General features: G+C 44.1%; 2 protein-coding genes and 1 long non-coding RNA gene across 10 annotated transcripts; 2 read left to right on the top strand and 1 right to left on the bottom strand.

Annotated features, from left to right (window-relative positions):
- Nucleotides 1-48301: 48301 nt before the first annotated feature.
- LOC142775767 (uncharacterized) lies at nucleotides 48302-55733 on the bottom strand. Its single transcript, XR_012886997.1, has 2 exons — nucleotides 55609-55733; nucleotides 48302-53507 (listed from the first exon to the last, which is right to left on the bottom strand). It is a non-coding gene; the product is annotated as an uncharacterized LOC142775767 (long non-coding RNA).
- Nucleotides 55734-55835: 102 nt separating this feature from the next.
- On the top strand, nucleotides 55836-189221 carry LOC119176510 (uncharacterized). Of its 5 annotated transcripts, XM_075877766.1 has the most exons (22): nucleotides 55922-55964; nucleotides 60531-60744; nucleotides 70775-70928; nucleotides 75411-75714; nucleotides 83457-83660; nucleotides 100776-101072; nucleotides 114644-114780; nucleotides 114857-114984; nucleotides 116056-116260; nucleotides 120383-120527; nucleotides 123647-123727; nucleotides 147142-147438; nucleotides 148382-148643; nucleotides 148712-149151; nucleotides 153380-153532; nucleotides 155246-155479; nucleotides 169029-169145; nucleotides 174453-174685; nucleotides 178429-178673; nucleotides 179955-180220; nucleotides 180456-180738; nucleotides 184116-189221. In XM_075877766.1, the coding sequence occupies exons 4-22, from the start codon at nucleotides 75412-75414 to the stop codon at nucleotides 185162-185164; spliced, it is 5079 nt and encodes a 1692-aa protein (XP_075733881.1). In that variant the 5' UTR covers nucleotides 55922-55964; nucleotides 60531-60744; nucleotides 70775-70928; nucleotide 75411; the 3' UTR covers nucleotides 185165-189221. The 5 variants fall into 5 exon arrangements, with proteins under 5 accessions (XP_075733884.1, XP_037283728.2, XP_075733881.1 ...); XM_037427831.2 differs by lacking the exon at nucleotides 60531-60744 and having other exon boundaries at nucleotides 55845-55964; XM_075877767.1 differs by lacking the exons at nucleotides 55922-55964; nucleotides 60531-60744 and adding an exon at nucleotides 56013-56236.
- A 34489-nt stretch (nucleotides 189222-223710) lies between these two features.
- On the top strand, nucleotides 223711-287841 carry RluA-2 (RluA pseudouridine synthase 2). 4 transcript variants are annotated; one of them, XM_037427833.2, is made up of 14 exons: nucleotides 223711-224043; nucleotides 225165-225243; nucleotides 225322-225443; nucleotides 228847-228947; nucleotides 239647-239734; nucleotides 239864-239942; nucleotides 248537-248678; nucleotides 248743-248823; nucleotides 262304-262440; nucleotides 262859-262912; nucleotides 269323-269414; nucleotides 269505-269574; nucleotides 286618-286886; nucleotides 287759-287841. In XM_037427833.2, the coding sequence occupies exons 1-14, from the start codon at nucleotides 223840-223842 to the stop codon at nucleotides 287822-287824; spliced, it is 1584 nt and encodes a 527-aa protein (XP_037283730.2). In that variant the 5' UTR covers nucleotides 223711-223839; the 3' UTR covers nucleotides 287825-287841. The 4 variants fall into 4 exon arrangements, with proteins under 4 accessions (XP_037283730.2, XP_037283731.2, XP_037283732.2 ...); XM_037427835.2 differs by lacking the exon at nucleotides 223711-224043 and adding an exon at nucleotides 224164-224380; XM_037427834.2 differs by lacking the exon at nucleotides 248743-248823 and having other exon boundaries at nucleotides 223713-224043.
- The last annotated feature ends 517 nt before the right edge of the window (nucleotides 287842-288358 follow it).

Here is a 288358-nt window from a genome sequence, read left to right as displayed (position 1 = left end):
CTGCAGAAAACGAAAGTAATGTACAACAACCTCGGAAAGGAGCAGCGCTTCGAGATAGGTAATAGTGCACTTGAAGTTGTAAAAGACTATGTCTACTTAGGGCAGGTAATAACCGCAGAGCCGAACCACGTGATTGAAGTAACTAGAAGAATAAGAATGGGGTGGAGAATATTTGGCAAGCACTCTCAAATTATGACAGGTAGATTGCCACTATCTCTCAAGAGGAAGGTATATAACAGCTGTATCTTGCCGGTACTTAGCTTCGGAGCAGAAACCTGGAGACTTACAAAGAGGGTTGAGCTTAAATTGAGTATGACGCAGCGAGCAATGGAAAGAAAAATGATAGGTGTAACCTTGAGAGACAAGAAGAGAGCAGAGTGGATTAGGGGACAAACGGGGGTTAAGGATATCATAGTTGAAATAAAGAAGAGCAAATGGACATGGGCCGGGCATGTAGCGCGTAGACAGGATAACCGCTGGTCATTAAGGGTAACTAACTGGATTCCCAGAGAAGGGAAGCGAGTTAGGGGGAGACAGAAAGTTAGGTGGACAGATGAGATTAAGAAGTTTGCGGGTATAAATTGGCAGCAGCAAGCACAGGACCGGGTTAACTGGCGGAACATGGGAGAGGCCTTTGTTCTGCAGTAAAAGTAGTCAGGCTGATGATGATGATGATGAATAATGACGAGATTTTCGCCCTCCACGCTGTTCTCTACAACCTCCTGAGCTTTGGCCAGTGCATCCACAATGCTCTTTTTTGACTTGACCTCCACCCTGACTCTCCCATCTTCCCTCCCTGTCTTGAAGATGCCATCCCTAACCCTGGTCACGTTAGAGTCCCCCACCACCAGCACCCTTCTACGCTCCAATTGCTGGCTTCCTGTTTGTGATGCGCCCCTGTTTGCTTCACCTGTTTCTTTCTCTGCCGTCTTTCCTGTGTTTCTGCCCTGCTCGAAGACTGCCGCGCCACCGAGCTGTATGTTTTCGGAGCCTCCGTGCTGTGGCCAGACACTGCGGCCCCCTGACCTCCCTTCTCGCCTGTTCCTTCCCGCCTGTCGCCTTCTCCGCTACCCACGCCTTCTGTCTCACATCGCTCGGGGCCGGGGCAAAGCACCATTAGCCCCTTTACCCGCTGCTCGAACTCGGTCCGCCCTTCTCGTTGTTTTTGAAGGTCACCCTTCATTTGCTCTATTAGGCTGGTGGTAGCCTCCTCCCGCTCACGCGACGCTCCGAGCTGTTTTTGGAGTTCTATCCTCTGCTGCCGTTCCGCCCTAAGCTCCCCTTGAAGACCCTTGATGCTAGCCTCCATGCGCTGTACGGCCGCCTTCAGTGCCTCGCATAGCCTCCACACGAAGCTCGCCTTCTGCGCGTCGGCCAAACTCGAGAATTCTGTCTCGTCCAAGTAGCACCAGCGCTTGCATTCTTCGCACTGCATTAGCTCACTCTCGCCCTTGGTTTTCCTAGCCTCCTTAGCCATCGCCCGCCCGACCATCGGACCAAGTGCCCGACAGCCCGAAGCTCAACCCTAATCCCGCTATCCAGCCGCCTCCACTTACTCTCCTACCTCAACAACTGTTAGAAGCTGCCGTCTAGCCCGTACACACACGTGTTCAATTTTGCTAGTAGACTCTCACTAGGTCCCCTTCGTGTTCGGCTCTAGCTGTTTAAAAACTAACCTGGGACCCCGAACTTCTTCAACTCAGCCGCCTACCACGTTCACGTGGTCAACGTCACTGCAACGTTGCCCATGTCCCACACCTACAGTACTCGCTACCCAAGTTATTAATTAGGAGAGAGAGAGAGAGAGAAAACGTTTATTGAATGAAGCTTGTGAGTGAAGGTGGGAGGGTCTCTGGCTTGGACAGCCCGCCGAGCTCGAGCGACAAGTTGACGCTGCTCGACCAGGTCTGGCTGAGAGATCGCAGCCTCCCACGCTTCAGTGGAGGTCTTGGTCCGCATCTGGTGCTGCTGCTCGTAGTCTTGGGACGCTTACTTTGCACTGCAGTAAGAGGTGCGCCAGAGTGTCTGCCACATTGCAGTGAGGGTAGATGTAGCCGTGCAACGTTGGCCTCATATGGTGCAATAGTACGCCGTAGGTGAACGTGTTGCTTTGAAAACGCCTATAGTCAGTCCCTTCGTCTCTTGTGAGTTTTTGATGTGGCGGAGGGTGTAACCTGCGCTTGAGCCGATGGTGTTGCAGTAATGCATGGTACGTTAGTGGTATGGCTTGTCTTGCCTCATATTCTGTTGTTGAGTGGGAGGTGCCTCGGATCTCGCATGGGAATGCCCGGTTGAAGCATTCTCAGGCTGCGGTGTGTGCCGCTTCATTTTCTTCGAGACCTTCATGACCCGGAATCCACACGATGCATGTGTAGGGAGGAGGATTGTCCATGCGCTTTAGTAGTCTAATCGCCACCGTGGAGACCCTGCCTTTCAGGTAGTTCCGTGCCGCTGTTTGTGAGTCGGTAAAAATCACGATGGGATCCTCACTCGTCTGGGTGGCGAGTGCTATAGCAGCCTCTTCAGCTGTTTCCGCACGTTTGGCGAGGATAGTCGCCGATGCCAGTACCGCACCCTTGTAATTTGCGACGGTAATCGCGAAGGCATTACGTCCCGGATATTGGGCTGCGTCCACGTATCGCGCCTGTGGGTCATCGCCATGCTTTTTCCGGATGATGTTAACCCTGGCGAGCCGCCTTTCTCGGTGATGTTGAGGATACATGTTTCGATTGATCTGCTGGATTTCAAGGCTTTCTCGCAGCTGTGACGGTATTTTGCCTTTGCGTTCTTCGTTGGGTTCTAGGGTAGTCTGGTATCCTGTGCGTCGAAGAACGGCTTGTCCTGTGAATGACAGCTTGAGTCTCTCGACCTGGGTGATGAGGTGTGCTTCGGTGAGTTCTTCCCACGTATTATGAACTCCTATGCGAAGTAGTCGGTCAGTGGAGGCGGCTGGCGGCAGTTTTAGGGCAAGCTTTGTAGCTTTTCGTATCAGCAGATTAAGTTTTTGTTTCTCCGCTGTCTTCAGGTTGAGGTAGGGAGTTACGTACGTTATGCGGCTGTAAAAGAGGGCTTGTATCATTTTTAGGGTGTCGTGCTCTTTGAAGCCATTGCGGTTATTGGCCACCCTTTGGATTAGGTGGGTTAGCTGTGTCACAGTGTTCTGCAGCCGGGGTAGGGCAGCGGAGCCAGACCAATCTTTATGTATATGTAGTCCAAGGATTCGAAGCGTGTCAACTTGCGGTATTTGGACTCCCTGTAGAAAGACTTTTGGGTCAGGAGTGTCGTAGCTTGGTGGTCTACCCCGGGTGCGTGCCGCAAGTACTAACAGTTCCGACTTTTCCGGAGCACATTGGAGGCCGCAGGTCTTGAGATATCCTTCAGTGATGTTAACCACCTCTTGAAGTCGGTCTTCCTGTTCACCCGTGCTTGAACCTCTTGTCCACATAGTGATATTATCGGCGTATAACGCGTGATGTATCCCAGGGACAGTTTCCAAGAGACGTGGGAGCTTAAGGAGGGCCAAGTTGAAAAACACTGGTGATATTGTCACGTGCCATTCCTCAAGCTTTGTTATCGCCCCAATACACTACAAAATTCTCAGCGCAAACCGCGCCTGCAGTTTTCGAGAAGCTTCGGGACTGTAGTAGATCATTTCGATAGGATCATGTCCACTCCGCGAACTGTACAGATTATTCTAGAACACTCGTCACCGCCAGCGATAACGCTAGAACATTCGATGGCAAGAGTATAAATGCCGACGCACTTCGCCGCTTATCAGTAGTTGATCGACGGCCGACGCTCTGTTCACTGCTTAACGCCTCTTAACGGCTCCGAGCGAGCCTTTTTTCGTTCGGCCCGGGGTCCCGTCACGCCGACGCTGACCCCCGGGACATAATCAAGAGGAAGAAGTGCCTACTTCAGCGCATTCCCGCACGAAGCAGGCGGTCCCCTGTTATCCAGCCGGTGACCCCCGCCCTGCAGCAAGGAGCAGAGGATGAGTCTGGGAGTGACCCTCTCTCACGGATCCACCTCGCCGCTACCCCAGCTGCAGCTACCAGCCACGCCCACCTGATCAAGGCCAAGAGCCCTGTCCACGAGTGCGCAGCAACAGCTGCGCGTCACCAGTTCTACCAGACAAGCCCCCGGCCCTGCTGCCGGCGCGACGGAAAGATTATGCCCACCATAATGGCGTCTGTTTTCCCCCGGTGAGGAAAAACTGTTTCTTATTTAATGCTCTTGAAGGAGACGTTTCCGTAGATGAGCTTATAGATGCTATAGAATTTACGGCAGGTGATGATAGTGTGCTGGTCCTCCAGCACATGGGAGGCTCCAGATTTTTTATCTGTACGCGGAACGCTATCCAGGCAACCAAACTGATGGTAGCAGAGAGCTTCACCGTTAATGGAACGAAGGTGCGAGTGGAAGCAGTAGGGCCACCTGTCACATATGTAAACGTCTACCGCTTGCCGGCGTATGTACCGGATGAAGCAATAACCTCGGTTATGCAACAATTTGGTAAAGTTAAGAGCATGACGTTCGCCACGGTACCGACCCGGCACACTAAACTGAAGGGAGTTCGGGTGGTGAAGATAGAAATGGGCAAGCCGGCTCCTAACTTCACCTCTATTCAGGGCCGTAAAGTAATGCTGGAATACCGCGGCATGCGACGCGTGTGCGCACGTTGCCAGGGTGAGGGGCACATGGCCACCGCATGCACCACTCCTTATTGTAAGCGGTGCGTCGCTTTTGGCCATAGCACGGAAGGGTGCGAAAAAGCGTGCAAGGGATGTGGCGGGCGACACGGCACGCGCGAGTGCTTTCGGCGCCGCTCGTACGTGGCTGCCGCGCGCGGTTTCCCACCAGTCCATGATGAACCGGCAAACGACGAGCAGAACGGTCACCCTGTGACCTCGCGCCGCGCGGAACAGACGACAGGACTCCAGGTCCTTAAACCAAGACCTCCAGTGCCTATCACCAGCAGAACACCCAACTACTGGGACAACGCCGCAGAACACGAGCGGGTCGATGAGCACGCCACGCTACCGGAACCCGAGCCCCTGATGGATGCCGGGGAAAACCGCAGTGAGTCGAGCCATGATGGCACTGATACGGAGGAGGCGGCGAGCAGTAGCCCTGAAACCAGCTCTGCCGAGACCTCGAGGGAGTCATGGCTGGTCTCGTTGTCGGAGGGCGAGGAGCAAAAAGTACCAGACCACGAGAATGGTGAGGAGTTGGCGGAACTGCTCGTCGACGACGCACACTTCCCGCCTTTGGACGTCGGCAACGCCCCACCTCGTGATACCGGCATTAGGCCTAGAGTTGGTAGCGACCATGCCAGGACACTTAACCCGTAGCAGCCGGTAGTTAACCCCAGCCCAGCAGACACGACACCGCCAGCAGGCCCCGCTAACGAGGCCGACAAAGGCTTTCCTACGAACACAACACAGCCCGCTCGCGGGCGCAGGGACCGCTCGCGCTCACGCTCGCCTCGGGCGCAGAACAGGCCAGAGGATTCGGGACAGGCCATACCTCAGGGCTCCGACAATATTGTTACGGGGAATAAAGTATACACTGGCGAGCAAATGCGTACTGGCGAATATACTGGCTAGCTAATGCGTACAACGCTGCTGCAGTCCGAGCACGGTCACGTTCAGCACTTCATCGTCGTCATCCTCAGGCATCTACTTAGCCCGTGACATTACCCGCCGGCGACAGAAGCACCGTCCCGGTGCGATCAATACCCGAGGCGTGAGTAGTATGGTTTAAGCCGTGAGACGTGCACTATATCGGTCGAGACTGAAGCTGGTACTGATGTGGTATGGAGTGGAGCTATCTCATAGGTCACGCTGGTGACCTTGCGTACGACGCGGTAGGGGCCAACGTAACGGGACATCAGTTTTTCGCAGAGACCAACACGACGTGATAGTAACCACAGCAAAACAAGTGACCCCGGAGAGTACTGTACGTCGCGGTGCCGGCGATCGTAAGCACTCTTTTGGTTAAGCTGTGAGGCACATAAACGATCTCGGGCGACTTGGCGGGCGATGTCAGCTCGGGCCAGGGCATCACGAGCATAAGCAGTCGATGAGGAGGCGTCAGATTGGAGTATGGTGTCCATGGGCAAAGGCGGGTCATAACCAAACAGTAGGTAAAAAGGTGAAAATCCAGCTGTATCATGACGTGAACTGTTGTATGCGAAGGTAACGAAAGGTAAGTGGATGTCCCAATCTTTGTGATCCTTGGAGACGTACATCGCTAACATATTCGTCAGGGTACGGTTGAGGCGTTTCGTGAGGCCGTTGGTTTGCGGATGGTACGCTACAGTGAACTTGTGGTGGGTAGAGCAGGATCGCAGGAGATCGTCGACTACTTTAGATAGAAAACAGCTGCCGCGGTCGGTGATCAACTGACGAGGAGCAGCATGACACAGAATGATGTGATGAAGAAGGAAATCGGCTACATCAGTAGCGCAGCTGGTGGGGATGGCGCGTGTAACGGCATACCGCGTTGCGTACTCGGTAGCAACAGCAATCCACTTATTACCGGTGGCCGACACGGGAAAAGGTCCTAGAAGATCGAGGCCGACTCGGAAAAATGGCTCATCTGGTACTTCAATGGGCTGGAGGGTACCAGCAGGTCTCAGAGCAGGTGTCTTGTTGCGCTGGCAGAGGTCGCATGCCGCAACGTACTGTCACACAGAACGGTAGAGGCCAGGCCAAAAGAATCGGCGGCGAATGCGGTCATACGTGCGTGACACCCCTAGGTGTCCAGCGGAGGGGGCATCATGCAGCTGGGCCAAAACGTCTGAGCGAAGATGCACAGGAACGACGAGTAAACGCTCAGCACCATCAGGGCGGGCGTTGTAGCGGTGCAAGATGTCGTTGTGAAGAACGAACAGTTGTAAGGAGTGGTCAGGGTGGGGAGAGTGCAGACCATTGATAATAGCACGCAAAGAGGGGTCGCGGCGTTGTTCAGCAGCTATGTCGGTGAAGTCGGTAATTGAAAGAACGAGGGCCTCTTGTTCATCTTCCCTCGTGTCAGGGGGATCAACTGGGTAACGGGACGAGCAGTCGGCATCCTTGTGAAGTTGTCCGGATTTATAGGATACGAAAAAAGTGTACTCTTGTAAGCGCAGCGCCAAGCGACCAAGGCGTCCCGTAGGGTCCTTGAGTGAGGAGAGCCAGCAAAGCGCATGGTGGTCCGTAATAACTGAGAATGGTCGGCCATACAGGTACGGTCGGAATTTCGCAATGGCCCAGACGAGAGCTAAGCACTCGCGTTCTGTGATGGAATAATTTTGTTCCGAGCGCGACAACAGTCGGCTTGCATACGCGACGACGCGGTGCATGCCTTGTTGCCGCTGCACCAGCACTGCGCCTATGCCGTGGCCACTGGCGTCAGTACGAAGCTCCGTGGCGGCAGATGGGTCGAAGTGTACTAAGACTGGTGGATTGGTGAGAATGTCAACGAGCGACGCGAAGGCGTTTGCTTGCTGTTGGCCCCAGGTGAATGCGACATCCGTTTTGAGGAGGCAGGTTAGAGGACGGGCTACTTCAGCAAACTTCTCGACAAAACGACGGAAATAGGAGCACAGTCCCAGAAAACTTCGGACGTCCTTGGCTGAGCGGGGTGTGGGGAAGTCGCGAACTGCTCGTACTTTCGCAGGGTCTGGTTGAACGCCCGCAGCGTTAACAAGATGGCCGAGTACGCAGATTTGGCGTTGCCCAAAGCGGCATTTAGACGAATTAAGTTGCAAGTTGGCACGTCGAAAAACATCAAGCACTGTGGACAGACGGGTAAGATGGTCGTCGAAAGTAGTCGAAAAAACAATAACGTCGTCAAGATAGCAGAGGCAGATGGTCCACTTCATGCCACGAAGGAGAGAGTCCATCATGCGCTCAAATGTCGCGGGGGCATTGCATAATCCAAAAGGCATCATCTTGAACTGATAAAGTCCATCAGGAGTCACGAAGGCCGTCTTCTCTCTGTCTTTGTCGTCCACAGCGATCTGCCAGTAGCCTGAGCGAAGGTCTATTGAAGAGAAATATTTGGCACCGTGCAAGCAATCGAGTGCATCATCTATGCGCGGTAGGGGATATACATCTTTCTTGGTAATATGGTTGAGATGGCGGTAATCAACACAGAATCTCCAGCTATTGTCCTTCTTTTAACAAGTACAACGGGTGAGGACCAGGGACTAGATGAGGGTTCGATTATGCCCTTATCAAGCATTTTATCGACTTCTCGTTGTATAATAGCACGCTCCGGGGCTGACACACGGTAGGGTCGTCGGCGAATGGGTCGAGCGTCACCGGTGTCGATGCGGTGGGTTACCACGGATGTCTGGCCCAAATTACGGTCGCCGAAGTCAAAGATGTCCTGATAAGAAGCAAGCACACGGCAGAAAGCAGAGACTTGTTCAGAGGTGAGCTTGTCAGATAGCATTGGCTTGAAAAGGTTGGAACAGAAACGTGACGAGAGCGACGTTGACGAAAAATCGGGTGGCGAATCGGTGGTTAGGGCGGAAACTGTGTGGTCGACCAGTGGTGTCAGATGCGCAAGTGACATGCCGCGAGGAATAACTTGCGCTGAGAAGCCGAAATTGAGGACGGGAAATGAAGTTCGGTTGTCCTTAACGGTAACCACCGTGTTGGGGAGTGCAACATTGCGTGTCATGGCCACGTCAGAAATTGGGGCAGCAACATAATCACCATCGGGTACTGGAGAGTTGGCGAGAGTTGCACTTGGACTGCGGCTTGCGGCGGAAGTCTGAGGAAATCGACAGAGCGTAGACGAGGTGGGCTGGTAGAGGCGGTCTCTGAGAAGGATGGTAGTTCGAGCCGAAGGAGACCTTTGGAACAGTCAATGAGCGCAGCGTGTGAAGTCAGAAAGTCGAGTCCAAGGATGAGGTCATGAGGGCAATTTTCAGTACCGCGAACAGAACTGAAGTTTGATGCTCAGAAATTGTTAATCGCGCAGTGCACATTCCAAGCACAGCAGGAGTAATTCCATCCGCTGTACGAACGATAGGTGCAATCGCAGACGTCAGAACTTTTTGGAGGCGGCGGTGGAGGTCTGAGCTCATCACAGATATTTTTGCACCGGTATCAATAAGAGCAGTTACAGGTAAACCATCAACCAAAATTGTAAGAAGGTTGCACCGCTGGTCGGGAGTGCAAATCAGAGGATTTGCAGTCCGAGTCGTGTATGCAGCGTCACCTCCGGGGGCTGCACCGGCTAGTTTTCCGAGCGACGGTCATAGGGAGACCGAGAACGGCGGGGTTGGGGCGAGCGGGACTGACGACGCACGGGCGATGGCGAGCGGCTGGTCCGACGTTCTGGATTATGCTCTGCACCTGTCTCAGCACGGTAGGACGGGGCATAAGGTGCACGTTCAGAGCGAAGCCGCCAATCATAGAAGCTCGGTCGAGGTGATGAGGTCCAATGGCTGCGGCAATGGCGAGCGATGTGTCCTATCCGATGGCACGTTAAACATATGGGCCGATCATCATGAGTGCGCCATTTAGCTGGGTTTCGTCGTGGCGCGAACGTGCGGTTCGGAGTGGTAGCCGCAACAACTGGAGCCGAGCTGGAAGTAGCAGGGGCATTTTGATGAGGTGGCGAAATGCCCATATTCGCGATCTCTTGGCGAAGCACGGTCTGTATCATTGAAACAGCATCGAGGTTGTGTCGTGGCGTGCTGACGCTAGACATAACGGGTGCCATAGCCCCGAGTTCTCGACGGACTATTCTGGTGACGTTTTCTGGCGCTGGTGGTTGATGTAGTGTGGGCGAATCTTTGCAAGAGGACGTAGCCGCCGTGTTGGGAAGGCGGTCAAATCGGTGAACTATGCGCCTATTTTTTGCCTGTTCGAAGCGACGACATGCTTCGATGACCGACTCCCCTGTCGAGCAGTCCTTGCACAGGAGAAAATCGAAGGCGTCATCGGCGATTCCTTTCAGGATGTGTCCAACTTTGTCCTCGTCGAGCATGTCCTTGTCGACCTTGCGGCACAAAGCCAACACGTCCTGGATGTACGTGATGTACGGCTCTGTGGATATCTGGGCACGAGTCGCAAGCTCTTTCTTTGCGGCCACTTGACGTCCGATGGGCGAGGCCAGGATTCTGGCCCACGAGGGGCTAGTTCGTTAAACGTCCACCACGTGCCGCATGAAGTTGAACCCTCCCCCTCGTTCCCTCTTTTCTCCTCCCACCACGGCGCTGACGAGTTCCCTACGGAAGTGGCCTCGCTCTTCAACCTGTTCTCGCCCGCCCATCATTGCGGGAACCAAAGAATAGCGACCCGCTGTCCGTGCATTCTTACTCACGCCGTTTATGGTGCATTCAGACGACGGACCGAATCCGGATTTGTCGTAAACGCGGACAGCTAATCCGCGGATGGTCCGCCTGCAGGCGCATCCACACGACGGGCGGTGTCCTAGGGGAAAACAGCCGGATTACCCTCGACAGCAGATTCGGCGCTCACCTGCGCCCGCTGGCAGCAGACCGGTTTGAGAGTATTCAACATGGATGCCCGCAAGAAGCGAAGCTTGGCTGCGATGTCTGTCGTGTTGTGACAAATGAACGAGTAGTGTTATTCTTTCAGGAGAAAAGGGAGTTGCTAGCAGGATATTCTTTCAACTACATTATTCCACACTTGTAGAACTTCTAAACGTGTCTCCCGCCCTTTTTTTTTTTTGCGGCACGTCGCCGGTTGCAGAAGTTGGAATATTTCACCACCATGACGGCTAAGAATCTCGCGTGTTAAGCGACGGCGGCGACATTTCCCGAACCACCAAAAGTGATTTCTGCATATTTAATCACCTGAGAACAAAGTCTCCCGAAACTAAGTAAACAATGCTCAAGCGTAGATGATGACGACCAGTCATGCAGCTGTCCGCGAGCCATGGAGGACATGCCGCGAGCAGACGAAAAGTGTACTGGTTGCCACCGACCCCAAGCTATTCCGCTGAAGTACCGGCTCTCCCCCGCCAGAATCCCGATGTGAGAAACAGGTTGGGTTCATCCGTCCGCGAGCCGCGCGGACGAGTCGCGGACGAGGGGAATCGCTGATGTGAGGTCACGTGACGCACCGTCCGTCCCGCCACATCGGGATTCGATCCGTCGTCTGAATGCACCATTAAGATCCGGCCTGTGTAGAGTACGCGAACAGGTTCCGGACCAGCCATGAACAATTTTTCAGACTGAGGACTTCTTTTTTTTTCTTGCCTTGGTTGAATTCGAGTCCTCACAGTTTTGATATAGTCATAGATAATTTATATACGAAGAAGCTAGGACCAACTGCATTACATTCTTTAGTTTTTTTCTCGTCGTAGGTAATCTATTGTAATCATAATATCAGGTTCACTACTTAATTTGTGGCTAAGCCATATTACTTTCCGACCCAAACTTTCTGTAGGGCAGAACAAAGTTTTTAATCTTGTTTTTTTTTCAGCTACTAGGCTATTGAAAAGCACGCAAAAAATTAAGAAAGATGTTAGTAGAACGATTTTCACAGGAGAAGCATGTCCAGTATATTGGACACTGGGATTAATTTGTTGAACAAATAGGTACACATATTCTGCTATTCTCTTAGATAGAGCGCTGCTTTTGGCCCTGTTAGGTTATTAGTCTTATATACCACAAGCGGGGTTTGTTTTGTCCCGAGAAAAAGTTGATCCTCTTCGCTGATCCTCTTCATGCTTCATGCTGTTGATATATTCCCAGCATGCCCCAGTTTTATTTTTATGACTGGGCTTGAAGAGTGTCACGTCAAGCCACCTCTTGTTTTCTTTTTTTCCTTCTAAATTGAGCACGATGTGCACCAATTGCATCTTGGTGTGAGTGTACTGGACATAGGTAATTTTCGCATTGCCAGCAAAGTTTTTATTAGAAAAACTACATTTTTGCAACAACGTATCGAAAAAACATGACAGAACTCATACAATTTAAATGATTTCAATGGTGCAAAGATATGTCCTGAAAATACTTTTGTATACTTGAACGCATCATGCGCACGCAGTTTCACGTAGATTACGCAATTACTTCTAGTGCCCGATAAATAGGTGGAGCTGAAGGGTGAACTACACCTAAAAACATCTTACTCGACTCTTACAGAAGCTACCAAAGTGGTTTAGTTCTGACTGTAGCTCTGCTTACTTTTATTCATCACTTTTACCGTCATGTTTTTGTCAGCGACTAAGTATATGTACCACCCTGCTGAAATCCCCAAATGGTGATTGCAGTAACTGCAAATAAATAGTAATAATAAATAATGTGTTCAATACATTAGTCAAGGGGCAGGAAAGGAATGTGCTTGTTAACTACATAATAAACGCTCCGAGATTGTACTGTTCGGTTATCCTTTGCGGAAGCTCTTTCGCTTTCTTATTTCTTCGTAGAGCTTATTCTTTGCATCGATGTGCGTAAGGAGCTAAGTATAGTTCCATTGAGAAAATAGCACCAGATGCTCGGGACCGACAGCACAGTGTAAGCTGAAGGAGCGGCTTTTGTAGAACCTTTTGTAATTTAGTGTTAACCTCTCATTTGCTGGCGTCTCATTGCATGTGTCTGATTTTATAAGGTACTCAACATAGTTCCGTAAACTGTACTTCAAACAATGCCTGCTTCAAGGGACAGCGTGTGCCTGATTGTTTTTCCACTACTACCTGACAACATTTAATTTAACGAGATTCGCAACTTCAGATTATGCAGCATCGTGTGTTTAACAAAAGATTTTCTACACCTAGAACTATTGTGTCTTTATGTTTTTGGCTCATTTCAATCGCCTTGATATATTACAAATAGTAATAGATAAATAATTTATGTAACACTTCATCTGGCGAGATTTCATTGCGACTTGTGAAAGGAAATTTCATAGCGTTATTGCGCACATTACAACTGCTTTATGCAACAGATAGTCGAATGTGCAACGATCTCCGCATTATTGATAAATGTGTTGAAGGCCTGTGCACCAATAAAAGAGCTATCGAATGGGGTCCTTGGCGTACGATGTAAGGGCTAGCATGCTTAACTTATAAGCAATTTTAAACCCACACTGTTTATTTAGGTGTACATCTCAAGTATGTAGTGCTTCCTCTCGCCCCCGGATGTTGTCGGAATTCAGAGCTTGATTTTGCGATAGAAGAGTGAATGCACCATAATTATTGCCTATATTAGATTGGGAAATATTGATGATAATCCACCTTTTCACTCAATGGTCTCGCTGATGTATTTGTAAACATGGCAACGGCAGGAACACTAATCATGCTGCAGCCAAGAAAAAACAGTGATGCAGAACATTTTTTATTAGTCTATAAAACAGGTATTCATTGATAATATTCCATTAGTTGTTAACGTGAGCTCATCACTGGCAGAAATATGCTTTGATTTTTCTTCCAGGAAGAAAGAAAACTGATGTTCACGTTTGGTGCCATCGTATACAGTGTTACAGCTTCGATCCTCCCACAGTTTAGACAAGAGCGTAGGATGAAAATTTAGGTGAATTACATGCTTGATACAGGTAGCATTTTATTTTCAACGGCAGAGTGTTTAAACTTTATTTCCAGCCTGGCCCGACGGCCTCTCCGAACTTGGAACACATGTGTCAAAGCATTGATATATATATATATATATATATATATATATATATATATATATATATATATATATATATATATATATATATATATATATATATATATATATATATATATATATATATATATATATATATATATATATATATATATATATATATATATATATATATATATATATATATATATAAACGAGTCGATAGACTGATGTAGCAAGAAGGGAGAAAGAAAACTGAGGAAGAGGTAAAGTAAATGAAAGGAATTGGGGTAGGCCACCAGCATCGTTGCTTCCAGTCTTCTCGTGTGCGCCAGTAAAATCTGCTTTTTTTTTCTTAAGCTCAGCAATAACGATCGTTTATATATTAATGCTATACAATTCGCATTTCTTCGCACAGTGCTAAAGCGCCCGAAGTGGTCTAGTTTGTAAATGTTACAAAGGGAAGCGACAATAAAATGCATCATGAAAATAGAATTGCATTCTGTTGATAAGCCTGCCTTTTTTTTTTAAACTGTTCACCGTACAGGTAGGTGAACACACTAAATGCTCATATTAAAATATTGATCACAGATGGTAGGGTTACATTTTTGGTGCTGAGGTGTACGTGACGAACTACTGGAGGAACAGCTGAGTTTTAGTGCCGGAAAGCAACACAGTAACACAATATTTACCTACGGCATTTGTTTTTTCAATTATGGTATACAACAACATAAATCACTCCAAACATTTTTTTTCAGTTAGCTTGCCTTTATTAATACATCTAGGCAACCTGATTTTACATTTATCAACGAGAAAGTTCACTCTTTACACTTTTGTGACGCCCGCCCCCTCGAGAGGTACAAACTGACAAAAATATTACCCAGCGTTGTGCATTTAGATAGCTCTTGTTTTCTTTGCGTTTTTTTGCCTGCGTTTTTGTTATTTAGGCAGGCGTCACTATGGGTAGAAAACGATCACTGTACCGTGTAGAGGGACCCGTGAAAGACACACTACGTGACAACCTTCCCTCGCTGGTCACCCCACTGGCAGAAAAATAGTTGAAGCCAGCCAAGCGCATTGTCATCCCATATGGGCCGGGCGCCAGTGAAGAGCTCTCCGCGATTCTCGGAAAATCAGGGGTCGAGGTGGTTCGCAAGCCTGCTTCGACGCTCACCCGCTTGCTACCACGGCCGAAGGAAGAAGCAACACCAGCGAGTAGCCTGCAAGTTGCCGTGTTCAGTGTCCAGCCAGCTACGTGCGCAAAAGCGAATGTTTGCATTCAGAAAGCCCGTGGAGCGGCCGAAAGGCTTGAACTGGCGTTCCTGACGAGGGAGTCAGCCGCTGAGCGCTAACGTGCGCCTTGCCGGGCAGCAATAAACTTCCGCTCCCACTCGTTAAGATTACGCCAACTTAAGAACGAGGTCAGGAAGGCAGAAGTGCAACGCGGCGCTTTTGCAGAGAGCTTGAGCAGCCCGACCATATGATCGATTTCTACAGCTTTTCTGTTATAGAAACAGAGAGGAATTTCGGAAAGAGGTCCTTGCGCGAGTCCTGACACATTTACAACACGCCAACAAACTTGAACCGCTATCTAGGAACAATCTCCTCTGTTTACGTTCACGGCTTCGGAAACGTGTTGGAAATAGAGAAACACAGTTTTGGCAAAACAAGACACGGATATGTTTTGTGACAAACACAGACAGATCCTGAGGAAGTACCAAGTCGTTCCTCACACCCCCGGCCCTCTACGAACTTCCCAACTTCTTAAATCTTCTACCGAGCCCGACAGATTTCTGCCAAAATGCTTACATTTAAGCTTATAGAATTCACACTCCACAAATTAACGACCTCCAAAAAAATCAAAAATAAACAAAAAAATGAAGTGTGTAGTGCTGGCTGCTAAAATGTTGCTGTTGATTTAGAAATATTTACTTAAACGACGTGTATATATATATATATATATATATATATATATATATATATATATATATATATATATATATATATATATATATATATATATATATATATATATATATATATATATATATATATATATATATTTATATATATGTGTGTGTGTGTGTGTGTGTGTCTCAATATCTGCATGTGTTTTGCTTTGCTAATAAGCACCTGAAGTAGCAGATTTATACTTTCTGTAATTGAGTTGCTGCTTTGGTCTGCGTTCGTGCCATCGTCATTCATGGAGCGTGCTTGTCTTGGAAGTTGATACCACGAAGAAATAAGTGAACGAATTCAAGCATACCCGCCTGGGTTTTTGTAAATTGGCTAACTTTGGCAACGTTGGTCGATCTGAAAGCGCGGAGATACTTTTGTAGCACCCGAAAAGCTAAAGCATTACAAAAAAATATGGCGGGGGTCAGAACCCCTTCATTCACATATAGTTACCATCCTGAACGTCACCGAAGTGCACTTTGAAGGCCTTGAGACATCTACTAGAGCACTGTGTGCTTAGTAAAACTCTTGGCACACACAGAATATCCTAAATGTGAAGGTGTTATCACTCAGCGTGGGAACTATGTAAGCTTCTTTTACCGACATTGTCCAAGTCCCGTCCCTCTGAGGCTGTGCTTCTGAATCATGGTGCAGTGTATAATACTGAGCAAACACTTGTACTCGAGCAAATATAGGAATAGACGGCAGTGATGTCGTCAATCGTATGTTTTCATGAGTCTTTCTGTCGTCGGAGTTTTATAGCTGCCACCACAAACCAAATCACAGTAACCAAACTTGTAGTCAATTTGTAATAATCCAATTGGTACTCAATTCGTAGTCAATTTGTTGAATTGAGTCATGTAAAATACTCCGAAAATATTGAGCCTGTAAAAAATTCCGAGAAAAGTGAAATATTCCTGTCATTGATAGAGTGGTGGCCTATAGCAAGAAACATACCTGCAAAATACGACGCAGTTCATTTGTAATCAAACATGCGCTGCAAATCAATCTTATGATATATTTTGTAATGTGTCTACAAATATAAACATCTTTGCATACTTATTGTGTGCTCTTCATGAATCAATAAGAAATAAGTTTTCTTTAATAACGCAAACAACTCAATATAATGTGTGAAACGCATGTGCATGTCCCGATTAAAATGTAAAAAATTATGCTGTGCAAATCTGCAAACTTTACCTACAAACGAATGCAGATGTCAAGATTATAACAATACAAGGTACGTATATGCATGCACAATATAATGTTATATTCACTGTGGAGATAATCAAAACAAAGAACGAAAAATGAAATAATTACATTGAAAGTACTGTTGTTTTTTGTCCTTATCAAGCCTCAACACTTTTATTGGTGTGAAAAAGATCCTATCACCGTTTCGGGACGATAAATTAATAAAGCTACATCTTTCAGTTCTCTCAAGCATAGAACCATGGTAGTGCTATGAACACCTCATTATTATCAAAACTAACTACAGCTGCGAAAACTGTACGGACGCCTGGCCTAGGCAGGAGTGCGTGGATGCATGTGTTTATGTACGCGCACACATACAAACTACACGTATGAACATGATGAAGTATGGTTAAACACCTGCTCCCCCTTCCCTCTAGTAAAAAAGTTTCGTACATTGTGCTGCCCCAGACAAATTGAAAAAATCAACATATGAAGAAACACGAATATTTACATATAAGCAGACGCTTACAGCCATGACGTAAGTACGAATAGGATAAAAGAAAGTGTCATCAGCAATACTCATATTCGTAGTAGCCTATGCTACGTAAAAGTTTATTACGTGCTTTTAAACGACCCCATAACCACAGTATTCCTCAAGAAAAGCAAGAAAATCATGATTGGTAATGCGCTCAGTAAGAGTTAGAATCTCTTGTATAGGATTCGCGGCACTTTTATAATATTGAAGAAGTAGAACGAAAACAAAATAATAATGCTTAACGTATAATATCTTTGTTATTTGAGTTATGCGGACAATATCGCGCTTTTTAGTAATGCCGGCGATGATTCACGAAAAAAAATAATTTGGAGATGTAAAAGAAATACACGTTAAAGTATGAGGGGCCCGAAAGAAAACAAACTAAAGAGGGGCCCGAAGAAAACAAAGATAATGTTAGGCGGTCCGGTGAAAACGCGGAATTAGGGGACTAACAATAAAGCCACCCCTCCCACTATGCTTCTCTCATTGACCAAAAAATAAGGTTAGGTTGATTCGCAATTATCGTTTGTCATTTGTAACACATGCACGGCAATCACAATGCCGAAAAGCTCCAAGCAGAAATTCAAAATATTTCAGTAATAACTTGCGGGCCTAAAACACGAATAAACTACTGCACGCGACCTGAAAAGCATCACGAGACTTGAGTGGTACCACAAGATCCAATAAACTTTAGATATAGAGAGGGTGGACACGCCCACACGCATGCATTGCTCATCTCACAATATTAAATGCGAAGCATTGCAGTAGTTGTCCCAGCAAGATGTGTTACCATCAGCTTTAGGACTGACCACTCCACGGCATCTACAACAGCGGAACTAGCTGCTTTGCGTGCTGCACTTTGTGTGGTCAATCAGGAACCACCGCAACAATGGTCGATTTTCAGCTACTCAAGGGCTGCCCTACAATCTGTGCTCTCAGCATTACGTTGCGGTCCGTACAAACAGCTTGTTTTAAAAATTCGATGCCTCCTCCACACTTCACAAGAGAAAGGGGATCATGTGACGTTTCAGCTGCCAAGTCACTGCGGCATCATAGGGAACGAACATGCCGATACTGCCGCGCGGGCAGCCCTTGAAGGAACACGAGAAGAAGCCATACCACTTTCGTGGACCGATGCTGCCAGTAATCTTCGACGACTTGCGCGTGAAATCACGTTTTCACTATGGTGCCGACCAAGCATCGATGCGAATCGTCAACACCACCTGTCTTCTTTGATGACTCTCCGCATGCCCACTGGACTCGACCGAAGAGAAGCCACCCTTCTTCATCGCTTATGGCTATAGGAGTGGCATTTACAAAATCTTACTCCTTTGTCATAGGAATGGCCGACAACGCTCTCTGCGATGCCTGTCATTGCGAAGAGACGCTACACCACATCCTGTGTGACTGTCCACTGTATGCTTCCAGAGACAGTCACTGGCATCCATTTTTGCGCGCATCGACAACAGCCAAATGTCTGTGGACACTATTCTGTCAAGTGCCCGAGAGAAGACATTGCAACAGAAGGCGACAAAAGCTCTGTTAAAATTCCTACGCGACACGGACTTGAACAAGTGGCTGTAACAGCAATGTCACACACCGCGAAAGACAAGACTGGACTATGACTGAGTGTGAGCGCGTGTGCTGCCGAAAGTTTTGAGTTTGAGTTTGAGTTTGAGTGTACTACACGTGACAAGTACACGAAAATACACTGTATACGTGGTTTGGTGCGAAGGGAAAAAAGCTGCATTTCACAGCTTGACTCGCCCCTCCACCCAGAAAAAAAATCTAAACTACAAGTTTACAAAAATTACAGGCAGCGGAAAGCGAAAATACAAAAAGAAACACGCATGTGGCCCATGACAGCAAATAATAGAATGACAACTCTGAAATACATACAAAAATATGCATTACAAAGCAATGTATGAAAGAATAAAAACGGAATAACCATTACAGAAATCACCCAACATTCATTTACAACACAATCAGCACATGCAATTTAACATTTCAGTTTTAGACAATACGCAGATTATCAGTTGTTAGTTTCCATTTGTTCATCGCACTTGGAAGGCGGTAACGTAATGTTTATCCCTCTTCCCTCTCTGCTCTCTATCTTTCATCTCCCCCACCCCCCTCCCATGCGCAGGGTTGCAAACTGGCTGTCTATAGGCTGGTTAACCTCACTGGCATTCTTTTCCTCCCATTTTCCTTCCTTCATTTTTTAGCGACCTTCGGCGACTTTCAGCGTATCTATCTATCTAGCCGCCTACGACTTTTAGCTCTCCTGGCCGTTTCGATAATGGTATCAATACCAAAGTTGGTATGGCATAACATGACTGTATGAAAAACATATTTGACTGGTCATAACATGAAAATCATGACATGTATGTCATGAACGTCATGATTTACATTTCATGGTCTTGTAGCACTTGCGGTGGTTTCGTTCACATGACATGTTGAAAAACTGGTATCGTATAGTATGATTGCATGGCGAACACAAGCGACATACTTAACGTGAAAATCATGACACGCGTGTCATGTAACAACATGACTACATGCCACGCTCATGGTGTGTTCGCGGCCGTTTTGGAAGCGTCACATATACCAAATTTGGCATTACGAGACGTGAATGGATGAAGAAGATATGATACTGGTGAAAGAATGATAAACATGACATGTATGTCTTGTAACAACATGACCACAGCTACACTCATGATGCGCTCGTGGTTGTTTCGCTAGCTTCACATGTACCAAACTCGGTATTACGCGACGCGAACGGACAACATAGGTAAATGACACATCCAAACATGATAATCACGACATGCGTGTCATGTAACAGCATGACTACATGCCACACTGATGATGCGCTCGCGGCCGTTTCGCTAGCTTCACATATGCCAAGTTTGGTATTACGTGAAGCCAATGGATGACGAAGATATTTGACTGGTGCAAACATGATAATCATGACATGCGTGTCATGTGAGAGCATGACTACATGCCTAAGTCAAGGCGACAATACATTTTGACGCGACGCGGTGCGCGTGCTCTCCGGCATTTATTTCGTCGCGTCACGCTGGCGTTGCCACGCCAGGCGCCGGTCCTGCCATATACTCGCAGGCGCGCCTCGTTGTTTTGACGCATGCGTGTTTCAGCGCGTCCGGCGTCCCTCCATAATGAAAAGAGGGAGACGCAGTGTTGTCTTGGTAACGCATCGGCACTAAATGCAGCATGTCGCATTTCACGCCAGTTGCCGTCGGGCGGCGCCGACGCACGATAGCCGCGCCTGGCATCAGACTATACGGTGCTCGCGTTTTTCTAACGAAGCGTCGCTGTGCCCAGTGTGCTCGAGCGTGAACGCTACATGGGAGTATACTGAGCCCTTCATGATGCGCTCACGGCCATTTTGCTAGCTTCACATATAACAACTTTGGTGTTACGTGACGTCAATGAATGACGAAAGTATAATGACAGGTGCAAGCATGATAATTCTGACACGCGTGTCGTGTAAGAACATGATAACATACCACGCTCACAGCGTGTTCGCGGTCGTTTCGCTAGCTTCACATATACTAAATTTGGTATCACGCGACGTGAACAGGTAACGAAGGTAAACGACACATCCAAACAAGATAATCATGACACGGAAGTCATGTACGGCATCATTTACTCCCACCTCGTAACGTTGTGCTGATTTTAGAGAGACATATCAACATTTCTCATTCGTGCATGCTTCGCATATCATCGATTCCCACTGTACGTGGGATATGCCAATTTTTATTGTAATGAAATGAATCATGTAGCAAAACCTCTCCCGTGTGCCCATTTCATCGGTAAGAACATGAGTGAATAAACATCCAGGCACACCATAGAAAGAGAATACAAAAAAAAAAGAATGTTCAGTAGCAAATGCGCAGTAAAACCAGAACCGAAATATGATGAGACGGAGAGCAGCCAGCATAAGGCCTTATATGTAGTGAGCGAGTCCAAAATAGGAGCACTGGGTCACTGCTGCATGCTGTGGTTATCTCTGCCGAAAGGAGTGTCAGAATCCTGCCACGTATACGACTCGGACACGATTTTGACTCCTCCGCACTTGTCCACACACCGCCACTTTGGCAAGAAAAACCTGCTCCCGCCGTAATGATTATCCCTCCGTCAAGCCGACTACTGAGAAAAAAAAAAGGGGGGGGGGGGTAGACTTTGCAAACAGAAAAAATGTTCATTCTCTTTCGTTGGGAGCTCGGTTAAACTTCTGACCCTGGTTGGCGTCCATCCTACCCCCCTTCCCCCAGCGTGTCGTTTGTGTTTGTGGGAATGTGGTTTGAGGAAGGCGTTCGCCGAATCTTCATTGTGCGGACGACGACGCCAGAGGACCATGCTGCCTCCGCTGTCCGCTTACCTTGAGACGAACCCTTGCTCGCGTTCAACGAGATAACAAAAAACGTCTGTCTGTCAAATGGGCATTTTCCTCCTACACCCTGGCTTGAGTATATAGGGTGCCGGGTAATCACCATTGCACTATTACAAGCCCATGCGTATAGTAAGATTGGATGTGATATGAATTCCTAAGTATTGTATGAGGTTACTTGATCTCAAGGTAAATTATTTAAGTAGTATACCCGAGAAGAGTTAGGTGACCTAAATAGATGCTTAACTTTACTTAAGTTAATATTTAGTTCCATAAGCCACAAGCTGCACCAGTTAGATATTTATTTAAATCGGAGTGTAGGCGATTACAATAGTCGTTTAAAGTAACTGCTGTAAAAGTATCGCTATCATCAGCAAAAAGGTGGATATTAGAAGCTACTTGAGAATGCAGGTCAATAATATATATTAGAAACAACAAAACACCAATTACCAACTTTTGGGGCACTCCTGAGATAACATGGCACATTTATGAACTGCAGCCGTAAGCAGTAACGTACTGTTAGTGATTAGCAAGACAGCATCCGACCTATTTTAATAGGTTAATGTCAAGATTTAAGTTCCGTAACTTGTGGATGAGAAGTTTATAACACACTTTATCAAATGCTTTTGCAAAATCTAAAACAAATGCAGCCAGCGGATGATGAACGATCAAGAATTAGATCAGTGAAAGATGTAGGTTGAGTCTCACATGATTATGATTTCTTAAAACCATGTTGTGAAGATGAAAAGATGTTATTTTCAGAGAAATTGAGGGTGCATTTGATTACAAAGTATTATATAATAGAAGCACGTGCTGGTAAAAGAAATGAGCCGATATTTGGTCGTTAAGGTTTTGTTACCTAATTTGAAAAGTGGAACTACCTCCCTTATACCTTTCACTGATTAGGTAAAGTACCTGTGTGGAGTGATAGTCTCAATAGAGCTTGCTGTCTTCTGTAGTAAAAAATGCACATGCAAAATACAACGCAGCTCGTTTTATAAAAAATTATTTTGTAAAACTGTATTATGATCTATTTCCACAATGTGCCTAACAAATAAAAAGATTGTTAGACATGCATTGGGCACACATTTGAAATAAATGCGCAAAAAATCAAACACGAAAGCCGCCAAAAAAATGTGCGCAACCTATATACATATCCCGATACAAATATAAAAGAAATATGACGGGCACAAATTTACAAATTATACCTATAAACAGATGCAAATGCCAAGATCATAACAGAAGTAAAGAACATATGCTCAAGCACAGTAATCGGTAATAAATGCACTTTGTATACATTCAAAGGATAAAAAATAAAGTATTCACAAGTACTTTCATTTCTTGTCCTTATCAAGCCTCAGCAACAATTTTCTCTTTATAAGATAGAGCCCATCACCGACCAAACATTACCACTGCAGTAACTTCTTCCAGTTTTTTGAAGCATAAAACCATAGTAATGCTCAATTTGGGCATCTTATTGGTGTCAGAACTCACTTCAGCTGCAAAAATCGCACAGAGCCTGGCGAAGGCTGTGCTGGGGTGAGGGGGGGGGGGGGGGGCGTGCTTGTGTACACATACACTTGCAAAGAGATGTACCAGCATGCATAAGGGACGGCAAAGCCTCCACTCGAAAGAAGTTTCTGGCTACACTGCTGGTACAGCGAACAAATAATAAAGAAACCAATAAATAATTATGAATCATTTTGAACTAAATGCTTAAGGCAGCTACAATATGATGAAAGCTTCATGAACATTACTTGTGTTTACAGAACCCTAGGCTATGTTACAGAAATTTATTATAAAAGCTTTCAAGAACTTGAGAAAACAATTGAACACCAGGTACATGCGTCAGGAAACTGGAATTTTTTTTTTTAAAGGAGACGCTCAGCTATGATCGCCTACGTGTAGTCACAGGTCAAGTGATTATCCCAGGAGATAGCAGCATTCCTAGGTACTGGTTCGTTCGCAAGTTTTGCGCTGCTCTCCTATTCTTGTGCCTACAGTAAATGAGTTGAAAGTCGCCATGTGAACAGAACAACATCGACAGCTGCCATCAATTTCCTGCGCTTGTTGTTCGAAACTTTTGGATTACACCACAAAGTGGTTTCAGACAACGGAATCGCATTCCTGTCAGCCAAAATACAGAAATCCTACGAGTGACAACTGCAGCACCGTGGTGAAATTTGCACCGAACCACCCAGCCACAAACGGACAGGCCAAACGCTACGTGGTAGAGCTAAAACGTGCTCTTACAAGATACTCTGCGGGGTCATTACAGCGGCGCATTGCACGTTTTTTTTTTTTTTGTCAAGCAACTCACAATGGGCCAGACGGGCCAGGTATCGGCGAATCTCATGTTTTCTTGCGAGCTGCGAACACACATCTCAGCCATTCTGCCAGAACCGCCTTGAAAGGTAACACCAGATTAGGAAGACGCCTCGCGTTGCCGTTAGCTCCACAAACGACAACCAGTCGTCGCCCGCCAGTTTCGAAGAATGCCCGAATGAACGGCAGCCATCGTAAAAAAAAAAAAGTTTCACCCGGAGTTTTGGTTTGTTGAAGTTAAAGCCCCTTCATCGCGTCTTCTACCGGAAAGCGCATGGAGAGGCTTTAGACCGGGCATTGCCGCTTCCAGGGATGCAAGGATGCACTCTGCCCTCCACCTTGACCGCCCCCCCTTCCCCTCAATGCTGGGCGCGGCGCGCCCGGGGAGTGACGGACTATCGGGGCAATCAGTGAGCCCGCGCACTGGTTGCCTGTCTATTGTGCTCCTCGCCCCTTTTATGGCCCACAGCGGACTCGAAAGCCAGCGCTTGGACCATTTGGTCCATGCTGCGCGCAAATGCCTTTCTTGAAAGTAATAAAGTCAGTTCACTGTTACGTACGCTTGGTATTATGGCTACCATGGACATAACACAGTGCAAATAGGTTTATTAGTTCCTAACAAATTCAACCTCCCCACCTTTCAGCATTATATCTCTCTCTTTTAACTTACTTCCGTTAATATCTTTAATTTCTATCAATAAATTGGAGAGGTGCGCATTGAAAAAAAGGAAGTGAATTTATTTATTTAACTATTTGTTATTTATTTCAGAGAAAAAGTGCCATTCTAGTGCCGGACATTGGGCAGGGGTGTGGCGTAGTGGACGCAACATTGTGTAGGAGGTACAGCAGTATAGATAGTGTTGAATGAAAGCGCGATGATTCAAAACGCAGAAAAAAGAAGCAACATAAAACGTGGTCCACAATCCCAAGAATGGCCATAATACACTAAACAAAACAAAAACTATAAAAACAGTGTCCACTAGGTTATTTTGTTTGGGTAAAAAGTAAAAAGAACTCAAATATTAACTGTATCAAAAATAAAGTCGGCAATGTTAAGAAGCGAGACATTGCAGAATCGAAGAATTTAAGAATCGTGCAGAAGCGAGGCATTGAACCTCAAGCAATCAGTCTGATCAAGATGGGTATTAGAATAAAGTGCACTGTAATATATATGAAGGTGTAGTTATAAGCCATGTGAACAGCTAACGCACGAAGAAACTAGTTGAGATCGACACTTACAAGAATCTCTGGCGGCGTATTGTTCCGCTCTCTGCTTGTTCGAAAAAAAAAGGTACCTGTATATAGGGGCTCAGTCACTCTTTCGAGATTGGAGGCACGCGTTTCGTGGCGCAAAATTGGTTCGATATAATTAGACTTTTTTTTTGTATTGCCAGCTTATTATTATATATGCGATAGAACAGCTTCGTTATTTCGCGATAACTTCTCCATTCCAAGGTTTCTAGTTTAGCGCCTTCCAGAAGAACTGACGGAGATGTGTTACATTTACGTATTGAATATGAATTTTACAGCTTTTCGCTGTATTGATTCAAGTTTATCTGTGTTAGCTTGCGTGTGCGGGTCCCAGACAGCCGATGAATATTCTAATATTGGTATTACGTTTGTTTCACATTTCGGTTTGCCGAATGCCATAGCGAGTGCCCGTAAGTAGCCTTGTATATTCAAAGCCATTTTCTCAGTTTAACAAACATGTTGGTTTCATCTTAATGTAGATGTGATAACAAGACTAAGGTGCATATACTGTGAGACAAAGGACAAGAATTGATTGCCTAGGTTGTATTGGAATGTTAGTAGATCTTTTTTCCAGGTCATGGTTATCGCCAGAGTTTTTCTCGCGTTAAAGGTCATCTGTCATTTTGTGCACAAATCTTGAATCTTAAAAGAGTTATTTAAAAGAACCTGGTCACTGGATGCGTTAACTACTTTAAAGCGCGCAGGCATTCGCAAAAAGCTTTAGATTTGCTGCAATATCACGGGTGGCATTATTGATATAAACCGAAAAGAGGTCCGAGGACGGATCCCAGAGGTCTGCCAGATTTAAGCGGCGCAGACGGCGAGTTGATACCACCATCCGTAATACCGCGCCCGGTGAATATTACTCGCGCTTTCAAAGCCTAACCTAAGATGCATTCGTTAATTAACACTAATGAACTGATTAGTAGATACCTAAAACTACTATGGAACCTGTAAAACTCGAGAATGTGCTGTAAATTGAGGGGTCTATGTAGTACATACACTGACTGTTCGGAAACGCGCACTTCGTCTTTTTTTTTTAAGTACCCTATTGATGTTCTATACTATTGATCTTTACCTCGACGAACACTAAATATTGTTTTACGAGGTCATGTATGTGCCTTCCATAAGAATCCTCTCTTTTTACGCGTACCCTATTTTAATATTTGCGTGGCACCGTAGAGTACACCATCTCAACGCTAGATGGAGCTACGAGGGCTTGACGGCTAAAGCCCCTAGATTTAGAAAGTAGCGACACTCTCCTCCGCGCGTGCGTTTTCCTCCTCAATTCTCCTCGGATTTCTCCCCTCTCCCGGCCGGCGCGGTGCGCACGGCACGCTGAACCCTCCACTGGCTCGCTGCAGCCGCATTAGATTCAATGCGCGCGCTTGTTTAATCGGCTCCTTGAAGCATTATACGAGAATATGTCCCTTAAGAAAGAGTCGTGACGAAAGTAGGCTTCCCATAGAACATTATGGCAGACATATTTTTCAAGACGATTCGATAAATACGAGCGGAAGCGCTTCGAAAAAATGAGCATACCAGCTGGCGGCTTAGCGGTTTACCTCTCCGTCGCCGCTTCGGCTGTCTGTAACGCGGATGTGTATTAAGCGCATGTAATGTAGGCAGCACGTTGTATAGACGAGAACTTGATAAGTGCTGCAGTGTCGCTTTGTAAAATTCATGTTGTGTTGGCGAAAAGCAAGCATAGAAGTCACCGTGCGTGCCTGACTTCCGTCACGATGAAACGATGAGATATTGCATTCCATTAACTTTGGGACTTACCTCACTCTGTTAAAAAAAAAGCGAAACCCACCGCTCAGATGGAAGCTTCTAAGACTATGTTACGCTATAATTAACTCACAGAATTCAGGATGTAAAGTTTATCAGAAGAGAGCCATTACGAAAAGCACGTACGTGGCTCTTTCTTTATATGAGCATACACGCATAATACATACGTATACCAGATACGTAACTTTGCTTCCGTGCGTATGGCTATTTACTTTACGGCTGCTGCCAAGATATCATTGAGCGGTTGTTAATAGACTTATTAAGACGAAAGCCTTAGCTGCCTCATGAAACGCGGAAATTGACCGTACATACACACGCCCGAATGCAGACATGCGCAACACGCAGCACAGCACACGCAGAACACAGAACACAGCACACGCAGGCGCACGCTTACACACACACACACACACACACACACACACACACACACACACACACACACACACACACACACACACACACACGCGCGCGCGCGCGCGCGCGCGCGCACCGGCGCGAATACATAGACAAACGAACGCACACACGTCCGCACAAGCACATACACACGCGCGAATACAGACGTACAGAAACGCGCGAACACACAGGCGCACACATACACACACACATAAGCGCGCATATGCAGTCGCATACATACACACACGCATACACGCAGGCGCACACATGCACACACATAAACGCACACCCGCACGCACACACACACACACACACACACACACACACACACACACACACGCGTAGGAATTACACACATTAATTTACAAATTACACACATTAGGAAAACTAACGCACGCGCTAAAACACAAGAAAACTATCTCAGGGCACAGAGAATTACAAAAAAAGCTCAGCGACTCATTCAGACCCAGCTATATCCATATTTATATGTGCTCGCTATTAAACTGAACGGAGAGTCCAGCGATGCAAAGAGCATTAAAATCTTCGTACGACTTTATCTAGAGATTTAACGAAATCGGTAACACTAACCTCGCAAAGAACGACGTGTTTAGAAGGGGCGAAGTCCTTTCTCCCGATGTTGTGGATCCACTGCTTTCTGCGCACGGCATTCCTATTCCTATCTCCTCGGGGGATGTAAAATAATCTTACTCCTTTCTCTGACCTGCTGCTGCACTGATACGCGCAACAGCCAGGCATCGCCACGAAAAACGAAGCTCACGATTCTACGCAAAAAAAAAAAAAAAACACGTTCAGTGCGGGCTTTTGGCGTGGCGCCTGGAGGGTTCATGGCGTGCGTGATTGACGAAAAGCGCGCGAAGTTTGCTTGCGCGCGCTTTTCGTGACGTCAGGGTCATCTGACTGGGCGGTATCGCCCGCCGCAGCCATTCAGCGCTTGGGATGCGCGGGCTCCGCGAAAGAGGGGGTGAAAAAAGAGGAGGTTGCCGGCGCGCCGAGAGAGTGCCGGCGTGGATAAAGGAGCGTCGCTACTTTCCAACATCTAGGGGCTTTATTGACGGCTGTCGCACCCTCAACAAAACTAGCCAGGGAACTTTTTTTTACCACGCGATTCAAACACGCTCTACACCATCATGAACTAGACATATTCCAGTAACTAAATCCCAGAAAGCAATTGGATATCTTCAAGCACGGCTCTACGGTAGCGATTCAAATGCGGTAAAACAGCCGATATTTCTGAGAGCGCCCATAGGCGCTGTGCATTATTTTTTAATAAGCTAGGGAACTCGCACTATTTCAACTACAATACTGTAACTCCGGCAGAAGAAAGGTTCATGCAGTTGCTACTTGAAACCGTGAAAGCAATGAGAAAATCAGAAAGGGAGAGGAGTTATTATTTTTTTTCTCTCCCGTCCCATAGAGTGACGCGGGGCACCGCCCCCACCGTGCGGGAAAGCGCGCCTCCTGCGCGTGGGCCGGAATCCTGGGGACGTTTCCCAAATAGATGCTTACAGACGTCCCAGCTAGTCAACTCTTCTTGATGTGTCTCGTACTAGAGTTTTGCCGTGCCATGCAAGTTGATGTTCGCCAACATAAGCGTCGGATCCCAATGGTTGCTGCTGCTGACGCGCTCATATAGAACCAGCCAGTCATCGACGTCTATGCCACTTGTGCCGTTGAATGGGCCTGGGTCATGAGGTTGAGCCACAACGATCGGCTGCGGGGCTGACGGATCTTGTTGACATTGAGTAGCCTGGTCAGTCATCGTGCTAGCTGCAATGCGCCGTCCGCTGCGAAGATCCAGCTCGTTGGGCTGTATAGCGAGTGGTACCCCGCACCTTCCACCAATGGTGTTACGGGGAATAAAGTATACACTGGCGAGCAAATGCGTACTGGCGAATATACTGGCTAGCTAATGCGTACAACGCTGCTGCAGTCCGAGCACGGTCACGTTCAGCCCTTCATCGTCGTCATCCTCAGGCATCTACTTAGCCCGTGACAATATACATCGCCGACAGACCCCTATCGTATCGAGTAGCGACAGCGATGCCCCTCCCCGAGCAAAGTCCCAAATACTAGCTAGAACCCCACATGGAAGAGGGAAATCGCCTGGCAGAGAGGCAGAGAGGGCACCCCAAGCGCAAGCGCGCTTGAGATGCCCCCTCCTCACCTTTCCTCGAAGCAGAGGCCCGAGATTATTTTCATGCGCAACCTAGCGCAGGTTAATCCTCGACGCACCCCTCCCCCCTCTCCCCGAGGCACCGGTTTGAAACGAAGCGATATGGCGCTCCGAGTTGCTACATGGAACGTCCGCGGGTTCCGTGATAAGATAAAGCAGCGCGAGCTTCTGGCGGTGGTCCAAGCACTTGGGATTGACATCCTCTTTATTCAGGAGACCAACTTCAGGTCCCCACTCAATGTCGCTGTCTTTAAAAAAGAATGCCGCGTCGAAGCTTTTTTTCCCTGACGAGTGCCAGGTCATGCGGTGTTGGCACCATCTTTATCTCGGGAAGATTCCGCCGCAAGGCCCACTGTATCTTTGGGGAGGAAGGGCGCTCCCGGATGCTCGACGTCTACATCGACGGCAGGAGGGTCCGATTCATGTTTATTTACGCACCAGTCACGCGAACGGACACGAATGCCTTCTTCAGAGGGCTGCAGGAACCACTATCCAACGTTCTGTTACGCGATTTTAACTGCGTGGTGGACGCGACACGGGACATCAGAGGCCCGGGCAGTGGGAAGTCTACTTTCAATGCTAAGGAATCAGACAGAATCCTGCGTCATCTCAGGCTAACGGATGCTTGGGTACACCTTCATGATAATCTTTTTCTACCGACCCGTGTATCCAGGACCACCGCGAGCAGGATCGACAGGATTTATGTTCCAGACTTCCTGTTACCTTCAGTGGTGTCATGCGAAACAGCAACCCTATTTTCCAGGGTAGAAAGAATGACGGATTATGCCCCGGTCGTGTTGATAGTCAAAGGGAAAGCCGGACCTCATCACGACGACTCAGCATGGCGACTTGACTCCACTCTGCTACAGGACAAAACCAGCCTGCAGAATATCAGGTTCTTCCTGGAAAAGTCGGCGCAGAAAGCTCCTTCTATAACACTAGATGTCTGGGAGAGCTTGAAAAAAGAGTGGAAGGGGTTCCTGCAGAGCGAATGGATGGATGGATGGATGGATGGATGGATGGATGGATGGATGGATGGATGGATGGATGGATGGATGGATGGATGGATGGATGGATGGATGGATGGATGGATGGAAGGATAGATGGATGGATGGATGTATATGGCTGTACCCTTTAGATTGGGCGGTGGCTACCGCCACCAAGCCGTAATACCTAATGAACCAAAAACTATATTTATTTTTTTCCTTAAAAAAGGGTTTGAGGATTCGTACTTTGCAGTGAAGAGTTTAATTTTCACTCGTGCCTTGACTTTAGCCACCAATCAGATAACCTCCTTCTAGTTAAGTCTACCCGCTTAAAGTTTATTTTGCCCTCCCGGTCCCTAAACCCCAGTGCTTTGAAAAACTCTGCGCCATCATTCTGAACTATAGGGTGAAGCCCTTTACAGAACATTATCAAGTGTTCGGCAGTTTCTTGTTCCTCTCCACACGCTTTGCATACTGTGTCTACCCCTTCGTATTTGGCCCGATATGTCTTGGTTCGCAGTACCCCCGTTCTGGCCTCAAACAGTAGAGAACCACCCCGAGTATTATCATAGATCCTTTCCTTGGCAATTTCCTGCTTAAACGTTCGATAGATCTCTAGTGCGGACTTCTTAATCATGCCCATTCTCCACATGTCAGTCTCCGTTTCCTTCACTTCCTTCTTAACCGATAGTTCTTTTTGGCTTGGCCACCTGCTGTTTTCTAAGTATTTACCAGTCAACTTCCTGGTTCGCTTCCTCCATTTTGTATCGACATTCTTCATGTACAAGTAGCTGAAAACCTTCCTAGCCCAACGCTCTTCCCCCATTTCTCTCAATCGCTTCTCAAATTTTATCTTGCTGCTAGCTTCCCTGCCCTCAAATGATGTCCATCCCATATCACCTTGTACTCCCTGATTTCGTGTATTCCCGTGAGCTCCTAAAGCAAGCCTACCTATTCCACGTTGCTTAATTTCTAATCTTGCTTGAACTTCTGATCTCATGCACAAGACCACATTGCCGAACGTCAGCCCAGGAACCATGACCCCTTTCCATATTCCTCTCACATCATACCTATTGTAATTCCACAGTGCCCTATTTTTCATGACTGCTGCATTCCTGTTACCTTTAGTCGTCACGTATATTTCGTGTTCCCTCAGATACTCGGTCCCATTGCTTATCCATACGCCCAGATATTTGTATTTATCTGTTGTCTCTAGCGTGACCTCCTGTATTATAAGCTCACTACCTTCGTTGTCATTGAAAATCATGACTGCTGATTTTTCCTTACTGAATCTAAAATCTAACCTATCTCCCTCATTACCACAGATGTCCATCAATCTCTGCAAATCTTTCTTGTTGTTGGCCATTAGCACTATATCATCTGCGTACATTAATACTGGTAGTGCCTGATCAATAAGTTTTCCTTGTTTGACTGAAGAGAGGTTGAAGCCCAGTCCACTTCCCTCTAATTTTGCCTCTAATCCTTGTAGGTACATCATGAATAATAAGGGTGACAGGGGGCACACCTGCCTAAGCCCCCGTTTTACCTCTGCAGGCTTGGGTACCTATTTTTTCCACTTTATAACTACCTTGTTACCTTTATAGATACCCTTTAAAAGATTAGTGACTACATGTTCCACGCCTAGTGTGTCCAGTATTCCCCATAATTCCTCTTGAACCACGCTATCGTACGCTCCCTTGATATCAAAAAATGCTAGCCACAGGGGCCTGTGTTCCTTTTCTGCTATTTCGATGCACTGCATCAGTGAGAACAGATTGTCTTCCAACCTCCTGTGTTTCCGAAACCTATTCTGCAGCTCCCCCAGCACCCCCTCATCCTCTATCCACGCCTGCAGTCTTTCCTTTATAATCTGCATCGCCAGCCTGTAGACCACCGATGTCACTGTTATAGGACGGTAGTTGTTTATGTCAGCTTTGTCCCCCTTTCCTTTATAGATCATGCTCATCCTGCTAAGTTTCCATTCATCGGGAACTTCACCATCGATTAATATTGTGCTCACTGCCTCTCTCAAAGCCTGCTTAGACTTCGGACCTAATGTCTTTATCAGCCTAATTGGAATGCCATCTGGGCCTGTTGATGTACTACTAGGAACCCTTTTCTCAGCCCTTTCCCACTCTTGTTGTGAAAATGGAGCCATTGCACCACTTCATTCGTCCTTGTCTATTGTGGTGCATAAAGTACTTCTTTGTTGAAATTTTTCTGTCACTTTTGTTCTTATATATTCAATAGCTTCGTCCCCTTCTAGCCTAGCACCTTGGGCTGTAGTTATAAATCTCTGCTCTAGGCTTGTCTCAATTCTTAGGGAGTTTAGATGGTTCCAAAATTTCGCAGCTGCCTTTCTATCTTTTTTTATGTACTTCTGCCAGCTCGAGCTTCCTTCCTTCTAATCTTTTCATTGATCAGAAGGGATGCATCCCTTCTACAGCTTAGAAAGGTTGCCCATTTTCTTTCAACATCATCTGTCAGTTCACCCCGCTGCTTAGCATGTCTGTGTTCCCTAGAGGCTTCCTTACGTTTTGCTATGGCTCTCTTAACTTCCTCATCCCACCAACTTTCGGGTTTTGGGGCGAAGGAAGGAACAGAAAACGCCGCCTGACGGCACAAATGGTCGAAGTGTTACGCAGAATGCGAATGAATTAAGGCACAGAGACCCTTACCTCCTGCACAAGGGACTACTTGGAATCCCTGAAAGTCGAATACAAACGACTCCTACAAGAGAGGACGCGTAATACGTCAGGAACGCATGGATCGTTGGGCGAAACGGACATGACGGCTGACTTGCGCGAGGTTTGCGGTAACGGAAGCTCTAGAATAACACAGGCCATGCGTCCGGATGATCAAGCGGAAATTGCTGCCATTTTCCGAAGCTATTTCAAGTCCCTCTTTCAGGAAGTAGCCCCTGAAGATGGCTACTCACTCTCTCAACCGGTCGCAGATCTCTGCCGGAACCTCCGCAGACTTAGCGAAGGCGCTTACGAGACCCTCTGCGGCGAAGCGTCAATTGAAGACGTGCGATACGCAGTCGCCCACATGTCCCCGAACTCGGCCCCGGGAACAGATGGCATTACGGCCGGATTTTACTAGGCCTTTCTTGACGTCTTAGGGGAACCGCTTGTAGCACTTGTGAACGAGGTGCTAAAACAGCACCGGAAACCAGCCTCATTCGGTGTAGGTCGAATTGCGCTGCTGCTGAAGGACGGGGCCCCCCCCCCCGGCCCTACCATCATCTTGGCGCCCCATAACCCTCCTCAATGTCGACTACAACGTTGTGGCCACAGTTATTAACAATCGTGTGAAATGGTTCCTACCAGAAATCATCTCTCCGAGCCAGACTTGCGCTGTCCCCGCAAGATCCATGTTCGCAAACCTGACAGTAACTAGAGATGCCTTTGAGTATGCGGCCAGCAAGAGACTCTCGGGTACCTTCCTGTCGCTCGACCAGGCAAATGCATTCGACAGAGTCAGGCACGAATACCTGTTTGAGGTATTGCGAGAACTTGGCCTACCAGAGGACTTCATCCACGTTATCAAGTTGCTGTATAGTGACCTGACATGCTGCGTGGCCGTCAATGGCATAGCAACGGCAAGCTTTGCCTACACCAGAGGCATAAGAAGTTCAGTAACACCGAAAGTTGGGCGAGTTGGTGATAGTTCATGATTACAAATAAGCAGCGCACGACGTTTTACAAAAGAGAGACGATAGGGACACCGCTGCATGTGAACAAATGAACGAGTAGTGTTCTAGAGCAGCGGTGTCCCTATCGTCTCTCTTTTGTAAAACGTCGTGCGCTGCTTATTTGTAATCATGAACCAGAGGCATAAGGCAGGGGTGCCCACTGGGCCCCACTCTTTTTCTCCTATCTATCGAGCCGTTGCTGACAGGCCTATCAGGTGATGCGCACTTCAGGGGACTACCACTGACTGCAGATGAGGAGTTGAAAGTATTGGCCTATGCCGACGATGTCTCCTTGTTTGTTAGGGATAGAAGCAGCCTTGAGCGGTTTCGACACACCTACAGCCGCTACGCCGAAGCGTCGGGGGCCGGAATCAACGATGAGAAAAGCAAGGCTTTGACTTTCGGTTTGTTTCCATCGAATGCAATGGGTAACATGGAAGTGGTCGCTACAGTAAAGGTCCTGGGTGTCTATTTCTCAAGGGAAGGCGTAGCACCCACAACGTGGCAGAAAGCCGTGGAGAGAGCTCAATGCGTTGCCGAAAGAGCCAACCACTTAACGCTGACCCTCCGAGAAAAGGCCATTATTGTAAAAACTGTCATGTGTGCCTTCGCGTTCTTCGCCAGTAGAGTGGCAGTGATGCCAGTGGCAATCGCAGGTAATGGTGCATTCAGACGACGGACCGAATCCGGATTTGTCGTGGACGCGGACAGCTAATCCGCGGATGGTCCGCCTGCAGGCGCATCCACACGACGGACGGTGTCCTAGGGGAAAACAGCCGGATTACCCTCGACAGCAGATTCGGCGCTCACCTGCGCCCGCTGGCAGCAGACCGGTTTGAGAGTATTCAACATGGATGCCCGCAAGAAGCGAAGCTTGGCTGCGATGTCTGTCGTGTTGTGACAAATGAACGAGTAGTGTTATTTTTTCAGGAGAAAAGGGAGTTTCTAGCAGGATATTCTTTTAACTACATTATTCCCCACTTGTAGAACTTCTAAACGTGTCTCCCGCCTTTTTTTTTAGAAGCGGCACGTCGCCGGTTGCAAAAGTTAAAATATTTCACCACCATGACGGCTAAGATTAATCTCGCGTGTTAAGCGACGGCGGCGACATTTCCCGAACCACTAAAAGTGATTTCTGCATATTTAATCACATGAGAACAAAGTTTCCGGAAACTAAGTAAACAATGCTCAAGCGTAGATGATGCCGACCAGTCATGCAGCTGTCCGCGAGCCATGGAGGGCATGCCGCGAGCAGACGAAAAGTGTACTGGTTGCCACCGACCCCCAGCTATTCCGCTGGAGTACCGGCTCTCCCCCGCCAAAATCCCGATGTGAGAAACAGGTCGGGTTCATCCGTCCGCGAGCCGCGCAGACGAGTCGCGGACGAGGGGAATCGTTGATGTGAGGTCACGTGACGCGCCGTCCGTCCCGCCACATCGGGATTCGATCCGTCGTCTGAATGCACCATAAGCGGAGCAGCATCATCACAGGCTTCCTATGGGGAGGAAAGCCGGCACCGGTAAAAAGAAGCCTCCTACAGCTGCCCGCGAATCAAGGGGGCCTAGCACTGGCACACGTGCTAACTACCAGCAAAGTGCTCACCTTAAAAACGGCACGCTCCCTGCACCAGATGGGAGACTACATGGGAAAAAATCTCCTTCTGTACTGGTACAGTACCAATAATGGCTTTCTAGGAGACGACAGGCACCCAGGTCCACTGGCGGAAAACCCCTCCCCCTTCTACAAGGCTGCGGCGAACACCAAGAGGATGCTCGACAAGGAGGTCGCGGAGTGCGACGTCGACAAAGAACCACCGGTCCGTATAGTGGAGGAGGTGACGAGAGGCCAGATGTCGCATGAGGAGAGAAGCAAAGCACGGAAATGGCGAAGGAAACAGGTGAATCTTGGGGGCGGCCTACCAAAGGAGATCCAAGATTTTCTTTGGAAGAGGAATTAGGGGGTCCTCCCAACAAGGGACAGACCCCATCGGTTTGGGGTAGTCCCGTCCGCACGCTGCCCTAACTGCCGTGCTGACGAGTCAGCGGAGCACACACTCCTCGAATGCCCTGCGGCCAGGCCTATCTGGCGACTGGTGACAAGGAATTTCCGCATACGGCCACCGCCGGCTCTTGACCGTAACAAAGGCGCATTCGCTAGGTTGGTGGTCGCTTGCACGCTTTACGTAATATGGCAAAGGCGATGCCTAGCGGAAGCCAAGCACAGGACCATTAGAGCGGTTTACCCAGCGGTATCCCGCATTAGACTTTTGGTGTGGCAGCACCTCACAAGAGAGCTCGAGGCCAGCGGCGAGGAGAAGTTCCTCCGCCGCTGGCATACCAGGTTTTTCTTTTTAAAGAACGGCAGACTGTTGAGCCCAGTCACGCCTTATTAACTCCTTTCCACCCGGCTTTTCTTTTTATTTCCTTTTTGGGGGGGGGAGATGCAAACCCACCTTTTACTATGTCTAAATGAGTTAGCCATAATGTAGTGCATGAGCGTACTCTGCGGGGTGAACACTGTCAAGAGAAAGGGCATGCTTGCATGCTAAGCCGTTATATACATGTTCGCCATTGTGTAATGACACTCCAATATATTGTATCAGTATGAATCGCCAGTGCCTATCCGCTATTTTGTACCATGTCCACAATCACAATACATGCCCTGTTCATTTGAGCAACAATGTACGGCCACAGCGCCCCTGTCAATATTCCTGATAAGTTTAAAAAAATCAACTATGTGCAATGTTATGAGAAGTGTATTTGTATATTGACTACATGTTATTCGTTGAATAAAAATTTCCTTTGTGCTATCTGAGCAAGACTGCTACTGTAATCAGACTTTCCGTTTACCGGGCACAGGTTCGTCCAAATAAACAGTTAAATCCCAACATAAAGTCTTGTCACGCCTCCGTGACAATATCACTGAGCCCTGCGGCGTGCCTTTGTTAGGGAGTTGAAAAAGCTCGCTCCTGATGTTGGCAATTCCTACAGTGGCAGTGCGGTTGGTGAGGAAAGCCAGCCTATAGGCGTATGTCTCAACACCGCAGCCGACATCTTCCAGGCTACGTAGAATAACTTCGTGGCTCACATTGTCCAATGCGCCCTTTACGCCCAGAGCTAGAACAGATGACTTACTGTGCTTGCTCAAGCGGAGAAGAATATCTTCTTTTATCTGCAAGAGGACGTCTTGTGTGCTGAGCATTTGGCGGAAGCCGGATGTGGTGTTATTTAGGAGAGAAAAAATAATAATGGTGTTCATAAGCACAAAGAAATAAAGGAAAACTTATCTCTTGTTGCGCGCTGCTCCTGCACCAACGGGCCTGCTCGACCTTGCACGACCTGCTCTCCTCGGTTGCAGCCGGTGACCGATCTCCTCGGTGACAGCTTGGTGACTGTACTTCTATGAGACAGCGCCGTCTATAATACTGTTCGGAAGATACTGCCTTTCTTTTTTTTTCCTCGTCTCTTCTTCTCTCGGTTACGCCTTACGCAGGACAAGGTTAGACTAAGAGGAGCTTCGTCCCTAAAAAACCAGCAAGTTTAGGCGGCCGGGACTAGGCCTCTCATGATAGGACGTCAAGGGCTTGCCTCGACGCCGCCTCACGGGCGTGCTGGGTCGCCCATGTTTGTTCATCGAGGGTGGAGCTCCACAGAGCCAACGCTACCTCGGTGTGAGGGTCGTGGTGTTAGTGTGTGTGTACTGTGCCGGACACTCCCAGCCTGAACCACATCGACCGCCTCCATCACGCTCCCGGAGGGCATTACTTGCTGGCACGCCTGGAAGCTATACCATCTTCCCACATGAGAAAACTCTGCTCCTTCTACAGGGAGGTGATTGGCAACCCCCCTCAAAATGCCATCCAGCCTCCACCGCCACACAGGACACCAGTTCCTGTCATCACGAAACTGCAGGGCATCTCCGAGCGCCGCTCTCCCACCTACGCACTGCGGCAGACGGTGGCCACCTTGCTGGAAGAACAGCATGCCAACCACCTACATGTCTATGTGGATGGCTCCGTGAAGCCTGTGAGCGACTCCTCCACAGCAGCCTGTACCATCCCCGCCCTGCAGAAAAACAGGACCTGTCGGGTGCCACCTCATGCCAGCTCCACCGCTGCTGAAATCGCGGGGCTCCACCTAGCAGTTAACGTTCTACTGGAGGACATCCCGAGGAGTCCTGTGGTCATCTTCTGCGACTCCAAGGCGGTGCTACTATCTGTGCAAAGCCCGTAGAAGGCTACCATGGGAACCGCCCTCCTGACAACACGGCTGACAGCTATCCAGGACGCAGGTAGAGTAGTACACTCTAACGCAGTCTGCCAGGTCTCCCTACGACTGGCTACCGGCACACGTGGGCATTCCTGGGAATGAGGAGGCCGACACCTTGGCTAAGGGCGCCCATCACGCAAATGCTCCCCTCCGCCACGGCCGGGCTAGACTGCACCTGCGCGCTTCCTTCTTACAGCCTTCGCATCGGGTGTAGTACATTCCTCTTGCCACTCTTTTAAGGGGGGCGCTGCGGCCCTGCCTTCTTGCGCCGCTCCGTACAGCGCACGCAACACCAGCACATGAGTTCGGACGAGCTTCTCCCCGCACCGCGCGTTGAAAACAATATGTTGCTTAATCGTTGAAGACGCAAAAATAGTTTATGGCATTGTTCATACCTGATGATGCTAGGCTTGAACATATATACTGAAGAGTGCACTTTGCTGGCAGTGTCACAAGCGCCGAAATGCGCGCATGATCGTAGCCTCTTTGTGACAGAAAGCGTTATATCACACACCCGTGACAAGTTCGTCTGGGTACGCTGGTTGCTTTCTTCCGTCACATTCTATTTGATGCAAAAGAAAGACTGCTTTTTTTTCTCCTTTCTGTGCATCTGTTGCGATTTCCTTAAGAGAGTCAACAGGCTCCAACTTTTTTTTACACCCCTGTCATTCGCTAGAGTTTAAGTTCCGGGGCAAGCGGCTTGCGAGCGTAAGCAGCGGCGTACTTTTCGCATTCTTCACGTACGTGGCTTGCAGTACAAAGGAATGCAAAATGGCTTGGGGTCTCCGGAATCAATATTTCCAGGTGGTGTTAACACCTTGACAATACACACCACCACTCTCTGTGCGTGCCGTCCGATCGAAGGCGTTATTCAGGAGCAAGGGTCCTCCCTTTTTTTTACTTTTTTTTTCTCCTTATACGCAGTTTTTTAGCCGTTAGATATACAACACACGTACGTGTTTGAAAGAGTTTTCAGGCTGCAGACAGCAGTTATTAACCCTGAAAACCACTCCAATTGTATTTGGAAAAATAAAGAAACATAGAAAATAGCTTGCAAAAGGAACGTGCGTTCGTCATTTTGTGAGCGACCTCTCTTAATTGCGACTACGTTGTCCGACGAGACCAAGGTCCAAAGGTGTTTAGTGCCCTCTGCTTGTACAACAGGTGCAGAATTGTTTATTTTTCTCTCTAATTATTGCCAGTGCTATATATGCCTCCTTAATGCCTCTCATTAGCCAATTCTTCCACATTTTCACCGAGTTTCAGCTTGTATTATCCACGAGCACATACATACCTACATTAAGCGGCAAGCCGTCTGGTAACATAAGTTTTTTTTTAAGTAGAAGATCCTCTCTCTGTTCCTTTTTCTTTAACACTCCTCCACCCCCTTTTCGTCGATAGCACCCATTCCACGGTTTCACATCAACGAACTTCCTTGTGCCGTGTGCGCGGCGCAGAAGATGCAAGGTCAGGGTCGCTGCGCCCCTACCGCCGACGGGTGGAAAATACTCGAAACCTCTCCCATAGCAGATTTTTTAGCCTCCTTGTCATCATATACGGCGAAGGCACGTGCAGTTTCGCCATAGAGAATTCCATTGACCTGCCAGGAAAAGTTACAGAGAACGCTGTGAACACGGCTGCTGCAGCAGCTATGGACACGACTCCGCCTGCGCCCGCCAATGATGACACAACGTACATACCCCTCCAGCGACGATGACTCTGCTTGGGTGCTGGTGGAGAAAAAATGACGCACACAAGCCGATCTGTCGGTCTCTCAGCTGAAGCAAGGAACTCAGACGAATGAACTTCAAGGCGACACCACTCAACGCAAGCCAACAAGATCGCGGCCACCACTCTTGCCTCTCCACGACTACAAAGCCATCATAAGTCCTCTGGGAGGCCTATGCTTGGACAAATGGACTCGCCCCACACTGACGCGAGCTATCGAAGTTACCTCAAGCCTACCTCCTGCCGAAGTCGACCGGCTAGTTTTCTGTTTGCGCCCTGAACAAAATGTCGCTGTTGTAAGCACGCCACATGAGCACATTGCCCTAAACCTCTACAGTGTTCAGCACCTCCGCATGGGCGAGCATACCTATATCCTGTGTCCTTTTACATTACCGCCCCTGACAATTCGTGTAAAAACGTTATCTATGGCGTCGACCCGGAAACAAGCCCCTTAAAACTTATGGATCATCTCGTTACCCCTGCCCACACCGTTATAGAGGCAAGAATGATGGGTAAAACGAGCATGGCCCTCATTACCTTCGAAAGTCTGCAGGTGACTCGATACATACGCTATTACGGTGCTGAATACTGGTGCTACGTGCATCGCCCCCGCAAGCAAGTTCGCACGGTTTGTATCCGGTTGGGACATCGTACTGACAACTGCCCTACACCAACTTGCGTCACATGCAAGACGTGCGGCCCTGAGAACCCGACACCGGGGCACTCATGCTCGCCGAAGTGCCGTTCATGCGGAGGAGATCACCCCACCGCTGACACGGGCTGTCACGCCCGCGTTCGGCCTCCCTTCAACAAGCAACGGGTCCGGAAGGCACTTCAGCAGGAACAGCAACAACGACATGTAGAGCATCACCTCGCACCATCATCGTCGTCACAGGGCGACTTGTCAGCAGGAGGTCCTACTCCAGGTAGGAAATCCAGGTCTCGGTCCAGGCGGGGGTCACGGAGCAAGACCTTCTCGTTCCCACTCCAGGACGGGTTCGCAACCACTACCTGTAAAGCGGGCGGCCACTTCGAAAGACGCTGCACCACTGCTGACGAACTAGACTTCTCTCCAGTTGAAAGACGGCAACCAGCCAAACAAGGATCAAGGAGCCGGAGCCAAGGAACGCCTGACAAAACCTCGGGAGGTAAGCTGGGCGAAGGGGCCTCCCCTGCTCTCACATTCCTCCGCTTCCCCGTCCCCAACCTTAGCTCCACCTTCACACATGACACATAATTCAGACCCCAATGCGTTTCATCAGCTTCGTGCAGAAATGGAGGTCAAATTGCGTGATCTAGAAGCTCAACTGCAACGCGAGATACAGACCGCGTGTGCTACTATTAGGCAAGAGTTCCGCGATATACTCAATCAGGCGATGTCTGCGCAGAAGGACACACTCAAAAACACAGTAGCGACGCTCCGAACCTTAATCAGTAACAGTATCTCCACTCTGTCTACCGTAATATGGCAACAAAGTGAGCGAAACATGCAACAAATGCACCAGGAGTTCACCCCTGCTCTAACGCTTGCACCGAACACAAAGCGCTCCCGCCCACACACACGCCCTGCGTCTCTTAGTAGTGAAGGCGACGCGTAACCCGTATCATCTTGTGGTCTGTCAATAGAACTGCATGGGGTTCCACCGCAAGCGGGGCCCCCTGCAGCAGTACATTGCTATGACCTCAAAGGCTCCCGACGTCATACTCCTTCGGCAGCCTAACTGCACCCCCTCCCTTGCAGGTTTCGAAGTGTACGGTAGTGATTTGGGTCTCATAGGGGCACTTGTGTCTAACCGTCCCACAGTACGCCTACATTCGGTCGCCACTGACATTCCCCATCAAATTTAGAAATAATCACACACACTGAACGCAGCGAAAGTCTTTTCATTCTAAATATTTACAGTTTCTCTCGTTCTCGCACGCACAATTTTCCTTATCTATTTACAGAATTTAGTAAGTTCGGTAATACGTTGTTGCGGATATTTCAATGCAGCGCACTCGGTTTGGGGATATCCTATATAAGAACACTGGAAAAGGAACAAAATTGTGGGACATATGCAATATGCGCTTCACGTTGCTCACTGATCCCACACAACCGAGCCGCGTCGGGAATAGCGTCTCACGAGATACGCGTCCTGATCTCATGGCTACTGGCGCAGTCATCTCAAGTGGACCCTTAGACGAAACTCTTGAGAGTGACCACCATATTATCGCAACCACCCTTCCTCTTGCCAGTTCGCGCCGGCCTGAACGTAAAGTTCGTATAACGAAATGGAATAATTTTCGAGAGCTACGGACTGCCAGTCTACGACGATGGCTACGACGACTGACCTGCGGCCCTTACGGCTGACCTCGATGCTATACCACGCAGTCGATCACCACTACGCCCATCAATTCCGACGCCGACCCACACCTGCTCTACTTGTGGGACGCTAGAAGGGGACTGACAAAGCGCTGGAAGAGTCAGCGCCTAAATCGTAAACTGAAACTTCTAATTGCGCGTATCACGCGACAAGCCCAGGAATACGCCCAGACTCTCACGAGAAACAACTGGAGGGGATTTTGTAATCGTCTTGACGGCACCCTGAGTACTGCTAAGACATGGAACATTCTCCGAGCCCTTATAGACCTATCGGGCACGAAGACGCAGACTCAAAAACGGTTGCATCATCCTCACTCATTCATTTAGAGACACTTCTGACCGTCTCCTGCATGAATTAAAAGCACGTTATATTCCTTCTGGAGCGAGTCCCCAGTATCACCCACACCTATACGGCACAGATTCGCCCAGTGCCCTAGATGCCGAAATCACAATTCAAGAGGTCCGCTCCGTGTTAGAAGATATCCGCAAGAATTCAGAGCCGGGTACTAACCACATACGGTACACGACACTTCGAAATCTCAATGACGCAGATCTTACGCACCTGGTGGACACGTTAAGCGAGCATTGGCGGAACGGCACGCTACTCCAACATGCAGAAATTTTCCACATCCCTAAACAGAGAAAACCCATCCCCGTCGAAAATTTACGACCGATTTCCCTTACGTCATGTATAGGCAAGCTCGTGGAACATGTCCTGCGGTGCTTGCAGCCATTTCTCGAGAGCCAGTCTTTCTTCTCGCATACGCAGTTCGGCTTTCGCTCGCACTTACCCACGCAAGATGTGTTGCTCCAGTTGAAAGAGCAGGTCTTGGGTCCATCGTGGGGTGTTCAAACCCGCGCTTTGCTTGCTCTGGACCTTAAGTCGGCCTTTGAAAATGTGGAACACGACCTCATTCTCAGCAACCTCGCGAATCACGCTGCGTGGTTCGCGTTTATAACTTTGTCAGAGTCTTTCTTCGTGATTATACTGCAACAATTGGTATAGGCCCACATCGCTCGAGTATCATCCACCTCCCAAACAGAGGCACCCCTCAAGGAGTTGTTATTTCACCAGAATTATTTAATATTGCTATGTCAGGTCTCCCTAAACAACTTAACCAAATTGAGGACCTGCACCATATGCCATCTATGCCGACGATATCACGTTGTGACGTTTCGGGGTTCCGACGGCGAAATTCAAGACCGGCTTCAACAAGCGGCAGAGGTCGTGTCGGATTATGCTCGACGGGGTGGTCTCAATAATTGTGCTCTGAACAAGCCTGAACTTCTTGTCTTTCGCGGCCGCCGTAAAAATCCCCCACCCTACGTCAGTGTACTCGTCGAAGGAACACCTATCCCGCTGATAGAGCGAGCACGCATCCTTGAACTTTACGTTGAAGCAGATGGCAGGGCACGACACACCATCTTTATACTCTCTCGCCGGACGGTGCAGATCATCGCCATGTTCCGACGCGTAATAGACGCTCGGAACTTGGGGAGCGGGACATGCTTCGACTAGTGGATGCGTGCATTATAAGCCGCTTCAGTTATCACCTTCCATTTCACCGGCTCACGCAAGGACAACATGAACAGGTAGACACACTCATCCGTAAGCCCATCAAAGTCGCTCTGGGCGTTCCGCACTGTACTTCTACGCAGCGTCTCTTGTCACTAGAAGTGCACAATACCCTTAATGAAGTACTCGAGGCCCAGTAGATTAGTCAGCACCAACGCCTTCTTCTCACACCAACGGGTAGACACGTACTCCACCACCTGGGTCACCCAGTCCCCCCTGAACCTCCGGAAACGCAGGGTACTTCTGTGTCACTCGAAATAACTCTAGCGCTTCGCGTACATCCTCTTTCATGAAACATGCACTCTGAGCGTAATTATAGCGCGAGAAGAGAACGACGACAAAGAGACAAGTTCTGTTCTCGCGCTATAACTATCTTCATGTCATACCAACTAGCCCAAACTGCCACACTTCTAAGTTACATTTCTGAGCGTAACATCGGTCGTGGGCAAGCACGGGTGAGATACCTGAATCACACTCTCAGTGACGTTGAGGAGAACAAGGTGTACTACACGGACGCGGCTCGCACGACAAATGGACACACAGTGGTTCATGAGATCGTAAGTGCGGTCTCAATATCTTCCTCATCTCCAGCCACCAATTCCGGTGAGATCCTGGCGGTTACCTTGGCGATACAACACACCTTGTGCCTCTCCGCGAAAACATACTACATACTAACCGATTCGCAAGCGGCATGTCGGGCTTTTATAACGGGTCGCGGCATTCCCAAAAGCTCTCATTCTATTCTCTTACGCACATCCAAAGGTGCTTCACACTACAGCCACATCATACACCTGCGCTGGACTCCTGGTCATGCCTCACTTTCGGGTATTGAACGCGTTCATGCGGCTGCTCGAGAACTCACCCTTCGAGTGGCCCCGCGCAGTGAGGTGGCCAACACAGAGCCAGGTTCTCCACTTCTAACATATCATGAAGTCACACAACATTACATTCGCCAACGACAGCAACACCCACTCCCACCAGACTACTTCACCCGCGAGCAGGCTGTTGCACTTCGCCAACTGCAGACCCGAACTTTTCCGAATCTCCTCTTCATGAATAAAATATACCCGACTCGTTATACTGATGCCTGTCCAGGCTGTGGCGATATCCCCACAACTTTTCACGTTACCGTAGAGTGCTCCGCCGCTTACTTCCCTCCCCTCCCTCCAACCCAGAGCAGTGGAAAGGCATCTTCGTGACGGCGCCCCCGAGGTCTGCCGGGCTCTCATTCTCAGGGCCTGGGCTGTCACAGAGGTTACCATAGGAGTCCTAGAATAGGGACCCTCTCCGTTTTCTTAGAATTTTCATAATAAAATGTTTTCATCATCATCATCTCCCATTGTATTCGCGACGGGTGAGAAGGCCGTAAGGTAAGAAGCGCGCGCAAGTGCAGTCTAGCCCGGCCATGCCTCAGCACAACCGTCATGGGCGGTGACTTCTCAAGATAGCTAATGCGACGACACCTCCGGGCCTGCCAACCAGACGCAGGGGTGGCTAGTTCCGCCACTAACAGAGCGAGGCCTCACCAGGCAGCAACGTGACCTCCTCCTACGACTACGCATAGGATGCCATAAGGCAGCAGCTCGCTGGCACCGACTCGGGCTTGCAGCTATGCCGGACTGCTCTACCTGCGGAGAGGTCGGGACCTTGGAACACCTGCTGCCTGTGTGCCCAGCGCACATCCAGCAGCGAAGCTCACTTCTCCTGGCGCACCGCACTCTCGGCCTACCGACACGCAACCAGGACGACATGCTTTTCCCGGCCATCTGCTAGGGACCAGCCTTTAAAAGCCTCCTAGCATACTTGGATCCCACGGGACTATCATCCAAGCTGTAGGACCATGTGATGTCCCCTGCAACCCCACACTTCCAGGTCTTACGACTCTTACTGCCCTGCCAAAGGCCCCTATCCGCTTTCTGCTCTACCAGCCATGGCCGTCACGTTCATCCAACCCTTCTTCTCCTATTTACTTCTAGGCTCTTTTCTCCAATAGAGTGGGTGACCTCATTGAGTTTGGGGGAGTGTGGGTGGACATGGCCCGCATGGGCGGGAATCCATGTTAGCGAGATCATGCTGTCTTTAAAGTGGTGGTTCCACTCCCTCCTTCTCGCAAAAGTACGAAAGATGACACCAGACGACGCCACTCATCCACGCTTGCAAAAAGCAAGAAATTGCTCGCACAAGAACGGTCAGCGTCGCCTCGCGCGTGCCTTGTATGTCGCAAATCGCGTGTCCTGTATGTCGGAAATCAGCCGACGAAAACCAAGGAGCACAAACAGAGACGGCGTCTTTCACCTACAATCCGCCAACTGTGGCCGTCGTTTCAACGACACGACGAAAGGTGCCCCGGTGACAGCTGGCAGAATGAAACCAGCGTCGTTCACGAAAGTGGTAACACACGCGCGCACATACAAAAACACGCACTCTCTCTGTCTCCATGACTCACTCAGGTCCATGGAATAACGATTGAAAATGACATCAACCAAGCGCTTTGAAGCGTTTGAGTGCACTGGCATTGACACCTACCTTCTTTTTGAGTGACCTCGGCACTGGCTTGATGTAGCGTCGCGCGAGCGAGTCCCCCCCCCCCCCCCCCCTTGTTTTTTTTCTTGCCAGCGAAACTGCTCAACCTCATTCAATGTAGTTTACGCTACAAAAACAGCCAGGTACATTTCAGCACAAGATAACTTGAGGATCCTGAGGATATTGGCTAAATTTCACCCTCTCCCACTGCGATAAAGGGTTACCAAAATAAAGTGCCTCTTGATGATTAGTTGAACAGATGATTTACACTAATATATAGGAGCTCGAAGCTCCTAGAGCCCATACTTTTTCTCAAACTTTTCATGAGAATTACATGGACCACCTAGTATATGGGATGACGTTGGGATAATCCATAAGTTGGCTCACGCTGTTTGCCGTCTTGCTTTCACCATCTTTGTGCTACTGCCTAAATCGTGGTAAACTAAGTTCCCGCGAAGTGTTTGCTTTAGGAAATCCTTCATTTTCGGCAAGAACAGATTTCTGAATGCAACGTAACTGCACGAACACTCAGATTATCGAGTAGCAGCACAATCGAGCTCCGCGTCACACTTAGTGGGAAGGCGGGAGAGAGGGCGGTTATGCGTATTCGAAAATAATAAGGAATTGTGGCGGCACCCACATAAGAGCCACACCTCTGAGCCCATGTTCACGTGTTCTACGAATGTCTTTTCCAATACTCCGTTTCCTACATCAAGTGCAACGCTGGGAAGGTTGGCGAGAATTTTTACAATGAATGCGTTCGCACTAAGAACTAGTACAATTATTTTTGCATCTGAGACATGATTTATTTTCTTCTCTCTGCTTTGTGGGTCGGAGATAAAAACGCCCCGTTATACGGCTTGTCTTGGTTCTTATTTCTTGATGTTTTACTTTTAGCCTTTCGCGACGTTCCGCAGGCGCGTTTGTGCCCGTCTCGCACGAGCGTTTACAACGATGAAAGTTAAGCGCGAGACGCTCGAAGTCACACGTGTTTCTGGCCGAACTTCTTGCATAGCTTTCACAGCGTTGCACCTGATGTACATCTGTTAGCGTAGGCGTGCACACGTGAGTACACAACGGGCGCACCCGCCCCCCCCCCCCCCTCCCTTGTCCCCTAAAAGTCGGTGTGCGAAGTCTGTCCCGTACTATGGTGTCTAGAATGTGCACCCATACAATGCATCGATGGAGTGGGGGGCACTCTTTAACCATTGACTCCCCTTCGAAGGGGAACCCCCCGCACGTGTATGTCCGCCAGACGACGCCAGCGATTCTAAGATTATCAACGAGAGTTACATAGCACCCTGGGGTCACTTAATGGTGATTATAAAGTAACATCTATGGTATAAACATGCAGTGGCTGCATAGAGTATAGTAATTTACTAATTTTCCTCATTGTATAGAATATCGAGTTCGTGTAGCGTAAATTGTGCACTAAAACTTTTACACGCTATCCAAGATTTATTTCTTTTCTGCTATATCAGTTGCCATTCACTGGAAAAAGCAAAATACACTTCAATCGGTGATTTACGAATGTACGAAGAATATTCGAAAAAAAGCTGATGTATTTCAATTATGCAAGTGTAATTGTTACACATGTAGATACATGTGTCAAAGAGAATACAGTGTACTAAAAATCATGTGTTGCAATACTTCGGTCTTTCTTCTTCCTTTGGTGCCATATGCATAGTTTTATTGTGAAAGAGTCGTTGTAGAGTATTGTGCCTGCGAAAATGACGTGACGTCTCAGGATGGGACTGATCGGTAAATATATGAAGCGCTTTTGAGAAGAGGTTTCATACGAAATGGTTGTTTTATTTTTCATTCTCATTTTTTTTTTCTAGCAAACATGGGCATGCCGGAATTTCTAAAGTAATCGGAACGCATAACTTTTTTGGAAGCGATACAGATACAGAATCTAGTTTTAGTTTATGCTTCTGCTATATCAGCAGGACCTATTTGTTCCGGAAAGTTGTAGGTTTTTTTTTTATATTGACTTACAGGCACCGTCAACAAGTTTGCCATATAGGTTGCCGCCACAGTTTTTCAAAAAATAAATTGGCATATCCTACGTACCATAATAATCAACGTTATGCGAAGCAGTGCGTAGGGAAGGTGACCATGTTGCAATTTTTATATCGCGAGATGTCATGATATGACGCTAAATATATATACAAATCTTGCACGCACAGACACACATTGCAGATGTTTGTATAATCACAATTAACGTTTCACGACCATTGGGGTCTATTTGAAAAGTAGTTCTGAGACCTGGAATGGCTTTGTGGTAAAATGCTTGAATGCCATGTATAATGCTTGGGTTCGATTCCTGCTGAGACCTTGACATTTATTCTTTGAATTCGTCGGATCAACGTTGCCGATGTCAAGTTTTCTTAACGCTCAAGTGTTGAAACTGCTCCTATGTGTTCTCGTCGTTGCTGGGTAGATTCTAAGTGTCGATCACCTGTGGCACATACGCGCATACCAGTAGCACATACCCGGCCGCAGATTTGTGCCACTCTCTAGTGGAAGGTATTATAAAAGTACTCATGTCTTGACTATCGCGTCATATTCATGAAGTTATCTTATCCTCCTATACTAATTTTGGTTCACGCAATCACGAGAGCACCTAGACATAAACGACTAGATAGATAGATACGCTGATAGACGCCAAAAGTGTTTTCAGTACGCACAGAAATGCTTCGCATCAAAAATGTTCGTCAGTGCTATACAGTATATGTATCAACACTATTTTTTTTCTTCATGTGGTCATTCTCATAGGCGTCGAAGTCAGTTTATTCTTCGTTGACCATACAGGCTTACTCTAAAATTCTCGGCCATTACAAAGTTTGGGAACGTCCACCGAAAATACGGATGTAGAAGTGCGATCTGTGTGACAATATTTCTGCGAATAAGTGTGCCAGTTCCTTGAAGTGGTGAAGGGACAAGAGGATGTACCAGAGTGGACTGTGAGCATCGAAACGTTGGTACGAATGTCAAAGTATTGATCAATAGTTAGCTCAGAGCTGACGGTTTCTTATTGTATTTTGTGGTACTTTTGTATTTTGTCGGGTATGTGAAAGCTGAACAGTATTCATATGCAAGGCAAGAAAGAAAAAAAAGAACATCGTGTCCCTTTTGAAGCAGCACTTCATACATATAATTCTCACGGCATGTCGGCGTCCTTCTTTTCACAATTTCAAGCCTCACAGGCATGAAAGAACTCAAAGGAACGCGCAATTTTCTGGCGTACCGAAACCATTGGCCACTTGATGACACCGCCCCACCTGCTGACGTGGTGCGAGTGGAAATGATTCATTACTCAGCCCTCATCCTTATACGGTTGGTGTTTGTTACGCGCGGCGACTAAACTTACCTTGTGAGGCAAACTATGAAGCCTAGAGATATAACCCATACCTGTTTTACCCGTTTCATTATGTTTAATTGCGCCACATGGCGAACGTTTGAACTGACATAAAACAACTTGATTTTTCATTTAATAGACGAAGCTTCCACCAAAAAAAGCCTGTGAGATTTATGATTTATTGAAAATATTTAGCTTGAAGCACTGAGTGATCAAGTTAGTGAGCACAAATAGATATAAAACACAATATGCATCTACTAATGTGCAATATTCGTTGGTAGTTAGCGTTTAAAAGAAGAAAAAACGCGAGTTTCTACGGAACTGGCCAGCAGAAAAATTAACTACATTCAATGCTGTCTTGGGTGTTTCTTATTAAAGATAAAAGAATTTTCTCTTCATAGTATCACAGAAAGAAGCCTGCTGCTTCATTATATAGAGGTTCAGAGTATCAGCTTGTATATTTTTGTCGTTTCATCGGTAATGCGTGACTAAGTACAGCCATAAACTGCCCCATTGACACAATAATAATTTATTAAGTTTTCGCCAGAGCACTAAGCGACTTTGCATGGAAAACAAGTCTAATGTAGTCTACATAGCCAATAAATATTATGGTTCTGCTATGTAAAGGAAAAAAATAATCCTATACAAACTTTCATTATTTTGTCCATTCTCATTGAAACATAAATAAATCACTCATTAGTGTATGTCCAATATCTCTTCATAAAAACCTTTAATGGCACTTTGTCTAAAGGCATAGTAAACTCCGCTTTGTTACGTTGAACAGCTTCGCCGTACTCGCAGTACAACGGAGGCTTGTACAGCAAAAATGCTTTTGTTGCTCTCACTATTTTCATTGCTACTACGTAACGCTTCCGACCAGGCATTAAAATCAGATGTCATTGAAAAGAGGGGATAATAAGCTTTCTGAAATAGCCCAATTCAGCCCAATTCAGTTTTCTTTGTGAAGTGCAGCGAGCATAGTGCACCCGCAAACAATGCGTAAAAAGCGGAGCGCTTGAGCGGAGATGCGGCCTTTGGTGAAGTTAGTAATGGCAGAGCGAGAGTCGGACACGATTGTGTGACAGGTGGGGTCTAAAGGCCAGGGCAATGGCCACTTTTTCAGCCGTCTCAGCAGTGGCAGTAGATACACTGGTGGTGTGGTGAAGGACTCCATCGCGTGAGGTAACAGCCACAGAACTTGTGCCATGAGAGTATTGAGCTGCGTCAAGAAATGTGACACCAGGTACTTGGGCAAGGGCTTTCATGATAGCTGCAGCCCGAGCTTTGTACCGGGCCCTCCCTGTTATATTCTGGATGCATGTTTTTAGGGATAGGATCCGTTTCAAGGCATAGTATCCATAGGGCCCCAAGCAGTTCCTAGGAATAGGAACTGTATGGGGCACTGTTCCTGATAATTGAAGCCAAGCATAGAGAGAATAGAGCGTCCCGTTTCAGTGAGGGTGAGCCGTTCAATCTGAGAGCATTATGTTCGGAAAGGGTGTTGTGATCTACAAGTTGGCTGGCGCTTGCTTGTAGACCCCTCGTATGAGGGTGTCGAGTTTGTGTTGTTCAGCATCGTACCAGTAGAGGTACGCAGCAACGTAGGTAATGTGACATAGGACAAAAGGACTGCACGAGGGGAAGAAGGTTGTGTTGCTCAGCATCGTACCAATAGAGGTACGCACCAACGAAGGTAATGTGCCATAGTACAAAAGGACTGCACGAGGCGGAGAAGGCTTTCTTCTTTGAGCCTATCTCGTGAGTTAGATTTACATTTAAGAAGATGTAGGCTGTTTGCTTTCTTATGTGATTCTTAAAAGAGAAAAGAAGATAAAAGTGAGCCCCGTAACTGTCTGCATCAGAGAACGACACCTCAAGAGTAGCTCACGAGGGATGGGGGTAAGGAGGGATTAAAAGGACAGGATTAAATGTATAGAGATATAGAGGGGGGGGAACGTGGCACAGGGACAGCGACACCCAGAACCAAGGAGAAGATAGGAAAGATGGACACGGTCGCAGGAGTCCGAGGACGGGGCACCACTCAGCGAGAGCTCTTGTCGGCGGCAGGAGATGGCGTAGGACGAGCCAGTCCGCCAGAGCTGCACTGTGGTCGGATATTGCGGGGGCACAACCGGTCGGCACGAAATACAGAGAGCGAGTCGCTGTTTTGAGATTTCGCAGAGATCTTGCTGAAAGTCGGTTGAGATAGTGAGGCCAAGGACCCGGATACTAGAGACGTGCGGGATTGGGCTGCTATCTCGAAGGTGTGGGGTGATGGTGTCGCTGCGTCGGTACTCGAATTGATGCTTAGGGGGGTGTCCCCGCTGTGTGGGCTTGTAGAGAAGAAGCTTCGATAGAGCCGGTAAACAGCGCAGTCCAGTTTCCTGGAGATAGGCCTCAGACGTGTCAATCGCTGTCTGGAAGGCTGATTCCACTTGAAGCCCAGATGGTCATGTCGTCGGCGCAGATGGTATTTTTGATGTTGTCGAATTGCTGTAATTGTTGGGCTAGGCCAATCATGACTTAGTTAAAAAGCATGGGGGAGATGATGGGGAGAAACCCGGAGGCTTGCAAAGAGGGTTAAATTTAAATTGATGACAACACAGCAAGCAATGAAAAAGAAAATGATAGGTGTATCCTTAAGAGACAAGAAGAGAGCAGGGTGGGTAAGGAAACAAACGGGGGTTCCGAATATCACAGTTGAAATCAAGAAGAAATGGATATGGGCCGGGCACGTAGGCAGGATAACCACTATCATTGAGGGTAACTGACAGGATTTCCAGAGAAGGCAAACACAAGAAGGGAAGACAGAAAGTTATGTGGGCCGATTAGATTAAGAAGTTCGGAAATATAATGTGGCAGCAGAAAGCACAAGACCGGGTTGATTGGTGGATCATGGGAGAGGCCTTTGCCCTGCAGTGTGCATAGTCAGGCTGATGATGATGATCTTAGTGATCTGCGGTTTGCTGATGACATTACCTTGATTAGTAACTCAGGTCACGAATTACAACTTATGATTACTGAACTGGTCATGGAAAGCAGAAAAGTAGGTCTGAAAATTAATATGCACAAAACTAAAGTAATGTGCAGCAGTTTCGACAGAAAACAGCAGTTTCCGATAAGTGGAGAGATGCTGGAAGTTGCAAAGGAATATGTCTACTTAGGACAGGTAATAACCGCGGAGCTGAACCATGAGAGTGAAATAACTAGAAAAATAAGAATGGGGTGAATCACAATTGGCAAGCATTCTCAAATCATGAATGGTAATATTCCACTAACCCTCAAGAGGAGGGTACATAACAGCTGCATCTTGCCAGTACTTACCTATGGAGCAGAAACATGGAGACTTACAAAGAGGGTTCAGCTTAAATTGAGGACGACGCAGCGACCTATTGAAAGGAAAATTATGGGTTATAAGAAGAGAGCAGAGTGGGTCAGTGAACAAACCGGGAAGACAGAAACTTAGGAGGGCCAGTGAGATTAAAATGTTCGTACTTCGCAGGTATAACGTGGCAACAGAGAATACTTAAACCTACTTTTGTTTATTTTTGGGCTTATTTTGTGGGTGTCCTGCTTTTGTATATAAATGATTATTTAAAGATAGGGAAAATTGAACTAAATTAAAGTTAAATTTTCTTCTTCTGTGTGTGTCATGGAAAGCCCGTGCGTGCGCTGATCCAAAGACAGATTTTACCTGCTCCAATGGCTGCTCCAAAATGCTGGAAGGCTTTCCCACCATGCACTGCCCTTGTGATGTGACAGCTTTCGCTGTAAAATGCGTAGCATCTGCTCTATTGCATGTCGCAGGGCACCTGGTCGTGTACAACCAAGAAATTGCCCTCTATTTATTTCTTAGCAAGTCTGAGCAAGAGCGATTCACTGACTGATTAAGTCAAGATTGATTTGTATTCTCAGTAGAATTTTCGTGTTCTGTAAAGCAGTCTCTACCCGGTTCAGGACTTATTTAGTAATAGCTGAAGTGGTGACTTCAGTTCTTCACCATATCACATCTCGTTTTAGTCCTTGGAATGTCTGCTGGATGGCGGTACTTGTATATGATGAATATGTGATGAAAAGGTGCGAGATGGCAGTACTTGGAGTGTTCACTAAATGAACAAACGGATAGACTGACATACAGACAGATGGACATGCAGACAGATAGACTATCTGTCTGTCTACCCGTCCATGCATATCTATCCGTCTGCCTGACAGACAGACTGATGGACGGACGCATAAACGCGGCCAGCGGATGATTCACGGTTTGCCGATAAAACCCTTCTAAGCTTCGCCCCACTCATCATCATTCACGCCGTGGATATGCTGTGATTTTTTTCTACTTAATGTTTGACACGTCGCACCACTTCCATCTTTGAAAGCCTGAAACGGAAAAGGGAAAACTTGACGATATTGAACTTCGCCTTATAAAGTAGAACCCGATAGCGTAATCAGGCCCTGCGCGCATCGACTTCTCAATCGCTAGCGTGCCTTCGGGTCTCAATGCAGATTTCAACCATGCCGCATGTAAACGAACGACTGGGCGCCTAACATTAACCTACGCAGCTGCTGGTTTTGTTAAGGCATTTGGAATTGATGATTAAATATATCTGAACACTTTGTAATGGCATAGCCTCCTTTATACTTTAGTGGGGCTATGGTAATGGCTAGCCCCACCGCGGTGGTCTAGTGGCTAAGGTACTCGGCTGCTGACCCGCAGGTCGCGGGTTCGAATCCCGGCTGCATTTCCGATGGAGGCGGAAATGTTGTAGGCCCATGTGCTCAGATTTGGGTGCACGTTAAAGAACCCCAGGTGGTCGAAATTTACGGAGCCCTCCACTACGGCGTCTCTCATAATCATATAGTGGTTTTAGGACGTTAAACACCACAGATCAATCAAATCAATCATCAATCAATGGTAATGGCTGGACCACACTCGTGGTGCCACATGTCTTGACGCTTGGCGCGATTATATATACGTTTCGGCCACGTAATAATTCGGGCGCCAAGGAGACTTTTGTCCCTATGCATAGCATGAATTTATCTTTTTTTTTTTTTCGAAACACTCTTAAGCAATAGTGTGAATCTGTGGTCACTCGCTTGCCATGCAGACGGCCTGGGTTCGGCTATTAAAAAAAAAACGAATATCCTGATTTTTCTGTTGCAGACAAAATGATGATTTTTTGCTCACAACAAACGACGCCGCCGCCGCCAACACCAGAATTCGTGCTAAACGAGCTCTTCAGCGCTATCGCGTTATAAGAAGCGGGCATAAACAGTCCCTGAAAAATATGCCTGACATGTCGGCCAACTGTCCGTTGTAAATATTCCGAACCAGCGCCGGGGGGGGTCTTCACCGGACGCAGCAGTCCGGTGAAGGCCTGCCCAAGCCTTCCAGCATGGCTGTGGTAGCATGGTTTGGCTCACATGCTCTTAATAATCATACCTAAGCGCACAAGTTCTCATTTTACAAAAAGCAGTTATTCATGTACGTACTACTTCATCTGCACTGTAGCCACGTTCCAGGTGCGAAAACAAAACGACGATAGAACAGAACGACGACACAGAGACAAGAAGGATACGAAGTGTCCTTTTTGTTTCTGTGTCGTCGTTCTGTTCTCGCGCTATAACTATCGTCATGTCATACCAACTAGCCCAAGCTGCCACACTTCTAAGCGAAAACAAAACGGCGTTCATGCAGGCTTCGCAATAGCTGCGCCATCTACACGCAAGCTAGCGACATTCGAGCAATCTGAGACGTGTTGTTGAACGCCATTTGCAAAACAAAACAAAAAACACCATGCGCTGTTAAAGATTTGTTGCGTGGTCTTCAATTTGTTGACTCTTCTACGGTACGTTTTCCTTATCTTCGCACTTACCTTATTGTGTTTTGATTGAACAACACAAATTCTAGCGTTTGAGCATGCCTGTAGCAGATTTCGCGTAGCGGATGAATATAGTGTGAAAGATTTCGGTCGGGCGGATTGATACGTTGTTCATGCAAATATGGCGTTTCGCGCGTGGACGCTGTCGTATCGCGAGTTCTCTGAATTTCGCGCTTAAGTGGAGTCGAGACAAATTGCTTCTGGGCGCCGCATCTCCTCCCATCTGACAATGGCTCGATGTGGGTTGCTTGCCCTTTATACAATACAGGGGCATGTGTCTTCAGTAGTCGGGAGTATTGCGACGTCTACGCATTTTCATATCAGGAGCTTTCTTGCCTGAAATGATAAATAAAACGATGCTGCAGGCTCTGTTTACAGCAGGTATCCTTACAAACGACGTTACTGGCAAATGTTATTTGGCAACCTAGCGCAGCTTTTTCTTTTCTCATCTCTAAAGTACTTTTCGCTTAGTTTGCCGTGGACTTTTGTTATGTGTCTTTTTTCGTTTTTACCTTTGTCGTTTTATTTGTTCTTTGACGGGGTAGGCGAGAAACGGGAGGTATTGTCTGTTCGCGCAGATTGAATGTGTAGAACCAGAGAACATCTATGCCAACTATCGCTATGTGGGCGAGCATGTTCGATAGCTTTTGTGGTTGAGTCACGACGCGGGTCACAGAACACATAGGAGTAAGCGATGACCGGCTTATGTTTGGTTATCCTGACTTGTTGAAATAGTTTTCTTCTTTTTTAAATATATTTGGTGCTTTTGATATTTATTTCGGCCTTCAATTTGTGTCGTATGGTGCATCACGTACCCGCCCCACCAGCTCAATTGGCTGGGTTTTCATTTTGTCCCGTGGGGAAGTAGTTGCTATTCACTTTAGTTTTTACGTCGGGCTTTTAATGCAGTAGGCGCGTCTGTGACAAAAACAGACAGCATTATATTATGTTCACATATTTAAGCATTAACTACTTTTAGCTGCACATGTTATAGTCGAGAGGCAGACGTTTTATTTCAGTAATACGTGACAAGTCGGCTGTGTTTTTGGCCTGCCTACTTTCACATCTACGTTGTTCCTAAGGGCCTATCTTCACACTGTTTACAGGTTTATATGACCGAACATAAAAAAAAAAAGATGCATATAACTGTTGATGAAAAATAAACATTATTATTATTAGTTTTATTATTATTAATTGAAAATACAGCAGTACACTGACCTTTATGTTAATTCCTGAAGGTATGTACTTTCACCTAGTGCATGTCTGTAAGTAGCTTGTATCATGAATAGTTATTTAGAGGCCTACACACATTGCACAGATAACAGTACACTCTTTTCCTTGGCATCATTGTCTGTTAATCTTTGTTAACAGCGTAATTATGTAAGACTGGACGTAGCATTAAGTAGCTGGAGCACCTTTGCGCATGTTCTGTAGAGGCTCAAGTCTTTATCACGTTGCATTATATGCACATATTCTTCAAGGCTTGCTTTTGTTGCTAGTGATGTATACTGTCGTGGAAATCTGAAAGTTGAAGGTCTTGGGATGAACACTCATAATTTAAGGTCTGCCTAGATTATTTCTACAGCTTAGTTTGTAGGTGTGTATATTACTAATGATTTGTTTTATATAAGATAAATTGTCTTAATTATGTAATGATAAGAAAACATTGCTCTAGACGGTTTCAAGATTGTGATAGTGTCAGCAAGCATTGTGCCCCCAAAACTGTCAGTCACGCCATTTATCAGCTCCTAATACTGAAACCACAAAAGTGTTTTCAAGTTGTTTCAGGGTAAGGAAAGCCTCTCATATGTTTCTCAGATAAAAGGAAGTTGCATAAAGTTAAAAAAAAAATCTCTTACTTTTATGTAGCCCAAAAGAACAATCATTTGGGAATATTTTGCTAAATAAGAGAAGAAAAGTAGAAAATCAGCAGGCTACTCATTAAGGCTCTTCTTGCCTGCTGATACTAGTGGGGCAAATTTGTGCAACAAAACCGAATGCTGTCGAGGGCTTGTTAGTAAACAGTGAAAGGGTCTATACACTTTCCAATCAAGAGATGTTTGCTGTAAGTTGGTTTAGAGAATAGAATTCTTAATAATGTCACCCTCATGATTTTTTTTAAATACATGTTCGCTCTTGTAGAGCTTGCACTCTCGTGATTCAGTGAGCTCGTACTCCACTTCTGCTGTCGATATGGTAATGTGAGGGTTTCAAGGAGAGTTATCATTGTTGGTACCACTCTCACTGAGTTTTAGTACAAAAGTTAAAAGAAGCGAGAGATGGGGGACATCCTGAGTGTACATGACATACCAAAATACCAAAACTGGTAATCTATCTTCTATTGTGGAGTTATTTTGGTTATATGAGTAGAAATTGCAGTTCAGCAGCTTTGGCAGCAAGGAAGCGATTTCGTTCGGCTTTTTCCAACACTACTCTTGTAATTATGACGGAAATGTTAGAAAAAATTTATTAGTTTTTATTGGTTGTATAATTATTTTACTAAGGCAGAACATTTCTGAACAAAGTAATTGCATTTAGTATCTTTTCACCCTATGAAGTGAAGAAGGCTGGTATAAGTTCACTAATATGAAATCCCGAGCAAGCACACCCAGTATGGTGAAAAATGACTTGACAATATTTGGAGTGGAGGACCTTTCTCCGTCATGGATTGAAATTCAACATGCCAGCTGAGAAGCTGCTCAGAATAAAGAAGTTGCAGCCATGCTTTTAATTAAAGGCTTTATTGAATACACATGCCTTCACTGTTTCCATTCGCGCTCATTGGGTGAATGAAAACAGGGAATAAAACAGTGAAGATGGGGCGAGAGATGAAGAGGTCGCATATTTAAATATCCCGAAGAAGGGAAGAAGGGTGCTTGCTCGGCTAGAGGTGCTTGTTCATGATTTTACAGTAATGCCTAAACTTCTGCAGTAGGTGAGCAGAGCCACCTTCCTTAGCGTGTGTGGCATAAATAGCTCCAAATGTTATGCATACCAAGACTGCTATCCACACTATAAATTTGTTATCTTCAGGAGTAGTTGTACATTAACACTTTTTGGGCTGCTGGTGTAGGAGCGAAGCTCCTTAGGACCGTACTTCGCTGTCACCGCCGAAGGTCCCAGTGTTGGGCAAGCGCGCTGAGCAAAACAATAGGTACGCGCTCCTAGGAAAAGCAGGGAGCATGCTTCGCACACAAACTCGTTCAGTTGTTTCCACCACCAAGCACAGCAGACGCTCTCCCCCCTCGCTTTCCACCCCACCACCTTCATGGAAGCCAGCAGTGAGATCAGGCGTATAGTCATTTGCGTCCCATTTCTAAGGAGCTTTGCTGATCCATTGCATTCGTCATACAACAACTGCTAGTTTTTTACTAACATGTCTCTGTTCCTTATGTTCATTTCTTATGCAAATTGCACTTTTATACACACCTAAGCATGAATTAGATGTGTAAAATTATATTGTGTAACAGGTACTCCCAAGTGTTACTATGAACTATTGAACAAAAAGTTGCAACTGTAGCAAGAATCTGTACTATAATAGACTTTTATTGATGTTGTATGAATGCCCATCTGTTACCAGTCTTTCTTGTGGTGTGACTTGCCTTTGTCCTGCAGTGGACATAAGATATGCTGCTGCTTATGATGATGATGACCACACTTCCTGTCTCTTCGGAAGACCTTTTCAGTGACATCGTTTTTTCAAATCATGCGCAAGTTTACTTGTTTCGAGTCTGTTTCAACAGTGATGTTCCATACTACGCCAAACAATTCTCATTCAGAGACATGAAAATTCCCTATTTTGGGGACTTTTTCCTGCAAACGTTCGCGAAATTCCCAGCATATTTCGCTGCACAACAGTACTAATTTCTGCACCCATCCATGCACACACATACTATAATTACATGTGTCTGACATATTGGCGACTTTTGAAATCATGACTAGCCTCTCCACTGCCACACAATGAAAGCATGACTTTATTAATTCATATGCTGTTAGTACACTGAGTAATAGTGCACTAGAAATTGCTCCACATAAATATCAGAAACAAATTTCAAGAGCTGTGCTGGCCTGGTGCATGCACCAGAACCGATTACAGAAGATGAAGGCGCACTGTGACCGCTAATTATCGGTTGTCGGAGCATAATTTAGCCATTCCTAAAATTCCCTGTAATATCACAAAGATTTCCTTTTTCCCTTTGGCTCAAAATGACAGGCGAAAATTACCCAAAAAGGGTAAAATTCCCTGCATGGAACATCACTGTGTTTCAAGAGTATTGGTGTTTCAGAAGAACTTGGGATGTCTGAATTTTTTTTTTGTCTTCTAATTTGAAAGTAGCTCCTCATAAATGAAAAAGAGGAGTAGATAGGCTATAAGACCTCTTTCAATCTAATACCTGATAAAGTCGTGTGGTAAGCTGCATGAATTGCACATGTTTTCGGTCGGCTACTGCTTTTATGGCCACCTTTTAGAGTTATTATACCTTCTTCTTTTCTGATCCTGCTGTGGGTTGCTGCTTGAAATTAATTGTGCAGCATCCACCAGAACGACGTATGTAACTGCGCGGTAGTAAACACGGACGACAAGAAGATACAAGGACAAGCGCAGACTATCAACTGTGTCGTATGGTGCCATAGACCATGTGACGTATGGTGCCAAGTATGCCATAGACAAGAAGTACACCGCACCGGATCTTCTGGCCATAGTGAGACGTGTTTCAAGCCTTGCTCCACAAGAAGACTGTAACAGGTGCGTGTCTGAAGGAGTTGATGTGCTGCAGCAAGTTAAGCCGTGCGCAAGTAGTCTTCCTTTAAGCAGGACAATTTCACATCTACGAGACAACGAATTGTGCGTGGTGCCTTCGGATAAGGAGGGAGGCTTCGCGGTCCTCAACAAAGACTTGTACCTGAAGAAAGCTGTAAGTGCGGTCACATCCGTCTTCCAAAAGTGCAGTGGTATTGACCTGGTTAAAGTCAAATCTAAGGCGAAAAAACTGTGCACGAAGCTTAACCTGTCTGAAATAGCAAGAAAGATAGAAAAAAGTGAGAAGTTGGCCCTAGAGATGTTTTTTTCGGCAAAGACACACAAAGTCGACGTGCCATTTCGTGTCATTGTTACAGAGAAGGGTTCTTGGCAAAACGCCTTAGGGATGTTTTTGCAGAAAAAGTTGAAACTTTTAGAGATTAATGATCCCTTTCTAGTCAGGAATTCAAGGGTGGTCACTGAATTCTTCAAAGAGTATTCTAACTACACTTTAAGTGCTTTTTCCATAGATATCAAAGATTTATATTATTCTCTCCCTCGTGACGCTTTGTATTCATGCATAGAAGAATGTGTTGATCTAATGGGCCACGTAACGTTCCAGAATGCAGCTGGTGTCAGTGTTAGCAGTTTTCTTGACCTGCTAGCTACCTATCTGACCTCTACCTATGTAGAATGGAACGGTGATGTTTATCAAAATAATGGCGTGTCAATAGGATCTTCGATTGCACCGATTCTGAGTGATTTGTTGCTTGCGAAGTTCGACAGGAACTTGAAAGAGCGGCTGTGTTGCCAGGAAGTTGTGAGGATTTTCAGGTTCGTCGACGACTACCTGGTGGTTTTTAAGTGTGAATCTGCTAGAGTAATGGGGTTGTCATCTGATGTCATTGAAGTTTTTAGTGACTGCTTGAGTCCACTCGTACTGACCCATGAACTCCCAGTGAAAAACTCAATTCGCTTCCTAGACATGAGACTTTTGTTCAGCGTGAATCACGCATGCTGGATGTATGAGCCTCGCGCTATGAAACCGCTTTTGCCTTTTAAATCAGCGCATAGCAAATTGGTTAAGAGAGGCATAGTGAACTCCTGCTTCACTAATGCCCTGGACAGATCATGTTTCCATATGATGGAAACAAGCTTCCAAAATCAAGTTGAGCGTCTGAAAGAAGCTGGCTACCCGGATTCGCTTCTCATTTCTGTGGCAGAAACAATAAAAAAGAAGAAAAAGCCCAGAAGCAGAGAGAGCACTAATGACAGAGACAAAAGCAAACGTGACAAAGTCGCGGTAATCCCTTACAAGCACCAGCTATCTCACAAGATAAAAAAGCTCGGACAGCGCATGGGCGTAAAGGTCGTTTTTTCGGCACCTTACAAGCTCTCTCAGCTAGCCAAAATGACATGTGTAAACAATAGGCCCAAACAAGCTTGCACTGTCAGGCATAAAACCCAGTTTGTCAGATGTGACATGAATGTAGTTTATAGAATTCCGCTATCTTGTGGTGCGTGTTACATCGGGCAGACTGGGAGATGCCTAAATGAGCGCCTGCGCGAGCACGCACGCAATGTGCGCACTGGCAATGAAGGTTTTTTAGCTCAGCACGTCAGTAGGTGTGGCTGCCTTGCGCAGTTCGAAAGCACGGTCGTAATGTTCAGGCACAAAGACGATCATACCCGTATGATTGTCGAAGCGGAAAAAATGGCACGGGAACCAGAACACTGCGTCAGCAAACCGTCGTTAGCTCTTTTAGATAAAGAGCTACGGTATCTGGCAAGTGGCGCACATGGTCCTTGAATCTGCTTTTCTCAAACGTTCACGTTTTGTCGATTGTTAAGTGCTAAGTCATCATTTTTTGTAGATTTTCGTGTTTTCTGTTTCTGTTTCAGTCATATATATGTGGTTTGTGAAAAATAAACCTTCAGTTGATAGTCTGCGCTTGTCCTTGTATCTTCTTGTCGTCCGTGTTTACTACCGCGCAGTTACATACGTCGATCATGAATCACCAACTCGCCCAATCGTCCACCTTGATCCACCAGAAAACATGGTACTGCCATAGTACAGTACATTTTGACGTGTGCTTTGTTACAAATACAATGCTGCACGTGTAGGGCCTCGCCTCCTACCATCCACATTTCATGCAATAAAGCTGCATTTAATTTACATCATGCAAAGTCCTATGCTATATACTAGGGGAACGGATCATGTCATGTATGCTTCATAATGAATTGGCTGATAATACATTTTTGATAGTCCAACATGGGGCAGTATGAGGTTCCAGAATATGCTACAGTGGAGGGCCCTGAAATAATTTTTACCCTCTGTTGTTTTTTCAATGTGTGCCTAAATCTAATTGAAGAAACCTTTTTTGAATTTGCCCTATTGGGATGCACCTGCTGACATACTAAATAATCTCAAAACCTTTTGTCCATCTACATGATGTCGCACTCACAGAGCCCTGACCCTTAGAGGTGGTGCACCTTGCAATTTAAATAAAAATAAGCACTAGTGCCGTCTCTGGAGCACTGTAAGTTGATTTTTAATTCATGGAAAACCCAGAAGCCATCATAATTCTTGATGCTTATTTGAAAATCCAAGCATAGCATCTTGCAGTGACTAATATGTCAAAGCTTTGCAACATGGTATACAACATGGTATTTTGTGCAAGAAAGACAGAAATGATTTCAAGAGATAATCTGTGGCAAATTCAAACGAAATCAGAATTGACTGTTTTGTTTTTTTTTCCATCCATAATCTGTCAAATATTCAATACTTAGTGAATTTTAAACTTTGATATGTGGGGTTTAACGTTCCGAAAGCACTGTATGATTATGAGAAACGGCGTCGTGGAGGGCTCCGGTAATTTCGACCACCTGGAGTTCTCTAATGTACACCCAAATCTGAGCACACGGACCTACATAAATTTCACCTCCATAGAATTTTAAACTTTATTCCAGAACTTTAGAGTAACAGTCAGGCCTGTAGCGTGGCTGTAGTCAGGGGGGAGGGGGGCCTTGTGGCTCGCCCCCTTCCCCAAAATTTGGATAGGAGTGTGTGTTTTACAGAAAACATTAATAGAGAAGAGGTGTTTTTTAAAGGCCTTCAACAGGTAGCCCCCCCTCTTCCTCTGAAAATTTCCGGCTACAGGCCAGATAACAGTGCATAAGAAAGAACCTTCAGGTAACAAATCGTGCATGAAGTCTATCACAAGAATAACTCAGTTCTACAAATCATTTAAAAGAATGACCTAAAAAGGCTTCATTTTGACGGTGTTTCGAAGCTGACTGTATTTTTTTTCCTTCGTGTTATGACCTTGTGAAACAAAAGTGAATTAATTTTATATCCATGTACAATATTGTGCAAATAAAGCACAAAAAGTGCAAATGGGCCGAGAACTACTTTTTTAAAAACAGCATTGCCTTGAAAATACACATGAAAGGTGGATATGCCATGCAACACCAAGAAAGTTGATGTGCAGCTAGGCTCATGCTATTGACTTGTGCCATGACGGAGAACATGCTAAAGTGGGTATAGTAATTATTGAATGAAAGGATATTATTGAAAGAGACCTTCAAGTTTGCGGGTGGCTAATATTCGCTAAGTAACATGTTAGATAAGCAAAGGTATAATAAATACGAAAGTCGATTTTTTTTTAACATGTATCAAACTCTGTGGTCCTCGTGAAATTGCACAATCCACTCTTTGCTATCTTTTATCATTCAAGAATATTTTATGCATTGCAGCAATGGTCAAGAAACCGTATTTAACCTGTCTCAAAAACAAATTCTTTCTAATGTATGGATTGTTATGTCGAAATTGCAGTCAGGTGGAATGGAAGAAAAAAAAAGGCGTAGTTTTTGTTTTTTTTCTTTGAGGCTTAGTAAAGCCGGGAACAGAAAAATGCATACAGAATTCATTGACCAAATTGAATGTGAATTTCTAAGGAAAATTGCCTTAAAATTTTGAATATTGAACTGCTTAATTTTCAGCTACTGTTATACAAAACTGAATGCAAAAAATAATTATAGGATCTGGTAAAAAGAGGTTTAATTACATCGACACACTTGACATTGTTACCAGTGGGCATCCTAGGCCAACTGAAGATCTTTTAAGTGAGCAAGATCTGGATAATGTGGCATTTTGTGCCACAGTGACTCCAATAAGGTTGACAACCATTTGTCACCAGATGCGCATTGGTTGTCCTGTCATTGTAGGAGCAAAGTGTAATACAGTGCAGTACTTGAAGGGCCCTGTGACGCTTTTTTGTATGCATTGTGCAGTGCTGGAATCATGTAGTGCTCAATATTGAGTTGAACATGAAAAGAATTATTGACATCAGTACACAGTAAAGGAAGTTATAAGCTGTAAAACTCCAAAACCCCAGCAGACGATGAGAAAAAAATGTTCACTTCCGTGTTTTACTCTGCCACTGATATCAAAGGCAGTTTCCAATCACCGCACGCCTTTTAAAGAGATGTACCGGACAACTCTCCTCGTAATGGCCGTTGCACAGTGCTCCTAGTATCATTTTGCGAGTGTTTTCTCATTTTCATATTTATTTAAAAACTGAGATTCTTTTGTATCTGAAGAAGGGTAAAGAATGCATTTATAATTTTTAGTGCACAATAGTGTGGCATGGCTGGGACCATATGTATTTTATGCGTAGTCGGTCCAATCAAAATGCATGGCCTATGTCACTCGCACGTCGCCAGTTGTCACTTCCGATCACAATATAGCCACTGTGTGTTGAACTTGTTCGATAGTAGTGTGGTTTCTCTGTAGAAATGAAATAACAGTTTTATTTTAGGCGTTGCCACTCGCGCGTTGATATCGGTGCATTTCACAGTATAGAAGAGATCATGAAAACAATGCACTTAATTTGTAATGCAGGGCCCCTTTAAGAATTTGGGAAGGTTTCCAATTAAAATTGTCTATTCATCACAGAATTTTAATAAGGGCATTTCTAAACTTTTAATTATTTTAGCAAGGAAAATATGTTTGTTTAAATGTGTAGCATTTATTTGAGTACTGCTTACGAGCATATAGAAATGCAAACATGTTGTGGTATCTGACGAATAAGAATTTTGTTAGATTCATAGACTGCACATGGATGAGTTACCTAAATTGAATAAATGATTGTATGTTATTGAGTGCTCCATCTGTTCACTCGAGAAATTGTCCTCTCTGAACAGCTCTGGCTTTTCTGCTGCGGAACGATTCAGAACAGTCACTGTCTGAATCATTATTTTGCACCATTAACTCAAATAACTGTTCTCATTCCTTTATTTTCAAGCAGAAGCAAATTTAATGGTCAAGTTTAAATAATGAATTATTGCACTGAATATGAAATCAATAGCAATAGCTACCCTATTTCTTACACTAAAAATTTTCTATATTCTTACTAAAAATTTTAATATTCATGTGCCCTTATGAAGAAAAATGAAGTGTTGACATTAAGTGGTATGTTCATTCGAAGGTTGTATCTGGTTCTCTTCACTGCACTCAGTGCATCATCTCGGCATAATTCGTAAATGTGGGGATACCCTTAATTTTCACCAAATGCCCCATCACTCTCACTCTAATGTGGCAGCAGCATTATGCATCCAAATATGAGCCATCTTGTTGTAGCTTTCAAATGTGGTGTAGGTGTGAACGATGGCTACTTTGTATAAGCAATGCTGTACGATCAAGTTATGTGTGCAGCTGAACAAATCTGCCCCCCAAAAAAGCCAATTCACTCATCCATTTATTTGTTTATTTATTAGTGCAACCTGCATCGCCTAAGTGGGCATTATTGTAGAAGGGTGAGAAAAAAAAAAGCAGTATTACAGTCGAACAAAGCACACGTTCGCGCCGTCGAAAATGGCGTACATTTGCGCAGCTGCTCCTGCGCATTCACAAAAAGCATAAATCTTGTAGTGACAAACAAAAAGCATCAGATGAAAGATCAACAAAACACGCATCTAAATTATTCCATTCGCGAATGGTAAATGGAAAAAAAGAATTAGCAAAGGCACCAGTACGACAGCTGACCTCGTGGACTTTTTTTTTGAGTGATAATTTCTATGTGACACATAGTGTCGCATAGAAATGATCACTGAAAAAACTGCATATATATATATATATACAATAAATTGTATATATGTATAAACTCTTGTAAATACGAATTTTATTACAGAATATAGAATAGAAAAACTTTATTCGCAAGAATTTTCTGCGCTGCTCAAGAGGCTTCCGTCATAAGTTATTATTAACGCATGTAACACTGGAGTTAAAATTGTAATTATTACTGACAAACCGTGCTGCGCGGTTTTGTATGTGTTCAAGTTTATAGATTAGAGTTTGACCATGAGGATTCCATACTGTACAGGCGTATTCAAGGATAGGTTGGGCATTTGTAATATGCAAAGCCTCTTTCAGACTTTTTGGGGCAGACTTGAAATTGTGTTTAATAAAGTTTAACACACCGTTGGCCTTGCCAGTTACGTAATCTATATGCTTATTCCAAGATAAATCAGCAGACAAGTATACACCAAGGTATTTAAAATGTTCAAAACAGTCAAGTTGGGCTCCTGACAAGCTGTAGGACAAGTGAAAAAGTTTGCGTTTTCTGGTAAAACTAAGGAAGCAACATTTTTTACATTCAAACATATCTTTCATGTCTCACACACCTTACCACAATGTAAAGATCACGTTGTAAAGCACAAATATTGTCCATACTGTGTATTGATCTATAAATAACGCAATCATCTGCTTGCAGCCTCGTATTTGATGTTAGCGTCTCTGACAAGTCATTAATATAGACCAAAAAGAGTAAAGGACCCAATACCGAACCCTGTGGCCCCCCGGAAGTTACGCTGGCGTATGAAGAAGACGAACCATTTACTCGCACGGACTGTTTTCTATAAGTTAAATAGTCCCTCAACCAACCAAGAACAGATGGAGGCAGACCTAAAAAAGATAATTTAATGTAATAAAAGAGCATGGGGAAAAATGTCAAGTGCTTTCTGAAAGAAAATCTAGAAATACTGAATCGACTTGATAACCCCTATCATATAAACTTAAAACATCATGAGAAAATTCACACAGTTGTGTAACACATGACAGACCAGACCCAAAACCATGCTGAAATGTACAAAAAAAATTATTTCTTTCCAAGTGCTTTATAATACCACTATATATAATGTTTTCAAGAGTTTTACAACATACACTGGTCAAAGAAATTGGCCAGTAGTTGGCAACATTATTTTTGTTTCCAGACTTTGGTATTGGCAAAAAATTTGCTAGCTTCCAATCAGACAGCAGTTTTTGACCTTCAACTGATTTTGGAAATAAGGTGGCTCTGACTGCAACTGATTTTAAAAATAAGGTGGCTAAAAATGGGGAGAGGGGGAGGAGGGGGGGGTGCTACAGCACTTGCACACCTCTTCAATACGTGATTAGAAATGGCATCCCGTTCCGAATTTGGTTGAAGTCATTCACGAAGAGTGCACACACCACTAGCCGAAATAATAATGTCATACATAGATTCATATTGCTGGGTTGTCGTACATGGCATTTCACCTTTAAATGGTTTGGAAAACACAGATTGAAAATACTGGTTTAAGCAGACTGCCTTCTCTGCATCTTCCGAAAATGTTGTTTCACCATCAGTTATGTCCGGAATGCCAACAGAGTCCCTCTTATTTGATTTCACATATTTCCAAACTTCCTTGGAATTAGTAATCAGCTTTCTTTCCAGGGAAGCAAAGAAGCTATCTTTCACTTCTCTTAATTGCTTTTTTAACCATCGACTTGACTCGCCGAGTTTTTCTTGAACATCAGCAGTTCCTGATGAACGAAAATGCGGCCGATAAAAACAGCCCATCGCAACGTGCTGCGCTTGTAACAGCTCAGTTTTACACCACACGGCTTCGTACGGAAGGCTGGCAATTGATACAGACATGCTTTTTAATCTGTTATTAACCAATATGAAAGCTCCCCCCCTGCACGCATCACAATCTTTGCGATAGACGTTATATGTGAAGAAAACACTTCTGCGGTGTAAATACTGTCGTCGAGCCACGACTCGGGGCCAAAAATTATATCAGCATTCGTAGCAGCTACTAGGTCTAAAAACACATCCTGCTTATTTTTATGCTCCGACAGTTTGCAGCGATGAACACCAATGCTAGCTGATCGTGCCCTTGGCATCGATGCATTTGATGAGATTATTAGGTCTCATGCAGTGTTTATTCAGTGGTTTAATGAATTCAAAGAGAGCAGGAACAACCTTTAATTTTACTGGAAGGTTATGGTGCACTTTTTACAGCCCTTTCTGAGGAAATCATCAGCCCTGCAGCAGTAATGACAAAAATCGATAGACACCTTGCCGTCAAGCAACCTACCCAATATATGGAATTTGTATAAAGTAGAAAGCACCCGCAATATTTTGAAACATCTTCACATGTCCAGTGACTGTGCAAAGTGGATCCCCTGCCTGCTCACCCCAGTTCATAAACAAAACTGCATAGACATTTGTCTCGAGTGAAAGTGAGGCTTAGAAGAAGAAGGTTAAAGCAGGTGGAGCACTGTTATTACTGCAGACAGGACCTGGGTATACAGCGATGACCCAGAGATTAAGTGTCAAAGCATTCAGTGGGTTAAAAAGGTCCTCGACAAATGATGCCTAAAGCTCAAAGATTGGCTTACAAGGCAAGGTTGATCACATTTTTTAACCACAAAAGGATGGACTACAGTCCAGTTCATACAGTGCAGACAGTGAGTGCTGGGTACTACAGAATTGTTTTGGAGTCATTCATGAGAAATGTTCTACAAAAGAGGCCTGAACTTGTGGGATATTATAGAGTTCACCCGAATAACTCAAGGGTGAGCACTGGTTGGTAATTTCTGTCTTGAAAAAAAATTTCAACCATTTCCCAGCCACCCTATAGTCCGTACCTGGACCCCTGCCTCTTCTTTGGCAAGAGAAAGTAACTGGAGGAATGTCAATTCAGAGCGGCCCAAAATGCAGCCACGGCTTTCGAAGCCAATTTCAAGTGGTAGGCGAAAAATGGCTTCACCCATATTTTACAGAAATAGCAGAAATGCTCGGAGTTGTGCATTGTGCTCAGTGGAGAGTAGGTTGAAGACAAAAGTTTAATGAGTGTTGTATGAAATAAGTGTTGCAAAGAATAAGTCCCAGTTATTTAACAACATTCATACGAAAATATAGCATCATGTAGTTAAATGTTTTGAAAGAATTCATCTGTCCCAAAGTTTGTTCATGGTGCTGTAACTTAATGATAGGATGTACTATCAAGTGCACTGTTAGGTTGAAGCTGCTGTTTTAATGAAAACTTTATAAAAATTGTTTAGGTTGTGTAATATGCTTATGAGAAACCTTGTGTTCTTAATGAATAATTCAAACAAAAGCAACATACTAAACAGCTTTGCATGTGCTGGACACAACTTCTCTGATATGGATGGTGGCTCTACTGTTTGAACTGTAATGTTGGCCCACCCGTACAGCATTCAAGTACATTTATGGACAACATAAACTGAAGAGACATAATATAAGATGACATATAATGGTGGCATGGCCTAGCCACTAGAATGGAAAGCTGTGACGACGTAAAGCATGTCCGAGAGTTCCCTACGCTGCTACTGTGTGAATCAGCTGAGTGCAAACATATATTTTGGCTCTTTGCAGCTCTTCATTCTCATGGCTGGGCTGCTCCCTTAGTGCCGCTTGTCTGCTGCTATTTTGTTCTAGCTTAGGCTTTTTGTGATTGTACATTTATAGGATACCAATTTGAAACAGTTACTAAACCATGAAACTTCAAGAGTGGTAAATTTTTAAAATAATTTTCTTAGTTGTATTATGAACTTAATTTTATGGTTTTAATCAAGTGTAGAGCCTATTGGTTTCTCTCATTCTATGTGCATATGTAATAATGCTTTGGTGGAACATAAGTACTCATGCTAGTCTGTTCGTGTTACAGCAGCTCTAAGCACTTTCTCTCCATTGCTCTTTGTACACAGCCACATCACATTGGATACATCTAGTGCAGACTGTGGGCAGGGCATTTCAGTCAGTTCAAAGACTCTTGAAATATTGAACTTCAGGCCCAGATGACAAGGAAAAGACACTGCCAACCTAGTTAAAAGTCCCCAAAGAGGAACGTCCACCACTCAAGTAAGTTTATAGTGAAGGGGCACACATGCAGGAGGATTTAAGTCTGTACCACATGTTATATCATGTATGTGGCACACACACAGATGATATGTTTTAACTTGAATGAAAGAAAGCAAACAAATGGAATGCACATTTACCTGAAATGTGGCATCCCTAATTATGGTATCTATGGGAATAGTAATTATAGAAGTTAATTTAGATTTTGTATAATTTTTATTAGCATCTTATCCTGTGTTGTGCTGGAAGTTTTTAAACTGGCTGTTTGCCTAATTATTACTCTTGGTTTTTTTTTTCATAATCAATTTATTATTAACAATATTTCAAGCAAGGCATTTTGTTCATTGGGTGAAGCATGTATTACTTGCTCTGTCATAAAGCATTGAGCATGTAGTTATGGGTTGTTTTGTGAATGTTAGCAGAGGTTGGTCTCATTGCAGTAAAATGAATTCTTCATTAAAATGAAATATGCCAAATTTGCTTACCTTACTGTTAATGTTGTCTTAGTGAAGAGTATGTAAGTAAATGAAAGTTTCAGTTCTTGCTAGGAGAGACATAGCCAAGATCAATAAAGGCAATTGTTAGAAATTTTTTAAAGTGAAACTGAAAAAAGAATATTTTTTCTTGTATTAGTAAATCACTTACGTAGGGAGTACGGAATTGATTGAAAAAAGAAAAAAAAAACTCAGGACAGACAGGACGCTGACTGTTTTGTAATAAGGACTGACTGTTTTGTAGGAAATCACTCTGATATAATTTCAAAATCACATTGCTTGCCATAAGAAAATGCTTAGTGACCAACAAAATGTGCAAAATATTTTTAAAATGTGGCTGGCAGCACCATTTTGAAGTTCTCAATGCTGCCTTGAAATCTAGAACAGCAATAAAGCAGAATACATTTATTTACATTTTGTGCTTGCAGGTTTATCTCTCCATTATCAGATGGTGCAGAAAACAAACTCTTATGTTTTCATGGGAAGAGTGCGTATGTTTGTAGACTGCAGCATTTAACGTCGTGGCAATATTGATGAAACTTGACCCTTTGCGGTTCAAGACCTTTACCCACTTTCTGCCTCTACTAGTCCGAAACTATTTTGCCAGTTTCTGGTGCCATGAAGAGAAACACGAACTGTGGAAGAAAAACTCGCAGGATACTTATTTTTGTTCCTGCATTCTGCAGGCAACTTCTTTAGCGATTCTTTGGGCAGTATATGATACCGCTCAAAGCATTATACTGGGTGCAGGTCGGGGTTTACTGGAGCTTTTGCAGAAAAACAGAGGTTTTATTTCCACCGCCGTCGTCTTTAGCACTCACTTCTGTTAAGTCACTGTCGTCACTGTCTGGTGGAGGCACATAATTCTCTTCCTCACTAAAGTCATTCTTGCTTTTGCTAAAAGCATCATCGTGAAATGCACGTGGTGAAAATGTGGGCATGCTTTTCAGCAAACCGTGCGGGAGTGGGTAAACGTTAGGCTCCGTGCTCCTGGTGTAAAAAAAAAGTAAACCAAACCTCAACTAATAAAGCTCAGTTATTCTTCAACAGATATTGCTTCAGTATTTAAGCTTCAGTGTTTAAAAAATGCGGGTGACTTGCAGTTAGAAAACCACAACATTTAAACCGCGAACACCCTTGTCAGAGAATTCCTGACATCGATCTGCTACGGCCTAGTTGCGTTCTCGGGCACTGCCTGACTACGGACCACAAAGGCTTAATGCAACAGAAGCATAAGCCACTCTTTGCATGTAGCGGAGCTTACTTTACACACAGGAGTAGTACATGTTATAGGAGGTCTTAGTATGGTAAACCAGACCTGTTAAAGTCCTTCTTAGATGATGACATGGCACGAATGGTGTAGCACGATTACGTTTCCTCTGTGCATCTGGTCTTCCTGGCTTTTGCTGCTTTTGTACAGTTCCGCACTTGCTGTGCCGGCATGCCTTGCATGACTCGCACTTTGTGCGCCCTTAACCCCATGGCTTCCACGCTCACTGCGACCGTTCTTGCCTGGTATTCCACGGAAACACTTTCGCGGTCCACTGGCAGCATGGGTTGGTGCATATAAATCACAAAAAAATCTTCAAAATATTCTGTTAGCAATCATCACTGCATCGACTGCTTGAAAACTATTTTCATATGTATAAAACTTTGAAGCGCACAGGCATGTAAGGAGCAACATGGTATTTTTCGCATTCCCATCGGCTGTTGGACTTTTCCCTATGTGTCTTTCAAACTAAGCACAGCCTTGAAGAATGATATCTTAGTTTGTTCAGCAGGATCTGACGAGAAAAATAAGCCCACTTGGTGGCTTGTAGGCACATTCGTGAAGCCATGACAGGTGGGAAGTTGCACGTCGCCATGTGTCGAAAAAACTGCGAACGCGCAGCCTTCACCGCTAAAAGTACACGTACACACACACACACACTTACAAACAGCTCGAACAACGAACAACTATGTCTGTCTAATGGAGAACATACAGTGGAACCCCGATTATACGCCTTTCAGGGGACCAAGCAAAACCATCGTATAAACCAGGTGTCATATGATCGAAAAAATAAGATTATGGGCAATGACACTCAGCCTTGCCCAAGAAATGGGTACAGATCACCTGAATAAGCCCATGGCACGACCTCATGCCTCTGCAAGGAAGGCAGATTAAATTATTCATGCCAGTGGCAGCTAATGGCAGCATTACTTAGTTGAAGGAGGTGTGAACGAATCTTTATTCTCAACCTTAAAAAGTTGAATCTAATATGCATCCTTCTAGTGATAAATAGAGTCCGAAAATTGTCTGCACGGGAAAATAAAACCGAAACCATGTTGCGAACAGCCTCCCGATAGAAGAGTCAAACACAGTGTCATCATTATCACATAATGGTGATGGACCACAATTTTGCATAGAATGCCTTCGGGCTCGACTGAGCTGTGTGCGATGTAATTTGTTGGCTTGTGAAGCACAATTAGTGGTGTTTCGCTGTTATTATGAACATTGACGTCAAGTGAAAGTAATTTTGCATGGTGAAAACAGCTGAGTTGCCCCTTTATGCGTGTGCAAGCTGTGACTGGGAGCGCGACCAAGGCAGGAGATCAGCTGTACATCAACCAGGAAAAGCTTCTACGGATCAAATACATGAAAATATCAGCCTTTGGGTCAGCTGAAGCTACTTTGTGTGGATAGAGCTTGACTAGGTAACGACGCTAAATACATACGCATGCGATTGAGGCATATGTAGAAGCGCATGAACTCCAGTAGAATAAATTTTTCATTCTAAGACATACTATCTCACTCTCTGCTTCTGCAATCATCAACGTAGGGGTACGCAAGTTTATATTTTGTACTCGGTGAATATCTGGTGGAGTCCCCCCCACGTAAACTGTAGGGCTGGCTAGCTGCTCCCTTTCGGCTGTTGGCGATCACATGTTCTTTCACTGAAACTGTCATCACAACTCTCCTTCACTGCTCGCATGGCATCATCTCTCCGTACTTCTTCCTAGAACGACTGACTGCATTACATCATATAGGGCTCAGTGTTTTTGAAGTTTTTGAAATTTGAAGTTCTTTGTTTTATTTTCTGGCAGAAATTCAGTATTTGTTAGAGTTTATTTTTTTTAATAAATCCCCACTTCTGTAAAATTCTGAGTTTAATTTTACATCATTTTCAATACACGAATATTTTGATTCATTGAAATGATATCTAAACATGAAGACATCTTGGAGAAGTCGTGCAACACTTTTCCAAGTAGCCATGGAATGAATTCAGTAAAGTATCTTAGTGCCGCACGAACTTATCGCCCCCATTTTTTTTAGTATCCGTCCTGTACGAGCGGAGTTACAAAGATAATCAAAACTTAACATGTCTTCTCTGGCCAACCAAACTACACCTCAACATAGTAACTGCTTCCTTCTTTGTGTGGACCAATGAAGTACTGTTGCTGTTGCTATATTGGATTGTGCTAGGGCTCGAGACTCTTTGACATAACTCATCTGCTTAAAGCACAGTAAAGGCTTGGGGAAAGGGTGAGCTCCTTCGGGCACATTGGTGTGAGAAGAAGCGCATTTGTGCATGGCCGCGGCTTCGCTCGATGTGGAATAATGACTCGATTCTAGGTGTTCCCAAGTGTTGCGCGTGAATCCCTAGAGCGTGCTAGCTGTTGGCAGTCTTCTTCTCCATAGCGGCTGAAGGAGTGCATTTTTTGCACCTTTTGATTCTTATTTTTCGGGGCACGTGCTCTGACGAGACTAGCCATTGTCACCGGGATTTTGTGCTGTCATTTGAAGGTGGCAGCACAGTAGGTTAAGCACTTGCTTGTGACAGTGGGGAATTAGCGAATGTGAGGCTCTGCCAAATTTTTCACACACACTTTATGTGTGTGAGCCGACTTATATTCTCCTGTGAGAGGAGGTTTTTAGATACTGAGGAGCAGGAGATCTGCAATGGATGCAAAAACAAAGTGAATTGTCTTCTATGTCTGTCTTTGCTTACAGAATGAACCAAACTTACTTGCCACATGGTGCGATGGAGATTCAAGATCATGAGATTGAAAGCCTTATGGAGGATGGCATCTTGGCAGACACCTCGACACTCCTCACTGAGGCATCATCTGGAGAAAGTGCGATGGCTGCCTTACCAGTGGTCAACTTGAGCATTCCTTTTCTGAGCAATACGCAAGGCATCATGATTGGGGCCACTCAGGATGGATCTGGAACATTGGTACTGGATGCTTCACAACTGTCCCTGCTTAGCTCCAGTGGTGTCTTTGCAGATGGTGTCCTCCAACTGTCTGTCCAGGTAAGTGTCATACAATTTTTATCAGTATCGTTCGACACAAAATTCATATTCAAGGAAAATTGTATGGTGCTGGATGACTGCTGGTGAACTTCTCTTGATCTATTTTACATTCATGGCCAGCTCTTTGGCCTCGTGAGTACAACATTAGTGATGTAGCATCAGTGGCCACAGTTGTGGCAGACAGTAGCTTGAATTTGACTTAGCATTGGCTGCAAATCTTAAGGCGAAATCATATTGCCTCGTTATTTCTAAGCGCGATGTGCACATGACGTCACTGACGTGGTGGAAGCTGTTGAGGACGAGGAGAAGATGCAACACTTGCGCATTAGAATTGAATACATTAGCTGCATTGTCACTCATACTTGTCAATCAGCTCACTGGTGAAATAGTAATTGTTATGTGTGATTAGCTCATGTCTTACATGAAAATCGGGATTTTGTGCTGTGGCTGCACCGCAAAGGAAGTTGCTAGCTATTGCAAAATTGTTGAGCTGCTATCTCGTATTTTGGTGACATTCCTAAGCAACTTAAGTAATCATGGAGATCTAACAGGCATACATTGGGACAAATATTTGAGATATTCCAAGCATCCATCATGCGTCCACGAATGTACATGTGCAAGAGAGAGAGAGAAAACTTTATTAAAAAGTCAGTTAATTGTTCAGGCAAAGGTAACGAATTTGTACATTTACTCAACATTCTTTTAGGACAGCAGACACAAACATTGACAGGCCCTTCAATGGATATATATATATATATATATATATATATATATATATATATATATATATATATATATATATATATATATATATATATCATGTGTTTGTGTGTACGTAGCTAGTACATATTCAATAAACCTTGCATGTGTACAAGAGTCCACTAAGTGCGGGGTTGCTGTTCCTTACTGCAGTAATCTCTGCCGAGAACAGTGGTGGGCTTGTACCGTGTTTTTCTGTGTTTTTGTCAACAAAAAGTCATTCTGCGTAACTTCACATGTTGCTGCTGATGTCCACATGGGCTCACTTGAAAAAAAAAAAAAAAATTATCGGAGACCGGCTCAACGTAGGTTCGACGCGACGTGAACGCCCTCATTTTTCATGTTCGTTCTCTCACTGCGCGCCTCTGGTCAAGCAAGTTTCAGGACAATAGGTATAATGGCGCGCGTTTTTTTCCAACACTTCGAGAGGGGCACAACACGTCGAGGAATCTGAGCAACTGCGGTGCACTGCTTGTTGAAAAACGTGGAGGTTGGCGCTTTCATATGAAAGCTTGCCTACATGATCACTGCTATGACGCGCTCGATCCTCATTTTTGTCTTAGTTTACATGAAAAAACAAGTGATATGCAGAGCCATGTAGCGTTTTGTGCTTCTTTTTGTTGAGCCAGGAAAAAGCAAACACATTGTACTAGACACAGCATTGACAACTCGGAAAGTTTTAAACTTTCCTCATTGAGTGATAGCATGAGTATACAGTGCTCCGTGCCCAGTTGTATATTAATCTAGCCGAATATTTGCGTGTCACTGCAGCATTTTCTTAAAAATTAAAAAAAATTTATAGTATCATGCTGTTATTTTAGATAGTTGTTACCTATGCATATGCAGACCCATATATATTTACATTGCATTCTAATTTTACAACAATGATTAACAAAGCATGTATTTTTGGTATGTCGCTATAAGGACAGCCAGTCAATGTTTAAAACCGAATGTTCGATTGCACATCCAGTTTGAACGCCAAGAAAACAGTCACACGAGACATGGATTTTCACAGTATGTCCATTGGCTATCCATGTCGGATATCCATACGACTGTACATTGGTATTTTTTTTTTATTCGACCTAGTTTTTTTTATTCGACCTAGTTTGTGAAAACAATTGTTTAAACATACATACCTCTAGGAAAATTATTTATTGAGAAGGGACTGTTTTCTTATTGTTTTCTGTGATTGAAATTTTATTACCACCATCTTGGGCACAAGCAATACGACGAAAAGCAGAGGATAGACAAACACAAGCCCACAAAAACATTGTGCATGTGTTTGTCTACCTTCTTCGCTGTTCGCTGCCCTGCGTGTTTGTAAAATATCAGCAGTTCTGGAGAAGAGCACCGAGCTGAGCAGGAACAGAGGCACAAACAGCACTAGACATTGGACGGCTAAATATCTTTAGTGATGTTCTCTCAGTGTCATCAGCACACTGTCTATTGCTTTCTCCATGTCCAGTGTCTGAGCTGTTTCTTCTTATCTGGAACGTACAATTCTAGAATGCTACCAACCTGCTCTAAGCTTGGGTAGGTTTTTTTAAAAGTTGGTGGAATAAATTCTTGTTTGTTCTGGTAGTTTTTGTAGCAGCATTGGTTGTTTTGGGGCTTGACTGTATGTCATTTCAAGTGGCATATGATGGGCACTTGCACCTGAACGTTTGCCTCATGTTGGGGTGAATATTTGTTTGCTTTTCATGGACTGAGGTGTTACAGGTTCACACCAGCAGCTGTTTTTGATGGCATTGTTTGCTCTTGCCAGTGTATGGCTCGGCAACCTTTAACTTTAAGAAAACTAAAATGTTTGCACAGAAATGTAAGGAAGATTCTTTCAGTAGAATGGAGAGTTGGGATAGTAGGAATGTTTGCATGATTGACGCGGTGCTAGCACACTACAGTGCTCATCCTCTGCACTTTGTATTCCTTTCATCTTTGTTGCGCTGCATCAATCATGTGGTATGTGCATCATGTTGGTAGGTGTGCATCTGCACTGCCGTTTTTGTATTCCTTGTAGCACGCACTTTGCTGGCTGACTAACCTGAAAGCCCATCTGGCCGTTTGGCACGCTGTAGCCTTGGGCATCAACAGTCTGATATGACAGTAATTCATAAATCGGGGAAGTGGCATACTGGCACAGACTGGATCTTGTGGTCGCTCGCCAAGCCTGCTGCTATCAATGATGGCTCTATGGGCGCCACGCCGTATTCTTGGGAGTCATCAACACGGCCACTATTTCACAAGAGCAGCACGGTGACCCAGAACTGCTTGCACTCATCGACTTCTTAGAAGGACGACGTGAAGACATGCCGCGAAAGGGATCACCGCCTTTTTGTTTAAGGAATGACGTTCTATACAAGAACTTTTCTTCGACCAGCAGCGCGTACATGTTCGTCATACCTGCATCACTGCGAAAGGAAATTCTGGAAGTTCTCAGGCCCAGCGGTAGTGGGACAGCTCACCGTAGACCAGCTGTGTACAATTCGCAAAGACATGGACTTATAGACGTTCTTCATGGTAATGCAGGTTTTTTTTCTGAAAGATGTATTTACGGTACAGCACCCCTTCATTGCAGGGGAATGACTTTTGCAGGGAGGAGTTACATGCGGACTAATACATTCATTTGTTCATTCTAAATGCTTAAAAATTTTTAATAAATTTGAATTGAAGTGAATTTGAGTACATTGATATTTGTTATAATATTCGAAGTGCTTGAATATTCATACAAGCCTAGAAAATACTCTTGAAACAATGTGCTGTAACACTATAACTGCCCTCAAATACGAAAAATATTTCTTTTGGGGGCCCTCAAAATCGTATAATTACTCCTTTAAATTGGTATACCAAAACATAGTGCCCACATTATTTGAATACATAATAATAAATGCAGTTTTTGTGCAGACTGTCTTGTGCAAACAATTTTTTGTGTGAACAGGAAAGAAAAGTCAGCCCGTGACTGGTTAATTGCATAATTAGTTTAATAGACTCTCATTAAGAGAAACTCAAAGGAACCACAATCATTTGTTCATCTTGTCAGGAGTTCGTATTATCAGAAGGACCCCCCAAAACCAAATGCTAACGTGTCAAGTATGCCCAAATATGTTGCTTGAAAATATTGATTAATTGATTGATTGGTCGATCAATCGATTCATAAGTAAGGTTTAACTTCCCACTACCACTATATGTTGCTTGAAAATATTGAATAAAGTATACTTATAATGGGGCAGCAAAGGAACCTGAAAAAGCATTTATTTGGCTCAGCTTGATAAAAACTATGCTTTCAAGTAGAGTGTTAGGACTAATCTAACGAGTACTCGATTTTGCAAGTTCACAATAAATATGCTCATGAATAAATTGCTACCGCATTTTAACTATAAGACTGTAGCATGACCCTATTTTGATCATTAGAAAAAGATAGAAAGGGAAAAAGAAGCACAATTATTCTTCAAAGAGTGGAAAATTTATTCTTCTGGTTGTTCACCTTCCGAAAAGCTGTTTTACTGACTTTGCTATCACTTTTGAATACGCCTCTGTTGCATACTGCTACCTTGAAAAAGTCACTATACACCAAGTTGCTTATGAAAGCGTGCAAGCTTTTTTTTTTTTTTTTTGAGGTTTGGATATTTTCTTATTTTCAGCCCGCAGTAACTTTTCCTGAACAACGTGCAGCTGAAGATCTCCATTTACATGACTCACGATCACAAACCTTGGGCACGCAAAAATGACACTATGCAACTGCATTTAGCGTGCAAAATTACCTTCCTTTGTCGTGCACTTTCATAATAAAAATGACGCATCACAATTTGCTGCATTTCACTGTGAACAGATGATGCGCACTGGCCCTATGTAAAAAAATGCAAACTGACCACAGCATGTGTTCAGGCGCCATTGTGTGACGGCGATGACAATGCATCTGACTCCTCTGATGGGAGTGCTGAAGCCGCATATGCGGTGTCTGTTTCATGTGATTATAATGTACAGAAAATTTTTATTCCTGGTTCCACTTTCATTTGGCTTTTCTTTTTGCCCCCTTTCCTTGCATTTTTTCTACTAGCAATGCTCTTGTGTTCTGTTCTCCACAGTACTCCTGTTGGGGAACTCAAGAATGCGAGGAGAATACGAAAGGATGAAGGTTTTTTGTTGCTTTCTTTGCGGCTTAAACCACCCCTTTCTCCACTAACAGGCTAGGAATGAGGGAGATACCAGTTTTGTGTTGACCTTTCTTTTCCACTTATCTCTCTTTATCCCTTCACGTGGAAATCTGCTTACGATTTGCTTCGAGTCTTTGCACCAAGAAAAATGTTTTTCTTGATCTTGCTTTCTCTTGTTTGCCTGAATGCAAACTATCAAGACTATAATGTTTGTTGCGCAGAATCCCCATCATTGTTGGTTGCTACAAGAGTTCATCTTAACAGAAGAGGCTTGTTATGCGGTTCGTCTTAAGCTGATTTTTTTTTTTTTTTGCATTGAGTCTATGAGAAACCAAACAAACAGTCCCGTGTTGTTCGTCTTAACAGGAGTTTACTGTAATAAGTACTTGTTATTATTGAGGTGTTACTTCTTAGTGGCATGGTAAAGACTGGCTACTAGGTGTACAGCTCTGCATGGGCCTTAGTCTATCAACCATGGCTGAATTTGAGCCAACTTATATCGAAGGGCCTAAGTGAGACTTTTGAGCACGCACTAACGCCATGCATTGCATAGCCCAAATCATTTTGTTGCTAACCGAAGTGACACATGAAAAGAAAGAGCTGGTTCACATTAGCACAGAAAACCCAAAAACAAGTTAAACAAGTTAAGCTCTAGTTTTTTAATTTCCAAATAAGCCATGTTTCTGTGTACGTAAAAATTAATTGACCGAAAATTCAGTCTTCAGGCTATTTCTCTGATCTTTACATGGCATGGAAAATTGCCAGTGTATGGTGAAAGCAATTTATAGTGCAGTTAGGTGCATATACTAAGAGCTGAGGACCTTTTTGAAGGCAGAGAGCTTGGATCATCTCCCGTTTTTACACCAAAAACATGTAGGTTATATCGTTTTGCTAGCCTTTACAATGGTCCATTCTTATGAAATCATATTTTGGAACAGTTTTCATGTTACTGTACATTATTTCAAGTGTATTTCCTTTTTTATAAAAGAAAAGGGGAAATTTTTTTAAAGAGGTATAGCTTGAATCATTGTGTGTGAGAGCTTCATTATACTTATATTCTACATGATGATTGCATTTTCATATTGCAGTTATGATTTGAACAATCTACATATTGTCGCGAGAGGAAACGAAAGGCAGGAACTCAAGTGGAGGACTGTTTACTCAGCCACAGCTGCCACTCACTTCTTCGCTCTCGTCTTCTGCCACACTGTGTTGGTGGCAGAAGACAAGAGCGAAAAAGTGAATGGCAGCTGTGGCTATATTGTCTGCTCTTTCTTGCTGCTCTATTTTATAATTTTAAGCTTTATTGTCTTTCTCATGCCAATTATTCGGAAGCCTCTTTTAAAAATTTGTTGGAATCATTCATCTCTTCAATGTTAAGGATGGACAAAAGCATTGAAAAGAATGGCCATGGTTTGCTTGTATTTGCTTTTTCATGATAATTGTACACATTGTTTAAAACAATATTTCTTTTTGCTACAATGTATTGTCAGTGCACTTTTAACATGATGACTTTTTATGTAGTACATGGGCATCATTTTATTCGTATTCTCAGGTATTTGATACCATTGCTGGGAACCAAACTCATGCCCTAGAGCCCGGCACCACAACTGCATAACTGCCAAGTTACCACAGTGGATAAAACTACATTTCAGTGCATGCACACAATATTTTTTGTCTGTTTGCCTTCTACATAGGACAAGGCATGTAAAATAATTATCAAAAACAGATTTCCTCCACCGTGCTCTGGTAGAGGCTGGTTGTACACAGACAGGCTTTGGTTAAGCTTATTAGGTAATTCCCAGGACTGTGCAGGGCTGGAGTTTAAGGCCTAGGCTGAGCTTGGCCCTGTACATCAAGGCTGAGTCCAGGCTCTGTCTTGAGCCTGGGCTTAATAAAGTGCAACTGGGCTGAAAAATTTGGGCCCTGCATTGCTCTCTCTGAATGAAGCAGAAGTAATGTCATCTTATATTTTTTTATGCCGACCAATAATATGTGTTGTGGTAGGCTTGTACGAATGTTCCAGTGAATTTTGATATATTCGAATTTGCTTAAATTCAAATTCATATTATGGGAAATTTGCAAATATTCGAAACAAACTAATAATTGTCCATTAATATGCATGTACTCCCCTCTTCGTAAAGTGGTTTCGCTGCAGGGGAGGGGTGCTATACACTGTGTGTACACCTTTCCAGGAAAAGTTTGCGCTGTCGCAAAGTTTTTTTAATGTTGCATGAACCTCTTACCTTCATATCAATTCTTCTTTTTTTTAATTACCTTCATATCAATTCTTCTTTTTTTTTTAATATAAAAGCTTGTTATAGCGGCTTGCATTCTTAAAGTATATTATATTTTAAAATGTTAGATATTTTGCTGGTTATCACTTGCAATCTAATGAAGTCAAATTCTGCTACTATTTAAAGTTACTTCGGCCTCCTTGGAACCAATAAGAGTGACATTTGCACGTCTTGTTTCAATAAAAAAAATATTGCACATGGCAGTTGGATCATGACAAATATGCTCATTTTTCTTTATAATATGTGATACATACTATTGGAATTCGATTCTAAATATATTTGAATCAAATCACTATTCGCTTTGAATCTAAAATTTGCTATTACCTCAACCCTAGTTATCAGGCATGTCTGAAAGTATGCCCATTGGAAATATGAAACAATGGAGATTTCTTTTTTCGAATGCACGTTGGTAGAAGAGCAACTGGGATTTGAACCTGGCCTGTCTTTTATGGTTACTAATACTGAGGCAACAGGCTCACTTTGATGCACATATTTTTTTTTTTCTGGTCTTAAGCAAAGTTTGTTTTTTCCTTAGGGCAATGATGGAACTGAGCAAGTTGTGCTGCTCCAACCTCAAGATATGGCTGGCCTGGAAAATAGTGGTACAGCACCTCTGATGGAGTTGAGCACAAATGTGCCTGCAGGCATGCCACTGGTCACACTGCCCGATGTAGATGCTGCTAAAAAATTGCCACTAGCTATCCCCAATTTTGATGAGATTGGGCCTCCTTTTGGCAAGGTATGTTACATCTAAAGTGTAGCTATTGTACTTAATTAAAAATATGAATGTCTGCATAACACCTGAACATATGATTCCAGCTAGTACATATCTCTAAAGCATATTGGCATGGTAATAGAATCATACATTATAATCTATGGATTAATTTATTCTTCAGTTTAATATGTCTAGTGGTTTGTGAGCTTAAAAATTTCCAATAATGAGTGAAATGCTGTGCTACAGTATTTAATTTAGCATTAATATATATAGTCAACATTCAATAATCCAAATAGTTGATAAATACTTGGCTTCATGAGCTTTACGTGTTCAAAAATCAACTTGAACAGTGATGCGATAGTTTGCCAATTGCACCAAAGTGCATTAAGACTTGCTACATTCTCCTACATCCTGCTACATTTTTGCCAAAAACTAGAGGTTTGCAAATATTCGACTTTTGAGTACTTTTAAAATAGTATTTGCTATTCGATGTGATTTACACTGGATTTTTAATATATATATTATTGGAACTTTCACAAGACAAATAGAGTCACGAACCACTTAACAGTGGCCCCTTCGAATTTTTTTATATGCTTCACCCCGTCACATTTTATATTGCAACAAAGCTGCCTTTCAGGCTGTGCTACGGTTGCAAACATATTGTCTCAAGAAAACACTGGATTCAACATGGAGATGCACTGTGCCACTACAGTTGCCCCATAATATTCTTAATGTTTTGCTGCATCACAATTTAGTATTCTGTCAAAGCTATATTTAAGGATCCCTTCAGCTGTAAATGGATAAACTCACAAAAGTGCCCGTTCGGACCTAAACAGCAGACGTTGGGGCTTTAATTATTACTATTCAGATGACAAAGTCCAAAAAAAAAAATTTGACTAAGATTTTCAGCATCTGTAAATTTCAGATCATTTTATTGATGTCTACAGAGCAAATTAACAACTTGCAATTCAGAGGGAGCACGCCCTTGTCTGCCAAGTCAGTTAGGCCTCCACAGAAGTTGGAGCGGTAATTTTTTCACGTACTGTTTTTTTTTTTTTTTGCGAAAAGCAAAAGGCCAAGCCCGCGAGAGTGTAGGAAATGCAGTGAAAAGCGTGAGTGAATTCTGAGAAATTAATTGCAGCATACTTTTAAAAGCTAGTTTCGGTTCCTACTGTACCCTGACATCACAATATCGTATAAGCAGTGCCACCAGGCAGTACACACAAGTTTTCATAATCTATCTTCGTCTGCGCATCGCTTCTTCGATCGGCTGTTTCGTCTGCTGTGCACTGCACGTGTGGCAACTGTTGCATCTTCCACAATAGACGAACCGTACAACTGCACGGTGTAAATAGACAATCAAGAAAGCAATGTGCTAGCTGCCATTTTTTGGTCTTTGGTGCTTGACATCATCAAAACTCGCGAAACTGCTGTGTAAAGTCACCAGGATTAGTACTGTAGCTGTACATCAAGTTAGTGTCGGATGTCGGTAGATGTGCCGCAAGAAAATTGACTTTATTACCAAAATAAAATATCGTATTAGTATTTTCTGAGTGTCACACTTGCACAGATTCGTCTCTGTATACAGGAGATTTGCTTGCCAGAGTAAACTCGCCTCCGAAAAAAGGTGTCGGTACTCCTTAAAAGAGGAGAGAGGTGGAGGATATAGCGGCTCTTTTCTTATCATGTAAAGTGTTGGGACACCATATTGGTTGCAGAAAATCATGTAAATAACTACAATTTGGTCTCTGTATTGCCTCATCCTCAATAAAACAACTAGAGAACACATTCCCTCCAGTACTTTGCCAACCTCGTCAAAAGAAGCTCTTCCATGTTCCTATCTCATAAGAATGTGCTTAGGGATCCTCCGCAAACATTTCTTCTGAAGTTCCACTTCGAAGTATTCGATAATTATTGAACAACTATTGAAAAAATATTTGATTCAATTTGCACAGGAAAATTTTGCTATTCGCACAGCTCTACCAAAAGCCCATAATTTGCGCTGAGCATGCGCCAAGCCGTCATTCTGCAGTGTTTTCGGCGAAGAAATATGGTTGATCCCTCTACTAGGAATTAGTATAACATGAAAGTGAAACATGCCTTCACAGAGGTAGTCGGGCGTTTTTTTGTGCATCATTTTGCCACAAGGGCAAAGGAATGAATGCTGCAGCAACAAATTGCAAAATCACACAAAGAAGGACAACCAGCTCGAAACTTGCAGCGCACAGCTCAAGCAGAAAGCACGCACAAAACGAGCATACACAAGATGTGCAGCTTGACACTTCAAGCATGCTATTCAAACAGAAAGAAAGACCCATGAAACCAACTCCCAAGTATATACAGGACAAGCTCGAGCAGCTGTCACAGTTCTTACTTCTTCGTGTGTGAGCAGCATGCTCCTTTCATAGACGTGGCTGTGGCAGCAAGCGAAGTCACCTTTGTGCTTCTCGAATAGCGAGTCTGATAAGCCTGCGTGCAGAAGAGACCACGCTCTGTGGCACTGATTAAAACGCTTCAAGCGACAACCTTGAGAGCGCGCCCAACTCGACACCTTTGCGCCATCTAGCTTGTGATGACAAAAACATGCTGAATTCACAAAGCTCTGAGGACTGTGAAACAGTATATGGTGTATATAAATGGCTTTCCTTTAGCACTCTCGTCACCATACGTTTTGGGGTGTAGCGGCTAGCGCCGCGTGCTGTAGCTGAAGAGATTGCTGGTTTGACGCCCCACGACAGATTTTTTTCTTCTTGTTTTTTTTTTTCACAAGCTGTTAAAATATATTTTACAGCATCATATTCGTGATGGAAATATGCTATCAGAGTCATGATGAACCCTGGCATAAAACACTTTCGTGTTAAAAGAAGACTGAACATGCTTGTAAATCATATTTAAGGTACCACTGTAATTTTGAGTGGTCGTTGTAGCATACTGATGTGTATTATGTACTTGAAGTAGTTGCCAGGCATAACCATACGAAACAATTCAGGCTGACCCGTACTGCACACTTAAAGTTTTATACTACTGCTAGTTCATACTGCATTATATTATTAAGCTCAATAAAATAGCTTCCAACTGTTGTGGACCAAGCTACACTGAGCAGTACATGTATGTGCTTGAATAGACCATATTGTGTAGTTGTTTCACAAAATTATATTGTACTATTTGTTGTGATATACTATCATAAAAGTTCATGCAGGGTGCTTAATTTACAAGTTGTGTCTTTTTATTAATCACCAAACTTTATCAACAATACCACTTGCTGCAGTGGACTGTGGGATTTACTGAAAAAGCATGCCTTCCCACCATTTCAGTACGTCAGTACTGTTTTAAAACTTGCCCAAGTTACTCAATTGATTGATATATGGGATTTAATGTCCCAAAACCACCATATGTTTATGAGAGAGCCGTAGTAGAGGGCTTCAGAAATTTCAACCGCCTGGGGTTCTTTAATGCACCTAAACCTGAGCACACGGGCCTACGACATTTCCGCCTCCATTGAAAATGCAGCCGCCGCAGCTGAGATTCGATCCTGCGAGCTGCAGTGCCATCCTGATTATATCAATGGAAATTGCACCAAACTGCACCAAAGTCCAATTTGGGAGCGTCTATCACCGGCAATAGCCACACTGGCACGTCAATACACAGCATCTTGTTCTCAGTGGCACCAAAGTCACATCGCGTACCTATTTATTATGCTGAATAAACAGTGGTTGCGCATGCGTCCTCAAATCCACGATGATATGTTTGGTGCCGACGCAACTCTGTTGAGCAAGTCCGCTTAACTGCAAAACGCACTTTCCACAGGGGCTCATGACGCCTAGTCCAATCGGTAGCGTGAAACTGTGGTGGCGGTTTATCGGCGGACGTCATTCGTTCCAGGAACATTGCCGATAGCTCGTTTGAAGAGTTGTCCGGCATGTAATAAAGCAATTTTCAAAAGCAACTGCATGCGTGCCGCCAGCATGTCTGTCATGTCTATTTCTGAACAGTGCAATCTCATTTTTTATGCTTCGCGTTTGCAGAAGAACATGTGAATGGTGGGAACGCATTGACACTTTTCCTCTAATATACTTTATCCGTGGATCATCATGTAGAAGAGCTTTTTCATAATTCTTTCCACTAGCAAATCCGCGTTTATAATCACCGTGGCGGTAAAAGCCCCTAGGAAACTCTGCCCTTTTGAACTCCAGGTTCCTAGGGTCCGAATATTGCGTGCTTTCTTTTATAAAGTCATCTAATTAATAAAAGCCTGCCTCGTGGTCATAGCAGCTGTAATTCGGTTTTAATATGCACAGCTTGCGGTAGTGGGGCCATCGCTGGTGGTTCTGGTGTCGGTAAGCCTGTGAAGCAGCTACACCTTTTTACATGTTACATTGCTAAGAAACTTACGCTTTCAGCAATGAATGCGATACCAACCAATTGTATTGTTATACCAAATAATAAGTCTTGACATCATCCGTGGGATGCGTTAGCGGCAGGGTTGCCATTTCCAAGGTCCGCTTACTTGCCGCACTCGCAAGAACTTGCTGCACATGCGGTGTTTGACATCCGTGATTTGGGTGCATAGAGACTCCCAGGACACCTCTTGCACGCCGATGCACGTGCAGATGGAATCAGATTTGTCTAGAGCGCCCAGCCGGCGGCTCCAGCTGACGTTTTCTTCAGAAATATGCAAAGAGAGATGCCGTAATGATACCACAAATGGTCATACTGCGTGTTAGGTCCTTGTGCTATAATGAAAGCATCAACCGAAGCTTGTGGCTAACATGAGATAGAAGCCGCGACCAACAACAGTTTCAACAGGCACACACTCTGCTACTCTAGACCAGTGTGATTCTACCTGTACATCACGAATGGCACATATCAATGAACCTCCAAAATGGCACAACAATGGTGTGGCTGCCTTGCGATCTAGACTCAGTGCATACCTCTATATGGCCACTCTAAAAAGTGAAGCACTATTTGCACAGTCTGTTCGTGTTGAGAGTACAAGGTAGAAGGGTATATCAGCCGTAAATAGCGTGTGCGCCAGTGATCAAACCCTTAAAGTGGAAGTTCATAACAACGCCTCCCCCCTCTCTCATGTTATTAGCTCCTTCCTGCTCCTTGGACATGGGCGGTGGGTTTCTCTCTGTTTGAGTAACAATCGATGGGAGGCCTAGCACATGGGGTGATGTTATTGCATCCGACCTCAATACAAAAAAGATTGGTCGGCTCCTTTTATCCCTGCTTTAGCCATGTTCGTCGACCCCGTTCGCATGCTTTTACCCGCATGTAAAACACACGATGCGCCAGGGGATGTTATCGATTGTGACATTACACAAAACATGACGGAGAGTGGCGTAGCCGGAAGGGGGGGGGGGGGGGGCACATTAGGAACATGCTTTTCCGCCTCTGAAATATTTTTTGCCGTGGCATATATAGCGAACAGGGACCTTTTGCCCCCCTCCCTTCAGATCAAGGTGCAACTCCTTTACAAAATTTTTAAAATTTCTGTCTACACCCCTGGTGACGGCAAAAACTAGTCGGAAAGGTTCATATAATTGCTATCCCATTAAAAAACAAAATGGCTCTTGCCTTCGAGTCATCTTGGTACCCTGTGAGGTTTTTTTTTATGCACTGCTTTCTAGTGGATAAGGTATGGAGTTTTTGTAGTATAGACAAAATGCCCTAGCCTCATAAAATATTGCTTCAAAAAAAAAAAGAAAAGAAGTTTGTTAAATTGTGTACTTTGAGCAAAGATTTAAGTGCCGGAAGAGGTTGGCTTTCCGTGGCTAGCTGAATGATGTCATGTTACGCTCAGCAGTCTAATCGGATGTGAAGAAAAGGAACCTTTCTTCATTGTTGAAGTCATCTTAGGGAAATACAGTTAGCACTGTCTGAGTTTCTAGCATTGTATGTCACAGTTTTTGTCTTCCATAACGGCTGATAATCACATAGGTGTATTTATATTGTTATTTCATGAAGTAGAATTTTATTCAACCAGTATTCTGTTTATGTGCTACAAAAATAATCACTAAACAAGTTTTCCCAGAATGCTCAAGAGCATGAAGCTTTTATTTTTGCATCATCAACTGAAATAGAGTGCTCCTAAGATGTCTGCCTCCATAAGATTTGCAGTGAATCGAAATATTTTGATTGAAACAAAAGCCCCAAAATGATTATTCATGCCCTTAAGTGTAAACACAACTTGCTTCTCCTCCAGGATGTGAGGTCAGCTGCTCCAGATTGCTCCAAGATGTAAAATTTTTTTGCTTCTCTAAAGTGCTCCAAAATGAAAATTTGGCTGCTCCAAAGTGCTCCAAAATGAAAATTTTGCTGTTGCAAAAATTGCTCCAGATCAGAATATCTCGCAAGCATCACTGCTTATGTGGCCAAATCTGTGACTCAGGTCGGCCAGACATGCAGAGGAAGCATCCAGAGTCAGAGGAACATCTTCATGTATATAACAGAACAGCAGACATAGGACTATACACGGAGACACAAGGAAATAATTATGTATGCTATAGTGATTATATTGTGAATGGCATCTAGGGGCTACTGTCACAAAAACCTTGGTTTGTTTTTTTAACAGTGAAGCTGTTCAGCAAATCGTTCCTTGTTCACCCCGTACGAAAAAACCATTATCACCATTAATGGGTATTCATCAGAGAAATGAGGTAAATCTCACCACTCTCTGATCCACTAAAAATGAAGAAGGCAACACCTATAAGAAAACTTTCATCATCATAAATTAGGTAAATCCCACTGCACACAACTTCCACGAAATAGGAAGAATGTAACAGCCCTGCAAATGGCTGTGAAGCGATAGTGGTGAGCCGAAGACCCCGCTTATGTACGAGAGAATACTATGGAACTAGAGAAGCAACAGTGGCTGTGAGAACAACCCGAAGCTATAGAAGACTTACGCCAGCGACGATTTGCCCGTGTTGTGACTTTGATTTTCAGTGGTGTTAGGTGCACCTCTCTGTCTGAGATAAAACGTAGAAGCAATCTAGCATCACTTAGCTAAAGCCTAGCAATGACCTAGAAGCAACCTAGAAGCATCTTGCATCACTGAGCTAAAGCCTGAAAACAACCTACGAATAACTGTCCAGTTTTGTTTTTTTAAGGCTTGCATGTCTTATTACAAGCTTCGCCAATTTTTCTGCGATATAGGTATGTTGCTAGGGGCCCATTACTTGTTGCAGTGCACACTTATAATCAATTGCAGTCTGTTTGTTGCCAACTAGTCTCAATTTTGGTTTTGAAGGACTCGGAGATTTACAATCCACCAGGTGCAACTATTGCCATCTAGCGTGTGAAAAGACATGCAGAACTGTTATGAACTTCCATGCTTTCTGCACTCTCTGCTGGCATTGCCTTTCGTGGGGGCTACTTCATCATTGCGATAACCATCATTGTCGTCTGGTGGCAATGACTTTCTTGCAGCTTCCACACATTTCTGCACGTTTGGTGTTGGCACAGACTCGCAAGAATGCATGCGCTGGATAAGATCAATGGCAACTATGACATCATCATGCTAGCTATGCCATCTCGAAGTTTGGCCACAGTAGTGACGTTTTGGAAGTTGGAAGTCACCTTCAGGTCACCTAAGATGTCAATGCCGGGAACTGGACCATATTGCACTGCACCCTGCATGCATATTGCCGCGACATCTTGCTTGCATTCAAATAACGCGCCCATCACCGCGCGCACAGAACGCACATGCGCACCGTCTTGTGTTGCACAGAGACAATGATGGCACGAGCACCCAGCTGGACCTGGCTGATGTGCGCCACGCGCTCGGGACTTCTGATGAAAAAGGAAAAAGAAGGCAGCTGAAGGGCATCTTTGGTGTGCGACTGATGCATAGTTCTACGACCATAGTCACTTTGACTTGTGGGCACAGGTTTGCCCTATTAATAAATACGTTTTATTATACCCCCGAGACCTTCAACATCGCTGCGTTTCTGGTGGAGGTGCTGGGTAATGAATCGAAGCCCTACGAATGCAAGACAGCGTTGCCCCGACCACCAGACAGTCGATCCTGTGGAGCTGACACCTGTGCATCAGAGGACCAGTCGCCGTCTTTGAGGTGACTGACCAGAATTCAGTCCAATTCACTTCACGCCGAGGGGAACTCAGTCAATGGACGCCACCAGCATGACAAACCAGGTAACACCGGCACACGTGGTGATCAGTCAGCCTCACCAGCTACCAGTATTTCATGGCGACTTGATGAAGACGTAGAAGATTGGCTGAATCTCTTTGAGAGAGTGTCAAGTTTGAACGATTGGGACGAGAGAGAGAAGCTCCGCTGCATATATTTTGCTTTGGAGGACTTTGCAAAGACGTGGTATGAGAACCATGAAACCTCCTTTACAACCTGCGATGAATTTCGGCGACAAGCTCTAGCTACTTATGCCTGCACGGATCTTAAAGAAAAGGCGCAGGCTGCGCTTGAAACCAGAAACCAACTCACCAACGAAAGTGTCGCAATGTCCATCGAGGACATTATCCGCCTGTTCAAGCACGCTGATTTCCATATGACTGAAGATAAGAAGCTGCACCACCTCATGCGTGGGGTGAAGCAAGAGCTATTCGCTGTTCTCGTCCGCAACCCACCACGAACAGTTGCGGAGTTTCATACGGAACCGGCAGCCATCGAGAAAATGCTAGAACAGCAGGCTCGACAGTACAATCGGGACATAAACTACGCACTTGCCAATGTCTTGTCTGGAGGTCAGCGAAGTGACATGGATGCCCTGCGAGAACTCATCAGATACGGGATTAGGGAAGAGCTCAGCAAGTTGGAAGCACCTCACACTACAGAACACTGTCTGTCGTCGACGTAGTACGAGATGAACTGAGGCAGATCATATGCGAGCCGGAGCGTGAGCCACAGCCGATCCAATGTATCCCAACGTACTCTAGAATACTCAGACAACCCACGGCGCACAGCTATGCAGCAGTTGCGATGGCCGCTCCTTAACCACAGATGGTACGCATCGCACCTCGTCCACTGGAACCGATGGCTACCTACCTGCCACAAGCCCGTAGTGTAGCTCGCTACGTGGATCAAAGGCCCTGGAAAAGTGACATCTGGCGTGACAACGAGCGCAGGCCTTTGTGTTTCCATTGCGGGGAAGCAGGTCACCTGTATAGGTTCTGCCCTTACCGTCAGGCAGGATTAAGGGGCTTTCTGTTGTACGCACTATGCCCTCGAAACGGTGAACGACCAGCGGAGATCGAAGAGTACCTGTTCACGCGCCAGAGCCCACTCACTCTAGGCCAACATTAGCCAAGGTCGGCGTCGCCCAGGCGTTACCGATCACCCAGCCCACGTGCTTCTTCCGCGCGGCCTGAGCACCGTTCTTGAAGCCCACACCCGGAAAACTGAAGAAAGCGATCTGTGCAGGTGAGGCTACTGATAACTACAGTTGCGAAGATCCTCCATCACGGTTTCAAGGTGCGATACTTTGTTTGCAGAGGATAAGCGCAGCAGTGAGAAGACTACTTCAGATTTGCGGTTAAAAATAGACGGATACGAGCTGAATGCTTTAGTTGACACCGGCGCTGATTATTCGGTAAGGAGTTACAAATTGGCAAAGAAACTGAAAAAGGTTGTGACAAAATGGAGTGGGGCACAGATACGCACGGCAGGTGGCCACACTATTACGCCGCTTGGAAGATGCACCGCAATGTTCTAAATAAGAGGCTTTAGTTACGTTGCTGACATCATCGTACTGCCGGACTGTTCAAGGGAGTTTATACTAGGAATGGATTTTTTGCAAGCCAATGAAGCCACAATTAATCTGCGCAGATCTAGTGTAATGTTTTCGACCGAACAAGCTATGTCGGTAGAGGAATTGGAAAAGCGACGTCTTACTGCTCTACGCGTTGCTGATGATGACATCACAGTGCCACCACGCTGTAGTGTATTGGTGCTTGTCGAAAATAAGGCATTTTGTGACCATGAAGAAATAGCGGATGGAAATGTAGAGCTCTATTTAAACAAAAGAATTTGCGTGGTGAGGGGTCTTGTTCACTTAACGAAGGGCCGCTCAGTTGTCCACCTTACGAATTTCGGAAATGGATCGCTCAAGGTATGGCTCAACATCGCTCAAGGTATGGCTACCGCCTATTTCCACGAGTTCTGCATGGCGGCCGAACTATGTAGCTTAGCGACAACGCCGAGCACAAGAGACCTGCAACATCGACGCATCAGTTCATGTCAACCATAGGCTCCCAGAATGTCAAAAGAAATGATTGTTTGCCCTTATAAAAGAATTTTCGGACAGCTTTTTAACCTTCTCTAAGGTGCGACACATGGCTATTGCAAAACACAGGATTATAACAGAATAAGACACGAGACCGATTTGCCAGCACCCTAATCGAGTATTACAAAAGGAAAGAGACGTCATCAAGAAACAAGTGGAGGAGATGCTTTCAGATGACGTGATCCAGCCCTCGAGCAGTCCATGGGCGTCTGCCGTAGTGCTTGTTAAAAAGAAAGATAACACCCTCCGATTCTGTGTAGACTATCGGAAACTGGACAGCGATACCAAACGGGTTGTATACCCTCTGCCACGTATCGATGATACACTCGATCGACCACGGAGTGCAAAATACTTCTCCTCCCGTGATCTCAAGAGCGGATATTGGCAAATTGAGGTGGATGAGCGTGACCGTGAAAAGGCGGCATTCATAATTCCAGACAGCCTCTACGAATTTAAAGCGCTTTCATTCGGCCTCTGCACAGCCCCAGCGACGTTTCAGAGAATGATGGACGCTGTTCTTGCGGGACTGAAATGGCAGTTCTGCTTGGTGTACTTGGATGACGTCGTATTTTCTGCTACATTTGACCAACATATACAGCGACTCCGCACAGTATTAGAAGCCATTCGTTCAGCAGACTTGACCATCAAGCCAGAAAAATGCCACTTCGGTTTTGAAGAGCTGCGGTTCCTCGGACACGTCGTCAGCTCTGAAGGCGTTCGTCCAGATCCCGAAAAGACAGCTGCTATCGCGAAGTTCCCGACACCCAGATACAAGAAGTCAGTACGTCGCTTCCTGGGTTTATGCGCATACTATCGGCGATTTGTGGAAAATTTTTCGAACATTGCTGAACCACTTACTAATCTAACAAAAGACGACGTGCCTTTTATGTGGGAAAGTGAACAACAGGAAGCATTTGATGAGTTAAAAACATGCCTGCAAGCCTCTCCAATCCTCGCCCACTTCGATGAGACTGCCGAAACTGAAGTTCACACCGATTCGAGTAACGTCGGCCACGGAGCCATTCTAGTCCAGCGGCAAAATGGCCAAGAAAAAGTGCTAGCATAAGCCAGCCGCAAGCTTTTGAAAGCTGAGACAAACTGCTCTGCAACCGAAAAAGAGTGTCTCGCGGTCATCTGGGCCATAAGTAAATTCCGACCATACCTCTATGATGGACCATTCCGAGCAGTCGGTGACCACCATTGATTGTGTTGGCTGGCGAATCTTAAGGATTCCTCTGGCCGACTAGCAAGATGGTGCCTTAGGCTACGAGAGTACGATATTACCGTGGTGTACAAATCTGGGAAAAAGCACTACGATGCCAACTGCCTGTCACGCGCACCAGTGGAGACAAGCGAGCCGGAGGAAGAAGACTTCCCGTTTCTAGGCATCGTCCAGGCATCAAAAATCGCTCAACAACAAGAAAATGACCGCTATTTGCTGCCGCTTATACAGCATCTTCAAGGACTCAACGTTAAAGTCCTGCGCACTTTATCCAGATGACTCCCTTCGTTCTGTCTTCGAGAAGGGGTGCTTTACAAGAGGAACTTCAAGCCCAATGGTGAAAAGTTTCTACTGGTTGTACATGCACCTTTACGAGACGAGATTCTGCACGCATGTCATGATGAGCCAACATCTGGACATATGGGTGTCAGCCGTACATTCGCCAGAATTCATCTAAAATACTACTGGCCTAAACTGTTAGCATCAGTTCAGCACTATGTGAAAACTTGCCGTGAGTGTCAACGATGCAAAACTCCATCCAAGAAACCTGCAGGCCTCCTCCAGCCAATATAACCGCCGGATGCCCCATTCCAACAAGTCGGTTTGGATCTCCTAGGCCCATTTCCGACATCGACTGCACGCAAGAAGTGGATGGTCGTAGCCACGGACTATCTTGCTCGTTACGCTGAGACTGACTCTCTGTATAGAGCAACTGCTCTTGAAGTTGCCAAGTGTTTCATCAACAACATAGTCCTCAGGCATGGTGCACCCAGCGTCGTAATTACAGATCGTGGCACAGCTTTTACTGCAGACCTAATGAAATGTCTGATGCAAATGACCCATACAGACCAGAGAAGAACTACAGCATACCATCCTCACAAATGGCCTAACGGAGCGCCTGAACAGAACTCTGACTGATGTGCTTTCAATGTATGTCGACGTCGAACATAAACTGTGGGATGAAATATTGCCCTACATCACGTTCGCATATAATACAGCCGTTCAAAAAACAATGCGAGTGACACCATTTGAACTTGTATTCGGCCGAACAGTCACCACTCCACTGGATGCCAATGTACCACTGAATGATAAAAGCAGCAATCCACCCGACCTAGATGACTTCTTGCAAAGAGTCGAGGAAGCACGACATATGGCGAGATACAGAATACGCCGCCAACTGCGCATCGATTCCTACTGGTACAATCAACATCGTACCGAAGCGCATTATAAGCCCGGTGACAAAGTATGGATATGGATCTCAGTGCGTCGCAGTGGACTTTCTGAAAAACTTCTTAGCCGATACTTCGGGCCTTTACAAAGTACTTCATCGTGTAAGCGATGTAGCGTACCAAGTGGAATCCGCTGTACACGGGAGCTCAAAACGCCGCAACCCTACAGAGGTCGTACATGTAGTTTGGGTGAAGCCTTATTATGAAAGATCATCGAAAAACCAGTGACGCCTACCAGGAATCTATTCATTGCCTGACGCATGCCGACGATGCCTATGAGGAGGGGGATTATGCCGCGACATCTTGCCTGCATTCAAACAACACGCCCATCACCGCGCGCACAGGGGCACACATGCGCGCGGTCTTGTGTTGCGCAGAGACGATAATGGTACGAGCACTCAGCTGGACCTGGCTGATGTGCGCCACGTGCACGGGACTTCTGATGAAAAGGGAAGAAGAAGACAGCTGAAGGATATCTTTGATGTGCTACTGATGCGTAGTTCTACGACCATAGTCACTTTGAGCTGTGGGCACACGTTCACTCTTTTAATAAATACGTTTCATTATACCCCCGGGTCCTTCAACATCGCTACAATATTTTAAAGTGGTGGACTGTGCTTTTCGTTCCCTCAAGTCCTCTCGCCCGTTCTCGCTGGAGCTCCGCTCGGGTCGTCGCATACAACCCCCTGCCATGGCGGCCCAAGAAAACCCTGGCCCATCCAACGTCGCCGTCTTACTGCAGCCACCGCCACCCGCTCCACCCACTAACACTCGCCTGCGTGATCCACCTGTGTTTTCCGGTCTCCGAGGCGATGATGTCGAAGACTGGATCAAGAACTACGACCTCGTCAGCGATTTGAACAGGTGGGACAATCCACACAAGTTGCGCAGCGTCCCATTTTACTTGTCCGATGTTGCGAAAACTTGGTTCTGGAACCACCACCCGGATCTTCCCGACTGGGAAACTTTCGAGCAGCAAATTCGTCAGGTATTTAGTGCCCCTGCAGTTCGCACTGAGGCAGCAAAGAAGAAACTCGCTCAACGCACGCAGCTGCCGGGTGAATCTTACACCTCTTATATTGAGGATGTCCTTGCACTGTGCAAGCGCGTTAACACAGGCATGTCTCAAAACGACCAAATACGCCACATTATTAAAGGCATTAACACCGTCGCCTTTAACGCCCTCGCCACGCAAAATCCTGCCACCACCCAGGACGTGATAACCATCTGTCAGCGACTTGACGAGCTTCAGTCTCTTCGCCTTTGTTACGATGCCACCGACGTTCGTTTGCCTGCACCCCTCGACTTGCGTGCGTTTATTCGCGACATCGTTCGTGAAGAGCTGCACGGGCGCTGCTCTTCCTGTGCTGCAGAAGTTACTTTACCTCCTGAAAAAGATAGCTTGTGAGGAACCGGTTTATTCGGCCAGGCTCGAGCTCAATCACGCTGTTGATGATATTCTTAGATGAAGAAGATGTACAGGTGATGATAATTACAAAGAGAATAAAGAGTCATTCGCTTGTCGCGCTCACAATACTTATAAATTTTCTGCCAAGCTATGTCCACTGCTGATATTTTGTAGCTTATATCTGCATGTTCACAAGAATTTTGTGTCTGTACTCCTTGTTTTTCAGCACTTGCAAATCACTGCAGTAGTTCATACTGGTGCCTCAGTTATGTTTGTGTCACTTAGGCAAGTTCCAACCACTCATCTTTCAGGGCGAGATTAGTAGTTGAGTCACACTAGCTCATGGGCTTTGTTCAGTGAACGCTAGGAGCTAGAGTGTGTTCACTTAGTGCAAGAAACTGAAACTTCTTCAAATCTGTCAGATCATTGCTGAGCTTGGCGGGCCTAAGGAAAAGAATACCGGGGAGGAAACCAGGCTTGTCAGCAATGGCACCAAGACCGTTCCCAGCAATAAAGCCAATAAAAGTGCCAAGCACAATGCCAAGTGTATCACAGTGCCAGCAGCAGGAACAGCTGCCAGCACCGGTGGGGCGATGCTCTGTCTCAGCCTAGCAGGAACTAGTCGAGGCCTGAATTAGCAGGGCAGGTTCATGATGTCGGGGCGTGGCTCGCCATTCGATCTACCAATGTCTTTGATGCTCACCGCAATGTCATGTCACCTGAGCCCTTCACTAGAGACCCGCGCACCAGTCACGCGTACCAACCATGCACACAACCTCACTCTTTCCACCCCGCGCATCGGTCACAATTAAGTGCCACACATTTAAGTAATCTTCTTACTATAACTTATTAACAGAGAAGGATGACAGGATGGCTGTAGCACTCTTTGAATTGGCCATTGCAGCTGACTTACAATCACAAACACATCATAGCCCACTGTGGCCTGCATCTTTTTTGCAGCTCTCATGCAGCGCTTGCCCCACACCAGAAAAAGATCACTTGCATTTACATATATTGATTTGCACTTACAAAAGGCAGTGGCCCACCAGAAGAACCATCATTACCAGCTGTTGTGATTATTTGCAGGCTAAAATAGTTGACTTGTACTGAAAGTTCATATAATTGTTTTTAACTGTATTTTGGCTTAATATTTTTGGACCGCAAGAACTTGCTACTGATTAATTATAAAGAAGGAATAAGAATCAAGTCACCATTGTTATTATTAATATTTACTTGATTTTATTGCAATTTGCCAAGCAGGAGAAAACAGAAGGTAGCCGTTTAATGTGTATCTTTATCTCATTGAATTTCCTGCTGCTTTATCTAGTCCAAGGGTTGGCAACTTGCTGCCCGCATAGGAATATTATACGGCCCCTGGCATGGTGTCAAACTGCCCTTCCTCCTTTCCCTTGCCACTTCGTATCCGAAGGCTGACATGACAGTTGTGACCTAAAAATGTGGGTTTCGCTTTCGGCCTATGTTTTATTTCAACTTTGTGACATGCGTACTGGACATGAACATGATTTCTAATACAGTTTTACAAATCAGGCCAATTTGGCAAACTTTTATGTTTTGCCTGCAAATGATGCTCTCCCTCCTGCAAATACTCTTCCCCCCCCCCTCCCCCGCTCTCAATTTGCCACAATGCCTTCGGCTGTGTCGGCTTTGTGCAGCCTGGCCCTCCGTCTCGAAAGGTTGCTCACCCTTGATCAAGTCGATCATGCGCTGCAAGCAAGCTGTGAAGTGTTCCCACCTAAATTATAATTCTATGCCATAACAGGAACATACAGAATGATTTTGCACAGCATAGGACATGCTTTGCTTATTTCAAACATGATAGAAATTTGTGAGCAGCTTTTTTAGTGTTCACTTTCCAGCTTGCTTGTGAGCTTAAAAACAGGTACCTCTAACGATGCCCTGTGTTCATTAATTTTTCATCTCTTCAAGTGCCTCCCATGTAACCTTGCATTGGTTAAAAGGCCAATGAACAGGCTTCGACTTTTTTTTTTTACACCCATCAAACAAGCTCGCAAATTCTTACAGTAGATAACGGTAATTACATATGCTGAATATTATAGCACTGCGCACTGCTTAGGCGCTTCATTTTGAAAAACGATTCTTGTGCCTATTTCCTTCGCCTGACCCAACTTCCTCATATGCGCAGTGACGCAAGCTCGCCCGCGGGCAACCTCATTTCCACGCTACTATGACACGTGCTCATGTTGGAGATGCCCATCGTGTCGATGACGTATCGCTGATGTCCTATCACGTTGGCGAAGTGGGCAGAGTCACTATGATGGCCTACGCCTTATCCCTCCCTATGACAGAAAAGGGTGGGGTGGCCGCGTGAAAAGTTGAAACCTGCTAAAACGAATATTCTCAGCCCAGTAACTTCCTTATGATAGCACGTATTCATAAAAATCTTGTGGCAGCATGTTCACATAGTGAAAATACACATATTTCTCTTCATAATAATATTTAGACTTTTGGAGTTATTTACTGGTCCTTTGAGTTTAATGGTCTACAGAGAGAGGGGGAGAAACAACTTAATGGACTGCATAGCAAGGTCAGTATATTCAATTTGCCAGTGGTTCAAAGGGTGGTGGCCAAAAGCTTGCCACGGCCATTTTGGCCCAGTTAGCGACTTCCACGCCTCGAGGGAGGAAGCTGGCAGTGTTGTTCTTGGTGGAGGGTTCTCCTAGCATTCCCAAAGAATGTGACTTTGGGTAGCTTTCACGTAACTTCAATGTCGGCAGTTTGGTGGAATCTCTTCTGCATAAATTTTAGACAGCCGATGAGGGCTGGGTAAAGAATTTGTTTGGATTTGCCTCCAGATCGTGGCCTGTTCCCTTGATATATCTGCACGTGGGGCTGCATATGTCTTGCGGTTCTCTTGGTAATACGCTGTAATTTTGTTATACGTGGTAATCCCTTCCTGCGGGAAGTCTTGGGTGGAGGGGTCCACGTCCCGGCTGATTAAACCTCGGGCTTAACTAACTTATATTTATCCTACAGGGCCCATTCAAGTGCAGTGTGTGCAGCACGGAGTTTGTAAAGTGGAGCCAGCTACAGCGGCATGAGCGAGCACATGCTGAAGACAAGCCTTTCAAGTGTTCACGGTGTGAAGCATCCTTCAACCATGAGTTGAACCTTCGGCTGCACATAGCCACACATCCAGGTTCAGGACAGCCATCCTGCCCAGAGTGTGGCAAATTGTTTGCACGTCTAGCCAGCCTCAAAGCACACCTGATGCTGCACCAGAAGGAGGAGAATCTGATATGTGCTGAGTGTGGTGACGAGTTCAGTACACAGGCAAGTGCAAGTGGACAGGTTTCATATTTCTTGTAGGACTTTTTGTTGGGACAACATGTTTAGTTCTTGTTTTCTTGGTGAGTACATATGTAATTTGGTTACGTCATGTTCTGCGAAGCAGATAGTTTAAAGTACTGATTGTGATAGGGTAGTCAGCAATGTGAATACATTAAGGTATGTATAGACTGGGTCAAGTATTTGTCGCAACCATATGGGAGCACCCTCTCAGGGGCATCCTTTTCCTTGCATGCCCTCACCTTCAGATGGTAAAGGTGAGAATTGGCCGAGAACGATCGATGATAGTGGAGTGAGGGAAGGCAGGTTTTGTGAGATTAGGGCAAAGGAGGTAACTTACAATGAGAGGCTGAATGAAGATGATGTAACGAACTTTGCTGAAGTGCAGAGAAGTCGCTTAGATTGTATGTGGGAGGGGCTTGAGGTCTGAAAAGTTCTGAAGGGCACTGACAGGAAACACCTCAAGGTTGGAAGTACTTCAAGAGTGCCACATAATTTACAATCACCCTTTGGATTTATATTGGCAAGGTGCCCTTTATAGCAACTCTGCTACTATTCAAGCACAAAGGGCTAAGAATTCGCTTAAATTCTGGAGGTGAACTTCGTGTGTTTGTAGTTGTAATTTCACAATATGAATTAATACACATTACATTGTATACATGTGAACCTACCTTACACAGCAAAAAGGAAAGTTCATAACAAAGAAAAAAAAACGTGGCTGATACCCCTACATGAGCAATGGTATAACACGAAAGTGAAACGTGTCTTTACAGAGGTAGTTGAGCATTTGTTGTGCATTGTTTCAGCAACAGCAATAAACTGTTTAGTCATGTCAAGAATAGCAAGCAGCTCGAAACTTGCAGCGCACACCTCTAGCAGAAAGCATGCAAGAAATTAGAATACACAGGGCAAGTGCGGACAAACAACTGTCACAGCTCGACACACAAAGCGCACTGTTCAAACAGGAAGACGAACGACAGAACAGGCCAACTCGGTCGCTATCCCACAATTCAAGCCGCGATCCAGAGTCAGGATCAGCAGATCTGACGAACGAAACGAGTGCACAAGTATACACTAGACAAGCGCGAACAACTGTCACTACTCGTCCTGCTTCGTGTGTCAGCAGCGTGCGAAGTGACCTTCGTCCTTCTCCAAATCACGAGTCTGATGAGCACGCGCGCAGGAGAGACCACGCTTCGTGGAGGCAGTGCTTTGTGGAGGCGATGACCTTTAGAGCGTGCCCAGCGCGAGAATGTCTTACTACCTCGCCACTGATAACGAAAATGTGCTAAAGTTTGAAAGCTCTGAAAACTGCCAAACGGTGTATGGTGTATATAAATGGCTTATAAATGGCTTGCCATTGGCATTCCAGCTACATATGCTCCATGGCGTAGCAGTTGGCACCGCGTGCTGAGAATCGAGAGGTTGCTGGTTCGATTCCGCACGACAAATGCTTACCTTCTGGTTTTATTTTTGAAATCTTATAGTATATATTTTTCAACATCACTTCCATGATGGAAATACGCCAGCCTATGGTGGACCCCGGCAAAAAGATATTTATCTAATTTGTACAATTTTAGTGTACTATACATTATTACAACTGCCTTTGAAATATTATGAATTTTTGCGTTTCTAGTAAAACTTTAAAATATAAAAAATATTATACAACCGTAGACCTTTCCACCATCAAACCACCCTTTAAATACCAAGTTCTTGTCCATTTCCCTGTATTGGGATAACCCACTTGCTTGAAAAAACAGGAAGGCAAAATTCAGGTGATCTTCATTGTTAGAAATGTGTACTACTATGATAGGCTGGTAGCAAATGAAATGTGGTAGCAAATGAACTGTGGTAGCCTTAGGAATCACTAACCAAATCACTGTCGCTTCTTGCTCCGCTTAAAGAGAGACCAAAACTTCGTTTCAAGATTTGCAGGCATTGAAAGTATTTTGTCGAGCTCATGAATTAGGGATCAAAATGAAATATGATGACCTTAATATGGCTGTTGCTTGAGTACAGTCTACTACTAAAACTGAATCGTTTGTGCTTTGTCTGATGCATGCCAATGTTGATTGAGGGATGTTATTACGATGAGTTTAACCTTTATGACTGACTTGGTGTGTCAATTCTCCTGCATAACTACGACCAAGTAGCTGATTAATATAACACGTAGATAATTTGTACCCTATCATGATTTCCATCATCTGCTCTGTTTCCAAGCCATAGTAACTTGGGTAAGGCTTTCTGTATCGAAATATTGTTGCTAGCAATCAATGAAGGACATGTCATCAGTCAAGTGTAGAATAAATTCACGCTGCATATGTTTAATCATTTATATTGAAAAATTCTGAGCAAGCGTGCTCCCCTACGGTGAAAGATCGTACAGTAAAAGCTCGTTAATTCAAACTCTGTTAATTCAAACTAACGGCTTGGTTCCAGCATAACGCTGTGTATTTTTTCTATGGGGGAAAACTCTCGATAAGTTAAACGCATTGGTATTCTCTATGGTTAGTTCGAATTGGGAGCTTCTGGTTTTCATCACTCCATGCAGAAGTCGGCCAAGAGTGGATTGCAGTGTGTTGCAAAACCAAACCAAACCAAATTTACTATAGATGCGAAAGAACAAACTAACAACATTTCTCAGCAATTTAAATTTAAGACCTTGTGCTCGAGCACTTGGGCAAGCTGCAAGTGATGCTGAGGGAATCTCGACAGAGGAAATGGAAGAAAATACAAATGACTGATTTTTTTAGTTTTGATTGCAATAACTCTGTAATGTAAATTAACATGTTTTGAAAAATGGAGTGCTATATTTTAACATTGAGGCTCACTGCTCACGTGAATGCATATTGAGGCTTCTTTCTGCCATATTGTGAACTGGTCAATTTGTTCTGTTCATTTTTAGTGCTCCATAACCTTAATTCAAGAAATAATCTGCCATAAACTTGTATTAGCACCTAATCACTGCTACTGCACCGCAATACTGATAAAATTTCATTACATGATAGCGACCATGTGCCTATTCCTGATTATGAGTGTCCTTCAAGCTTCAGTACATATTTTTCATCTATTTCTTGTGAAGAAAATTTCTCCACCATACTTGAGGTTCCTGACTTTGCGTATCAGTACACGGCGCCCATTGAAATTTTCATCAACGGCATTGTTACATTTGTGAATAATCCTAAGTTATCTAATTCTTGTGGCACTTATGGAACCAACTCCAAGGTATTAAAGAACACCGTTACTACTTCGAGCAAAATACTATATCACATCTTCAGGTTATCATTAATTTCAGGAAAGCTTCCGTCTGATTGGGAGACTGTAAAAATAGTCCTCATAATCAAAATTGGCAAGAAACATTGGCCAGATAACTATAGACTGATCTCACTAACCTGCATTTGTTGTAAAATGCTTGAGAATATCATGGCATCGCACATATACAATTGTCTAGAATCAAATAACTTTTTTCACCAATCAACATTGGTTCAGGAGAGGTTTTTATCTGAGACACAGCTGTAAGAATTTGCAACAGACTTGTCTTTTGACATGGGCAGTAATTTGCAGATTGATAGTATTGTTCTTGATTTTTTGAAAGCATCCCACCGGGTAGCCCATTTCCACTTGATTTCAAAATTAACTGCTCTTAAATTGGATTTACTGTCTCTAACATAGCTTTGAAATTTTCTCTCAAATAGCTAGCTGTTTCCAGTATTCAACAATCTCCTGTCTGCACTCTACTATGTTACCTCTGGCGTACCGCAAGGTTGGGTTTTTGGGCTGCTACCATTGCTAATATATATCAATGACCTTCCTAATAACCTAGCTTCTCGTGTGCGACTGTTCGCAGATGATTGCATTCTATTCCGCCCTATATCCAGCCTCGATGACCATCACATGATACAGAACTATCTTCAGATTATTTTCGATTGGTGTAACACCTGGTTAATGACTCCCAATTCATGCAAAGCCCGGCTGCGGCGACTGCATTTCCGATGGAGGCAGAAATGTTCTAGGCCCGTGTGCTCAGATTTGAGTGCACGTTAAAGAACCCCAGGTGGTCGAAATTTCCGGAGCCCTCCACTACGGTGTCTCTCATAATCATATGGTGGCTTTGGGACGTTAAACCCCACAAATCGATCAAATCAATCAATTTATGCAAGGTAATCATTTTTACCCAAAAACGCCCAGTTTCCAAGTTTCTTTATATTATACCCAATTTCTCCTGCCACTAGGCTCAAGTACTTACGTCGAACCTTTCCTGGAACCTTCACATCACAACCATATGTGCTAACGCTTCAAAGTGACTGGGCTACTTACATCGAACCCTGTGAAATTCTCCCTTCAACATCCACAAGCTAGCTTTTCAGATGCTTGTTCGCCCGCAGCGTGAATATGCTTCTACAATATGGTCATGCACTCCATGGTAAAAACTTATCGATGCACTCAAACCTCGATACAACGAATAAGGATATAATGAAATATCGGTTGTAACGGAATAATTGAAAAATAGTCTCGTAATACATTTAGTCTTAAGAATACACCTTCATCACAAATTTTTGGAAATAACAAACTAATTTTCATGTAAAACTCAAGTTTGTTATAATGAGGTATGAGTGTATTTCACTTCCACCCCTCACAGCTAGCCGTCATTTTGCACTCATATCACTGTTTCACAAGTGCGCTTATGCTGGTTAACAATCTCCTTTGCGGCTTGATGTTTCACCTTGCAAATCTCGCAGATTACATAATTACTTCAGTTTCACTCGCATTCACGGAAGCACTTATGCATTCAATTTGTCGGCGCTTGGTTGTGGAATGCATTTCCGGATTTCATTGTGTCTTAAAAAAAATCCTGATAATTTCGTCGACTCATCATTTCACATTACTCTGGATAAACTCGTCAAAATGTACTTTTTCTCCTTTTTGTTTTTCTCGTTATGTACGTTTTATTAGTTCTTATTTAGGAATTTATTATTTCTTTACGGTCATTTCTTGTACTCTTGTTTTTTTGTTTGTTTGTTCTTTACTTCGAATTGCCTCAACATTTTAAAAAATGTTTTGGCTAATGCCCTCTTTAATTTGTTTTATTTGTATATACATTTACTAACTACTCTTTTTGCTGCTTTTTTATTGTTGGCTAATATCTTAATGTGTTTACTAAGCTATGTGCATACCTTTAGTCTCTTATCCTGTACAATATGTATTCACTATGTGTGATCGTTTATTTTTGTGACATCCCCTTACCCAGTGCCTGTAACAAGGCTTGTAAGGACTCTTTAAATAAACATAAATAAATTCGTGATCAGTCCAGAGGTTGCTTTTTTAAGTTCTGCCTGTGCAGTGTGGCACGATATTCATTCATTCTATGGCCTGCCTCCTAATTAAAGCTTCGCTGAATTTAAACAATCTTAGAATTTCATTTGAGTTTGAATTAACCAATGTTTACTGTAGGACAACATTTGGAGGAGGGAGCCTTTGCTCAATCGCGGACCAAAAAGTCAAAATGGGAACAGAAGAACCACTAATAATAAAGTATGCTCACCCGTGCTTCTAATGAAATGTGTTATTGAATACGCATGCATTTACTGTTTTTACTGAACGGGAGGCACTCCTTGTGTGAAATTTCATGTCTTGACTAGAGGGAAAGACATTTTTCAAATGTCCTGACAATATGGGACATCAGAATGCACTTATGAGGCACCATACTGAAGAAGTGCTAAGAAAACGTCCACATATCTAAAGTCTTTCAAAACTTGGGTTCCTAGAAACTGCTGCTGCAGGGTTTTTTGGTGTAGAACGGGTTGAAAAGAAATGGTGGTTGGCGAAAGAGAGAGGGGTGCTTGCTCAGTCATTGGCACATTTTGCAAATCTCCCAAAAAGGGGAGGGGACGTTCTCTCAATTAGGCCCGCCTGTTTGGGATATTGTGGTGCATATTGTAAAAAAATAAATGTAGTGCTTCATGCTATTACCAGTCATACTTACAACTGGGTAACTAATCACTTAATGCGTGTCAGTTTTTTCTTCCTAAAAATGAGTCATAGATACAAAGTGCAACATAATGACATGCTCCGGTGATTTCAAATTCATAGGCTTATGTAGGTTTTTTCAAGTACCAAATGGAAAAGCGGAGTAATTACAAATAATTTTCTTCACTTATTGTTCCTACCAAATTTGAAATAAAAAATATAGTAATTAAAAAGAATTTCATTCACTTTTTTTTCTACCAAAATGTAACTTGGCGACCCCGCAGGGGTGCCTGCGTAAGCAGGCGTTTGGTGTGTAGCGACACCACGGACCCGAGCTAATGGGGGGGTTTTGGCTCCCTCCCACGCCTAGCCGTGCGTGGCTTTGCCGTGTTCGGGGAAAAGGGGATCCTGAAGGTTGAGCTGACGCTGGGTGATTGGACTTTTAAGGCCCCCCGGCAGAGGCAACACACCTCTTTGGCCCCGGCTTCACATAGACGGCACCCCTGGGCTGACCCACCCAGGGGAAATCAGTAGTCCCCTTTTCCTGTCTCTCTCTCTCCCCTGATCTTCGTCTTTTTATCTCTTTCAATCTTTCCTGTCATCTCCTCACTTCTGTTTACTTCCATACTCCAGGCGGCAAGGGTTAACCTTGTGTAGTTACCCAACCTTGGGTAGTTATATTCGGTTATAGCGGCGATGCATGGCTGGCGTCTCCAAGTGTTTACTATTCAACCTTATAGCGTCCCATTGTTGGGCTCGGTGGTGGGTGGCCACCATTGCCGCCGAACTTTAAACAATCTGTATGGCTAGCTTTTTCCCCCCTCTCCCTGATTGCCACCCGAAAAGGTGGCGCACCGAAGACCCGTTCCTACTTTCAAAACCAAAGCAGTCTTTCCCCAAGTTTCATTTCATGTCATACATAGCCAGAAAGAAAACAAAACAGTCCGAGCAATCTCACCCTTTCTTGCCTCAAAAACACTCACAGAAGTAATCGGGCCAGGATATCGTGTAACCAAGTTGGGAAGCGGCGACCTCCTTTTGGAGGTTCGCGACAAGCTGCAATATGGCAATTTACCTAAACTGGTAGCATTTGGGGATGTCCCAGTTTCCGTAGGCCCCCACAGGTCCTTGAACACAGTCCGCGGTGTCATCTCTGATGACGACCTTCTTGGATTATCAGAGAGTGAATTATTGGAAGGCTGGCAAGACCAGAATGTAGTGAAGGTTCAAAGAATAGTAATACGACGAGACAAAAAAGAAACACCAGCGAAACATATAATTATCACATTTGGTACTAGCGATTTACCCGATTCAATCGAAACCGGCTACTGCAAGCTTCGAGTCAGGCCCTACATACCAAATCTTCGTAGGTGTTTCAAATGTCAGCGCTTTGGACACTGTTCACAAAGCTGCAGAGGGCGCGCGACTTGCGCAAACTGTAGCTCCAACGAACACCCATCGGACAATTGCACTGCTGCAGCCCGCTGTGCGAACTGTGCGAATTGCGAAGGAGACCATCCCGCTTACTCACGAACGTGCCCATCCTGGAAAAAGGAAAAACAAATTCTTCAACTCAAAGTTAAATTCAATCTGTCTTTTCAAGAGCCGCGCCAGCGCTTCTCCCTCCATAGCAAGCACTCTCCTTCTTTTGCAGATGTGACGCCCCAGGGCGCCGTGCCACATCTTTCCGCGTCTGCGAATGTCACACGAAGTGTGACTACAGTCGCGGCATCTGCACCCAAGGCTGGAGTAGCCTGTGCTGCTCCGCCTCCTGCCAAACAGATTCAGCAGACTTCAGAGTCTGCCGGACCCCGGACCACTGCACCTGCAGTTGCATCTGAAACTTCTGTGAATGTGCCTGCTCATCAGGCACCATCCGCCACCTCGCAGGAGGTGATGGATAGAAGTCCCACTCCTCCGGCTCCTCAGACGCTGAAGGATAGGCGCAACTCTTTAGAGCGCGCCCAGAAAGAAAAACCTCGAATTACGGGGCCCCAAAAGGCCCTGTAACCTGAAGTGACACTTCTTGTACACACAGCACCACACATTTATAAAATGACACATATAATACAGTGGAACATGAGAGGCCTACTGAGGAACCTCGACGATATCCAAGAACTTCTCCACAAACATACACCAAAAGTGCTGTGTGTGCAAGAAACACACTTAAAATCAAGACACACTAAATTTCTTCGAAATTACGTTATCTTTCGAAAAGACTGAAATGATGCTGTAGCCTCATCCGGTAGTGTTGCCATAATTGTTAATCAAGGAACAGCCTGTACACGTTTACCCCTTCAGACATCCCTGGAAGCAGTAGCTGTCCGAGCTGTCATCTTCAACAAATTGGTAACAATTTGCAGTATATACATACCGCCACACCATCAACTGACTAAACACGAGTTTCAGTCGCTGATAGCAGAACTTCCAGAACCGTATCTCGTCCTAGGGGACTTTAATACTCATAGTAGCTTATGGGGTGACTCTCACTGCGATGCGCAAGGTCGGCTGATTGAACAGTTTCTTTTTTCTTCCGGTGCGTGCCTTCTGAATCGGAAATAGCCAACATACTACAACATCGCTAACAATACGTACTCAGCCATAGACCTCAGCATAGCATCTCCATCACTCCTGCCTCTACTTAAATGGAAGGTCATTAATAATCCATACGGCAGTGACCATTTTCCTATCGTTATCAGCACATCAATAACAAATATATGTCCTGCACAGGTTCCCAAATGGCTCACCGACAAAGCCGATTGGGAACAGTATCAAAAAATTACTCTCCTAACTTGGACTGACATGGAGGGGTTAAGCATAGAAGCTGCTGTGAGCTACCTGACAGCATTTTTGATTGATGCTGCAACGAAATGTATACCACAAACATGTGGTCCGTCAGGCAAACGGCGAGTCCCATGGTGGAATAATGAGTGCAGTAATGCGCGAAAGGAGCAGAACAAGGCATGGAGGTTGTTTCGGAATTCACCGACAGCCGAAAATCTTGACAGCTTTAAGAAAATAAAATCTCAAGGCAGGAGAACGTGCAGGCAGGCCAGAAGAGAAAGCCGGTACAAGTTCTTATCAGGGATCAATTCATATACACAAGAGGCTAAAGTCTGGAACATTGTTCGTAGGGTAGCAGGAAGACAAGTACATACACTCCCACTCGTTAACACACAGGGTGACAGCCTGGAAGATCAGGCGAACTTTCTCGGTGCCCAGTACGAGCAGGTGTCTAGCTCATCACACTATACTCAAGCTTTTCAAAGATATAAAGCAAGGATAGAAAAGCAGAAACTAGAACACAAGTGTACAAACTACGAGGCATACAATCAGCCTTTCAACTTAGCTGAGCTACAAACGTCACTAAACTCCTGCAGTAATTCTGCCCCAGGCTATGATCGTGTTGTATATGAATTGTTGAAAAACCTGCTGCTCGAAACGCGAAAAACATTACTCTCCCTATACAACGCTATCTGGTTTTCTGGCGTCATCCCTGCTTCCTGGAAAGAGGCTATAATTATTCCCATTTTAAAGGAGGGCAAGGACCCTTCCTCAGTTTCAAGTTATAGGCCCATTGCACTTACAAGCTGCCTTTGTAAACTTTTTGAAAAGATCATAAACCGCCGTTTTTTACATCTCCTTGAAACACACAGTCTGCTCGACCGATTCCAGTGTGGATTTCGAGAGGGTAGATCCACCATCAACCATCTGGTGCGTATCGAGGCACAGATCCGAGACACTTTCGCCCAGAAACAATACTTCTCCTCTGTGTTCCTCGATATCGAGAAGGCTTACGACACAACATTGCGTTTTGGCATATTAAGAGACTTGTCTCACCTGGGTGTGCGCGGTAGAATGTTTTCCATAATCGAGAGTTACTTGTCCAATCGAACATTCCGTGACCGTGTAGGCAGTGTTCTCTCCCAAACATTTGTCCAGGAGACGGGAGTACCGCAAGGTGGTGTACTTAGTTGTACACTTTTTATCATAAAAATGAATTTCTTGCACCTGTCCATCCCCCGCAATATGTTCTATTGTACATATGTCGACGACGTTCAGCTTGGCTTCAAGTCGTGCAACTTGGCAATATGTGAGCGGCAGGTTCAGCTGGGTTTAAACAAGGTCTCCAAATGGGCAGGTGAAAACGGATTTCAACTTAACCCACAAAAAAGCACGTGTGTCTTGTTCTCTCGAAAGAGAGGCATGCACTCGGAACCTGACATTCGACTGAACGGGCAACGTGTGTCTGTCAAAGCCGAGCATAAATTCTTAGGCTTAATCTTGGACAACAAGTTGATCTTCGTACCACACATGAAGTATCTAAAAACAAAATGTTTAAAAACCATGAATATTATAAAAGTGTTGTCACGTACTACTTGGGGTAGTGATAGGCAATGTCTCATGAACATGTATAGAAGCCTCATTTGCACCCACTTAGAATATGGGGCCGTTGTTTATCAGTCTGCGATTCAAAGTGCTTTGAAGATGCTGGATCCCGTGCACCATTTGGGCATCCGCCTTTCTACGGGTGCTTTTCGCACCAGCCCTGTAGAAAGCCTTTACGTTGAGTCAAATGAATGGTCGCTTCATCTACAAAGAACTTACATGTCCTTTGTATATTTTCTTAAGGTGAAAGCAGACAAGAAGCACCCCTCATACTCTACTATTAATTATTTGTCGAGCTCCATTCTATTTCAAAACAGGCCTTCGATGAGGCAGTTCTTGTCAGTTTGCCTGAAGGGTCTAGCTAAAGAAACTGGAGTGTCACTTGAACACATTTTAATGGCTCCTGTAGCATACCCACCACCGTGGCAGTGGCAGACTATAGACTGCGATGTGTCTTTCCTAGAAGTTACAAAACATGCGCCTATTGCCCATATCCAAAAATATTTCCTGGAACTTCAACACAAATACACACGTCGTGAGTTCTTTACAGATGCCTCTAAGTCTAACTCCTCTGTGTCCTACGCTGCTGTCGGCCCATCCTTTTCAGATGCTGGCCCTCTACATCCAGGCACAAGTATCTTCACAGCGGAAGCTTACGCGATACTTGTGGCTGCTAAACACATCAAACAACTACAAATACAAAAAGCAGTAATTTATACGGACTCCCTCAGTGTGGTAACGGCTCTGCACAATCTTAAAAAACAAAAAAAAAAAACCCTGTCCTCGTCTCACTTTACTACACTTTATGCACACTCTACACACTCAAACAACATGTTGTAGTGTGCTGGGTGCCAGGGCACCGTGAGATCCAAGGCAACGTGATGGCGGATCAGCTTGCTGCTTCCGTCCACGGAAGCACTGCCACTACACCCATATCAATCCCAGCCCTTGATCTTAAGCCGTTTCTCAAACGAAAGCTCAGGGACTACTGGCAAAGCAAGTGGGATCGACACACACAAAACAAACTACATGTTATTAAGCCACACCTTGGTCATTGGCCACCAGTATCAAAATCACGTCACACAGAGGTAACACTAACGAGGCTCAGGATAGGACACACATACACGACACACTCACATCTTTTGTCTGGTGGCGATCCACCATTGTGTGACAGATGTGGTGAAGCACCAACGGTTCTTCACATTTTAATCCAGTGCAAACAACTAGACACTCTAAGAAAACAACACTTTTCATTACCCTACCGACAACATACACCTTCACACCCTGCAATGTTCGTCGGTAGGGAACCACTGTTCACTCATAAATTGCTGCTAGCTTCTTTAAGAGATGTTCACTTTTATCATGTCATATACCCAGGCAATGCGTAGCGCGACCTCTTGAGAGAGGTTGCTGCTGCATAGACTACATTTAAAGCACTTGCCTCGCAGCCCTTGGACACAAGGGCGCTGACGAGGCACTTGTACGAGTGCCAAATATTTTTACACGTTTTTATTATCAAAACCTTTGTCACCCTTTTTTACTATGCATATCACGCCACTGTCATGATTTTAATACTTATGTTTTTACCCGCATTGTCGCGAGGAATTTTAAGGCCCCTATACAGCTACGCAACATATCATTGTCCACATCTCTATTCATTGAAATGGCACTCTTTGGCCATCAATTGGCCCTTGCGCCGTAAAGCGCCACACATCAATCAATCAATCAATGTAACTTGGCAAAAAAAAAAAAACATTACAACAGAAAGGCTCATCTCATCATGTGAGCTTTGCAAAGGGTGAAGGGGATGTTTGGAATATCGTTTAAACCATTTTTATAAAGGGGATGTTTGGAATGTGTTGGAATACTGTCTAAAACATTTTTACAAAGTCAAGGCATGAAGCACGCTCCAGTGTCTACCGCCATATCATTGTTGAAATTTTAAAATTTTAGTTGTGAAAGGTATGGTGTATCACAAATGGATATTTTGTAATCATATAGAGATTTACAGCAAATGCAAATTTTCCTGTGGATATTTTTATCATTTCTACTGTCCAGTTACTGATTGAACAAATCTAACTTCACAGTCGCTTATCCAGGTTTTTCATATTTGTCCGCCCAGCCAACCTGTCAAGATAGTAACTCAATGCTTTTGAAGTGTGTCTAAATAATTGAGCAGGAGCAGGAATACAGGTTGTTGCTTAAGTTCACAAACTTTCGGGTGCACACCTTTATAAGTGGAATGAATTACAAAAGGTAACTCTATTCCACTTTGCTTTTTATTGTGAACTTGCCATTGGTCTTTCCTGACTAGTATTCAGAAAAAACCTAATTGAAAAATTTCTGGTCCCGCTCATTTTTTCTGTCAGTGAAATGGTGACTGGAAACTTCATAAATCTGCAGCATCAAAATGACGGTTATGCTAATATTATGCTAAATTATAGTTAGCAAACTTGTCAATGGGTAAAATATTCCACGAGTGCGTTGTTCGAATATATAATGAAAAATGGTGCTGAATTTTATTCTGAAAGAAAATAAAGGAATTGACAAGAAATATACAATCAAGCAAATATAATTATACCTAAACGAGTGCCCTACATCAACTAAACAGTCAGTGGCCAGCGAAGTTCTCTTCTGCTCAGAATAGGACACTCTCCGATTATTCCATAAATGTTTCAGTTTTGTTCGGCTTATTGTAGCACTGTTCAGAATAATATTGTGATTGGACACTTTCAAATCTTTTGCTGCAACCCATGACAAACGAGAGCACAGAATAGAATAGCATTACATTCTTGCAACCCTTGTCAGATACCTGAACAGCTTAAAAGTGTGGCAGTGAAGAAGGCCATAATAATACGTAAGCTCATTCACTGTTGGACCAAGAGCATTGATAAGGAGGGAGATTACTTCAAAAAATTATGTGCATAGTGCAACCTTAGATTCAGGTTTATAAACCATAGAATGAAGAGTGTGAATAGTGTTTTACTTGCCCTCTTCTTTCACTGCAGTTTCTTTAAAGAACAAAGTAATGTCACTTTTGGTAAGAAAAATTTGAGTCAGGTAATGTGTAATAGCAGTTGATAATTCTTTCATGTATAATTCTGTGTCAAATGTTCTGTTTCAATTGCCTATTGGATACTGACACTAGAAAAGCTACTTTGAAGGTTACTGAACAGTGTCACACCACTTACACCATGCAGGCACGCCTTGACCGTCATGCTCAGGAGCACAAGGATGAGCTTTTTAAGGACAAGTACTACTTCTGCAACCAGTGTCCCGAATTCTTCTGCAAGCGGCACCTTCTTAAGGAGCACATGAAAATGCACAATAAAATTAAGTGAGAATACACTACACTGATTTTGATTAGTATATGAAAGTGAAACAGATGCCTTAATAACTTTTTTTATTCTTAGGGCGTCCCTTTCCCATCGCACCTACAAGAAAAATATTGATCGGTCATCATTCTCACATAAATGTACAACATGTAAAAAGCAGTTTCAGAAGCCCAGTCAGCTGTTGAGGCACGTCAGGATACATACAGGTATGTCTCTACCCTGTTCGAAGTGCTATGGTAAGCTTACTGCTGCTTAGTTGACGTTAGCAATAGCTTGCCCACCATCTACCAGCAGCTGCAGAAAGTAGCTGTTCCATGAAGCTTGCTTCATGTCCCTTGCTCTGCTCTTCTTAACACAACACTGCCCTCCTAGAACATTTTCCTTCTTTTCTGTAGCTATCAGCATATGGTGGCACAAGTATATACAAATGTCTTCTTTACAGCAGCTAGCTTATCCATAAATATAATCTTCTTACTACTAATAGTAATATTTTAAAACAAGATGCATAGTAAAAAGTATTACAACATATTGTAACACCTATCATAATAGTAAAATTTGGTCATTTTGTAAAATTTGAGCGACTGAGCATGGATAAGCACAAGAACGTTCTTGTTAAATGTGCATCCTTCTTAGTCCTGGGTTATGTAGTGCATTTTTATAAAGGGCGTCATTCAGAATGTATTTTTTTGTGATAAAATATTTTTTTGAATATAGTGTTTTTTTTTTCATCTAAATAAATATTAAAGTCATTGGAGTCAGACGCGATACCGTTGCGCCACCGGGTCACGACAATATTAAAGTCATTGTGTCCATACTAATAATAAAGCTTTTGGTCTAGAACTAGCATTAAGTGTTGTTATCCTGTGTACATTTGGGGCAAATAAGTATTTGGCAGCTTTGAATAGTGAATTATCAAATCAAATGGCATAAGCAATTTAGGTTTTATTTTCAATTTTTAATGTTTTCACACCTCTAAACTACATGCTAAATATAGTAAAACCAAAGTAAAAGGGCACTACTGGCATTGCATGGGTAATAAAACAAAGTAGGTAAGTGCAGATGCAGAATAATCTAGCCTAGATTTATATGAAAAGCCTCCTTTTACATTATGTTTGTAATTTATTGTTGGAAACATGGAATGAGAATGCACCATGGTTAGTCAGTAGAAACATTTAATAAACCGCTACGGAAAAAAATATAAGGGCATAGCAGAGATATCCTTAGGGCTAGTAAAGTGTGATGATGTGTTGTGATAAACTAAGTATGTTTTTGTGCAGGAGAGCGGCCCTTTGAGTGCAAAATTTGCCACAAGACGTTCAATCAGAAAGGAGCTCTCCAAATTCACTTGAGTAAACACAGTGGTTTAAGGCCCCATCACTGCGAGTTTTGCTCAGCTGCCTTCTCTCAAAGGGGCAACCTGCGTGCTCATATACAGAGGGTTCATTCTGCATCACCAAGTGACCAAAACACACCCATGTTCAGGTAGGTGCTGTCGTAAGGAATTTCTTGTTTATGCTGTTTCTTAGACTGAAAGACACTCAGTTTCAAGTTATTGGTGCACTATGATTCAACACATTTCATGTGGTCTCATGTGATTTCAATGCACAGTCACAGTCATTTCAATGCACAGTCGCCCTATAGCATACGGGGGTGATGCCGATGAGCATTTCGAAACTACAGCAGGATCTGCGATACACAGTGTGGTGCAGCGACAGAACGGACACAAACGGCTGTTCGTGGTACAGTATTTCGCGGTCAGCTTCTTAGCGAAAACTGACACAGTTTTCTTTTTTAAAAACTGGTACAGTCACAGAGAGCCAAATCATTTACTGCATGGCTAGTTGCATGCAGCACTTCTCTCACTCTGGACATCACGACTGCTGATCCGCTTGCTGTTGTGTACACCCTTTTCGCTTCAGGCCATGCACATATTCAGTGATTAGCCTGCTGGGTTAACGCGGCAATGAAGAGCTTTCCGCAAGCAATGCGCTCTCTGCGACGCTCTAGTAATCCTGGCCGCTGATGGAGACGCGTTTGGGCTGTCGCTACAATAAAAGCGTCCAGCATCGTAACAACGACACTGCGCTCACTGTACTGTGCGCGTGTTGGCATAATACAGCAAGGTTTCTTGGTGCCTGCTACTTGCAACGCTAAACTTTGTGGCAGTGAGCTGCTTGCATTTCTGTAAAGGGGTGCGCGCTTGAACACGGTCTCGTAAAACGAAGCGGCAGCACAGCATGTTCAGGTAGTCGCCTACTAAAAGCGTGCAGTCGACCTAAAGTGGGGCTACACCACACGCGTGCCCGAGTAGATAACCAGGATGCTTACTGTGATGAGGCTTTTCGGCTACGATAAGTCATACTGGCGCACTCATCGGTGGTCGCTGCCTTGTCTTTGCTTTTTCCATGATGATTACTTTCAATGTCATCTGCGCAATCACGCAGAAGTTGGAATAACGTATTGGCTGATCACTGCACTTATCAACATGATGGAAGACCGTCCACGTCACATTCTGGCGTCTGCAAGTCAAGTGGCGCAGTAAAATGACGCAAAATGTTATCGCAGTACGCAGTTAGTACGCACTAACTGGTCGGCATAAGCTGAACACTACTGCTTAAGCGGTCTGCGAATGCATTAGTCTCTATGAGACTCAGTCGGGGATTTGTCGCAGCTGCATTTTAACAGTTAGTTAAAAGTGGGTATGCACTAACGAGGTTTGACTTTACTGTATTTTCTGGTATGTTAGTTGCGCATTTGTATAAGCCACACCACCCTAAAATATTATATGCAATGCACCTCCGTGTAAGATACACCTGTTTTAATTCTGTCAACCTGATAAAACAGAATGATGCTGGCAGAGTATGTTCATTGTGAAATGCGTAGTCACACACGGCACTGAATATCTGAAAGCAGGAGTATAAAATTTTTAAATTACGCTGTTCTGAGGTGCAGAAAACCAATATTCCGCTGTATTTAAAGCCACATCCTCCGGTGCAAGTTCTACGGCCTTAGTTGGCTGCATCTGAGAGTTGCTGTTGTCAGCCTCTGAGTACATAACTCCTTTACGGGGCGTTGAAAGCATCTTGAAGTGTATCATTGCTGTAGCTTCTGCGACATTATGAGGCTTAATGGGGCAAATTACCAACAATCATGACACACGGTTAACCCCTACATATACGCATACAAAACATAAATGGCGACAGGAAGTCGGAAGCTGCGTCTACTGCTGCACTAGAGTGGCACCTTGTGCAAAAACAAATGATGGTGATAATGAACTGGTACTTTCGTTGTTGTCACTGAAATTGTGGACGCTACGTCACAATGATAGGTTGTGGTGCCCTTTTTTTATTTATTGGCTCCATTCCAAGGATTTCATTATTAACAGGATGATAGTGTATGTGACGATGATGACGTTTATTGCGGCCATAGTTACTGTGGTTGCCGCATCGCTTCAACAGCACTGACCTCGCCCCGCCGCGGTGGTCCAGTGGCTAAGGTACTCGGCTACTGATCCGCAGGTCGCGGGATCGAATTCCGGCTGCAGCGGCTGCATTTCCGATGGAGGCAGAAATGTTGTAAGCCCGTGTGCTCAGATTTGGGTGCACGTTAAAGAACCCCAGGTGATCGAAATTTCTGGAGCCCTCCACTACGGCGTCTCTCATAATCATATGGTGCGTTTGGGACGTTAAACCCCACATATCAATCAGCGCTGACCGGTGAGACCACACGCTCTTCATTGCTATACTAAGTTTAGACACTTTTTACGATTGCTATCAGGCGCAGTTTATGGTACTCCTGAGTGAAATATCGACATGTTGGTTTGGCAGGATTGCATAACTTCTTGCGTATATAAGACACACCATTGTACAAGACACACCTATCAAAATATTGGAAAAAAACTGTGTCTTATACATCAGGAAATATAGTACTATTGGAAGCCATTTTTTTCTCTTTTTTCTCTGTTATTGTATGCTGTTACCCACTTGTTTCTGTAATGTCTTCGGGCCCCTGAAGGTGCTGAAATACAGTGGACTCTTGGTAAGCGGAAATCTGTTAAGTGGAACTGCTGCTTAAGTGGAACAAGTGCTTCTGTCATGATTGGTTTTGCTCTTGCATTCGGCACCCTTGTTCATCTCTCAGTAAATGTCCCTTCTAATTCTGTTTAATGAGAGTCTACTGTAAATAAATATGCACATTGCTTGTTTCAAAACAAGCTGGCTTGATCACCATCATATCTTTTGCATCACTTCATATTGAGCATAGAAATATGCTACACTTTCTAAATCTGAGTGAATAATTTTAGTGCATTTTATTTCATCTTTCTCCTCCTTGTGTAATTTATTTGCCATACTTGTGAGTGAGAGATGCAGGACCCTGCAGTATCAAAGATACATTTATCCTAGATAATACCTTAAAGGAATACTGACTGCATTTTTCGGAGGTATGTTTGCACTGTAACACAAATCTCCTCTACACAGAGATGGCTCTGAGCAAGTGTGAGGCTCAGAAAATGCTGGTAACATATTTTATTTTGATATTAGAGTTAGTTTGCTCATGGTGCACCTACGGACCTGCTAGCTTGACATCACGCTGCAGTACTAATTCTGGTGGCTGCACGCAGCAATCTGGCTAGCTTTGATGACATTGGGTGCCAAAAATTCCAAAATGGCCACTTGTGCTTCACCGATTGTGCTTTGGTGGGGAGCGGCTGTGGAAACGTCACAATATCTTATGCGGCCACGTGATGAGAAGCTTGTATTGTGTTGTGATGTCAGGGTACTATAGGAACGTAAACTAGGTTTCAGGAACGTACTGTAATTACTTTTTCAGGGTCTACTCATTCTTAGCAGTACATTTTCTAGTCTGCTGAGGGCTTGGCCTTTCATTTGATGAAAAAAAAAAAAAAAACACAACCGAAAATTTCCGTGTCAGTAAGGCTATGCAAACAAACAAGTTCCTAAATTAGCCACTGACTCTTGTTCTGTTGGACCATGAAGCAGTGTCTAGAGGGTGGAAGCTCAGGTGAAGATGGAAGCTCGAAGAGATGGAAATTGGGAAACATTGATCATTGTTGAAGACAAGCAAGGTGACTTGTTTTCTTCAATTGCAGCCTTGAATTTGACGAGTCTGCTCGTCGAAATGGCTCCAGCAACAATCCATGTTCACGAATTTTTCAACTCAATGGCTTGAAAATGCTGTGGGCTGGATAACATTCTTGCTTTATGTAGTTGCTGAGTGGTGCCATAGCACTCTTTTAAAAAGTGGAAAAAAATTCTTGCATATTAATGAAGCTAATTTGAAGTGGAGCGTTTCTGCTAGTGGGAAGTAAACCATGTGCAAGTAAACAGCTGTGAACCTGCAAGAGTCTCCAGAGTGGAAAAATAAGGAGAAAATAAATAATGTGTCCAAATATGTCAACGTATAATTGTCTTGTAGTATCATATTAGACAACATTCGTCTACTAGTATCTTGCATCTATATTTCAGGTTTTTATAACTCCTCAAAATCTTGAACCAGCTTTGTTTGTAATACCGTTATAATATAGCTTTACTTAAGCTGTTACGTAACGTAAATGCACATATTTGGTGATGGATTGGCGTGCAGGTGTCAAGAGTGTGCATGCACTTTTCGGCGACTTGGGAGCCTAAATGCACACATGAGCCGAGTACATTCTGGCCATATGAACCTGTATACCAGCTTGTCGACAAAGGATGCATTGGAGTCACTGTCCAAGAATCTACACCAGCAGGTGAGTAACAGGTGTCCGTGAGCATGTTAGCTTGTTTTTCTTTTAGAAGGGGTCCAACTGTGTACACAGGCCCTGTTTTATTCTCAAGCAAACTTAAAGGGAGATGCGAGTCGAAAACAAGTTTTTTTCTTCAAAATTACATGTTTTTTTCTCTTTCTTTCACAAGTTTTCTACTTTCAAATACTGAAGATTGTAATTTAACTCGAAGTAGATCGAAATCTTTTTTAAAAAGTACGCGGTGACTACTAAAAACTAAAAATAGCCCATTGTCGCCTGGCTGCTTGCCATTGCATTTCTCATGAGGAGTTTACTAAAGCTACATGCTCAAAATGACCATAATTGCCAAGCTCTCATCATGGAAGAAATCATCTTAAGAAACATGTCTTTTCCGTATAGATAATCTTTCACCTACACCTTTAAAGTGTCTTTTCTCAAGATGCAATTTTGGGCAAGTTCTTGAGTTTTAGTACTTCTGATAGTGCGATCGGGATGAAATTTTACCCACATATTCCTTAACACAGGAAAGGTGCAAGTATTTTCTTTAAAACTTGATATCACCTGTATAATTACAGTAAACATATGATAATTCAAATTCTGATAATTCATACTTTCAGTTAATTCAAACAAAATTCAATTTCTTGGTTGGCACTCTATTCTTTCAATGTATTCAAAAGCCTCTTAATTCAAACTCCATCATTCAGTTAATTAATTGCAGGTCCATACCAGAAAATATCAGCTGCTTTCCCGCTGCTATTTAAAAATTTGTGTGCCTATATAATCCTAACAGTCTAAAAATGAAAAGTAAGAAGCATCTGTAGTCTTTAAGGGAAAAGGCTTTGCAACTAAACAAATGTTAGAAACAAAGCACACGCATGGTAAACCATGATGCTTGTCAACTGGTATAAAGAGCTTTAGGCTGAAGGTACATACCTATAGCAATGAAGCAGTTGTCAATTCATGATTTGTTTGAAAGGTCTGATCAGCAGTAAATGGCTAATAAACTTGTGGACTTTACACCTCTGCTTTCTGTTCACTGCGTGCAGTTAGGGCATAAAAACACTTAAAAAATTTTTAAATGTGATGAAATCAATGCCGAATCATAATGTGTGGTGTCACTTCACCCAGAGTCTGAGAAGTTCTCATAATTTAAACTTCTTGGTAATTCATACAAAATTCAGAGGTCCCTTTGAGTTTGAATTAACGAGGATCGACTGTATTATGAATGTAAAGTAAGCAATTAGTATGGGCTTTCTTGCATTTCTTGCATTTCAATTTTTTTATTCATTAAAATGTCTTATGTGTACTTTCTTTATAGTTACTTGCATGCTACATCGAAGGTGGAGCAATATGAGCCATTAATGACTTGGAACTATAGAAGTTAAGTGGCATAAAATGTTCATCCAAAATGAACTATGCTTTACAAATTGTCAGGAAAGGGAAAGAAGACAACCACCTATTTGTAGCACGAAGCCACTAGGAAATCCGTACGGATTTTTAAGAAAGAAAAGCCTCTCAGCTGCCGAAAAATTCGTCCAGGTTCGGGGTTCGAACCCTGGATCAACGCCTTTCTGGGGCGGTCGCTCTGCCGATTGAGCTAACCAGGAAGCTAGCTAGCAATTGACAGCGCGAGGGCGAATCCATTGACAGCTCGAAGCACATGGACGCAAGTAATGCAAATGAGTTCTCCTGAAACATGCAAGGTGGCAGAAGAGTTAAGAAAGAGAAAGAAGACAACCACCAATTCGTAGCACGAAGCGTCAAGATAATCTGTACAGATTTCTCAGAAAGAAAATCCAATAAATTCGTTCTTGTCTGGTGTTCGAACCCGGGACCAACGCCAACGTGCTACAAATGGGTGGTTGTCTTCTTTCCCTTTCGTAATCCTTCCGCCATCTTGTGGATTTCCGCAGAACTCATTTGCAATATTTGCTTTCAAATTGTCATGCCACAAACGAAAACTGCATTTTACTGTAAAAGTTATTACGTATTTGAAATCAAAATAAAAGCTTAAATATACAGCAAAAATTTCATTGCTCTAGGTTACACATTAGTGTAACTTATTTTTTGAATTGCATCTCCCCTTGATGTACTTGTACACTGTTGACTTTTAAATGTAAAAGTTGACCTTAAATGTAAAAGAAACACCAAGTCATCATTGCAAAATGAACTGCATCTAAAGTATGAGTCACAGAGGCCTGGCAGCATGGTATCATGCATATGGTAGTTGTCGTATGATAGTTACCGTATTATGCATATGGTAGACAACATGTGAACATAAATGTAGCATTTTTGCTTCCACAAAATTGCACAGTTTGTGCAGACTAACCAGACCTGCCTCATCAAAGAAGAAAGAATGCAAAACGAAGCATAATAGGTTTATAGAGCTAAATGATGAAGTTGTGTACTAGCTTTCATTGACATGCGGTAAGAATTATGTGGGTCGGAGTAGACGGAACACCATTACAACATGAAGGAAAAAAGAGGTGGGTTTCTCTATACCCATCCCAGACATTGCAGTGATTCAGGTGCCAGCGCAAGTGACTGTTTTCATACCATGTACATACTCATTTTTAATGAGTGTTTAATTATGAGTACCAGTATATATTAGCTGACCCACAAAATAATTGAGGCTGAAATGATATATAAGCTGTTAAATAACTGTATTTCAAAACCGTCGATTGCACTCTTCTGTCAGGAGTTAGCCTATCTGCGTAAAGATCGGTGAATTTGCAAAGTGCCACCATGATGGTTGTAAAGTGACGTTGCCCATTATGCGGTTCCCTGTTAGCCCTGTGTGTGTCAAGTCTTTTAGTCATTCAGCATCATCACTTTGAATTATAAATCTTGTATCCTGTACTCAGTTCCTGCAGTTTCTGTTTAAGTGTTGAGTTTGGTAGCACTGTGTCCTTGTGCTTGTATATATTTGTCGACTGACTTTTAAAAGAGCAGTATGCAGCCTCTACCCATGTGTGCAAGTCACGTTGCTCCTTCACTCCAACAAGGTATACCGATCTCTAAAATTGTTGAACTGGCAGATTTGTCTTTCATATTTATAGAGTCTTTGATGCCTGTGTAGCAGCTAGCCAATAATATGGCTTGCACATCTCATCCCTGTCTAGATGTCAGTTGCGGATTCCCATCAAGAAGGCTCAAACGAAACTAACCTGCTGACTCGGAGCAATGCTGACCTTTTACAACAGGTAAGTGATTATTCATATCTGTAGAACCTTGTTAGAATAATTATATAAATGTAAGAACAGGATAATGTCAAACTGAATGACAGAACCGTGTGTACCAAATTCTTTAAAAAAAAATGCCCCACCTCCCCAAATGGAATCGTGAGGAAATGTGAATGCATTGCGTAGCGTCTATAACAGCGTTTGTGAGAACTCAGCGTTAGAAGAATAATGTTTTTTTTTACACCGTGCAGCCAATAGCGTTGATTGCCGCACATTGAATCTTTCTGTTGCGAGAATCGCGGTATGTGTTTTCAGCTCTAGTAGCTAGTGGTATCGGTTAAAAAGTACTATGAAGTGAACAAAACAAATTATGTTCTTGGCTTGGCGTTGGCGTTTCACAGCGGCATCTTGAGCACACATTTCCGGATGTTCTTGAAAGGTGCCCAGCCAGCGAATGGTCAAGAGTGAGGCGCGAGCGGACGAGAAAGTGGGGCGCAGGGAGGAAAGAGAGCGAACGGCGAGAGAAGGAGCAGTAAAGCACTGCACCTGTCATGGCACCTGACAGCCATAATATCAGCGTCTTATCGACACAAATGCTCCAGTAACCCTGGCAGCAAAAATACTACAAACACGTTTCAAACACACTACATTGAGGCAGTGGCAAGCAGGGCTGGGCAAAGATACTTTGAAATTGTATTGCGATAAGATACACGATACTTAGACAAAAGAGTATTGGTGACACAGATACAAGATACTGCCGCAAAAATTGTATCTGATATGATACTTGTGAGTTGTATCTAAGATACTTCGATACATTCACAAATTTGTTGTTATAGACCCCCACAGTCAAGTAGTGAACGCGTGGACACAAATATGATGGCTTGAAAGCTTCTGAAATGTGCCCCATTTCATTTTAATGCAATGTTTGTTGTTACTTCAAAAGCTTTGTTCCAAAGTAATTAAGTTTAAGTCCTTAAAACATATGAAGTGTGAAGGAGAAAACGCATCGTTGGCAAGCAACATCGCCACCGCTTGGGTACTGGGTGTTGGGCTTCTCTCGCTCGGCTCGTGCTGATCATCGCCGGCATCTGCTTGACCATTGCTTTTTCCCGATCGAGTTTCATCGTAGGATCACCGTCGCAACAGTTGCCAAGAAACCCTGTTTCAATTGGTGGAGGGTGCTGACATTCCCCGTCGCCTGAACCTGGGTTCTGCCATTCGCCGTCGCCTAAACCTGGAGCTGCGCAACCGAACGCTACCTCCCATCATGGCTACCAACAACGCGCAACCTGGCTCTTCCATTCCATCCCCCAGCAACCCCGGCGTTCTTCGTTTGCGAGAGCCCAAAGTCTTTAGCGGAGCTGATGAGACCGACGTGGAAGACTGCTTCGCTAACTACGAACTGGTGAGCGCAAACAACAAGTGGGATGACGCGGACAAACTGACTAACGTCATTTTTTATCTCACTGACGTGGCCGAAATGTGGTATAACAACCACAAAAACGACATTACGATGTGGTCCATCTTCAAAACGTCGTTTGCTGACGTTTTCGGCCGACCCGCTGTCCGCAGGTCCAGAGCCGAACAACGCTTGTCGACTCGCGCACAGAAGCCATCTGAATCGTTCACCAGTTACATCGAAGACATTATTGGTCTTTGCAACCGTGTGAACACCGCCATGCCCGAGTCGGAGAAGATTCAACACATCATCAAAGGGATAAATGACGGCGCATTTCAGATGCTCCTGATGCGCAATCCTGCCACCGTTGTGGAACTTGTGACTTTATGTCAAAGTTTCGACGAGTTGAGGAAGCAGCGCGGCCTTACTCGGCCATTTTCCTCACACGCTGACTCACTATCTAGTCTTACTTCTGTTCCTGATTACTCAACAACCCTGCAAGAGATCAAAGACTTTGTGCGTGAAGAAGTAGCTCGGCAGCTGTCGTTGACTCCCTTCACGCAGCAGCCGCAATCCTCTCGTCTGCTTTCACCACTCCGCGACGTTATTGCCGAAGAGGTAGCTCAGGCTGTTTCCGTCACTGCCCACCAGCAGCCTGTGGCCATGCCTGTTCCCCATGTGCCGGCTATGCAGCCCGTGGCCGCGCCTCTTACTTATGCCCAGGTGGTACGCAGCAGACCCCGCCAGCAGCTTTTGCCACCCATGCGTGCAGTTGCTCCCCACTCTACCCCTCTTTCGACGCCTTGGGCTACACCACGAGTCAGCAATTCCTGGCGCACTGCTGACAATCGACCGATCTGCTACGCCTGCGGTACTCCAGGACACGTGGCACAATATTGTCGTCGTCGCTTCCAATCGCAACACAACGCTACTTGGCCGTTACCGTATGACCCGCAGCCCACGCACCTACCTGCTCCCTATCCTTCACCGCAGTATGGCTACACTAATTTTCCCGAGTCTCAGTCACCCCAGCCCCCAGCTCCGACTCACTCTCCCCGCTCGCCGTCTCCTCGCAGGCGATCTCTGTCCCCAATGCGTCCCCGACCCGCTTCCTCCAACCGGGAAAACTGAACGCCACAGTTCCAGAGGCAAGAACTGCGCCGTCATCAAAACGCCCAAGTCCTCGCATTTCACCTGCTAACGTCGTCGCCATATCTGTCGATGGTGTTTCTACCTTTGCCCTTATCGACACAGGTGCTGCCGTTTCTGTTATAGCCGCCCAGCTCTGCCGCTCCCTACGCAAAGTGACCACGCCGCTCTCTGGACTATCGCTTCGTACGGCTAGCGCACAACCAGTTCGACCTCTCGGCACCTGTACAGCCCGCATTTTCATCCAAGGCTCTATGTACGTTGTCGAGTTCATCGTCCTTTCGGTGTGCTCGCATGACGTTATCCTCGGGTGGGACTTCCTGTCACATCATCATGTCGTCATCGACTGCGCACGCGCTGAAGTTCAATTTTCGCACCTGTCTGACGAACCTCGGCACGAAATTCTTGAGCGGTCCCCAAAACTCGTCGTACATGAAGACACTGAAATTCCGCCAGCCTCTCTTGCCGTTGTCCCTGTTTGCTGCGATGACCATAACGATGCTACAGAAATGTTTACACCTTCCGACATTTTCATGAGCTGCAGAGCCATTTCCTTGCCTTTCGCTACACTCGACGTCACTGCTGGCCGAAGCAATATTTTCGTCCACAATCCCCTTTCTGCACCGCTTACGCTACTTGCCGGCGAATGTCTCGGTCGAGTGGAGTACCTCTATTCCTCTTTATTCCTTAACATGCCAGACGAATCGTGCAAGAGCGCCTCGACCGAACTTCATGCCCTTTCCCCACTGGAATGCTCATCAAGTGACACCTTCTCGAGTTCCATCGCCGACACCTTAAGTGCCCATGAACGCGCCGAGCTTCTTAATCTCCTCCAGCACTTCGCAAGTTCATTCGACGTTTCTCAGCCGCAATTGGGTCGGACTTCCGCAGTGCACCACTACATTGACACCGGTTCGCACCAGCCATGACGTCAAATACCGCACCGTGTCTCTGCTGCAGAACGTCACGTCATCAACGACCAGGTCGAAGAGATGCTACGCCGTCGCGTTATTCAACCATCGCACAGTCCTTGGGCATCTCCTGTCGTTCTAGTTCGAAAGAAGGAGGGATCGATTCGATTTTGCGTCGACTACCGGCGATTAAACAAGGTGACGCGGAAAGACGTCTATCAATTACCGCGCATCGACGACGTCCTTGACAGCCTCCAAGGAGCCGAATTCTTCTCCTCCTTAGACTTACGATCTGGATACTGGCAGGTTCCTATGGCAGAAGCTGATCGCCAGAAAACTGCATTCGTTACACCAGATGGCCTGTACGAATTTAACGTAATGCCATTTGGGCTTTGTTATGCTCCTGCCACGTTTGAACGACTCATGGACAGCACACTGCATGGACTGAAGTGGTCTGTGTGTCTATGCTACCTCGACGACATTGTCGTTTTCTCTCCCGATTTTCCTACACATCTGCTTCGCCTCCAACTGGTTCTGACGTGTTTAACCAACGCTGGGCTCCAACTGAACTTTAAAAAATGCCGCTTCGCCACGCGAGAGCTGTCCATCTTAGGGCACATCGTGTCCAAGCATGGTGTTCGACCCGACCCTGCAAAACTGCGAGCAATCGCTCAGTTCCCGAAACCTACTACAGTGAAAGAATTACGCAGTTTTGTCGGACTATGCTCGTACTTCCGGCACTTTGTGCGAAATTTTGCGTCGATCATGTCACCACTGACCAACCTCCTACGCGGTGACGCAGACCTTTCATCCTGGTCTTCTGACTGCGACGTCGCGTTTGCCACGCTCCGTAGTCTGCTAACATCTCCTCCAATTCTTCGGCATTTTGACCCAACAGCTGCAACAGATGTTCACACAGACGCTAGTGGGGTTGGTTTAGGCGCCGTCCTCGCCCAACGCAAGCCGGGCTACTCCGAATACGTCGTCGCTTATGCGAGTCGCACACTTACTAAAGCTGAGGCCAATTACAGCGTCACTGAAAAAGAGTGCTCAGCGCTAGTGTGGGCGCTTCGCAAGTTCCGCTCTTATTGGTACGGTCGCCCATTCGACCTGGTAACGGACCACCATGCACTTTGTTGGCTCGCCACATTGAAAGATCCTTCTGGCCGCCTAGCTCGGTGGGCACTGCAAATCCAGGAGTACGACATTCGTGTCATCTATCGCAGCGGACGCAAGCATTCTGACGCCGACGCCCTGTCGCGTTCGCCTTTACCTCCCGACTCGGCCTGCGGAACCACTGGTACCAACTCCGTCGCATCTCTCGACCTCGACTCCTTTGCCAGTGAACAACACAAGGACCCGTGGATCGCTTCCCTTTTTAACTGTCTCTCTGGATCGTCAACCACTGCGGTACCACGATCTCTCCGACGTCTAGCTGCTCATTTCGCCATTCGTGATCGGCTGCTACACCGACGCAACCACGCCCCCGAAGGTCGTAAGTGGCTCTTGGTTGTTCCGCGCAGCTTGCGATCACAAATCTGCGCCTCCTTTTACGACGATCCCCAATGTGGTCATGCCGGAGTTTTCAAAACTTATGAACGCATTCGCCATCGCTTCTACTGGCGCGGAATGTATAATTTCATTCAAAAATTGGTTATGGGCTGCCCTGACTGTCAACGCCGCAAATCACCGCCTTTCCACTCGTCCGGTGCGCTTCAACCGCTTCCGTGCCCTGCCAAACCTTTCGATCGGATTGGAATTGATCTCTATGGCCCTCTACCGACAACATCAGATGAAAATCGGTGGATCATAGTCGCTGTGGACCATTTAACACGCTACGCTGAGATCGCCGCCCTTCCAAGTGCCACTGCGCGGGACGTAGCATCCTTCATCCTTCATCGCTTCATACTACGACATGGTGCACCTCGAGAACTACTAAGCGACCGAGGTCAAGCCTTCCTATCAGAAGTCGTCACATCTCTGCTTTCTGAATGCCATGTTGTTCATCGCAAGACCACGACATACCACCCGCAGACTAACGGGCTCACGGAAAGATTTAACCGCACCCTTGGCGATATGCTCGCCATGTATGTGACATCCGATCATACTAACTGGGATCGCATTCTTCCATTCATCACGTTCGCATATAACACCACTGCACAGTCTACCACTGGATTTTCACCTTTCTTCTTTATGGATGCGAACCATCCCACACCATCGACACTCTCCTTCCATACCGTTCTGACGCATCCGAATGCCCATCTGTGTCCGAAGCTGCCCGAAATGCGGAAGAGTGCCGTGAACTCGCACGCACCTTTACGTCACAAGAACAACAGCGCCAGAAAGAAAACGCCGACTCTTCACAAAGCCCCAGCTATTCCCCGGGATCACTTGTATGGCTGACTATTCCTTACCAAACCCCCGGCATTTCCTCAAAACTCGTTCCAAAGTACGAGGGCCCATACCGCGTTTTGGAGCAAACCTCGCCGGTGAAGTTCAGTAGGGTTGAGAGCTGGGCTAGTTGGTGAGACATCATTTAATCATATGGTGTAGTAGCGCAAAATTCACGGGGACAAAGAGGACAAGAAAAGCGAGTGTCGTGTTTTCTTGTCCTCTTTGTCCCCGTGAATTTTGCGCTACTACACCATATGGTTAAATGATGTCTCGCCGGTGAATTTTCTCATTGAGCCACTTTCCCCATCTGACGACATGCGCCGGCGTGGACGTGACATCGTCCACGTCGCCCGCCTTAAGCCATATCATAGCCCTCTGCCTCCAGACTCTTAGGTCGCCAGGATGGCTCTTTTTCGGCGGGGGCAATTTGTGAAGAAGAAAACGCATCGTTGGCAAACAACATCGCCACCGCTTGGGTACTGGGTGCTGGGCTCCTCTCGCTCGGCTCGTGCTGATCATCGCCGGCATCTGCTTGACCGTTGCTCTTTCCCGATCGTGTTTCATCGGAGGACCACCGTCGCAACAGTCGCCAATAAACCCTTTTTCAGAAGGTTTAATTTATTTGTTTAACAGGACAGCTCTATTGACACTTTGATGGCAGCGGTTCTTGCTTGTAATTTTCGTAATTGATGGGAGTCGCTGCTGAGCTTGCAGACCAGCTAGCGGATTGCCATCTAATCACACGAGCTTTGATCAGAAGCCTTCACGCGATGACGTGAATACCGGTGTGCAATTTCAGCTTCTCTAGAAGAGATCGTTTCACAATACTGAATCACCGTTGTATTGCAGCAACAATGCCAGTTGCGACATTTTTGTGGAACAATGCGTATATAGGCAGGCCTACATAGAGCTCTTAAAGCTGCTGTTACCTTTCTTGTTTTTTTTTATCTGCCGGCGTAAACCTGTAGTTTTTTAAATACTCACTAACGTATCAATTTTCTTAAGCGAGAGGACATGTGCACCTCAGAAACGCCTCAGACCCATTGTATTGTCACGTAGTGGTGACTATGAAGAAAGTGGCCGTCACAGTCAAACTAATTAGCTTATTTTTGTCCATAAAAGTAAAAAAATCAAAGTACAAGCAAAGCGCGCTGTACTTTTGACAGCGGCAAACAGTGTCGTCGGCCTTCGGTAACCTTATCAATGGCAGAACGCTTCTTGTATTTATACAGCAGTGATCGCGCATTCCAACGTTATCGCTGGTGCATGCGTAAGGTCACAAATTAACAATAGTACGAGTGCGGTGCCTAATCTGAATAACAATTTTTCAGTTTTTACGTTCTCAAACTTCGATACGATTACGCAGACCGCTGAAGGGGAGAGCTTTGAAATTTTGACCATGTAGTGTTCATTAACATGCAATGAAAACTAAGTGCATGCTCCTCTAGCATTTCAACTCCATCGACATGCGGCCACCGTAGTCGGATTGGCGCGTAATCTGGGCAGCACATTCTGGAACATTGTCAAAGTTTACGAAATATTGCGGGTGGCTTGCGTCGAGCGATCCTTAATTTTTTGTGACTTAGATCCAATCACACCAAATTAAAAAAAAAAAAAGAGTGCGTGGTAGCCTAGTTGCACAAATCGTCCCGGGACAACGCTGCTATTCAATCAATTTCAGGCTATAACTACGATTCCCTGGCAATTAGTAATAGCTGAAAAATTGGGAGGACTAAAAATGGCAAACATTTATAACTAAAATAGAAAAGCCATTCTGTTTCAAGCATTCGTGGTGAATCAGTTGAGATGCACAATACAGGTGGCACTCCTAATAGCTATGGCAATTAAGCCATAAATATTAAGAGTGCCTCCAGTATTATGCGTCTGGAGAGCGGCATCAGAACTTGTCACACGACACGCAGTGTGGTGTGCAGCGCTTGCAAGTAGTGAAGGGTAAGTGTTATGGCTCGGACAAAACTGAAAAGGGAATAAATCTAGAAAACAAAAGACATGTGGGAGAGAATGCGAAGGCAGTTTCTGTAGACACTGCGCAAGCTTTGTCGTGTTTCTTTGCTTCCCGAAAGGGTCGTGCACACCTGGTCGCCTGCCCTAACTGGTGGAGTCTGACGTAAGTATAAAATGATGTCACAGCTCTTAATTTTAATAAAGTGGTTTAGTGACACCAGTACTAGCTTGAGAATCGCAGTTCAATCAGTCATTAATGTTTCCCTCAGTGTAGCATTGCAACTGCAGTATCTTGTATCTTAAAACAGTGGTTCTCAAACAGCGGTTTGCGGGCGAAGCCATTTTTATGATATGCGAAACCCTCGCCCACATTTTTTTTTAGTGCGACTGTGCCACATATTTATGAACTGTCCAAAATGAAGTGATGTGACACATTTGTTTATCCCCTCCGCTACAAGGGGTCCCCCATCACTTTCGACACATCCATGGCTGTGAACCTCTGTCTCAAGATACAAAGGTACATTATTGAATGTAATGGAAATATAGATACATATACTCGTCTTGCAAGACGTATCGCGATACAGATACAAGATATGCAAAGAGTATCTAAGATAGTATCTCAGATACATGTATCTTCGATACTGCCCAGCCCTGGTGGCAAGTCACGTTCAAGTCAAGGAGGTGGGGGCTCTGGTTTCTAGGGGCGAGGATACGCGTGTGCGCCCGCAGCTATTGCTGACAGTTGCCAACGCCGAAGTGTGACATGATGGGGGCTCCGGTTGCTAAGGACGCGCGCGCTCACAGTTGTTGCTATAGGAGAGGGTGACGGACGCCTGACATAGCTCGACTAAGAAATGTATTCGATTCGCATTTAAAAACCACTGATATTCGCTGGCTGTGTATTTGAACTCAAATGTCCAGATATCCAACACAAATAGCCAGTGGACGTACTGTGAAAATTTGGCCTGTGTGGCTGTTTTCTGGATCTTTTATCTGGATGTCCAATTGGACATCCAGATAGAAGGATGACTGGCATTATTGTCTGTTAGATATCATCATATATATATATATATATATATATATATATATATATATATAATGAGATCTAACAGAGACTAATGCCAAGGAATGTACAGGGGAAGTTATTAGAACCAATGGAATGTAAATAAGAAAAAAGAAAAGTGGGTGAAAAAATAACCAGCCATGAGCAGGAACCTACAACCTTCAAATAACGCGTTCGATGCTTTAACCACTGAGCTATCACAGCGACCTTCCCTCCATCCACTTTTTTGGGTTTTTATGTGAATTTAGAAGTAGGAGTGTCAGTCAGCGCCATCTATAAGCCTAGCGACGAGTGTGAAACACTCTTTTATGCGCATGTGTGGCGTCACGTAGCACGTTATTACGAGCGGGCAGGTGATTAATAGTCCCTTGTATACAACCTAATGACACCAAGTCTGCCAGTACGAGACCCTCGTTAATGAATAAGGGAAAGAGGTGTATACCTAAGGGCTCGTTTTTCGGTGTTTTGACACAATATTAATGAGATCTATCAGACAGGAATGCCAAGGAATGTACAGGGTAAGTTATTAGAACCAATGGAATGTAAATAAGAAGAAAGAAAAGTGGGTGAAAAAATAACCGGCCGTGAGCAGGCTGGTTGGCCGTGAGCAGGCATTTCAATAGAACTTTGGGAGACATGCTCGCTATGTTTATTGATTCTGACCCCTCCAATTGGGACGTCATTCTTCCTTTTGTGACGTACGCTTACAATACGGTGATTCAATCAACAACAGGCTTTTCTCCATTTTTTCTTTTATATGGTCGTGACCCATGCAGCACACTCGACACAATTTTGCCATACAATCCTGATGTCTCCGAGTTCAGCCCAGTTTCTGAAATGGCCGAACATGCCGAAGAGTGTCGTCAGCTTGCACGGTCCTTCACAGTCGATAATCAAGCCCTCCAAAAAAAAAAACGCCACGACCGTGATCTTGTTCAGGACACTTTCCCCATCGGTTCTCTCGTGTGGCTCCGACTGCCCTTCCACTCTACTGAACTGGCTCTCAAGTTTGCACCGAAGTATACTGGCCCTTACCGTGTCATACAGCGCCCTTCTTCTGTCACCTACGTGATTGAACCGCTCAAGCGGTCCACGGACAAGCGCCGCCTTGGTCGTGAGATGGTTCACGTCATTCGCCTCAAGCCCTGCTACGACCTTCCTGTTCTCTCGTCACCTTGAGTCGCTGGGATGGCTCGTCTTCATCGCCGGGGTATTATTGTATTGGGGAATTCGCAAGGCAATGACCAGTAGAACCATCTCTGAGTGCGAAGCGTGAGTGTGTGCACGAGCTGTAAACGCTGGACTGCTCAAGTCTTTGTATCCGTACCGGTTGTCTGCCTACTATCTGGCGTCGCTATTAAACTCCTTTGCAATAGTAACAAACCAGCTTATCATTTGTTAAGAGTATGCATGAGTTGTAAACCATTGAAAGTAAAATCAAGCCATTAGGGCTGAAAATGAATCCTCGTTTTGAGTTGTAATGACATTTGATTTTGCAATCAGTAGATAATGCAAGGATAATTGGTTATTAAGTTCACTTGAAGATGCTTGCTAAAAATCATAAGAAGCTAGCACCACAAGGCACTGGTTGTAACTACTCAGACATCACAGGTGTTCATATTGCAATATGCTTGTTTAAAGGGACACTAAAGTTAAATAACAATTTACATCAGAGTGAAAGCTCAATGTATAACAACATCTAAAACGACAATATTATCAACAACAGTGGCCTACTTACCGGGAAATTAAATTAAATGCACAATAGCACAAGCGCCGTTGTAGGACATTTTGAAAATTATCTTGATGACATCAGAAGGACCGCCTACAATTAATCACTAGTAATCGATCTAACTGCACTAAATAAAGAACCTTCCGTACATCAAGAAATAAAATAAAATTCTGCTTGTACGTTTCTGCTTGATTCATGGAATAAAAAACCACCAGACGTTACTATGGGGAATGCCGCGAGTGGTTCAAAAATTCAATTTTCGCCTGGTTACACAAGACAGGTGGTGCCATTTAGTTGGATGCGGTTGAACCAAAACATGTCTGCCATTTCGGAGCTAACGGAAGGAAATTAATCAATGGTCATTGCTGCTGTGGCTCCTGCTGCTTTCGGTCTGTTGCTACTAGTGAAGTAAAGCTGGGCAACGTTGTGCAGGGCAACAGTGACGTGAATTGGTCTGTTCTGTCCACTTCTTGAGGCGGGTAATTTGAAGTGCGCTAACCCGATGCGGACCGCTAGAACGTGATTTTATTTCAAAATAGGCCCTTCCTTGGCACAAAAGTAGTGCTACGAAGTTTCTGGGCCGCTATTTTAACAATCAATGTCGACTGAATAGTTGCTTTTAGTGTCCCTTTACCGAGGCCTCTCTGTGTTGCAGTGCTGTCTTGTCACTTTGGTGGGCATTGTTTTACTCTGCACTGATGCCCTGTCATGGCAGTGTGTTCAAGACACAAATAGTCAGAAGCAGCTGTGCACGAGCACCCTAGAGTAAAAGCATGATCTCTGCGACATCTTCATATGTTTCGCATGTTTTGTTATCTGAGGCCTCGATAGTACTCAAAGAATCAGCAAAGCATTGCAAAGAGCCTGAGGAATTGGTAGATACGTCATATTAATGACAATAGGGCGAGAAGATTAGCCCACCCTGTTTGTTTAAAGCAGTATTTAATTTATTGAAAGCAAGGATCACCACTAATACTTGGTCAGAGACAGGGCTGGGCAGGGATACTCAGAAAAGTATTCCATGATACAAATATCTGGATACATTTGCTGACAGCATAAAATGCAGAAACGGAGATACATACATGACAGGGTATTTCGGAGATACTTTGGAGGGCTGGGCAGGGATACTCAGAAAAGTATTCCATGATACAAATATCTGGATACATTTGCTGACAGCATAAAATGCAGAAACGGAGATACATACATGACAGGGTATTTCGGAGATACTTTGGCTGATGTTAAATGTGACAAAGTATCCCAGAATACATATATAGGAACACAGATTCAAGAATACAGATAAATATATATGTATATATATTGTAAGAGATTCAGACACCGAGACAGCACCTGATCTTGGGCCAGCTGTTACAATTTCTTCTTCGTGTTCCTCTATCTCGCTAGCCTAGCATGCGCATCTGTGCCAGAGTGTCGGTGTAGTTTTCCATCATCGTTGTCGATGGAGCACACGACAATGTTTTTAGTGGGCGATGCTGGCTGCATTGCAGTGGTCGGTGCTGGCCATGCTGCGACGCTGCTTGGGAATCCGCCTGTGTGTTGTTTCTGCGGCCAGAATTGGCTTTGTCGCAGTTTTCTGTCTATTCCATGCGAGAACTTGCAATGACTTGCCAACAATGTCTCTGTTGGGCAGTGTTGGCTGTGGCGGGGTGATCTGTCCTGACCACGCTGCAACTTTTCAGAAAAAGTAGTTCCATTCTTCTCTGGTGGCCGGAGTAGGCATTCTAGTGGTAGTTGAAGTTTCCTGCAGTGGCGTAGTTTTCTTGAAGATGGTTCTGGTGGGCGGCCCTGACTTGATCGACATGGTTGCCGGTTGATCATAGAACATTTTTTTTTTGTCCCACAACATTTTCGAAAACAGGGCAGAAAATGGTAAATCCGGCAACGAAACATGTAGCATCATACACGGTCATCTGCGCATTTTTCAGGGGACCAAGGGTCGTTTCCCCATGTGATTAGACACATGCACCAACATGGGGTGAGGTCCCTCGTGCTGACCTGCGAGTGGCTTCTGCGATGATGATGAAGCTAGTGCGTGACTTGTGCAGTGTTGTCGCTGTGGGGCTCCCAGATGCTATCAAGTTGGCAATTCTTGAAGCCCTACTGCTTACAGGCTGGAGATCCTTGATGGAAGCCGTTTCGAAATTCGGAGACCAGGTACGCCTTCGACCAAATCAATCGTCGTCTTCTCACAGACCTTGGTGTTTTCTGAGAAATTGCCAACCAGCTAGTCTTTAAGGCTCTCCAGTTCGGGAAGTGCATATGTGGCATGCATATCCGCTTCCGTCTAATCACAGGGAATGTTTGTAGACTCTCCTCGGGTAGTGACGATCTCTGTATTAGTGAAGGTCGAGTTGCACGGGCAGGTAGGACAGCGAATCAAACCGAAAGCAGTTATAAGCTTTTAGCTCCACTCCGCCCATGACTGCTGCTTAAAGCCTTCATACAGGCGCCACGCTGCTGCACTTTCCCAAAGACTATCTATAGCCGCGAACCATTTTTGATGCTCTGTCCAAACCGCGCACATGGCTAGTGCTTTGACAGTTGCCACCCAGCTGTCAGCGTCGTTACGGAACTCGTCAAATTCCAGCAGTTCGCAGATGGATGGCGATGGTGGGCGGCACATGAGAACACCGAGATTGCTGAAGCGAAGCAGCCGAGCTGGTCTGGGAGCTGCAGGAGGTCGTCCCTCAACTCTCTGCATTGCTCAGATGAGCAGGCCTCAAGGTCTTATAAGGCGCTTCATCCAACATGGCGTTGTTTGCACTCAGGGCTGGCAGAATTGCAGGGAACAGCACGAAGCTCGTCACTGTTATGGGGTTGTTGGGAGTGAAGCCCGCAGAGACAGGAATCATGGTTTCCGAGTTGGCAGCGGACCCCGCACTCAATCTATCGAGATCCACCGGCAAGGAAGTCTGGACGGCATTCTATGGTGGCTTGTATGTGGGCAGAGTACTGGGAACGAAACGCAGGCCATGGGAAGCATAGACGGCATTTGCAAAGGACAGGAGTCCATGCGTATGCCTACCATGAAGTGGTAGCATGGTGTTCGTTAGGTTGTGCCCTGGTACCGCAGGGGAGGCATGGTTGCCGTCCACTGGTGGTCTGATGGGCAGCTAAAGCGTTGGTCCGGTTGGTGGTTTCGCCAAGGAAGTATGGATGGAGAAGCCCGCGCTGCCGACTACCCGCAAGGACAGGTACAGGTGGCTTTAGCCATAAGGTTCACTCAGACTGTGTCATTGTAAAGGATTCAGACACAGAAACAGCACCCGATGCTGGGCCAGCTGTTACAATCTGTTCTTCGTCTTCCTCTGCCCCGCTAGCCCAGCATGCGTGCTTGTGCTAGAGTTCCAGTGTAGTTCTCCGTCATCCCAATATATATGTTCTTTTTTGGTGCTGCTGATGCTTTGCAAAGACAATTATTAAGAGCAGCATATGGTTGAATATCTTGAATAATTTTGTAGAGAAATTTGCAAGTCAGGCATATCTCGTAACTACCTTGTACATACCTCGTACATGCCTCGTTCATACCTTATACATGACAGTCACAAAAATGTAAAAAATGTGTTGGCATTTTCCTACCGATTAGACGGGCATGAGTTAGAGCGAGTAACGCATTTTAAATACTTGGGTGTCATCCTATCTGAAGACATTAGTTGGAAAACTCACATTAACAACTTGTGCAGCATTGCAGAAAAGAAGCTGTGGTTTTTAAGAAGAAAATTGAAACTGGCATCAACCAAAGCAAAACTTACGGCATATTTGACGCTTGTGCGGCCTACGCTAGAATATGCGAGTATTATATAGGATCGGTATAGGAGATACCAGATTGATAAGATCGAAAAAATACAAAGGCGAGCAGCTAGGTTTATTCTGTCGAGATTTAAAAGCACTGATTCGGTTAGTGACATACTAAGCCATCTTAAACTACCTCGCCTTTCAAACCGACGGAGAATAGCTAGGTTGAAATTTATTTTCATGCTAAAAAAACAATTCCCTAAACTTAGACACTAGTTTGTATTTAAAACCAAGGAACACTCGCACCGTCAGGGGTAGCCATGCAGGCCAGTTTCTCGCAATAATGCCAGGGTAGACAGTTCTAAATATATGTTCCTACCGAAAACAATAGAAGACTGGAATGCTCTTCCACAGGCTGCAGTTTCTGCAGTCACAGTTAATCAGTTTGAGTCGTCCTTGCTTCGTCATTACTCACTTATAAGTGATTAATAGCTGCTGTAACATTTTATTCGTGTGTTCTTGCATTTCTTTGTGCTCCTGTCTTGCGCACGTGCTGTACACGTGTTTCTTGGTGCAGTTCCTGTCCATTCCATTGCAGAACACTTGCTGCGCCGCTTGTATGCGGGGATGTTGTGCGTGGCCGAACCTCGGTTGTTGAACACGTGTTGCTTGTCTTTGTTGTCGCTATAGCTTGCCACTGCGTGCAAATGGTATCTTGGCTCAAATTTGCTCTTGGATTTGTCTACAAAAATGCGCCTTTGTATCGGGCTGAGAAGTTTTGTTAGTGTTATTTCTTTTGTTGTCTACCACCCTGTAAGGCCCCACTGGGGCTAACAGTATTAATAAATAAATAATAATAAATATCTCTCAAATTACTTATGAGCACCTGTGAATTAAAAAAAGACTATACATTAATTTCACAGATGCTGTTTCTCTGGCTAAGAGGCATGTTGCATTTATTGTGCTAAGGGGAGATGGGATTCGAAAAAAAAAAAAAGGTTGTGTTAATATAGCCGAGAGCAGTCCAATTTTTGCTGTATATGTAGCTTTTTATGCTGATTTCAAATATATAATTAGTTTTATAGTAAGTTGCACAGTTTTTGTTTAGTACCATGACAATTTATAAAGTATAGTTCATATTGGATAAATATTGTATTCAACTAAACCTTAATAGCTCTGAGCTATGGTCATGTTGCTCCACATTAATTGTAAAATGCAATTAACTATCAAGAAAGTGTATATAAGACATTTTAATGGACAAGGCAAATTGTAATGTGGAAATTCTTAGAATCCTCAGCCAATAGTAATTGCTTACTTTAGGTTCATAATAATTATACAGGCAATCTCAAGTTTTAAAGGGGCCCTGCAACACTTTTTTTGTGCATGGTCAGAAAACACTGCCAATCGTTAGTATAGGCTCCCAATAGCATGCAAGCCAAATTACAGCGGAGCACCTGGCCTTTAATTCACAATAAATTATCAAAGTCAGCTAAAAATTGCTTTCTCTTCTCTTGACAAATGATAGAAGAGGCTCGAAAATCTCACCTAGCAAGCCCATATATCAGCCATTGGCTGATTCGGACATAGCTCGATCGTTACAGAAATCGCCGCGGGAGGCCGCGACTTGTCTACATGTGGACACGTAATCACACTGAAAAAGCCGCTCATCAAAAAACAAGAAAAAAAAGTGGTCAAGGTCACGAGGCGCGAGTGACGTAATTTCTTTGCTCTTGCCATCCCTCCCTGCTTAGCTTCCAGTGCTTTCGCCGAGACTAAAGCTCCTTTATCTAGGAAAGTAACGACGCTCTCCTCTGCTCGCACATTTTCTCCTCGATTCTCCTTGCCCACCTTCGGCGCGCACTGCACCCGGCGTCATTTTTCGCCGCGGCTTCCACGGACGTGTTGCCGAATAAAATGGAGGCACATGATTTCGTGCCACTTGTGCACTTAAATAGGGTAGCGAATTCGGAAACATCGTGATCATGAGATGGAGAACACTGCGATGAAAGCCGTGTAGGTGTGGCGTGCTATTTTAAAATCAGCTTCATGGAGAGTTCTCTGATACAGGTATTTTTCTTTTTTTTTTTTCATATGGTAACATGCTTTGCACTCGCATCATATATAGTTTTGCTTGTGGAAACTATTACAGACGCGAAAAGGAGCAGGTAGCAGCAACCTCTCACTACTATCAGCTTGAAGTTCTTGTCTTTGTCGAGGCGGCTTCTTGTGCTTCACGGCAGGGTGGTGGAAAAATAATGTTCGAACTGCGTTGGGTTTTAAGTTTTTTCCCCAAATCATTGCGAAATAGGCAGCTCAAATTGGTCTTCAATGGAATATAGCAACAACGTATAAAAATCAGCTGATCACTCAGATACGATGTATAATTTCGTTTACAAAATGGCAAGTGGCTAACACACTGTAGTATTAAACAATACTTCGTACAGAACTTCTCTGAATTATTATGTAACAATCATAGTCGTAACTTACTGCTAAATCTTCGTTGCCGTACTCATCGATGCTATAGCTTGGGCTCGTGTTACCTCAATGAAAAGAGGTCCCAAAAAAACTGCAGAAAGGTGATTTAAAACCACTCATTGAGCGAGCAAGGATTTTAGGCCTGCCTGGATGTTGATATCACCAGCAAGCGAGTATGATCTTATGAACACCCTTTGTAAGTCGCCCATATGCGTGAGAAAAGCAAATAGTCAGCATCCAGTCATGCATGCACTGATGTCCAAATCAGTGATGTCCAAATTCAAAAGTAAATTATAGAAATGATAAAAAAGAAACAATTTTCGCCAACAGACGCTGCTCATCAGCAATATCACGGACGTGCTTATTGTTTAGACGAGAACCTTAGATGCCTCATCACATGCGAAATATGACTGTCGGCGTCGGGAATAGGTGATGCAAAAAAAATTATCACGAGATTACGTGCCCCCTATGACGGAAATTCATTGCATGTCGTAAAATTTGTGGTGTCCTAATGACATCACAGTGCCGTCACGTGATGAAACTTACGCCACATGACAAAACGGCTCATTTTTGAAATCAGGAAGTTGATCTTCTTTCTTGACATTTTTTTCTGCCCGTGCTTGATTTTATTTTTTTTTAGCATCAGATCGCACTTACGTCGTTGTTTTGCATGTGAATACCTGCCCCCGTCCACAAAAAAGAACTCCATTTGGGGATCATCGCCAGTGTCACATCGATATATTCGTTCGTTCTCTTATTTCTTTTCAGCATTAATTTTCAACATATCCTGACAATCACAATAGGCACAATTGAAAAGCTGTATCATGGCAGGTAACTGTTCGCTGCAGAAAGCAGTTTCTGTAGTTCTTTTCAGACTGATAAACAGGTGCCGACGTGCTATTTGATGAAGTCTAGACAGAATATTTAGCACATTCAAAAGATTTTTTTAAGCAACCCATAGTTAGCTGCAAAAAATATGTTTATTATGCTGGACGAATACTCAAATACATGAAGCATTCCGTGATGCTTTCGTATGAGCAATAAGAAAAGCAATGTTACTCGCATGGAACATGTTTCTTGACGAAATTAAGTTCTTTCAGCTGATGTAGTGCAGCAACTGCTTCTTATATAAGCTAGCGTGTTTACCTGGATATCGTAAAAAAAGCATAGCCATTTGTATTTTGATTACAATTATAGCGGCAACCACATGGCATAGCACCAGCAAACAATGCAAAAAACAAGGTGTGTGCAATGTTCGCTAAAACACTCTTAAGATAACCTCTTAAGATTTCTTTTCTCCAAACTAACAAGAAACAAAACACTGAATACTAAAAATTGTACTTCATGAAATAGCACTCTAAGTAGAGTCGGCCAAAACTTTAACTATTGTGCATGCGGTCACTTTTTTTGTCTCTCAGCGCCATATTATGGAATGAAGTTACAAAAAAAATTGCTTCGTGGACATGTGCTTTGTGGGCATATGCTTGTCCTGAAAAAGGCGCAGCCTCTAGAGTGTACTAACACAAGAGCGATAATCTTATATCTGCTGGTGGAAGAAAATTGCAGAGAAAGCTTTTCTGGATGAAAATCCACGATAAAAGTATATTTGGGGAAAAGTGTCTATGCATTTCCCCCATTCACGTGCACTTCCATGGATGTGAGGCACGGATCTTTCGATAGTGCTAGGCATTCATCTATGACTAGTTTCTTAAATTTCATTTCGCGATATCCAGAAACAGAAGTAAGAAACATTCTAGTGTTGTGCTTGTAGTTATGTCATTACTTAACATTGCTTTAATTGCATGCCATGTGACTTCTGAAACAAACTACCAACAGTGTTTCCGTTTCTTGCTACAGAATGAACTAGGCATCACGAGTCACTGCGGAAGATGCATTTTGCTATCAAACCGACTTGCACAGTAGAAGCTGCTTAAAAGGACCCTGCAGCACTTTTTGAACATGGTCAGAAAAGCGCTGCCCATCGGTAGTAGAAGTTCCTGACAACACACGAGCCAAATATTTTAGCGCAGCACGTGGCCTGGAATTCACAATAAATTATCAAAGTCAGCTAAAAATAGTTTTCTCTTTTCTCGACAAATGACGGAAGACGCTCAAAAATCACTCTTAGAAGGCTATCTATCAGCCATTGGCTGATTTGAACATGGCTTGCTCGGTTGTTACAGGAATCTCCGTGGGGGGCCACGACTTGTCCACGCGTGCATGCGCGATAACACTAAGAAGCCCCATATTCGAAGAAAAAAAAAAAAACTCCTCAAGGTCACGAAGCGTATGTCACGTATTTTGTTTTTTGTTTGGTTTTTTTTTTTTTTTGCCCCTGCCTTTTTTTCTGCTTAGCTTCCAGGGCTTTCGTAGAGATGAGAAAAAAAATGCATTTGCAGCGTGCAACAAATCTTTGTAACTCCACTGGTACTGGACAAATTCATGAAATTTTTGTGGCGTTGAATTCGTGAAGCAATAAGCTCTTGTAGTAAATACATCCCATGATTATTCGAAAAAGTGTTTTATGGCCGTTTAAGGAATATGTGGGCTAAATTTCATCTCGATCAGGTGATGAGAAGTATCAAAAACATCGTGTCCAAACTTGGGAAGCTGCCAAAAAAGGGATCTAGATAAAAATGCATTTTAAAAGCATAAGCGAAAGCTCACCAATACTTCAAGATATCTTTTTTTTTTTTAATAAATTCTACTATATTGAGAGCTTGGCAGTCATAGTTATTTTGAGCTTGTGGATTTGGTGAACTCCATGGAAAATGCAATAGCAAGGAACCATGTGACATTTTCCAGGGGACTCTAGGCAATGAGCTCTTCTTTGTTTTAGTAGCCACCTTGTGCTCTTTAAAAGTGATTTTAACCTACTTCGAGTTTAATTACAATCTTCAGTTTTTTTTTTGTTTTTTTTTTGTCATGAAAATAGAAAAACTAAATTTTGAAAGCAAATAAAAACAAAAAAGTATGTATTTTGGGTAAAGGCTTGCATTTCTCAACTCATCTTTCGTTAAGCTATAGCAGGGGCCATATTCAGAAAAAAAATTTTTATTCGAGCTTTTTTCTATTGGCCGGCTGGCTCTGCTACTATGTCAAATGCCAGGATTGGTTGCATTAATCTCTTAAGACCATTTTGGTTTTACTTAGACTTACGAATAACAAAAATCTATGTACAATGGTAGACAAGCAGAAGTGTTCATGTGGCAAGTACCAGCTTAATGGCTGGAAAGCTCTGCAGGATGGCAATATTCTCAAGCCATTTAGGTACGGAAACAGTACGTTTTGCTTGGGCCATTCTGTGCGTTTGAGAAACCCTTTGCCGCTCCCCCTGTGCCAACCACAGATGGCGCCTTAGCAGAAGCAAATCTTCCTATCACATATCAAAAATATGTCAGCCGATTTCTTAAAAGAAAAAAAGTAATATAAAGTAAGAAGATATAAGAAGATACGTTTTTCAAATCTATCTCAATACAGAAGTACAGAGAGTCGAAAGTATCCCCAAGATACCATCGTGGTACTTTTGTATCATTTTTGCCCACTCTTGCCCACATATTGCCCACATATTGCCCACATATTGCCCACTCTTGGTTCAAAGGTTTATATGCATGCAGGTGAAGTGAACAGCATAAATGTCTAGAGTATGGTGTTCATGGTCCATGAACAATGGTAAGAATTCTCAAAGATTGGGTTCTGGCAATTTTTTTTTTTTTTTTCAGATTGCATTTGTTGTATAGACACATGTGAATTCGTTCAAGTTTTTTTTTTTTTTTTTTCATAAGGTATCTTGTTTTTCCAATGTAGTGAGCTGAATAAAACTTTTTTAAACTTGTTTGAATAAGCGTGACAGCACAGATTAAGGTGAAAAAGTGAAATAGAGTTTGATGAGACTTCAGTTCAAACTATGAAAGATGATGTAGGCGTTATATTGCCAATGGTGGTGGATCAGATGCTGTTCAATGAAACAAAGGGCATGCTCACAGCGGAGCATGCTTAGAGGTTGCTCATAAGGCACAGGCTCACCACAAAGTGGCTTTAATAAGCAGAATTGCTGAGTACACAGAGAGCTCATCATGTCACTGTTTGTAACCTGACTGATAAAGCTATGCTGCATCATCCCCTGAAAAACTTATTGTATTGACTCTTTAGACATGTGACACCACAGAGATGAGCAACACCATATTGGGCTGTTGCTTTATTTTAACTGTCAATAGTGACAAAATTTGAATAATAAGATGCTATGCTTTTCATATTGTTTGAGTTTTGATAGATCATAAAAAAAACTTAAATGGTAAAATTGGTATATGACTATCTTCAATTATCAGCTGCTATGTCCAGCGGATGAAAGTGGTTTTTTCAGTACCAATAGATGGCACTTGATCATCATTGTAATCATCATCATCATGATCAAGATGGCGGAGAAATTGTGTCAGAAAAATTAGCCACCTTATATACGAAGTGTCTCTTGATAGAAAGGGTACCAGAATCTTGGAAGAATGCCAACATTATTTTAATCCATAAGAAAGGAGATGTGAAGGACTTGAAAAATTACCGGCCGATCCACTTACTGACCATTTTCTACAAACTATTTACAAAAATAATAGCTAATAGAATTAGGACGACATTATAGTTCAATCAACTATAGGACCAAACAGGATTTCGTACAGGCTACTCCACAATGGACCATATTCATACTATCAATCAGTTGATAGAGAAATGCACGTAATACAACCAATCGCTATACACAGCCTACATAGATTACGAGAAGGCATTGGACTCTTAGAGACATTAGCAGTGATGCAAGCACTACGGAATAAGGGCATCGACGAACCATACATAAATATATTAGAAGAAATCTAAAGTGGATCCACAGCCACCATAGTTCTCTATAAACAAAGCGACAGAATCCTAATAAAGAAGGCTGTATGGCAGGGAGACGCAATCTCTCGAATGCTATTCTCTGCGTGCTTACAGGAGGTTTTCAGGACTCAAGATTGGGAAGAGTTAGGGATAAGAGCTAATGGAGAGTATCTTAGTAACCTGCAATTTGCAGATGACATTGCTTTGATGATGGCACTCAGGGGACAAGTTACAGTTCATGATTACAGAACTGGACACAGGAAGCAGAAAATAGTCCTGAAAGATTAATATGCATAAAATAAAGTAATGTGCAACAGTCTTGGCAGAAAATGGCACTTGATGTAACATTGAAAACTTCAACGCTGCAGAGTGTAGTTTTGGGGCGAAGCTCCTTGTGATCAGGTAACATTGAAAACTTCAACGCTGCAGAGTGTAGTTTTGGGGCGAAGCTCCTTATGATCGAGGCTTGCCCGTTGGCGTTGGAGTCAATGTTGTGTGCCATGGTCGCCACTGATTACGACAATGATGCTGATCGCGATGAAGAACAAGTGCGTTCCAGACTGCACATTCTCTTTCTGCCATCAGGGCACAGCACATGCAAGGTATACCCACTATACTTCGTAACAATGATGATGATGATGATGATCACAGACTGGCTTGTGCAGTAGATGACATCTCGATATGCTCTACAATGCATTTCATATGACTGGAAACAATCAACAACTACCAAGAGACACAACCACCTTCAAGGATTGGAACCCACAAAGCCTTCCATACTAAGAACGAAAGAGTTAGCAGGCGTTGTGCCTCTCCAGGTGGTAGTTGCCAGATTGCTCTCTCCCTCTGTCCTCTGTGTCCTTCTGTATCCGTGTATGCGAATCAAATAAATAAATAAATTCACCAGGGGAACCGCCCAGACCTTGTCTTTGCCAACTTCAGGCAAGATCCGATACCGCAAAGCAGTAATAATGAAGGCAAAACAAAATTCACTACTCAATACAACATACCAGTTATGACCAATAAACATTGTATATAACTGCACACCGCTTGGCACTCATTTACATGCGTGAGTGATCAATATCATGGGTGACTTGCAGTAACAGCAGACGATCCCACTGCTTCACCCACTTATCATCATTCACTTTGTGGATATGCCGGGATTTTTTTAGTTTCAATTTCACGTCAGATTTGCTTTTAGCTCCTGCATCTCTATAATTATAATGTATAGCATATCTCAAGTATGCCTCAATAGACACATAGTTTGAGACCCATGTTTTAATTTCTCTAGTATACATTAATAGACTACATTCACTTTACTGGCACTGTCTGCTCAAGCACTCTTAATTGTAGTGAAGTCTGATGACAGTTAAGGTTGTCTTTAGGGTACAAGCTACTGAATGAAACTGATGGTGCTTGAGAATTTATGTCTTGGTGAGGCTCGATTGCAGTCGAAAGTGCCCCACCTCACTGGAGTACAGCTACACTTGCAGCAGAACTATACAAATCTTGAAAATCAGGTGAATTTGAATATGTGGATTAACATTAGCCCATGTTTTGATTAGATGGTTTTTTGTAATATTTTGCGTGTAACCATTTTGTACATTGGCTAGCTTTTCTTATTCCCTTTGGTAGTGGTGATTGGAAAATAAAGATTGTTCAGACTAAAATGGTTGGGGCAGCTTTTAATTTTGTGCATCTATGAAAATTTTTCATTATGTTCCCCACATTTTATAGGTTCTTGTCAACAGTGGACTCACTCACAGCCCTTCCACAAGCAATGTTGAGGAAAGAAAAATACCATCACCTTTGCCACTACTACCACCACCACCGCCACCACTACCCCTACCCCCGCCTCCACCGCCACCGCTGCAGGAAGAAGCAGTACCATCTGGTGCAAAGGACAACTTATTGCCGCCTTCCAATCCAGTTGAAACGACGGTAGAAAAAGTGGATTCTACAGCTGAGCGTGCGATGGTGATGTCTGTTGCTGACACTGCAACAGGCCAAATCAAGATGCACATTTATAGAATGGCAAGTAGTATTGTTTTCTGTTCCTCAGCATTAAATCACGAACACCCACAAAGTGGGCTTTGGGAAAATGCTGCCTACTGCTCCTCTTTACCACTCCCTACATTTTTGTGGTGATTGAACAAACTGATTGGGGGTTAATAATAAAATAATGCAATTCTAGTCAAAGCAATAAATTCTTCCTTTACTATGCTTATGTACTTATGTTCTTCATGCTGTAACTTTCAGCATCTCTGTAATAGTATAGATGAAATTTGTTAAAGGGACTCTAAAGAGCAAAGCAATTTCTCGCATATTAGTAAAGTACAATTTCCCAATCCTGAAAACACCACTCTTACTGTGACACAACGGTTGGTAAGCCAAAAAACGCACAAAAAGGAAAGGCAAGTGGAGACACCCCCGCATCAAACATCGTGACTTAGTTTAAAGCCATCTGCTGAGTCCTGTGTAGATTCTAATTGATAAAAATAAAGCACATTGTCATCTGTCGGTGCCAAAAACAGAGCATATGAAGTTTTAGAAAATGTCATCGAGCCAATGTCGCGAAAATACAGAAAACACATTTCGAAATTTGTTACGTCACACATTGTGATTTTGGCATGAAATTTAAAAATGAAACTTCAACCTTTATACCTCCGTTATAATGAACCTGTGATAGTAAAACATATGGTGAAACAGTTCTCAGAGTGTAGTTTTTCAGTCTAAGCCAAGTCATTGTTGCTCTTTAGTGTCCCTTCAAAAAGTTTCTATTTGTAGGTGTAAAACAAGCGCCAATAACACGTAAATAATTGTTCAATGCTAGAAGTGGAAACATTGCCTATAATTTGCTTGTGTAACATAATTAACATAATAATAAATGCATTGCCCTGACCTGACTCAGAATTGTAGCTAGGCAGCTTAATGGTGATGTTTGATGTATTGAACTAACCTCAGTTATTTTTCGCAGGTTGGAAATGTGCGCTGGCACCAGTGCATGTATTGCACAAAGGAATTCAAAAAACCAAGTGATCTTGTGCGGCATATTCGGATACACACGCAAGAGAAACCCTACAAGTGCAGCAATTGTTTTCGTGCCTTTGCTGTCAAGAGCACTCTGACGGCACATACTCGAGCCACCCACCTGGGTGTCAAGCAATTTCAATGCCCCACCTGTCAGCACCTGTTCTCTACCCGAGGCTCCCTGAAAGTCCATATGCGAATTCACACAGGTTAGTTTGACATAGGTGAATTTCTATGTGTCACATCATTTATGCCTGGTTGCCTGTGTGTGTTGCAGGGGACAAACCATACACTTGTGGAATTTGCAGCAAAAGCTTCAGTTCATCTAGGCGCTGCAAGATGCATGTGGCCGCTCACTGTCGAGATGGGGAGAATTCACGTTTGACTGCAAAGCTTCATAGTAGCACTGGGGTTCTTACAGAAGATCTCTCATCATTCATTCCTATTCAAGAGCCCATCTTCATCTCTGAAGTGACTGATGATGCACCCATTGATGACGTAGATTCAAAGCGAGCACCATCTACTCAGGAGCGTCCCTACAAGTGCAGCATTTGTCCAGTCGGGTTCAAGAAGTCCAGCCACCTAAAGCAGCACATCCGCTCGCACACAGGTGAAAAGCCCTTCCAGTGCAATGAATGTCAACGGAACTTTGTATCCAACGGTGTGCTCAAGGCTCATGTAAAGACCCACTCAGGCCTCAGGGAGTACAAGTGTACTGTAAGTATATATTATTTTCATGAGCAGGCACAAACATTGCTGCTGCTCAATTTCAATTATTTTTTCACACTTCGAGAAATGTTCATTAAAATCTTGCTAACTTCAAGCTGTATAGCAAGAATAGTCAAATCCCAATTATTCTCAATAAAAAGTCACAGCTTTTGCTGAAAAAGCAAAACAATGAGCGCAGTAGCAACGAATTGAAAGGTCACATGCAGAATGGCAAGCACATCGAAACATGCCCTGTGTTCCTCACGCACAAATGACGCACAAAATGTACTCACAGGTACGGATGCACGCGAATAAGCATTTTATTTGTTACTTTGCTGTGTTTGAAAAGCGTGGGCTTTTCGCAAATAGAGGCTGCAAAGTTTGCAGTGACCTTTGTGAACCCGGTAACTACAGCGGAAGTGCCAGGTAAAGTCCGAGGCCAGCCAAGGCGTGCGACCTTCCCCTCCTCGCCGCCGCGAGATAAGGGCGCGTGAGGGAGCGTCACTCCCCTTCTCTAAGCTGAGCAAAGTACGCGTAGGAGATTAGAGCAGGGGCTGCCACGCGATAAGTAGCTTGCCATTTGAACGGTGAAGGATGTGCTCCAAAGTAGCTCAGTGGTTAACGCCTCGCTTTCACGACGCAGAGGTCCCACGTTCGATTCTGCGCGCTGGAGTGTTTTTTCTGGATTTTTTTTCTTTCTTGCATTTTCATATATATAGATACGTACATATACGGTGCATCACATCGACGCCGACGTCGATGGTGAAATCAAGCCGAGAGTGTCCATATAATTGCTATCGCAATAAAAGTAGATAAGGTGAATTCAGATAACTACAAGGTTGTCTTTATCACCATTATCAATTTTGATGAAATTTGGTTTAGGTGCCAGTTTTGGACTCGGAACAATAGTTCTTGAAGTTATTTATGTGGAAAAAAAAATTCTTTAGATTGGAAAATACAGCTGCAAAATTTTCAATAGCCAGAAACACTTTTTCAATAATTTAGTACTTTTGCAGTGAAGCCATCTTATACCCCTTTCACACGGTAAATCTAACATCATTAACAACGAATGAGATTAGGGGAACCTGCAGGATGTCACACGACAAAAACCAATGTCACTTTAAAATGATGTTCGTATGACCTTAGTCGCCCTGAGCTTTGACTTTGGGAGAAATAAAAATCTATTCAAACTTGCATGTGGCATGCATGTATCCACGTAAATCATTTTTGATCACTAAAAAGGTGCCCTGTTTCACACAACTTGCTGCAGCTACACAGTATAAACGAAGTCAAGCCAGGAGCCACTCAGACATAGCCAACGATATGACAGGGCATGAGGACTGCTAGTACAATGAACTGAAGCGTGGGAGCATGACTGGCGCCCCAGCTGCAGATATGAGACGGTGGCTGCTAATTTGTGTATTCACTGCCTTGATCACCAAGACACTTTCAGTTTGATGATCAACACCCGTGATGCAGGCAACTACGACATCAGAGTGCAAATGAAACATGGCCAGCGTCCAGCCACTGTAGTTGTGTGCTATTATGCCATCAAACCAGTAATAAGTCAAGCTTGTAAAAAATAAGATATTTACTTATTACAACAAGAGTTACATATACATAAGTTAACAGCCACCTCCCAAGAATGTCCCTGACGTCGAGACTACGCATTCGGTCCCAAAACAAATGTTTTTAGTGAACTCCTTCGACGGGAAATGTAATTTTCAGCGAAAGGCATTATACTCATTCCACACTTACAGAAGGAATGTCATGTACTTTCTAATGCCTTCAGATTTAATGCCATTTACGTTATGCCACATGGACGAATAAAATGGAATTTGCCCATATGTCATTCGTCAAGTAATGCCATGGCGAGAAGTAATTTGACTGATAAATGCATACTCTTGACGGTGCAGCTGACAAAGTATCATGTACCCAGATTATATAATTACATCTATAATCAGTTGTTAACAAATTTTTCACGTCTTTTGTTTACACTAATCACTTGATGAACATCTTCAGCTGCTAGACGCTGTATTTTGGATGCGACAGGCACCATTTTCTGTTTACCCTGGGGACCTGAGTAGCATTGGCTTAGTTTCCTGCAAGTTGTTGCAACGTTGTGAAACAAAGTTACAAGATAAAGCTAACAGCAGCGTAATATACTTATTTATACATTTAATTATTCTTGGAGCTATATGATGCCTGCCAACAGGTGTTTCTTTTTATTACTGCTCTATGACTGCTCAGTACAGAAGGTAATGTGATTGACATCATCAATTCAAATGTCATCATTTTGGACGTGTAGCAGCTCCACCTTAAAAAATGTCATTAGGAAACTGAATTCCTTCACTACTGAATGTCATTTTCTATGCCCGTATGGCATGGTTATTAGTTTCAGCAAAGAAAGGACATTACAAAGGAATGACATTAGATTTGTCATGTGACGGGGGTATTAGTCTACTGTGTGCCATAACAGTGGTAGTGGCTTCAGGTAGTGAATAAATAAATAAAATGAAATAAATTTCTTTGACGAGGTGGGGTTTGAACCATAGCACTCAGTCTGATCGCAAATGTCATAACTACTGGGCCATACATGAATTTATGAGAATAAATGGGCTTCTCCAGGAGCGTGCAAAAGGGGCACTTGCCCTCCTCAAGCCATTCCTCACCCAAGCTATAGCAGTGCTGTCCCACTCCCCCGTCAGCGAAGCAACACTGGTTTGCGCCCCCCCCCCCCCCCCTCGAGAGAAAATCTTGCCGACGACCATGGAACTATGGAAGCATAAGGATACGTTGTATTGATGATTGTAACACAATGGTATTGTAACACAAAAGCAGATTACTTGGTATGGGCACATCTCTCAAAATTAAAGGAAAGGCATAGACCTAATAGTAGTTTTGATACAAAATACCTGGAAAGCAATTAGCACTTTTCAATGGGACATACTTGAATAAGCCAAGTGAAGGCCCCTGAGTGCTTAAAAGGGTGATGTAGATAATGGGGAACACTTGGCAGGTTTCAGCTGCGCTAGCGGCAAATAATACGACATGAGATATTTGCTGTTGCCTGAGCTGGCAGGTCACGGGATCTCTCTTTGACCAGTCACGTGTAAGCACTTATGTTTCAAATCTAATGGCGGACATGCAACACTGCATGATCTTGCTAGCCACTCCCATACGCTGGCGCACTTACAGGTTCGCCGTCTTTCACGACATGGAAGTCACTGAATTTTTTAAAGTGTGATTGCACTTAGTGAAAAATTAGTAAAGTTGATCAGAACAGTTTTCTTCCAATAAACAACCAATGAGTGTAAACTTATAAGCAGTTTACTATGCATAACACTTGTCTACAAAATTCATTTTATGAAAAATTAAAGAATCAAAGACAGTAAATGGCCTGAATTACTGAGAATAATGAAACATCATAGTAAGCTCACCATCAATATGTCTGCACTACATTGACAGTATCGGCAACTGAGAACTAGGCTAGACCTGTGGGCTGGATTGACAGCTATAACAGCTATGTTTGCATCCATATATGGGCGTCATAGGGTGCGAGAAGTCTGCCACTGTTGGCTCTGCTTGGTCAGACTTCAGTCATCAAGCCAGTGGTGGCATGCTGTTGCCAGAAGCTCGCTGTTTAAATGTTCTCACTTAAAGATCTGATCGGTGATCGATTGTGGAACCATACATGCGGACTATTTTGATGGTCATAGCGTAAAAGTACATGAAGTCTGGGTGTATCGACTTGGCTTGGTCAGACTGCAGTGCCAGAGTTGGCATGCCACTGCACCAATCCTGCTCACTAACTTCACTCACAAAGTTGTGTCTTTACGATGGGACAGAGTACAGAATTTGTTATTTCTGTGTCATGTATTGGAATAGAAATATGCCAGCACGTTATCAGTCTACAGCAGACTTTTCGCTGACTTGCCAAGAGCACTACATTTGCTTTTTTGGTGTATACACTTTGCTATAATGAAGCTTGACTGTGATGATAAGCTCGTATACATGCATTGCAAATACATGAATGGCACATTTGTGTGTTGTATGCTACACCAATTTTAATTCAAGAGCTAGCTCCTCGTTGCTCTGTGATTTCTAGGATTTGTTGTACTCAAATACACTGCCAGTCTGGCTGCTAAAAGGTCACAAGGTGTTCCCATGAATTAGCACTGTAAGGCAATGTTATATTCTTCCATTTGCAACTGCATTTTGATGTCTGTCATTTCAGGTTTGTGATGCAACATTTACTACTAATGGCTCTTTGAAGCGGCACATGTGCACCCACACTAGTGCCAGGCCATTCATGTGCCCATACTGCCAGAAGACCTTTAAGACATCAGTGAGCTGCAAGAAACACATGAAGATTCACCGTGGTGATGTGGTAAGTTAATGCATTCTTCTATAAAAATTTATTTAAGAGAAAGAAAAGCTCTAAAGCATAAAGATTTGATGTAAAGCTAGAATCTTGGTTTTTTATAGGATATTTTTTTTATTGCTAGCCTAAGTGTAAGTCACCTGTGCTCTTATCCTAAATCTTTGGAGTAAAGTCTTGTAAAGATTTGCCATTAAAATTCACTTTTTTAGTCCAAGTTATTCAATGAAACTGTTATTAGTATTTGCCTAATATGGGTGTAGAAAGAATTAAAAAAATGCCATTATAAGTGTGCCTTGGCATCAGAATAGATGTGAACAGGAATGAGGGCCTTGGACAGGATGGGCAGCATTTCGATAGGTGGACCGACCTACCTTCATGAAAGGCATCGCATCATTTTTGGAATGTTAGTTTTGAAAGGGTTAGCCGTTGACGTCACGGCACATGGTGTCAGTGTCAGCACTTGTCATTTGCAATTGAATAAACTGGAGAAGGAATTAGAATGGTCTTTCACCCCTGTGAAGATTCTAGTAGGAAAGCAAGGGTCTTCTAATATTGAAAAAGAAAAGGAAAATAAAAAGGGTAAAAGATGACAATGGCTTAGAGCTTTAAAAGTAGGAAGGTCGAAAAAAATGCAGCTGATTCCTCTGTCAAAGGAATCAGTATAACACGAAAGTGAAGTACTTCAAGAATAACTTGCACATTGTGATCAGTATTAAGCCTATACGGCACCGTTTGACATTTCTCTTGCGGCATCATTTTGGCGAACAGCATCCTGCTGCCGTGTTGCTACAGTTAAGGTACTACCATTTTAGTCATGCTCCGTTACATGTATTGTAGCCAGTTGGTGTTCAATGTGCTCAGCTTCAAGAACTTTAGAGGCAGAATTCTTAGTTATGTAGCCATGAACATGTGATCGCATTCAGCTTCCTGCTGGTGTTAGTGCACCAAAGCACTCGCTTCTGCAGCATTTGCTCTTCAATATTGTTGCCTTTCTGTTACACTTAACACAGCAGTTCTTTTATTCTTATTTGGTGGCATCGCATTGGAAGCAGTAGGTGGTGGAGAAACACCATTTGTGCATATGCTAGCTGCACTGAGCTGGCAACGAGGCATCACATGCTAATACGTCATGAAAGGCAAATCACATACAATGCATTCAACCAATGACCTCTGCTGGTTTCCACTTCACTCATACTGCTGAGACGCTGTCAGCGCTGAATCTGGAAGGCCATAGACGTAATGCAGTCCTTTGCTTCTCTTCTCCCAGGCGGTGGCACTGTTGCCAACCAAGAGTGTAGAAGCGGAAGCTGTGAAACATATAAGGCACATTTGTGAAGCTTTGCACACGTGAGCTGGTAGTGCAGTAGGTAAAATGTCCATTATATTAGTGCAAGGTTAAGAGGATTTGAGTTCAATTCCCAGTTCAACGACATCAATGCAACTTCTTATTATTTTTTTTGTCATCTTGGGCCTGCATTTTACCGACATCATTTCCATAAGAGATATGGCGTCAATGAAGTCTTAGTGGACCCTGGTGTAAAACTCGTTTGTGGGAAAAAAATTTGAACAAGAAATAAAAAAGGCTAATGGTCAATGTAGTTAATGTTTGGCAAATAATTTAGAAGTTATTTATGCTACATTTGCCAAACTGCTACTGAATGAGCAGAGATGTTGCTTCAGTATGCTATAGGGACTCTGCATTTGCTGTCTTTGTTGCAGATTCTGCAGAGGAGTAGCTCAGAGGCCGAACGGGCACAAGTAGACAGCACAGCAACTGCTGTCCTTTCCGACTCATTGGTAGAGGCTTTGGTGCCTGTCAACCCTGACGAAGTTATGGGCCAGAATCATGGCAACCTGGATACAGCAGTCTGTGTCAGTGATGACCTTGTACAGAGCAGTGCCATTGAACCAAGTGATCCCGGTAGCTTTGTTGCACAAGAGGTTTTAGTACAGGTAAGGCCATATGGAATCCTTCTACATGCAAGAAAGATGAAAACTGGTTTTGGTCTCTCTGACAAGGTGGACTTTATGCTTAGCCACGTGCCAGTTTGCAGAAAATACTGCTATGGTTTTTTCTGAGTACCACATCACAGAGTGAGCAGCAAGTGAAAATGAGAATAATTTCATGGTTTTTCTCTTTGGTATTTCCTTCAGAGAGCACTAACAAGAAATGCTGAATGATTATGCATTAGAATGCAGTTAAACATTGATATAACAAAGTTGATAAAATCAGCAGTTCACTTTTTTTTTTGTATTGAAAATTCATTTAATTTTGAAAACATCTGGTGTGTAAGTGTCTTCATCAAATTAAAATTTGGCATTTTAAACAATTTATAATGGCCAAGGGCTTCTTTATTTCATGGGAAGTGCAGGGACAGTGTTCGAACAATATAGCAGCGCAAAAAGCTAATTTCAGAAATGTGTCAAAGTTAATTTTTTTTATCATGGAATATAAAGAGTGCGGCTTGATGCTGTATCGGCGAAGGCCTTTTCACAACAGCCGAACATCACATTTGAAGACGAAGGAAATGCAGGCCAAAGGCACTGTGGTAATATGGAATAAAAAATGATATTGTGCTAATCTGCAGCCACTGCCTATCATTTACAGGTATTTCCTGTAGTGGTTCAACGCTGATGTTATCATGGTCAGTGAACTTAACCACTTGCTTCAATAAATGCGCAATGTTGATAACCTTCGCTAATACCCTCCATAAAACCAGAAGAGATGACGTCTAAATTCACACAAAAGCAAGGCCACAATGTGAATTACTCAACCATTTTGCCAGAGGCTCCAGCGGAAGATTAAGTTTACTACCTTTGTTTCCCTCATGCCAGCACTAAAACTTCGTTATATTGAAATCACCTATAAGCACTGGAGCTGTGCGAATAGCAAAATTTTGGGTGTGAAGGGAATCTAAATATTGGAAGTGTGAGTGTGAATCGAATGGAACATTGTTCAGATGTTTCTTGAATATTTACTGAATATCTTTTGAACACTACCAAGTGAAATTGCAGAAAAAAAAATTTGGAAAGGGTTTTTAGAGATATTTTTGTAAGGTAGCAACATGAAAGTGTTTATTTTTGTTAAGCTGATGAAGTGCTGGTGGAGTTGTGGTTTCTAGTTGTCTATTTAAGAGTGAGGAAATACAGAAGTCAAATTGTTTTTATCTACATGATTTAGTGCAACCAAAGTGTTGCTGACAATACTTTATGCGTGGAAGACAAAGATGTTATTTCCTCTGCCTCTCCTACTTTTCCAACTTCTGTGAAAGCCCAACTGATGTTGTGGCAAGGGTATGCTCCTCTCAAGTCCAGAGTTCCAAATCTGCCTCATAGACGTCAATATATAAGAACATCTGAACTGTCGGATGCTAAAAATCTGCGACGTCAGATTTTTCAGACTTCGTGTCCAAATTTCTGGTCCAAAAGAGCGTTAGTTGAGCTCACACCTCTGCCACATCTTTCACCTTCATGTTAGAACTATTGTTTTCTCGAGTCAACACATTTGCTTTAGTATTATAGCCTGAAAGGCAGTTTTGCCAGAATATGTAAAGTGTCATGGGGTGAAGCATAACAAAGAGCTCAAGGGGCATTTGTTTTTGAAAAGTTCGATCGTAGTGGAGTTTGAAAAGCAGCTTTGTCGCAATACGAGAGTGTAATAAGGTGAAGCATATTGAAAATCTGAAGGGGTCACTCTTATTTGACTCAACACATTTCAAGCTAGTTGGTTTTATTTTTATTTTATTTTTTCATATTGAGGTGAAAACATCGCATACTAACAAGGACAGAAGAAACAAACACAGATACAGTTGCTGCCTGTGTTTTCTTGTTCCGTCCTCATGAGTATATGCTGGTTTCACCTTGATTCAATCATATGTTGACTGTATTTGTCTTTGGGGAGTTTAAATAGTTTGAATAGTAAAATTCTGGTGGGAAACGACCTGAATAGCAAACACTATTTGAAAAATATTTGAAATTTCTAATATTCACCACCTTTAACAAACACGCTTCATTATATATCCCTTTCCAGCCAGAGAAAAAAAAAGACAAAATGCAAACTTGCGCAAAAATGATTACTATTTGCTCTATTCTAATGAACTTTTCAAAAGTTCAACGGAAAAAGAAAACAGACTATTTGGATGGTAAAACAAACCCGCATGTATGTGGCTGGGCTTTTTTTTTACTGTGATCAGCTGCAGTGAGGAGTACACTTAGGATGACTAGTAGAAAAACATACATTTTCAGCACTGCCCGTGGAATATTTTACAGAATTGTTTGCCACTCAGACCGACTTTGTGTCACTGCAATGATGACCAGTGGTCATGTGACTAAAGTCGTTTGTCTGTGCTAGCAATTTTATTCAATCTAGAAGACTTCCCTATAAATTGATGAATTGATCTTGTGGGGCACCTTTTTCGCAGCTTTCAGTTGTTTCTCGCTTTGGTTATGTGTGAAATTCGTCAGTGATCTGATGCAGCCACTGATGAGGGTCATACCTCAAGCTGCTTGTTCTTTTGCAGGCTTCCTTGCACATTTTTTTTTTTTTTTAATATCTGGACCTGAGGTACACTGCCATTTGGTCAGCGGGGCTTTACAAAATCGTTGCAACAATCAGCCTGAGAAATGTCTAAAAAAAACATCGGGTCATTTGGGACTTCAGGCAGGTAAAGCCAACATTACTAGAATAAACTCAGTTTGAAAACTCCGCCAGAAAGGCGGGGCACGCGTGTTGTGATTGGCGGCGGCGATGTGCAAGCGGCTAGATACCGCGAATGGTGTGCTGTATTATCACGTCACTTCTCGGACTGTTTTTGGCACTGCGTACTTTCTTGTACGAAAATGCATTTGTCATGTATGAGGCATAGCGAGGAGAAGCAGATTTATCTACATTGGGGTACGCGGACTAGCTTTGCGCCAGGCTCCAACGACGACGACCGCAATGATGACTCCACTTTACGCAACTTGTTCGTTCATTTCTTATTCATTAATTTATTTTTTGTGTAAACACGGTTACACAGTGGTGTGGGCCAACATAAAAGCTGCTATAAGCAGCTTGAGAATGTCATATATGTAGCCTCCGATCTCTTTCGCCCGCGGTGGTGACGGGCTAGCAGACGAACGATCGTAAGCAAATTTGCTGCCCAGCCTCGCACGTTACATGAAAGAATTCATATTGTAGTGTAAATTATTATTATTATTATTATTATTATTATTATTATTATTATTATTATTATTATTATTATTATTATTACATGCGGTAGCAATTGGTGTATATGGCAGAAGTGACACGGTTGAGTAATATGTACATTGTGTGAGAGCAATTACACAACAGTCACAAACACAAAAATTACAAAACTTGAAAGACACTTGAGCTTTGCCTTCAAGAGTAGACTGCAATAGCGAAATTGGGCCCTGTGCGAATCACCTTCTCAATTACTAGCCTAGCTTCGGCCTTGGTGTATTCCTCAACTGTGTCGTGAGGGAACAAAGGACTGTGCATGCAACACTGGCCGTTTCAAGGTACTGTAGAATGTCGACTGCAAGTACAGTTGTGAAGTGCTCACTGCGTCATAATTTTTCCTTTTGTGAATCAGCAAAGGTGCCTTTACATGTGTGTAAAGCAACATGCTGACATAAGTGAGTGCCCTGTAATGGCTGGGCCTCTTCTACACCCACTCGTTGCGCATTACGCATGTTTAGACACCTGACGCGATTCTACGCTTGTACCTCTTAATATTGCATGGATTGAAGAAATGCCTTCTACTACATAAACAAAAGAAGTGTAAACATGAGACTTTGCTTTTATCGCTGGACACAATATTAATGCGAACTTCTAATACTTGAAATTTATATTGTTTTTTTTTTTTTTTTCTGAATCGGTTTCGATCATTGGCGTGCCTCTGTGGCATAACACCTGATTGCCATGCTGAGAGCCTAAGATCAATTCTCACTCGTACTGAAGGTTTTTTTTTTAATTATTGGCAGGTTTTTTGTTTTCTTCTTTGTCTTCTCACTCACAACTGTAGACGCTGACAGCGATGCCAACATCGGGATTTCTGTGAAACGAGCTCGTTAAAGCGATCAAGTTCAAATATACAATGAATGAAAATTATATATAAAAATGCAGGCAAAGAGACAGCCATTTATCCTACAAGTTAATTTGAGAGCATGATCAAAGCACACACTGAAAGGTAGTTCTGACCTCCAACAAAAATAACTCGGGAGAGTGACCAGACAATCGAAACAATTTAATACCATGCTACAATAGTAGAACTTTTAAATCAGGTGTAGTAAAGTGAATCAATTGCATGCCATCATTTGGTCCTGATTGGGGTATAAATCAATTATGTTGACCTTGACAGACCTCCGAAGAAATCTGGTCCAATTCAGAAGGTGGTGCCAAGCTGTGCGTCGCAAAGATAAAAAGCTCACTGCCCAACGCAGTCTATGACGCTCAGTGTGGGAATGATGGCATTGTAACGCACTACCATCATGTCTTGCAGGACAAGAAGTCGTTGATCTCACGTGAAAAGTGGGAGCTCACACCCAGTACCCATCCGCGCTTGTTCCCAGCAATTCCACCCCATATATTGAAGCCGAAACGTTCCTAACCAAAGCGACAATCCCCCCCACCTCACGCTCACCCCCTGAACGCATATGGTGCCCCTCGAATGCTCATTGCCCAGTTTGGCTCATCGCCCAGTTTGGATGAGCTGCCAGAAATAAAACAGCAAGACAAAAGGCAGCAAGACACAAACGTATGTGTGGTGGTGTTTTGCCAGTGACCAGATTTTGTTACATTTCTTTCATAATACAGCAATAGATATTTTTCTCAATTGCAGTGTTCTCATTTCTGAACCTAGAGCAAGCAACGGTAGCACATGTCGGTGTCACTTCTCAGTGTAGTGAAGTGCACTAGGAAGTAGCCCACCATGAGTGTACTGCGTCTGTGGGTACCTTCGTAAAAAATTGAATAAAGTGACCACGTGCAAAGAGGGCCTTTAGCATCTCGCACAAGTACCCCCGAAGTAGGTGCGTCCAAACCAAACGAAAGTGCACTCATTCAGATGAGGTGTTTACAAGAAGACTGCTTAGACCATCTCTTACATGGTCTCTTTTCTACATTAAAAGCAATTGAGAAAACTGTCGATAGGTTTTTCACGAAAACCCCCTGGTTGATGACCTCTTTTGGATTGTGCTTCAAACGTTGGAGTAGCTGCCACTGTATTTTTTTAGTTATACCGCTCATCATGAGAACGTGAGGGCAATGTTCTTGAATAGTCGTTTTTTTTTTTTTTCACTTTTTTTTGTGAGATCAATAAAGAGCTTTCTGAAAAGGTGGAAAATGCGAAAAAGGAGATGAAGTTGCTGTAACATTTTGCACTGTGCTCTCAATTGGTAGCCGTCGCAAAGACTTGTTTGATGAACAGTGTGAAGCATGGGTGCTGTTTCTTGAAGAAAGTATTTTATTTTTGTAACTAGTAGAAAACATGAGTACTGTTTTTATAGAGCATTTTTGTATTTCAGTAAGTCAACTTGTTTGAGGCATTTACAGACGTTTTGGGTCGTTTTTCGTCTAGGCCAGATGACAGTGGTTAAAATGCTAGCAGTCGTCATAAAATTTTTACGCTGAGAATGCTCATTCGTGTAGAATTTTCGATACTTGGAGGTTAAACCGAATGCAGACAGCGCAAATATATGCAGGACATCGATTCTTAGCCAACTTGCAATGAGCAACACATCCAGGCCAATCTATACAGGAGACCTTGTACAGTCCACAAATGTGACGCGAGAATGTCCTGGAAGTGCATGATAAATGGTTAAGTTCGATAACAGTACAACAGGGAAGCCAGCGCGAGAAACAGCGGAGCGAACCGCCGCAGTACGCCGCCACAGCAGGCTAGTAGCGCAAGATCAGACTGCAGCGCCGCTAGTTCTCGCGACCGCCGTTCGGCCCATTCTCCTCTGCTGGCGGAGTTACGGAGCTTTGAAACTGAGTTTATTCTAGTAACCTTGGGTAAAGCTCCGTAGTTAAATTTTCATTCTTCCAAACAGCAGTACCTTTACTTTAACTGGGAGGAGATGGCCACATAACCAAGTTTGCTTGGAGGCATACTGCTGAACAATTCCTCGTTCTCACTGCAGTTTTCATCAGTCACTTCACTCAAAAGTATGCCATTACGTGGCATACTTTACGTATGAGAAAACACCAGCAAACACCCTCCAATAAGATGCCAGAAAGGCTATTTGCAGAAAAATAAGAATTGGCACAGGCACAACAGCGCGTGAACGTGTCAACCTGTGCCGCTCCACATGCATATCATGACAACAAAAGCCCAGCCCGCAAAAACATGTGTGTAACTTTTTTAGGCATGAATACGCAGTGCGATTGGCAACAAGGATAAGCTTTTTTGGTGGTACATGTTTTTTCAAGTCTTAATTACTTTCATATGCATATTGCTGCGACATCTTGCCTGCATTCAAACAACACGCCCATCACCGCTCGCACAGGGACATACACGCGCGCCGTCTAGTGTTGCGCAGAGACGATGATGATAGCACGAGCACCCAGCTAGACCCGGCTGATGTGCGCCACGCGCTCGGGACTCCCCTTGAAGAGAAAGAAGAAGGCGGACATCTTTGGTGTTCGGCTGTAACATTCTACGACCATAGTCCCTTTGAGTTGTGGGCACAGGTTTGCCCTTTAATCAATACGTTTTGCAGACTTCAACCAGGTCAAGTCTGCTTGATGGTCAAGCAGACCTGACCGTCAAGCCAGAAAAAAGCCACTTCGGTTTTGAAGAGCTTTGATTCCTTGGACACGTCGTCAGCTCCGAAGGCGTTCGGCCAGATCCCGAAAAGACAGCTGCCATCGGGAAGTTCCCGACACCCAAAGACAAGAAGTCAGTACGTCGCTTCCTGCATTTATGCGCGTGCTATCGGCAACTTGTGGAAAATTTTTTGAACATTGCTGAACCACTTGCTAATTTAACAAAAGACGACGTGCCCATTATGTGGGAAAGTGAACAACAGGAAGCATTTGATGAGTTAAGAACACGCCTGCAAGCCAATCCTCGCCCACTTCGATGAGACTGACGAAACTGAAGTTCACACTGATGCGATTAACGTCGGCCTCAGAGCCATTCTAGTCCAGTGGCAAAACGGCCAAAAAAAAGTGCTAGCGTATGCCAGCTGCAAGCTTTGAAAGCTGAGACAAATTACTCTGCAATCGAAAAAGAGTGTCTCCCAGTCATCTTGGCCATAAGTAAATTTCGTCCGTACCTCTACGGTAGACCATTCCGTGCAGTTAGTGACCACTATTGCCTGTGTTGGCTGGCTAATTTTCAGGATCCCTCTGGGCGATTAGCAAGATGGAGCCTTAGGCTACTAGAGTACGATATTACTGTGGTATACAAATCTGGGAAAAAGCACAGCGATGCCGACTGCTTGTCACGTGCACTAGTGGAGACAAGTGAGCCGGAGGAAGAAGACTTCCCGTTTCTAGGCGTCGTCCAGGCATCAGAAATGGCTCAACAATAACAGAATGACCCCGATTTGCTGCCGCTTATACAGCGTCTCCATGGACTCAACGTTAAAGTCCCGTGCACATTATCCCGAGGGCTCCCTTTGTTCTGTCTTCGAGAAGGGGATCTTTACAAGAGGAACTTCGAGCCTCATGGTGACAAGTTTTTACTTGTACCTGCACCTTTACGAAACGAGATTCTGCACGCATGTCATGATGAGCAAACATCTGGACATATGGGTGTCAGCCGTACATTCGCCAGAATTCATCTAAAATACTACTGGCCAAAACTGTTAGCATCAGTTCAGCACTATGTGAAAACTTGACGTGAGTGTCAAAGACGCAAAACTCCATCCATGAAACCTGCAGGCCTCCTCCAGCCAATAGAACCGCCGGATGCCTCATTTCAACAAGTCGGTATGGATCTCCTAGGCCCGTTTCCGACATCGATTGCACGCAAGAAGTGGATAATCATAGCCACGGACTATCTCACTCGTTACGCTGAGACTGACTCGCTGTACAGTGCAACAGCTCTTGAAGCTGCCAAGTTCTTTATCAACAACATAGTCCTCAGACATGGTGCACCCAGTGTCGTAATTACAGATCATGGCACAGATTTTACTGCAGACCTAATGAAATGTCTGATGCGAATGACCCATACAGACCAGAGAAGAACTACAGCATACCATCCTCAAACAAATGGCCTAACGGAGCGCCTGAACAGAACTCTGACTGATATGCTTTCAATTTATGTCGACGTCGAACATAAACTGTAGGATGAAATATTGCCCTACATCATGTTCGCATACAATACAGCCGTTCAAAAAACAACGCGAGTGACACCATTTGTACTTGTATTCGGCCGAACAGTCACCACTCCACTGGATGCCAATGTACCACTGAATGATGAAAGCAGCAATCCACCCGACCTAGATGACTTCTCGCAAAGAGTCGAGGAAGTACGACAGATGGCGAGATACAGAATACGCCGCCAACAGCGTATCGACTCCTACCGGTACAATCAGCGTCGTACCGAAGGACATTTGCAACCAGGTGACAAAGTATGGAAATCGACCCCAGTGCGTCGCCGTGGACTTTCTGAAAAACTTCTTAGCCGATACTTCGAGCCTTACGAAGTACTCCATCGTGTAAGCGATGTAACGTACCAAGTCAGATCCGCTATACACGGGAGCTCGAAACGCCGCAACCCTACAGAGGTTGTACATGTAGTGCGCATGAAGCCTTTCTATGAAAGATCATTGGAAAACTAGTGATGCCTACCAGGAATCTATTCATTGCCTGACGCATCAGGACGATGCGTATGAGGAGGGGAAGTATGCCGAGACGTCTTGCCTGCATTCAAACAATGCGCCCATCACCACACGTACAGGGACATGCATGCACGCCGTCTAGCGTTGCGCAGAGACGATGATGATAGCACGAGCTCCCAGCTGGACCCGGCTGATGTTTGCCATGTGCTCGGGACTCCTTTAGAAGAGAAAGAAGAAGGCGGACATCTTTGGTGTTCGGCTGTAACGTTCTACGATTATAGTCCCTTTGAGTTTTGGGCACAGGTTTGCCCTTTAATAAATACGTTTTATTACACCCCCGAGTTCTTCAACATCGTTACAATATGCTACCGAAAAGAAAATGTATGACATGCAGGAATATTGACTTAGAAGTGAGAGGGAGCCGTCGTTGGCGCTCGTGCTCCAACGCCATTTTCCCTGGGGGATAGCTCGCCTTCTAGTGAAGAAATTCATGAACTACTGAAGCAGATATATTCTCGGAAACATTAATCTGAGCAGCCCACAGTTATAAAACTGAAACTGAGGCACGTGCCGTTCTGTCGGAGTCTTTGTTCACCCACAAATGTGTGCGGGTAAGGCTGTAATGGGATATAGATGTGGAGTTTTGAAATGCGATATACTACGTTATTTTGTTATATTTACACATTCTCAAAATACGCATTCTCATGATAGAGCTGGTGTGGAAGTAAGTTTAGAAGACGACCTATCTTTCTTTTTGTTTTCTTACTCCAACTCCGGCTCAAGATTGGGAAAAGCCCCATAAATTTTGGTTTAGCGTGATATAACACATTATATAATTTAATGCATATCCTTGTTGTAACTGGTGCCCATTTTTTTGTTTTTACATATTGCTTTTACTAGTATCGGCTTAATTTTTTACAGTTGTTCTGCATTCGATATGCAGTGATATGCTTTTCCGTCCTTTTTTTCTTACTTTCATGGTAAGAGTATTTATACAGAGAACATGAATCTTGCTTAGCTTCTTTTGTTATTTTATACTGAAACATTGGTTTCTATCTGTTTACAGGAACATTACGAAAAATTGCCACAATTTTTGTACTTTTGTTTTTTATTTTTCTAATGCTGATTGAAAAGGTGCCCAAAGGTTGTAATTTACGAATGTTGGTCCACTGTAACAACACCTGGTTGACAGCTGGTTGGTTTACCTTCATTATAAGTGGAAACAGTGTACAGAACAAAGCCCACACCTTGGGACGACTTCTTGACATGTGATGTGTGTTTACTTCAGTGCTCTTGCTGCAAGTGCTCTATTATCTGATTATAGCATTGTAGTTCACTGGTTATTTGTCAGTATAGTTGTAGCGTAAAGTTATGTTCAGGTAGAATTGGAATATATATAGAATTCTTTGACTTAAAACAGTGGGTAAATAAATCACGGTAGTCCGTCTTACTTTCCAGGAATACTTGGAGTCGATTTATGTAAGGCTAGCTCACCTATGGGCTTTCTTTGAAATCGTCTCGACTTTCTTGTGCATCTGGATTATTTTGTTTATACCTTTCTTGGCTATTTGCTGTCTGCAACACTATGCTGTGCAATGTTCCTTTGATGTTTGTTCATTTTAGGCAGAAGTGGAATTTTACTTGGAGTAGTACCTTAATATGTGTTGTATACATTTTATTTTAGTTTCATGTCTACAAGCTTTTGATGATTACAGTCATGTGATAGCTGTGTTAATTCCACCAAACAGCACCAAGAGGCAAAACCTGCTATCTCCCACTAAATATTGACAAAAACTTCAATACTTGTGCCAAGCTTGTGCCAAAACATTGTGTTAGCATTCTTTCAGTGAAAAACAAGATGGTAGGCACTCCGAATTCATACATAAGCCCTGGAATTTCGAGTGTTCATCGCAGGAGAAAGAACAGTGCTGTGTAGTTGAAGTAGTCGCTGGTCACAAGGCTTACAAACAATTTCAACTCACCCTTAATGTGAAACTTACTGAGTTAGATGCGCCATACCTAGACCATACTGTGAGATAACAGTATTGAGCTCAATAAAGTATAGTTTTGAACTGTTGTGGTTACAGTAAAACAAAAGTAGTGTTGGCCTACAGTTGTTCTTAGATTATAGTCTTATGTGATTGATTATATTTCAATATGTGCGTGTAGAGCTGGCCAGCAATTCAATACATGCATGTAGAACTGGCCATTTAATTCATTTTACATTTGTAGTGCTATTTGTTCTAGTTTACTTCTAAAAGATTTCATGCAGGGTGTATATGTTTTAAGCCATACGATGGGCAGGCTTTATCAACAATACCACATGCTGCACAGTGACTGTTGCTTTGCTGAGAAAGCATGGTGTCTCAGTATTTCGGAGCATCTCGGCTGGGCTTCGTGATCTCGGCTACTGTAGTTGTCAAACAGCTTGTTAAATGTAAATACGAGCTCCCTCTTCCTATCATCGTAGGTGTTGACTAGTACACATTAAATAATAAGAACAACCAGTTATGAAACCTTGGTCCTTATTAGCTGCCCGCTAGCCAGGACCCTGATGACTCTACGTAAAGAACGACAGCAGACATTTCTCCACACAATGAAGAGCTAGATTGTACTAAAAGCACTAACCTAATCAAAATTTTTTGTTGAGTGAATCACGTTAGGGGCCCTGGCTGGTCGTATGCAGTCCTATGCGTACTGAATGCGCGCTCGCGTCAATGAGAAATCTCTTTTCTCTTGTTCTTCGAGGGCTTTGATGGTGATATTGAATGCGGAGAACTTGAGGGACTCAGGCTGTCGCATGCTACGCAGGCAAAGCCACTTATAAAAATAGAAAAAAAAATGACAAGCACGAAAGAGAGAGAAATGAAGGAAAGAAATGGGAAGAAAAATAGAAATATATAGAAATAAGAAGAAGGCTGAGAAAACAGAAAGAAGGAAAATATTGAAAAGAAAGCAAAGAAGACTGCCCTCGCTCCCTTCATTCAGGTTTGGCACCACCAGGGCAAAGCTGCGTGAATTTCTGCGTAGTGAATAGAGCTCATGGGAAATTTAGACAGCTTGTGCTTCAACTATTGTGAATAAAGCATCAGGGAAAGCCATAATCATTTACACACGCCAATTTAATTTTTGGGAAGTGTTGGGTAGCTCAAGCTGACTGGACTTAACTTCGGGATGTCTGCAGAAAAGTGAAGAGCAGTGACCTAGTTTCATGTTTAGAAGTACTGCAAATGAACGTGCATGCATGCATCTATAAATAGATTTCATTTGGCATGTGCTGCAGCTACTCTGGCTTCAAGTTAGATATGTGCTCCCAAGGATCTGCGGCAACTAACTGCTCCGAACGGTTGTTATGCTGCTCCAAAGTGAGGTTTTGGTTGCTCTAGTAGCTGCGCTAAATTGGCTTTCACCAATCACATCACTGTGACTGAGATCTTTTCAATATTGGCGGCAACCTAGTGAGGAACAGAGTCATAAAGGTGGAACTGTATGCAAACACTGTGCATGGTATATGGGTAATGCACTGAAAAGCTGCTGCCCAAGTCAGAAAGAAAAGCACTTCTGTGGTTGTGAAGTATTTCAGTTTCATCGATGACTTAAGCCATTGGATAAAATACAATCTCTGGGATGAATGCAGCCATAGTTGGGCAACACTGCCACTTTAATGTGATTGCTCTTTCTGCAATATTCAAGATCCTCTTCCATTTCACTTTACCTCTAATCATTTCATTGTTTGTGAGATTTTCTGTCAATGTGTTTTTTTAATTTGGTATCAAATATTTTGCTTCTAAAAAGCATAATTTAATTGACATTAAAAAAAACCTGGCACATATATTGACTCAAGTTTTACGGCCAATTAGTGTCTTTCACAATCCGTAAAATAATGTCATCATCAAGAAGCTGCCAAATATAACACGTCAAATCATCAAAGTAAACTTTGGAATCTGAATCATCAGCACTTGAAGAACTGCATGATGACAAGAGGCTCCTTTTTTGCGATGATGCATGAGCAATGCATGAATCACCTTCACTGGACATTTTCTATGCACAAGTTGGGAAGAAATGTGCAAATGGGGAATAAGATTTTTAAAAATTGCCGACCAAATCCTGCCATCTGTGAAGTTACACATGAACTAGCCTGGAAACGATTGAGTCTTGTTCAAAATGCTCATGGAGAGATATCTTAAGCGGATGAGCCACACTTCTCTAAAACGGTTGGGGCAAAGCTTGGCAAGGACAAGTTGTCCAAACAATAAAGGGGCTAAATAGCCGAAAAAGGCTACAGGACCAAGTATTTGTAGGCCAAAGCTGTAGCTATCTTGCATTTGTCATACTTTTTGCTCGGAATATTGGTTTTTGGGGGGTAATGAGAGCAGCATGCCTGAAGACTACAAACAGATCATTTCCCATTACTTCATGAGTGACTTGCTTGTAACATGTCAGTACAGTTTACTAGAAAAGTAATTATGTTGGGTACAAACTATTACAAAGGCAGCTGGTAGTTACAAATGATAGAAGTTATGCACAAGCTTGCCTGTCATTCATTGAATGCTTTGTTATGTACCGTTTAGAAATTGGGAAAGTGTCCGGAAAAAGATGTGACATATTTCATAGTAACAGTAGTTCAACTAAGTCCATGTGACAGGTTTGTGGCATGCAGTGTTTTATTGTAATCTCTGCTTCTTGTGTGAACCTGGACATCTTGCAGCAGTTACAAGGAGTCTTGTTTGATAGCCAGAATGATCAAGTGAACCTGGGACAGGCAACGCAGGTGCTCTCGCAAAATGGCTTCTTTTCACAAACATTGCCGCAGCTCACGTTGCAAGTGAGTGACATTTGCATTATATAATCTTCTATTTACCAACTTTTATAGCTGTGCCATACCATCATATATATTTGTGTTGATACGTATATTATGCATTGAAGTCATCCTAATTATTTTTTATTTCATTTGTATTTGCAGTGATTATAATATATCTAATTTACAATATATTTGATTTAATTTCTTGGTTTGAAAACCAGGTTATGTATAAAAGTGGATTATATAAGACTAGTATTGCTAACAATATGCTGGTGAAGCAAAGGTGGAAAGTATGGAGTAAGAATAAAAGAAACGTGTTACTCTTATCTACCACTAACCCAAGCTCAGGTCGAAAAAATCTTGGCTTATATACTTTCTGTATTTCATTTATTTTTATTTATTTATTTAGAAAATACTGCAGGCTAAGAATAGCCTAGGCAAGAGGGGGGTGGTACAGTATGAGGATATGACCAAAAAAAGTAACAATACAAGAGGCACAAACTAACAGGTAAATATACAACACATTAGGGTACAAGATCTAAGCTACTTCAAAAAAAATTTTCAATACACCTTAACACGTTTCCAGATTCAAAAGTTTGATGTGGTAGTTCGTTCCATTCTGTTAATGTGCGAGGAAAGAAAGAGTATTTGAAATTGTTAGTTCGAGCAAAGATAGGAGTGAATTTTTGTGAATGATATCGTCTAGTTGGACGCGAAGATAATGGAGAAAGAATATTTGATAGCTCAAGTACACTTTTTTTGCTGGATAGATAGAAAAGAAGTCTTAGTCTTGCAATTTTCCTGCGACATTCTAGAGTTTGAATTTTGTTATCATGCATTAGTTCAGTTGGGGAATCAGATCGGCGAAATCGGTTGAAAATAAAGCGGACGGCTAACCTTTGGATTTTCTCTAGATTGTTAATATCTGTTTTAGTATGCGGATCCCACACCTCACATGCATATTCCAAACCAGACCTGATTATTGTATTATAAGCTAGAAGTTTAGTACTGGGGGGAGAACTACTGAGTCTATGCCTTAGCATGCCTAATTTCCTACGTGCAGATGAACAAATCTTTTCAATGTGAGAAGACGAAGTTAGTTTGTTAGTGATTGTTACGCCAAGATATTTGTAACTTTCTGTTGGTAAAATTTGGGTCTCTTTTATACTGTACGGGTAAATAAACGGCTGTTTCCTGTTAGTGATGCGCATGAACATAGTTTTATCAGGGTTTTCATTCATTCCCCAGCGGTCACACCACGCAGATATGGCTTCGACAGATTGGTGCAGCGTTATCTGATCATTTAAAGAGTTGATTGAACGGAATAAGATACAATCATCGGCAAATAAGCGGATTTCTACACCTGTTGCCAATGTAATATCATTAATATAAGTAAGAAAAAGCAAAGGCCCAAGGACACTTCCCTGGGGAACACCGGAGTTAACAGGGAGAGGGTTAGAATGAAGACCGTTTATGTCAACAAACTGTGTACGTGAACTTAAATATGATTCAACCCATTTAACAATTGTAGAGGGAAAACCTACCAGATTAAGCTTGTGAATTAGTTTGGAGTGCGGTATAGAATCAAATGCCTTGCTGAAGTCAATGAAAATTACATCGGTTTGGCCTGATTTATCTAGTACTGAGGAGAATGAATGGACACAAGAAATTAATTGGGTAGTTGTAGAAAGATCTTTACGGAAGCCGTGCTGGAATGGTGATAGAGCATTTCGCGCATCTAAAAAATTTACCTTGTAATTTGAAATGATGTGCTCCAGCAGTTTACAACACGTGCTTGTAAGGGATATCGGCCTATACTTGGTTATGAGGAGATTATTTCCTTTTTTGAAAATTGGTATTACTCGAGCGATGCGCCAATCTGCGGGTACAATGCCTTGTGATAAGGATAAGCGAAATATTATAACAAGAAAGCGAAATATTATAACAAGAAAGCAAAATATTATAACTTGCTTCTTTTTTAGTGTAACTGAGTTTGAGTTTTAGGTACTAAAACTGTTACAGATGTTACCACTCGGCACAGTTGTGCCTAAATGTATTGGAACATACTAGAATGGTTTATATTATTCCAATCAGATTGTGTGCACTGCATGAATCATAAGGTATAATCTGAAATGCAAAGGGCACCAGAAATTCTGCTGAAATGTACCACAACTCGTGTATAAATAGCCAACTTGCTAGATTTGAAGATCGAATAGTTAATAATGTATCACTGTCCCTACACCGCTTTCGTACCATGAATATTCTTTGTATTGCTGGGCACAAGTTCACTTCATTCAATACAGATTTCCCCCTTAACTCTTTCATTACCTTATGAAAATTGTTATTTTTTCTCTGTCTCGTTAAGATCGTTTTTACCAGTTTAAAAAGTACTCCAGCATGCACTGCAGCATACGAAATTTTGCACAATGAAATGCTTTTTCCAAAAAATATATGTTGTAGAGAAACAAAAGTATTTTGGAATGATTAAAAAAGGGAAAAGTGTAATTTTTGATTGCCGGCTGGTAAGAAGCACAATAAAAAGCTCTATATATGTAAAAATATTCAAAGCAAATAAAATTCTGAATATATATTTTAAAGATAAATGACCCAGAAACAGTATAAAAAATATTAAATGTTGTATAAGATGTTTCTATTCACATAGACAAAGAAAATCAGAACCAAGGTGCTGCTTCATTGCTCGTGCCATGCAGTGAAGCATTGCTCTGTTTTTCCCGAGACACAAGTAAAATACACTTTCTTCAGTTTTTTTTTTTTTTTTGGTAAGAGCCTCCAGGTGTTCGATATATATGGACGCCAGTAATGTGATGTGAATAAGCCCTCTATAAATCAGATGTCCAATGAACTTCGTTATTTCGTCTAACGCCACCTCTTTCCATGAGCCAGATCAATCCGCATAGGTTGGCGTTCCTTTATATTCATTCAAGCGTATTTCTCAGCATTTTTCACATCCTATAAAAAAAAAGAACTATATCACGCAAAGTTCTACAAATTTTTGTGCTGCACTGTAGTCGGGGCCAAGATGTGTCCCAGTGGCCTTTCCGTCGTTGGAAAAAGCTCTGCAGCCAGTGACAGCACACCGTGCCCCAGCGAAGTGGGCACCTCGCATGTAACCAGAGTACTATTAGATTGGGCACAAAGGTCAGCAGCTTCGCACTTGTGGCAGAGAAGACAACTTGAGGCAGTAAACAAAACAAACACATGAACGACTGCGGTTGTCCCAAGCTGGCGCAAAACATCGTCACCACAAAACTTAGGTGCGGTCATCCTTGGGTTCTAAGGTTGTCCTTACTTAATTCAGGTGGGGTGGCAAGCAAGACAGTTTCTAGTGGCGCACCTGTTTTGCAGCTTTGGTGTATATCCATGCACGTGTGACGGAGCTGCCTTAGGAGCGACTAGTGACACTAGACACGACCTAGTATTTGATATAACGATACAAACAAAACCAAAGCTGCTGGAAACTGGCTGAGGAGGCCACCTCAACACTTTATACATGCGGCGGACCTTTGGAAACATTTTTTGTAGAAGAAATCTTCCCTGACTCTTAGCTACAGTCCTCTATTGAATAGTTGGCAAAAATTTCTGGCAATTATTACTGCTCAACACTTCCAAATTGGGAAGCTGACACTTTAATTCAATATTTGGCTTGCAAAGGTTCTTTTCATTACAGAACTTTGATGCTACTGTTGCATAATTACGAGGGGCACGCACTTTTGTAAAGTTCGCCAGCCAAGTGCGTTTTCTCAACAACACACGCACATTGGTCCGCGCAAAGGTCTGTCAAAAATCACTATGTTGCTAAAATGGGCAAATTCGAGGTGATTCTTAAAGTTGTGTGGCTGGTCTAACTACTAGAAAGTGCTGGGTGCACGAGAAACATATTCAATATGCCAAAATCAACGATCCAAAGCGTCGATCACCGGTGATCGATTTGAATAGGTGTGTTAACGAAAAAGTCAATGGAGCATGACCTAAAATTTTGAACTCGAGATGTGTCATTCAATCGATTGCTTGGTATGCATGAGTAATTTGGACCAAATTTGAGTGGTATCCATTTCCTGGGAGATTTTATTTCGAGGGCTAAGAGCACATGAAAGCTCAACATGGCTTTGGACATCCTGTGACAACAATGTTACTTTGATATGGGGTGTGGCCTATACTGTCCTGGGTGACAATGCGCTAGTAGCATTGTCATCAACTATCTTAGTATTCCTGACGTGGTGCTGACTGGCGGCGACACCTGCAGACGGTGGCTGTCCTCACTCTTCATGCCGGATGTTCATTGCTCCGCTTTGAATGATTTCACAAAATCACAAGATGCAAACCACCCACAAAAAGACACAGGTAAAAAGAATGAGTGCAATTTGATGAGTGCATGTCAGTAGCGGAGCCATTGTGAGCTTCAGTTGTGCTGTAACTAGGCTGGCTTGCTGGCTGTTTTGAATTGTGCTAGACACTAGTCATATTAATCTCATTTCATCTCAATCTCATTTTGAGTCACAAATCGCTACTGGGGTGTCATTAATTAGTAATGACATAAAAATAATGCATCTTTCTTTTTGCTGTTGCAATAATGACTCATTTATGACCAACTGCTTAAACCTCTTTTTCTTGAGCATGCGATAGTTAATTATATGTAGGTGTTTTTGCAGCGCCTTCTCACTGTTTTAGTTCCGGAGAGCATCAAGAGAAGTGGTAGTTTTGTAAATATGGTTGACCACTAAGCCCACAAAACAGTGGTGCATGTGCCATGCACGCTGACTGTGTGGCATTGTATGCACATAAGCACTCTATTCATAATGGCAGCAAGCACCACATGCAAGGCATATGGCAGCCAATACAAACTCTTGACTTGGGTGGCTGTTGGTTTACATGAAATCCAAGTGATGTCAATGTTGTTAGCTGCTCAGTTTTGCACTCTGACAGCACCCGTCAGCATTTCATACTGGCTCTTTGCTCATATTTTTGGATACTGTTACAAAAGGTTTGAGCCACGGTAATGCTATCGCAAGAAGTAAGAAGTGTTTATCTGTAGACTATTTTAGTTGAACATTTTTTAATAGTTCAAGTTTAAAATTATTTGCTTTTTATGTGATTTTGAGAATAATAAACTAACATTGCTGAAAGAGAACATTATGTGCTAGCACAACTTGGCACTCATAGAAAGCTGCAGTTGGTGCTTCTTAAATTTTTCAGTGTAATCGAAAGTGAGAATGTATTCTAATGTAATAACATGCTGCATAAAAGTTCTAGTTCAGGGGCACAATTTTCAGGTGAAGTAAATTTTGTGGATTATTTTTGTCTTTACTGCAGGGTGATGCTTTGGATGTGGGCACTCTAGCTAGCAGTTTTGTGACATCATCATTGGAAACTCCAACTGAACTTGCTTCAGGCACGCCGGAAAATGATGATCTAGTTGGTGATCTCCCAGTAGCCCATGAAGATCCTAATCCAACCTTATCTCAAGAATCAACATTGCAGCAGGTAGCACAGGATGCTTTGCGTGGCACAGAAGTGGATGTACGAGATGATGGCAAGCCTTTTGTGTGAGGGGGCAACTTCTTTATATTTACTGCATCTTTCATTGAAGGCTATTGCAGCATTGCTCTTGACTGCTGTCTTGTTTCTGTAAAACTAACACAGTTCTTTGTGACGTGTATTGATGTAATCCTCTTTTCATGGTGATGTGTTTTATTCTCTTTTTATTCACTGAGTTTCTGCTTTAAAGAAGGCAAGTCTACTTGTTGAAACATTGACTTGAGCACATGAACCACCTGTTTATTTTTTCATCACAAGCTTCCAATTTCCCTTTCCTACAATCTTTTTTAATAGTTGTAAATATGCACATGTAAACACAAATAATTTACTGTATAGTGTCAATGGCTACTTTATGAGCAAGCTCATTGTAATAATGAGCTAGACTGTTTCCAAATGTGGTAGCAATATTGGCTTGTTATTATGTCAAACTAACTCTGGAAATCACTCGGTATCACTCCAACTAGCCGTACTCTTAAATACATACTCTAAATATGGCATATCTTCTCAGATGGCTTCAATACACACCCTTCGCTCATTTTTATTGGGTGACGATGAAACTTCGTTTTCCACTAGCATCTGGCTGTGGTGATTAGATGCATATGCGTATCTGTTCGGCGCATGGCGTTTTCTTTGCTTTCATTATTTTTCTTTCTTTTTTTGTTCCTGTTGCGATTTCATTGCTTTCATAATACTCTGTTGGCTTAAATAATAAACTTATTTAGTAAAGATTACAATACTCTCAATTGCGGTGTGCCTTTCTTTTCTTTTACCCCTCTTTGTTCTTCTGAATTGCATTAATGTGTCTTATTAGGTATGATGTGTCATAAAGAATCAAATATTTCTATGTTCAACCTAGTCTCCACTATGTGTTGCCACTACCTGTCTTAGTGCATTGAATTCAAATGTTTAATTTCAAGCACAGTTTTTTTTCCCTTCTACTTGATGATATTGCTGCTGGACTTTGTAGAGAGCCGGAGCTTTGTCAAGCCGCAGTACTGCAGCTTTTTTTCTGCTACCCCTATATTTCTCTAGGAGAAGTAAAAATTGGTTGATTGATTGGGTGATTGATTGACTGATTGATGTTTCAGTATAGAATGGTAAAGTCATTACTTTCATTTCCTTCATGTTCATAGTATGGTGCTTGCTTAAGTGTCCGTATATGCTCTTGTTGTGTGGTACTAGTTCACTGATGTGTTTTTAGTGCCGAGGTATGTACAGTAGAATCTCGATGATACGATTACGGTTGATGGGAATTTCGCAATGATAGGAACTTTAAGGTTGCTTCGAGTGGACTATGTTTTATAAAATGTACTCTGATTCTGTCTTATACGAACGGTTTTCCCAGCCACTGCGGATGATGCGAATTTGTGAAATGAAGGCCTGTTCACTCTTGGCCTCAAAGGAAGTGAATGTGGCAAAACTCGCTGGAATTTTTTTTTTTCCTTGCTTTAGTAGCCGAAAAAGTATGCCGCAAGGCTGACGTGAAAAAATCGGCGCGAGATCAATTTTCCCGTCACGTGATAGCAGATCGCCTTTTTGCTTCGCGGCTTTGTCTATATCGGCTGCTCTAGCTCTCAAACCACATGATGTAAACCATAGGAAACTCCATGATGTAAAGAACCAGCCGCTAATTCAACATGGCAGCAGAGGCATCAGCGGTGGATTGCGCCGGCTCTATCGCGAACTACCCGTGCAGCACGTCAAAGCTCACAGCCTTGACAAGGATGCGTTTATCGAAAGCTTGGTTTGGATTACGATCGCTGAGAACTCCGGAAGTAAAAGAAGGTGCAGCAGCAGCGAGACGGCATGCCCTAACGTGTCTCTTTTTTTTTTCACTGTCGGCTGAATTGATCATCGCCGCTGAGACCACTCGTGTCGTTTCTGCTGCCATATTTTTTTAAACAAGTAAAAGTGTAAACTGTTTCTTTACAATGCTTTGCCTGCATTACTAAAACTCAGTACGAAATTAAATGCTTAGGAAATGGGCAAAATGGAATGAATTCTCAAGCAATGATAGTGGCGGCGGTGGTGGCATGTACGAGGGGCAGAATGAGTGTGAACATTTTCGACGGGCCCGGACGTGGTTTTCCGGCCGCTCTGGCATTTTTGGCTTGAATTCTCTAGTGTGAAATCTCCGAGACCGCGGCGCTGTTTTCCGGCCTCTTAAGCGGTAAAGCGGGTGATTTTCCAATGAGCTTTGCCACTTTCGCTTCCTTTGATGTCAGGTGTGAACGCGCCGCGCCAGCAGCATGAGTGGGGAAACCGTGGCACTTTATTGAGAGATGGTGAAGGCAGGAAAGTTCGAAAGAACATCATAGACTTTTTCAGCAAGAAGGAGTTGCCAATAAAGTTCTTGTTCATCTTGACTAACTTAACGTATCACCTTAACTTGTTTTTGGTTCATACGAATCCAGGATGATACGAACAATTTTGCATGCTCCCTTCGAATTTGTATCATCGAGATTTACACCTGTATGTTACTCAAAAAATAAAGGATAATAGAATGGTGTGATATCGCACGAAATATTTTCTTCTAAAATATTGCTAGGTTAGTACGATGGAAATTTTTTCAATTTAAGGGGAGATGAAAGTAAAAAATGCAAGTTTTTTACAAAATAACATATTTTTTGTTTTATTTTCTTTCACAGGTTTAGTTCCTCTACTTTCATGTCAAAAAAAAACTGAGAACTGTAATTAAACTTGAAGTAGATTTAAATTACTTTTAAAGGGACACTAAAGTCAAATAACAATTCATGTTGGAGTGAAAGCTCAATGTATGACAGCGTCTAAAACGACAATGTTATCAACAGCAGTGCCCTACTTACCGTGAAATTAAGGTAAATACATGAGAACGCATGCGCTACGATAGGACATTCACTAAACAAACCTGATGGTGTGAGAGGTACCGCCTGCAATGAATCAGTAGTAATTGAATTAACTGCACTAAATAAACAACTTTCCGTACATCAAGAGATGTAATAAAATGCTACTTGTTCGTTTCTCTTTGATTTGTGGAAAAAAAAAGAAACGCTGGTCGTTACTGTCGGAAATGGTGCGAGTGATTCAAAAATTCAGTTTTCGCCTGTTTGAACCAAGTACGTCTGCCATCTCTGAGGGTATAACAGGAAATTGTTCATTGGGCGTTGTTGCTGCTGTGGCTCCCGCTACTTTCGTTCTGCTGCTACTTGTGTTGGCGGTCGTGCAGTAAAGCTGGGCTACGTTGTGCACAGCAACAATAATGTGAAATGTTTCGCTTGAGGCAGGTAATTTGAAGTGCACTAACCCGATGCGGACCACTAAAATGAAATTTTATTTTAAAATAAGCACTTCCTTGACACAAAAGTAACACTATAATGTTTCTGTACTGCTATTTCAACAATCAACGTCCACTTAATAGTTGCCTTTAGCGTCTCTTTAAGTATAAAGCTTTAGCTATGGAGAGTTGTATAAACTAGTTACAAATGAATTATTATGGAAATAATTATTTATAGGTTGTATAACATTTCATTGTTCACTTTTCTTTTTCTTCTTTTTTTTATGAATGCATTCTTCAAGACCAGAAACAACGGTTAACTATTTGTTAGTAATTTTTCGTTGTGTATTTTTAATGCTGTTTTTGTCCTTTTTTTTATCAGTGTTTTTTCTAGGTTGATAAGCAGTTGGTAAGGAGTTGTTAATCAGCCCACTTTGATGTTCCAGACTGGCTGTTATCCACATAAAGTACTTTAGTAGAATCTTCTGGCGTTCGCAGGTGTACAGTATGTGACAAGCGATTCAAGCGATCTACATACCTCAAGTCTCATATGAGGTGCCACTTTGCACGTATGGCTTCTCAGAAGAATTATGTCTGCCAACAATGCGGTGCAGGCTTCACAACATCTTTTTCACTGAAGCGACATGCTGTTAGTCACAAGCAGCCTGAAAGTTATATCTGTTCAGTTTGCTCCTGTCTTATGCCAACTGTCCAACAGCTTCGACGACATGTTTGCAATCATCGTAAGTAACCTTCTTGTGCTTCATATGCATACATTTGCTTTATATTACATAGTCAAAGCAAATTACGTAGTAGATTAGGAATAGTAGTTAACTATTATGGTACTCCTGTAATTATGACACCCCGCTTCTGAATATGATGTTGCTGCTCTGATTCTTGGCTGCCCGAACTAGACATCAGTCAAGACAAAATACCAGAAAATTTTCCCATGTTTTTCGGCTGAAGTTTGACAAGCTCGATAAAAAATTCTTGAAGTGCGGGTGTCGCTTGGTGACGACTGTAAAAAGTAAGCACCCCTAAAAATGATAATGTATTGATAAGGATGGCTAGAACTTATTAGAAGCAAGGCTTTTAGTCTCACATGTTTCCATTCTGTATCTTCTGTATTGGGTAGATTCAAAAGTCCCCTTCGATAGGTTTATACATATTGGCTGGAGTATGCTAAAATTGTGAATAAGATATGACTATTTCCTGCCCTTTGGAGACTGGATGATTGACTGAAGTATTAAAGCTTGAGCTCATTGTAGTTGTGGCTTGCCACTTTCAGATACTCTTCCACTGTTTTCACGTAAATTGTTAGTCATATCTGGGTGATGCTCATTTATTCTAATATTAACAAGCTGTCTTGTTTTGTCAATGTACTGTTTACAATACATAAATGTTTGCTTTGATGCCCCTCCCCTGTAGTTTCAGACATTCCCATGCTAATTTTTAAATGCTGTGCTTCTGTCTCTGTGTTTTTGTGTTTGTTACAGGAGAAAGGGGTAAGGGAGTTGTGCCCATGTTTAGTTATTACAAAAGCTAATATTTAACACTGCATGAATGCTCTTCTAATGTGCAGTAAAATGTATCTGCTCAAAATGGAGTAAAATTATTAGTAGAACATGCTGCTTGACATGGTTAAGCAGAAATTGTTACAGCTACTCGCAGAGTCTTCTTTTTTTAGAGAAAATATGACATTTTTAACTTTCATTCATGCATTAATTAATTCAAAAAAATTTGAGATGGTGATCAAGCCACCTAGTGCACGTGAGATGTAACATCCCTAACAATATTTGTAGACAACTTGTAAGCCATGCAGTACAGTTTATGTAATATTTCTATTTCATTTGTAATATTGGAAGAAAAGAAATAAGATGTTAACAAATAGGTATGGCAGAGATGTCAATTAAGCAGTCCTATAATTGCATTTAATAAAAGCTTGCTTTGCTGCATATTTATGTAGTATTTTTACATTTGTCCAAAGTGTGTTTCTTCAGTTATTCTCTTTCTCTCTTTTTTAGATCCTACTACGGAGAAAGAAAAGGCAGCAGCTCAAAAAGTAGCTGAAGAATCACCAGCAAGTAATACGGAGCCAGCTGTGGCTGTTGATGAATCTCAGAAGGTGTCAAAACGTCTGGCTGAGAAAGTGAATTCCTCTGGCACACAGCGCAAATTTGTCAAATTTACAGAGGAGCAGTCAAGAGAACTGGCCCAGAGAGATCCTAAAGAATCCACTTTATCTGTTTCGGAAAGAGCCTTAATTTCTACTGCTGCTGAAAAGGATCGGGTGAGAGCATTAGCTTTAAATACTAAATATTTGAGCACGAAAAACTGCTTGATGGTGTTACAAATTACATGTTTCACTTTTTTAATTGTATTGGCCATTTGTGACCCAAAATCATCATATTATGTCTCTAGTTGTGGGTAGTTCACGGAAGTGGTAGAATTGATTGTAGCCTTTTGTGTCTTTCACTGCAAGTCTGTCTCGGATCATGTTCTGAGGACCTTATGGTGTTGTGCAGGAGACACAAGAATGGGAAAAACAACCTGTTATTGAGTACCCTAACCGATGTGAAATGTGTCCTAAAAGTTTTCGGAAGCCAAGTGACTTAACCCGACACATACGAACACACACTGGTGAGCGGCCGTTCTCGTGCGACATATGCCAGAAATCCTTCACAGTCAAGTCAACTCTTGAAACACACCGTCGCACCCATCGAGGTGAACGTGACTATCCTTGCCATATCTGCTGCTCCTTCTTCTCCACCATGGGAAGCCTCAAGGTGCACATGCGACTTCATACAGGTTAGTCACATTAGATTGTTCAGTTCTAAGCAGCCTGTCTCTTTCCCTTTAGGTGTAATTTTTTTTTTCCCCCTGGTGTTTGCTTTCATCTGCTTTTGAGGTTACCCTTCAGCATGGAATAAGAACAGGAGTGGAAACAGCACCCTGACAGGTTCAGACAATTTCATGAGTGCATTCAACAATAGAATCCTTTCTATGCCAGTGTCATCGGGCAGCTATCTATGGTACAGTAGAACCCCATTGTTATATTCCTCACTGCTGCATTTTTTCTGCTGTGTCGTTTTCTGCCAGTTCTGGTATAGCTTCCATAAGATCCAATGTATCCTGAGCCCTGATGGTACACTGCCGCTGCGGGATCGTTCTTGTATGATTCATCGTGAAATGTGCTCTCAGCCGGCAAAAGGACCACGGAAGAGAGGGGCCATGTTGACTTTTTGCACAGCTTGGCCAGCCTGACCTGGTTTGAGCGTACGATTAGCCGCATGAGTGAAGCAACACGTATAAGATACTTTCAGCTGTTGTGAAGAGAAGCATAGCCTTCGATATTTGTATCGTGTAGATGGCGAACTCTTGTTCTTAGCCCTCGGGAAAGTAAGACCCTTATGACTGGCACTTGATTCCCCCGTCACTTTCGCGAAGACTCATTATCACCGTTATTTGTTAGAGGAGTTCATGGTTGGACTTGTACTGCTTGTGTTATTATGTCTGCTCAGTTCTTTCACGCCTGTAACTGTTGGTGCCAAAAGAATCATATACATACTACGTGGATTACTTATCTGTGGATGACGCTGTTCTCAGCTGAATGGGTCTCTTTCGGGTAGGTAGTCTGTGCATGCACGCCAGCTTCGAGGAGGCACGCGCCATTATTTTTGGTGGCCGAAGCGTCACGACATGTGAGGACCAAGTGACATTTGGTGCCACAAACATGCAAATTCTTGCCCCAAAGAGAGGCGCGAACACAGGTCTTCGAGATTGCTTACCGGCATGCGGTGGATGATTTCGAAGTCCAAGGGCCTTCAATTTTGATTTAGGCCATCTCCACCTGAGATGCTGTTCGGGCTAGAAAAAGGCCCATTAAACCATAAATTAAACTGCAGAACTTTTTTCATTTGCGGTAATGAGAGGCAAGTAGTAGGTCCTAGCATTTCAATTACATGGAAAGCCATATATGAGGGACTGCATCCTTCAGGACTCTTATTATGTGTTGGTCTTTCTCACATCCTTTGAGCTAAATTGTAAAACTTTCATCACTTTCTTACAAACACACATGGATTTCAGTTCTTGTAAGTTTAATTTATAGTATATAGGGCAGTTTTTTTTATTGTGCTACTTGCTAAATTATGAATTTGTATTATTTCACAGAATCTTAGTTTTTATAGGGAAACCTTATGTGTGGTTGGGCCACCTTACATCAATTCTGGAAGCGTCCTTACTAAAGAAGTCTTCCTGTATGTTACATGCTGTAATGTAGCCCCTAAGGTGCTTTCAAGTTTTCTTTCCTGGGTTTCTTTTTTTTTTTTTTTTTCCACAAAAAGAGGTCATCTCAGCAATGCCCTAATCCCCTTTCTTCATAATTTAGCTGAACAGAGGCTTGTCGCTGCAGGGCATGATAGGAGTGAGGAGAGCCATTTCACTGCAGTTCATAAACTCTTATGTCTATGAACTGCAAAATGGCTTCACAGTGCACATTCCTAGCTGTTGCCACAAATTTCTAGCCCCCATATTCACAAAATAACTTAAACTTATCCTTATGTTTGTCATGCTCATTTAATACAGCCAGTCTTACGAATTCTTTAGCAGTAAAGAATGGGAAACCATTTGTAGGAATATGCCATTCATCTGTCAGTAATACCTTGGACGCAAAGCATGATGAAGAAAATGTAATTCAAATGCAACTGTCAATACAGAATGAAAAGATAAAACGGTGCAGCCGCCCAGTGCATCCTTTGATGAGTGTTGCCTCATTACCTTCAGCAAGGTGTTCTTGTGTCCTTATAGTTGACGGTACCAAGAAGTGATTCAGAAAAAAGCATTAGCATTTATACATGACTATTCAGTCATGCAGACAATGCAGAATCAGGGCGTCGATGAAGCATATATAAACATCCTGGAAGAAATCTACAGGGGATCAACTACTATCATAGTGCTTCATAAAGAAAGCAACAGAATACCATTCAAGAAGGGTGTAAGGCAGGGGGATACAATCTCTTCAATGCTATTTACTGCGTGCTTACTGGAGGTTTTCAGAGACCTAGAATGAGAACAGTCAGGGATAACAGTTAATGGAGAGTACCTTAGTAACCTGCACTTTGCCGATGATATTGCATTGCTGAGTAACTCAGGGGATGAATTGCAACTCATGATTACGGAGTTAGACAAGGAGAGCAGAAAAGTGAGTCTTAAAATTAATCTGCAGAAAACGAAAGTAATGTACAACAATCTCGAAAGGGAGCAGCGCTTCGAGATAGGTAATAGTACACTTCAAGTTGAAAAAGAGTATGTCTACTTAGGGCAGGTGATAACCGCGGAGCCGAACCACGAGATTGAAGTAACTAGAAGAATAAGAATGGGGTGGAGCACATTTGGCAAGCACTATCAAATTATAACAGGTAGATTGCCACTATCCCTCAAGAGGAACGTATATAACAGCTGCATCTTGCCGGTACTTAGCTATGGAGCAGAAACCTGGAGACTTACAAAGAGGGTTCAGCTTAAATTGAGGACGACGCAGCGAGCAATGGAAAGAAAAATGGTAGGTGTAACCTTAAGAGACAAGAAGAGAGCAGAGTGAATTAGGGAATAAACGGGGGTTAAGGATATCAAATCAAGAAGAGGAAATGGACATGGGCCGGGCATGTAGCGCGTAGACAGGATAACCACTGATCATTAAGGGTAACTAACGGGATTGTCAGAGTAGGCAAGCGGGTTAGGGGGAGACAGAAGGTTAGGTGGGCAGGTGAGATTAAGAAGTATGCGGGTATAAATTGGCAGCAGCAAGCACAGGACCGAGTTGACTGGCTGAACATGGGAGAGGCCTTTGTCCTGCAGTGGACGTATTCAGGCTGATGATGATAATGATGATTCAGTATGAAGTGTGTTTGATCAACAATCTTTATTTTGCTGAATAAAGACATTGGGAAGCCTGTGAAGAATGCCCACTAACCTAGATACATAGAAGACTATTCTTAGGTGAGGATAAGTGAAAGGACCTTTTGAGATAGACTTGCATCTTCCAGGCATCTTTTGGCAAAAGGAACCATGAAAGGCTCTTCTAGAAAGTGGCCTAAGGAATGCAAAATTTCAGAATTTATCTCTAAGAGTGTACTATAGTATTACTGTCTCAAGTATGCTTCTTGTATTTTCTTATTTACTCGAAGGTTCCCGTCCTTTCAAGTGCCCCCACTGTGACCTTCGTTTTCGGACATCCGGTCATCGCAAAAGCCATATTATGACACATTTTAAGAGTGGGGGTGTACGGCGACGAAGTCGTCTGCTACAACGAGAGGAAAAGGCTTCACACGAGACGATCCCGGAAGAGCCCACTGATGCTGAGGGAATCATGGGTGAGATCCAGTTGCAGCTAGCTCCAGGCATTCAGATTACAGGACTCAACCCTTCTACACAGACAGTGCAGATTGATGCTTCCTTTCTGCAGCATTTGCAACAACTGCAACAGCAGGGTAATATCAACATCTCCATCACACCATCAGGAGACTCCAGTGGTACAAATGTGGAGCAGCAACTAGATGCAGCTTCATTTCTTATTCAACAAAATGGTTCGGGGGGTAGCTCAGTAGTACTTGACCAGTCACTACCTCTAGTTGCAGCAGAAGGTAAAAATGGAGCAGTGACATTTACAGTGATGGAGGGAGACCCTACTGGCTGTAACCAAGGGCTTGCTTCACAGGTACCTGCTGCTGAGCTGGGTCTTGATGAATTGGCTGTAGCAGAAGGCAGTCTTTTGGAGAGTGCTGTTATGGACACAGCTGACTTGGTGGCACCTGCAGTAGTAAAAACAATTGATGATGTAGATGAAGCACGGGCTCATGTGTGTAATCAGTGTGGAAAATCTTACAAGAGGGCTAGCCATCTTAAAGAGCATCTTGACTCACACAAAAGCAAAGAGGATAAAGAAAAGAAAGCTCCATATCGGTGTCAAAAGTGCCCTAAAGCTTTTTCAAAGCCTAGTCAGCTAAAAAGGCATGAAAGAATTCATACAGGAGAGCGACCTTTCCAGTGCAACCTGTGTAACAAATCTTTTACTCAGAATAATACCCTGCTCACGCACCTCATCAAGCACACTGGTGAAAAACCTTTCAAATGTGATGCGTGTGGGAGCCAATTTACTCAAAAATGCAATCTTATGGCACATGTCAAAAGGGTACACAAAACAGATGAAATCTCTTCGAAAGAGCTAGAAACTTGAATTTGTTACATGGGATTGCACACGTCTCATTGCATGGAAGTGTTAATATAGTGCAAGTATTTATTTTGAATGTTAAATAAAACTGCGAAATAAAAAGCGAAATAAAACTGTAGAATTGCTTTTTCTTATCAACAGCCTTATAGCACATTCTTTTCACTGTGCACTAACTATTTTGTGCCTTTCAGTGCCTAATGTACGGTTGTAAATCCATTGTTGTCCTCACTTCCACACTGCAGGGTTAATGTGCTAATTTGAAAATCACCTTTTGCTTTCTTTACATTCACACCCTCTCTTTTTTATGATGAGAATAGTGTTCAGACGTATGAATGCATTGAAACTTCAGTAGCATTGAGGAGCACACTTTTCGAAGTGTGGCGTCTGTGCAGGAAGCAAAAAAACAATATAGCTGCTGCAGCAGTAGCCAGGCAGTAGCACACAAGACATGCATGATCTCGAAATTCTGCTCATCATAATACACTTAGCCTAAAATTCTGGTTTAATTCTGCAATTAGCCACCTGCTACACACCTGCCTGGTTGAGCTGCATGCTCTCTTACTTGTGAGGGGAAATGCCCAACTCCAATTTAAAGGGATTGGATGGTCACGTTTGATAATGTGATTTATGATGGCAGCTACACATATACTCAGGCCCAATGATAAGGAATTTAAACCCACCCCAGTGAGTGTTTGTAGGACACAGTAACAACTGCCAAGAAGCACTTTTGCCAAGTTGCCAGAAGCACTTACCAAGAAGCACTTCTGCCAAGTTTGTCAAGTGATTTACGTTCTGGCTGCGTGCACAAGCTTAAAGATGTGGGTACACATATTTGTGATTGTCACTTAATCTGAACATAGGAATCTATTTTGTGTAGCACAATCTGAAGGTGCACATTTGACATAATACGATACAATTGCAAAAACTCAACACAAGTATCTACAATCAGCAACTGGTTGGCTATGGCTGGCTCATGAAATTTTGTGCAGTGCTCACAGAAAGGTCAAGGATAGAAGAAAGGATAATAATATGTGCTATTCTCATTGTTTTTTCCGTTCTTGCCCTTCTTAAGGGTGCTACTCAAAATTTTATCATGAACACTCTCGGACTAGCTCAGCGTACCATCATAATGGCTGGCTCATCCATCGGCTGGCTATGCTGTCACATATACACTCTTTATTAAAGTGCCCTTTTCGGGTCTATGCGAAGGTGTGCATGAAAAAAACAATTTGAAGGGTTTGTGTCATTCAATTCATTAGGTCACGATGGAAAAGAGATCTAGGCAGCACACATTTCGCTTATGTGCCTGAGGTAAAAAAAAGAATAGTGATTGACGTACTTCATTTGGGGCTGCCATGAGTCTGTCACTTTTTTGAATTGATATCTTATTGAACTGCAAAACAAAAAGCAAAACCCTATTCAGATTTTTCTTGGTGGTAATGAAAGTTGCAAATGTTACCCCTTTTTAATTTTTTTATTGCCAAATATTTCTTGAAACCGAAAATTTGACCTTTTCTGAAGATGTCATGAAAACGGATATGCAATGCCTCCGAAAAATATGTGGCCAAGCGGACTTGCAGGACAAAACATGTGGCAACATACATGGGCTTCATTATTTGAAAAAGCATGCTTCCATAATCAAGCTCATCTCATATTTTTTTTACTACCTCCTTTGCCTTGCTTGTTCCTTTCGTATCTGTGGGCTTGTGCTATTAGCAAAGTGTGACAATATACCTCTTAGGTTGAGAAAACACTAATGTCGGATTATGCTCATGTTAGACAGGTGATTTAGTGACTGAGACATCTATTTAAATTAGTGATTGTTACATTGCCAAATTCTCACCATAATTTGGTACTAACTTTTTCTTTCAAATATTTGGCACTTTTATGTACTAAAAGAAAAAGTTGTAGTAAATGCTTTCAATTATTCAATCCGTTTGAAGTGAAGTATTGATATTCTAAAGATATGACGGTTTTGCATCTGCGCTTAAAAGGACACTAAAGTCAAATAACAATTTACCTCAGAGTGAAGGCTCAATGTATGACAACATCTAAAACGACAATATTATCAACAGCAGTGCCCTACTTACCGAGAAATTAAGGTAAATGCACAAGAATATATCCGTCGCAGTAGGACGTTCTCAAAATGATACCGATGATGTCAGACGAACTGCCTACGATTAATCACTACTAATCAATCTAGCTGCACTAAATAAAGAACCTTCTGTGCATCAAGAGATGCAATAAAATGCTGCTTGTTAGTTTCTGTTTGATTCATGGAAAAAAGAACCGCCGGACATTACTATGAGGAATGGCGCGAGTGGTTCGGAAATTCAATTTTCGCATGGTTAAACAGGACAGGTCGTGCCATCTAGCGGGGCCCAGTTGAACCAAAATACATCTGCCATCTCGGAGCCAATGGTAGAAAATTTATCAATGTCTGTTGATGCTGCTGTGTCTTCACTGCTTTCGTTTTCCTGCTACTAGTGTCTGCGGACACGCAGTAAAGCCGGGCAACGTTGTGCACAGCAACAGTGACGCGATTCGGTTCGCTTTTTTAGGTGGGTAATTTGAAGTGCGCTAAGCCGATGTGGACCGCTATAATGTGATTTTATTTCAAAATAAGCCCTTCCTTTACAAAAGCAACACTACGAGGTTTCTGGATCGCTATTTCAATAATCAATGTCGGCTGAATAGTTACCTTTAGTGTCCCTTTAAGCTGCATATAATAAATGTGTGTTGTCTACCAGGCAAGGCCCTTTAACTTTAATACAGGATTATACATTTATACTTGGTACTTTTACAGTTCGATAGCTATACTATGTGCTGAAACCTGCTTCTTTAGACACAGTATTAATGATGACTGACTTACAGTAATTCCTAGGAAAGTATAGGAGACGTTATTTGTGGTAGGCCTCGATGAAATGAAACTGTGAAGACTCGCGGCAAATTTTTGTTTGGTCCACTTCTTGTTTACATTTTCATTACATCGAGGCCTACTATAAATAACATCCCCTATACATTCCTTGGCATTATTGCCTGTTATTTTTTTCAATAATATAGTGTCTAACAAAGAAAAACAAGCCCTTAAAAAATGCTCTTGTATTATACCTGTTTGAGGTCTTTGAAAAGTGTAGGAACTATGGCACTATTCAAGAGATGGTGTGTTGATGCCAAGATGTTGGCAAGTTGCTGGTAAGTCCTCTTAACTAGCTCTGTGGAGTCAAAGCTCATGCATGATGATCGTAGTAAGTACTGTAAAATAAATTATGAAAAACAGTGAATCATGCGTTCCATGCTCCATGCAGTACTAAAAGATAGTGCATGTACCATAACCACATGTGCAACTTTTTTAAGTTGGTTTGTATGCTTTTACTGTGCAATTTGAAACTGTTCACATCTAAATGCGAAATAAAGGTGGCGTACAAGCTATTTGTATGCCATATATATATTTTGTGCATTTTTTGGTGGAAGGACAAAGGGGGAATCATTTCTACAGCATCCCTTTGTGCAATTGTGTGTCTAGACAAAATGTTGTGACATGTTCCTGCTTGTAGCACTGCACCCTATATCGAGCCTCGGAGGTTCCAATAGCTTAGTGACACCAGGTGGTTTGTGTACCTTGCAAAGACATTTTAAATGCCTTCAAGTAAGCTCTAGAATGTGCCTGTGCATATACTGTAGACTCTCACTAAATGAAAATTTGTTAAATGGAACTACTGCTTAAACTGAACTATTGCCTCTGCAATACTTCATTTCGGGCTTGTATTCTGCACCCATGCTCACCTTTCAGTAAACGGAACTCCTGTTAAATGGAACATATTCTCCCAGTCCCTTCAGGTTCCGTTTACTGAGAGTCTATTGTATATGCCTATGGATATCATTGTAAATGCTGTGTATACTTTGTAAAGATATTGTTATATGTAAATATTTTCATACAATAGTGATATTATTATAGGTGAACCCTGTATATTATGTATCTAGATATGTTACACTGATCATGTTATATGTGTGTGTATGCCTGTACATTCAATACCAAATATATAAAATTTGGACATATTCATATTGGTTGCCTCGAACATCTATGACGTCTTCTCGGATTAGTGGTGAAACCAGGGGGTGGCACAATGGGCCTGAGCCCACGCCGAAATTCTTTTTTGCCATAGCATGCTGAGCAAAAAATGACCATTTTAATGAGGTTCCCCCCTCCCGCCTCAAGAAAAAAATTTATTTCTAAGCTTTTGTCTTGGATACCACACAAAAGTTAAGCACTGTACTGTATATGTATGAATTCCATTAGTGCCACTGTACCACACCTCTGTCGCTGTGTTTCTCACAGCAGGGCTGCAATTACTTCTTTCAGTATGAAATATTCAATGCCAACAACACAGCATGCTTTTGCCAGACATTGATGGAATCTGGAGGCCAGTGTATAGCTTCGAGTAAAAACTAGTAGTGTGCATTTCTCTGGTGTGCCAGTTGCACATATTATTGGCTTGCATGAAATGTTTTCATTACTGGCCAGGGGAAATTACACTCTGTTTCAGGAACGTGAAATGCCCCCAATTGAATATGCCTTCCACAAGAATGTGTTAAAACAAGCTGCTGCTTCACAGTGGCTTCTAGCAAGAGATGTTAAAATAGAGATGATGGTGCCGCAGGGTTTGTGCTGTAGACTAGGAGTTTCTGTAAACTGCTTTTTAGGGTTTTGTAAGGAGCCATTATTATTTCAACTCCTATACCCACATGAACAGATTTTAAATTACATTAAATGAGTAAGGAATGCAAAGGTAGGCAAGAAGCAGGCTGGAGACCAGGCGGTAGGAGATTATCGCATCGGTACTAGAAATTCCAGAAGGGAGCTACTAGCAGAATTCGCAGAACACAATAATTCACGGATTTTGAATACCTTCTACTAAAAACGAGGGAATCATAAGTGGACAGGCAGGAGTCGTAATGGCAAAAATAAGAATGAAGTAGACTTCATACTGAGTCCACACCCAGGCATCGTGTAGAATGTAAAAGTGCTTGGCAAGGTACAATGCAGTGACCATAGAATGGTACGGTTTCGCATTCACCTAGACTTGAAGAAGAAACAACAAAAACTGATACACAAGAAGCCAATCAATGAGCTAGCTTGAGAGGGAAAGTGCAGGAATTCAGAGTCTCGATTCAGAACAGGTAATCTGCTCTTATCGAGGAAACCAGCCTTAGTATTGACGCAATGAATCATAGTCTGGCTAGTATCATTACAGAGTGTGCAAGTGGAAGTTGGAGGTACGGTACATAGACAGGCCTCTGGCAAGCTGTCCCAGGAGACGAAAAACCTTATTATAAAAAGCATCGAAGCATGAAAGCCTCAAATACAACAGACAAAATAAAATTGGCAGATCTTTCGAAGTTGATTAATAAGGGTAAGGTATCCTATGTAAGAAGGTATAACATGGAGAAAATTGAACCTGCTCTGAAGAATGGAGGAAGCGTCAAAACAGTGAAAAGAAAACTTAGGATAGGCAAAAACCAGATGTATGCACTGAGGGACAAGGGAGACAAAGTAACTACCAATACGGATAGGATAGTCAAAATAGAGGAGGAGTTTTACAAAGATCTGTACAGTAGCCGGGCAACCATGACCTTAATACAACACGAGCTAGCAGTAACCCAGATGACATCCCACCGGTAATGATAGAAAAAGTCAGAAAAGCCTTGGAGAGCATGCAAAAAGGCAAAGCTGCTGGTGAGGATCAGGTAACATCAGATCTGCTGAAAGATGGAGAACAGATTGTGTTAGAAAAACTAGCCACCCTGTTTACGAGGTGTCTCCTGACGGGAAGAGTAACAGAGTCTTGGAAGAACGCTAACATCATCTTAATACATAAGAAAGTAGATGACAAGGACTTGAAAAATTACAGGCCGATTAGCTTGCTCTCTGTAGTATACAAGCTATTTACAAAGGTAATTGCTAACAGAGTAAAGAAAACATTAGAATTCAATCAACCAAAGGAGCAAGCGGGAATTTAAACAGGCTACTCAACAATCAGCCACATTCATGCTATCAATTAGGTAATAAAGAAATGCTCAGAATATAGCCAACCACTATACATAAGTTTCATAGAATACGAAAAGGCGTTTTATTCAGTTAAAATATCAGCAGTCATGCAGACACTGCGGAATCAGGGTGTCGATGAAGCGTATATAAACATCCTGTAAAAAATCTGCAGGGAATCAACTGCTACCATAGTGCTTCATAAAGAAAGCAACAGAATACCAATCAAGAGGGGTTTAAGGCAGCATCTCCCCAATGCTGTTTACCGCGTGCTTACAGGAGGTTTACAGAAGCCTAGAATGAGAACAGTTAGGGATAAGAGTTAACGGAGAGTACCTTAGTAACCTGCACTTCGCCGATGACGTTGCATTGCTGAGTAACTTACAGAGTTAAACAAAGAGAGCAGAAAGGTTAGTCTTAAAATTAATCTGCAGAAAACGAAAGTAATGTACAACAACCTCGGAAGGGAGCAGCGCTTCGAGATAGGTAATAGTACACTTGAAGTTGTAAAGACTATGTCTACTTAGGACAAGCAATAACCACGTAGTCGAACGACGAGATTGAAGTAATTAGAAGAATAAGAATGGGGTGGAGCACATTTGGCAAGCACTTTCAAATCCTGACAGGTAGATTGCCACCATCCCTCAAAAAAAAAGGTATATAACAGCTGCGTCTTGCCGGTACTGAGCAATGCAGCAGAAACCTGGAGACTTAAAAAGGGGATTCAGCCTAAATTGAGGATGACGCAGCGAGCAATGAAAAGAAAATTGGTAGGCGTAACATTAAGAGACAAGAAGAGAGCTGAGTGGATTAGGGAACAAACCCTGGTTAAGGATATTATAGGTGAAATTAAGAAGAGGAAATGTAAATTGGCCGGGCATGTAGCGTGTGGACAGGATAACCACTGGTCATTAAAGGGACACTAAAGGCAACTATTAAGTCGGCGTTCATTGTTGAAATAGCGGTCCAGAAACCTCGTAGTGTTGCTTTTGTGCCAAGGAAGGGCCGATATTGAAATAAAATCACGTTTTAGTGCTCCACATTGGGTTAGCGCACTTCAAATTACCCGCCTCAAAATGCGGACCGACTCACGTCACTTTTGCCGTGCACAACGTTGCCCGGCTTTACTGCGCTAGTAGCAGCAAACCGAAAGCAGCTGGAGCCACTGCATTGATCAATTTCCCGCCATCAGCTTCGAGATTGTAAACGTTTTTTTTTTTTTCAACTGCGCCCCGTTCGATAGCACCACCTGTCCCGTGTAACCATGTGAAAATTAAATTTTTTAACCACTCGCGCCATTCCTTATAGTAACGTGCGGTTTATGGCAAACAAAACGAACAAGCAGCATTTTATTGCGTCTTTTGGTGTATGGAAGGTTATTTAGTGCATCTAGATCGATTATTAGTGAATAACTGTAGGCGGTCCGTCTGATGTCATCAGGATCATTTTGAAAACGTCCTACTGCGGCACATGTGTTCTCGTGCATTTAACTCAATTTCTCGGTAAGTAGGGCACTGTTGATAATATGGTCGTTTTAGATGTCTTACATTGAGCTTTCACTCTGACGTAAATTGTTATTTGACTTTAGTGTTCCTTTAAGGGTAACTAACTGAATTCCCAGAGAAGGCAAGTGGGTTAGGGGGAGACAGAAAGCTAAGTGGGTAGATGAGATTAAGAAGTTTGCGGGTATAAATCGGCAGCAGCGAGCACAGACAGGACCGAGCTGATCGGCGGAACACGGGAGAGGCCTTTGTCCTACAGTGGACGTAGTCAGGCTGATGATGAGGATTATTATTTCAACCCCTACACCCACATGGACAGATTTTAAATGACCATTGACGATTAGAAAGGCTTAGTGCGATTTGCGAGCCCACAGTCTCCACTGAAACATTCACGGGGTTATGCTTAATGTAAATAGGCTTAGGTGTTCTGGAAGCTGAAAGCCACATTCAAATCTAGCAGCATGCCGGTGCTTGAATGTAACCAACCTACTGATAAAAGCATAGCATACATGCCAGCAGAGACTGGTTTGATTATTCTATGCTCTGTTGATTTCCAAATTATCCGGTTAAAAAGCTCTACAAATTAAGCATTCTACTTAACGCAAGTCACGCCACAATATTGCAGTATGTATATTAACTCTTTTTCATACCATGAACTAGGCAGGCCCATCCACATTGTTTGTACTGGTCATTTCATAGGGGAGCTGGGTGAATCTCGGCAAGAACACACATTTCTATGATGGTGCAGCCAACCGTCTTGCGCAGAATTGGTTTGTCGACGGTGCACATAGGGTATGGTTCCCACAGAATTTTCTTGTCTTGCGTGGATTTGGTGGAAACCTACACATATATGCGCCGAAACCGATGGTAGCTGCGCAGCCCGACGTTGGTGAACCTGAGCAGCGAGATGCATTGGACCTAGCAGTGCCTCCTCTATAAAGTTATAGAGGAGGCACTGGACCTATAGCTATTCCTCGTGCGGATAAGAAACTGCCCAGCACATCACGTGTGTGTGATGTGCACATTCCTGAGGAGGAATTCCTCAAGACTTTCACTCACGTCATCGATAGTAAGAAGGTACAAATCACCAGAGGAAAGCGGGACCTCATCGGAAGATGCGTTCCACGGATATCCCAAATTTGCCCGCTTACCTTTCATAGCCCACGAGAAAGAAGCGAAAGCTGCCCAATAGGAGTGGAGTGCTTTCTAGAATATCATCGGCGAAAAAGAATAGACTATCTCCGAGCAATGAGCTCGAGGATGGTGAAATAAGTTCCGACATGCATGCCGCGCGCGTCAACGAGCGGCGTCATAATTTCGCTTCAAGGCTTAGGAAACATTTGTTTGCCTGCTGCATGTTGGCGGAAAGTTGTTGGGAATGGCGAGACAAGACGTCTTGTGGCGTTTATAGTGCTCAAAGAAGAAAAAAAAGAGCACTATTTGTGGAGAAATGCGTAGTCTTCGCAGAAGACATGACAGTCGCCACTATAGTAGCCATCACCATCGCTTAACCAAGTCGCCCGGGAATGCACATACCATCACCCAATTGGCCGAACTTCTGGAGGACATAGAAATTGTGAAAGTGTGTTCATGGTGTCCCAATGCGTCAGCAGGAAGTCTCGTGAGTAATGACTACGAAGTGCTCACCGATACCCCAACGTGCGGTCCCTGCTCGAAGCTTTGTCGTCAGCTGTGTTAACAGGTTTCATTCGATGAACTCAAGAAGCAGAGGGAAGACATGCTGAAAAAAAGCGCCGCATGCGGAGCTGTTCGACGGCCTAAATTGCTAAAGAATGTGATTGACATGAAAAAAAAAAAATAAAACGCAAAAAGCTGACTACAGAACCAGACAAAAGCCACGGGATTGCGCCACATAGTTGTAATTTATTTTAAGGCACGAAAAACACAGTCACAAGCGAGGATACAAGACATTGTAATATGTTTTTTTTTTGCGCCTAAAATTTAATTGCGAACGTATACCAACTCGTAACTAACGGACAGACTCGTATGTTACGCTATCAGCATCGTTTATCGTGGGCAGTTCAGAAAGCCATGATTATGCTGTATTTGCCTTACACCGCTAAAATATTACGCAGTATAAAGTTTCTGCGGCAGCACGAGAAATCCCGATAATATACTGTTGGCAAAGTTCTGTGCCTTGCGCGTTGCCCGTAGCGGCGACGCTGCAGTCGAATGGTACTGAATAAGTGAAGGAAACGCAGACCGACTTGTGGAGAATTGGCATAACTAAGAAGTCCACACTAGAGATCTATCGAACTTTTAAGCAGGAAATTGCCACGAAAAGGATCTATGATAATACTCGAGGTAGTTCTCTACTGTTTGAGGCCAGGACGGGAGTGTTGCGAACCAAGACACATAGGGCCAAATACGAAGGGGTAAGACGCGGTATGCAGTGCATGTGGAGAGGAGGAGGAGACTGCCGAACACTTGATGTTCGGTAGTTGTTCTGTAAAGGGCTTCACCATATCCCCTTCAGGCGCAGCGTCCACATTTGTGGACGCCAACTTCACAGCTCAATATCTCGAAATTTACTTTGAATCTCGCGCGCAACCAGTGCTCTCTCTATCACTACATGTTGCTGCAGCGACCCGTGGCGCCATCTGCCGCAGCTGACACAAAATAACTACAAAAACAACTCTCAAAGATGGACGCCTCCACGTTTTACGGCGGCGCACGTAAGTGGCTCTCACTTTTCAAGCCCTTGCTATGTTTCATTCGAGGTGGCATGAAATTATGCACTTGTCAGTAAGAGCTAAGAGATACCTCATGCCAATAAACAAGACTTTTGCAACTAGAAACTATTTATAACGTCAAAAAGGGTGCGTAAAATACCGCGTCCACGATCGTGGACATTGCGCCTTAGTGCTGCCTTTGTTGCAGGGCAGCCATTTCGCACCGTGTGCGCAGATATGATGGTTATGTGTGATTTTTTGTCTCCAGGACTTGAAGATCATGCTTCAAAACGTCAGAAAGTTGATGATGCGACAGCAGAAGAAATCCTCATGAGAATATCAAATGGAGATATCTCAGATGGCGACTTTTCAGATGACGAATTGGAAGCAGAAAATGAAGAAAACATAGTAAGTTTGCTCGAGATTGTGAGACATTATTTTGTGTTCTCGGGAAACATATGGCACCAAACTGTCTAAAGGTACTTTGACCCTAATTTACGCTGTTTGTTTCAGCCTGCCAATGGTCAGGTGACCGCATCCACGACCACAGCTGCACTGCCTGCACGACCAGACGCCACGGTCAGCTCGAACGCACCTGCGGCATCTACGAAGGCTGAGTTCAAATGGGTGAAGAAAGATTTTGCTCCAAGTGATGTTGACTGCCACTACAATCCTGAAGTAGCCTCGACATGCCAGCAGCCACTTGTGTATTTTAGCAAGTATTTCACCGAACAGATATTTGAAGACCTTGCTGAATTCACAAACAGGTATGTCCTGCAAAGAGACGGTGCCGTATTAGCCACTACAAAAGAAGAGATCAAAATATTTTTTGGAATGCTCATGCTGATGGGTGTTCTGAAATACCCACGCGTCAGAATGTATTGGCAAACTGCAACGAGGATTCCCGCAATAGCCGATTCGATGGGCGTGAAGCGATTCTTCAAAATCAGAGGCGCTCTCCACATAAGCGACGCTAATGAAGAACGGGACCCGAACAGCCAAGACAAATTTTGGAAAGTTAGGCCGTTGCTAGAAGCTGTCAGAAGCCGCTGCTTACAGCTTGTTCCCTTGGAACAGAATAGCATCGATGAACAGATGGTGCCGTTCACAGGACGCATTGCTGCAAAGCAATTTGTGAAAGGAAAACCGAACCCAGAAGGCGTGAAGGTTTTTGTACGCTGCAGTTTTGACGGTCTTGCACATGACTTTGAGTTTTACCAAGGGAAGGGAACGGGAGTGAGCAAAGAACATGCACATCTTGGCCTTGGTGGCTCCGTCGTAATGCGCCTTGTTGAAAGCCTCCCGAAGGCACAGAACATCAAGTGCTACATGGACAATTATTTTACGTCCGTGAAGCTCTTTCTTGAGTTAAAAAAGATCGGCATTTTGGCTAGTGGCACAATTAGGGGAAACCGCTTGGCAGGATGCGTCATGAAAACAGACAAGGAAATGAAGAAAGAAGGACGGGGAAGCTATGATGAGCGGGTTTCCCAGAACGACGAAGTTGTCCTTGTTCGTTGGCAAGACAACGGGACCGTCAACATGGCTTCTACCCACCTTGGAGTTGGAAATATTGGCACCGTGAGAAGATGGAGCGAATCCCAAAAGGTCCACGTTGACATTGACTGTCCAGAGGTAGTCCTGGACTACAACAAATACATGGGTGGAGTAGACAAACTAGACTTCATCATGTCCCTCTACCCAATGCGGACGCGAACGAAAAAGTGGCCTGTGAGAGTGATTTCCCATTTTGCATCTTTTGCGCTCTCCAACAGTTGGCTTGAATACTTAAGGGATGCCAATAAAGCAGGGCTACTAAGAAAAGAGACACTGGACATGATGGCGTTCCAAACAGACGTCGCGAATTGCCTGCTGAACAGCAATAAGCCACAAAAGAAGCGTGGACGTCCGAGCAATGACAACTCCCGAACAGTGAAAAAGAAGGTACCCAATGCTTCACCACTACCAGTCAGCACTGTTCGCTATGATGGGATTAATCATTGGCCGCAGCAAGTAAACATGGCTAACGCACAACGCTGCCGGAGAGAGGCATGCACATCCAAAAGCCGTGTCCGCTGCAGGAAATGCAACATTTTCCTTTGTCTGACATCTCAGAACGACTGTTTTTATTTGTTTCATACCAAATAGACTCTTTCTGATTATTTTTGCGGAAAAGACTTCCTAAGCAGTGTTCCTGCAATGATTATTTGCGAGCCTCCGAAATAAAAGCGTTTGTTTTCTTCTTCTCCACCGTTCATGGGTATTGCAACAAGGAAAGCGAGATGTAAAATATGTATTTACTAGAGCCTATACAACAGGCAGTATGGCGAAAAACCCACGCACAAGCCATGGCGCACCTTCGTCGTCTTCCTTTCCCTGCGTCTTCGTGCGCGCGCTTGGGTAACGGTCACGTGACAATATGACTGCTTTGAGGCGCAATGTCCACATATGTGGACGCCATTGAAAAATTGAACCAATGAATTTTTTTCTGAATTTCTTGTGGATTCCTTCTTTAATAGCGTTATGTATTCATAATCTGAACAAAATTTTTTTTTCGCTACGTCAGATTTAATTCGCGCCTGAAGGGGCTAAGGTTCAGGATGATGGCGCAGAGTTTTTCAAAGCACTGGGGTTTAGGGGCAGGAAGGGCAAAATAGACTTTAAGCGGGTAGAATTAACCAGAAGGAGGTTATCTGATTGGTGGCTAAAGTCAAGGCACGAGTGAAAATTAAACCCTTCACTGCAAAGTACCAGTCCTCAACTTCACTATTGAAAAAAAAAATATAAATCTGATTGGTCACGGCTAGGTGACGTTAGCCACTGGCCAGTTTAAAGGGTACAGCCACATCAATCCATTCATCCATCCATTCATCCAACTGAAAGAGTCGAGCGCCGCGTACAGGAGCTGATATGCGCTTTGGCTCCTCCGTCGCGATTTCTTGATGCAGATTTCTTCGTACCAGCCCATAATTCATATCTAGCACATGAGGTCATAGCCCTTGAAGTATGACAAGCCAATCTACTGCATTTGAGCTCCATGAAAGCCCTTGTGAGAGGTCGAAAATAATTCAGAAAGGGCGTGTTTTATACTGATTACATCCGTCTGAACTCTTTCTTCGTTGGTTAGACGTCTACAATATTCAGAATAATTGAGTCGATTTATTCGAAGTTAGCTGTGCTCAGAAAGCTGTGAGATTAAAAAACGAATACCGTGTCAAACGCACGCAGAACCAGGAAGCCAAAAGTAAAGAGGGGAGAGGAAGGAAATCTGAACCCTATACACCATGAAATGTTTTCGTAATTTACCTTTTCAGGGTATACTAAAATATTTTTGCGCATTAACAGCGACCACCAATTCCTAAAGTTAGTCGTTCTGCTGCACCCCCCCCCCCCTCTTAAAAAATTTTGGGTTACCCTTCCGCCAAACGTTTACAGTTGGCGAAGCTGATTATAGCGTGTCGCTGTACATATGCGCACTGCAAATTTCACCTTTTCGACAGTATGACGTCTTAAAACTATATATATATATATATATATGTGTGTGTGTGTGTGTGTGTGTGTGTGTGTGTGTGTGTGTGTGTGTGTGTGTGTGTGTGTGTGTGTGTGTGTGTGTGTGTGTGTGAACATAGCCTCCTAGATGAAGCTATGGTATGAATGAATGATGGATAGTTCACACATTTGTCTAATCTTCGTACTTCTGGCCTGTTTTTGGCTCCGTGTGCGAATTCGTGTGGCTTGCAAGCTGTTTTTTCACAAAACAAAAGTCAGCAACTGTTCAGCGGTTGCGATTCACCACCCTATTTTTTCAGACTTACCTTCCAAATCGGGTCACAAAGTTCAAAAGAGTTGAATATTTTTTTTTTTTCAAAACAAAACTGAAACACAGCAATAAACGAAGCCGCAAGTACGATTCATCACCTGCAAGTACGAAGACTAGGCAAATCCGTGTAGTTTCTTTTAGGAAACTCTTCTTTGTCGATAAGTGACGCCTGCAGTCGCCACCATTCGGAAGCAGACGACAAAGTTCGCTTCGTAGCTCCGACCTCGCAGTGGCCTTTGGAGACTGTGACATGCTTTTGTAAAGCAGTTAAACATTTTACAAGGCCACTGTGACTTCGTGCGTCGCTTTTGGCTGCACAAATCGCATCAAGAAGACGCCTGGGATCACTTTTTACGTGTAAGTATTCTCGCTTCGTTCGCTGACGATCGCCTGTTTTTTTCGCGTATGCTGTTAAATGAGAAACAATGCGTGTAATACATGCGTATGGGAGATAACTTGCGTGTAATACACGCAATGTATGAAAGGTAACTTGAAGCTTTAAATGCTCGCAACGTTGCCCGTGAGTTTTAAGTTTATGGACGAAGCACTTGCGGTATATGGCTGTACGTATCAAACATCGGAACGAGTAGGACGTCTAAGTGCCCTTTGAATTCCAAGTTTCCTGGTGTTGTCTTCCAAGGCAAGACTGACGGCGTGCATGCATATATATTTATATATATATATATATTTTTGGCGAGTGAATATCGAATTTGGTGCATGTTTATCAAGGAATTCGCAAACGTAGAGAGTACTCCATGACCTGATTATCCGTGTTACTGGTTTCTGAAAGACAGTGTGCTGCGTTCTGCGTGCGAACGTGCCGTTCGAAGAAATAGTTGGAAAGCTACAGATGGCGACCACCTCTGTTCCATTCACTTTGAAGAATGCTGCTTCGACAGAACGGGGCAGAAAACCAGACTGCTGCCTGGCAGTGCAACTTCGATTTTTCCTGCTTTCCGAGCGCATTTGCAAAAACCTGTCAGTTTCTATCTCCTTGACGTAACTTCAATAGATTGTAGTCACGAAAATGAGCAGTTGCGTCTAAAACAAGATGAGACACCTTTGAAATCCGTTCTATCTTGCCGATGAAACCGAAACCAAAACACCGATAGACGAAGTTGCAAAAATGAGTTAGTAGCGTTATATCAAACATATTGAGCTACATCGTTTCTAGGCTCTGAAGGCTGCGCTTGCCATGACAACACACGTCGCCAACAGAAGTTGATAAATATCATGCAGAAGTAACACCGCTGCAATCATTCTTTTAAACGGTTCATTGTTTGTCGGTTGCACGCGACATCAATGCTTCGGTTTTTGTTCTGCCTGTAAATTGGTTAGAATTTGATAACTCTAGAAAAATTACTGGTGACTCCCAGTTTACTTAATTTCCTCTTTTTTCTACCTTTGGCTTTAATTTTTTCAACTTCTTTATATATTCTCTGGTAATCTGCCGACACACACACAAGCACATGCACACATGAAAGAGGCGAGCAAATGTGGCATTCCCCTTGATCTTGAATATCTGCAGGCACATTTCTTAAAACACCCAATATAATCTACAGCCATTTTGTACCGCAATAGTGCGCCAGCAAGCTCGATACGCGAAGCATCCCTCGACAACAGATTGATCTGAAAGCATGCCGCTGACAATGGGTGCGTGAAATAATTTGTTTCATAAACAAGAAGAGGCATTTATTCGTTGGTGTAACCTAAAAGTGGTTTCCATCTCTTTTTGTTTTAATCGTGGAACTGCAAACCGACGCGTGAAACGTCATATTCCATTGCAGCCTGTGGCGGTTCCGCCCTTTTTTTCCTCTAGCAATATGGCCGCTGGTGACTTCACCTGCTCCCGTTGGAGGCGGTCGGGACTGCAACTCCAGAGGTTCTATAGAACCTCCTTGTCCTGATACAATAGCCATATAGTTTCATACAATGATAGCTAAAAAAGAATCTGGTGCTGCAATTGAAAATTATGGGAAGTACAGGCTTCAGATTGGATAGAATTAGCTAGCAAACATTCTACAAAGTTTTCTACAGTTTCAGTTTCGTTCTTTGTGCAGCGCGGGTAGTGGGGTGCGGTGAGAAAGCCTGAAGCAGTGTCTTCGTTGATCGAATTGGTGACGGCCACTATATCTCCTAATTTGCTGCGATGTTGGAGCTTTACGAGTCGTTTTGACATGAAGCATCGTCCACTCACCACTGCGCATAGGTGTAGCGTCTCATGCCAGTGCAGGATATTGCCTCGAGTTCATGTTTTTCACGAGCGTGTCTTGTCTAAAATCAATTTAAATCGACTGAAAAGCGATGACGAAGCTAAGTAGACGCACCATCACACTCCGCTCACTCGACTTCAAAAAAAAAAAAAAAAAACCAAGGGTGCGTTGGGGACAGACCACTAGGACCATGGAGGGAGGAAAAATATAGGAGAGGCCATGACGTCATACTCGATAAGCCGCCACATGAGTAAATGGATGGATTAATGTGGCTGTACCCTTTAGATCGGGCGGTGGCTAACGCCCCTAGCCGCAATACTTAGTGAATCAACAACTAGATTTATCTTTCTTTTGTTCCTTTAAATAGTGAAGTATAGGACTGGTACTTTGCAGCGAATGGTTTCATTTTCACTCGTACCTTGATTTTCGCCACCAATCAGATAACCTCTGTCTAGTTAATTCTACCCGCTTAAAGTCTACCTTGCCCTCCCTGTCCCTAAACCCCAGTGCTTTGAAAAGCTCTGCGTCATCATCACCCTATAAGGTGAAGCCCTCTACAGAACATTATGTTCGGCAGTAAATTTCCTCCCCCTCTCCGCATGCACTGCATACCGTGTCTACCCCTTCGTATTTTGGCCCGATATGTCTTGGTTCGTAATACTCTTGTCCTGGCCTCAAATAGTCGAGAACTACCCCAAGTATTATCATAGATCCTTTCCTTGACCGTTCCCTGCTTAAAAGTTCGATAGATCTCTAGTGCGGACTTCTTAATCATGCCAATTCTCCACATGTCAGTCTCCGTTTCCTTCACCTTCTTCTTAACTGATAGTTCTGATAGTTCTTTTTGGTTTAGCCCCCTGCTGTTTTCTAAGTATTTACCCGTCAATTTTCTGGTTCGCTTCCCCCATTTTCTATCGAACTTCTTCATGTACAAGTAGCTGAAAACCTTCCTAGCCCAACGCTCCTCCCCCATTTCTCTCAATCGCTTCTCAAATTTTATCTTAATTGCTGCTAGCTTCCCTGCCCTCAAATGATGTCCATCCCATATCACCTTGTCATGGATGAAAAAAAAATTTTAATTTTTCGGTAACGCACACGATCACTTTCCACTTACAACCAACGCCGCCGCCGCTGAAATTTCTGCAAAACGAGCTCTTTAACATATATCTTTAAAATTAGTCGACAAGTAGGTGTGTTTATTATGCATAGTGTAGCTGTGAAAAAGAAATTCGCATACACGCCATCCAGCGTGTTGTAAACACTACATATTGCGCAATATGTATGCATACCGCTAAAACATTTCTTTCTGAAACGTTACTAAACAAACTTTACTTACAATCACACTCAGTGGCAAGTCCGCGAACACACACACATGTAAAAAAACAGGAGGTGTAAAGTCTGACGTCATATAGTAAAATCGGCTCTAAAGCTTTCAAACAGCCATTCGTTTTTGCAGGCTTATTGGGGTCCTCTAAAATCAATGCGTATGCGCGAACGTTAAAGGTAAATAGCGTACGTTCCTTCCGGGACAAAATTTTTTTGAAAGCAGTCATACTTACTAGCTGCATGGTTTCTATATTGCATTACCAAACAAGTCCTACGCAGTTTATCTAAATTGTAGAGAAGCTTCCGAACACTGATATTGGTCGAACTCTCAGGTGCTTTCTAGTGGGTCTACCCAAAAAGGATGCCGCTCGCGCTGAGAGCCCGTGCTTGGCCGTTACTGTCGCCATTGTGTATGCTCGCTGTTTGCCGGCTAATAAACGCCTTAACAATTTGGTGGAGGTGCTGTGCCCTTCAAACATCTTCGGTTCGCATTCGATGCCTTTAGAGCCTAGATCCCGTACCGTGCCTTCTACCATGCACCAAGGCGCCGCTCAGCAAACGCTTCCTCCTGCGCCGACGCCATGTTTCGGTGTCCCCCACATCCGCGACCCTCCTTTCTTCACCGGCGCGGATGGCACCGACGTCGAGGACTGGCTCGCCATGTACGAACGCGTCAGCGTCCCCAACCATTGGGACGAGGCAGGTAAACTCGGCAACCTGGTTTTCTACCTCGCGGGTGTGGCCGGCATGTGGTATAACAACCACGCATCCGATTTCGCAACCTGGTCCGATTTTAAGACCGCTATCACCAACGTTTCTGGCCGCCCTGCCGTTCGTAAGCTGCAAGCCGAGCAGCGCTTACGCGAACGCGCTCAGCAGGCCGGTGAATCATTCACCAGTTACATTGAAGATGTCCTGGACCTGTGCAAGAAATCCAACGACAGCATGTCCGAATCAGACAAGATACGGAACGTCATGAAGGGCATTGACGATGATGTATTCACGATGCTGCTTGCCAAAAACCCAGGAACAGTAGCTGCATGAGGTCATCACGCTGTGCCAAAGCTACGAGGAGCTCCGCCGGCAGCGTTCAATGACCCGTCACTCCACACCACGAGATGCAGGGCTTGCTGGCTTGGAGGCGAGCTGTGATCAGGTGGCACTGCTGGCAGACCTCAAGTCATTCATACGTGAGGAAATCGCGCGGCAGTTCTCTCTCCTGCCCTTTGCCCACTCACCGGCTGCTCAACAATCGGTCACTACCATTCTTCCACCCATCCGCCGAGCAATTGAGCAGGAAATAGCGGAGGTCATGCCTGCGCACCACCCACAACAGCTTCTGGCCCCTGCGCTCCCAAGTTACGCCCAAGTGGTCGCCAGGCCGCCTCCAGTCGTTCAACCGCCCGCCCCACTGACTTACGCCGAAGCTGCCGCACGACCTCCATCCTTTGCAGCGGGTATGCCGGCTACGTATTTTGAAGTGACCTCTCAGACTGAGCTCCAGCACCCCCTGCAGCCTTTCCAGTCACCGTTCCGTCTATTGCTTTTGCGTCATGGACAAGACCTACCCCGGCGAACCGATGGCGCACACCCGACAACCGGCCCATCTGCTTTGCCTGCGGTTACGCCGGTCACGTAGCCCGTTAGTGCCATCGCGTACAGCCGGCTACAATTTCTTCGTCTGTTGCTGGCCACATCAGCCGTCCCTATCATGACGAACCGCCGTCTATGCCACCGCCGTCTCGCCCAGGTCCATCTCCTCGAAGGTCGCCGTCTCCACGACGTCGTTCCCTGTCCCCCATGAGGACAAGTTCGGCTACTCATGAGCGGGAAAACTAGTCGTCGCAGTCCCCGAGGCAAGGACTGCGATGCTATTGCAATATGAAAGCCCTCAGAGCCGCCCATCTAATGTCATAGACGTGCTTGTGTACGGTGTTCATGCATCTTCTCTTATTGACACTGGAGCTGCAGTATCCGTTATGGACGAAAACTTTTGCCGCTTGCTTCGAAAAGTGACGACGCCAATTTCTGGGTTGTCCCTTCGTACTGCCGGTTCGCATCGTATCCATCCTACAGCAGAGTGCACAGCTCGCGTTGTCGTTCAGGACGTTCTGTATGTCGGCCAATTCATCATCATTCCTGCATGCTCTCATGACGTCATCCTGGGGTGGGATTTTCTCTCCCGCAACGACGCCGTCATCCATTGTGCCGCTGCCGAACTTGAACTCTCACCCTTCTCGCATTTGACGCCGGAAGACAGTCCCTCGAAACTGAGCAAGATTCTCGTGAAAGACGATACCGTAGTGCCTCCAAGCTCGACGATGGGTGTATCTGTCTACTGCGCTGGACTCTCTGACACAATTGCACTCGTTTCGCCATCCGACCGTGCTTGCCGAAGGAAAGGGTTGCTAGTACCTTTCGCGACCGCGCAAATCACCCAGGGCAACGCCGCTATTTTTGTGACCAACCCATCCCCGTACACTGTTACCTTGGTTCGAGGGGAATGTCTCGGCAGAGTGGAACCAGTGGATAACGCACAAGTCCTGGACGTACCTGATGACTCGCGTTGTCCCGATTCGCGTACCATCAGTGCTGTTTCCACTTCTGATTCCTCATCTCCTGATGTATTTGGCCCCTACATTGATGACAACTTTACGCCGGTACAGCGTTCCCAGCTTCTGGACCTGTTGCGAGAATATCGTTCTTCTTTCGATGTCGGGCGAAGTTCTCTCGGTCGCTCGTCCGCTGTTACGCATCGTATCGACACTGGTACCCATCCGCCATTACGACAACGTCCCTACCGCATGTCGCCTGCTAAACGTCGGGAAATTAACGAGCATGTTGATGATATTCTCAGACGCGACGTTATTCGGCCCTCGGACAGTCCATGGGCGTCTCCTGTTGTTCTTGTTGCGAAGAAAGATGGTTCTGTGCGGTTCTGTGTGAACTACAGACGGCTCAATAAGATCACTCACAAGGATGTTTACCCACTGCCGCGCATCGATGACGCAATTGACAGCCTTCACGGAGCCGACTTTTTTTCTTCTCTCGATCTGCGCTCGGGGTACTGGCAAGTACCCATGGCTGATGACGCTCGACCGAAGACTACGTTCATCACACCCGACGGCTTGTGCGAATTCAACGTCGTGCCGTTTGGTTTATGTAATGCACCTGCGACCTTTGAGCGCATGATGGACACCGTTCTGCGCAACTTGAAATGGCACACGTGGTTGTGTTACCTCGATGACGTTGTTGTGTTCGCTCCAGATTTCTCCACGTATCTCCAACGCCTGAAAAAAGTTTTCGCACGTGTGAGCAATGCCGGCTTGCAACTAAATCTGAAGAAGTGCCGCTTTGAAGCACGGCAACTCACCATCCTATGGTACGTCGTGTCCAAGGATGGCATTCTTCCTGATCCAGCCAAGCTTCGGGCCGTGGCCGAATTCCCCAAACCTGCGTCCGTCAAAGAACTGCGTAGTTTCGTGGGCCTGTGCTCATACTTCCGACGCTTCATACGAAACTTTGCCACGATTATATCACCGCTGACGAAGCTCCTTGGAAGTAACGGACCCCTCAATTCGTGGTCGTCTGAGTGCGACGACGCGTTCGCGAGGCTCCGCCATTTGTTGACGTCTCCTCTCATTCTACACCACCACGACCCTACGGCCGGGACGGAGGTGCACACAGACGCCAGCGGTGTAGGCCTCGGCGCTGTGCTGGCGCAGCGCAAACCCGGATTCCCTGAATATGTCGTAGCATATGCAAGCCGTACGCCCACGAGAGCCGAGACAAACTACACCGTCACGGAGAAAGAGTGCCTGGCGATCGTCTGGGCCCTTACAAAGTTTCCACCTTATTTGTATGGTCGCCCATTCGATGTCGTCACCGACCATCATGCACTATGCTGGCTTTCATCATTGAAGGATCCCTCAGGCCGTCTCACCCGTTGGGCTCTTCGCTTACAAGACTACGACATCCGCGTGCTGTACCGCAACGGACGCCAGCATGCTGACGCCGACGCCCTCTCGCACTCCCCTCTGCCAGAAGGTGATGTGCTCTGCTCAGTATCCTCGGCTGCTGTTTCTGCCATTGATGTTGACATCGTCGCTACCGAACAGCGAAAGAATAATTGGATCGGCCCGCTCATCGACTTGCTCTCTGATCCATCCGCAACGCCATCCACGCGTGCCTTGCGTCGTCGAGCTCGCCATTTCGCCATCCGTGACGGCCTTCTACACCGACGCAATTACGACGCCAATGGCCGGCAGTGGTTACTCGTGATACCCCGCAGTCTGCGGTCAGAGATATGTCAATCCTTCCATTCTGATCCGCAATGCGCGCACTCTGGGGTATTCAAAGCCTACCATCGCATTCGACAACGCTACTTCTGGCGCGGAATGTACCGCTACGTGCAGCAGTTCGCTCCTGCCTCGCTTGCCAACGCCGCAAACCGTCAGCACACATGTCGCCAGCCAGTCTGCAACCGTTACCTTGCCCTGAGCGTCCGTTTGGGCGCATAGGTATCGATTTGTATGGACCACTTCCTCTGACGTCGGCTGGTAACCGCTGGGCCATCGTCGCCGTAGATCATTTAACGCGATATGCTGAAACCGCCGCTATCCCTGCGGCTACTGCGCGTGATGTTGCGTCCTTCATACTGCATCGATTCGCCCCGCCGTGGTGGTCTAGTGGCTAAGGTACTCGGCTGCTGACCTGCAGGTCGCGGGCTCGAATCCTGGCTGCGGCGGCTGCTTTCCGGTGGAGGCGGAAATGTAGGCCCGTGTGCTCAGATTTGGGTGCACGTTAAAGAACCCCAGGTGGTCAAAATTTCCGGAGCCCTCCACTACGGCGTCTCTCATCATCATATGGTGGTTTTGGGAAGTTAAACCCCACAAATCTATCTACTGCATCGATCCATACTGCACCACGGTCCACCTCAGGAGCTTCTCAGCGATCGAGGCCGTGTCTTCTTGTCAGAAGTAGTCGAAGTCATTCTCACGGAGTGCCATTCTGTCCACCGCAAAACTACTGCTTACCACCCGCAGACGATTGGTCTCACCGAACGCTTTAACCGCACTCTCGGCGACATGCTTTCGATGTACGTCACCGCCAACCACACGAATTGGGATACTATACTGCCCTTCGTCACATACGCCTACAACACCGCCCCTCAGAGCACAACCGGGTTTTCACCTTTCTTCTTGCTGTACGGAAGGCACCCGTCACACACTATCGACACGATACTCCCGTACACGCCGGATCCATCTGAGTGTGCACCTATTTCTGAGACAGCCAGGCTTGCTGAAGAGTGTCGAGAGCTTTCCAAGACTTTTACGACGCATGAGCAAGAGTGGCAGAAGAGTATTCGTGATGGCTCCGCCACATCTGAGCCCACGTTCCTTCCTGGTTCTCTTGTATGGCTCTCAATTCCGACCTCTGTAGCTGGCCTTTCTTCCAAACTACTTCCCAAATACGAAGGCCCCTACCGTGTCATCGAGCGCACATCTCCGGTCAACTATCTGATCGAACCAATTGAACAAACTTCGGACATGCGCCGTCGCGGGCGCGACATAGTCAACGTGGAGCACCTGAAGGCTTACAATGACCCGCTCATAGTGACAAGCTGTTAGGTCGCCAGGCGGCTCCCTCTTCGACCCCGGGGTAATTGTAGAGAAGCTTCCGAACACTGATATTGGTCGAACTCTCAGGTGCTTTCTAGTGGGTCTACCCAAAAAGGGTGCCGCTCGCGCTGAGAGCCCGTGCTTGGCCGTTACTGTCGCCATTGTGAATGCTCGCTGTGTGCCGGCTAATAAACGCCTTAACAAAACAAACGTCTAAAGTACGAGTCATTTAATATATCACTTTTTTTGCCAGTCCTTTGTGCTAGTAACTGATTTTTTTAAACAAGCGTGCGTTCACGAGGATAATCGGACAGCGTATTACGCCTTGAATAATGACCCAAGTGTTTCACAGCACGATAAATCGCATGTTGCACCGACACTAAACATGCGTTACGATAAAACATGCCAACGCCTCAGAAAAGCACCAATGGATAACTTAATACCTATAAGATCTCCAGGGTGCGTAGTCAGATTTATTGTGAAACTGGAAAAGAAGGCGGCTAGCAACTTAAGTAACTGTGAATTTAAAAAATTAAAAAAAAACTAGCTCGAAGCTACTCATTGGATTTCGGTGTCTGGGGCATAACTGGGAAATGATTTTCCGGGTCAGAACAGTTCGGCGAAAGCAGCAGGTGGGCTTGAATAGAAACGAGAAGTCCGGTAGTTTGACTGTCAGCTGCCTGGATGTTGGACTTGGATCCGAGGTCGTTCTCGTATGCGTTTCTGTTGTCTTCTCTTGGGGGACACTGTTGTGTTCGGCCTTTTTAGTCAATTTCGTGGACCCGCCTTTCTTAGTTGTCAGCCAATCCCGGGAATTGCGATCTATCGGTGTTACCTTGGTGCTGTCATTCTCCGCTGGTCCTTCTGGGGGCATTGGAACTCCTGGTGGCATTGGAGTGGCCCTGCATTTAGCATGCCTCTCTACATGCAGGTCGTCGGTACTGTGGCTGTGTTGAAAATTTGTGTCGCAGCTCGATGTGCTGAGTTCTTGAATAGATTGGTTGCGTTCTATGCGACGGGAACAAGGTTTGGCGTCTCTGCCGGTTGCACTGCTGCGGGTCGGTTTGCTTGTCGAAGCCACTTTACCGCTCATGGTGGCTGTGCTCGCCGTGAAGGTAAACTTGCTCTTGTGTGAGAACACAGAACTGCAACGATGAAGCAGCCAGACGCAATGGCTGCCAACGCACGAGTCCACGGAGGAAGCACGAGTCCACCTTTTCTTTCTCCGTGCACGCGTCCTTCGATGATGATGATGATTTGATGCTGTTCCCTTTTTAGCGTGCGGATGTAATGGCACCCTAGCATATAAATCGGTGACAAAAAGAAACAAAAACAAAAAAAATCCCTTCAACCAAAAGACAGAAGGCCGCCGTGCGGAGAAAAGAGCGGACCATGCCCACCTCTAGAAACACGCGCTCTCCGTGCGATTGGAACAGCCAAAGAAAAACCCGCCACGCGCCCGCAATCTTCGAGGCCATGCAAAAACTATTTATTATGGTCACAGGCAACGGACTGTCACAAGTCTCACCTTGGGTTTCAAAACAAACTAACATTCTAGTCAGCATGTCGCAATTATGTGATCAACGTAAGCTTTAGAATTCTCCTAACATGTTTGCGCTTGAAAAAAACGTGCGAAACGGGAGCTGCTTGAAAGAAGAATAAATGAGGAATTTTCGTGACTTTTTGTTAATGTCCACAGTGTTATCAAAGCGCGATGTTCCTCTCATCGTAGTTGTTGATGCTACATTTAGAGACACTTTATATGCCTTAGTTTAGATTAAACCGGATTTAACGTGCAAGGTTCTGTAGTTCTGCTTCAAACTGGATCTAAACGACTGTGTGTGGCTCCGGCTTTGACGATAGTTATAGCACAAGAACAAAACGACGACACAGAGACAAGAAGGACACGAAAGACACGAAAAACTATCGTCATGCCATACCAACTAGCCCAAGCTGCCACACTTCTGGCTTTGAATTGGGACAGTTCTTCCGGCGTGAGCCGATGAGCTAATTTTTATTCGCGATAGTTTTCTGACAGTTTACTAGTTTCAATTCTGCTGCATTGACTGCGCTATAGACATGTAGCACCAGCGCGACTAAACCAGGTGTGCCGTTTGTTTCATCGGACTGGGAATGTACGTCATTTACGTGCGTGTTTTGTGCCCACTTGTGTTTCCTATATCGTATCGTACACAACTAATGTACCTCTTCGTACCCCCATTTTATACGGTACACATGTTGCACTTGTAATCGCATTTGTTCATTTCCATGGCTCGCTTACACATTTCGAAGTATATGCATTCATTAAGCTCTTCTCATTGTCGCTTGTGCTTTGTTTCCCTTTTAGATATAACGTCTAATGGGGGAGCCTCCTAAAGTGACGGGGCTGTCCCCAGTTGAGGGGCCCCCGGGAACCAAAGTTACCATTCGAGGTGAAAACTTGGGCTTGGATCAAAATGATCTTCTGAGTGAGTTTCACACGGTTATTTGTCACTTTTCATTGAGAAAAAAATATAAAAATCAGCATAGGAGGCTGCCTTAAACATTAAATACTCACTTTTTCCCCTGCAAGTGTTACTATATGCGGTGTTGATTGTTCTATCTACTCCGAGTGCAAATCTTCAAGCAAGCAAGATAGTGCGCCGCGGACGAGAGTTTGCACAGGACGAGGTGAGGTGGTTGTCACTACAAGGTCTGGAAATGTCGGAACATGTACCGTAAATTTTCGTGGAATACTGGAGGTTATAGGTAAGCACTCAATTTATATTGTGTCAATTGTGTCAACTGAGAACACACGCAAACTTTCGTTTTTAGTGTTGTAGAAGTGTCGCGTTTGCAGAAGTTGTGTCGTTCATACGGAAGGACAATAAACTTTTCTAGTTATCGGACTAAATGTGTATGTATTGTACGGTGTGCGCTCGCTGCGTGTTAGTTTTGTGCGCACTGGAATTACACACTTTACGTGCACGATCACGTATACAATACAGTGGTGCCTTCTTACCAATGTGAAGTACGTCAAGCAATAGGCTGGCATTGCACGGAATAGCTACAAATCAAGCTTTCAAAATCGTGCATTGCCATATATATATCACCCTATATACGAGCAAAGAACTGCTAATCGGCCCGTAGATCGGGAAATCTGGCAAAGAAAAAAAGGCCTTACGGCGAGCAGGAGGCATAAGTCACTGTTGGGTGAGTTCGAATACGATGATGTAGGGGCTGAATGATTTCGGTTACGACACGTACCGGTGCTCTCTGCTGTCACAAAAACACTCCATGAAGTACTTCAGCACGCCGCGCTCGGGCCTACCACGCACGAACAGTCTCGAAAAGGTGTGCTCGCAACATTTTACTGCATGCAAACCATACAATACTCTTTAAGTTTACGCCGGGGCGCGCAGAAGCGAACCAGCGCTGAGAGAACGCCGCCCACGCCGAGGGAGGCGCTGCAGTGCCGGGCGCTGTCAGTCAATGTGGGGGAAAAACTGGTTACTCGAGTGTTGTTCCCTCCGCTGTCCCCTTCAACCTGCCTTGGAAACACGTTGCTTTGCTCGCACGCTGCACGCGTTCTGCACGTGTTTTTGAGAGTTTCGCGTCGCGTGCAGTTATGATGTATACGGTGCTGTCCGCGTTTAATAGGATCGCCGCAATTAAGGATTTCTTTTAAGTGTGAATACACTTTATAAGCGACCCCAAACCATCCACCGCCGTCGGCGGCGTCCGCAGTCTTCTCTCTATCTTTAAAAGAAAGAGGACTTGGCGGGCCGCAGCGCGACGCTCCACCGAATAAGCCACGGACGCGACGCTGATATCGGTGTCAGTAACGCGCCTTATATCTTTAACGCCGCTGCTCGCGTCCCCCTCCCCCTTCGCTCGCTCCTCCGCTCTCCTCGCTCGCTGCAGCTGCGCGCGCACCCCTCTCTCTCGCGCGCCCGCCTTCTCTCTCAGTCTCCCGTCGAGAGCGGGTCGTGCGATGGATGTCCCGGAGGCAACGCTACCATCAACAACGAATGCAGTACAACCGAATGCCAGCACTGCACCCATCGTTGGAGGTGACGGTACCGCGGTGGTTTCGCCGACGTTGGAAGACAAGGCGGCGGTGCGAAGGGCTCGTGAGACCAAACGTAAGCGGGCGAAGCGTGCAGCGGATGCCGAACTGCGTGCTCGCGAGGCCGAGTGCAAGCGGGCGAAGCGTGCAGCGGATGCCGAACTGCGCGCTCGCGAGGCCGAGGACAAGCGGGCGCAGCGTGCAGAGGATGCCGAACTTCGCGCTCGCGAGGCCGAGATGAGGCGTCAGCATCGAGCCGCGAACGCGGCCCAAGAAGCGGAACGACAACGCAAGCGTCAGGCGGAGAAGGGCGATGAAGGCCGGCGTCAAGACGCCGCTCGCAATCGTGAACGGCGAGTGGACGTTCCCGAAGCCGTTCGAGCCAGTGAACGTGCCGCGCGGGAGAGGGTGCGAGCCCTGGACTTTGCTCGTCCGGACGCGGCGTGAAGTGTAAATAAATAATACTTCGTATATAATGTATCTGTGTACAAATGCTTCATGACAAACAACACTTAAATTCATTAATTACACTTTAATCATCATCATCAGTAAAAAAAACTCCCAAGCATTTCCCCGAGGGTGAACATCGTTAAGTGCGAATGCACGGGGTGATGCTATGAGGGGAAGTAAAGTTAAAATCCGTTGGCATTCGCCAGTGAGTTAACGTAAACTCCCCCGTGTGATCAAATTGCGATTCCCAGGAACCATTACACCATAAAGGCACCATAGTGTGATCAATAAATATAATAGTGCGAATTAATAAATACCCCTCATAGCATCACCCCGTGCATTCGCACTTAACCATGTTCACCCTCGGGGAAATGCTTGGGAGTTTTTTTTTTGTTTTTTTTCGTGGTAGCGAATTGGTAAAAGGGCAGCGTCTGCTCAACCATGTAGCCGATGCGAAGCAAGTTGTAGCAGACGACGCCGTCCTCGTCAGAGCGAAGTGCGTTTCGCAAGTGAAAGACAACGCTGTTTACGACGTGGAGTTAGAGGTGAATGCAACTTTATGTACGTTTATAATTATATACCTGTTTTATTTGGTTTGCTGTGTGTACTATGCACTATGTTTGTTACTGGATGCATGGGTCAGGCCGCTTCTCGTGCTTCAGGTTAAGCGGTTCTTGCGCTGTGACTGCTATTAGTTAGGATACCTTAATTTACTAGCACCCACCCCAAGTTATCGTGCAATATATACACAGCACTTCAAAAATAAATCGTCTATTTGGGGCTTCTTTCTGACCCACAACGAAAATTTACATCTTTCTCTCGTGTCCTTCCTTGCATTACCACCGTTCTCATCGCGGGTACTTCGAGTTCACGAACAGCGTGCGTACCATCACGATGAGCGCCCAGCTTTCAGAGAAACTCTTTTGTTTGTGTCTGATCTGCAGGGGAGAGCACATTGCTATAAAGGCATATTATCTTGGTCACAAAATACACCGTGTTGTTCGGGCTGCCCCTACACACTCAGTAACAACTAGTTCACTATATCTGCCAATGGACGTGCAACAACGACTAATGCATTTTTTTTTTTCGTAGTTGTCGTGTCCACTCAAACGGGAGCTTCACATCTCCAGCGGCAAACGTAATTGCATCGCTGGCGTCTCTAGCGATTCTAAATCACTTGAAAGCGTGTCATAGACATCGAGGAAAACATCTAGAGTTCTCTTCATCTTGCATTGCTGGGTCGTCTTGAGCAATACCTTGCAGCACATCCCGCTCCACGGAATTTCGTGCTGATCTGGCTGCCCTCACAGAATGACGCTTCCACCTAAGAAAAATTGCTCTTGCGAGCTGAAGTAAAATTTCAGCGTAAAATATAAACAATTTTGAACCGAACACCATGCATTCAGCTAAAGATTTATTGCAACAGTCAAAATTATCACAACATATACCCTGGCACAGAGAGCATGTAAAAGTCAAGTGTTGAAAGCTGTATCTGTAAGAACAATTTACATGACCAAAATTTACGTGACTGGCATGTGTTTTTATTCATGAAGCTAAATGCAGTCATAGTCCCTAACTTCAATGATGAAAACAGGAAAGGATTAATGTGATGCAGTTCCACCACAGTAAAAACAGAGTGAAAGTGCAGCAAAAATGCTTTATCTGGTAATGGTTATAGAATCAATAGTGCTGCCAATACTTGGGATGCATTTATTGTGGTAGTTCAGGGATTACAAAAAGGAAATAAACCTTCAGCTGATCATATGTTTTGCTGCTTCAGGGTTGTCCCATCGGGGCTAACTATTTTTTAAATATTAGATATTTCGTGTGTGTACAATTAAATTTGACTAGTGAATGCTATTTCGTCCTTATTTAAATATTTTCACACCCCTAGTAGTGTTGTTGCTACCAATGACCCACCATCTTTTTGTGTGAATGTCATTGGGCATCTGTAAACATCACGAGTGCTTTTTGTTTTTTGTGCTGTATCCCATCTCTCATTAAACACACCCTTGCACGTGCCTCAAGGTATGTAAATGGAAAAAAAAATGCACCTGGCTACAAGTGATGCCAATTCGTGACATGCAATGCAAGTAAAAACATAAGTCTATTTGGTGAAAGTTGCTCTTAATCTTGCCATCCATTGGCAAGAAGGATCAGTTTATTGCACATCTTTTTTACTTTTAGCTTACATCAGTTAACTAAGCATAAGCCTGTTCAGAAGAACTTACTTGTTTATTATTGCATTTTTTGTGCAATAATGATAAAAACACAAGGTCAGACAGCACAAATAACTCTGCTGAGATAGGAATAAAGTTAACTAAGCAAACTGCTTAATTAAAAAGTACATTTTAATATTCAGCACATGCCAGACAGAAAATGCAATGAGTGCCAATACATTGGCAAAATTCTTGCCGAAATCACAAGTGGCAACCTGGATAAATTATAATTGTTAATATCAATAAAATGTATTTTTTGAGAAGCTTTGGAAGCATCCATTTTCTGGCTCAAGTTGAGTCAAATGCTTACATACTATGAGTGCTTTGTTGCAAAACAGTAATAAAAACAAATGTAAAACCTCACATCAACATTTCAATGTTGTCCTGAAATAAAAAAAGAAAATGCCATATGTTAATTGTTTTTGCCAGAGAATTCTGGATATGAGAATATTAATTAAGGCTGTCATAAGATGTGCTGAAAATTAAAAAAATTACTTGCCACTGCAAACTGCTAGGGGAATGTGAAGTTCACGTATATTGTTATTACAGGTATGTGAATTGCTTTATATATTTCTCACAGCAATAACACATGCAGCACAGCACGCCATATTCAGATATCTTTTTGGCCTTCCGAGATAAAAATATCTTTTTACTTAGGATAAATTTAGCAAATAATTGACAAGCCTGACAACTAAGTACATGCGTATTGCCACGTGTGTTTTGTTTCGATAAAGTCGGGTTTCACCCACAAAGACTCTAAGCAACACTCGGCGCAGCAGTTTTTCAGGAGCTCCGTGATAACTTGAGATCACACTGTTAAGTTTGTGGACAGGACGCCAATAGTCTAGTGCTTACGCAGCCACCAGCAATAACGCCAGAATTTTAAATAGCACTTGTATAAAATCAGATGCACTGTACTGCTTGTCAGAGTATTCATGGCTGAAGCACTGTTTACCGCTATTAGGGCTGACTATGTATTGCTTGTAGTTTGGCTTTCTATACTTCAAGCAAAGTTTCGCTAAAATAAAAAGTTTGGTCTCAACCCTGCCGACTACTGCAGTCTTCAACATCATGGCCACGTGACAATATTAGTTTTTATGTCTCTCCAAGAGGTGTTTACATCTATAAATCCAGAAAGTTGAAATTTGATTTTTTAGAAATGTGCATGTGTACAACTGCAAAATTATGATGTCTACCACTAACAGCTACCTTTTTTCGTTTTATTGTGAATTAATTTGGTGAAGCAGAGCAGTACACAAGTGCCAATATTGATGGAGACTATGTGACAAAGCCCATCAATCCTTAAAGCAGCTTGCATCTCAAGCTGTTTAGCATGGTGTACGAGTGAAGGTTTCTAAACAAATTTCCAAATGAGGCAATTGTTGCGGATGATTGCGACCGCGCGACAACAAGCAGGAGAACCAAAGAGAAAGAAAAATGGGAGGGCACGAGTGGTAGAAATAAACATGGATGTTCTTGGTGTAGGGCTCTGGTCTTGAATACGCGACAGCAATGACGTGCTGGTCACAATGGTCTGCTTGTGGTCCCCCATTTTCTAAGATTATCAATGGAATGTAGAGAGCTCTTATAATTGCTCAGCAGAAGTCCTTGGGCACCATTATTATTAAAGAACTGGTGCACAGCTAATGGTTTCAGAATTCACACAAATAAAACACAGTTCATTATCTTCCATTTGAGTCATAATGCTCTTTCACCTACCCCGGTTATTACCTACAGAGGATAGCTTATGGTATCAGAACATGTAGACAGAGGATAGCTTATGGTATCAGAACATTAATTAAAAAAATGACCATGCTTCAACTTTGCTTAAGCTATACTACGCCACTATTCACAGTCATATTACCTACTGCATCACGTCATGGGCAAACACCTATCCATCTCATATCCTTCCACTTCAACGTCTCCAAAACCAAGCCATTCGCATCCTAACATTCAGTACTCTATTCACCAGCGTGCCCCCGCTTCTTCAGCAACATACTGTACTAACAGTGTGTAATTTATTCAAACATACACTGAGGATTCTTGTATTTAAGTGTTTGAACGCTTCCATAACAGCCAATATCTTGCAAAAATTTCAATTGGTAAACGCTAATCCCACCAGGTTCGCCTCTAACAACAATTTTTTACTACCACGTAGTCGGACGAGAAATGCACCGCCTAAAAATAGTAGCTGTGTTAAGGGGCATTGCATGAATATATATATATATATATATATATATATATATATATATATATATATATATATATATATATATATATATATATATATATATATATATATATATATATATATATATATATATATATATATATATATATATATATAATGCCGCGACAGGTTGGCCACGTCCATAGTCCGCCGCAATCATCATGGCAAGAGCACCAGAAAGACCCGGCTGGCATGCGCCACGCGTTCGTGCGCTCCAACAACGAGGAAGTGGAAGTTAGTTCAATCTGTGCCTCTCGGCTACTCGGACTCGACGACCATAGTCATTAGACTTGTGGGCACAAGTTCGCCCTAATAAAGTTGCTTGTTTTTTAGCCTGTCTGCCTCAGCATCGCTACATTTCTGGTGGAGGTGCTGGGTAATGAATCGAAGCCCCGCGAGCTCAAGACAGCGTAGCCCCGACGACCAGCGTATCAACCCCGTGGAAGTGACTCCTGTACACCAGAGGGCAAGTCGCCGTTTTCGAGGTGACTCACCTGAGTTCGGTCCTCTTCACTTCATACCAAGGGGAATTCAAACTATGGATGCCACCACTATGACTACCCAGGTAACACCGGCGCAAGTGTTCATTAGCCAACCGCACCAGCCGCCAGTATTCCACGGCGACTCGTACGAGGATGTTGAAGATTGGCTGGACCTGTTCGAGAGAGTGGCGAGCTTGAATGGATGGGACGAAAGAGAGAAGCTCCGTCGCGTATACTTCGCCCTGGAAGACTTCGCAAAGACATGGTTTGAGAACCATGAAACCTCGTTGTCTACCTGGGAGGTATTTCTACGACAAGCGGTGGCTACGTTCGCGAACATAGACCGAAAAGAAAAAGCGGAAGCTGCTCTTCAATCCAGGAACCAGCTCACGAACGAGAGTGCTGCCATGTACATTGAGGACATGGTCCGTCTGTTCAAGCGTGCGGATTATAACATGGCTGAGGATAAGAAGGTGCGCCATCTAATGCGCGGAGTGAAGCAAGAGCTGTTCGCCGTTCTCGTCCGCAACCCTCCAAGCACTGTTGCTGAGTTTTATTCGGAAGCGACGGCCATCGAAAAAACACTAGAACAACGCGCTCGGCAGTACAACCGGAATCTTAACTGCGCATCTGCACAGGTCTTCTCTGGAGGCGTGCGAAACGACGTTGAAGCCCTGCGAGAGCTCATTAGATCAGTCATTAGGGAAGAACTGAGCAGACTGCAAATGCACCAGACTCCAACTGCACTATCTGTTACAGACGTTGTTCGTGACGAACTGAGGCAGGTCATACGAGAACCAGAGCGTGAGCTGCAGCCGGTTCGACCTATCCGAACGTACTCTGAAGTTCTCCGACAACCCACAGTACACAACAATGCAGCAGTTGCGATGGCGGCGACTCCTCTCCCATCTACAGCACGCAGCGCACCTCGTCCACGGGAACCAACGGCTACCTATCTGCCCCCAGGAGCACGTAGCACGCATCGCTATGTGGAGCCTAGGCCCAGGAAAAGTGACGTCTGGCGTGATCACGAGCGCAGGCCTCTTTGTTTCCATTGTGGCGAAGCGGGTCATTTGTACAGATTCTGCCCTTACCGACAAGCCGGATTAAGAGGCTTCCCGTCGTATGCACCGTGCCCCCGAAACGGCGAACGACCAGCAGAGATTGAGGAGTACTTGTCCACGCACCAGAACTCGCCACCTCTACGCCAACGTCGGTCACGGTCACCATCGCCTATGTGCTACCGGTCATCCAGCCCACGTGCACCTTCAAGGCAGCCTGGTCATCGCTCTCCAAGTCCACTCCCGGAAAACTGAAGCAAGCAGCCTGTGGAGGTGAGGCCGCTGATAACATCAATTACGAAGATCCTCCAATATGGCTTGAGGGGGACGACGGTGTATTTCCGGTAAATGGGTGCAGCCACGAAAGCGTTACTTCAGATTTGCGGTTGAGAATGGAAGGATGGGAGCTGAATGCCTTAGTCGACACCGGTGCTGATTATTCAGTGATAAGTCACAAGATGGTGAAGAAGTTAAACAAAGTTGTGACACAGTGGAGTGGATCGCAGATACGCACGGCAGGTGGTCACATTATTACACCCCTTGGCAGATGCACCGCAAGACTTGAAATACGGGGCTTTATTTACGTTGCCGATTTCATTGTGCTACCAGAATGTTCAAGAGACCTCATTATAGGAATGGATTTTTTGCGAGCTAATGGCGCCGTAATTAACCTGCGTAGGTCCAGCGTGTCGTTTTCGACTGAACGAGCTATACCTGTAGAGGAATCTGAGGAGCGACGCCTAACTGCTCTACGCGTTGTTCATGATGACGTAACTGTGCCGCCACGCTGCAGTATAATGGTGCTCGTAGAGAATGACGCATTTTACAACCGCGAAGGCATAGCGGATACAAATGTAGGGCTGTTTTTGAACAAAGGTGTCTGCGTAGCTAGGGGTCTTGTTCACTTGACAAAAGGCCGTGCAGATGTCCTACTCACAAATTTCTCCAATGAACTTCAACACATCGCTCAAGGCACGGCTACTGCCTACTTACACGACTTCTGTACGGCGACTGAACTATGCAGCGTAACGACATCTACCACTCGACCAGTGGCCTGCAACATCGACACATCCGTGACCGTCAATCAGAGCCTTCCGGACAGTCAAAAGAAACAGATTTACGCCTTAGTAAAAGAATTCTCTGATTGCTTTTCGATTGCCTCGAAGGTCCAGCGCACGTCAATTACGAAACACAGAATTATAACGCAAGACGACACGAGGCCTATATGCCAGCATCCATATCGAGTGTCACAGAAAGAACGGGAAATTATTAAGAAGCAAGTGGAGGAAATGCTTTCGGATGATGTCATCCAGCCTTCGAATAGTCCATGGGCGTCCCCCGTAGTGCTCGTTAAGAAGAAAGACAATACGCTTAGATTCTGTGTCGACTACCGAAAACTCAACAGTGTAACTAAACGAGATGTCTACCCCTTGCCACGTATTGACGATACACTAGATCGGCTGCGATCCGCAAAGTTTTTCTCCTCCTTGGATCTGAAAAGCGGATATTGGCAAATAGAGGTAGACGAGCGGGACCGTGAAAAAACGGCATTCGTAACACCAGATGGCCTTTACGAATTCAAAGCGCTTCCATTCGGCCTCTGTTCCGCGCCAGCGACGTTCCAGCGAATGATGGACACTGTCCTCGCGGGATTGAAATGGCAGTCATGCCTAGTGTATTTGGATGACGTGGTGGTATTCTCCGCAACGTTCGACAAACACCTAGAGCGACTGCGCACATTATTACAAGCCATCCGGTCAGCAAACTTGACAATCAAACCCGAAAAATGCCACTTTTGCTTCGAAGAGCTCAGATTCCTTGGACATGTCATTAGTTCTGATGGTGTTCGTCCTGATCCCGAAAAGACAGCCGCTGTTCAGAGGTTCCCTACACCCAAAGACAAAAAGTCAGTGCGTCGATTTTTGGGTTTATGTGCCTACTATAGGCGATTTGTGGAAAACTTCTCAAAGATTGCGGAACCTCTTACAAAACTAACGAAAGACGACGTGCCCTTCACATGGGAAAGCGAACAACAGAAAGCTTTTGATGAATTAAGAAAACGGCTACAGGGTTCACCAATACTTGCCCATTTTGATGAGACAGCCGACACTGAAGTCCATACCGATGCCAGCAATGTCGGCCTCGGCGCCATCCTGGTCCAGTGGCAAAATGGTCAAGAGAAAGTGTTAGCCTATGCCAGCCGCAAACTATCAAAAGCTGAGGCAAACTACACTGCTACTGAAAAAGAGTGCCTCGCAGTCATCTGGGCAATAAATAAGTTTCGACCCTACTTTTATGGTAGACCGTTCAGAGCTGTCAGTGACCACCATGCTCTATGCTGGCTAGCAAATCTCAAGGATCCGTCAGGTCGACTAGCCAGATGGAGCCTTAGGCTGCAGGAGTATGACATTACGGTCGTATACAAATCTGGAAGGAAACACAGTGATAGCCGCGACCTTCCACCTCCGACGACAGTGCAGCTCTGACTTACTGGACTTGCTCTACGCCATCCACCGACGCCGAAAGGAGCTCTCGCAGGTGCGCCCCGTCCTCGGACTCCAGTGACCGTGCTTCATCTTTCCTATCTCTTCTATCCCCTCATCTTGTCGTCGCTCGCTCTGGCTCACCACCTCACGTCTCTTCTTCTCTTCTCCTTCTTCGGCTTTCCTACATCTTTACTCCTAGCCTTTTTATCCCTCCTCACCCCCATCCCTCGTGAGCTACTGTGGCGGTGTCGCTCACTGAAGCAGACAATAACGGGGCTCACTTTTCTCTCCTTTTCCCTTTTTAAGAGTCACTTTCGAAACACAGTGATGCCGACTGCCTGTCACGCTCTCCCGTCGATCCAAGTGTACCTGAAAAGGAAGACTTCCCGTTTCTAGGCGTTGTCGACGCATCCGAAATCGCTCAACAACAACGAGATGACCCGGATTTGCTGGCGCTTATACAACACCTGCAGGGTCTCGACGTTCAAGTTCCTCGCATATTCTCCAGAGGGCTCTCCACGTTCTGCCTTCGAGGAAGTGTCCTTTACAGGAGGAACTTTGAACCTAATGGCGAAACGTTTTTACTAGTCGTGCCCACAGCCATGCGACAGGAAATTCTGCATGCATGCATGACGAGCCAACATCTGGCCACATGGGTGTGAGCCGAACATTCGCCAGGATTCGCCAGAAGTACTATTGGCCTAAGTTGTTCGCATCAGTGCAGCGCTACGTGAAAACTTGTCGTCAATGTCAACGGCGCAAAACTCCAGCCGTAAAACCAGCCGGCCTTCTCCATCCAATAGAGCCTCCGGATGCCCCATTCCAACAAGTCGGCATGGACTTCCTAGGACCTTTCCCGACATCATGTGCACGCAAGAAATGGATTGTCATAGCTACAGACTATCTGACCCGTTATGCTGAGACTGACTCTCTGTACAGTTCCCCTATACATTCCTCTATACATTCCTTGGCATCACTGTCTGTTAGATCTCAATAATATTGTATATATATATATATATATATATATATATATATATATATATATATATATATATATATATATTCATGCAATGCCCCTTAACACAGCTACTATTTTTAGGCGGTGCATTTCTCGTCCGACTACGTTAGATTTGAATTAGTTTTGAGACCTCAAATGGTCGAAAAGGTGAAATCTATAGTGCGAATTTGTAGGGATACGCTATATTCAGCTTCACTAACTGTAAAATACTGGCTCAGGGCTACCCATGGCAGATTTCTTTTTTTTTTTTTGGGGGGGGGGTGCAGCAGAACGCCTAACTTTGGCACTTAGTTAAATTACGAAAACATTTCGTGGTGTAAGGGGTTCATATTCCCTTCCTCTTCCCTCTTTACTTATGGCTTTTTTGTTCCGAGTGCGTGTGACACAGTATTTGTTTTTTTTAATCTCACAGCTTTCTGACCACGGCTAACTTCCAATATATCGGCTCAGTTATTCTGAATATTGTAGACGCCCAACCAACAAAGCAAGAGTTAAGAGAGAAGAAATCAGTATAAGACACACCCTTTTTCGATCTCTCACAAGGGCTTTTATGGAGCTCAAATTCAGTAGATTGGCGTGTCATACTTCAAGGGCTATGTCATCATGTGCTAGACATGAATGATGGGCAGGTACGAAGAAATCTGCATCAAGAAAGCGCGACGGAGGAGCCGAACCGCATATATCAGTTTCTGCAAGCGGCGCGGTGGTGGTGGTAGTGGTTAGAAGAAAGAGGAAAAAGGCACCTAATTTCTGTCTGCCTTCAGGCGACACGGCGCAGTGCCTTATAGGGGTGGGGGGAAGGAGAGATAAAAAGAATAGAAGGAAAATAGACGGAGAAGAAGACAGCCAAGCGAGAGAAAAAAGAAGCTGATAGGAAAGTGGGGATCCGGTCGAAGCAGTCCAAGGGCGGGGACTGCTTCGACCGGATCCCCACTCGCGCGGCTCTTTCAGTACTATTCGACTTTAGTGCCGCCGCTGAGGGCAACGCCGAAGCGATCAAGCGGCGAAGCACGGTCTTCGGCACGATCACGCCACTCAACACTTCTAGTATACTCTACCCAGGCTTCAATTTTGCCGCCTGGTTACAAAAACTTTTTGCAATAAAGTTGGCGATCAAATAATTGAAGTAGGCTTCAATAAAATTCAAGTTCGTGTCACGTTGTTTTACACTCGGAAAAGAAGCGACGCGAATCTCAAGAATGTAATTCATTCGAAGCAGATCCGATGTATTTCCCATAAATCCCATGGGGGTGCAAGCGCCGCTGAAGGATCCCACGTAGACACTAGCGCCACATTCCCCTCTATTGTACGAAACTCTCCGTTCTCTAGGCAAACTGGTAGGTGTTCTGTGGGCAAGTGTTCTCTGGTGGGCCCATGGAGATTGCGTTAAGATGAACTCATGGCCTAGAGAAAGAGAAAGGGGAAAATTTTTTGTCTTTCTCTATGCTGTGGTGCGCACGGTGTAGATGTTCTGTAGCGCTGCTTTTGAGAAAACTGCTAACCCAATGCTAGTTATCGCTGTTCGGAGGACTGCTTTCTGGAAAATATATAACCTTTCCGCAGTTATGAGCACTGCGGTGGAAGAGTCTTTCCTCGTCGATGGAAGTGATGCTGGTTGCGGAGTGAAGAGAAAAGCTGAAGAACCTGTCACTGGCTTGGACATAAAAAAGGCAAGCTCGCAGATGAAGTTTAGCGCGTGCTTACGGATGCAACTGGCCGATGGGCTTCTTTGTTGGCGCTTATGTTCGTCACCCTCGTGGTACCGAGGTGCGCGTGCGTTGTGCTGTGTATTCTATAGCCTTTACAGTTGTGTAGTGACACCGTGGCGCTCGTTATTCATCATAAAAAAACTGCGGACTCTATGCTAGCTGTTGCTGCTGTGAGAACCATTTTCTTGATCATTCTGCCGTAATGAACGCTGCACTGGAAAAGCTGTCCAGCAACATGGTCAAGAAAAGCCTGAAAACAAAAGCCAAAGAACCTGTCGCTTATGTGGACGTAAAAAAGGCAAGCTCGCAGATTTTTTATTTCAGCGCATGTTTACAGTTGCCAGTGGACCTATTTTAGTCGACGTCGACATTTGCCTGCTTCACGATTTGATTGTTAAGGCTGTTTCAAATGCCGCGATTGCAGCGAAAAAAAAAAAAAAATGTTCTGTTCGCTCCGATCGCCCTGTTCGCTACTGCCGCTAATCGCGGTTTCGTTTCACATGGACCGCGAACGGTCCACGATTCTCGCTTTACGACTGGAGCGGTGAGCAACGTTTCTTTGCCACCGTTCTTTTTGGCAGACACTGAAATTTTTTTAAAATGTAATGTAACAATTTGTGCGTTATGATATGAAGTTTCGATGAACGGTACCGAAGAGCACTTGTATTTCGGCATTTAAGAACACTTTCCAATTTAACTCCATTTTAAAATGCGCAAAAGCGGCCATTACCAAAACAAACACGTCGGCGCAATTTCGACGGCTTGGTCGACGGCGGCGGAAGCGAAATATATATATATTTTTTCGCAGCGAGCGAATTCGCAGATTGAAAATTGCTACTTTTTGTGTCATGTGAAATGGCCTTTAGGCTGGTTCTCTCTATTTCTTTTTCGTTTGTTTCTATCAAAGCTTGCTATATTTTTAACTTATGAACTGCTATGTCCACTTAGATGGAATTGAATGGAAAAAAAGAAACTTGCTGTTCCCATTTAATAACCATTACTACCAGAATGTGCTAGGCGAATCTGGTAGGGATCATATTAACTTATTTGATTCAAGTCAGACTTTTGATTCGTGCTTGCAGATTAGGCAAGGGCAGAAAGAGCTGCGGCCGGGCTTTGGCAGTGATAGATTTGATGAGACAGAGTACTACTTTCAGCATGGTAAGTAACAGTATGAACTCAATTTGCAATGTTAACTGTATTGCTTAAATATGTTATTTTTTTCTGGTGTCTTTTTAGGTCTGCGGAAAGTGTACCCTTACTATTTCACCTACACAACATTCTGCAAGGGGCGCTGGGTAGGACACCTTCTTGTGGATGTTTTTGCCAGGGAGTTCAGAGCTCATTCAAAAGAAGTCTTAGTAAGTAGTGGAGACGGCTTAATGACTAAATGTGAAGGACACTTTTGTGTGCCTTTGAAATTGAACACTGCATAACTTGCTACTACGTTACACTGCAGAACTCTGGGATACGATTTCGGCATGTGCTGTCATCACTGAGGCAGCAGACAACACCGTGTCAAGCTGTGTCGCTCTCGCATTTTCCGCCAATACCGTATGCCGCAATGCCGATTTGTGCAATATTTAACTGCCGCACGAGAAGTGTAAATTGGATAAAAAAAGGACCAGGCGTGGGGATGTACTGTTTGCCAAAGGGGATCACAAACCCGTGCGACTGCACGAGAAAGCAGTCTGAAAGGTGGAGGGCTTATGAGCGCATAAACAAGAACCTCAAGACATTGAAAAATTTTTGTATGTGCGGGCTTCACTTCATAACAGGCAAGTTAGGTTTCCAAATTATGTGCGAAGTTGTTTCACCTATCACGTGCAACACCATGGGCTTGGACATTGCAGACATAGTGTTTCCGAGTTCCCCAGTCAACACTGCTTCATTGCAGGCTGCATAATGTACTGAAGAATTACCTTAATCATAACCACAAGGCAACCAATCAAAACATGCTCACTGCGCGAAACAATTCGCCACAAGGATGTAAACATAACGGGGTCAGGGAGGTGACTAAGACATATGTGCTCCATTGCCTCAGTGATGGTGGACAAAAGAACTGACGTCGTTTGCAAGTTATGTATAGGAGACTTTTCATGTGTATTGCCATTGATGGCAATAATCACAATCCACAAATATGCTTATAAACTGAACGTAAGCAGCAGTACTAGGGCTGGTAAATATCAGTAGCCATTTGCATGTTGTGCTTAAGTAATGCGTAAATTCTGTAGGAAAATGCTAGCATTTGTTTCTGTGGTGTTTGGCAATCGCATAGGATTATGGCAGGTTTTGACAGCTTAGCTGAGAAAATCGCACGAAATAGCTCAGTCCTATTAGGGCAGCTTCTGTTAAAGTTAAAGAAAAAAAATTACGACCTTTGCATAAGTCTACACGTATTACAGTCAGGTCAGCTCATCGTGTTGCCTTGTTGAAAACACGTGTCTTGCTTGCACGTGTATGGTCGACCACAAAAATTTACGGACGACACGAGAGTGTGCCTAACTGCCTGTTCATGCCACCTAGCAGTGCCCCAGCTACCGTAGACTGCAGTGCTAAGCCGGAAGCCGATATTCTTGTTATTCGCTGGTATATGAATTTTTTACTGTCGCGTTGGTTCATTGTTTTCTCACAAAGCACTTACCTGCGGTATGAGCTGCACACTTTTATTTTGAGAAGTGATTCTTAAAAAAAAAAAGAGAAAAGTGAGCTCCGTTATTGTCTGCTTCAGTGAGCGACACCGCCACAGTAGCTCACGAGGGATGGGGGGTGAGGAGGGATAAAAAGGATAGGAGTAAAGATGTAGGAAAGCCGAAGAAGGAGAAGAGAGGAAGAGACGTGAGGTGGTAAGCCAGAGCGAGAGACGACAAAATGAGGGGATAGAAGAGATAGGAAAGATGGGAGCATGGTCACTGGAGTCCGAGGACGGGGCGCACCTGCGAGAGCTCCTTTCGGCGTCGGTGGATGGCGTAGAGCAAGTCCAGTAAGTCAGAGCTGCACTGTCGTCGGAGGTGGAAGGTTGTCGGCGGCAGGAGGTGACGTAGGGCGAGCCCAGTCGGCCAGAGCCACGCTGACGCCAGAGGTCGCAAGCGCGCGGAGCACGCGAGCGCACGACCGGTCGGCCCGAAATCCAGCAAGCGAGTGATTCTTTTATTTTGATTGCACAATTGTAGGTATCGTGGCAAGCTTCAGTGGGCTGTTGGGTAGATGTCACTTTGTGAGCAAGATTGTGGCATGTAACTGTTCTGCTGATAGACTGCTTTCTAGATTGAAGTTCGTAGCCACGGCCGCTGAAGAGCGCATTGTGTTCAAAAGTGGAAGGGGATAAATATTCATGTTTTGTGTGAAAATAGTCGGGTCATCAATGTAGGGATGCATGCTTCTTAGGCGTAGTGCTGCTGTCAGTCGCTGCTGACATAGTGGAAATGCTGCAAAGAGGCTCTTCACTATGCGCTCATATTAAACATTTAAAGTCCAGGGCACTTTAGAGGCCTGGCTTGTCCATTAAGCTCGTGTAGAGTGATCATGGTGATAGTAAATTGCTCAATACAGGCAATAAGGCTAGCAGTGCTCAAACCCTTGTTCATGTGAACAAACAAGGTCCAAAATAATATAATGAACAGAAATAGTGAAGAAGTAATTGCCGAAACGTTTGAGAAACATGATGCTAAGTCGGGAGGAGGGAGGGGGTTGCAGTAAGAGAGAGCACCTCTACCTAGCCAGTCAAGTGAATGCCCCTCTCCCATGCGCCATATCTGTGTCAGAGCTGTGTCACTGTGTGAATACATTTGATAATAGAAACAACCTAATGGAACTTGCTGCAATAATATAATGAACAGAAATAGCGAAGAAGTAATTGCCGAAACGTTTGAGAAACATGATGCTGAGTCGGGAAGGAAGGAGGGGGGTGTAGTTAGAGAGAGCACCTCTACCTAGCCAGTCAAGTGAATGCCCTTCTCCCATGCACCATATCTATGTCAGAGCTGTGTCACTATGTGAATACATTTGATAATAGAAACAACCTAATGGAACTTGCTGCAGGCGGCGCTTATCTGAACTGCTGTAACAAGCAGGAGGTCTACAAAGCACAACAAAAAGTATTGCACATGTCATACCAAGTTTGTGAATCTGCCTGGCAAGATTGTACTCATGCCTGGGAAACCTTACACACTTACCTCAAACATTGGTGTCATTAACACTTCCGTTAACAAAGCAGTGGGAACTCTATGAATGGTGATCACTGGGTTTCCGTGCAATGCACTTCCTCAGGTTCCACAGTCGTAAAGCTGCCATACGTTTGTTTTGGTTGGCTGTACAGGCTGCTGCACACATGTAGGGGAAAACTCTGAAGTGCATTGTGTGCTCGGAGTTTTCCTCTAGAGTAAAAAATTCTCTATTTGTGTGCAATATTTATTGGCAACACTATTGTCAGCCCCCGTTGCACTACATAATTGTGACCATGTAATGTGACACTACGTTTAGAAGGAAGGCATCTTTACTATCATTTCATATTCATTTGTTATGAACTGGTGGAGGGGTTTTATATGGGTACCTTGTTAGTGATAGTGGAACCACTCTAAGCAGAAGCAATCATTGTATGCATGCATGGAAGGCTAGAAGCCTTGCACACATCTTTACTTATGATGTTCGATCTGCCTTGTTGCCTTTTTTGTTGCATTTTGTCTACTACGCAGGACTATTGGTTTTGAGTCTAGTATATGTTGCTCCATGTTTAGCATGATTCACATTTCATTTCTGCCCCAGGAAAATGCTATAAAAGCTGGCCTTGTAACCGTGAACAATAAGCCTGTTGGAGTGGACTATCGTCTTAAAGACAATGACCTTCTGGCCAATACATTGCACAGGTAAGCATGAACTTTTAATGGCTTGTATAGAGAGCCTTTGTAGGAATAACCTTAAGGGGAGTGGAAAAACTTAAAGGACGCTTGAGCTTGCTTTCAAAACTGAAATGGCCCCGCCGTGGTGGTCTAGTGGCTAAGGTACTCGGCTGCTGATCCGCAGGTCGCGGGTTCAAATCCCGGCTGCGGCGGCTGCATTTCCGATGGAGGTGGAAACGTTGTAGGCCCGTGTGCTCAGATTCGGGTGCACGTTAAAGAACCACAGGTGGTCGAAATTTCCGGAGCCCTCCACTACGGTGTCTCTCATAATCATATGGTGGTTTTGGGACGTTAAACCACACATATCTATCTACATTTGCTAAGTGTCCACTACAGCATGATTCTTTCTTTTGCTAATTCGTGATGTGCCCACTACTCCTCTGTAAGGTGCCATGTGTACTTGCACAGCTGCACAATTTGTAATGGGTGGACAGCTTTAAACTGCCCACTCGTTGCGTAATTCTCTTGTTTGATGACTGGTATGATTCTGGGATTCTGCCATGCAATATTGCATGCGTTAAAGAGGCTCCTTCCACTGCACGACATTCATATAGTGTTTTTTTTTTTTTTTTCAAAGCTCTTTTAAGCAGTGACATGGCGCTGTGGCAGAACATCTGCTTGCTACGCAGATGGCCTGGAATTAATTCTCACTTCGAACTGAAAAGCTTTATTATTTATTTTATTAGCATCTTTCTCGGTTTTTGGTCGAGGGCAAGATGTTTATTTTTCGCTCACAACCAATGACATCGATGCCAATGCCGGAATTTCTTAGAAATGAGCTCTTTAACGCCATCACGTTACTGTTGCCATTAAAGCACATTTTGATGAGTCAAATACGAAGGTATTGTTATTTATAGTATTTGGCACTAGTGATGATTATTCGGGAGACAGGAAGGGAAGACTGGCCAATAACAACGATTATTTTAACAAAACAAGGTTTATTTAGATGAAGCAACGAAAATTGCTGGAGGACCCGTCGCGGCTAAGATACTCGGCTGCTGACCCGCAGGTCGCGGGATCGAATCCCGGCTGTGGCGGCTGTATTTTCAACAGAGGTGAAAATGCTGTAGGCCCGTGTGCTCAGATTTGGGTGCATGTTAAAGAACACCAGGTAGTCAAAATTTCTAGAGCCCTCTACTACGGCGTCTCTCATAATCGTACGGTGGTTTTGGGATGTTAAATCCCTCATATCATCATGAAATTTGCTGGAGATGCAAGAAAACGACGTCTCACGAGTTTCACAGCTGTCTCTCTTCTGCCTTCTCTCGTGACCTGCGCACAGTTGCACACCCGCGTCACAACAGGACGGTTCACATCGGTGTCATATAACAGCTCCAGCCGGCTAGGTTGGCTCAGTAGTCGTGGTCTGGTGCCATTTTTCGAGTTCGGTATAGCACACTAAAAGTGCGCACAGTAAGGGCTTCTGATGTATTTAGTGAAATAGGTTGTTAAGTTATTTCATTAATGAAAACAGGGAGCCTTGGAACAAACATCAATCATGGAGGCTCACCAAAATGTTGCACATGCGACATCTTAGCACCAGCATTTCTGCTGCTGTCAAATTACATGCCACCAGTTGAATTCAACATCCATCTTAAATCAAAAGCTGGTACTCCAAGGGCTAAATATTCTATATTAGTCACCTGTCAGCAACTATTGAGTGTTAAAGATAGTCTGAATCAAAACTTTCACAGCTTGAAGGTGCCCAAGAGATTTCACAGCCCTCTTTTCACTTGATCCAAAGGGCCCACAAAACTGTGCAATATCTGCGCCTTGCGCGCAGCTCGAAAATAAGAGGAAATTAATACCATAAATAATCGGCTTAAATAGCTCCGTGAATTCTATTTTATCCCTTGAGCTTGTTACTGCACCTAAGTGTGAATACATTGGCTGGGCTTAAACTCGTTTCCTTTTTTTCTCTTTCATTTTTTTGAGCATCAATTGACTAGACTAGTTTTCTTTTTCTTTTATTTTGAGCATCAATTATAGTTAGTCATCAAGCATCAAAGCAAAATGTAAGCAAGCTCTGTCAAGTGCCAAGTTACCAGAACAGACAGCAGTCATTCTGTTTGTACATTCCTTGTCTACATCTTTCAGTGCACTTTGATAATGCATCTGTTACCAGAAGTTGTTTCTAAATTCTAAGAAAGTGCCAGTTTGCTGAAACCTGCTGAAGCTGGCTGTAGTCTTTCAGTTATAGCGCAGATAGATATAATAGGATGTTTATTTCGTTCAAAATGGGCAAGGATAAATTTTAGCCTATTTTGTACCGATGGCTTTTGTATGTGATTTTGCAGGTCTGCTTGAAAACACTAAACATGTCTAGTACCGTATAAACCGAAATATAAGTCGAGATATTTTCAATAAAATAGCGAGCTAAAGTCGCCCCTCGTCTTATATAGTGGTGTCTAGCCGACAGTGCACCGCTGTCTGGCAACATGTTGCTTGTGTGTGCATGAGAAGCTGGACACGGCCATATTCGCATACAAATCCAATAGCAGGTTTTTTTCTCTCTTGTCTGTTTTTTTGTGTTTGTGATTTGCCTCCGGTCTGTCCTAAGTTCTTGCTCCGCTTGACATTGTGTTTCATTTTTAGTGGTCCTTTTTTCGTTCACTGAATATGAGTAGCGGTACGAGAAGACAGTACTCAGCTTCGTTTAAACTAGATGGTGTTGAGTTCGCAGAAGCGAATGGGAATATGGCTGCTCAGCGCCGCTTTGGTGTATCGGAAAAAAGCATGCATTATTGGAGGGTGCAGAAAGGGAAGCTGCAAATGTGCAATCATCAGAAAATGTCATTTCGTAGGCGAAGTGCGGTTCATTCGCAGCTGGGGAATACTGCCACCCACAGGTAGTGGGTCGACTGCAAGAGCGGCTCTACCATCTGGAGGAAAGAAGATAGCGTGCTTCTTCTGGACTCGAGAGCCAGCCACGACTGACGCATCGTCCCAGTGCTTGATTCATCGTGACAAATTGGTGGAAGGTGCTGGGTAGTCTTATGGATGCTGCAGACCCCGCCAGGAAGCCGTATTACGAGTCCAGTGCCTGTCAATACTCCCGTGCATCGAACCAGCCGCCGAATCAGGAGATTGCCTCTGGAAGTCGACGATACTGCTCCCACCACGTCAACAAACATGACCAGTACTTCAGTGCAAACCTTGCCAACCGGCACGGGAAGCACGTCGTCGAACCGCTATACGTTGGAAAGCCCACGGGCACCGGTGACGTTCCATGGTACGGAGCGCCAGGACGTTGAGGACTGGTTGGCGGACTTCGAGCGTGTAGCCACCTTGAATCAGTGGGATGGCGCGGCGAAACTGGATTGTGTCTACTTCTATCTCGAAGATGGGGCACGCACGTGGTATCGAAATCGAGAGAAGCAGCTGATGACGTGGCCCGAATTCTCTCGTAGACATCTGCAGATACATGCTAGCGCTGACCGCCAAGAAAGAGCTGAACGAGCTATTCTTGCCCGAATCCAGTTGCCAAACGAAACTGTGACCGCGTACGTCGAAGACATGACGCGCCTCTTCAGAGGGGCAGATTCAAGAATGATGGAGGACAAGAAGTTGCGTCACTTGATGCGCGGTGTCAAGGACCAGCTTTTTGCTGACCTCGTGCGAAGCCCTCCAAAGACGGTCGCGGATTTCTTGTCCAAAGCCGTGACAATGGAAAAAATGCTGCAGCAGCGATCCAATCAAGACGACAGGCAAGTCAGTGGCATGTCCACTGCTGACGTTTTCACCGCCGCTGGGACCAGCAATGACTCCCTACGTGAGCTCATCCGTAATATCGTACATGAAGAATTGCAAATGGCTGGTGTAACACCTCATCCTACGGTTAGCTCGATTGCAACTGTGTTCAAGGATGAGCTGCACCAGGCCCTCCGGGACACCTTGCCTCCCGATACAGCTGCGTCAGCTCCTGCTGAATACCGCCGTGGGACAACCTACGCGGAAGCCTTGAAACGCCCTGCTGCATCACCGCCATTGTTCGTTCATCCTGTCCCTGCTGTTTCACTCGAGTCAGCGCAGCACATACCATACTACGAAGGCACGTACACGCCACCGCCCCTGCCCTTTGTCCGTGGCGCTTCTGTCGCCCGTCAATCGGTGCAACCGGTCCAGTACATCGACGATCGGCCCACGTCTCCTCGGAAGTCTGATGTCTGGCGCACACCCGATCACCGGCCTCTATGCTTTCACTGCGGAGAAGCTGATCACTTGTACCGCCAGTGCCCATATCGCCGTCTTGGGCTTCGCGGCTTCTCTGCGTACTCGCCGCCACCCCGTTACGGCCAAAGACCACGCGACATAGAAAACTACCTCTCCCAGCAGCATGCACCACCGCCTGCCGGGCGCCAGTCGCGCTCGCCATCACCGAGGCAATTTTCATCAATGCCCCAGTAGTATTCTACTGCATGATCTCCCAGCCCCTGCCGGGGAAACTAGCCGAAGCGACCTCTGGGGGCGGGGTCGCTGAACGTCGAAGCGCTGAAGACCTCCAGACCTCCTATTGACGCAGAACCGTACAGAAACTGGTCTGACATCACCTGCTGCTGCAAAGGATAGCCGGCTTTCACTCGACATAGCAGTGACAATTGATGGTTGTGTAGTTAATGCGTTAGTGGACACCGGCGCAGACTATTCCATACTGAGTGGGAAACTGACAATGCAGCTGAAGAAAGTAGTCACGCCGTGGCAAAGCTCGCAGATTCGGACAGCTGGTGACCATGTCGTTACTCCACTGGGCGCCTGCACAACTACAGTACAGATTCAAGGGTATACACTCCTAGCAAGCTGCCTTGTTCTACGTGAATGCTCCCGTGACGTCATTCTGGGAGTTGACTTTATACAGGAAAATGGAGCTATCATTGATCTGCAAGAACGCCGCGTCACGTTCTCAGCCTAGCGAGCAATCAATGTGCAGGATGACGGAAGGCGTGTCGACGTACTCCGTATTTATGAACAGAGCGTGACGCTTCCTCCCCGAGCAAGTGTTCTAGTTGACGTAACATACTGTGGTTTGAGCGATGGCGATGTGGTGGCCGAGAGAAATTTAGAACACCTCCTGCAGCAAGGAATCTGTGTAGCGAGAATTGTAATACACGTTCGTGATGGCCGATCTGAATTTCTCGTTACCAACTTTAGCAACGAGCATTGACACCTTTTCCGTGGCACTTCGATAGCATTTGCCCACGAAGTAGAAAACGTAACCAACTGTCTCACGTCGGAACTAGTGGATAACGCAGACACGTCAATGAGCAACATTGACATCAATCCTGATCTGTCCACTGATAACCAGACTGCGCTGCGAACGCTCTTGTTCGAGTACAGGTCTTGCTTCGCAAGTTGCTCAAAGATCCGTCAGACGTCCATCACTCAACACAGGATCATCACGTACGCCTGATACACCAGCACGCCTAATACACCAGCACCCCTACCGCGTGTCGGCTAAAGAATGTGAAGCGATACGTACGCAAGTTCGTGAGATGCTTGACGATGGTGTTATCGAACCATCCAACAGCCCGTGGTCATCTCCAGTCGTGCTTGTCAAAAAGAAGGACGGGTCGCTACGCTTCTGCGTCGACTACCGAAAGCTTAACAATGTGACCAAAAAGGATGTGTACCCGCTGCCGCATATCGACGATTCGCTGGATAGACTTCGTCGTGCCCATTATTTCACTTCCCTCGATCTCAAAAGCGTGTACTGGCAAATCGAGGTAGATCAGCGAGACCGCGAGAAGACAGCCTTCGTGACTCCAGACGGCCTATACCAATTTCAAGTACTCCTTTTTGGCTTGTGTTCAGCGCCTGCAACTTTCCAGCGAATGATGGACACTGTCCTCACAGGGCTCAAGTGGCAGACTTGTCTCGTCTACCTTGATGATGTGGTGGTCTTCTCTGCCACGCTCGAGCACCACCTTCACCGTCTGCACAGCGTGCTGGAGGCTATCCGATCGGCGGACCTCACACTAAAGCCGCAGAAGTGCCACTTTGGCTATGAAGAGCTAAAATTTCTTGGACATGTAGTTAGCGCCGAAGGAGTCCGCCCCGATCCAGACAAGCTTGCCGCTGTTGCCGAATTACCAGCTCCTGTCGATAAGAAAGCCGTCTGGCGCTTCCTTGGTTTGTGCGCCTACTATCGCCAGTTCATTCACGGCTTTTCACAGATAGCAGAACCTCTGACTCGTCTCACAAGGGACGACACGCCGTTTGTTTGAGAAAACGAGCAACAAGCAGCTTTTGATGAACTGCGACAGCGCATGCAATCAGTGCCCGTTCTCGCTCATTTCGACAATGATGCTGACACGGAGGTCCATACTGACGCCAGTAACGTTGGGCTTGGTGCAGTGTTCGTTCAGCGTCAAGAGGACATCGAAAGAGTGATAGCCTACGCCAGCCGCTCTCTATCCCGTGCCGAGGCGAATTATTCCGCTACAGAGAAAGAGTGCCTCGCAGTCGTGTGGGCAATCACCAAGTTTCGCCTGTACCCTTATGGTCGTCCCTTCAAGATAGTGACGGACCACGACGCCCTCTGTTGGTTGGGAAGCCTGCACGACCCTTCAAGACGGCTTGCACGGTGGAGCTTGCGGCTGCAGGAATTTGACGTCATCATCGTCCATAAGTCCGGCCGTAAGCATGAAGACGCTGACGCACTGTCTCGCGCACCCCTTCATGTCGTCAGCCAGGAAGCAGAGGAAGACGAAGGCTTCCTGGGCGCCATTAGCTCATCAGACTTGAGCAAACAGCAGCGAGATGACGCAGAGATTCATCCGATCATCGATAATTTAGAGGGCCAGGACACAATCATACCACGTCATTTATTCCGCTCGTTCCCGTCGTTCTGCCTTCGAGACAGTGTGCTGTACAAGAAGAACGCTCGTTTGAACAACTGTGCCTACCTCCTGGTGGTTCCTCGAGACATGCGAGCATCTGGGCTACTCACGGACACTTGCCAGAGCGAGCGAGAGGTACTATTGGCCAGGACTTTCGGCAAGCGTCAAGAAGTACGTCAAGAGCTGTCGAGAATGTCAGCGCCGAAAGCAACCATCTGTTAAGCCAGCTGGTTTGCTTCAGCCCATTGAAGCACCTTGCACGCCATTCGACCAAGGCGGCATGGACATTCTTAGGCCATTTCCCCTGTCTGCGGACAGCAACAAATGGGTGATCATCGCGACTGACTATTTGAATTTGTCACGCTACATTGAGACGCAGGCGATCCCACGAGCCACGGCTTCTGAGGTAGCACAATTTTTCATGCGCCACATCATGTTACGACACGATGCTCCTTCCAGTATAATAACGGACAGAGGGACGGCATTCACAGCGCAGCTTATGGACGAAGTTTTCAAACTGAGCAACACCAGACACCGTAAGACAACTGCGTACCACCCGCAAACAACGGACTTACCGAGCGACTGAATAAGACCATCGCAGACATGATTTCAATGTACATCGACGTACAGCACAAAACATGAGACCGGACCTTACCTTACGTGACCTTCGCGTATAATACCGCCGTGCAAGAGACCACGCGATTCACGCCATTTCGGCTTCTCTACGGCCGCGAAGTGCTGACCATGCTGGACTATGCTATTGTGTCAAGACGAAGACGAGTTGGCAACTGACGCCGAAGAATTCGCAGAGCGTGCTGAGGAAGCCCGGCAGCTAGCGCGACTACGCATCGGCCAGCAACACCAGGCAGATGCACGGCGCTATAACACCCGCCACAAAGAAGTGCTTTACAACCCCGGAGACCAAGTTTGGGTGTGGACGCCTGTCCGCCGCCGTGGCCTTAGTGAAAAGTTACTGAGCCCGTATTTTGGCCCATATAAAGTGTTACGCCGCGTCAGTGACGTGAACTACGAAGTGGTTCCAGACTCAACATCGCAGGCACGGAGCAGGACATGACAGAGGCCGGACGTCGTTCATGTGTTGCGCATGAAACCATTTATTGCGTGTTGTTCGTAACTTTTTCCTTGCCATACATTGTTCTTTGTGTTATTTATTTACTTTTGTGAACTTGCTTCCTCGTTCATTGATTTTTCCTATATTGGCACGCTCGTTAATTTCTACTTTTACTTTATACGAATTTTCAATTTCTTCTTTTTTTTTTTTTTCACGTGCTTATGTCGTAATATCGAGGTGGTGCTATGTACTTTTCTTTCCCTCTTTTGGGACTTTTTTTTCTTTTGAAAGGGGGGCTAATGCCACCCACACGTAGTGTGTCGACTGCAAGAGCGGCTCTACCATCTGGAGGAAAGAAAGAAGATCGCGTGCTTCTTCTCGACTCGAGAGCCAGCCACGACTGACTCATCGTCCTAGTGCTAGCTATTCGGTGGTTTAATAAACCCCCAGTACTTGTGATTCATCGTGGCAATACACTAGGGAACTTGGTGTGGGAAGTTCATGCGTGCTCGCTGCCAGTGACCGTGGATACCATCAGCAAGAAAGCTGTGGAACTCGCTCGAGAAGCTATGCTCACGAGAGAATAGTTTCGTGCACCAAACTCTTGGATGCGGCGATTCATAAGAAGCAGGGGATTTTCGTTCTGGTGGCGCACATCTATCTGTCAAAAGTTTCCAGACGAGCTCGAGGACAAGCTTATACACTTTCAGGGCTTTGTGAACTGGCTATGGGAGCAGAACTACATGATGGGGCAGATTGACAATGCCAATGAGACCCCCGTGTGGTTTGACATGCCTTCATCGACCATGATCATGCAGCGTGGCGCAAAGGATATGAAGCTGTTGTCCACTGGCAACGAGCACTCGCGCTTCACCGTCGTGCTGGTATGCATGGCAGATGGTAGAGAGCTTCCGCCCTTCATCATTTTCAAACGTAAGACAATGCCGAAGGAAGTGTTCCCGCCCGGTGTTGTCGTTCGCGTCAACAAAAAGGGATACATTGAGGATGCCATGATGGTCGAATGGATACGAGTAGTCTGGAACCGTCAGCCAGGTGCACTGCTGCGTCTTTGCAGCGTGATGGTGTTAGATGCGTTTTGTGGTCACTTAACCGACGCTGTGAAGCGCGCACTGCGCGATAAAAAAACGGACTCGCCGTGATAGCAGGTGGTATGACGTCCACCCTCCAACCGATCGACGTTGTGCTAAACAAGCCGTTCAAGGACCGAGTGCGGCTGGAGTACCAAAAGTGGATGTCCGGCGACAACCCAAAGACACTGACGAGCCGCCTACAGAGGCCTCCGCTTGCGACTGTTTCTGGCTGGTTGCATTCCGCCTGGCGTTCCTTGCCAGATTCCATGGTGAAAAATGCTTTTAAGAAATGTTCCATCAGCAACTCGCTGTATGGGACGGAAGACAACGCATTGTGGGAGGCGGCCAGCGACAAAATTCTCGTCTTCAGAAGACAGTGGTGCTTCGTCTGACGAATAGGAACAGTTGCGATGGTGGTTGAGGGGAGCTCCGACGATCGAGGTACGGTGCACCGAATTCGCAAATGAATGTCGTTTGGCAATTTTGGGTTGTTTTCCTTTTTTTTCTTTTTCGGCAACCTGAACTTAGTGGGTCGACCTATATTCTCACTCGACCTATAGTCCGGTTTATACGGTATGTCTCCATGTCATTTAAAACACATTACCAACTGCGGTCCAGCATGTGTCCCGCAGTTGAAACTTTTCATCTCTGACAGCTTTTGCTATGTTAGAGCTTTGTGATATCACATGTGCATTGTACCTAGTAAATATCAAGCTACTGCATGCCACAGCTGCTGTGGACCTAGTCGTGATCACTAAAGATAAGGTCTTAGCGTCCACGCAGTTTCGAAGGCAGTTCTGTGCTCTACATCCAAAGTCTCAACAAATCTGCTGAGCACTGCATGAGCTGCTGAATAAACCTGGCTTGGTAATACACAATCATGGGTGAAGACTACACAGTTCTGTTCTTAAGGCAAAACGAAAAATGCTTGTTGCAGTTTTGACCCCAGCTGCTATTGACACAACCATAGACAGTGCCCAGGCAGTTCACGTGTGCTAAATAAAATAAAAAACTAAACAAGTTGGCTGCAGCTTCTTAGGTCTGGGTTGCCAACAATGTCACTGCAGTATGATTGTGGTTGGCAGAGTTGCCTTTCTGAAGGCCTGTGACTGTTTTGGTTGTCCATGAACACTGTTTTTACTTTTTTGCGTCGCACATTTGCAGAGTTTTGTGCTTTGCACACGCAGCCCCCGCCGCGTTGGTCTAGTGGCTAAGGTACTCGCTTGCTGACCCGCAGGTCGCGGGATCGAATCCCGGCTGTGGCGGCTGCATTTCCGATGGAGGCGGAAATGTTGCAGGCTTGTGTGCTCAGATTTGGGTGCACGTCAAAGAACCCCAGGTGGTCGAAATTTCCGGAGCCCTCCACTACGGCGTCTCTCATAATCATATGGTGGTTTCGGGACGTTAAACCCCACATATCTATTAAGCTTGGCACACTCAGAACTCAGAGTATCATCCGAATGAACTGGATTGTGGTCAAAAGCTACCGAATTAAGGAGAGTTTCATGCCATTAAACAATGCATGGGCTTGTCAGGACCAGAAAATGGGTCCGAATTGTTCTAGTTTCTGAATTAACTAGGTTAAAAATAACAAGCTTTTGCTGTATTTAATGAGGATTTTTTTAAATTTTGTTTTAACACATTAAAATCTGCAAACTTTTTTGCAGGCATGAAGTTCCTGTTCTTGGAGCACCCATAAAGATACTTCATGATGCAGATGACATGGTTGTCATTGATAAACCACCATCTATACCTGTAAGCATGCTGGACTTGTTCTATTTATCTTGAGTACTACTACTAGTGGGAATGCCATTTATGTAACATGCTGTTGTCGTTTAGTAATGGTAACCTTCTCTCATTTCACTGTTTGGCCTTTTTTTTAAGGTTCATCCATGTGGACGGTATCGTCACAACTCTGTTATTTTCATCCTGGCTAAGGAACATGGCTTATTGAATTTGCACAGTGAGTATCCGTACTACTAGTACATCAGTAGGCAGTTGTTTGTTCTACTTTTAATAGTGGAAGGAAGTTGCAAACCTTGCAGAAGAATTTATTTCATTGGCTATGAACAAAGGAGTCGGGACATTTAAAAGTGTATCACAGTTGTCAGTGCCAGCAAAACTGCACAGTGCCCTATGAAAACTATTCCTGACTTTCATTACAAGTGCTACCTACCTTGTTCTCTCGATCTGTCAAGCAAGCTTACAAAGTTGTGAACTAAAGCACTGCTATATTTAGTGCTGCAGAAATTTGAATGTATGCTCCAAATCAAAATATGTTCCTTCAGTATTTGTGTTTCTGTCATTATGAGTTGTAACAGTATTGTATTGCTTAAAGGGCCAGACACTAAAGGCTAATAATGTATGTTAAAGTGAAAGCTCAATGCTGAGGAACACCTACATTTCCAATATTATATGCAGCAAAGCTTTAGCAACAAAGAAGTTAAGATGCATGTCGAGCACTATTTGTGCCGCCTGTGGGACATTCTCGAACATACCTTATTTACTTGCGTAATGAACACACTCGCATAATGATCCCACCTTCCATCTTGGTCCTTGAAAAGAAAAATTTTAAAATGTTCATTTTATTTTGGTGTGATAGCCGGTGCCGTTGGCGATCAAAACAATGTTAAGTCAAGCCATTATATCACAAATTAATGATGCAATAAAAGTAGGAACATAGGCAACCATGCTAAATAGTTGCAAGCAGCACGAGGGCGGACGACGTCAATCAAAATTATAGTTGCGCCTTTCATGGTAGAACGCCGTCTGTCGAATGCAGGAAAAACCTTTTTGCTTATAGCGCCAAGCAACCACAGCAGCACGAAAACAAAGCGCATGGTCTCCGAGATGACGGGCGCCCGGCGTGTTTTTACGCAACCCACCTGCCATCGAGGAAGCCATGCAAAACGCAACTGCGCCCATTGCGTCGACGGCACGTTGTGCACCGCAACGTTTATGGGCCGCCGTTCGACACTGCGTTTTTGTTGTCGGGCTTGTCGTAGTGAATTTAGTGGGACATCTGCTGCGCTGGGCGCGTTTGGCCGGTATGCTAGCTACACTGCTGCATACGCTGGAGCATGGGAAACGAGCGGCTGGACGACACTTAAGCGTCGTTCCGTGCACGTTTGTTATGGAAGAAAACAGGAAGTTTATTTGTGTAGCAGTGTTGAGGGCTACCATCCTCGCGTGCACCAGCGCAAGCACCAGCTTTTCATATCAGCTTACCGCTTCTGGGGTTGCTAATATCCATGTTGCTTTTGACATCGTTATGCAACATTAAACAACTGCTATTATAAAACATACACAGCTGTTTAATGTATGTGTGTACGTGGATTTGTACGTATATTTAGCGCTACTTTATAACGCCTCACTCAATAAAAAAAATAAAACATTTACTTTGCATTCACATGTTTCACATTACATCGATTCCCAAGATACGTGCATCTGGCAAATTTTTCTTTGCGCAGTTTTTGAAGCGTCCTTTTGTACTGCTTGCGTTGGGCTTCTTCGTGCTAGAAACATGGCAAAAGAATTACGATTTAGTGCCCTCATGGGAAAACAGGACAGGTGTTGTCCTACTTTTTTTTGCTGGTAAACTAATGGTCATATTTAGGTGAAGATTGCTTCGTACTATATTCTAACCACATTATTTAGATGTTCCTCTGGCACAATTCTTATGTGAAAAATATTGATAGAACCAGAAAGGGCCAATTAACAAAAACATTCCTAAATATTGTAGCTGCTAATTTTAGGAAGTCAGAGTAATTAGACATCTGGAGTCAGGTGATTTTAAAAATTATATCATTCTTTTATTCTGGCAAGGTTCATCAAACTTGCATTAGGAATATAGCACAGGAAACAGAAATTGGGTGCAAAAGCACATATGGCCACATTCCATGTAGGTTTACGTTGCCGAGTGACAGGTAACCAGCACTTTACAAGGCCACCAGCATCCTGAATTTAGCTTTGTGGAGTGGCGCAGCACTGGATGCCTGCCTCGGGGGTGTAAGCAGTTCACTAGATGCTGGGAATCAGAGCTGTGACTTCAAGCTTATCAGCAGAACATCATCTCCAGGAACCTCTGCAGCAGATACACTTGAGCCTCATTTTCAAGGAATTGATATTTTACAAACTACAGTATACTTGCGATGATTCAAGCTTCTCAAAATTTCAATAAATATCACATTTTTTATTGTCTCAGTGCATTTTGAATGGATGTTAAAGCAGCTTAATTCCAACTGCTCCATCTCGTTAATTTTTTTTTTTTTTTTTGGCGGCTGCATTTTCGATAGAGGCGAAAATGTAGGCCCGTGGGCTCAGATTTGGGTGCACGTTAAAGAACCCCAGGTGGTCGAAATTTCCGGAGCCCTCCACTATGGCGTCTCATAATCATATCGTGGTTTTGAGACCTTAAATCCCACAAATCAATCATCAAATCATTAATATTTTTTTGCTTGTCCATGCTGTAAAAGATCTGCTTTGTTGTTTGAAAAAGTGAAAAAAAAAAGTTGTTTTTACTGTTTTAATGGAATTTCATTGCATTACTACCTATAAGCGTTGTCAAGGCTGCAAGGGTCTTTTTTTTTTTTCAGCATATCTTTTGGTATTTCAAATTCCTGTGTATTAAAAGTGTGGCACCGTATTAGCAATATGGTGTTGCGGTGAATGTGTGAGTATTAGAAAGAAATGGATATATAATGCGGTAACTTCAGGTCCCCTTTAACCCTGTTTAGGGGTGTAAGTACTGCGCCATTCTGCACCAATCTGACTTGCTGCACATAAACGGCCATTTCCACGATAATTGTCGGTTGAAAGTCATCGTCATCATCATCGTCATCATCATCGTCATCATCAACCTGACTGCGTCCACTGCAGGACAAAGGCCTCTCCCATGTTCCCCCAGTCAACTCGGTCCTGTGCTTGCTGCTGCCAATTTATACCCGCAAACTTCTTAATCTCGTCTGTCCACTTAACCTTCTGTCTCTCCCTAACCTGCTTGCCTTCCCTGGGAATCCAATTATATACCCTTAATGACCACCGGTTATCCTGTCTACACGCTACATGCCCGGCCCATGTCCATTTCCTCTTCTTGATTTCAACAATGATATCCTTAACCCCCGTTTGTTCCCTAATTCACTATGCTCTCTTCTTGTCTTAGGTCACACCTACCATTTTGTAGCGTTAGCTACACTGGCCTCGCTGAGCCAATGTCGCGTGGCACTGGTCTGCGCATGCGCAATGATACTCCGCCGCCGTCGCGCGCGGCTCGCCGCCGGTGTGCGCGCAATTCGATGCGCTGCACGTACGTAAATGAACCCCAGGTGGTCGAAATTTCTGGGGTCTTTCACAACATCTCTCATGATCATATCATCCATTTTACAATGAAAAATGGACAGGTTTTCCATGATGTTATTGCAGCTGCATAGAAACCATACAGCTCCGTTCAAGTTCCTGTGCTATATCAATGCTGTACACAGTCAGCTGAATTGTGTATTACTAATGCAGTTATGCCCTATAATTTTATTAAATCAAAATTACTGGCCTTAGTTTCTGGCTTTTCATAGTGTTAGGTGTAACAACATACTGATGCTTCATATGAGAATAGTGGTGAAAAGAAAAAAGAGAAAGCCATTCATTAATCTATCAATTAGACACTGGAGCTAATGTTTAGACAGGCGTGCTTGTCAGCAACAGCCAGTATTACATAATTAAAGAATGTATTATGTGCCAAGCCGATTCCCCTTGATTTAAAGGGGCCCTCCAACACTGTTGAAGCACTTATTTTTTGTTTGTGGTTTGCGTAGACCATAGCTGGAGATCATTTTAGCATAGGTCTAAGCAGTGATATCAAATTATTTAGTATTTTAATCATGGAATAAAGTCAATACACCGCAGCCGACCGCCATCACCACATAGTGGCACTCGCCAGAAGTTTGCGGGTGGAAATGACGCCGGAAGGTTGCCATCATATGATTGGATAAATATAACATTAGAAACTATCTTAGCATAAATCAAAACTGAGGTTAATCATCTGTTTCATTTTTCTTCTCATCGAACCCTGAACAGGCGTGGCCACGACAAAAATGATCACTGCGACTACGAAGAACACTGTAGCGCGATAGAGACGCTGGATTCCATTTCACCACTGGATTTCTGGCTTGCACGGGTCGGATGTCCATACGAAAGATATCTCTCTCTTTCTTCCCTCTTCTTGCTTTTGGGAGTTTCCGAGCTGTCTCTTTTCACACATGCACTGTTGAAGGGGTGCAGTGCATCATTGTTGTTCATCGGGTGGCTCACCGAACAAAGCGCGAAGGGTCAGCAATACTTCACTGTCGTGGTCGTTCCACAAGTTACTTTCTCAGAATGAAAGGAGGCAGTGACTGAATGTTGTAAAGAACAGCAGTAAATACCTCGCTTCTACATAGTAGCTCCCGCTCCCGTTCTGGCAAGCCAGGCGTCATGCATCACATTTGTTATTGTGGCAACAAGGTCAACATTACCTTGAAAAAAGGGAGGGGGGTTTACGAGCTTCTCCAAAGAAGCCGCTCTAAGCTTATTTCATTTGGGACTGCCCTCCGACATCACAGGCGAGTGAAATGTGGGTAAGTGACCCCACGAAAACAGAGTTGAGGGTCAGCATTTTTTTTTTCTGTATTTTGAATTTCCGAAGTCACATAACTTCAGACTGCGTGCCTTAATCACCGCTGTTTTTGCTGCATTATTCTGTCTGTACTTCAGTCTACACAACCGACGAATAAAACATGGGCGGTTGAAAAGGGCGCTGCATATAGAGATGTATGAAGTTGCTAATGAAATTTAAATAAATTTTCAAACTGAGTTTCACTTTACCCCACCAAGATAGCCATTACTATGATATCTTCTTAGACCAGAAAAAGCGCATAAATGAAATATGGATGGCTACCTTGCTTTGAAAGTTTTCATGACAGGGTCACCATTTTATGAACATTCTAGGTGTATTTTTGCTCCACTTCACCATGATGCCATGGATATTGACAGCATTTGCTTAGGTCTTCTTAATTTTTTACCCGAAATATATGGAAAGCTCAACTTTACCTTGTGAAAATGCTTGCTTTGCGAAAAAACGTGCAAAAACAAAATTTAGGGGGCAATGTGGCCATGGAAGTTTCCGCACCAGCTTGCCGTGACGTAATGAATTTTGGCGGCATCTGTTAGAGCCTTCATAATTGATTATCGGCAAAAATTGTTTACGTTGTGCTTTAAAGAACCCAAAGCCTTTTCATACCAACTTGCAGAAAATTTTATTGAATCAAAGCAGCCACCAGCATGTGCAAAAAGACTGAAATTTATGACTTCACATTAATAATCACACGTTGATGTTGGGACCAAATTGAAAAATGAAACATTGACTTTCCACATCCCTTCTCATAACTAACCTGTGGTGGAAAAATTGAAGATAATACGGTTCGGTAAAAATAACTCTTGTATCTAAGCTGACAATGTTGCCATTGTAACATACTCATGTTCACCTCACCCAATTTCAAGCTATGCTCTGACAAGGGAACAGGGACAATATGCTTATCTTAGACGCATTGGTGCTGCACGTTTGGAGAGTAGTGGTGCCATCAAGTGAGCGTAACAGGCCAATGACAAAACCAGATTACAAGGCACTAATGGCGAATTCCATCGGGAGAGCTGGAGCACTCAAAAGCACGCTGAAAGGACTCTCTTCAGAGCCAGCGCGTTTCAGTTCAAATAGGTGGAGGAGCACTGCCATTCATTGGTAGAGCAACAGTGCTTTTGCTGCACCAAGAGCAATCGGGACCAGTTTGTAGTGCTCTCGCCTGAAAAGCAGAGTAGGCGGTGTGCAATGAGTCACGTGGGTCTTGAACATCACAGTCTCCTAATTTTTATTCAGCCGGCGCAATTCTTCCTCTATGAGCCGGCGAGTGCGACGCCAATGGTAGCAACCACATGTAGTTTGACACCGGTGTTTTGTACAGATGGCTACGATGATAGCTGGACGTCTGCCACATGCATCGTTGCACAAACATACTAGGTGTTAAGATAATGAAGAATCTGTGGCTGACCGATTTCAAGAGTATTTTACTGCTGCCCCACAGAGGATAGGCTGGGGCTTGGAATCTTTCCATCACATGGTCTCCCCACTCATCACCCCCTTCTTTCACCTGCCCTCCGGGAGCGCGCTGCATTCCAGTGGCAGGTTGAGTGGCCCTGCTCTCAGTGCTCTGCCCCCCATTACTCACTGGCCTGCCCCCCTCTACTCCTGTTCTCTCAATGGAATTCGCCATAAGTTGCCCAACCTGCAGTACTTCCATTTTTGCCATTACCGTGACGGCTTCTATATAACCTTAGCCTTAAGGCAATAACATCACCCCGAACATTGTGTGTTCTATGTGCAAGTGAAAGCATGCAAGGGCAGACAATAGCAGCCCAAATGGTGATAAAGCACACTGGCTGTCCTCTGTTTGGCAGAAGGCAAATGAGGTGTTTGTGGTGGGCAGAGGGTATCTGCGTGTATTCGGCAGGAACTGTGCTCTTTGATTGGCCAAGCGCAGTGACATGCACCCTTTTAAGTGAAGAGCACTTTAGGGAGCCAGGTTGTCGTATCCTGTCGCGTGCTGTCGTCGCCACTTGGTGTAACGCAAGCAAAGCCACATATAGCATGACCAGCTGTAGCATATTGAGCATACACTCTTGCCAAAAAGAAGCCTTCTTCCTCTTATTCTTCATTTGTCTGGATGACGACATTAACATGTCTTCTTCATCTTGTTCCTCGAGCACCTTGATGATGTTAGTAACGCAGGCAAAACCACCTTTAGCATAGCCAACTGTAGCATATTTAGCACACGCTCATGCCAAATAGAAGTAGTCTTCCTCTTGTGTTTCGAGCCCCTTGATGGTGATATCAAGTGTGGATATTACTACTATGGTTAGGGAAACACGAGAACACAAAAAATGTATAAAAATTGAAAGTTGAAGCAAGCGACAAGAGGAAAGAGAAAGAAGGGAAAATAGGAAGGAAAATAGAATCAAAGAAATGAAACACAGAAATAATTGGAAAAGAGAAGGAAGTGAGAAAGGGAAAGATGAAAAGAAACAAAGGAGGCTGTCTAGCTCTACAATTACCTCAGACTTGGCACCGTAGGGCAAAGTTGAATTTTTTATTTACAGACATCACCAGACAGCTCGTATTTTATTATGTGTTGTGTTCTCAAGGTGCAGTTGGCACTTGAGTAAAAGCAAGAGGGTCACATTGCAGCAGCCGCACTTCTGTATACCGATGTCATGTTGAGTTACTCCAGCTTGGATGCTAAAGGAATTAGCAGTTAGTCGTGCTTTGTAACATTCTAATTATTTGCTATAGCATTCATTTACTTCAATCTTTTGGCAACACTATTTCTTGTTGTTTTATCTTTTAATTGTTAAAGGGGTCGTGAAACATTCTCCAAAAATTTTCCCCAATGTGTGTATTCGATCTGGACTGTCCATTCAATGCCATACCTCGACTCGTTTCATCATCCGAGTTTATTTAATATCTATAAAAGCACTATTTTGATTCCCCACTCACATTCCCCTCAACTGTTCAGCTTATGTCACTTTAAGTCAGCCTCTGAAAAGTCTCTGTCATCGACAAAACTTGGCGACGCAGCGATGTTTGCTGAACCATAGTTGGCTGAGGTTTGTGGCATCACATAATCTCGATTGCGGTGCCACAAAACAGTCACAAACGTTATCACTTTGGTAAGTTGTGTGGCGCTGTCCGACAACACACGCGGTAGGCGTAGCAAGGACTAAGCCACCCACAACATGCCGTAAAACACAATCTAACGCAATCAGTAAGAAAAACACTGGGACCTTGCCTTGGGCGAGTGAAAGTAACATGTGACGGAGCCTGGTTATACTTAAAAGCGGAATCTAGCAGACCACTCGCTATACTTCTACGGTATACACAGCTCAAAGTGCAACAATTGCTGTTATTTTTCCTTTCCTAGGCTCATATAAATTTATCATTTTGGAACAAAAGATAGCTAATGCTCTGTTTATAACTTTACTTACCATGACGTTTCACTGACTTCACATGTTAGTGTCTATGGTTGTTGGTAGGGCCACTTGGTTGTTTAGGAGCCCAAGACAACTGCCATTTCAAATGGAATCATTAATTGTAGACTGCATATTGTGCCAAAGTATTTCAGAGTTGGCATGTTTAATTCTTATTGAAGCAGGGACAATTACAACTGGGAAGCTTAATTTTTGTTTCACGACCCCTTTAATCTGTGGAATTAGAGCAAAGTAATTTTTGAAGGACACTGAATCAAGATGTAAAACACCCCTTTGATTTTCCTTTTAGAGCATCATAGAGCATTGTTGCACAAATGTTTATTGGAGATTGTGCTTGAGGCTGAATCATGACAACTTCTTTTGTACACCAAGATTGGCAAACCTGAAACATGTGCAGATTGTAAATTGTATTCAAATGTTGGTCTATTTTCACTTGTTTACATTTCATTCAATGCCAGTTTTTCATTAATGATGATGTATTGGTCACAGCTGTACACAGGCTGGATAGGCTCACATCTGGATTGTTGCTTATGAGCCGTTCAGTGGAGAGAGCCCGGGAGCTGGAGAACGAGATTAAAGGCCGGCTGGTATCCAAGGAGTACCTGTGTCGAGTCGAAGGCTGCTTTCCAGAGTGAGTACTTTGCACATATGTTCTCTGTAGTATTGTTTCACAGTGCTAGTATTTGTTTTTTTAGCATGGAAATTAAATTAAAATTGCCGAGGACCTCATTCGATGTTCCCCGGACGATGGCCTCTGGAGTGGAGACCTTGTCCAGGCTAGTAATCTTTTACTGTATTAATGAAGTTTATTACCTACCTACCTTATGCAAATTCTGTTAAAGTATAGATATTTGTGGTGATTTCAGCATTGAATTTAGTGTAATATCTTCCCGTATGTTTAGTAGCTTTAAAATAGAACTGGCTGCAAAGCACACACTGCAGGCTTCCTGACCTCAAAAATGGTGATTGGTCAGAAAGAAAGAAATAATTACTACAGGTTTCGGAACACGAATTCTAATAGTTCCGTTTAGTAAAAGAAAGGTAGCACTATCTTCAGCCCATAAGGGAGCATGGCACAGCACCACAGGGGAAGGATAATGAAAGTAATAGAAGAGGGAAGATATAGGAGATTTTGGTTAGCTTGCTCAAGAAGGTGATGGTGTAAGAAGGGGCGAGTTTCAAGTTCTCTACCTCTAATGCCAGTGAGTTCTTCGGAAACCCACTGGGTGGCGGAAGGGTTAAGAAAAGAAAAATAGACAACCACCTGTTTGTAACACGAAGCCAGAAGAAAATCTGTATGGATTTCTCAGAAAGAAAAGCTTCTTAGTTGCAAAAAAATTCGTCCTGGTCTTGGGTTCAAACTCGGGACTTTGCAGGACAGTCACTCTACCAATAGGAGGATAGCAAAATGGCGCGGCGTCTCCTACAGTACTTCCTCTTCGAGGCCTGTCCCTTCGCTGCTTTGAGGTGCCCACTACGCAGTGTAATTGGGAAGGAACCACATGAAATTCTGCGATTCATTTGTTGCCACTTGTTCAGTGATTATAATCTTCTTCTTTTTTTATTTGCGAATGGATAGACGATATTTGGCACATTTCTGAGAATCAAGCGACAAGTGGAAATGGGCTAACACGAAGAATGGTAAAAAGCAGGTTTCAATGCAGCATGCGAATATGCTTTGAAACATGCAGTAATCTTTTAGAGAACCACCTCAATTTACTATTTTTGAGCACAAATGGTGACCCCTTCAAAATCACTTACACTTATGGGCACATGCTGCCGAATGTCAACATATGTTTGGTGACAACAGAAATACGCGTACTCTGTCAAATTGATGGAAACCACTGAGCAGGTAAGAGGCCTATGGGACAAAATGACTGCTTTATTAATAGTATCGCGGGACGTAAAACCATCAAAGTAGCTTTTGAAGCAATGAGAAGCGTAATATGGCGCCTTTATTGTGTCAGACTTGCAAGCGTAAAGTGCCGATAGGCTGTTGTGTGTGGATAATTTCGCATATATTGAAACAAATGTACGAGTGAGTGAGGGGACGAGATCTCTGGTTAAGAAGATAGAAAGGCGTAAGAAAGCCAGAAAACTACGAGCGCATTGGTGTCCTTGTAACACAAAAGCAAATAAATAATTTTACAGGAAAACATGGACGGATATTTTGTGATGCTATGATGTCTAGAAAATAATTTTATGTGACAAAATATGTGTGGTACCACCCTTTGCAGCGAAACAACAAGCACGTGTCCGGAGGTGCATGCCGCTTGAATGAAGAAATGACCGCTCGCACAATTATATAACTGTCTCATAGTGATTGCATCTGTTATTCAACTAAACTGCATAGCTCTTCAAAGTATTATGCAGCAATTTGTGAGAAGAGGGTACCGCGAGTGCTGAGTGCAACACACAGAAAGCGCCCCGCCGCGGTGGTCTAGTGGCTAAGGTACTCGGCTGCTGACCCGCAGGGCGCGGGTTCGAATCCCGGCTGCGGCGGCTGCATTTCCGATGGAGGCGGAAATGTTGTAGGCCCGTGTGCTCAGATTTGGGTGCACGTTAAAGAACCCCAGGTGGTCGAAATTTCCGGAGCCCTCCACTACGGCGTCTCTCATAATCATATAGTGGTTTTGGGACGTTAAACCCCACATATCAATCAATCAACACACAGAAAGCAACGGCACTGGCAAGAATGCCCGTACGGCGGCTCGGCATGTTAAACAGGAATTCGATGCACATGGGTACTGTAGCCCCCAATCCTTTGCATGAGCCATGATTTTGCTATCCATCTATTGAGCTATAACCAGGAAGCTAGAAATTGGCAGCGGGAGGGGGAATTGGTCGACAACTTTAAGCACATGGACACAATTGATTTGATTGATTGATATGTGGGGCTTAACGTCCCAAAACTACCATATGATTATGAGAGATGCCATAGTAGAGGGCTACAAAAATTTTGACCTCCTCGGGTTCTTTATTGTGCACCCAAATCTGAGCACACAGGCCTACAGCATTTCCACCTCCATCGAAAATGCAGCCGCTGCAGCCAAGATTTGATCCTTCCACCTGCGGGTCAGCAGCCGAGTACCTTAGCCACCAGACAACTGTGGCGGGGCACACATGGACACAAGTAATGCAGATGAGTTCTGCAAAAACCGACAAGGTGGCGGAAGTGTTAGGAAAAAGAAAATAGAGCAAGCTTCTTTCAATTACCCTTATGCGGTGAGGCTTATTGGCCAAAAGTATATTTTTCAAGCAAAGCTTGCAGACAAGTGTTTGCTTGTGAAAGCTACCCGATAAAGTAGTTTTCGACCACAAACCACAGTTCAGCTCGACTAAATTTGAAGATTTCTTTTAGGAATGTGGCATACACCATTGCTTTTCTTCTGTCCTCAAATCTCTTGTTTTTATGGCAGCCTATGAGCAACGTGAGATCCGTGGCGCCATGACAGACTACACATCTACTGCTGCACACCTAATGCCACAACAGGAGTCAAATGAGTCACACCTGCTGTTTTGCTACACAGATGACTCCCGCAAATGCGATTAAGCATTGTTTCATTATGGGGCATTTCATTTCATGAAAATCCACAGGTGATTAAACACCTATGTCAGGGTTTCACCCAAAAACAAGCATTTTCCAAGCCTTACACTGACTGCCGTCGTTGATCCTCGAGAGGACACTTTGCCACCTGCGACTATGTCCGCGTGATAAAGTAGTCAGCTCGCAAGAAAATATTTTCACACTTTTTAGAACCGAAGAAGATTATTGAGCAACAAGAGCCAGCCTCAGTTCTCTTCTCAAGCATGCACAAATCAAGCATGCACACCGCATAAGCACCTTTTTCATGCAGAGGTGCGGGCCGGTGATCATTCTTTTCTGCTAGTTTATACATTGTTCACGGGTACTATCATCTCGCTCCAAATGTAAAGCTAACAATGTTTTTATATTCGAGGGCTCTTTGCCAGCCAGCTGCAAGTAAACACTTTACAAAGTTTGCCAGAAGCCAGTCTAGCACGACAGAGGAGACCAAGTTTTAGCTACGTTACAATAAGTTATACATCAACAACTGGTGCTAGATCTATGATCATTTAACTAAGGGGCCCTGCAACACTTTTTGGGCATAGTCAAAAAACACTGCCAATCGGTAGTAGAGGCTCCCAAGAACACATGAGCCAAATATTATAGCACAACACGCTGCCTGCAATTCACAATAAATTATCAAAGTTGGCTATAAATTGCTTTCTCTTCTCTCGACAAATGATGAAGGAAGCTAAAAAATCACTCGTAGAAGGCCTTCTATCAGCCATTGGCTGATTTAAAGATGGCAAACTCGCTGCGAGAGGCCGCGACTTCTCCACATGGGCATGCGCGATCACACTGAAGAAGCCAAGTATTTTAAAAAAAGTGCTCCAGGTCACGTGGCGCGCAAGACGTTTTTTCTTTGCCCATGCCATTCCCTCCCCTCCCCCCTTGCTTAGCTTCCAGCGCTTTCGTCTCGATGAGAGAAGAGAGAATGCCATTGCAGCGTGCGACAAATCTTTGTCACTCAACTCGTACGAGATGAATTCTTGAAATTTTTGCGGCGTTGAATTAGTGAGGCAGTAAGCTCTTTTAGTGAATCCATTCCACGGTTACTTGTAAAAGTGTTTCAGGGCTCTTTTAATATGAATGGCTCATCTGCAGAAGCAGGTCAGATGGTCAGCCACACATGACTGTGAGCCACAATTTTCAAAGCATGCCTAGTCTGGTAAGGTGACAATATTCAAAGCAGCCAAAGAACTTCACAACATTTCTTTGAAACAGATGTTTACAAGCTTTACCAAAGGAACATTGTGATTACTTTTAGCCGACAGAAAATACTACAATTATTTAAACTGAGTGGCAAATAGAGCCTTCGAAATACTTGGTAACAGCTGACTGAAATATAGCAGCGACTACAGTATTCAAGGTGTTACTTTGTCTACAGCTTTTAAATAAAACTGATTCCTAAATAATAAGCAATTTTCATGATGAATTATCGTCATCATGAATTTGATAGTGAAAATAGTTGATTACTGACACTGGAGTTTTAAAAGGCCACTCACCATGGTTGACAATTTCGAGCTGACAAGAGCAATGCGTAGATGGGATGTTCACTATCATGTTTGCCGAAATTCGAAACGCTATGCACCGCGGAAATGGGTCACATTTCAGGATGAACGCTGCTCCCCTTTCCTTTCGTGGGCGCATGCCCAGAGAATGAGGGCATGATGTGCACATATGAATTGCCCTACGTACAGAACAGTGCAGTGACGTTGGTCCTCTATGTAGACAACTGTGCTCTGACATTGCCAACAAAGGCACGTGACATGACGAAAATTATTTAACACGGCATGCATAGTTTACGTAATTTCTTGCTTGAAGAGATTAATAAAACTAGAGATAAATAATGAGACACAATAAGGGAATATGCCCATCTGTTTTCCACCTTTTTCCCGTGAATTGCAACGAGATGCAGGGCTAATTTGCCTGCGTGTGTTTGTGTCCACGTGGTTAACGCATCAAGCAAATGCCTATCCAGGAAAAGAAATTAATGCTCCTGCGCGTTCGAGCGCTCATTGTACTCATCTATTTTACCGCATCTAAGCCAGCGTTTTCAAACCATCCTGCAGAAACAGGCAGTAGACCACAAAATAACGCTGGTCAACAAAACAACGCCGCTCGCGAGCTTGGTGGTTGGGCTTGTTCGGGCACATCATGCTAACGTGACCTCTTGGTCAGATGCCAGGGAGGGTAGGGAACAGATTTGTCTTGTGAAGGCTAAGCGGAGGAGCGGCAAGGCTTTTGAGCTCGCCTTCTCTCATCCTCATTTCACACCGCTTCAAAAAAAAAAAAAAGTTTTCTCCGCTTGTAGTGAACCAATTGAAAAAGTTTTTGTTGCATAATGCTCCTCATCAGACACACAACATTTTCCGTGGTCTAAATACAATTTGTTATGGGGCCTGGTGAAGGGCCCTTTAAAGTGGCAGTTCCACTGTCGCCATCTTGCCAGTAATGCCGAAAACGACACCAGACGCCACCACTTAGTCAGCAATAGAAGGATAACGCTTCGTAGGTCAAACACCACTAACACCACTTTTGCTGGCGTGCCTAGGAGGGGGGAAACATGCTTTCATGGTTCGGAGAAATGAGGCATTCAGCAGCGGCTTTTTTCTTTCTCCCCGTCAACAAAACCCGTATCTCTCTCTCTAAAATCCATGCTCACCTGTTCGCATTTGCTGCGGCACTCTGCATTTCACGTGAGGAACAATGGTGCTGCAGACCGCTGAAGTTTACTTTTGGTTAGCAGGCTGTCGATCAGTTCTTCCTCACTGGCCAGCTGCTCTGACACTTGGTGGAGGAATGCGCGGCTGGCTGACAAACTCTCCCGCGGAAGCCACGTCTCAATCAAACCATGCGACATCCTTCGGTGTACATGTGTAATCCTCTGCTGTCGCTTACTCCTGCCTCATTCAATGCTGGCTACCGTTCACTTGAGATATTGTCCTGCCTACGACATCGCATAGAAGTCGGTAGTATTGACTAAATAAATAAATAAATATTCTTGAGCTAGACAGCGGGCCATCATAAAAAAATCACGTTTTCATTTTGGTTTCGACCACTCTCTATCACGCCGCTAACATACATATACGAATACACACATATACATACATAAACGAATACACACGTACATATTCATGCACAGTTTTTGTCTACGGTAACATGTTCGCTTCCTATACTTTGCTCTCTCCTTCCCTGCATCAAGAAACACAGTCAAAACACAGCGCATAAATGCCCCTCCTTCCCGTCATCATGAAGCAACTGGCTTATTGAGGCTGCTCTCCACTAAAAAAAGAAAAAGAAATGACCCTAGCACTGCCTTACTATTCCTGCCGCAAAGTACCTTTCTTAGAGAAGTTCATGCTAATTCGCTTCGTTATTACTGACTGATATTTACAAGAACCAACGCTGTGTTTATGCAGTTATCAACTCAATAAATACAATTCGGTTCTGTGGTTTATTGAAACCAATTATGTATACGCACAGCCGGCTTCAAGTTTTTGCGAACGGCCGCGTCCTGTTGGAGCGAGTTTGATCAACCTATGGGGAACGCCGTCATGGGGTATCCCTGAATACTTGGAGTGCTAGAACATATACATATGGGCGTCTGCGTTTCACTGCAATGGTAATGCACCTGTTGTACTTGAGAATAAAACCCGCCTCCTCCAGCTAAAGAGTGCAACGCATGACGTTCTAAGGTATACCAACACATGGCTGGTTGGAGCGGGCGTATCTTGCCAAATTTTCACTTGCAGCCTAACCTATCAAGTTTAGAGCACAGCAAGCACAGTTGACAGTGATGAGTTACTCTCACGAGATGCTCTCTTGCGGCACCGTAGTTCGACTGGCCCACATTGGATTGACGCGGAGGTTGTGTATATTTGTTGAGGAGTTTGGTTCGTACCGATGACAGAAAGGAACTCAGCATGTAAAAAACTGTTTTTGTGTTATTCCTTTATGTGTGGCTTGTCTTGTATTTATGCTGTTTATTGCACGTGACGTCTCAGACAGGTTTTCTGCGCTGGGTACATGAAGATGGCAGCCACAATAACTTCATCGCATTTGAGAGTGCCAGTGTAAAGGATGGCAGAATCGTTCACCCCTCGCATTCTTTGGTGCTATGCCCGCTTCCTTCTGTTCGCCAGCCGCATCAAGGGAGGACAAAAGAAAATTGGAGGCACACTGACACTAATCAGATGTCACTGTTACTTGCTCTGTGCAGTTGAGCAGGAGTTCACGCTGCATCTCAGCTAGCTAGTACCTGAATATAGTGACCACAGTCACGTCAATTGTAAGTTATGTGATTCATACCAACAAGCCCAGCCAACCACACTTTTTGAAAACTGCACTTTTTTTCAAAAAACAAAAATAAAAATTGAGGTGTTATTCAAAACATACTTCACCACGCACGTCTACTCACTTCACTTGTATCCACATGCACTTCCAGCGTTTATGCCTTCTTTTTTCTGTCGTTGATCATTCCTCGCGCATTCAAAATATAGCCCTAGTAGGGCTGCAAACAAACGCCCACACGCACAAGGGACATTCCAGAAATATATATATTTTTTTTCACCTGACGACTCTCGCCCCAACCTTTCAAAGAATTCAGAATTGCACACCTGCTTTCTCGCTCAGTTCAGTTCAGTTCAGTTTATTTCCTTAAAGGCCCCGTTTATAGGGGTGTTACATAAGGGGCGGGGACAACATGTAATGGGTAAATCCAAATAAAAAGAAAAACCAATAGAACTTTGGAAAAAGAGGAGAAAGTAAAAGAAAGAAATGTTGATATACTGGTAAAACGAGAACACGCACTAAGTAATTAATTTGGTAGCATTAAAAGAAACAACGTGATGTGGCATTATAACGTAATACTCATTGAAAATCTTGCACAAAAATAATACTACAAATAAATACAACAATAACAAACAATGAACACTGTAGAAAAAAATACTCGCGTTAAGTACAATCAATGGCAACTAATTTGGTAAAACAGAAGACACAGCAGCATAGAACATGTGACGGTTATTTGTAGATACAACATGGTGCGGAAGGGCAATCCACTCTGACGCTGTACGAGAAAAAAATGAAGTAGAGAAGGTAGTAGTGTGTGTGCGCGGTTTTGAAACCTGTAGCGGGTGACCAGTGCGTTGCGATATTCTTGATGGTGGGGTGATGTACGGCATGCGGTTAAGTGAACTGTAAAAAAAACTTATAAAAAAAAAGACCAAGGCTGGATATCGTACGACGGTGTATGAGGGATTGTAGTTTAAATTTTTCTTTTAGGGCGGATATGCCTACGTCATATGAGTAGGATGAATGAATGACTCTTGCTGCGCGATTTTGAAGAGACTCAAGTGCGTTGATAAGGTATTTTTGATATGGGTCCCAGATTGGTGAAGCATATTCAACTTTAGGCCTGATTAGTGTTATGTACGCTAGTAATCTTACGTCGCGTGGGGCATGACGTAAGTGGCACCTCAAGAAGCCGAGTGATTGGTTCGCCGATCACAGAATGCTATTTATATGTGTGCCCCAGTTCAAATGAAAGTAAGCCTCCTAGGTACTTGAATGATGGGACTGTTTCAATGAGACTATTGGCTATCATGTAAGGAGAAGTAATGGGGCTGTGACTACAGGTAAATGATATATGTTTGCATTTTTTTGGATTGAGAGTCATTAGCCACCGGGTACACCAAGACTGCACTTGGTTAAGATTTTGCTGTAATGTATCTGCTTCAGTAATATTGTTAATGGTATGATAAATCACGCAGTCGTCTGCGAACATACGGATTTTACAAGTGACATGAAGGGGTAAGTCATTGATATATACCAGAAAAAGGAGTGGGCCAAGAACAGACCCCTGGGAAACACCTGAAGTAACCGGAAGTGGGACGGAGGACTGATCACTGATGTTGATGAATTGCGAACAGTTGACTAAGAACGCTTCAAGCCATTTTAATACTTTGGAGTTTAGGTTTAAGAAGGAAAGTTTCTGTAACAAGTGTCGGTGAGAAACCTTGTCAAAAGCTTTTTCATAGTCGAGGAAGATAGCGTCAGTTTGTCCGTTACAGTCAAGATTCGTATGAAGGTCGTGAATGAAAAGAGCTATCTGCGTTTTGCAAGAAAGGCCCTTGCGGAATCCATGTTGTGCAGGATGAAAGAAATGATTGGCATCCAAATGGTCCATAATGAGTGAGTAAATGACGTGCTTCATGATTTTACTTGGCAGACTCGTGAGGGAAATGGGGCGATAATTTAGCGGGTGAAGCCTCTTACTTGCTTTGTAGATGGGAATGACTTTTCCCACTTTCCAGTCGTGAGGCATGCAACCTACTGAAAGCGACTGAGCAAACAACAGACACAAAAATGACGAGGATATATCTTTAGTGTTTCTTAACAGTTTTGAGTTAATACCATCGATACCGGCACAGGAGGAAAGTTTTAGGTTATCAATCACATTGGATACCATCTACGCTGAACGTAATGGCCGGCATACTGGATACTATGTTGCTAGACAGTAAAGGCAGAGGAGCACTAGTATCCTTAGTAAAAACTGAGACGAAGGCATTGTTAAAAGTTTTGGTGCAGTCAGTATCAGACATAGTGTTCCCCGAATCATCAGCAAGTGTTAAGGCGCTAACATGACTTGGGTTTATTACTTGCCAGAATTTCTTTGGGTTTTCTCTAAGTATTTTGGGCAAGTCATTGTTAAAAAAAGCATGCTTGGCATCACGAACAGCAGATAGATACATTTTTTTCGGCAGAATAATATTTTTTCCAAGCGTTAGCATTCGTACCCTGTTTAGCAGCTCGGAAAAGTCTTTTCTTCTTATTTTCTAAACGTTTTAAGTGATTCGTGAACCATGGCATCTGCCGATTCTCACGGAAGGTAATTTTCAGTATATTTTTCTCTGCTAATTGAATTATTTTACTTTTAAAGAGCACCCAGTTATTATCAATAGATTGCTCGTGAAATTGAGACACAAAGTTAGGTAAAAAGGCAGCTAATTCGTCATTAATGGCTTGGAAGTTTCCTCTATCGCATAGGCTGATTGTTTTGCTACATTTTGCACGTGGTGGTGCGGAAAATAAAAATGTGGCGTGAAGAACTTTGTGGTCACTGATAGGAGGAAGAAAGGTTAAAGATGATAAGCTGTCTGGGTGATTAGTTAGTATAAGGTCTAAGACGTTCGCACAGTCACGCGAAACACGTGTTGGTTTGAAAACAAGCATTGAAAGATTAAAGCTCTTCCTCTAAGGGGAGGCAAGAAGAAAAAACGGGTTCAAAGGAGCGGGCGGTCGGGGGCTAGTGTGATGGGGACATAAGGGGTGCATGATTTCAAGTTATAAAACTTTGTCTTTTGAGGTAAAATGTTTTTACACGCCACCCTCAAGAAGGCGAGTAGGTTTTCGATGCACTGCTTTCGTTCTGTACATCTAGATGGTGCCAGACAAAGATTTTCGTTGTAATGGTGAAAGTAAGGTAGATTTCTCAGTAATTATGTAGCATTTGTGGATGATTTATGTGTGTACCTATATAGGGAGACGGGAACTATTGTATGGTAAGCTATACATGCTGAAATATGAACACAGTTAAAAAATTATTGAGGTTTTGGTGGCATTAGAGGCATGATAAATTCGGACAATTCAGGAGCTCCGTTTCTCATTTCTACTAGCTTTATTGAAAAACGCTGTGTTGAGGAAATTGATGAGGTTCACTAGTTCTTCGTGCAAAATCAGCCGCCGAACTTTGGTATTTTTCCACAAAAATGGGCAGAGATGGGTCCTAGTATGGAGAAAATTGCCAAATTCGAATCACTATAAATAAAAAACCAGAGTGCATAAAAGAGCGAAAAACACACAGATAGGGAATGTTGTTTTCTTTGTACGTCCAGAAAATGAACCTCCTCTAGCGAGTAGTGAACGGCCAGTCTACAGGTAAAGTTACTAAATTTGACTGTTTTCAAAAGACAACCAACAATAAAGTAGAAGTCCTACATAAATTTGCTATGTTGAGGAAATAGATAAATATGTTCTGAATGCGCTGTGCAAGAAACAGTGCTGTAACTGTAGCAGCTTTTTCAGAAAATGGTTACTAGTGAGGCATAGTCAGCCCAAACTTTGTAAATAGTGCGTTAATAGCACTTATTCTTGCCTTGCCATCCCCAAACGGTAGCGATTCATTTGATTTTATTAGACATATTTGAAAAGTGCAAAAGTCAAGCTTTTCAATGATTTATAATTCAACTATACAAAACAAGGAAAATAGCTGCCGCATCAGATAAGTCGCAAAAACGTTGTGTTCGGGCCGCCGGAGTGAGAACGCCGCCTCAAGAAAGATGCCTTCATCCTCTGATCATTACGGTGCCAATAGTGCTGTAAGGATATGGCCTACATGCATCTAGGTAATTGCATGTTAAAAGCAAAAAAGTGGCCCCTCGCCGTTCCCACGTTCCTTTTCTTTGAGCATTTTTGTCATAGCTGATTATTCGAAAACTATATGAAAAAATATTTGGAATGTCAGGTATATACTGTTCAATTTTATATCACATCAAATAAACACTATTCAATTTCCTATTTGAAATTGTTAAATATTTGCTCGCTCCTAATAATAATTATAACATAGTATACCAAGACTAGCAATAATGTGTTAATTTGCTCTGTACTGCCTTCTCATTTTTGCCAGTAGATAAAATTGTATAACCCATTGACATAACACTTGTATTTTGAATGGTTTTGGCCTTGAGAGAATCAATAAAAACAAAGATAAATAAACATTTACAAATTTCAAGTGATACACCCAGAAGTTGCGAAGAAGTTGACAAGTAATTGACCTGGTATTCTGGATTGGTCTTTACCCTTATCTGACAAGCCTCTTCAACGTTGTGCATTTCCTGCGAGTGAACATCATGCTGACTGTTCCATCTACATCACGCAAGAGATTGTGGCACAAGGCGACAGTACATTAAGTACACAGCCGTCTTCACTGATGGGCAATATGACCAGACAACCATCACGGAAGAGGGCATAATTGAATATGACTTCGTTGAATCTCTGGGACTATTTTCTGTTCTAGTGATAGGATTCCCCCCTCCCCCCAGCTGGGCAAATGTATATGATTGAAGATGAGGACGGGTGTATGGTGGCATTAAATAAGGAAGATGATGTTCATGCAATAGATGCATAGGTTTTTGTGTTTAAATGAAGATGATGTTCATGCAATAGATGCATAGGTTTTTGTGTTCAACATACAGCAGGTATGACCCCCACTACAAGTCTCCACTGTTCACAGTCAGGAGTGCTGTTAATAACTGTAACAGTGGCTCTTCCATTAAATATCCACATTTCCTTGAGAACCTTGCATGCGATATAACTCTATGATTATTGTGTGTGCACTAAAATATGGAAAAAAAAAAGATTCAGCCAGCTTCGTTTGGCAGACACTGCTGAAACAGTGAATCTGGTGGCGTGCAGTGGGGTTGAATGAAGTTCGAATCATGTGGCATGAAGTTGGCGACTGAAGTGGGAGTAGTGACAGGAGCAGTAGTGGTGAATTTGGGAGTGGTGGGAGGAGTGGCACATACAGTGGAATCTGCCGACTTTGTGTGCCTAAATACATGTATGATTTATGACTATCCCCAGGCATGAAAACGTCTGCCAAGAACAGCTTTGCTGCTAAAAAAAAAATCCTGAACAAGTTTAGACATAAATGTTTTCTATTCAAAGCGTGTGCTGAAAATCAAAAGGCTGTAACCATGCCATAGCATCTCTGATTTTTTATTTGTCATGCCATTGCTGGCAGTATGCGTAATGGTGTCAAGTGTAAGTCAACTTCACATTCAAGTTAACCTGAAATTATGTAAATAATATGGTAGTCACACACCAGTGAAAGCATAGACATATCTTCATCATCATCAAAATATGTTCATCACTAAGCTAAATTTATGGCACAATTCTATCTTATATATTGGACTGGTCTTAGTTCCAGGAACTACTAAGTGGGTGGCCACTAGTGCAATAAGTTATCCTGTTTTCGCCATGTTTCAGTATAATTTTTGTCAATATCACTAGGCAGAATTGAGAAAAATATTCAATTAAATTTGCATCATACTTCAATGCTTGAATTTTCTTCACAACGGAATTTCTGAAATTCATAAAGCCCTAGTACATGTCTTTCCACTTAGACTTGCACAATGAGGCACAATGGTGTACCTCATTATGAGCAAAATAATCAGCATCCCTCAGCATTTTACTACAGTTGAACCCCTTTATAAGAGGCATGCTCCAGGCAGCAATTCTTGTCTTTTACACAAGATGTCTCTTTTAAGCAGGGTACCTGGTATGCATTTTACAAATTAACCCATATATTACTTTGGGCACACTGGTGTCTCTTATACCCATTTGTTAATTATATCAGTGTCTCTTGTAAAGGGGTTCGACTGTATTATGATCCTGTAGATTGTTAATATTGTTGCACTTTTCTCATCCCTAAAAATTATTCTTCAGAATGATTTTTTAGCTCTTACAATTATTGCTTAGTTATCTCCTCAATTTTGTGTGTGTTGGTTTTTCTGCTAGCTTACAGCTGTAAAATGTTTCCCTTCCAATTTGCCAGATTTTAAGTTTTAAGCAATGTTCTTAGTGGTATTTCATTTTGAAATGTTCTGCAGTGACACAGTGATCTGTTGTGAGCCAATCGAGGTCATCTCTCACAAGATCGGAGTCTGCGGTGTGAGCGCCCATGGGAAGGAGTGCAAGACAGAGTTCAAGAAGCTTAGCTACAATGGGAAGTCCAGTGTTTTGCTGTGTAAGTTGATGAGTTATTGTTGCACTTGATGTGTTTAGTGCTGTATTTGCAACAAGGCTTGGAAGACATTCCTCAAGGTTTTGATTAGTGCCTTATTTTGCTCAATTTTACACGGATGTAATGATGTTGCTAGGGTGAGCCTTTGCTTGCTATGGTCTAATTTCCATTCTTTAGGCCTCTAATTTTTTTATTCAGTGATGTTCATTATAATTTTCTACAGTAAAATCTTATATAAAGGATTGTACAGAGTGTTTTGTCTGCAATGCTGACATGTTGGTTGTGATTAGTTATTGGAAATCTTACTGTGTTAACTGTGCAAGGTTTGTGTTTTGGCTCACAGTCAGATATTGTGGTGTTCTACGGTGCTCATGTGTAATTGTTCTGCTTTAGTGAAAGTAAATCTTTTTCTCTGCTTCAGGCAAGCCACACACCGGCCGCATGCATCAAATCCGTGTGCACCTCCAGTTTTTAGGTGAGTACATACTTTTACAGGCTGGCTATTCTTAAAGGAGTACAACACAAAATTTTGAAGGCAAGATAACTTGTAAAATAGATTTGTGTGAAAAGAACGCGCTATCTACAAAGTATCTATGGCAAATATAGCCACAACATATTCAAAACCAATATTAAATTGTGTGCCATGCTAGGCATGCAAAACGGAGCACCTTGTGACGTTTACATCAACTTTGCTTGAGTGAAACTAACCATGCTTGGTTCCCCATCTCTCAACACTTTCTTATTTCCCTCTTTTTTCAGTGTCCTTGCGTATTCGTGTATGCAAACAAAATAGTAATAATAATAATAACAATAATAATAATAATAACAGAATAATGCTTTCTGAATCTAAAACTGAGGCTAGACACTATGAAAATGCCTACAAATTATTGAACAATGTATGCTCAAGCGAGCAAGGTTTCCAGCCATGATAAGTGGGTCATTAGCCAATTAATGCAACAAAAAACAAGATATAAAATCCTTGCGTTGGTTTAAAGGGGCCCTGAAACACTTTTAAGTAACCATGAAATGAATGCACTAAAAGAGTTTATTGCCCCACGAATTCAACAGCGCAAAAATTTTAAGAATCCGTCCATTGCGAGTGGAGTTAGGAAGATTCGTCGTATGCTGCAATTGCATTCTTTCTTCTCTAGTCCTGACGAAAGCACTGGAAGCTAAGCAGGGAGAGATGGCAGGGGCAAAAAAAAATGTTATCCGCGCCTTATGACCTTAAGCACTTTTTTCTCTTTTTTTTTCTTCGAATGCGCGGCTTTTTCAATGTAATCGTGCGCGCACACGTGTATAAGTCGTGGCCTCCCGCGGCGATGTCTGTAACGACTGAGCGCGCCATGTTCAAATCAGCCAATGGCTGATAGATGGGCTTTCTACGAGTGATTTTTTAACGTCTTCAGTCATTTGTCGAGAGAAGAGAAAGCAATTCTTAGCTGACTATGATAATTTATTTTGAATTCCAGGCTGCGTGCTGTGCTAAAATATTTGGCTCATGTCTTGTTGGGAGCCTTTACTACCGATCAGCAGCGTTTTCTGACCAGGCGCAAAAAGTGTTGCAGGGCCCCTTCAATGTTATACAAGTTTGAGTTGTCGAACTTTGCCGAGAAATGGTAATTGCACTGAGAAATTGGGAAGTGCATTTGGTGCATGAAGTGATAATAAAAATGATGAACAAAATGAAGACAATGAACAGTTACAAAAAAGAGAGTATGAACTTCCAGTGAAAATTTTTTCAGGATAAACAGCAGGGTGCCACTTGGCCAATGCAATCTAAAGTAGTCATGCCAGCTGATGTGGCTGATAGTGGGTGGCCGCTGTGAAGATGCATCCATGAGAAACACGTGTTACTATGACTCACATGAGAAAGAACAGAAAAATTATGAAAAGACAAACCACTCATCTCTCAGCTTCAGACAACATGACACTGAACGGTATTTAGGGTATCACAATTCTGTTATTTGCTGTGTACGAATGCCTGACAGAACTTGTGAGATGCGAGTAAGGTGCCAATTTCTGGAGAGCCATTAACTTGCAATGGGTATGCCGCTGTCTGGTGTGGGACCAAAGCAAGATGACAACAACGCAGTCAATCAAGTATGCTGCGTGTTGGCGGTAGCCATGTGTACCTGAGCTTGTTTTTGCCTGGATTTCTGGCTGCGGAAAGCCTACCGTTTCTTGTACTCGCCCTAGACATTCCTCGTTGCATTACATCTCTCCACTATAACTGAGGAGGTGAAAATCAAGCATGCTCTTGCATCTAAGGTGACACTTTTCATGTACTGCTTACGCGAAATCTCACCATGATTGCTATACTTGTCTCAATGTGTTAGAGTTCTGATAAGTTGTGTAGTCAGTGCGCGGTCATCTTATATGGCACCCGGCACGCTATATCAAGCTTGCAGCAAGCTGCCCACCATTCCAATCAACAGCCGCTGCTATCTATAATCAATGACCTTTATCAGTGCACAGGTACCTCGTCAGCATCTCATGCACGAGCCTGCCCAGTCTTTGTGGACCTCCAACATTTTATTTAGACTCAGGTTGCTGAGGCCATTTATTCTATGCACCAACAGCCACCTGTCACTAAGTTGCCCACCTATGCTGCCTTTGCAGCTCAGCCTTCTTGACATCTTGCGCGAGTGCTCCACCTGCGACGCTGAACCATGTCTTGCCAACAACCATTAATGCTTTGCTGTTTAGCTTTTTGAGACTTTTGGCTCTGTTTTTCCACCGCCGAGATACACGGTGAATGCTGGTATATAAGCCCGTATGCTCCACCTGTGGTGGTACTGAACGTGTTTTCCGCCACTGTGAAAGATGTCCGCCTTCTTCATTTGATATAGTGGGCAGGCTTGTTTGCCACCAAGGTACACCCCTGACGATCAAACACCCTATTCCAAACACCGTTCACCCTCTCTGTGAAGAGACTCACTGTCACACATGTGTAGTCGACCTACTACAGAAGAGGGAAACTCATTGCTGCATTTGTAAAGTAAGAGCTGCACAGGAATCGAACTGCTTGAGGCCTCCGTCTATTTCGCTGCCATACATTGAATGTCGATGTTGAAGAAACTTCTCCGCCAGCACTTATTGACATGCAGGCCACCGTTTCCGTAATCTTCAGGAGCCTATGCCACAAGACAAAGAATGGCGGCAACATCACTCTTGGGACTAATGCTCCTCATTGCCAACTCGCAGTACATTGCCCTTTCAGCTTGACCACAATGCTTTATGCGAATTTTTAAGCGACAGAGGCCGTTCTTACCTGTTTGATACTTTGCAAGCCTTGCTCGCTCGGTGCAAAATTGTTCATTTCTTGACAACAGCATATTGTCTGCGTGCAAACAAATGGCCCAACTTGCTTTCTCGGTGCTGACAGTGTACATCGCATTGGGCCAGACCAGTTGAAACGTCATCCTTCTTTTTGTTGCATATGCATACGATACTATACTTACAATCACAGGATTCTCACTGTTCTTTTCAACTGTATGTATCTGAGCCATCATATTATGGCAATAAAATGGGACAATCTTTCAGATGTTTATGTCCAAGGCGCATGCACTTTAGGGAGACATTTGTAAGCACTGCAAAAATGGCAAGCTGCATGCATCTCACCGTATTTATGTGTGCCAACATGAATGCAATCATGCAAGCAGCGTATGTCTCACACTTTTCATTGGAAAGCAAAAAAAAATCTCAGATGCTTCTGTGGTGCCACAGGGATGCTGGTGCACTGCCATCACAACCACAACGCATGAATAACACGAAAACTTTTTTAGAAGTGGCTATTAGAGTTTACCAAAATATTGAGCAATTTATCAGAAAGGTGGTACTCATCGTAGATAATTCTATTTTTCAGCACTCCATGCCTAAACTGTCAAGCAGAAAAGCTTTTTACCTACCATCAAATATGACGGCAGGTTTCCAGCTCGTGGCTGGATGCATGTGATAGAAAGCAGTATGGCAATCAGTGGTTTTTATACTAACTTTGTGTATCTCCCTTCTAATCACACCACCGGCTCTCCCAAATGCGCACTGTAATATCCCCCTTTCCGTGGAAAAGCCAACCTCTTGTGAGGGACAGCCAACTGGTTTAGACTTTCACGACTGCTTGATTGATGTACAAAGTGTTTTTTCTTTTATGAACTACTTTATTGAAGCGTTTTTTTTGCCAAGAAATATTTCAATACAAAGAATAATTTGATATGTGGGTCAATCCATGCCAACTGTTCTAGCCTTGGCACTCAACCATCTGCGATTTGCTTGAAAAAAAATTCAGGACTATCTACCTGAAGAAAGTGCACCCCCAAAACTTTTCTCATAAAAAAAAAAATTAGTACCGCAAGCCTCATGTAAATTTTTCGGACAGCTCGAAACCATGCCTAGTAAAACACCTTGTAAGAAAATTTGTTCTTCCGAAATTAGGTCAAGACAAGTCTTCACTGTTAGAACAATGGTAGCCTTCTTACTTAAAATAAGTTTTATGGAACTTCACGCTTTCGTGGGTTTTTATGCAGCCTTGAACACAGAGAATATGGTCCTTATTAGGGATTTTTTTTATAGAGTCACAACGTAAATGTGATTGTAGACTAAGAATAGTTTCAAGCATATGTAGTGCGAAATAAAATGCACAGGTGGTATCAAAGTTGCAAAAATATTTATTTTTGGACTTAATTGGTCATAAATTCAACATTGAGGTGGTCCTAGTAAAATTATCCCAATAGCAGATTTACTAGTGACCTTCATTGGCTTCTCACTGAAAAGTTTTATTAAACTAGTCTTTGTTTTAAGTGACAAAAATATTTTATAATTTGTGTGTTGCCGCTCTCTGTGTATGCCCGAATCCATACATCGTAGCAATACGTCCTGGCGATAAGTACAAGCTGCATGAACGTGCATATAATCTAGACAATATAATCAACTTTGTCAATGCTCACTTAAATTATTTACGAGCTAGTATTAGTCTGAGTCAACAAGAAAGGTGAGATATACTAGGCTGCATTTAATAACCACATGCAGCTCTCTGCTGGCAGCCTGCGTAGTATGCTTATGCAGCATCAGGAAGTGCTACTCGTGTGTGCAATACACCGTTATCTATATGCTAACATTTGGAAGTAGGAAGAGCACTATGATTAAGAAAATGATCTATATAAAAAAATTGGCTCGCTTTATGGGTAAGTTGCAATTAAGACCAACATAATCATATGCTGTAGACTCTCCATAAATGTAATCTCTTAAATGGATCTGCTGCTTAATCAGACCAACAGCTGTCTCTCACACGATTGGTTTCGTACCTGTAATTTTCAGCCTTATTGATCTCTCAGTAAACGGAGCTCCTGTTAAATGGAACACATCTGGTCCCTTGAGCTTCCATTTGTAATTGTGTAATTGACCAAATTGCACCAGTGACCATATGTTGGTGCATAACTAAAACTTAGCAGCCGTGCAGCACATATTTTTTTACTTCAATGGATCCTTTACTTGATGATGTTCATATTACTTTTTTTTACCGTATAGGTAACGATGTGCTGCACACATCACTACCACTTCTCGGTGCTGAGTAAGCACTCTACGCAGGCTGCCAGCAGATAGGTGCATCGGGTTAAATGCAGTCTAGTAGGTTTCGTGTTTCTTATTGACTCAGGATAAAACTAGCTAGCAAATAATTTGAATAAGCACGAACAAAGTTGATTATGTTGTCTATATAATATCCACATCTTTGCTGCTTATACTTACCGCTAGGACGCGTTGCCACAATGTACAAACATGTGAAAACACAGAGCGGTAACTCACAAATTCAAAAATATTTTTGCTTAAAACAAAGAACAATTTGATAAAACTTTCTGAGTGAGTAGCCAATGAAGGTTGCTAGTAAATCTGCTATTGGGCGTATTTTTACTAGGACCGACAAAAAATAAGCGTTCGTCACGGGTGCAAGGCACTGTTGACGAAGTCAGAATGAGCCCCAATCAAAGGGAGCCGATGGACGGAAAAGAAATGCTTGCTTACTCCATGTAGTCCCCGGAAAGGTCTCTCTCACTCCCGACGTGTGCACCGAAACGTCCCGAGAGACTTCGCGCACGGCGCCACAGTCGACATCCACTACCGGGTGAGAGGGGTTAAACGTCACTCTTCGCTCTCCCAGTGCGCCAGACCACGGAGGAAGGGGTTATGACGGGACATGAGAATGGAGAAAAAGGCGGCAAAGCCCGCGCAAAGGTGGCGGGCTAGTCTCGATTCCCACAAAGTAAAAAATCTACCATTGTTCTAAAGGTAAAAATTTGTCTTGACCTGCAATAATACGGAAAGACGGGCTAGTTGGTACTGCTGCATAATTGAAGTTTTTGCGCACACACACAAGGACACAGAAGAAGGGAACACAAGGATCTGCGCTGGTCCTTGTGTTCCCTTCTTCTGTGTCCTTGTGTGTGTGCGCAAAAACTTCAATTATGTCTTGACCTAGTTTAAGAAAAACGTATTTTTTGACAACGTGCTTTACGAGCCATGGTTTCAAGCTTTCTAAAAATATTCACATGAGGCTTGTAGTACTTGAAAAATTTTCTTGCAAATAATGTTTTAGGGTCCACTTTTAGAGAGTCTTGAATTTTTTTCAAGCAAGTTGCAGATGGTTGAACGCCAAGGCTGGGATAGTTGGCATGAAATTACCCATATCCAAATTCGATATATATGTGCATTCTGCTGTATGAATAAAAGCTCATATTATCAGAGAAATAAAATGATAGTAGGCCAACACTTGCTTGTTATTTATTGCTGGGGCCCTGGCACATTAAGGACTAACGAAAGTTCAGAACATAAATACGCACATGTGATTACACTTTTCTTATATTAATTTGTTTCGCTTTTTTTTGCTTTCAGGTTACCCAATCGTTAATGATCCACTCTACAATGACACAGTTTTTGGGTCTCAGAAAGCTAAAGGTGGCATTACAGAGAAAACAAAAGAACAGGTATTGCCAGTAAACATTCATGTGCAGATTAATAGTACTTTTTGGATTATATTTTCTGGCCCTTCGTGATGCTGTGTGATGTGATTTCAGTTGGTGGAGGACCTTCTGGAAGTACATAATCTTAAAAAATGGCTGGGTCCCGAAATGGACTTGACTCCAGGTAAAAAAAAAAAGTTATTGATCTTTAATAGTATAAGTTTACATGTTAAAAATTCAGAAAATTGGCTATAATACAAAGCATGTCTTCCGGTAACGCGCAAGATACAGCTTCCACTAGCAAGGCACAGTAGTATTATGTACAATTTAGAACGTTTATCAGGCTGATTCTTTGCAGTAGTAAGAAAACACCTTGGAGGAGCAAGACATAACACAGCTCTTTTGTGACTGTTACACGAGAGTAGAGGTGGAGCACACTTCTGCTTATGACAGAGAAAAGCGTGTTTTTTTTTTGGGGGGGGTAGAACATAAAACATTCGTACAATCAGGATTCTAGTCTTGAGAACACTTACGATTTTGTAGCTTTGACACTGCCTTTAGTTAAACATAAAGTATAGGTTATGGTGATTGGTTGTTAGGTATTGTTCCATTAAGTTGAGTTCTGCACTGTGTACATTGAAGTACTCGGCACATGTGCGTTCAATGTCACACCTCTGTTTTATGCACTAAAATTTCGTTGATATGAATTCAAATGGAGCACGCAAAATATTCATATCGTGAATTCGTATGCACCAAAAAAACAAGTTAAAGCTGATCATGAAGATGAACGAGAACTTTATTGTTGTCAACTACCTAAAAGTCCATGATGTTCTTTTTAACTTTTCTGTTTTCACTGCCTCTCAATAAAGTGCCGCAGTTTCCTCACTCAGGCCGCTGGTGCTATAGTTCACAGTTGGCATCAAAGAGAGCATAAGCGGCAAAACTTATTGAAAATTCACGTGCTTTGCCGCTTAAGTGATTGTAAAACTTTGCCGCAAAGTCAATGCGAAAAAAAATCATTGCAAGAGAATTCACACTCAAGAATTGAAGCGAAAGCGCCAGAGTGACAGCAAAATCACGTCCCCGTCCGTTGAAAATGTTGACATTCATTCTGCCCCTTGTATACATGCCAACGCTGCCAATTTCGCCACATGAGAATTTATTCCTGAACATTAAAATCTCCACCGAGTTCTAGTTATGCATGCAAAGCACTGACAAGAAACAACTTACACCTTTGAAAACATTGTTTTGGGAGATATTTTAGAACAAACGATTCGAGCAGATGCAGTGGCACTGGCGGTGACGGATTCAGCCAGCAGTGCAAAAAAGAGACACATTAGGGTGTGCCGACTCTATTCTGCTGCCCCTTCTTCTTCTTCCAGTGTTCGCAGCGATTGTAATCAAAACGCGTCTTTTTCAAAGCCGTGAGCCTTGTCGTGCTACGCGGGTAGTTTACCATTGCGCTGATGCGAGCCACTGCACCTGCTGACGCCTTGGCCGTCATTTTGAATGTACGGCTGGTTGTTTACATCATGTGGTTCGAGAGCTAGTGAAGCCAGTGTAAGCAAACAGTAGCAGAAAAGTGATTCGCTATCGCGTGGCGCGAAATTGGTCTCGGACCGATTTTTTCGCGTCGGCCTTGCGGCATCGTTTTCCAGTCACAATTCTGGCGGTGAAGCGAGGGGAATTCCGGTGAGTTTTGTTTAAGGCCAAGTGTAAACAGGCCTTCCTGCCACAGACAAGACGCGCTGCACCGCTTGCGTGCAGTGGTCAATCGTGCGGTTGTATCATCCGTGGTTGCTGGAGAAACCATTCGTATAAGGCTGAATCATGGCGTGTTTTATATAATGTAGTCCATTTGATGCAACTTTAAAATTCGTATCATCAAGATTCTACTGTAGCTGGTATTTGCACAAGTGAGGTGTGTATTGTGCAGACGGCCACATTTAAGTCATTGTGGGATCACAAGCATGTCTCAGCTAAACAAGTGAGCTTTCAGAATTAAACCAAAGAAGCGCATAATGAGGTAAAGGTCTGTGGTTAAATAAATATGAAAAGAGAAGGCCATCTTTGTTGCGAAGGTAAAGTGCTGCACCATTTGTGCCACACTGTGCCTGCTATTGTCTGCCGTGCCATGTTGCTCTAAAACACATTGTTGCCCTGAAATTGCTCCAAAGCGGCTTTCATGTGCCACTCTTATCCGCAAAGTGGCGCACTAATGCGTGCCCCTGCCAGAAATAAAATATGTCAAAAGTGTTCTTCTAGCCTAGACATCTGCTCCTAAATTAACTTGTGTTGTGCTAAAGCTCACTCTTTGCAGCACTAAAGTTGCTTCAAAGCAGTAGCCCCCCCCCCCCCTCCCCAATCTGCTCCAAGAATCTGAAGGTCGCTTCCACCTCTGCTGTAGGCATAATATCTTGGTTGCAGCATGTACGTAAATGCTGGAACTATGCAAAAATTTCAAATACTGTAAAAATAAACTTTTTGGGCTACAATTTTAAGGGCACACTACTGTGAAGCAATTAATACATTTAGATTGATAAATGTTACACTGAAAATTTCAATTCCATGAACTTCACTGTTATGGCATTAATAATGAAAGAGAAAACTAAGGTCAATGTCTCATTCTAAATTTTGTGCCGAAGTCTTTGTGCGTGGAGTCATGAATTTCAAAGTGCATTTATCATATTTTGGTGACATTGGCCCAATAAACTTTCCTGAATCTTGGTATGTTAAGTCTCTGGGCCCCTGAGATGACTGTGTACTTCATTTTCACTAATTAGAAACTCCGTAGGTCCTAGTAGATGCTGTCGAAATTTCTGATGCCGTGGTGATTCATACGGGAACTTCTTGGCATTGCCACTCACATTTTCTTTTTGCGTATTCAAACACTTACCAAGTATCTTGTCATGGTAATGCATGGTAATTTTGGTATTGCAAAATAGTGATTTAATAACATAAAAAAACTATTCTCTATTTAGTGTCCCTTTATTGAAAGAAAAATTTTAATTGCTTAGAGACGTAAATCGGGACGTCTCGAGGGGCTAGTTGGTTCATTCTTTGCTCATGTTCATACTGACGTCTACTCACATTCATGAGTACTCACTCACGTTCATACTCACGTCTACTCACATTCACAGGTCCTCACTCACGTTCACACTCACGTCCACGTACTCCTACTCATGTGTACTCACTCACATTCATACTCATTACTACTCACACTCGTTTGCACTCACTCACTTCATACTGTTGTGCCTCGCCCAAGTTCCACGTGGTCTTCGCGGCCTGCTGGCACCTGGCAGCTGTTGATGAGTCAACCCTGCACCGGGACGGCGACGGACGCGGACAATCTGGAAAAACCACGTCGCCGGCTCCTCTTGACACAAAAGTCGTTGGCCAAGCTTTTGTCAGCCGCCGAGAGCAACACTCCGAAGCAGCGTCGACCCAGCAGCTGTACGGGGTATTCTGCCTTGCTTGAGTCAACCTGGCTGCATCAGGGAGCGACTTTGCGCATGGGATTCCACGTCATCTCACTGTGGTGCCACGCTGGCGCGTGGGGTCTCCCTCACCAAACAGCGAACTGGGCATGTCTTGCCCCTTTCCTAGGCTCAGAGGGAGGCGGTGTTTGGCTTTCCCTCTTCGGGGACGGAGAGGAAGACGACGATCTCATTGGAGTATCCTGCGCATAAATTTTCTTTGCAAGGGATCTTGGGAAGGCGGACGATGTATAAAAACGCTAGCGCAGAGGCGCTCGTGTGTGATTCTCTTTTCATGTTGTACCACGCTACCATGTAAATACTGTATATAAACATTTTTTTCTCCTTCTCCGGCTTCTCTACTCGTCCTCTCCGGGGACTCGGATGGCCCGAGTCCGCACCACGCTACCCAAAGGCGCAACAGTGGCTGGCAGCTTATGGGATTCGCCTGCGTCGGCTGCATCGAAGTGGTGAGTGCCGCGTGTTTGCTCTTCTTTTCGCCAGACTCGTTAGCGCAGATGGTCGGTAACGTGGTAGGGTGATTTTGGTAAATTTTGATTCGCAGACCAAGAATTGGGTGGCTCGTGGGCAAAATTACCTTAGAAGAGAAACGGTGTGCATATCTAAGATGGAGAAGTTTAAGGTCCAAGAACTCCTCGAAATTTGTCAGGAGCTGAATATTTCGGTCGGCTCGGTTAAAAGAAAACAACAAATTTTGGAGCACTTGGGAAAAGAGGAAGTGAGTTTAGAAGAGGCCATTGAGGCCAGAGAAACCATTTTGGCAAAGAAAGAGGAGCGTGAGCGCTTAGCCCGTGAACAAAGAGAGGAGGAAATAAGGAGGGATCGCGAGGATAAAGAACATGAAATCCGTCTGAAAGAACTGGAGCTTCGTATGTCCGTGGGAAATCAAAATTCAGGGGGTGGAGAATCAAAGATAAAGGATCTAATCCACACCTTCAAGGCGGGTGACGACATTGCATTATACCTCGTGCATTTTGAGCGAGCATGCGAAAATGCAGGGTTTAGTAGGGAGACTTGGCCACAAAAACTGATATGCGTACTACCAGGCGAAGTGTCCGATGTTATCGCAAGAATGAATAAAGAGGACTCCGAGGTGTATGACAGGGTAAAGGCTGCATTGCTACGAAAATGTCGCCTATCGACAGAGGCTTTCCGCCTGCGGTTCAGGCACTCTAAGAGGGGCAACGAATCTCATTCAGACTATGCCTACCAAATTAGAGCCAACTTTGAAGAGTGGCTCAAAAGCGCGCAAGTCTATGGCAACCATGACAAGGTCATTGAGTTGATGGTACTTGAGCAGTTTTACCGGGGAATTCCCGAGGAGGTAAGGCTTTGGGTGCAGGATAGGATGAAAGACGTAGACATGAACAGGGCAGCAGAACTCGCCGAAGATTACTGCTCACGCCGTAGTCTCCGCAATACACCACGAACTTCGGAAAAAAATGAAAAGGTAGAAAGCTGGTCGGGAAACCAGGGACGCAAGAGGTTTGCAAGAAATAACTGGAAACCCGAAAATTCCAAGTTATTAGACAATCAGCAGGGAAAGGACAGTGAGGGGACTAAGGCGGCACCTTCATCAGGTTCAAAGGCGCCTGGTGACATAGCGCATGCGTTAGAAGCGCGGAAGCCAGTTGTTTGCTACAGCTGCGGAGAAAAGGGCCACATGGCCAGGAGCTGTAAGAGGCACATGGCATTTGCCACAATTCAGGAGTCAGAGGATAGCTTAAAGCTGTTGAAGCCTTACATGAGGACACTCTCAGTGAACGGCCGAATGTGTAGGGTATTGAGGGACTCGGCGGCCACAATGGATGTAGCGCATCCAAGTTGCGTATCTTCCGAAGACTATATAGGAGAGTGTGCCTGGATTCGGCAAGTGGCAGAAAAGCAAAGCGTCTGCCTACCGATAGCGAGGGTTGTAATCGAGGGCCCTTTCGGCCAATTGTGTACGGAAGCAGCAATTTCAGCCAACCTTCCGGAGCACTTCCCTTACCTATTTTCAAATAAGTCTGAGGAAATGTTAAAAACACGTGGAGAATCATTTGCCACCGAAATAGCTTGCATGGCCCTTACCCGTTCGAAGGCGCGCGAGCTGACGCAACAGCTGAGCAGCTCACCCTCTGGGGAACAGACGTCCGAGGGCAGTGTAGGAAAACCTGAGGTAGTTGCGACGGAAAATGAGTCTGCCATGCGAGTTGTCGAGACGGAAACTGGGGCTATGGTCGACAACAGCGAGGAAATATCTCTAACGCCCGAAAACGAGGACTTGGTGACAGGCTCGGTGTTAACACCCGCGTCCACCAGTTGGTGTCAGCTAGCCAGAACCGACCGTGCAACGCTAGTGGTCGATCAAAAGGCGGATCTCGCACTCTCTATGCTGCTAGATGCCATACATAAGGAAGGTAACTCTAGGAAGAACGTTTCGTTCTACACCCAAAACGAGGTGTTGCATCGCAGGTATGAGAACGCTAAAGGGCGGGTCTACAACCAAGTGGTAGTTCCACTAAAATACCGGCGGAACATTCTCGACCTGGCCCACAGCAACGCCTGGGCGGGCCACTTAGGTATAAAGAAAACGAAAGCTAAGCTGGCTCAGGAGTTCTACTGGCCCGGGTGCTGGAAGGATGTAGAGATGTTTGTCCGTGGATGCGACACTTGTCAGCGGATAGGAAAATCAACAGACAAATGGAAGGCACCAATGAAACTAGTGCCAATAGTCACAGAACCCTTCCGTCGGCTCGTGATTGACATCGTGGGGCCTCTGCCTCCATCTAAATCAGGATATCGGTACGTCCTGACCGCGCTGTGCGTTGCCACCAAGTTCCCGGAGGCAATCGCACTGAAAGAGTTGAGTTCAGTATGCGTGGTGGACGCATTGTTGTCTATTTTTTCTCGGGTGGGTTTTCCCTCGGAGATACAGTGTGACAACGGAAGTGTGTTCACAAGCTGCCTTACGACTACATTCCTAGAACGCTGCGGGATAAAAATCGCGCATAGCTCTATTCACCATCCACAGTCGAACCCTGTGGAACGCATGCACTCGGTCATGAAACGCGTTTTGCGAGCTTTGTGCTTTGAGCATAAAAGTGACTGGGAGGGGTGTATACCAGCTGCGATGTTTTCTCTGAGGTCGGCCCCACACGAGAGTACGGGTTTTAGTCCGGCTGAACTTGTCTACGGCAGGAACTTGAGAGGTCCGCTGCACTTAATACGAGAGTCATGGACTGGATATGGGGAGGACCCTAATGTGGTTTCCTATGTACTGGATTTATTGGGGCGACTGGGGACTACACGCGAAGTGGTGGAGAGCAACATGCGCGCAGCACAGGCGCTTTCCAAGGCCCGTTACGATAAGTCAGCTCGAAAGCGAGTCTTTAGAGTGGGCGATGAGGTGATGCTGTTGTGCCCTTCAAGAAAAAACAAGCTGGACGTACAATGGGAGGGACCAGCGACAGTGTTGTCAGTGCTTTCAGACACCAACTACGAGGTAAAGTGGGGCCGGAAATGCCCCAAAGTGTATCACAGTAACCTAATGAAACCCTACATGCGACGAAAAGCAGTAGTAAACCTTGCACTCAATGTTCCTGAGGATGAGGGCGCGGAAATCCTTTGTCTTTCCGATGGCACGGTCAGCAGCACATTGTCCGATAGGGTAGACACAGGGAACACCCTAAGTAAGGCTCAAGAGGAAGATTTAGAGCTTTTAGTACAGGAATTCGCTACCGTTTTCTCCGAGAAGCCAGGCAAAACGGATGTGATTAAGCACGACATTGAGCTGACGGTTAACAAGCCGATCAGCTGTAAGCCGTATCGGGTGTCACCTAGACAGAGAGAGATACTAGAGGCCGAAATTCGCAGCATGATCGACCTAGGTGTTATCATCGAAGCAGACAGTGATTTCACCTCGCCTTTGATTTTGGTTGAGATTCCGGGCCGTGATCCAAGGCCATGCGTGGACTATCGCCGCCTGAACTCTGTAACAGTCGACCAGACTTACCCTATTCCTAACATTGAAGAGAGGGTAGAGACAGTGTCTAAGGCGAAATACATTTCTACGTTAGACCTTGTTAGGGGGTATTGGCAGGTCCCTTTGACAGAGCGCGCGAGTCGATACGCTGCTTTTATCTCACCCCTGGGCACTTTTCGTCCTTTGATGATGAGCTTTGGGCTCAAGAACGCGCCGTATTGTTTCAGCCGCCTGATGGATAAGGTTCTCCACGGGCTCGAGAAATTTGCGCTGCCTTACCTAGACGATGTGGCGATATTTTCGGACAAATGGGAAGACCATGTTGAACACCTTCGGATGGTTTTGGAACGGGTCAAAAATGCAGGTCTTACGGTAAAGAGAGAGAAATGTCATTTGGGCTGTGCTGAAGTAAGCTATTTAGGGCACATTGTAGGAAATGGGCGTCGTCGACCGTCCGAACTCAAGGTAGCCGCGGTGGTCGGTTATCGTCGTCCCAGCACTAAGACCGAGATGAGAGCATTCCTCGGCCTCACAGGTTACTATCAGCATTACGTCCCGAATTACTCCGAGATTGCCAGCCCTTTGACAGATAGTTTACGCAAGACCGAACCTGTGAACATTCAATGGGACTCTAAAAAGGAAGACGCTTTTCAGAAGCTGAAGCACGCATTGAGTGAGAAACCCGTCTTGAGGGCACCGGATTTTGCAAAACCTTTCACTATTCAGTGTGATGCAAGCGAACGCGGTTTAGGAGCAGTGCTATGTCAGACGGACCAGAGTGGAGAGGAGCGGCCGGTTTTGTATTTGAGTCGCAAATTGAGCAGCAGGGAAGAGGCTTATAGCACTTCGGAAAAAGAATGTGCTTGCATTGTTTGGGCCGTACGAAAACTAGGCTGCTATGTTGCTGGCTCTAAGTTTATTATAGAAACTGATCACTCTCCACTAACCTGGTTACACCAAATGTCACCTAAGAATGGTCGTTTGCTCAGATGGAGCATAGCACTGCAGCAGCACAATTTCGAGGTGCGCTACAAGAGAGGTGGCCTTCATACAAATGCAGACGCCCTAAGTCGAGCGTTTTGACTCGTCAAAAGACGCGGAAGGTTTGTTTGATTTTTTTTGTTTACCTTTACCTAGTTTATGTGTACTTTTTTTTTTCAATGTGTTACAGTGAGGGCGTAGAGAAATTTTTCACTGACTCCCTCGTTGTCCCGAGCTCTACAGTTTGCTTGTTTAGCTTGATTATAATGTTATCTCGATTCCAAATGGAGTTACGTATGAAAGAGTTACTGGACACTTGTCCCGATTGGTATGCACATTGTTTCCTTGAGCTTAAATTATTAAGATAAGATGTTTGCTTTGTAAAATCGGAGGCCTGGCGATGAGAGTGGCGTGCACGCGGTGCTTGTCGCATTGTGTGTGGCTGACAAAGGTCGTTTCTTGGAGCTTGTCACCCACTTTTCACCGAAGCGGGGCGCAGAGGCCAGCTCTTGGAGCATTCCAGTTTGACCAGGCCCTTCGAGAAAGCAAGAGCCTTGCCGGAACGTCGCCGACATCGACCCGGCCGAGCTGCATGGAACAACTCGACCTCCCGATGTATCATCTGGCGGCGGGGGTGCTGTTGTGCCTCGCCCAAGTTCCACGTGGTCTTCGCGGCCTGCTGGCACCTGGCAGCTGTTGATGAGTCAACCCTGCACTGGGACGGCGACGGACGCGGACAATCTGGAAAAACCACGTCGCCGGCTCCTCTTGACACAAAAGTCGTTGGCCAAGCTTTTGTCAGCCGCCGAGAGCAACACTCCGAAGCAGCGTCGACCCAGCAGCTGTACGGGGTATTCTGCCTTGCTTGAGTCAACCTGGCTGCATCAGGGAGCGACTTTGCGCATGGGATTCCACGTCATCTCACTGTGGTGCCACGCTGGCGCGTGGGGTCTCCCTCACCAAACAGCGAACTGGGCATGTCTTGCCCCTTTCCTAGGTTCAGAGGGAGGCGGTGTTTGGCTTTCCCTCTTCGGGGACGGAGAGGAAGACGACGATCTCATTGGAGTATCCTGCGCATAAATTTTCTTTGCAAGGGATCTTGGGAAGGCGGACGATGTATAAAAACGCTAGCGCAGAGGCGCTCGTGTGTGATTCTCTTTTCATGTTGTACCACGCTACCATGTAAATACTGTATATAAACATTTTTTTCTCCTTCTCCGGCTTCTCTACTCGTCCTCTCCGGGGACTCGGATGGCCCGAGTCCGCACCACGCTACCCAAAGGCGCAACAATACTCACGACTACTTACACCCATAAGCACTCACTCACTTCATGCTCACGCCTATTTACACTGACAGGCACTCACTCACGTTCATACTCGCGCCAACTCACACTCATAGGCCCTCACTCACTTTCCTACTCATGACTACTCACACTCATAATTACTCATTCACATTCACACTCACGCCCTTTTACACTCATGAGTACTCACACTCAACTCATGCGTACACACTCATAGGCACTGACACCTACTCACACATATCATCACTCACTCACGTTTATACTCGCGCCTACTCACAGTCATAGACTCACAGAAACTCCCTCTTGATCACACTCATGCCTATTCACACACATAAGAACTCACTCACGTTCACACTCACTCCTTTTCACACTCATACGCACTCACTCACTTTCATACTCACATCTCCTCATCATCATCAGCAGCAGCAGCCTGAGTATGCCCACTGAAGGACAAAGGCCTGTCCCCTGTTCTGCCAGTCAACTTGGTCCTGTGCTTGCTGTTGTCACTTTATACCCACAAACTTTCTAATTTCATCTGCCCTCCTAGCTTTCTGTCTCCCCCTCACTCGCTTGTATTCTCTTGAAATCTGAAAATAAATCTACAAAAAATGAATGTGATGTACAACAACTTTGGAAGAGAACAGCGCTTTGGATAGGTGTCAGCACACTTGAAGTTGTAAAAGAGTACATCTACATAGGACAGGTTGTAACTGCAGAGCCGAACCACGAGATTGAAGTAACTGGAAGAATAAAACTGGGGTGGAGCACATTCGGCAAGCATTCTCAAATCATGAATGGTAGATTGTCATTATTCCTCAAGAGGACACAGCTGCATCTTACCTGTACTTACCTATGGAGCAGAAACCTGGAGGCTTACAAAGAGGGTTCAACTCAAGTTGAGGACGATACAGAGAACGATGGAAAGAAAAATGATAGGTGTAACCTTAAGGTACAAGAAGAGAGCAGAACGTATCGTGGAACAAAGGGGTGTTCAGGACATCATAGCCGAAATCAAGAAGAAATGTTGTTGGGAAGGGCATGTAGCACAAAGGCAAATAATCGCTGGTCATTAAGGATCACAGACATCTACTCATACCAATGAGTATTACCTAACATTCATACTCGCACTTACTATACTTAATGAGTGCTCATTCACGATTACTCGAACTCATAACCACTCGCTCACGTTCATACTCATTCCTACTTGCACTCATAAACAGTCACTCACTTTCCTACTCACTTACACTCACACTCGTAAGCACTCATTGATGTTATACTTAGGCCTACTCGGCACTCACTCTGGCCATGGTGGCCCCATTTTCGATTGAGGTGAAGGTGCTTGATGCCCGTGTGCTTAGATTTAGGGGCACCTTGAAGAACCCCAGGTGGTCTAAATTTCCTATCTAAATGATAGGATCACTTGCCATTGCAGTGCGTGTCGTTTGAGACTCAGCAGCATTTTCGGCAATAGTATTTTCACTCTCTAAACAGTGGTATCATGACCTTTCAGATAACGGTTCCGGATAACAGTACAGAATTGGTGCAAAAGCAGGTGCCTTTATTAATTGTCAATATGCGATCGTGTATAGACATTTTTTATGAGATTATTTTTTGTCAATTCGAGCATCAGCTTCTATGTTCCAGTGGCACCACAGTCGCTAAGGCTAGAAATATGCCTTCATAAATTATTTTTGTTTGTCCTCTATAGTTTAGTGTCCACAGAATGTACATGGGCATTCGCTTCACATTCGACCTCTTTGCCCGTGTCTGTAGGAGCCGCCTCTTAAAAATAGATTTCAGACTCACGATCCCCAGCAAATGCACGCCCCGCCGTGGTGGTCTAGTGGCTAAGGTACTCACTCAGCTGCTGACCCACAGGTCGCGGGTTCGGATGCCGGCTGCGGCGGCTGCATTTCCGATGCAGGCGGAAACGTTGTAGGCTTGTGTGCTCAGATTTGAGTGCACGTTGAAGAACCCCAGGTGGCCAAAATTTCCGGAGCCCTCCACTACGGCGTCTCTCATAATCATATGGTGGTTTTGGGACGTTAAACCCCACATATCAATCAATCGACCCAGCAAATGCACGCAACCATCTCTTGAAGATAACAACCAAACGTGATGAGCATCTCCTTTATGAACAAGCAATCTAAAACAGCTATGATTTGAACGAGCATATTTTTTTTCGAAAATCCCTATTTTATTCTCGCATCCCACTTCAATACTTTATCTCTGAACGTACATTTTAACGAACGAGAAGGTGGGAACCACGTTTTGTAATAGGAATACACTGTGCACTAGTCAAAGGACATCTAAGAAATCACTTCTTAAAAAGCCAGTAAAAACAACACCAAGGTCCAAAAATTGTTGTAAAGTGTGCACTTTTATTTCGTGAAGATGCTGCCGCAAGAATTTCGCAAATACGTGCTACATTAAGAAGTTACAGGGGCTGAAAAATTCGTATCAGCTAGTTTCAACCATTCTCCTACAGAGGGAGGGGAAGGCACTTTGGCAGTGTGACGTCAGAAAATGACGTGATCTGCAAACTCAATCAGTTGCAACGCATTTCCGCTTGCTGCAATGCCTGGTTGTTTACTGTTTACCTGGTGCCGGTGCTTCTCTGCAGCTTGGTCGCTTGATTTGCAGCAGACAACGATTTGCAGCAAAACTGCGGTACAAAACACTGCGGATATAAAACTGCGGACATGAAGTAGGCCGAATTTTTAAACAGTTAGATTTTTTTGGAGCAGACTGTTGCGCCATCAACACAAAACACAAATTATGCGTTTAATAGTGGGTGTACTGATCAACAGATGGTACGACAATCTGCCCACTCCCAAAAACTGGGCCAGTGATATGCTCGAATTTCCATACATAGTGCCGCCCGTTTTATGGCCTATCCTTCGTCGTTGGTTACGCCAAGACTCTGAGGAACAACCAACCAACCAACCATCATGGAGCCTATGGGGAGTTTTGCAACTCGCATGATTGAATAGCTCTGTCATAGCTTTAGGTGGGGACAAGAACAGTCGTTGACTTCACTACTGTTTGTTGAGACCTGGTTTAGAACAATCGATCGTTGAGTTGACGACGTCACTGCATGTGGAAGGAGCGTTGCTCAGATGTAGGAAAGGAGCGCAAGAATCGTTTTTCGAAATGGAGGGCTGTACAGAGCTGCACAGTGCGCACCTCTGTAATATTCCGAAAACGCGATCGCTGCGATCTATTCTACGAATTCCCGAGCTTGTTTGGGGTGTGTGAAAAAAAATCAGAACCTGTTGACTGGCCCTCTAAGCGCCATATGGGTCGTGCTGTAAACGGCGTACTATATCTGCATCTCACATTAGTTTTTAATACACTAAAGCCATCAGATTTATTTAGTGTGTCGGGATGTTCTGCACGCGTTTGATTTTTTTCAACATTTGCGTGAGCAGACGCAGATTGCACCTCGAATATATCGCTGCAAATGTTATTAGGGCTTACAGAAAACCGCATTTTAAAGTGACATATTGCTTAGAAGTGTGGCAGCTTGGGCTAGTTGGTATGACATGATGATAGTTGTAGCGCGAGAACAGCACGACGACAAAGAGACAAGAAGGACACTTTGATAGTTATAGCGCGAAAACAGGACGACAAAGAAGGACACAAAGTGTCCTTCTTGTCTCTTTGTCGTCATTCTTTTCTCGCGCTATAACTATCATCACAACATATTGTGTCTTGAGCAGTATAGACAAAATCTGCAATCAACTAAGAATCGCCCTGGATAAATGATTACATCACTCATATTGAGGAAGCGTATGAAAAGACGCGAAAAGCGCTCTAAGCTAATCGATAGACAGTTTTAGATCGGAATCCACAACAGCCTTGTGTGCACGCCCCGCCACGGTGGTCTAGCGGCTAAGGTACTCGGCTGCATTTTCGGTGGAGGTGGAAATGTTGTAGGCCTGTGTGCTCAAATTTGGGCGGAGGGTAAAAAACCCCAGGTGGTGGAAATTTCCGGAGGTCTCCACTACGGCATCTCTCATAATCATATGGTGGTTTTGGGACGTTAAACCCCATATATCAATCAATCAAGCCTGTGTGCACAGGCTGCCCTTGGAATAACAGGCGTACGTATATGTAATTTCTGGGTGCACGTTCGTGTCTATAGCTCCATGTATAGACCCTATCGCTGTTTAAAATACAGGGGCTGTATGGCTTCCAGTTTTGAGTGGCGTAGTCTAGCAGTATTGGTGAGGAACAGAAGCCTTAACAATTAGCCAGTTCATTTTCAAGAGTTTTCTCCCTGTCAAATATTTCAAATACAGTTTCTTTTAAACTAGATACAGCATGGTAAGGGTTAGTCCTTAACTTCGAGCACCTTCTTTTTACCTGAAAGCAGAAAAAAGTCTTTCCTTACTCTAGCACAACTTACACACAATGGAGTGACCGGAAGTTTCTTAAGTAGCAGCACGTGCTGCTATTACTACCCGGCCGAAAAGGCGAATATGCCGACCTCCAAGCGTCACTTTGAACACAGAGCCTCTGCTCACAATACAGTGCGATCGGTGCCGAAGATGCACACATTAGAGAGTAAAAGCACTTTGCCAGGGTTGTAGGCAGAAATTTTTTTCAAGGGCACGAGGGACACACCTTAAAATTTTTGTTTTTTATCTGTATACCATGGTGAAAAAATTGGGGGGGGGGGGGGTATGGGCACAGTTTTCTGCACTTTGCAATGCCACTGCACATTATGTAAATACGACATGGGACTGCTGTAGCACACCTCCTTTCCAGCTCGTTGTGTTCGAGGTGCATGCTGGAATTGGTTTGAGCGCAAAATCACAAGATACACGAAAAGGTGACTGTACAAGTGCTTGTGCAGTATTTTATTAAAACGACAGGTGCATTGACAGGCATTGACATTGACGACGGGTGCATGCCCCTTGCACAGAAAAATTTTTTAAGTCTTTTGTGGGTTGTTTGGGTGCATTTACTGGAGTTAGGAGTGTCAAAAACACAAGCTTGAGAGGACAAGCGATACCGATGTCCCGTACCGTATTTTAGTTCTGTAACTTCGTAACCTGCTAGAACTTTCTTCAACACAGTACTACCAAACAAGCAGTGCACTTAGTGAGACAGAGAGGAGGTGCCGTCGCCGCAGTCACTGCTGCGTCGAGACAGTCGCTGACACAATAGTGCGCCGTGGCCCCAGGACACACGGCATAGAGTTTCCTAACTATACACTAGAGGGAACTCTAGCGCTAGTGTCCATGGGAGCTGCAACGCATAGTGCTTTAGCGAGCACGGGAATTATAGGTATGGCATGGATTTGCCTAGTCTTCGTACTTTACGTTCATTCTGCCTTCGCGTGGCTTGAAGCTGCTTTGTCATGAAACAACAATTGGCAAATGTTCGACAGTTACACTTTGTCACTTCAATCTTTTAGGCTTGCCACTTCAAGTTGGGTCATGAAGCAAAAAAACGGTTTGTTCTTTCGAAACAAAACCAAAACACAGCAATAAACGAAGGCACAAGTGCATTCGCCATCCAGAAGCACAAAGACTAAGCAAATCCAGGTCATACACATAATTCCCATGGTCGCTGAACGATCGTAGCGCCAGAGTCCCCTCTAGTTAATTTTAGAAAACTCTATGACACACAGCATACACGAATGGTGCAGCATCAGAATGCCAGCCGCGTTATGTTACATGTATCCGGAATCGTTTTGTACACTCTAGCCGATCATAATGCGCTGCACGAGATACAGTTATATTTCGAAGTAAAGTCAAATCTCATTATCTGATTGCTAGTTCTGTCTCCTGTTTTCTTCCTACTTGAAACGTCTGTTATCGAGTTAACATGATAACACAATAAAACTTTTTTAGTGTATGTGGCCTCATACCGCTTGTCTAGTCAACTGCCGCTAGACAACAACGTAAGCACCATTAAGGTACTTTCTCTGTGCGGCACACTGACTCATGCTCATGAATAAACTCACATTCACACTCACGACAACTCACACTCGTAAGTATTCACTCATATCAACACTCAATACTTACACTCATGTGTACTCATTCACGTTCATTTCATACTCATGTCTACTCAATTACTCTCGTGTGCTCTTTCATGTTTACACTCACGACTACTTATACTCTGAGTACTCACTCACATCCACCTACACTCACGAGGGCTCATTTGAGTTCATACTCACGACTACTCATACTCATAAGAGCTCACTCACGTGCATACTCACTTCTACTCACACTCAGAGTACTCACTCACACTCATACTCACTTCTACTGAATCCCATGAGTACTCAATCACGTTCATACTCACACTCATGAGTACGTTATCATGTTCATACTCACAGTACTCACTCATGTTCATACTCACTCCTACTCACACTCAGAGTACTTATTCACACTCATACCCACTCCTACTCATATTCATACTCACTCCTACTCACACCCATGAGTACTTGCTCATGTTCATACTCACTCCTACCCCACTCACAGTACTCACTCACATTCATACTCACTTCTAGTCACACTCATGAGTACTCACTCACATTCATACTCACTTCTACCTACATTTATGCTCACTCCTATTCACACTCATGAGTACTCACTCCTACTCACACTTATGAGTACTCGCTCATGTTTATACTCACTCCTACCCTGCTCATAGTATTCACTCACGTTCATACTCACTCCTAGTCACACTCATGAGTACTCATGTTCATTCTCACAACTACTCAAACTCATGAGCACTCACTCACGTTCATACTTCTACTCACACTCATACTCACTCCTGCTCACACTCATGAGTACCTGCTCATGTCCATACTCACTTCTACCCCACTCACAGTGCTCACTTTCATACTCACTCCTACTCACACTCATGAGTACTCACTTATGTTCGTACTCATTCACACTCATACTCACTCCTACCCACACTCATGTTCATACTCACTCCTACTCACATTCACGAGTACTCGCTCGTGTTCATACTCACTTCTACCCTACTCACAGTACTCACTCCTACTCACACTCATGAGTACTCACTTATGTTTGTACTCATTCACACTCATACTCACTCCTACCCACACTCATGTTGATACTCACTCCTACTCACATTCATGAGTACTCACTCGTGTTTATACTCACTTCTACCCTACTCACAGTACTCACTCACATTCATACTCACTCTTACTCATACTCACAAGTACTCACTCACGTTCATACTCTCTTCTACTCACATTCACTGTTACTTACTGATGTACTCACACTCATGAATACTCTCTTACCAGCACTTACCACGTTCAAATGAGGATGAGTGAGTGTACTCATGGGCGAGTATGCCTAGCTATGCCATTAGATACAAAGCCTTACTTTCTCCCTCAAGTGAATTTCAACCTGCATTAATAGAAAATAAATAGATGCCTGTCTGTGAAATTGAGCTGTGGCACTCCTGAATGCAACTTATGCTTCTTCCTTCCTGAAAAGATGGCTGTTTGCCAGATGAACACCTCGATGGCGGTGACACAATGACTAGATCTGAATGCCTTGAGGAGCCTGCCACCAACCATTTCCCAGGAAGTCTCAATCATTACTTGGAAGGTACCGAATCAGCCAATTTTCATGCAATGATGGAGAAGCAAGCTTTTGACAAAGCGAAATTTGTCCGCCGCCATGAATGCTTGGAGTGTCGTTGCAAATACAAAGACCCTGAGCCAAAGGATCTTCTTATATATCTACACTGCCTACGTTACAAGGTAACATCCGTTATTTAGGCAATATACTTTTCTAAAAAATGTAGCCTTTGTGTTTGGAGCAAGAGATGAACTAGTATTAAGCCCACTTTTAAGGTTGTTTGCTGTAACAGTTACCCATACTTGAGCATTAACCATCATTTCATTCCCTAATTTTAAGCAAAAAATGATGACTTGGACAAGGTAAGTACACTCGAACCTCATTATAACAAACTTGCATCTTACATATGAAAATAAGTTTGTTATATCTGAAAATTCATTATAAAGGTTTATTCTTTACACTGAGCCTATCGTGAGACTATTTTTCATTTATTTTGTTATAACCGATATTTTGTTATATCCAGGTTCGTTATATCGAGGTTTGAGTGTAGTGGTTTGAGTGTAGCCGTGAGTCCGAGTCTTAGTGAGCATGGGTGAGTTCAATTGAAGAAAATTTTCGCTAGTGGGAGTTCGGGTCAGTCCAGCTTAAAGGAAATTTTGGTGAGTTCGTGACCTAGTGAGTGCAAAAAGCGTACGGTATATTTCTTTAGTGAGTCTGAGTAAGTTTCCCTTTTTTTTTCCTGACCAATGCACACCAATACATAGTATGGGGAATACAAGTGGTCACTGCACTTGGTGAATCAGCTTTGTTAACAGAGGTGGTATTGTTGGTAGAGTGAAATTTTAGTTTGCAAGTATTCTTTGGTGAGTGCCCCAGAAAAGTCTGTCTGTTTCATGACGCCTTAGAAAACTGGTTGTGAGCGTGTCTTACTCAGTTGATATAATCGCTTTGATTGTGTCAACAAAAAAGTCTTTGCTAACTTATTTACTAACTTAATTTATTTTATAATTGCTGCTTCAATTGCTTTAATACGGTATTCATGTTATCATTACAGGGATCAAACTGGGTGTACGAAGCTGAATGGCCATCATGGGCAAAAGATAACTGGACTGATGACTGATAAAAGAGTCACTGCTATTTTTTGTCAGGCCTTTGTCTTTATCGAAAGCAAGTTATTGCTTTTATATATATATATATATATATATATATATATATATATATATATATATATATATATATATATATATATATATATATATATATATATAAATGAGATCTAACAGACAGTAATGCCAAGGAATCTACAGGGGAAGTTATTAGAACCAATGGAATGTAAATAAGAAGAAAGAAAAGTGGATGAAAAAATAACCAGCCGTGAGCAGGAATCGAACCTACGACCTTCGAATAACGCGTTCGATTCGAAGGTCGTAGGTTCGATTCCTGCTCACGTTATTTTTTCATCCACTTTTCTTTCTTCCTATTTACATTCCATTGGTTGTAATAACTTCCCCTGTACATTCCTTGGCATTACTGTCTGTTAGATCTCATTAATATTGTGTTAAAACACGGAAAAATGAGCCCTTAGGTATACACTTCTTTCCCTTATTGTACATACATACGTACACACATACACACACACATAGTGTAAAACAAA

Source organism: Rhipicephalus microplus, chromosome X (genome assembly GCF_043290135.1).
Source record: "Rhipicephalus microplus isolate Deutch F79 chromosome X, USDA_Rmic, whole genome shotgun sequence".
In the NCBI taxonomy this organism is placed as follows: Eukaryota; Metazoa; Arthropoda; class Arachnida; order Ixodida; family Ixodidae; genus Rhipicephalus; species Rhipicephalus microplus.
Note: the sequence above shows the minus strand (reverse complement) of the source record. Positions and strands in the feature narration are given on the sequence as shown.

Bases quoted from the DNA above. Each gene is read 5' to 3' on its own strand.
- LOC119176510 (XM_075877769.1), top strand. From the start codon at position 75,412: ATGAACCAAACTTACTTGCCACATGGTGCGATGGAGATTCAAGATCAT. The intron at 155,480-169,028 runs GTAAGGCCATAT...GACATCTTGCAG, and splicing joins CACAAGAGGTTTTAGTACAG to CAGTTACAAGGAGTCTTGTT. The intron at 180,739-184,115 runs GTTAGTCACATT...ATTTACTCGAAG, and splicing joins GCACATGCGACTTCATACAG to GTTCCCGTCCTTTCAAGTGC.
- RluA-2 (XM_037427833.2), top strand. From the start codon at position 223,840: ATGTTCTGTAGCGCTGCTTTTGAGAAAACTGCTAACCCAATGCTAGTT. The intron at 239,735-239,863 runs GTAAGCATGCTG...CTTTTTTTTAAG, and splicing joins ATAAACCACCATCTATACCT to GTTCATCCATGTGGACGGTA. The intron at 269,575-286,617 runs GTAAAAAAAAAA...CTTCCTGAAAAG, and splicing joins CGAAATGGACTTGACTCCAG to ATGGCTGTTTGCCAGATGAA.